Source organism: Chiloscyllium punctatum, chromosome 1, assembly GCF_047496795.1.
Source record: "Chiloscyllium punctatum isolate Juve2018m chromosome 1, sChiPun1.3, whole genome shotgun sequence".
Taxonomy (NCBI): Eukaryota; Metazoa; Chordata; class Chondrichthyes; order Orectolobiformes; family Hemiscylliidae; genus Chiloscyllium; species Chiloscyllium punctatum.
The window spans coordinates 104,203,748-104,492,105 of NC_092739.1; the positions used below are offsets into that span (position 1 = coordinate 104,203,748).

Below are 288,358 nucleotides of genomic sequence, written 5' to 3' on the forward strand. Positions count from 1 at the left end.
GCTATAAATTCTGTGTCATGTGGTCATGTTCTACAACCACCTGATGAAGAGGCGGGCCTCAAAAGTTAATGCTTCCAAATAAACCTGGTTTATAACCTGGTGTTATGTGATTTTTAACTTTTTCTGTGGTGGTAGCGTAGGCCTCTTTGTGTATGAGCACCAGCATTTCTGTCATTCTGAAACAGTGTCTTATTTCTGAACATCTCCTGGAATTATTCTACAGTTATATAGATGCAGCATTCCTTTAACAAAGCTTGACATTGTGTTTTTGATTTCTTTTATCCCTTGGCACTTTCAATGATTCTTAGTTTCTGTACTTCACTTACTCTCTGTGCTGTTTTGTCATGTGCCCATTTAAAGTATTCATGCTTTATGATGTGACTAGATTCTGTTTCTCTGCTGAGGTAGGGTTGTTCTTCATCTCTCAGGATCTGTCTGAGAGACTTTCTAGTTACTCCTCCCAGTATGATCCGGATGGCTTTCTCCAAAGTCAAATGTGTTAGAAATTTTACAAAGCTTCTTAAAGAATTAAAATAACAATTCTATCTGTTCAGAATGTTGATTTCAAAGCTCCACATTCACAGACTTCCTTTAATCTCTCTTTAATCACATTGTCTACAGATTCCCCTGAAAGTTGAATTCTTCTTTTAAATCTCACATGTTTAATTACTTTATTTGTGACAAAATTGAAACTTTTAGGACATTGTCAAAAGTATTGGTACATTTCTTAAAATTCACTCACTCAATAACATTACCTGTAACAGGACCCACTAAATACTTCTTCGTGTTTAATTTTGAAGCAATTCTCTTTGTTAAGGATTGTCTCCTCAACAGTGTCCCAGCTTGTGTTAAGTATGCTCATCTCTGATCTTGAATCTTTCAGGAAGTCTCATTCCATTTCACAGAATTATACAATATAGAAGCATCCTTTCGGTCTATTGAGCCAGCATTAACAAGAGCTACTCCAAGTCTAAATTTGGCCCACTTTCTAGCACTTGACCATAGCCTTGAAGGTTCTTGAAGTGCTCATCTAAGTACTTTTCTTTTGGTAAATATTTTTATTGAGAAAAATGATTTTACATTTTCTACAAACTTACAAAATCACTACAAAATAGTATAACAACCTCATAATATAATGACAATAACAGGAAACAACTATTACTCTACTCCACAAACCACTGAGGACAGAGAGAAAAAAACTACAAAAACTACAATTCAATAAATATCTAAGAAAAAACATTAAATTAAACCAAGTTAAACCAAGGGAAATTAAGTTATATTCAGTTAAGTTACTACACTCAACGCAATCCCACCAAAGTTCACCATCATCGGGAGCATCAGTAGGCAAACCCATATTTTTTCAGGATTCTTTCTCCCAGGGGACCTCAGACCGCCAGACATAGCCCTCATGTTTATCAATATAGCCAAAAAGTCTGCATCTATATAATTCAGAAAGGGCCACCATGTTCTATAAAACAGTTCCATTTTCTGGTGCACCATACCCGTAAGGAACTCTGGGGGATGTGCTCCATAACTAGTACAGATATTGCATGTCCTTGATAAGTATGTCCCTGTCAGGCAGGGAGGAAGTGATAAGGTAAGGGAACTGCGGTTTACTACAGAAATTGCATCTCTTGTTAAGCAGAAGAAGGAGGCGTATGTGTTGATGAGACAAGATGGTTCAGATGAGTTGATGGAGAGTTACAGATTAGTTGGGAAGGATTCAAAGAGAGAGTTAAGAAGAGCAAAGAGAGAACATGAGCAGTCTTTAGCAGGTAGAATAAAGGGAACCCTAAAGCTTTCTATAGGTATGTGAAGTATAAAAGGATGACTAGGGTAGGAATAGGGTCAGTCAAAGACAGAAGTGGGAAGTTGTGTGTGGACCCTGTGGAGGTGGGAGAGGTGCTAAATGAATATTTCTCATTGGTTTTCACCCAGGAAAACAATAATATTGTAGAGGAGAAGAATGAGATACGAAATGTCAGACTAGAAAGGATCAAGGTTAGTAAGGAAGAGCTGTTATTAATTCTAGAAGAAGTGAAAGTAGACAAGTCCCTTTGACTTAATGGAATTTATCTGAGGACTCTCTGGGAAGCTAGGGAGGAGATGGCAGAGACTTTGGCTTTGATCTTTGAGTCATCAGTGTCTATAGGTTTAGTACCAGAGGACTGGAGGATTGCAAATGTTGTGCCCTTGTTCAAGAAGGGCAATAAAGATGACCCAGGTAATTATAGACCAGTGAGCCTTCTGTCTTTGTAGGGAAAGTTTTGGAAAGGATTAAAAGAGATAGGATTTATAATCATCTAGCAGGAAACAATTTGATTTCAGATAGTCAACATGGTTTCGTCAAGGGCAGGTCATGTCTCACAAACCTCATTGAGTTTTTTGAGTAGGTGACCAAGCATGTAGATGAGGGTGGGGTAGTTGATGTGGTATACATAGACTTCAGTAAAGCCTTTGATAAGGTTCCACATGGTAGGCTGTTGGAGAAAATGCAGAGGCATAGGATTGAGAGTGATTGCGCAGTTTGGATTAGAAACTAGCTTCCTGAAAGAAGGCAGTGAGTGGTGGTTGATAGTAAATATTCAGCCTGGAGTCTGGTTACTAGTGGTGTGCCACAAGGATCTGTTTTGGGAGCACTGCTGTTTGTCATTTTTATAAATGACTTAGACACAAGCGGATAGGTTAGTAAGTTTGCAAGTGACACTAAAGTTGGTGAAGTAGTGGACAGTGTGGAAGAATGTTGCAGGTTGCAGGGGGACTTGGATAAACTACAGAATTGGGCTGAGAGGTGGCAAATGGAGTTCAATGCAGCAAAATGTGAGGTGATTCACTTTGGGAAAAATAACAGGAAGGCAGAGTACTGGGTCAATGGAAAGATTCTTGGTAGTGTGGAGGTGCAGAGGGATCTTGGAGTCCATGTACATAGATCCCTGAAAGTTGCCATCCAGGTTGATAGTATTGTTAAGAAGGCATACGGTGTGTTAGGTTTCATTGGTCGAGAGATTGAATTCCAGAGCCATAATGTCATGCTGCAAAACGCTAGTGCAGCTGCACTAGGAATATTGTGTGCAGTTCTGGTCGCCATATTTCGGGAAGGACGTGGAAGCATTGGGAATGGTGCAGAGCAGATTTACCAGGATGTTGTCTGGTCTGGAGGGAAGGTTTTATGAGGAAAGGCTGAGAAACTTGGGGTCTGTTCTCATTGGAACGAAGATGGCTAAGAGGGGATTTGAAAGAGACATACAAGATTATCAGAGGATTAGATAGGGTACACAGTGAAAATCTTTTTCCTAGGATGATGACATCAACTTGAACAAGGGGGCATAGCTACAAATTGAGGGGTGATAGATTTAAGACAGATGTCAGAGGCAGGTTCTTTACTCAGAGAGTGGTAGGGGTGTGGAATGCCCTGCCAGCCAATGTAGTTAACTCAGCCACATCAGGGAGATTTAAACAATCCTTGGATAAGCAGATGGATGATGATGGGATAATGTAGGGGGATGAACTTAGATGAGTTCACAGGTCGGTGCAACATTGAGGGCCGAAGGGCCTGTTTTGCATTGTATTGTTCTATGTTTTAACTAATCTATGTCAGCCTGAGAGTCCCAGGGGATTCTCCGACACCCAGTTCATTAGAATGTTCTTCCTCGCACAGAGTGAAAGAATATTAAACAGTTTCTTCCTTTGCACATCCAAAGAGGGGAGATTTGGCAAACCCAAGAGGAGGGACACTGGATCCAACTTAACTCCTGTTCCTAAGATCCTTTCTAAAACACTCACTATGGTACCCCAATACCTACAAAGCTCGTGGCATGACCACAAGCAAGAGTAAAAGTGTCAACATCTGTTTTCCATTTGGGGTACACTGGGGATGCTCCTGTCTGAAATTTTGCAAGCCTGCATCCTGTTACAGATCAAAATCTTCCTTACGTTCACCCAAACATCCTCTCACGCCTCTGACGAGATTTCCACACCCAATCCCTGAGTCCAGATTCCACATAGCCGCTCAAAGTCCTTCGAAACATTACCTCCTAACAAGTGATAGAGGGTGCTGACCAAGAGTGCCCGTAGACTGAAGCACTCTCCTCTCCATATCTGACTCAGAGGGGCTAACCATCAATGTAATCTTTTTCTGTATAAAGTCCCTAACCTGAAAGTAGAGAAAGAGGTCCCTCCTAGATAGCCCGTATTTCTGACTCAGCTGCTCGATAGACATCATGACCTCCCCATCGAATAAATCTCCCAAACAGGAGACTCCCAGAGCTTAAAGCCAGAGTCCATTGACCCTGGCTGGAATCCTAACATTCCTATTATGGGAGTGAAAGGGGAAGTTTTTTGAAAGTTGCCCTCACCTTGTCGCATCATTCTCCATGCATTAACTGTGTTAAGGATAATTGGGTTTCTGCAATGGTCCATAACAGTCCTCATCTTATCCATAAACAGCAAATTGATGAGGGGGCATTTTGCCCGGGAGGCCTCAATGTCCAACCAGATTGGCTGTGGGTCCTGCCAAGCCTAGTCAGCCACATAGGATAATAAGGAACTCAACTGATATTTCTTAAAATCCAGGAAATCCCCAACCCCGCCCCATCTTATACCAGAAGAAGAACGGAGAAGAGAGAGAAAAAGGAAAGAAAACAATTATGACCCCCGCATATATTAAAAGAAAATGCCCCCTGACAATCAGGTAAGCCTGGCAAATTACAGAGAAAAACAAAGTAAACAATATTACTCAAGCTAGCCAGTCTATTTTAAAGCATCTAGGAAGTCCTTTCCCTTGTCCGGTGAGTCAAAATTAAACACGGACCCTCCATGGATGAAATGTAATATTGCCGGGTATCTTATGGAATACTGGATATTCAAGTCCCTCAGCCGCCTTTTTACCTCAAAGGCCTTCCTCATATGAATCAGGACCGGCAAAAACTCTTGGAAGAGCATAATTTGTATATCAGAGCCTGTGGATCCTTCCCAGTGTTCTAGAGACTTCCAGCACCATTTGCTTATCTCTGTAGTGCTGGAGTCACACCGAGCTGGGGTGCTGGTCCAATCTGGGCCTGCACACTGACCTGGTAGGCCCACTCGACCCGCACGCAGCCTTCCTTGACCTCAAGCTTCAAAAACTGCCAGAGTCATTGCTCCAAGAAGCTGACTAGCTGGCATTCCTCCTCCCATTCTGGAAGGCCTACCAGCCGGATGTTCTTCCGACGGCCTTGATTTTCGAGGTCATCGACCTGCTCCTCCAAAGTCCATACCTGCAGTTCCAGGGCCTGGCCCCGACCCGCCGAGGATTCCGCCGCGGTTTCGGAGGCTACGGTCTGTTGGCTCCACCTCCACAACACGCTGCCCAAGATGCTGGATCTCCTAGTCATGGTTCTGCAGCATGACTGAGATTGGTCCCAGCCTGGTCCAGGTCTCCTCCATCGCTGAATCGGTCTTTTGTCAGAATTTCACAAACGCTGAGACCAGACCCTGATACCCAGATAAGTCCCCTGGGGCAACCATAGAGGCCGATGCTGCGGCCGTGGGCATGTCTGTTGTTGCGGGGGGATACCCTGCTTGCTGCGATCCTTGCGGTCCCTTCCCTTTGGTCATTTTCCTAACTATGTCTAACCACTTTGTCTGGATTCTGGTGTAGAGCCCAGCAGGCCAGACTTATGGGTTGCAACCATCTTGAATCCCCCATCTAAATACTTTTAACAGTTGTGAGGTTTCTCATTTTAACTATCCTCCCAGGCAATGCGTTCCAGATTTCCATCACCCTCTGATTCAAAATGAATTTCCTTAAATTCCCTTCTAAACTATTTGCATTTCTCCTTAAATGTATGCCTTATTTTTATTGACCTTCAACGAAAAGGAACATCTATTTTCTATCTACACTCTCCATGCACCTCAATTGAAACTTGTCAGCCTTCTCTGCTCAAAGGAGAACAACTTGAGCTTATCCAGCCTCCCTTTATAGAAAAACTATTCCATCCCAGGCAATACCCTGGTAAATTCCCTCTGTGACTACCTGGTCAGGTCCACAACCCCCAACAACCCACTCTCCTGTCCTGGCACCTTCCCCTGCCACTGCAGGAATTGCAAAACCCATGCCCATACCTCCTCCCTCACCACCATCCAACACCCCAAAGAAGCCTTCCACATCCATCAAAGTTTCACCTGCACATCCACCAATATCATTTATTGTATCCATTGCTCCCGATGCGGTCTCCTCTACATTGGGGAGATTGGATGCCTCCTTGCAGAGCACTTCAGGGAACATCTCCAGGACATCCGCACCAATCAACCCCACCGCCCCGTGGCCCAACATTTCAACTCCCCCTCCCACTCTGTCAAGGACATGCAGGTCCTGGGCCTCCTCCACCGCCGCTCCCTCACAACCCGAAACCTGGAGGAAGAACGCCTCATCTTCCACTTCAGACCGCTTCAACCCCAGGTTATCAATGTGGATTTCACCAGTTTCCTCATTTCCCCTTCCCCTAGTTCCAACATTCCAGCTCAGCACTGTCCCCATGACCTGTCCTACCTGTCAATCTCCCTTCCCACCTATCCGCTCCACCCTCCCCTCTGACCTATCACCTCCAACCCCACCCCCATTTACCGATTGTACTCTTTGCTACCTTCTCCCCAGACCCACCCCCCACCCGCCATTCCCCCCAATTTATCTCTCCACTCTGGAGGCTCCCTGCCTATATTCCTGATGAAGGGCTTTTGTTTGAAACATTAATTTTCCTGCTCCTCGGATGCTGCCTGATCTGCTATGCTTTTCCAGCACTACTCTAATCTAGACTCTGGTAAATCCCCTCTACCTTCTCCAGAGCTATCACACCCTTTCTAGAGTGCACTGACTAGAAGTCTACACTGTACTACAACTGTGGTCTAACCAAGGTCCTATACAGCTCCAATATTATCTCCCTGTCCTTATAATCTATGCCATGTCTGATTCAAGTGTCCTTTATGCCTTATTAACTACCCTATTAATCAGTCCTGCTGCCTTTAGGGTTCTGTGGACAAGCACCCCAAGATCCCTCTGTTCATCTGAGTCTCTTAGTGTCCTGCCATTCATTGAATACTCCCTTGTGTTGTTACTTCTTCCAAATTGCATCACCTCATATTTATTAAGAGTTAAATTCTATCAGCCACTGATCTGCCAATATGACAAACCTATCTATATTCTTTGGTAACCTGAAACCTTCTTCCTCATTTTCAATCACCCAGCCAATCTTGAATTGAATTGAATTGAATTTATTGTCACGTGTACCAAGGCACAGTGAAAAATCTTTGTCTTGTGAGCAATATAGGCAAATCAGAGTTAAGTACCACAGATAAGTAAATAATAAGTAAACAGTGGCAAAAACAAAAACACAGGTACAGGCAAATGTTAAGAGTTTATGAGTCCATTCAGTATTCTAACAACAGTTTTGAAACCGGCTGGTGCATGTGCTCAGGCTCCTGTACCTTCTCCCCGATGATATAGATTGTAGGCAAACATTGCCAGGGTGGGATGGATCTTTGAGAATGCTAGCGGCCTTTCCTTGACAGAGGGCCTGTTAGATGGATTCTATAGATGGGAGGTTGGCCTTTGCGATTTTTCGGGCCGAGTTCATCACACTCTGTAACTGTCTCTGATCTTGAATGGTACAGTTGCCATACCAGGTAGTGATACATCCAGACAGAATGCTCTCGATGCTACACCTATAAAAGTTGGCAAGGGTATTCGCCACCATGCCAAATTTCCTCAGCTGCCTGAGGAAGAAGAGACATTGTTGGGCCTTTGTAACCAGTGCATCCACATGAAGAGTCCAAGAAAGCTCGTTGTGGATGACCACTCCCAGGAGCTAGACACTCTCCACTCATGCCACCTCTCTGTTGTTAATGTGTAGGGGTGCATGAGTAACATCCCACCAAAAGTCAATAATGAGTTCCTTGGTTTTGCTGGATTGAGAGCTAGGTTGTTCTCAGTGCATCATTTTTCCAGGTCTCACACCTCCCATCTATAGTCTGTTTCACCACCATCTGAGATTCGTTTGTGTCAACTGCAAACTTACTATTGTCTCTTCCCCATAATCTTCTATACCATTTATCAGATCATGAGAAAGAAGAGACTCAGCACTGCTCCCTGTGGTATGTCACTGGACACTGGCTTCCAGTCACACTAATACCTTTGCCACTCACCATCCAACTTTGGATCCAAATTGCCAAGTTACCCTGAACCCCATGTTCCTTTGTCTTCTTTATCAGTTTTCCACGTCAGACCTTGTTAAAGGCTTTGCTGAAATCCATATAAATTACATCAACTACACTATCCTCATCAACAGACCTGGTCACCTCCTCAAAACATTCAATCAAATTTGTTCAACATGACCTTCCTTCATGCTGCCTATTGCTGATCAACCCTTGCCCCCAAAAGTGGAGATTAATTCTTTCCTTCAGAATTTTCTCTCCCACTGATGTGAAACTCACTGGCCTATAATTCTCCACCAACCTTCTTGAAAAGTGGAACCACATTAGTTGTTTTCCAGTCCTCTGGCATTTCCCCTGTGACCAGAGAGAAATTCATAGTTTGGGTCAAAGCCTCTGCAATTTCCTTCCTCATCTCCCACAGTGGCCTGGGCTAAAACAAATTCAGACATGGGATACGTCCATTATTAAGCCCGCCAAAACCTCCAATGCTTCTTTACTCACCATGGCAAATTGCTCAACAAAGTCACAGTCCTTCTTCTTGCATTCCTTACTCACATCTCCCTCCTCCTGAGTGAAGACAAATGTGAAGTACACATTACTCTACCAATGTCGTCTAGCTCCACAATCAGATTGCCCCCTTGGTCCCTAATGAGCCCAATTCAACCCCTGTTTTACGAAGCAGAATGATGCCAACAGTGTGCGTTTAAATCCTGTACCAACTGAAGTTATCATAAAGGACTCTCCTGCTCAAGCTCTCCCCTTGCCTGAGGAGTGGTGACCTTGAATCAACACCAGCCATCTCTCTCTAATGACCTTAGACTGTCAGCCACCAGCTCAGATACTGGTGCTGAACCTGCCCTGAAACTTAGGATAGAATTGGAATCAGTACATGAATAGTCACTGGACATGAGCGAGCTGTTGCCAGGCTGCGATAAAGGATGGTTTATTTGCCAGCTCACAAGACATTGGTGACACCGAGCTCTGTTAGTTTTGCTGCAGGCTATCAAGTTGTATGCAGAAGATCATTGATGTGCAGGCACACCAGGTTTCTGCATGCTTTGGCTGGTTTTGTCAGACAGCCTCTCATCACTGCAAAGAAGCACGGAGTAGTCCAACTCAAACTTGGCCAAGAGCATCATACAGAGCATGCCCTCTTAAAGCTACTACAAACACAGGGGCATTGTAACTGTACACTTATACCTATTGCAGCCACCCAAGTTCTCTGCTATCTGCACAAAATTCATGTGCTACCTGCTTCAGAAGGCTAATGTATGGATTAATTATGCATCATGATCTCCAATTTTCAGGAGATATCCAATTTTGCTCCCTATATCGATTACAGAAATGGTAATGTTATGATACTACAACAAAATTTTGCAATGCTGATGATCGTCCAATCTACCTTCCTTTGAATCCTTTGTGGAATGTGGCCATCAGTGGCCCATTCCTTTCAGAGAGCAGTTAAGTATCAACCACATTGTTGTGAGTCTGAAGTCACATGTAGGCCAGACCAGACTAAAAAAAAGACAGATTTTCTTCTTTAAAGGATATTTGTGAACCAGGTGGGTTTGTGGAAAACCCAATGATAGCTTCCTAGTCAGCACAACTGAGATTAGCTTTCAACTCCAGATTCATTCAAAGAGTTTAAATTCCAAAAGCAGTCAGCATGGGATTTGAACCAAAAACAAAACCTAAAGGACTGCAAATGCTGGAAATCAGAAACAAAAACAGATTTCAGAACAGTTCTGAAGGGTCACTGGACTCAAAACAGTGACTGTGATTTCTCTCCACAGATGCTGCTAGGCCTGCTGAGTTTTCCAACAATTTCTGTTTGTGTGGGATTTAAGCTGTAGTCCAAAAATATAGGCCAGAGCCTCTAACTATCTCAGTGATATTACTGCAAAGCCACCACCTGACCTTCATTGAGCTCAATTATTGTTCTAATTCCAAGCTATTAACTCTCTCTCTAGGTATGAATCCTGTGCTCTTCTTTTAATTTTGCTTGAAACATACATTAAAATTAGAATTGCTCCTATTCGATTCCTCTCGTGGGCAGCTAAATATAATCCAGTAGGGTTAGTGAATCAAACTGAGCAGTTTAGAACAGCTGTCAGATTCCAAAACTGCAATGCTGTCAGGTCAAGAACTTTGGAAATTATTTTGTCTAGGTCATGTAGCTGCTGAAAAAATTGCTTTCAGCAAGAGTTTAGAAAATTGGTTAATGGCGTGTTTCCTGATGCTTTCGAACTTGCCTCAATCTTACCAGAAACCCATTTCCATGTCAATCGCTGAAGCCATTGACCCCACTCCACTAATGACCTCACCAATCATTTGGTGCCACAAACCGAATCAAAATCCTCTTCCAAAGAAGAATCCTTCTGCCCTGTTTTCCTAATGACATTTATTTCATCTGCACTGAAATAGTCTGCAGACATCAGCACATTGATCTTTGATTAATGAGAGGAACAAAAGAAAGACTGGTATTATACAGAAACAGGTCAGCCAGCTAAAGGAGGCCATAGGCTCAAGGACCATAACCTTGTAAACAATTACATCCCCTTCCAAGACCAAGATTATGTCCTAATGAGAGGAATCAATCTTCCAAACTTTTCAAATGTAATTTCAGATCGCCCCCTGGTAAAGCAGACAAATTAGCTATTGGAGAAAAAAGTGCATATATTAGGCATTCCATAGATTATAATTAAGAGAACTGGGTTGAATTTTTCAAAGCCATTCCAAGCCTTATTTAGACCTGTAATAGAATGGAGAAACTGTGAAATTGAGTTTGAATCCTGACCAGCACATTCACGTCTATCCCAATAATAATTATCTACTAAAAGTGAGACCGAGAGCTGGAAATGATTGGCCAAATATAGGCCATTGTGGTGAAGGTTTATAACATATTACTGTAATTTAGGAGCTTGGTTTATAAAGTACAGATAAATAAATTTTTGATTTTCAGTTTTATGAAGGTCATTTTGTTTTCTTAAGGGTCAGATACATTTTCTTTTAGTATTGGGTCAAAACGAACATTTCTGAGCAATCACATGAGCAGCACCAGCTATAACTAAACATGAGGTGCCAACCCGCTGAAGCTATAACATGTATGCCAAAAGGTGGAAGCAGCAAGTGACAGACAGAGCTAAGTTGTCTAAGAACCAAAAGATCAGACCTAAGCTTTGTAGTCCTGCCATATGCAGTTATGAGTAGTCATGGATTATTAAACAGTTCACTAGAGGAGGAAGAAGCTCCACAAGTATCCATATCCTCAATGACAGGATATAACAGCATATTAATGCGAAAAATAAGGCTTAGGCATTTCCATTGAACTTCAACCAAAAATGCCAAATGGTCAATCCAACTCTGGATATTGCAAATACTGTGGACCCTAATAACATTCTGACAATAGTATTAGTGATGTATGCTGCAGAACTTGCTATGCCCTAGCCAAGCTGTTCCACATGATGGTGCCTAGCAGCAATGTCGAAAATTGCCTAGGAATATTCTACCTACAGAAAGCAGGACAAACCCAATCTAATAATTCCTGCCTCTCTAGTCTACTCTTAATCATCATAAAAATGATGGAAGGTATCTTAGACAATGCTAAGAAGACACTGTTCACTGACACTCATTTTGGGTTCTGCCAGGCCAACACAATTCCTAAATACATTACAGCCTTGGACCAGACTTGGACAAAAGAAGGAGTGAAGGTCACTATCCTTGACATCAAGGCAGCATTTGATTGAGTGTGGTATCAAAGAGCTCTAGCAAAACTGGAGTCAATTGGAGTTGGGCGGAAAAAAGATCTGTGCTGGTTCAATTCACATCTGCCACATACGAAGATGGTTGTAGTTACCGGAGAGCAATCATCTCAGCTCCAGCACACCTCTGCAGGAGTTCCTGAGGGTAGTGTCCTTTTCCCAACCAACTTCAGCTGCTTCATCAATGACCTTCCCTCCATCATTAGGTCAGAAGTGGGGATTTTCGTGATGATTGCACAATGTTCAGAATCATTCATAACTCCTCACATACTGAAGCAGTCCATGTCCAACTGCAGCAAGACCAGGGTAACATTCAATAGGAGCTGAAAATGTGTTGCTGGAAAAGTGCAGCAGGTCAGGCAGCATCCAAGGAGCAGGAGAACCGATGTTTCGGGCATAACTCAACCTCCACTCCCGGCACCTTCCCCTGCAACTGCAAGAAATGCAAAACTTGCGCCCACACCTCCCGCCTTATTCCAAGGCCCCAAGGGATCCTTCCATATCCACCACAAATTCACCTGCACCTCCACACACATCATTTATTGCATCCACTGCACCCAATGCGGCCTCCTCTATATTGGGGAGACAGGCCGCCTACTTGCGGAACGTTGCAGAGAACACCTCTGGGATACCCGGACCAACCAACCCAACCACCCCGTGGCTCAACACTTCAACTCCCCCTCCCACTCCACCAAGGACATGCAGGTCCTTGGACTCTTCCATCACCAGACCATAGCAACACGACGGTTGGAGGAAGAGTGCCTCATCTTCCACCTAGGAACCCTCCAACCATAGGGGATGAACTCAGATTTTTCCACTTTCCTCATTTCCCCACCCCCCCACCTTGTCTCAGTCAAATCCCTCGATCTCAGCACTGCCTTCCTAACCTGCAATCTTCTTCCTGACCTCTCCGCCCCCACCCCACTCCAGCCTATCACCCTCACCTTGATCTCCTTCCACCTATCGCATTTCCAACGCCCCTCCCCCAAGTCCCTCCTCCCTACCTTTTATCTTAGCCTGCTGGACACACTTTCCTCATTCCTGAAGAAGGGCTTGTGCCCGAAACGTCGATTCTCCTGCTCCTTGGATGCTGCCTGACCTGCTACGCTTTTCCAGTAACACATTTTCAGCTCTGATCTCCAGTATCTGCAGTCCTCACTTTCTCCTCTAACATTCAATAGGAGGCAATGGTCTACCGTTGTTTTCACTCATTCATAAGACGTGGGCATCGCTGGGCTGCCAGTGTTTATTGTCCATCTCTAGATGCCCTTGAGAAGGTGGTGGAGTTCTGACTTCTTGAATGGCTGCATCCATCTGTTGGAGGTAGATTCACAAAATAATTTGGAAGGCAATTTCAGGATTTTAACACAATGATAGTAAAAAAACTGCAATATAATTCCAAGTTAGGATGGTGAGTGGGTTGGAACAGAGCTTACCACTTTTATCAGTGGTGTCCCCATGTATCTGCTACCTTTGACCTTCCGGATGGAAGTGGTCTTGGAGGTTTGGAAAGTGAATTTGTGTAGTGCATCTTGTAAGTAGTACCCTGCTGCTACTGAGCATTGGTGGTGGAGAGAATGGATGCTTGTGGGTGTGGTGCCAATCAAGCGAGCTGCTTTGCCCCGAATAGCATCAAGCTTCTTGAGTGTTGCTGGAGCTGCACTAATCCAGGCAAGGTGAGGGGCATTCCATCACACTCCTGACTAGTACCATGTAGACAGTGGACTGGCTTTCGGGAGTCAGGAGGTGCGTTACTTGCTGCAGTATTACTATCCTCTGACCTGTTCTTGTAGGTACTACCTTCATATGGCTCGTCCAGTTCCTGGTCAACAGTAACCCACAGGAAGTTGATCATGAGGGATTTAGTGATGGCAATGCCATTAAACAGAAGGCAAAGAATTGTGGATGTTGGAAATCTGAAACAAAAACAGAAATTGCTGGAGAAATTCAACACATCTGGCAGCATCTGTGTAAATAAAACAAAAACAACAGTTCTAGTCCAGTGACTCTTCTTCAGAACTCTGAAGAAGGGTCACTGGACCTTAAACATTACACCATCATCAGTGAACATCTCCACATCTGACCTTATGATACAGCAGCTCAAGATGGTTGGGCCCTAATAAAAGACAAAAAATAGGCCAGTCAGCCCATCATGTACTGGCGTTATAAACTAGCCACACATTCTCGTCCCATTAACTAGCTTCTGGTCCGCACCGTTTTAGATGACAGCACTTCAGCGAGTAATCCAGCATAACCAGGTAAAGTTCTGGGGATCTGTTTTCAAATCCTATGGTAGTAATTTGAACTGAATAAAAATCTGGAGTTGAAAGTTTAATGATGATCATGAAATGACTGTCAAGGAATTACCACCACCTGCAACTGCCCTCCAAAGCCAAACCCAGACCGAACATTGAGCTACATTACCATGCCTTTATTGTCATTGCAGCAAAATCCTGGAAACTCCCCCCTTACCAGCATGTGCATGTCTTTAGGCCACGTCAACAGTCGTTCAAGGAAACAGCTCACTACCACTTCTCACGGCAACTAGGGATGGGCAATAAATGTTTTGATAGCCAGTGATGTCTATGTGCTTAGAACAAACATACTAAAATACTCAGAACTCTGAATTCTCTCACCATTCAGATAACATGCTTTAGTTTATTCCCTTTGCCAAAATGGATAATTTATCATTTTCCTTCAGTTTACTCCATTTGCCAGATCTTTGCCCTCCTTATGTTTTCTTTACAACTTGCTTTCTTGCCATGTTAACAATTTAGCACCTCTTCATACCAGCCATCTGAATTCACGGTTGATGGGATTTGCCCCTTCAGCCACCACTCACTCACCACTCCACTGATCACCCATCCCACTGCTGTTTGCCTCAACCTCTTTTTGGGAATTTTACTTCCACACTTCTGGTTATAAACTATCCAGTAGAATCTGCTTGTATTTGTTCATCATGAGAATGGCTTCCTTGTCCATCTTTCTTCCTGATCCTCCTAAGCTTCAAGTTTTGGCTCTTCACCCATCCACCTGAAGAGGCAATGACATTTCCTTTGTGAAGACACCTCTAAACCTGTTTGTTTGTTAAGGAAAATTAAGGTATGCAATATGAGAAGAACCTCATTGAAAGCCACGCAGTGTTCGCTGAGGCTCTTTCACAACACAAACCATAAACTAATTTTCTGTTTTAAAGAGACTTTCATATACATATATGCCACCTTTCACAATCTCAGGATGCCTGAAAATAATTTGCAGCCAATGAAATAATTTCGGTAGCGTGGTCACAAAAGGAAATGTGAAGCAGACAAGTATTTACTGTGGAAAAGGATATGGAAGATATAGACTGTAGGGAAGTAGATGGTGATATCTTGCAAAATGTTCAGATTACAGAAGACGAAGTGCTGGATGTCTTGAAATGGTTAGAGATGGATAAATCCCCAGGACCTGATCAGGTGTACCCGAGAACTCTGTGGGAAGCTAGAGAAGTGATTGCTGGACCTCTTGCTGAGATATTTGTATCATCGATAGTCACAGGTGATGTGCTGGAAGACTGGAGGTTGGCAAACGTGGTGCCTCTGTTTAAGAAGGGTGGTAAAGACAAGCCAGGGAACTATAGACTGGTGAGCCTGATCTCAGTGGGCAAGTTGTTGGAGGGAATCCTGAGGGACAGGATGTACATGTATTTGGAAAGGCAAGGACTGATTAGGGATAGTCAACATGGCTTTGTGCATGGTAAATCATGTCTCACAAACTTGATTGAGTTTTTTGAAGAAGTAACAAAGAAGATTGATGAGGGCAGAGTGGTAGATGTGATCTGATCTATATGGACTTCAGTAAGGCGTTCGACACGGTTCCCCATGGGAGACTGATTAGCAAGTTTGCAGATGACACCAAAATTGGAGGTGTAGTGGACGGCGAAGAGGGTTACCTCAGATTACAACAGGATCTGGACCAGATGGGCTAATGGGCTGAGAAGTGGCAGATGGAGTTTAATTCAGATAAATGCGAGGCGCTACATTTTGGGAAAGTAAATCTTAGCAGGACTTATACACTTAATGGTAAGGTCTGAGGGAGTGTTGCTGAACAAAGAGACCTTGGAGTGCAGGTTCATAGCTCCTTGAAAGTGGAGTCACACGTAGATAGGATAGTGAAGAAGGCGTTTGGTATGCTTCCATTTATTGGTCAGAGTATTGAGTACAGCAGTTGGGAGGTCATGTTGCAGCTATACAAGACATTGGTTAGGTCACTGTTGGAATATTGCGTGCAATTCTGGTCTCCTTCCTATCGGAAAGATGTTGTGAAACTTGAAAGGGTTCAGAAAAGATTTACAAGGATGTTGCCAGGGTTGGAGAGGCTGAACAGGCTGGGGCTATTTTCCCTGGAGCGTTGGAGGCTGAGGGGTTACCTTATAGAGGTTTACAAAATTATGAGGGGCATGGATAGGATAAATAGACAAAGTCTTTTCCCTGGGGTTGGGGAGTCCAGAACTAGAGGGCATAGGTTTAGGGTGAAAGGGGAAAGATATAAAAGAGACCTAAGGGGCAACTTTTTCACGCAGGGGGTGGTACGTGTATGGAATGGGCTGCCAGAGGATGTGGTGGAGGCTGGTACAATTGCAACATTTAAGAGGCATTTGGATGGGTATATGAATAGGAAGGGTTTGGAGGGATATAGGCCGGGTGCTTGCAGGTAGGACCAGATTGGGTTGGGATAGCTGGTTGGCATGGACGAGTTGGACTGAAGGGTCTGTTTCCATGCTGTACATTTCTATGACTCTATGACTCTAAAGACCACAATGAGAGACCTGCGCGTGGAAACCTAATTCCAGAGGAAGATCAGTGCTCTCAGAACTGCCTGAAGACAGAAGATATAGGACCTTCCTTGGAAGAGATAGCATGGGTCTGTCGACAGATCTCCAGGTGGCAGCCCCACCCTCCACTGTCAACACTGGATTCCAACTGTGGCAGATAATTTGCTCATGGCAAGCTCCCACGATGAGCAATGTGATAAGGATAAGGTAGATTGGCCAGGAAACCGTGGACAACTGCCATGTTCTTCTTCAAAATGTAGTCATGGGATCTTTACATTCACCTGAAAGGGCAGATGCATGCTCAGTTTAATTTCTCATTTGAAAGATGGCACTGCCAATGCAGCAGCACTCCTTCAGTATTGTACCAGAGTGTCAGTCTCAGTCATACTGACACTGAGTCGAGAGTGTCGTGTTGGAAAAGCACAGCAGGTCAGGCAGCATTTGAGGACCAGAAGAATCAATGTTTCAGGTAAAAGTCCTTCATTAGGAATGAGGCTTGTGAGCCAAGAGGGTGGAGAGATAAATGGGAGGGGGATGGGGCTGGGGGCAAGGTAGCTCACAAGCTTCATTCCTGATGAAGACATTTTGCCTGAAACATCGATGCTCCAGCTTCTCGGATGCTGCCTGACCAGCTGTGCTTTTCCAGAACCACACTCTTCAACTCCGATCTCTAACATCTGCAGTCCTAACTTTCTCTATACTGACACTGAACCTACATTCCCCTCCATTATAAGTACTATTTCTCCAATTCCAATAGAAGTCACACAAGATGGAATACTGAGTACAAGGAATTATGGACAGTAGGGGCCATCACAAAATAACCATTCACATGACCATCTTTAGTAATCTTACCAAGTATCTACAGGAAATAGCTTATTCGGTATCAAATTTATTTTAGACCAAGACAACAAAATCATGCTCACTTACTCAGTTGCCTCCAGAATTCCTTTAGTTTGAGGCTTTCCATCACTCAACCAATCTAGACAAGCGTTCGGTGTTAGACTGAGATACCTTTTAAAACACAGTTTCAATAAGGCTTGGACTATTAATGTGACGATTGTGGTATCACCCTCACCTCTAAGTCAGAAGGTTGTAGGTTTACAAAGTTAAAAATCACACAACACCAGTTTATAATCCAACAGGTTTAATTGGAAGCACTAGCTTTCAGAGTGGGGGTGGGTGATGGTGGGAGGGGGTAGTGGTGGTGGTTGTGAGTGTCTGTGAGAGAGATTGTATGTGTGTGTGTGTGTGAGTGTAAAGAGGTCTAAGTCTGTGAGAGGGTGCATGTGTGAGTGTGGGATTGTGTGCGTCTGTAGGAGTGTGTGTGTGTGTCTGTGGGAATGTGTGTGTGTCTGTGGGAGTGTGTGTGTGTGTAGGAGAGTCTGTGTATGTGTATAGTGCAATGGGGTCACCTGTAGTATGACATGAACCCAAGGTCCCAGTTGAGGCCCTCCCTATGGATACCGAACTTAGCTATCAGCCTCTGCTCGGCCACTTTTCACTGCTGCCTGTCCCAAGGTCCGCCTTGGAGGATGGTCACCCGAAGGTCCGAGGTCGAATGTCCTGCTCCGCTGAAGTGTCTCCAACTGGGAGGGAACATTCCTGTCTGTTGATTGTTGTGCGGTGCCCATTCATCCGTTGCCGTAACTTTTGCTCGGTTTCCCCAATGTACCATGCTTCAGGGCATCCTTGCCTGCAGTGGTACGTACCTGCCATGTACATGGTGGGAGGTGTCCCCACACGTAATGGTGGTATCCATGTCCACACTCTGACACGTCTTGCAGCGTCTTCTGTGACAGGGTTGTAAGGAGTTGCCCTGAGAGTCGGGCAGTTTGCTTTGAACAATGATTTGTTTGATGTTTGGTGGTTGTTTAAAGGCAAGCAGTGGAGGTTTGGGGAAGGTCTTGGTGAGGTGCTCATCCACATTGATAATGTGTTATAGACCGTGAAAAACACAGCATAGTTTTTCAACTCCTGGGAAGTACTGGACAACAAAGGGTACCCTGTCGCTTGCAGCACGTGTCTGCCTCCTGAGGAAGTCATTGCAGTTCTTTGCTGTGGCACGTTGGAACTGGCAGTTGATGAGTTGAGCATTGTACCCCATTCTTATGAGGGCATCCCTGAGTACTTCCAGGTGCCCGTCAGGTTTGGTGTTATTGCATTCCCCTTAATGGACTCTGCATGTAAGTTGGGTGATTTATTGAAAATTGCCATGAGTGATTTGGAGGTGGGAATAGTCATTTGCTTGTGTGTGATATAGCTTCCGGGTATTAAAAAAAAGCTTGTAGGTTCTCAATTTAGGATCCGGGCATAAAAATCAAGGCTTACATGCTAGTGTATTACTGAGAGAGTGCTGCACTATCATAGGTGTCATCTTTTGGATATGAAATTAAACCAAGGTTCCAGCATTCCTTCAGTATAGACATTCCAGGTCAATACTGAAGGAATGCTGCAGTGTTGGAGATGAATTCTTTCAAATGAAAAATTAAACCAAGCTTCTATCTGCCCTCTCAGGCAGATACATAAATCCCATGACCTTTGGGCATTTGTAAATGATCCTATTACACTGCTTTGAAAATGAGCCAGGGAGTTATCCCTGTTGCCCTAAGCAATATTTGTCCCTCAACAACCATTACAAAACAGATTATCTGATAATTATCATATCATTGTTTGTGTTTTGTGTAAATTGCAGGCCACTGTTCTGACATCAAAATAGTTTCTATACTTCAAAACTACTTTCCTACAAAAATATTTGAGATGGGTGCTGGTAGATTCAACCTGATCAGACAGTTGCATTCCCAGGATGTGCAGGTGCCTGGATCATCTTGGCCAGGGTGAGAATTTTGTCAGAAGCCTGTGGTATGATCCAAGCATGACATCAAAAACTGTAGTGATGTGCAAAACATCTATGGAAACAAAATGGTGTATGAGCAGCACAGTGATTGGATTATCTACAACAGACAACCGTTTATCAGTTAAAAGAGACAAGTTGCCTTCCAGCCATGGGAATGAGTCTATCTCCATTTCCACCTTTTCCAAGCCAGAAATAAATTGATAAACAAACTCTTGTCTACCAAAACATCTTTAGATACCTTCCTGTTTTCCACCTTGTTTATAAAAGTCACTATGAAAGTTTGACACACTGACAAAAAATAGATTTCCCTTCCCCTAAGTTCAGAATGCGAATGATGCAGCTTAGTCAGCTAAGCCTCCATCCTGTAACATGTTAATGGAGCTCTGAGATGCAAGTTCACCTCAAAGGGGCCTTAAACTCAGCAAAACATCAGAATCATTTAAGGAAGCATCCGTAATACAACAAAAACGTCAGGTATCAATTAACAATTAATGTTTCTATTTCACCACTATTTGGTCACTTGGGCATTTTAGCTTATGCTTTAGGAATTAGCTGCCACAAAAATATCACAAGTGCAGCAATAACAATTGGTTGTGAACTCGAAGGTGAGTTCCTGCCAAGATCTAATCATACTCTGGAAGTGCATCAAGAGAATGGAAAGACTTGCAAATACATAAGGAAAGTGAACATTGAATAGGCTGGGAGCACTATAATGAGGAACCGAAAGGAAAAAGGAGGATGTAACAGGAGGTACAAGAAGGGAATATGTTAAAACAAACTTGCAAAGAATACTAAAGATACCAGTAAAATAATAAATAAGAGGCAACATGGACCTATTAAAGGTCTAAGGTAATGGCCAATAAAGAAATAGCAGACCTATTAACAGTATCCGTTTTCAGACTGGAAAAAGAAGGCAAAAACATCAGTGATAACAAAGAAACCTAAACATTAGCTAAGGGAAGGAATTTAGCAAATTGAGTACAAACAAAAATATGCAAAGAAAATAATGACAATTGACATATACTAATCAGAAGGAAATAGTTTCACCATAACCATCTTGTCAAATTACTTTATATTTTAAAATACTTAATTAGATACCTCAGCAAGCTTCCAAAGCAGTGATGTTAAAACCAATTATAGTTGGTCAGGCCTGATATTCCAGAATCTGCCATGAACCCATGTCCAGCGAAGTTATTGGGAAAGTGTGGGTAAGAATTGGAGTGAACTGAATGCAAACCAATTGTTTTGTAGGATCCATGGAGAGAGAAACAGTTATCGTTTTTAGTCTTGTCTGAATCTTCAGAACACGAAGTACATCAAACTTGAAACATTGACTGTTTCTTTCTTCACAGATGCTGCCAGACCTATGGAGATGCTCCAGCATTCTCTATGTTTGTTTCAGATTCCCAAGATCGGCGGTATTTTGTCTTTATTCACCTGTGATATTTATCTGTTCATTTGGTACAGGAATGTGTATTTACCTTAATGCCAGTCCCCTGTCTTTTTCCCTACAGCTCTGCAATATTTACACCAAGTACTCCAACAAGTACAGGACAACAAAACACACAATCAAAGCTAATTCCATATAAGGATATGCAAGATAAATGTACACAGGATTTAAAAAAAGAAATCCTCTATCTTAAAATTCTGAAAAAGTGGTTTTATTTTTATTTTTATCATTTTATATCCCATTCTTTGAATATATTTTCAACTCTTTAACTGTAACTCGAAATAGTACATTTTGTTATATTATTGAAATCTGCACCAGTTATTGTGCAATTATTTCAAACATAGGAGCAAATAGATGCATTTATAACACTCCACTAAAACTTTGAAGAATTAAAGTTTTTTTGCAAAATTTATAAAGTTGACGTTTCAGCTTGTTCGAGCTTACTTTTACTTAATTGCACAGAAAGATCATCAGTCATTCTCATTTTAGTTTTCGGAAGATATTACTGCATAGGCTTTTCAATTATCTATGTTGACAATTGAGGAAAGAAAATTATGGAGGAGTCTATTGTTTCAAGATGCTTTTAGGTTGGACATTGTTGAGCAATGTCAAAAGGCCATTCGCTTTGGTTTATTGTCATTAATTTATCAAAACAGCTGTGGTCAGACATTTGACCAATTTAGTATGTATTCCCAAAAATCACAGTAGTCACAAATACATATAACAAAATAAAGAACATCTGTTAAAATAAGTCTAGATGTGGTTTGTGAAAATAATTTATATTTATCCTGATGTTGACAAGCCTATTAGGTTAACTTCAAACATGCTGACTTTCCCTCAAGACATAAGATCAAGAAATTAATTCCTGGAAGATACTTGCTTCTGATTTCCTGCTTCTGACCTGCTTCTCTGTGTCAATTACTGCTCTGTGTATACACACTGTGGCTTCTGCAAGTGCCCAGGATCAACAGCCCAATTGATCGGACCACAGGATATCAAAATTGGTCAATGCAGGTTCTAACAGCATCTGAGTTTGAAAGCAAAGAGAATGGACTGTGGATTTAAAGGACCAGTCACTTTACTGCAGGTAAGATAAATTTGTAAAACCTTTAATACTGGACAGTCTCTGACCATATTATAGAGTTTTGGTGGATTTTGAAGGAATTTTGGAGCAACTATAAAAGAGTGCAACAACAGAGGTACAGGTGCTGTACTAATCCTGTTACCCAGTCAGACTGCTCCATTTCCTTGACAGCGATGGGAGACTACCAGGCAGAGAAGCCCATGAAGACAATAACTTGCTGTGCTCACCCATCGATGCTATCCTGCTTGATATCTCAGCAAGGGGAATTGTTTGGGGGAGGATGGTTAGCATGGGTGTGAAGTAAATAGACAATAGACAATAGACAATAGATGCAGGAGTAGGCCATACAGCCCTTCGAGCCGGGCACCGCCATTCAATATGATCATGGCTGATCATTCCTAATCAGTATCCTCTTCCTGCCTTATCTCCATAACCCTTGACTCCACTATCTTTAAGAGCTCTATCCAATTCTTTCTTAAATGAATCCAGAGACTGGGCCTCCACTGCCCTCTGGGGCAGAGCATTCCACACAGCCACCACTCTCTGGGTGAAGTAGTTTCTCCTCATCTCTGTCCTACATGGTCTACCCCGTATTTTTAAGTTGTGTCCTCTGGTTCAGCACTCCCCCATCAGCGGAAATATGTTTCCTCCTGCCAGAGTGTCCAATCCTTTCATAATCCTATACGTTTCAATCAGATCCCCTCTCAGTCTTCTAAACTCAAGGGTATACAAGCCCAGTCGCTTCAGTCTTTCAGTGTAAGGCAATCCCGCCATTCCAGGAATTGACCTCGTGAACCTACGCTGCACTCCCTCAATAGCCAGAATGTCTTTCCTCAAATTTGGAGACCAGAACTGTACACAGTACTCCAGGTGTGGTCTCACCAGGGCCCTGTACAGCTGCAGAAGCACCTCTTTGCTTCTATACTCAATCCCTCTTGTTATGAAGGCCAGCATGCTATTAGCCTTCTTCACGACCTGCTGTACCTGCATGCTTGCCTTCATTGACTGGTGGACAAGAACACCCAGATCTCCCTGAACAGCCCCTTTACCTAATTTGATACCATTGAGGTAGTAATCTGCCTTCCTGTTCTTGCCACCAAAGTGGATAACCATACATTTATCCACATTAAACTGCATCTGCCATGCATCTGCCCACTCACCCAACTTGTCCAGGTCACCCTGTAATCTCCTAACATCCTCATCACATTTCACCCTACCACCCAGCTTTGTATCATCAGCAAATTTGCTAATGTTATTGCTGATACCATCTTCTATATCATTTACATATATTGTAAAAAGCTGCGGTCCCAGCACGGATCCCTGCGGTACCCCACTGGTCACCGCCTGCCATTCCGAAATGGAGCCGTTAATCACTACCCTTTGTTTCCTATTAGCCAACCAATTCTCTATCCAATCTAGTACTTTGCCCCCAATACCGTGCGCCCTAATTTTACTCACTAACCTCTTGTGTGGGACTTTATCAAAAGCTTTCTGAAAGTCCAGGTACACTACATCCACTGGATCTCCCTCATCCATCTTCCGAGTTACATCCTCAAAAAATTCAAGAAGATTAGTCAAGCATGATTTCCCCTTCATAAATCCATGCTGACTCTGTCCTATCCTGTTACTATTATCCAGATGTGCCGTAATTTCATCCTTTATAATAGACTCCAGCATCTTTCCCACCACTGAGGTCAGACTAACTGGTCTATAATTTCCTGCTTTCTCCCGCCCACCCTTCTTAAAAAGTGGCACAACATTAGCCGCCCTCCAATCCTCAGGAACCGACCCCGATTCTATTGAACTCTGGAAAATAATCACCAGCGCATCCACGATTTCCCGAGCCACCTTCTTCAGTACCCTGGGATGCAGGCCATCAGGTCCCAGAGACTTATCAACCTTCAGACCTAACAGTCTCTCCAACACCAAATCCTGGCAAATATAAATTCCCTTAAGTTCAGGTCCTTCAGCCACTGTTACCTCAGGGAGATTGCTTGTGTCTTCCCCAGTGAACACAGATCTGAAGTACCCATTTAATTCCTCTGCCATTTCTTTGTTCCCAGTAATATATTCCCCTGTTTCTGTCTTCAAGGGCCCAATTTTTGTCCTAACCATTTTTTTGCCTTGGACATACCTAAAAAAGCTTTTACTATCCTCCTTTATATTCTTGGCCAGTTTACCTTCGTACCTCATTTTTTCTCTGCGTATTTCCTTCTTACTAATCCTCTGTTGTTCTTTAAAAGCTTCCCAGTCCTCAGTTTTCCCACTTATCTTCGCTAAGTTATACTTTTTCTCTTTTAACTTTATATGTTTCTTTACTTCCCTCGTCAGCCACGCCCGCCCATGTCTCCTCCTGGGATCTTTCTTCCATAAATAGTTAATGCTCACAATTCTCAGCATGTCAGATTGTAGTAGCAAAGTATGCTAGAGTGTTAGTGTTAGAAATGCAGGTCCTTTTAAGAGCCAATCCCCAGAAGATGTATTCCAATCAACCTGTTCAGATATGTTATTGCAGGCTTCTGGAGCAGGTGGGACTTGAACCCAGTCTCCTGGTTCAGAGGTAGCATCTCTACCCTGCACCACAAGAGCCCTTTCAAGATTCTATTGTTGCCAACTAGCTATCCCTCTTTCACACCATGGCTGGGTGTCCTTGAAGATGGAACACATAGTGCCCACTGATACGCTCAATGCTTTTCAAGGAAGGTGGGCACCACAGAGGGTGAAGTGCTTTATCACCACCTCCAACTTCATTTTGATCTAATTCTCTCTCAATAATTGGAAATAAGAGTGTTTAGAAGAAGGGTCACTGGACCCAAAACATTAACTCTGATTTCTCTCCACAGATGCTGCCAGACCTACTGAGTTTTTCCAATAATTTCTGATTTTGTAGATGATTTAGTGGTGGTAGTTAACAAATGAAAAATACCATGGGGTGATTGGATGATGGAAAAAACCCAGTCAACTGTGCGTGATACACCTTTGAATATGAAGAGTTGTTTTTCATTTTGCTCTTAAACAGGCTTTGTACATAAATTGATTAATTGGGAACATTTTTGGACATAGAAATGAGAGAAAAAGAGCTGTCTTCGATTGGGTGATGCTGTGGCTTAGTGGCATTGCATCTGCCTTGTAAACAGGAGATCCAAGAGCTTAGCTACCCCCCAAACCCCACCCCCACACACCAAGGGGTCTTTGAATTAACCTCATAAACACGCGATGGGATTTTTTGAGGGACAGGAGAAGCTTGGTATGTCAATACATTCACTTTACAACTAATGATCATCTCTCCACAGAAAAAAACAAGTCACCTTAGCAATCAGAAGAAAAAGAGTTGGATTGTTCAATTCATAACACAGGTGATATGGCAGTGGTTTTATTTTGTTAAAAAAATCACTGGGCCCCTTCCAACTCCATTTTGCTTTAGCCTCCTGCCTACTCCTTATCTCTCCCTCAACGTTGATCATTCGCATTGCCTTCAAAGCCTTTAAATATAAATGAACTGATTGGAAATAAGGGTGATTTCCTGGTGATGGTTAATTGACAATAAAAAAACGGGTGATTAGGTGATGGAGAAGTTGAACGTTCAGTTATGTTAAGAGTGCTTCTGGGTATAAAATGAAAAGCCTTGGTATTGTTTATTTTTTAAAGAAGTGTTTGTTATGGGAGAGGTTGTGGCACGGTGGTAAAGTCATTAAAGTAACTACCCAGGGCTAATTGGATATCAAAAAGTGTAATGTCACAGCACAAAATTCTATTTGGTTAAAGAAATATGGGTTGGTTTCTTATGTTTGTGCCCAGGTATTCTCAAGGAGGGATCACGTGGTGTCTACCAACACTTCTGAGGACTTTAGAAAGAACTGGATGCCACAGAGAGTACAGTACCTTATTCCCTCCTCCAGCTCCATTTCAACTTAATCCACTCCCTCTCTCACTACCTATCCTTCACCTTTGGTGTCACTGCACTGCCCCAATAGGCTTTGTGGGAAAATTGATAATTAATTGGAAACATGGGTCATTTAGTGCTGGTGGACAAAGGCAGGAAAATTAATTAACATTGATGATTTGTGGTAGATAAAACTGTTCAGCCGTGCATGATAGCAATTCTAGATATATAAAAAAAGTTGATTTTCTTAAGTTTATGCCCTGGTGTCCTCAAAGAGGAAACACATGATGTCCACCAGCACTCTCACAGCCGTGGGACAGAAGTGGGCCTCACTGGAGGGGTGCAGTTCCTTATTTCCTCCTCCGACTCCATTTTAATTTAATCCCCTCCCTCTTTCCATACTTTTCCCTCACGTGTGGTCACTGCACTGCTGCTATGGGCTCGACTTGTAAACTATTTGATTCAGAAACACAGGTAATTTGGTGGTAATAAAAAAATACATTGAAGTGCATGAAAATATCTCTGGATAGACAAAAAAAGAAAAGTTGGGTTTGTCCCCTTCCAATTCCATTCTAATGCAATCCCCTCCCACCCTTCCTGCCCTGACTTATTTTGGTTTTTGTTTCTCTGTTCCTAGTAGAGCGTATTATTTCCCCTTCCAACTCCATTTGAACTTAGTCCTCTCCCTCTCTTCCCACCTTTCCATTATTTTTATTATTGTCGTACTGTTCCTGGTGGGCAATACTTGTTAATTGTTACGCAGTTTAATCGGTTAGTTTGGTGGTGGGTATAGCTGGAGGGCCTCCTCCTGGGCCTGGCTAAAGTAGCCATCAATAAGCCCAGGTACAAGCTTTGTTAGGGCCTGACCTCCCAATTGCCTGCCTCTCTCCCCTGGCTACATTGAAATCTGGGGCTTCTTTGAGAGAGCTCATGTTGTATTCACCATTACCCTCTAGAGACAGGTGAGCAGCATCAGGGCTGGGGTGCATTATTTCCACTCCAATTTCATCTTCATTTCAAGTCTATCATCATAGAATTCCTACAGTGCAGAAACAGGCATTTGGCCCAACAAGTCCACACTGACCCTCCGAAGAGTAACCCACCCACACCCATTCCCCTACCTTATTACTCTACATTTCCCCTGACTAATGCACCTACCCTACATGTCCCTGAACACTGTGGGTAATTTAGCATAGCCAATTCACCTAACCTGTACATCTTTGGATTGTGGGAGACAATAGACAATAGGTGCAGGAGTAGGCCATTCTGCCCTTTGAGCCTGCACCACCATTCATTATGATCATGGCTGATCATTCTCAATCAGTATCATGTTCCTGCCTTATCTCCATAACCCTTGATTCCACTATCCTTGAGAGCTCTATCCAACTCTTTCTTAAATGAATCCAGAAGTTGAGCCTCCACTGCCTTCTGGGGCAGAGCATTCCACACACCCACCACTCTCTGGGTGAAGAAGTTTCTCCTCATCTCTGTCCTAAATGGCCTACCCTTTATTTTTAAGCTGTGTCCTCTGGTTCGGGACTCACCCATCAGCGGAAACATGTTTCCTGCCTCCAGAGTGTTGAATCCTTTAATAATCTTATACATTTCAATCGGATCCCCTCTCAGTCTTCTAAACTCAAGGGTATACAAGCCCAGTCGCTCCACTTTGGTGGCAAGAACAGGAAGGCAGATTACTACCTCAATGGAATCAATTTAGGTAAAGGGGCAGTACAGAGAGATCTGGGTGTTCTTGTACACCAGTCAATGAAGGCAAGCATGCAGGTACAGCAGATAGTGAAGAAGGCTAATAGCATGCTGGCCTTCATAACAAGAGGAATTGAGTATAGAAGCAAAAAGGTGCTTCTGCAGCTGTACAGGGCCCTGGTGAGACCACACCTGGAGTATTGTGTGCAGTTCTGGTCTCCAAATTTGAGGAAAGACATTCTGGCTATTGAGGGAGTGCAGCGTAGGTTCACAAGGTCAATTCCTGGAATGGCGGGATTACCTTACACTGAAAGACTGAAGCGACTGGGCTTGTATACTCTTGAGTTTAGAAGACTGAGAGGGGATCTGATTGAGACATATAAGATTATTAAAAGATTGGACACTCTGGAGGCAGGAAACATGTTTCCGCTGATGGGTGAGTGCCGAAACAGAGGACACAGCTTAAAAATACAGGGTAGACCATTTAGGACAGAGATGAGGAAAAACTTCTTCACCCAGAGAGTGGTGGCTGTGTGGAATGCTCTGCCCCAGAGGGCAGTGGAGGCCCAGTCTCTGGATTCATTTAAGAAAGAGTTGGATAGAGCTCTCAAAGATAGGGCTCTCCAGGAATCAAGGGTTATGGAGATAAGGCAGGAAGAGGATACTGATTAGGAATGATCAGCCATGATCATATTGAATGGCGGTGCAGGCTAGAAGGGCTGAATGGCCTACTCCTGCACCTATTGTCTATTGTCTATAAGATAGACCCGCCATTCCAGGAATTGACCTTGTGTTGGAGGAAAACAGAGCAACTGGAGGAAACCCACGCAGACACGGGGAGAATGTGCAAATTCCTTACAGACAGTCACCCAAGGCGGGAATCGAACTCAGGTCCCTGACGCTGTTAAGCAGCAGTGCTAACCATCGAGTCATCATGCCACCTCTGACTCTTGCCCTACCTCTTCTTTTATATTATTGGTGCACTGCACAAAAAATAAAACAAGTTTTTGAGAACTGATTGATACTTTTGTTCTAAGGCAAATTACTGTATTGATTAGGTAAAAACAAGGACAGCAGATGCTGGAAACCAGAGTCTAGATTACAGTGGTGTTGGAAAAGAACAGCAGGTCAGGCAGCATCCCAGGAGCAGGAAAATCGACATTTCGGGCAAAAGCCCTTCATCAAGAATAGAGGCAGGGTGCCTGCAGAGTACAGAGATAAATGAGAGGCGGGTGGGGGTGGGGAGAAAGTAACATAGAGTACAATAGGTGAATGGGGTGGGGATGGAGGTAATAGGTCAGAGAGGAGGGTGGAGTGGAGAGGTGGAAAGGAAGATAGGCAGGTAGGACAGGTCATGGGGATGGTGCTGAGCTGGAAGGTTAGTACTGGGGTAAGGTGAGGGAAGGGGAAATGAGGAAACCTGTGAAATCCATACTGATGCCCTGCGGTTGAAATGTTCTGAGGTGAAAGATGAGGCATTCTTCCTCCAGGCATCGGGTGGTGAGGGAGCAGCAGTGGAGGAGGCCCATGACCTACATGTCCTCGGCAGAGTGGGCGGGGGAGTTGAAATGTTGGGCCACAGAGCGGTGGGGTTGATTGGTGCGTGTGTCCTGGAGATGTTCCCTAAAGTGCTCTGCTTGGAGGCGTCCAGTTTCCCCAATGTAGGGGAAACCGCATCAGGAACAATGATTACAATAAATGATATTGGTTGGTGTGCAGGTGAAATTTTGATGAATGTGGAAAGCTTCTTTGGGGCGTTGGATGGAGGTGAGGGAGGAGGTGTGGGCAAAGGTTTTACAATTCCTGCGGTGGGACAGGAAGGTGCCAGGATGGGAGGGTGGTTTGTTGGGGTGGTGGGGGGGGGAGAGGGCGTGGACCTGACCAGGTAGTCACGGAGGGAACAGTCTTTGCGGAAGGTGGAAAGGGGTGGGGAGGGAAATATATCCCTGGTGGTGGGGTCCGTTTGGAGGTGGCGGAAATGTCGTCAGATGATTTGGTTTATGCAAAGGTTGGTAGGGTGGAAGGTGAGCACCAGGGGGGTTCTGTCCTTGTTACGGTTGGAGGGGTGGGGTTTGAGGCCAGAGGTGCGGGATGTGGATGAGATGCGTTGGAGGCCTCTTTAACCACGTGGGAAGGGAAATTGCGGTCTCTAAAGAAGGAGGCCATCTGGTGTGTTCTGTGGTAGAACTGGTCCTCCTGGGAGCAGATACGGTGGAGGCGGAGAAATTAGGAATACGGGATGGCATTTTGCAGGAGGTAGGGTGGGAAGAGGTGTAATCCAGGTAGCTGTGGGAGTCGGTGAGTTTGTAAAAAATGTCAGTGCCAAGTCGGTCATCATTAATGGAGATGGAGAGGTCCAGGAAGGGGAGGGAGGTGTCAGACATGGTCCAGGTGAATTTAAGGTCAGGGTGGAATGTATTGGTGAAGTTGATGAATTGCTCAACCTCCTTGCGGGAGCACAAGGTGGCGCCAATGCAGTCATTAATGTAGCGGAGGATGGGAGTGGTGCCGGTGTAACTACGTATGATGGACTGTTCTACGTAGCCAACAAAGAGACAGGCATAGCTGGGGCCCATATGGGTGCCCATGGCTACCCCTTTGGTCTGGAGGAAGTGGGAGGATTTTAAGGGGAAATTGTTAAGGGTGAGGACCAGTTCAGCCACATGAATGAGAGTGTCGGTGGAAGGGTACTGTTGGGGATGTCGGGAGAGGAAGAAATGGAGGGCTTGCAGGCCCTTGTCATGGTGGATGGAGGTGTAGAGGGACTGAATATCCATGGTGAAGATGAGGCATTGGGAGCCAGGGAAACGGAAGTCTTGGAGGAGGTGGATGGCGTGGGTGGTGTCTCAAAAGTATGTGGGGAGTTCCTGGACTAGGGGGGATAGGACAGTGTCAAGGTAGGTAGAGATGAGTTCAGTGGGGCAGGAGCATGCTGTATTGATTAGTTAATTTGCACACATCAAGATATCATAAACAACCAATGAATACATACATAATAGCCTAGAATGCCAACCTATTAGCACCCAAGGACTCAATCAGATTACATAGGAAGTAGGAGAAAGTGAGGACTGCAGATGCTGGAGACCAGAGCTGAAAATGTGTTGCTGGAAAAGCGCAGCAGGTCAGGCAGCATCTAAGGAACAGGAGAATCGATGTTTCGGGCATAAGCCCTTCATCAGGAATGAGGGGGGCGGGGGCTACAGGCAAGGGAGCTGAGAATGCAACATGTAGATTAAGGTGAGGGTGAAGGTGATAGGTCGGAGAGGAGGGTGGAGCAGATTGATGGGAAAGGTGATGGACAGGTCAGGAGGGCAGTGCCAAGTTGAAGGCTTGGGACTGTCATAATGTGGGGGTGGGGTGGGGGGAGGGAGAGGAAATTAGGAAACTGTTGAAATCTGCATTGATTCCGTGTGGTTGCAGCGTCCGAAGGTCGAATATGAGGCGTTCTTCCCTGATGAAGGGCTTATGCCCGAAACGTCAATTCTCCTGTTCCTTGGATGCTGCCTGACCTGCTGCGCTTTTCCAGCAACACATTTTCAGCTTAAATAGGAAGTACACAGGATTATGAGCAGAAATGAATTATGTTCCTAACCAAAATGTACCCAGATCTAAGCTTTACAATTATCTATAAATTCCTCCACTCAAGCTAATCTCTGGCCATTGCACTCATCTTTTTTAGCATTTACAAATGCTATGTTGGCCTTCATTGCAAGAGAGTAGGAGTGTGAAAGAGCCAGGATGTATTAACCTGGCTGTACAGGATCTTGGTGAAATCATACCTGGCATACTGTACGCAGTTTTGATCTCCTTATTCAAAATATACTTGCCATGGTGGGAGTGCTGCAAAGGTTCACCAGACTGATTCCTGGGATGGCTTGTTGTTGTATGAGAAGGAATTGGGTAGACTGGCATGGTAAGTCAATGGTTAGCACTGCTACCTCACAGTGCTGGGGTCCTGAGTTCAACTCCAGCCTATGAATGATTGTGTGGAGTTTGCACATTCTCCCCATATCTGAGTGGATTTTCTTTGGGTGCTCTGGTTTCCTCCCACAGTCCAAAGATGTGCAGGTTAGGTGGATTGGACATGGGAAATGTAGGATTACAGGGATGGGGGTATGTGTGGGCAGGATTCTTTTCAGAGGGTTGGTGTGGACTTGATGGTCCGATTGGCCTGCTTCCACACTGGAGGAATTCTATGACTGGTCTGAAGGAAGTCATCTTGGACTTGAAACATTAACTCTGTTTCTCTCTCCACAGGCCTGCTGAGTTTTTGTTTTATTTCAGACTTGCAGGATTCCGCTATTAATTTGATCGACTGGGCCATTACTCACTAGAATTTAGAAGATTGGCAGAGAATCTCACTGAAACAATACATTCAGACACGGCTGGACAGATTGGATGATGTTTCCCTGGGTCGAGGGGCCAGAACCAGGGGTCACGGTCTCAGAATACACAGTAGGTCATTTCCATAAGACCATAACACATTAAGATATAGGAGCAGAATTGGGCCATTCAAACTTGGCTGATATGTTTCTCACCTCCATTCTCCTTGCTTCTCCCCGTAACCCTTTGATTCCTTTATTGATATGGAATCTATTGATCTCATCTTAAATAGACGTGGTGACCGAGATGAGGAGAAATTTCTGAGGGTAGTGAATCTGTAGAAATCTCAAACAGAGAGATATAAGTGAAGTCACTGAATAACGTTTTAAAAATACATAGCTTTCTAGAGGCTAAAGGTGTCAAGGGTACATGAAGAAAGCAGCAGTATGACATTAGGATAGAAAATTAGCCATGATCGTTTTGAATGGTGTAGCAGGCTTGATGGGTTTACCCATAATCCTATTTTCTATGTTTTTATGTCTCCGAGTTATAAAGTGTCCATGTGGAATTTGATGTCATTGCCATCCTATTTGTTTCACACAGACATACTACAATCAGAATGAAAAGCAAAAATCATTATATTCCACCTCTATTTCTGTTTAATGAAGGAGGATGAAGAGGAAGAGAACCAGAGATAAAACACCACCTCCATAAACAGCATCACATAGACAGGTCCCTAGCGATTTGAAGAGTGCATAAGACTTGGCTACTCCCAATGAGGTACTGTGTGAGTTGCATTTACAAAGGAGCAAATTAACCAACCATATGACTTATTCTTCAATGACTTAAAATCAAGTACATCTGTAGAAATATAGATTATTACAACCCTCAACTTTTACCAGTCTGAATCCTTCTAGGTACTCATGAGAATATACAGGATTAGTCAAGGGGTTGAAGAATTGAGGTCAATAGTGACAAATTTAAACAAGGAATTAACCTCTTTGAATCAATGCTGCTTAACCTATCAGTAATTACAATTCAAAAACAAAGTAGTCATGGAACAATAACTTGCCAAGAGCAGCACCAGACAAACCTAAGAACCTGCTGAAGCTGCAACATAGACTTGCATTGCAAACAGCAGAAGACAGAGCTATGTGATTCTCCACTCAGTAGATCAGATCAAAGCTCTGCAGTATAGATGGATCCACTTCTGAATGGTGCAGGATTTCAGAGGACTGGCATTCACAGCCAGATTGCCACTCTGCTCCTAAGTTTTTACATTTAGAAAGATCTGGATAAGGACTCCTTCAGAAACACCAAACAGAGTTTAAATCTGACAGGCCTTTCATAGTGCAAGATGGTCAGGGAACAGCAAACCACACTCCCTTTATCAGAGCAGTAGTTAGCATATTCTATGATGTAAATGTCCAGTAGCACAAGCAGCCACATTGACAGCATCTGAGAAAGAGTGAGCATGTATGCAAGGTACATGTCCGTTTATTAGGTTTGATTTAATTTATTATTGTCACATGTACCTAGGTACAGTGAAAAAGTTTGCATTGTATGCAGCACAGGCAGATTGTACCACACAAAAATGGAACAGAGCGGGGAATACAACATTAGGCCTCAAAGAAGATGCACAAAAAGCAAGATCAACATTAGATTTTAAATTTGAGAGGCCCATTCAGAGGTCTAATAACAGTGGGGAAGAATCAGTTCTTGAGCCTGTTGGTACGTGTGTTTAAGCTTTTGTCTTTTCTGCCCGATAGAAGCAGGTTAGAAGAGATTATAACCGGAGTGGGAGGGGTTTTTGATGCTACTGGCTGCCTTTCCATGGCAATGAGAAGTGTAGATGGAGTCAATAAGTGGAACATTGGCTTGTGTGATGGTCTGGTAGAAAGTGAGGATTGCAGATGCTGGAGATCAGAGTGGAGAGTGTGGTGCCAGAAAAACACGACAGGTCAGGCAGCATCCGAGGAGCAGCATCCAAGGGCATAAGCCCTTCATCAGGAATGAGGGGGGCGGGGGCTACAGGCAAGGGAGCTGAGAATGCAACATGTAGATTAAGGTGAGGGTGAAGGTGATAAGTTGGAGAGGAGGGTGGAGCAGATAGATGGGAAAGGTGATGGACAGGTCAGGAGGGCAGTGCCGAGTTGAAGGCTTGGGACTGTCATAATGTGGGGGTGGGGGGGTGGGGGGGGGGGGAGAGGAAATGAGAAAACTGTTGAAATCTGCATTGATTCCGTGTGGTTGCACCGTCCGAAGGTGGAATATGAGGCGTTCTTCCTCCAGATGTCAGGTGGTAAGGGTTTTGGCGATGGAGGAGGATCAGGACGTGCTGTCCTTGACAGAGTTGGAGGGTGAGTTGAAGTGCTCAGCCCTAGGGCGGTGGGGTTGGTGGGTGTGGGTGCACTGGAGATATTCTCTGAAACGATCCACGAGAAAGCGTCCTGTCTCCCCCATGTAGGGGAGACCACACTGGGTGCAACGGATACAGCAGATGTCATTGGTAGAGATACAGGTAAATTTCTGTCGGATGTGGAAAGATCCTTTGGGGCCTTGGATGGAGGTGAGGGGGAGTGGTGTGGGCACAGGTTTTGCACTTTCTGCGGTGGCAGGGAAAGGCGCCAGGAGTGGGGAATGGGCTGGTGAGGGGTGTGGACCTGACGAGGGAGTCACAGAGGGAATGGTCTTTTCAGAACACTGATAGGGGTGGGGAGGGAAATATATCTCTAGATGGGATCAGTTGTACGTGGCGAAAGTGGCGGAGGATGACGTGGTGTACGCGGAGGTTATTGGGATAGAAGGTGAGGACTAGTGGGTCTGACTTTGTTGCGTTGGGGGGATGGGGTTTGAGGGCTGTGGTGTGGGAAGTGGAGGAGATTCGCTGGAGGGCATCGTTGACCACGTGGGAAGGGCAATTGCGATCCTGGAAGGAGGCCATCTGGGATTTTCTAAAGTGGAATTGGTCCTCCTGGGAACAGATGTGGCAGAGATTAGATTAGATTACTCACAGTGTGGAAACAGGCCCTTCGGCCCTACAAGTCCACACCAACCCGCAACCCACCCAGACCCATTCCTCTACATTTATCCCTTCACCTAACACTATGGGCAGTTTAGCATGGCTAATTCACCTAACCTGCATATTTTTGGACTGTGGGAGGAAGCCGGAACACCCAGAGGAAACCCACGCAAACACGGGGAGAATGTGCAAACTCCACACAATCAGTCGCCTGAGGCCGGAATTGATCCCAGGTCTCTGGCGCTGTGAGGCAGCAGTGCTAACCACTGTGTCACCGTGCCACCCGTAAAATGGAGGAATTGGGAATAAGGGATGGTGTTTCTATGGGACATTAGGTGAGAGGAGGTGTAGTCTAGGTAGCTGTGGGAGTCGGTGGGCTTGTAGTAGGTGTCCGTGGTTAGTCAGTCACTGGAGTTGGAGTTAAAGAGGTCCAGGAAGGGGAGGGAGGTGTCTGAGATGGTCCAGGTGAATTTGAGATTGGGGTGAAAGGTGTTGGTGAAGTTGATGAACTGTTTGACCTCAAGGAGGCATGTGTGGTAAGTTGGGGTGAGCATTAATATTTATGCAGGAGAGGCCAACGGGCAGAGGAGTTAGACTAGGGGCAGAATCTTACAGTGGTCTGAGCACTGTGGGTTATGACAACATTTATGGCTGAATCAGCTGAGAGGTCCAACGAGGCCGATCTCCCTTATGGCATTATCTCACTGAATCTTTTATGCATTTGCCAAGTGGTGAGGCTAAGACTTAAAAATATTCAGCTTACCAAACACGCTGAGCAAGCGATAAACTGGAGAATCTCAAACCTGAGCAGGTACCTGGTGACTCCAGCTCACTGCTGGAGTCCCCACGTTGCTCGGCGTTAAACAGCATCTCAGGGCACTGTCCCTGGGCACTGGACACATATATACCTCGTCCTTGGGCATTGGCCAACATTTGCCAACCTCTCAGGGTCCTCTCCAGTACACTTACTCAGGAAGCAGATGCTCACATTACAGACTGCTCGAGCAACTAACACTGAAAGGCTGCTGCCAGGATTGTTTGCACACAGGCTCACGGATTGGCTCCATTAGAGGCCTGTTCACTGACGGTCTTAGTGTTCACTCACTCGGTACCAATCTAAATGTTCGCACCACCCAGGCCTTACCTTGTCTGTTAACATGCCAATGCTTCTGCCTGAGCCTAAACCGGCCTCTGCCAGAGACATAGACAGGGTGCTTGTCAGCAGAGATCTATGTGGAGAAAGGAGTCTTGCTTTATAACATACTAAGCCCTCAGTCTAACACTGACAGCATGTGCCTGCCATCTGTATGGCAAACAAACTGAACACTTATTCGACCAAGAGGCAATTTTAGAAAGTAGGCAGGGGATCATCCTCAGGCCAGTCAAGGGGTGGTAGGTGGTGTTCTATCAGGGGCTACTGATCCTATCAGTCAGAGACACAAACTGTAGACAGTCCAAGGGTTTGGCCACAGACTTTCATGTTCAAATGTGGAATATGTCCCACTATAGTCTGGGGAGTGGGCACTGCTCAGTCCTGGAGGCAAGTGCCAGCAATCAGGAGAACATATCATCTTTCAGGGAGAAGCAAATACAGGAGTCAGGAGTCTGCTCTTCCACATCGAACTCTGGGGCAAATACAATCCTGGTGGTCAATCCATTGAACCTTCAGGAGGATGCAGAACCACCCTGCAGGGGCAGGTTGGACTATTGCCAAAAGAGATGAAGAGGAGTGATAACATAAGTTATTTGTGGATAAGGATGGTGAGGAAAGATCTCATAATGTTTAGCGGTGGGTGTGGATCAGAGCATCAGAGGGCCTGGAAAGCTATGGAAAAAGGTTTATTCTCAGTGACCACCATTGTAACCTGCACAGAGTGAAAATAGAAGTTCAGGGTGGGCATTATTAAGCCCTTCATCAGGAATTCTAATCTATTAAAGCCTCGGTCCAAACATGGACAACAGAGCTATGTTCAAGAAAAGAGGTGGTATTGCTCTTAACATAAAAACATCATTTGACTTAGAATGGCATCAAGAAACCCTAGCAAAATTGAAGTCAATGGGAATTGGAGGAAAACTCCAAAGAATCAAGCTGTACCAGTCACAAAGGAAGTCTGTTGTGATTGTCAGAGGTGCAAAGACAATATGTTATTTTCCTATATTTTGATTGTGGATAGAATTGGGAAAATGACTGTTTTAAAAGTCAAGGATTATTGAAGAATTGCTGCACTTCTAAAAAGTAAATAACCTAACACTTACTGTCAGTGCTGTTTACACAGCTGTTGGTATAAGCATGAGGAAAAAGGTAAAAACAATGACTGCAGATGCTGGAAACCAGATTCTGAATTAGTGGTGCTGGAAGAGCACAGCAGTTCAGGCAGCATCCAAAGAGCAGTGAAATCGACGTTTCGGGCAAAAGCCCTTCATCAGAATAAAGGCAGAGAGCCTGAAGCGTGGAGAGATAAGCTAGAGGAGGGTGGGGGTGGGGAGAGAGTAGCACAGAGTACAATGGGTGAGTGGGGGAGAGGATGAAGGTGATAGGTCAGGGAGGAGAGGGTGGATTGGATAGGTGGAAAAGGAGATAGGCAGAAAAGGAGATAGGCAGATAGGACAAGTCCGGACAAGTCATGGGGACAGTGCTGAGCTGGAAGTTTGGAACTAGGGTAAGGTGGGGGAAGGGGAAATGAGGAAACTGTTGAAGTCCCCATTTATGCCCTGGGGTTGAAGTGCTCTGAGGTGGAAGATGAGGCGTTCTTCCTCCAGGCGTCTGGTGATGAGGGAGAGGCGGTGAAGGAGGCCCAGGACCTCTATGTCCTCGGCAGAGTGGGAGGGAGAGTTGAAATGTTGGGCCACGGGGTGGTGTGGTTGATTGGTGCGGGTGTCCCGGAGATGTTCCCTAAAGCGCTCTGCTAGGAATTGCCCAGTCTCCCCAATGTAGAGGAAACTGCATTGGGAGCAACGGATACAGCAGAGAGCGGCAGGAGCTGGGCGGAAGTTCAGACGGAGCGCAAAGCCGGTCGGGAAGGTAAGTGATTGTTATTAGAGTGGGTGTGTTCTAAACCCCAGGTCCTACAAAGTAGGGTCTCCCTCCCTCCCTCCTCCTCTAACCTTAATTAAGAGTCCACAGACTTGCCATAGGAAGAGGGTCTAAGGAAGTTTAGATCGAAGAGTGAGGCTTCAGCTCAGGAATCTTGATAAGGAGGTTGAGTAAAGAGATTACGCCACAGTTGAAGAGGGTGAAGACATGACTGCTCAGCTGGTTCAGTGCGCTACGTGTTTGATGTGGCAGGTCAACGACTCTGGTGTGTCTGGCTCGTATATGTGTGGAAAGTGTGCGCACATTCAGCAATTGACCGAGCATATTGTAGCACTGACGAAAGAACTCGAAGACCTTAGGCTCATCCGAGAGAACGAGATCTTTCTGGACAAGACCTTCAGTGATGTTATTACACCAATCATGTCAGAAGAGAGCAGAAGAGTGCAGACAATGAGGAAGGCAGAGAGGAGACAGGTGCAAGAGACGCCGGGAGAAGTACCTGTCAGGAACAAGTTGAAGCTTTTGGACACAGTAGAGTCTGATGACACTGCCAGTTCGCAAGGCGGCCATGTTTGTCAATCAAAAGTTGCCGCAGAAGCAGAGCGGAAGAGTCGGACATTGCACAGAGCCGTGGTAATAGGGGACTCCATCGTGAGAGGAACTGACCGGGGTTTTTGTGGCAGCAGACGGGATTTAAGGATGGTGTGTTGCCTTCCTGGTGCTAGAGTGAAAGACATCGCGGACAGAGTGCAGGACATCCTCAAGGACGAGAGTGAAGAGCCCGAGGTGGTGGTACACGTCGGCACAAATGATGTCGGGAATAAGAGGAGGAACATACTACAGCGGGACTTCGGAGAACTAGGAAGAAGGCTAAAAAGCAGGACGTCCAAGGTGGTTATCTCCAGTTTGCTTCCAGTTCCTCGGGCTAGTGTGGCCAGAAACCGGGAGATAATCGACTTGAACGTGTGGTTGGGGAACTGGTGCAGGAAGCAAGGTTTCAAGTTCTTGGATCACTGGGGTATATTTTATGGTAACCATAAATTCTACAAGAGAGATGGCTTGCACCTTAATAGATCAGGGATCAGCATTCTGGCAGGCAGGTTTTCTGCTGCAACACCGCTACATTTAAACTAAGTAGCGGGGGGGAGGGGACAAGCTGGATGTTTAAAAAGGAAATTGAAGGGGTAGTTAGAACAAGAGAAGTCAAGAAAGACAACTGTATCAAGGAGGCAGAAAACTGGAAAAGGCATCATGCTGTAAGGTTGAGTGAAATAAGGGTTGAGGGGATGGGTGAGAGCAGTAACAAATTAAAAATTCTATATATGAATGCACGAAGCATTAGACACAAGGTGGATGAGCTTGAGGCTCTTTTGGAAATTGGCAGATACGATATTGTGGGGATAACTGAGACGTGGCTTCATGGGGACAGGGCCTGGGAAATGAATATTCAAGGCTACACGTGCTATCGTAAGGACAGACTGACGGGCGGAGGGGGTGGGGTGGCCTTGTTGGTAAGGGATGATATTCAGTCCCTTGCGCGGGGGGACCTAGAGTCAGGGGATGTAGAGTCAGTGTGGATAGAGCTTCGAAACACTAAGGGTAAAAAGACCCTCATGGGAGTCATCTACAGGCCCCCAAACAGTAGTCTGGATGTCGGATGTAAGTTGAATCAGGAGCTGAAATTGGCTTGTCGCAAAGATGTTACTACAGTTGTTATGGGGGATTTTAACATGCAGGTAGACTGGGAGAATCAGGATGGTATCGGGTCTCAAGAAAGAGACTTTGTGGAGTGCCTCAGAGATGGATTTTTAGAGCAGCTGGTGCTGGAGCCGACCAGGGATAAGGCGATTCTGGATCTGGTATTGTGTAACGAACCTGAATTGGTCAGTGACCTCGAAGTGAAGGAGCCATTGGGAAGTAGTGACCATAATACAATAAGCTTCAATCTGCAATTTGAGAGGGAGTGGGTACAATCGGAAGTGACAATATTTCAGTTGAATAAAGGGAAATATGGAGCTATGAGGGAGCAACTGGCCAAAGTTCAATGGTGCAATACCTTAACAGGGAAGACCGTGGAGGAACAATGGCGGATATTTCTGTGTATAATGCAGAAGTTGCAGGATCAGTTCATTCCTAAAAGGAAGAAAGATCCCAGGAGGAGACATGGGCGGGCGTGGCTGACGAGGGAAGTAAAGAAACATATAAAGTTAAAAGAGAAAAAGTATAACTTAGCGAAGATAAGTGGGAAAACTGAGGACTGGGAAGCTTTTATAGAACAACAGAGGATTAGTAAGAAGGAAATACGCAGAGAAAAAATGAGGTACGAAGGTAAACTGGCCAAGAATATAAAGGAGGATAGTAAAAGCTTTTTTAGGTATGTCCAAGGCAAAAAAATGGTTAGGACAAAAATTGGGCCCTTGAAGACAGAAACAGGGGAATATATTACTGGGAACAAAGAAATGGCAGAGGAATTAAATGGGTACTTCAGATCTGTGTTCACTGGGGAAGACACAAGCAATCTCCCTGAGGTAACAGTGGCTGAAGGACCTGAACTTAAGGGAATTTATATTTGCCAGGATTTGGTGTTGGAGAGACTGTTAGGTCTGAAGGTTGATAAGTCTCCGGGACCTGATGGCCTGCATCCCAGGGTACTGAAGGAGGTGGCTCGGGAAATCGTGGATGCGCTGGTGATTATTTTCCAGAGTTCAATAGAATCGGGGTCGGTTCCTGAGGATTGGAGGGCGGCTAATGTTGTGCCACTTTTTAAGAAGGGTGGGCGGGAGAAAGCAGGAAATTATAGACCAGTTAGTCTGACCTCAGTGGTGGGAAAGATGCTGGAGTCTATTATAAAGGATGAAATTACGGCACATCTGGATAATAGTAACAGGATAGGACAGAGTCAGCATGGATTTATGAAGGGGAAATCATGCTTGACTAATCTTCTTGAATTTTTTGAGGATGTAACTCGGAAGATGGATGAGGGAGATCCAGTGGATGTAGTGTACCTGGACTTTCAGAAAGCTTTTGATAAAGTCCCACACAAGAGGTTAGTGAGTAAAATTAGGGCGCACGGTATTGGGGGCAAAGTACTAGATTGGATAGAGAATTGGTTGGCTAATAGGAAACAAAGGGTAGTGATTAACGGCTCCATTTCGGAATGGCAGGCGGTGACCAGTGGGGTACCGCAGGGATCCGTGCTGGGACCGCAGCTTTTTACAATATATGTAAATGATATAGAAGATGGTATCAGCAATAACATTAGCAAATTTGCTGATGATACAAAGCTGGGTGGTAGGGTGAAATGTGATGAGGATGTTAGGAGATTACAGGGTGACCTGGACAAGTTGGGTGAGTGGGCAGATGCATGGCAGATGCAGTTTAATGTGGATAAATGTATGGTTATCCACTTTGGTGGCAAGAACAGGAAGGCAGATTACTACCTCAATGGTATCAAATTAGGTAAAGGGGCTGTTCAGAGAGATCTGGGTGTTCTTGTCCACCAGTCAATGAAGGCAAGCATGCAGGTACAGCAGGTCGTGAAGAAGGCTAATAGCATGCTGGCCTTCATAACAAGAGGGATTGAGTATAGAAGCAAAGAGGTGCTTCTGCAGCTGTACAGGGCCCTGGTGAGACCACACCTGGAGTACTGTGTACAGTTCTGGTCTCCAAATTTGAGGAAAGACATTCTGGCTATTGAGGGAGTGCAGCGTAGGTTCACGAGGTCAATTCCTGGAATGGCAGGATTGCCTTACACGGAAAGACTGAAGCGACTGGGCTTGTATACCCTTGAGTTTAGAAGACTGAGAGGGGATCTGATTGAAACGTATAGGATTATGAAAGGATTGGACACTCTGGCAGGAGGAAACATATTTCCGCTGATGGGGGAATGCTGAACCAGAGGACACAACTTAAAAATACAGGGTAGACCATTTAGGACAGAGATGAGGAGAAACTACTTCACCCAGAGAGTGGTGGCTGTGTGGAATGCTCTGCCCCAGAGGGCAGTGGAGGCCCAGTCTCTGGATTCATTTAAGAAAGAATTGGATAGAGCTCTTAAAGATAGTGGAGTCAAGGGTTATGAAGATAAGACTGGAACAGGATACTGATTGGGAATGATCAGCCATGATCATATTGAATGGCGGTGCAGCCTCGAAGGCTGAATGGCCTACTCCTGCATCTATTGTCTAAATGATATTAGTGGATGTGCAAATAAAACTTTGATGGATGTGGAAGGCTCCTTTAGGGTCTTGGATAGAGGTGAGGGAGGATGTGTGGGCGCAGGTTTTACAGTTCCTGCGGTGGCAGGGGAAAGTGCCAGGATGGGAGGGTGGGTTGTAAGGAGGCGTGGACCTGACCAGGTAGTCACGGAGGGAACGGTCTTTGCGGAAGGCGGAAAGGGGTGGGGAGGGAAATATATCCCTGGTGGTGGGGTCTTTTTGGAGGTGACAGAAATGTCGGCGGATGATTTGGTTTATGTGAAGGTTGGTAGGGTGGAAGGTGAGCACCAGGGGTGTTCTGTCCTTATTACGGTTGGAGGGGTGGGGTCTGAGGACGGAGGTGCGGGATGTGGACGAGATGCGTTGAAGGGCATCTTTAACCACATGGGAAGGGAAATTGCGGTCTCTAAAGAAGGAGGCCATCTGATGTGTTCTGTGGTGGAACTGGTCCTCCTGGGAACAGATACGACGGAGGCGGAGGAATTGGGAATACGGGATAGCATTTTTCAAGAGGTAGGGTGGGAAGAGGTGTAATCCAGATAGCCGTGGGAGTCGGTGGGTTTGTTTAAAAAAGCATGAGGAAAGCCTAGTTACAAATGAGCTGAAGTTGAAGGATTGTGTGTGAATGGAGATTTGCTGGCAAAAAGTAGCAGGTTGGCCTATGGACTAGTGACCACATATCAATGAGAATGGCCTCCTGCCTACCAATAACGTTGTGATTGGTTCCCAGTTAGTGGAACAGCTTGGAGGTGTGAATGTTTGGGAAAATCCTTTTTTGGATCACTGAGAAGGAAGGAACTGTGTTTCTGCCCTGAAGCAAAGCAAAATCTCAAGCCTGACAATAGCCAGTTTATGTCACCTCATCAGTTACTATAAGTTGTTAGTTCGAATAAGTATGTCAGAGGCATTTATAGGTGTGAACCAGTCACCTTGTGCCTTCTGCAAACAAGTAAAAGTTTATGGAAAGATTGAGGAGCAATGTTCTGATCAGCAAAAGGATCATCTCAGCAAACATTGTGGCCAGGGCTGATGGGTTCCTAATCTTTCCCTCCACCTGTCAGATCTATTTTATTTGTGTCTGTATAAGCGGTGTTTTATAAGTGGGTTAGAGGCTTAACTAGTAGAGTTATATGACAATAGTTCATAATTGTTTATCTGTAGTTAGAATCTATAAATTTATAATAATAATGGTTGTTAAGTGCAGAGCCTGGTCCATGTTTTGGTCAACCTAGATCTAAATGACAGGTAAATTGAGGAATGCTGTATACCTTTAAAAATCTTTAACTTTTGTGATGACTCTGGAAATAGCAGGGGTTTATTTCCAGTGTGCTACTCAAGTGAGGCATAATCGAGGTCAATCATATCAGGTGAAGAACATTGCTGGAGGTGTTCCAAGTGGAAATGTCCTTAGCTCAACCATCTTCTGCTGCTTCATCAATAAACATTCTTCCAGCCAAAGGTCAGAAGTGGAATGTTCACTGATGATTGCATAATGTTTACTAGAAATTGCAATTGCTCCAATAGGGAAGGAGTCTGAGTGCACACGCAGTAAAATCTGGACAACATTCAGGCTTGGGCTAGATATGAGAAGTAACATTTAAGCCATTCAAACAGCAAAGACTATTTCCAACATTCTAGTGACCTCTCCTTGAGATCCAACAACATTACCATTGCTGATTTCCCTCACCATAAATAAGTTACAGCATTTACTGTTGACCAGAAAATTAATTGGAACAGTCACACTAGTTCAGATCCTAGATTGAAATCTGGCTTGATAGATCATACTTGGTCTTTTTGCTTCTAACAAGATGGGGTAACACTAAAACCTAAGCATGTAACTTTGCAGATTTTGTTTTAACAATTAATCAGAAGCTTATTACACAAAAGAAATGAAGATAAAATAGAATAAACCAAACTATTTTAATGTAACATACATCTAAAGATTTTGAAATATGCAATTAAAGTGTAATCATATTAATCCCAAGACCACCCTTTTATAGCACTTTGTTCAAGGCTTCAACACCCAGTTTCAAAACCTAATAGCTTCTCCCTTATATAACTGAGTCTAGACTTTCATATATTCGCATAACACGTTCAGGATTGTAGTAACACACTTCTGGTCTGAATTAAACTGAATGGATTTTATTGAAAATTATTTTTTTTAAAATTTTTTCTATGCCCCAAAAAATGAGTGAAATAACTCCAAAGAGGCCAGAATCCAGTCACCAAATCACCCTTTATTTTTACATGCATAGTATTTGATTGTGGTCCACCTTCCTCAGAACCAGCTCTCAGAGTGAACGGAATCTCTGACACTCCTGTTTATTTTTTTTTGAGCTCCTTGGTGGTATTGGTGGCCACCCAATGCACAGACAAATCAGCCAGCACAGAGACTGATATCCTGTCACCCTGTATTTACATAAACACAGTATACAGGCTGTGACCAACCAGCTCAGAGTCAGTCCCTTCACTTAGCAGATTTTGAATCCTATCTTTTATTTCCCCAGCACCCATGATGTGTGTGTGCAGGTATGAGACACAATGTGTACGAATCTTTATTCAGTTTCCACCACCAGGATGAAAAGAAACGCCCAAGTAGCCAGTGACAAGCAGTGCCCTTCACATCAAAGGGACACTATTGTTCTTATCTGTCAGCCAGGGCTCCCTGATTTGACCAGCTTAACAGCCCCAATCAGGGAACTCATATTCTATGAGGTCCACCTGGCTGACCTCATTACAAGCATACAATGAACATTGTAAACATCCCAAAAATTCTAGAGTCTTCTAACTAAAAATTTAAATCATTACATATTTACTGGATTTGCACATAAACTGTCCCAATGTAAACAAATATCCATTTTCCTCCGAGACTACATTTTCAGACTGATTTTTAAAAAAGAAATCACCACGGTTACAGAAACACAAAGTAATCAAAAAATCCTTTCAGTTTCAGAAAACTCATCTCGCATTCGTTCAAACTCAAAAATCCAAACTCAAAAATAAATTCTATTGAAATATTAATCAATGTTATAGATGCCAGATCACACCCCAAAAACAGAACAAAGGCTGAAATCCCCTGCTATCCACATCCTTAGGCTTACCATTGACCCACAAAAAAACTGAGCTCGCCATATAAATACTTTGGATACAAAAGCAAGTCAGAGGATAAGAATTTTGAGGCAAATAATCCATCTTCTAACTCTCCAATCTCTATCTATCACCCACAAGGCACAAGTCAGGAGTGTGATTTCTAATAGCCTGAATGATTGCACTTCAGCAAGACTAAAGAATGATGGACTTCAGCAATCTTTCTTTGATAACATCTTCTAAACTTTCCATGTTTACCACCTAAAATGACAAGAGGAAAAACACATGCAAATGCCACTGCCTGCAAGTTTCCCTCTAAGTCAAACAGTGTGCTCACTTGGATTGATATTGCAATTGCTTCACTATCACAGAGTCAAAATCCTGGAACTTTCCTTAACAGAATACACTGCAAAGATGATACCTTATCACCAGCTTCTCAACGGCAATTAAGGATGGGTAACAAATGATGTATCCCGCCACTTACCACAGAAAGAATTTTATAAAATTATGTAGTCTGTCTTATATAGTACAATAGTCATACAAGCATTATCAAACAAGTGGAACATGTCAGTTGTGATCATGCTATTCCAAGCAGACAAATTCTATCTTTTACAAATAACGAGGACAATGGAAAGGTGACAGGGACAGAAATTACACTCAGAGTCCTTCACCATTCTCCTTTATTGTACCTGTTCAATTGAAATACTTTGATGAGTTTTTGTTAGACTGCTGCTCTGTGCCATGTGACAGTAAATACAGGATCAGTAACATCAGGTTTATTGATCATGATCTTGGATTCAGCTAATGGCCATAGACCATGGGAGCTGCAAGCTCCAATCCAGGAGGGAGCGAGATCTCAAATGGCCTCATGCTTCAGCTCCTGGCTCTGTGTTCTGGCTGGTTGGGGAAGTCAGACCTTAGCAAGCACCATGTAGTCTGGGTCTGCCATCAGCACATTGGCAGCCAACAGATATTACTGATCTTCAGGGAAGATTTGATTCAGTTTGTCCTTTAGTCTGACACCCCAGACTCGAATATGGACATCTGCATTTCTATCATGGTGTTTGAAGCCCTGACTTCTCACTCTATCCTCTGCTGGCAGACCTGCTACTGCATTCAAAGCACACGGAGGAAAGCAGGAGTCTGTCAAGTAAAGTTGGTGGAGTGAGAATCCTCTGGGTGAGGCTAGGAGGAGCAAGAGGCTGCCAGCTGAGACTGCCCGGAAAGACAATCTAATGGGGGAGGCTGGGGGAAGTGAGAGTCTGCTGGGTAAGAGGAGAAGTGAGTGCCTGGATAGTTGGAGGAAGAGTGGACACAATTAGGCAAAGTGGGAGTGGTGGGACAGAAACAGGGGGAGGTTGTCAAGGGCAGCAAATAGTTTTAAACATGCCAACAAATGGCTGGCAGCCAACGAAACTTAAAGTCACTGAAGTAATTAATTCCTTGCAAATTAATATGTTTTTTACCATGTGCTGGTTATTTTGAAACAAAAAAGTTGTTGTCAAATGATGTTTGCTATCTTATGCAAATTGAAATGGCATAAAATTTGACCCCTACCATGACATTGGTTCCCACAGCTCAAAAATTACCATGGAGATGTTGGTGTTGAACATTAAACCAGACTTCGGCAGTAAAGGTGCTGGAAGCTGACTCTCAGAAATCTCATAGTCTTCTGATAATTTCTTGCAAACACCCCCAGACCTGATATACCAAATTTATAACCCACTGAATGAGCAATCCAAGGTGACTCAGCAATCTAGTGGTTTCGCAGTCTAGGGTGGTAAGGTAATCTGTGATCACTTTCTGATTCATGATACTCAGTTTTTTTCAATGCAGTGACTACCTTTCTGCTTCATGAATGAACGGTAAGTTTTCACTGTGAAGTAGTTGATCAACAAGTTCCAGCTGAACCATTTGGGTGGCATGGTAGCTCAGTGGATAGCACTGCTGCCTCACAGCACCAGGGACCCGGGTTTGATTCCAGTCTCTGGCGACTGTCTGTGTAGAGTTTGTGCACTCTCCCCATTTCTGTGTGAGTTTCCTTTGCATGTTCTGGTTTCCTCCCACAGTCCAAAGATGAGCAGGTTAGGTGAATTGGTCATGCTGAATTGCCCATAGTGTTCAGATTGTGTAGGCTAGGTGCACTTGTCAGGGGAAGTAAGCTGGGGGAATGGTTCTAGGTGGGATACTCTTTGGAGGGTCGCTTGCACACTATGGTGATGATTTGAGCACATGCCCACATCAAGCAAGGGAGATAGCACAGTGAATGTCTCATTTTTCCTATTCAGGAATGGAATCACATACAATTCTGCTCCACTGTCTTGGCAACTCTGGACATGTGGTGAACAATACCTTTGTCACCTGCTTTCACACACATGGCCTGGGATATAGATCAGCTAAGAACCTAGTCTGATCTTGCCATTCTTTTGTTCAGGAGAGTTTACATCTTGTCTTAGAATCCCTAAAATTTTGAAACAGGCCATTCGGCCCTTTGCATCCACACCGACTCTCCGAAGGGCAACTCACACAGACCCACCCTATCCTATCCCAGTAACCCTGTCTTTTCCATGGCTAACCCACATTGCCCAAAGTGTACAGGGATGTGCAGGTTGTTTAGCATGGCCAATCCACCTAACCTGCCCATCTTTGGACTGCGGTAGAAAACCAATGCATCTGGAGGAAACCTATGCAGATATGAGGAAAATGTGCAAACCCCATACTGAGAGTCACTGAGCCTGGGAACCTAGTGCTGTGAGTCAGCAGCGCTAACCATTGAGCCTACTATAAATTTCTTGTTACTCAGAGAGCTGTGTGTGACTGATCTCTTATTCCCCAGTTTCAATTTGATAGGGGAAAGAAATCTCTATCTTGGATTGTCTTCCGCTCTAAACTGTAGAGGCCATGTTGGTTCTGTTCCAACTACATTCAAACCACGCCACCCAATTACAGTAATTTATACCTATTTTACTCTCATCTATTTGCTAATGGATTGGCAAGAAACCTGAGTGCAACTTGACATTGACAGAATGGTCATAAATTCTAGTTCAACTTCCAGGCCAATCTGTTATTCCCGATGATAAATGAGGAAGCAGTGTTTGCCAGGACATCTGGACAGCCCCTTGCTCTTTTGAAAATAGCGCTATGGGACTTTTATGGTGACGAGAGTCTCATTTGAAAGACAGCACCTACTAGGGACTGAAATTCTTGGTCTGGATAATGAACTTATATGATGGTTTTCTAATTCTGAGGGAAGTGTGCCACAAGCTGAGCCAAACTGGCACTGAGAGGAATCTGAAGTCCAAATATTACAGGCTTTCTCCTTCAATAGGAAAAGACTGTATTAAACTTGTCTATCTGCGATCAAAGGCTCTCTTCTGTGGCTGACAAATGAACCAAAATGTTCAAACCAATTAAAATTTCACAGAACAACGAATCACAAACCAAAAACTGAATACGTTAAAACTCTTGTAATCTGATTAATTCAATCATTGGCTTGACTGTAAATTAATATGGAAATTTACAAGTTAGAACTTGCATTTATCTTATGCTCTCAATGTAATAGAATGCCCAAGGTAATTGACAAGAGCATTCTAAGGCAAAATCTTACATTGAACCGCATAAAATTGTATCGACGTAGAAGACCAAAGCTTACCAAAGAGATAGGTTTTTAAGAACATCTTGAAGAAGGAAAGACAGGGATAGAGAGATTTGGAGAGGGCATTGAAGAGTTTAGGGCCCGACAACTGAAGGCATGTCTGGTCTAGTTATATAATGGAACAATTGAAATCTGAAACATTGAAGAAACCTGGGTTTGATGAGCTTGAATTTCACAGAGGGCTACTGTACTGGAATTGATCACAAAGTCCTAAAGGAAGACACAATGGAATAATTTGGGAACAAGGATGAGAACTTTAAAATCCAGCGATGGAATCTGAGAAGCTATGACAAGATTTGTAGCAGAATCAGGTGGAAAGCTGGCATAGCCAACTCAACATTGGGAGCAACTCAGTGCACTTTTTATGCATTTTCCTTCAGTGACTGTAATAAGATCAGCTAGACTTCATAGAATATGGGTTTTCTGATTGGGGCTGTTAACCCGGTTCAAGCATGGCTTACATATGAAAAAAGGGAATGTCAGAGACACTGCCACCCTGGTACCTGACTCTGAATGAGGCAGCACTAAAATCAAGGACTGCTCACATGTAAATAAACAGAGACTTGGTGACGAGCTACTGGCCTCTGTGGAGTTACTTCATTGCTGACTAGCTCTGTCTTCACAAAAGAGGACAGAAATAGCCTCCCAGAAGAGTGAGGGAATTAGTGAGATGGTCTAGTGAGAGGGTGGAACTGAAGGAAATCAATATTATAAAGAAAGTGGTACTGGAGAAATGAATGAGTTGAAAGGGTGAGAAATCTCTGGGTCTTCCCAGATAATCTCCAACCCAGAGAATTAAAGGAAGTGGAACCTGGAAATATTGGATATACTGGTGGTCATCTTCCAAAATTCTATCGACAAGAGAAGATCCTACAGATTGGAGGGTGGCAAATATAACCTCATTATTTAAAAAAAAAGAAAAAAGACAGAATCACTGACTAATTAGCCTAATAACAGTAGTCGGGAAAATGCTAGTGTTTATTATAAAATTTGCAATAACAGATCACTTGGAGAACATGAACGGAATTGGTCGAAGCCAGCAGGTTTTAGGAAAGGCCAATCATTCTCAAAGAATCTGAAGGGTTTTTTCTGTGAATGTAACTAATAGAATAAATAAGGAAAACCAGTGGCTGTGGCTTTTTGTAAGATTCCACGTAATAGGTAAGTGGGTATAACTATAGCATATTGTAGAAGAGATAATATATTGGTATGGATTGAGAATTGATTGACAAACAGAAGCTAAGGCTAGGCTTAGGTCACTTGGAGGAAGTGAGGATTGTATTGGAGAGACAGGAAACCTCATCAACTGTGTCCGTTGCTCCCGATGTGGTCTCCCCCAATCGGGGAGACAGGATGTCAACTTTCGGAATGTTTCAAAGAACATCTCTGGGACACACACACACCCAATAACCCCACCGCCCTGTGGCTGACCACATCAACTCCCCCTTCCACTCTGCCAAGGACATGCAAGTCCTGGGCCACCATCAAATCCAAGCCACCCGATGCCTGGAGGAGGAATGCCTCATCTTCTGCCTTGGGACCTTCCAACACATGGAATCAATGTCGATTTCACCAGTTTCCTCTTCTCCCCTCCCCCCACCTTATCCCAGATCCAACCCTCCAATTCATCACTGTCGTCTTTACCTGTCCTACCTGTCCACCTTCCTTCCCACCTATCTGCTCCACCCTCAGTTCTGACCTATGACCCACCTTCACATATCTGTCACCTTCACAGCTACCTTCCCCTCAGTCCCACCCCCCTCCCTTTTATCTCTCAGCCCCCTTGGCACCCCCCTCCCATATTCTTGATGAAGGGCTTATAGCCGAAACGTCAATTCACCTGCTCCTCAGATGCTGCCGGACCTGCTGTGCTTTTCCAGCACCACATTTTTTTAATTAGTTCACTTGGCAGTCAGTCCTATGAAGACAGATTGGTTTGGTTAGCCCTTTAAACACTAGAGTTTAGAAAAATGAGAGGGAATCTTATTGAAAAGTATAACATTCTAACAGGGCTGGGCAGACTGGGAGTTAAAAAAGCAATATACTGTGGATGCTAGAAATCTGATACAAACATAGAGAATGCTGAATAAATTGAACTGAACAAAAGTCATTCTGGATGAAATAATTAACCCGGTTTCTCTCTCCACAGATGCTGACAGACTTGCTGAGTTTCTCCAACAGTCTCTGTGTTTGTTCTAGGTGCAGCGACAACATTTCCCTGTTTGAGGAGACAAGGGATGATAGTCTTAGGATATAGGTTAGACCATCTAGGACTGAGATGAGGTAAAAAATTCTTCTCTATGGAATTCTCTACTACAGAAGGCTGCAGAGGCCATGTTACAACAGGATTCATGAAAATGACAGATACAGTTTGAGGTATGGGGCGAAAGCAAGAATACAGCATCATAATAGAGGATTGGCTATGATCATATCAAGTAGTGGAATAGTGTTGAGGGGGTGAATGTCCTATTCCCAGTCATTGAATGTTAAACACATTATTAATGACACAAAGTATCTCAGCTTCATTTTTTTTGCATTCATTCGTGGAATGAGGGTATCACTGGCTAGGCTGGCATTTATTGCCCATCCCTAATTACCAGGACAGCAGTTAAGAGTCAACCATATTGTTGTGTGTATGGAGTTGCATATAGCTCAGACCAAGTAAGGCTGGCTGTTTCTTTCCCCAAAGGATGCTAGTGAATTAGTTGGGTTGAGTCATTGTTAGAATCTTAATTCCAGACTTTTACTGAATTTGAACTTCGCAACCTGCCATGGTAGGATTTGAACCCATGTCCCCATAACATTACATGAATCTCTGGATTAATTGTCAAGCAATAATACGACTAGGCCAATGCCTCCCTGTGGACACTTACAAAATGCTCTGAATAAGCTTAGGTGTGGAGAAATCTCAGCATGGAAGTCAGAGCGGATCCCTGGCAACTTCAGCTCACTGCTGGCTGTGAACAGACTCCATGTTGCTCAGTGTCAAACAGAATCTCAAGTCATGATCAATGAGCACCAGCCATACACATTTCTCACCCACTGACATCGATACCCAATATTTGCCAATCCCTCATGACCATCATGGCACCTCTCCAATCCACTTGGAAGACGCTTATCAAGCAGATTTGTCTTGCAGTGTGGACCAGCAAGTGGCACTGAAATATTGATGAATGGACACTTTCAGTACAGGAACAGGCACCTAACTCATGGATTGGATCAAGCTGCAGTTCAAGGCTGCTCCCTTGCTTTCTTAGCACTTGCTCATCCATGCTCCATGTGAAGCAAGCTGGCAGCTGTGTCTTGAAGTCTTAGGGCAGTCGTCTTCACTGAAGCCTGTGCAGACACCTATCATTCAGGGGATCCCTGGTTTCTGCAACACGTCCTTTAAGTTTCCCTTCAAGCCACTTAGCATCCTGTCATGAAAATACATCACCATTCCTTTGTTGTTACTGGGTCAATATCGTTGAATTCCTTCCCTAACAACATTGTGAGCGTGCACGCATCATTGACTTTGCAACCATTCAAGAAGATTGCTTACCACTGACCGCTCCAGGACAAGTAAGGCTGTGGAACAAATGCTGGTGCAGCGAGAGATGGTCACATCCTGTGAAATTAAATGGAAGTAATCAAGTCTGGAGATAGCAAGGGCAGAGGTTAAAGTTTTGGTAAATGAGCTAAAGTGGAATAGAAACAGAAATTGCTGGAAAAGCTCAGCAGGTCTGGTAGCATCTGTGGAGAGAAATCAGAGTTAATGTTTTGGGTTCAGTGACTCTTCCTCAGAATTGAAGTGCGACAGAGTGAAGCAATGTTACAGAGATGAGAAATGTAATCATTTTTATGGCATACATAAGTGCTTGCCAGCTGATTAAAGATTCTAAACATAAGATTAAACCTCCACTCCTTTTGTACACAAATCTAGCTTGCATGCTATGTAGTTAAAAATAGATACCAATGAGCAGTTTCAAGGCAGGAATATAATTCTTGTCTTCAAAATGTTACACAGACCCCTCAAGTCAGATTACTGTCTTTCAACCATGTCCAGCTTTTTGTTTTAACGCAACCAGTATTCAAAGGTACCCCATGATTTTGCATTGGTTAAATGATCAGAAGGGGACCCAGGATCAATCACTGCATTGATTCTCAATGGGGCAGTATTACTGGCACTAGCTTGACCTCCTTGATGTTAAGTTAGAGAGGGGAAGAGAATGCTGATTGGTGTTGTCAGGCTTTCCAGTTATCTCTATTGCTACCCCAGCTAGACAGCAGAAATGGGGGACAAGGTGATCTGACAAAAGTCTGCTCAGATCTCAGTTCTAACAAATGGCCTGCCAAAAATCACCACCAAGGTTGATCAGTGAAAAACAGTCATGAGAGTGAGGTGCTCCTCGGTGCATTGTAGAAACATAAAATAGGAGAAAAAGACACTGTCTCATATCAAAAATAAAGATGATTTATTTTTATAAAGCAGCCTTAGTGTTAAGTATTCCACTCACCCTGGTAATAAAGTGTAACTTATGACTGTGTGGGCAGACTATGCTGTAAACTCCTGCACTCTTAATTTCACAGGAGACCCTCCACAGCCAAATGCAAAGCCTTGGACTGACTTGTCTGTATTGGACTGACGCCCAGAGGTCAGTTTTCAAACCTCACAAACACCGAACATTTCTCTGAAATGCTGCGTTTAATCTTACTTTCAAGGAAAATGCATATTAAATGAATGATATTCATAAATATCATTAATAGAGTTTTAACAGTTACTAATGTCGAATTTTTTCTCAAAGAACCCAATGCAAAGTCTCCTTTTGGTTTCTTATCCAGCAGCACACTGACTATAATCTGTAAAAGAGCAAATCCAACTTCTTTTATTTAGCAATGTAAGAATGTAGATATGTTGTAAGCAAACAGAACTTGAACAACATGTAGCACCTTTACGTCTACTGGTCTTTAAGAAACCAAACATTTTACAGCCAGAGTGATCTAGAATTCTAAGTTTTGAAACCTTCACATAAATATTTGTGAATATCACATTTTTTTGGTTGGAACTTTCCCCCCCCCCCTTTTGTTTATGGAATGGATTTGTTACACAATGGCCTGCACTGTAAACTATTCTGTGATTTGACCGCAGAACAAACTGAACAACACAACACACCAGTTAAAATTAGCAGCCATTTTACTGCATGATGGGCCTTAAAACCCAAAATTGAAAATGGGACTTAAGGGAACTCATTACAATGATTAATATGCCAAAATGATTATGTGACATTAAACAAGTGGCATTCATAAAAAAATTATCATTGCTACAGGTTAATTCCAGCTGGGCAATGTGAATTGGTCTAGTAAGAAACTAAACTAACGGGTTGCTATAAAAATATCATAAACAGCCTTTCAATAAAATTTTGGAGGTGGTCCCAACATATAGATATTGGTTATGTAAACATATTGCCCCATGGTAATTTTAGAAGTTCCTCAAATCTTTAATAACATTTTTTTCACATTTTACACTAATCTCATTTTTGTCTATTTTTGTCTCTCCCATTTACACCATATGGCTTTATAACCTATTGGCCATTTTCTGTTGTGACGATGGATCTCACAACACATTTTAGATTGGCAATCAATTGAAAATGCAACACTATTTTTATCAGTAGGTATGCAATAATAATTTCTGGCGCAAAGCGTTTTAATGCAATATTATTTTGCTGACTGACATTTCTATGAAAAGAAATGACTTTTGAATCATGTGGTTTTTTTGAACACATTTTGGCCTACTGACAATATTTATTCAGTTTCTGGTATTGAGGTTTTTATTATATTAAAGAATAGATCTTCTTTGATCTCCATGAAAAAGGGATTTTAGAGCAAGGGGTGCATTGTGTGGTCCACATCATATGGTGTTTCAAGTTAAGAGGCTACCGCAAACATGCTTGTTATTTGACATGGTAAAGTGGCGAACAGAACCGCCAGATAAAAATGCACTTGCCCACACCTCATCACGAATCTACTTAAAACACATTATGAACAACTCTTCTCCCTGATAAAAAAAAGCAAATTTAATTTCCAATAGTGTAACTCTGTAGTGTCAACACTGCACAATTCAGTACAATCCCCACCCGAAAGTATAAAAGTACATAAAAATAACAAAGGAGGCAATCAATTCAAACACAAGTATTCACCATCTTTCGCTTTCAAAATTTACTGCTTCAGCAGTGTAAATGATAAATTTGGTTACTTTGAGTCACTATATTTTGATTAATGTTGCTTACTTAAAAAAAGTTGCTTTAAAACTGCAAAGCATTCTGTTGGATTTAGCTGGTTTCAGCTGATTCTCTGAGCTTCTCATGGAGGGCATCACAAGTTTTCTTTGCATCACCCAGTAACATGGCAGTGTTAGGTTTGTAAAAAATTGGATTGTCAACAGCAGCCTAGCTGACCCCCAGAGAACTCTTCATCACAACCACCTGGAGAAACAGCATCAGTCACAAAATGGTAACTGTCCGTCAACAAATAAGTACATCTGTACTGTTCAAGTTTGATCCCTAGCTGCTGCTGAATTTTCTCATTTCAGGCAGAGTAATAATTGACCAGAATTATCGCTGACCAGAATCAGAACTGATTCAAAAAACAAAATCAGATCACAAGCAATGAATTCTACAGTAAGTAGCTCACCTCCTAGCTCTGTAACACTTGTCCACTATCTACAAGGCACAACTTATGAGTATGATAGAATACCCTCCGCCGAGCTTGATGACTGCAGTTATGACAGCACTCAAGAAGCTTAACATTAGCCAGGACGATATAGAAAGGTAAGACCCCTGTGGTATTGTCACTGTACTCGCAATCTAGAGTCTTAGGTAATGTTCTGGGAACTCTACTTCGAATCCAGTCATGGTAGATGGTGGAATTGAATTCAACAAAAAAATTCAGGAGTCAAGAGTCTAATGATGGTCATTAAACATTGTTGACACTGAGGGGAAAACCCACCCACTTCATGCCTGTCTTTTAGTGAAGGTAACTATCATCCTTCCCTGGTCTGGACTACAATGTGATTGACTCTTAACTGTCCTCTGTGTAATTAGCAATAAGCAATGTCCATACTCCTTGAATGAAGTTTTTAAAAGAGCAGCAGTGTGCACCATCTATAACATGCAGCAACGTGTTAGTAACTTCCACATCCGCAACTTCTACCACCTGATGGAAAACAACAACAAATGCAACACCTGCAAGTTTCCTTCCTAGTCATAAACTATCCTGACTTGAAAATATATCATTGCTTCTTCACTGTCACTGGGTCAAGATCCTGGAACGTCTTTCCTATTCACAACAAATGGATGGCAGTGGTTCAAGAAAGAAAGGCAGCTCACCACCATCTTCTCAAGGTTAATTAACTATGGGCATTAAGTGTTTTCCTTGCCAATGATATTCACATACAATGAGGACAAATGAAAAAAAAAGATGCAATAGATGATGAACCGAGATCAGGTTTCTTCGTCGGGGGTGTGTGGGGGGAGGTGGTGGTGAAGGGGGAGAATATCACTGTCTTTCAGTACTGTTTACTGAGTACCACTGAAAGATGTGATGAGCAGTACATGCACCCACCAGATCAGGGCAGAATCTGTCTCAGCTGTGATGCTCTCCAAAATCAAACTAGTTCCTAATTCTCATTGTGCACCTTTCAGAATTGAAGAATGATCTAACAGAAAAGTGAACTAGCCAGACAAAAAGGAATGTTTTATGGAACTGTCAACAACTAAGGAAACAATCAGAAAGATAGATTCAGTTCAACTTATCGTTGGCAACTAGTTTACAATATAAACTGTTTATAGTGATTATAATGTAATTGTGGTTAACTGTAATGTACGACGTAACTGTTTATGACAGTTGATAATGTAAAATTATGGCCTCTAATGCTAAGAAACACAATGGAAGCAATAGTATGGGAACATCATTATTGCCAAATTACACTCTATCCTAACATGGATACAAGTATTCAATAATGCAACTATACATTTGGAAAACAAAGTCCTGGAGTTTCCCATCTAATACCATTGTGGCAGTAACCTAAACTGAAAAGGGACCAACATCTTAGCAGGGAGATTTGCTCATTCCATTAAGGAATGATAGAGAGGGAGAGTGGAGGAATTCTAAGTATCAGTGTAAATAGAAAGACTGATGGGGAAGGTTCTGAATATAAGGACAGAATGTCAATTAGAAAAGACAAGAGAGTGTCAGAGTATTTTGTAAATCTGAAGAACTAAATTTCAGGTCTTACAGGTAAGGCTGATGAACTCAGGGCATGTTTAACAACATGGGATTGAGATGTCATAGCTATTACAAAAACTTGGCTGAGAGATGGACAAGATTGACAGCTCAATGTTCTAAGTGTTAGGTGCTATAGGAAGGATAGAAAAGGAGGCAACAAGGAAGGGGTAGAGTTTTTGATTCAGGAATACGTTACTGCTGTAATTAAAGAAGATATTTCTGAAAAGTCGACCAGTGAAAATATATGGGAAGAAATTACAAATAAGAAAGGAAAGATCACTTTGATGGGATTGTACTATAGGCACCCCAATAGTAAGAGGGAATTTGAGTAACAAATATGCCAAGAGATCTCAGATATATGTAAGGATAATAAGATTGTAATAATGGGAGATTTTAATTTTCCAAACATTAACTGGAGCTACCATAGTGTTAAAGGTTAGGATAGTAAACAAATTATCAAATGTGCTTGAGAAAATGTTCTTTATCAAGATACGGATGCTCCTGCGAGATAAGAAGAAAAATTAGGTCTCCTGTTGGGCGATAAGGCAGGGCAGGTGACTGAAGTAAATGTGGGGGAACACTTTGGGTCTAGTGACCATATTATATCAGTTTCAAAATGGTTATAGAAAAAGATATGCCTCCCATAAAAGTTATTAATTGGAGTAAAGTTTTTATTAATGGTGTGAGACAAGAACTTTCAAAAGTTGATTGGAGTTGACTGTTTGCAGTTAAAAGGACACCTAACAAATAGGATGCATTCAAGAATGTGATGATGCATTCAGGGCATTTTGTTCCTGTCAGAGTAAAGGGTAGGGCTGGTAAGATTAAGGAACAATGGGTGAATAAAGATATTGAGGTTCTAGTCAACAAAGGTGGTTAGCACTGTTGCCTCACAGCGCCAGAGACCCGGGTTCAATTCCCGCGTAGGGCAACTGTGTGGAGTTTGCACATTCTCACCGTATCTGCGTGGGTTTCCTCCGGGTGTTCCAGTTCCCTCCCACAGTCCAAAAATGTGCAGGTGTTAGGTGAATTGGCCATGTTAAATTGCCCGTAGCGTTAGGTGAAGGGGTAAAATGTAGGGGAATAGGTCTGGGTGGGTTGCGCTTTGGCGGGTCGGTGTGGACTTGTTGGGCCGAAGGGCCTGTTTCCACACTGTAAGTGATCTAATCAATAAAAGAGAATCTTATTTTAGATATTGGTTTAATTGAATATCTTACCTCAATATAAAGAGTGTAGGGGCATTCTTAAGAGAGAAATCAGGACGGCAAAGAGGGGATATGAGATAGCACTGGCAGATAAGATTAAAGATAATCCAAAGAGATTCAACAAATATATTAAGAGCAAGAGGGTAATAAGAGAGACGGTAGGTCCTCTTAAACAGCAAAGAGGTCAGATTTGTGTTGAACCGCAGGAGATGGGAAAAATACCAAATGAATATTTCACATCAGTTTTTACTGTTGGGAAAGAAATGGAGTCCAGAGAATGCACAGAAATAAACTTTTATGTTTTAAAAACAGTTCACATTACAGAAAAGGAAGTTCAGGAGTTCTTAGAGAATATAAAGATGGATAAATTTCTGGGTCCAGATCTAATGTATCCCAGAACATTGTGGGAAATAAGGGAGGAAATTACAAGATCCCTTGCAGAAATATTTGCATCATCTATAACTACGGGTGGGGTGCCTGATGACTGGAGGGTGGCTACTCTTGCACATTTGTTTGAGAAAAGTTTTAAGGAGAAACCAGGGAATTATAGACCTAAGATTGACTTCAGTTGTGAGTAAATTGTTGGAGGTGATTGTACAATATTGGATTTATGGACATTTAAAGAGGCAAAAATGGATTCAGGATAGTCAGCATGGTTTTGTGTGAGGAAACTCGTGTCTCACAAACTTGATTGAGGTTTTTGAGGAAGTTACCAAAGAGGTTGATGATGGCAGAGCAGTAGTTATTGTTTATTTGGATTTTAATAAAGCCTTTGACAAGGTTCCATATAGTAGACTAATTAGCAAAGTTAGGTCACATGGGATTCAAGGTGAGCTTGCCAACTGGATACATAATTGGCTGGATGACAGGAGACAGAGCGTAATGGTGGAGGGTTGCTTTTCAGACTGGAGGCCTGCAGTGTTCCACAGGGATCAGTTTTTGAGACATCTTTTGTTTGTCATTTATATAAATGACTTGATGGAGAACATAGAAGGCATGGTTAGTAAGTTTGCAGACGACACCAAAATTGGTGGCATACAAGTAGTTCTCCTATAACGCACGTTCATTAAACATGATTTGGTTGTAACACGATTTGTGAATTGCAGATTTTGCTTTATAAAGCAAACTCCCATTTGCTGTTACGTGATTCTATCCTCGGCATCAGCTAAACACGCAGCCTCAGGATCCTTTGTCTGCAAAATGCAATGTCAGCTAAAACAGGAATGCAATCAGCTCTACAAGCTTTGCAACTGAGACTAAAACTGGGAATTATAGTCTACATTAAGAAGGAAGTTTATTTCAAACCAGGGGAGAATCTTGAGGAGGACTGGACTTCCGCGTCAGCATCACATGGTCAGACGGCTCACATGCTTTCTGGTGAAGAGCTTTGTGAAAGGTACAATGATGTTGTCAGTGATTTTAGAGTTAAAGAATTACATTTACTGTATTATTTCATTAAAATATGTGCTTTAAAGATTTAATTAGACTGTGATATCACTTGTGTTAGACTAACTACTATTTTTGTTTCGATCTTTACTGATATTTTAGGTGGTTCGCCCCTAACCCTGTTTTTCCCATAGGCCCCAATATTTATATTGTGTGATCTTCTATGACGTGAAGTCACACTGGAATGCAACTATCGCATTATTGGAGAACTACCTGTGGTAGGCAGTGAAGAAGGCTTTCTAAGATTACAAGGGGACCTTGATCAAATGGGTCAATTGGCAGAAAAAAATGGCAGATGCAGCTTAATCTGGATAAATGCGAGGTATTGCATTTTGGTACAAGAAACAAGGATAGGTGTACAGTGGGGCCCTGAATAGTCTTGAAGAATAGAGAGATCTCGAGGTGCAGGTATATAATTCTTTGAAGTTTGCATAACATATAGACAAGGTGGTTAAAAAGGATTTTGGCATGCTTGCCTTCATTGCTCAGTCCTTTGAGTATAGGAATTGGGAAGTCATGTTGAGGTTGTAGAGGACATTGGTGAGGCCTCTGCTGGAATACTGTGTCCAGTTCTGGTTGCCCAGTTATAGGAAGGGTATTATCAAGCTGGAGAGGGTTATGAGAGATTTACCAAGATGTTGGCAGGTATGGATGGTTTGAGTTATAAAGAAAGGCTGGATAGGCTGGGGAAATTTTCACTGCAGTGTAGGAGGTTGAGAGGCAATCTGATAGAAGCTTGTGAAATAATGAGAGGTATAGGTAAAGTTAATGGTAGTTGTCTTTTCCCTCGGATGGGGGATTTCAAGACAAGGGGGCACATTTTTAAGGTGAGAGGAGAGAGATTTTATAAAGACATGGAGGCAAATGTTTTACACAGAGGATGGTTTCCATGTGGAATGAATTTCCTGAGAAAGTGGTGAATTTGGTTTACAATTACAATGTTTAAAAGATAGATGCATGAAGAAGGAAGATTTGGAGGGATATGGCCAGGAGCAGGCATGTGGGACTAGTTTAGTTTGGGATTATGTTTGGCATGGGCTGATTGGATGGAAGGGTCTGTTTCTGTGCTGTGTAATTCTATGGCTCTATAACATAATAATTCCAGTGATTAGTGAAGAGGGTATAGAAAGTGCAAGGGCGAACCCAAAAGAGAAATTAGGTAAATGGGCTTGATTTTATTGTCATTATGGAGATTTAATACATTCAGGAATATTTGACCTTTCAGAAAGATTGGAGGGATGGAAAAGGTGGTGGAGCAGCACTGTTAGTAACAGATGAAATGAGGAGAGTTATGAGAGATGATCTAGGCTCAGAGGATAGAATCCATCTGGATGGAGATAAATAATAGCAAGGGAAGGAAGACATTTGTAGGAATAGTTTGTAAACTACAAAGCAGTAGCTACACTGTAGGAAAGGCTAGAAATCAACAAATAAAGGAGCACATAAAAAGAAAAATAAAGCAATAAAAATGGGTGACTTTAACCTTCATGTTGATTGGATCAATCACATTGGAAAGGGTAGCTTTGACAACAAATTCATACAGTGCATCAGGGACAGCTTCCTAGAGCAAGAATGTCATGGAACTAACCAGGGAACAGGCTACCTTGGATCTGATAACAGATAATTAGGCAGATTTAATAAATGGCCTCTCAGTATAAGATCCCTAGGAAGAAGAGATCTTAATATGAAAGAACATAATGTTTAGTTTCAGAGTTTGAAACTTAGGTCAGTAACAATGATGTTTAACTTAACTAAAGGATATTACAATGAATTGACAACAGTGTTCACTAACAGATAGATTAGAAGGAAAGTAAACATCCAAAATTTAAAAAGGTACTTCTTGATTCGCAGTAAAAATATATCTCAGTCAGGAGGCAAGATTCTAAGAGAACGATAAACCAAATAAGGAAGTTAAGGAGTGTATAAATGTGAAATATTAAGGAGACAAAAATTAGTGATAGTCCCGAAGACTGGGGTAAAGTCAGATTCCAGCAAAGCAGGAGTAAAGAGATAATAAAGGGAGAGAAAATAAACAACAATGTCTCAATAACAAGGAATATAAAAACTGACAATAAGGGGGGTGTGGAACCCAGGGAGATAGTGAGGAAAGACCTCAACCTGAGACTGATACGGTTGAGAAAAGAAGTGAGTCAAACAGTCAGGGCAGGCAGGGACAAAGTGGAGAACAAAGTAGGACTTATAAATTAAACTGCATTTTTTTCAATGCAAGAGACCTAACAGGGCATGGTTAGGAACATGGGACTGGGATATCACAGCAATTACAGAAACATGGCTCAGGGATGGACAGGATTGGCAGCTTCATGTTCCAGGATACAAATGCTATAGGAAGGACAGAAAGGGATCCAAGAGGGGAGGGGGAGTGGCAGTTTTTCTAAGGGATAGCATTACACCTGTACTTAGGGAGGATATTCCCAGAAATACATCCAGGGAAGTTTTTTGGGTGGAACTGAGAAATAAGAAAGGGATGATCACCTTATTGGGATTATTTTACAGACTCCCTAATAGTCAGTGGGAAATTGAGAAACAAAGTTGTAAGGAGATTTCAGTTATCTGTAAGGATAATAGGGTGGTTATAGTAGGGGATTTTAACTTTCTGGACATAGACAGGGGCTGCCATAGTGTTAAGGGTTTGGATGGAGAGGGATTTTCTGATTTAGTATGTAGTTGTACCTGTTAGGGAAGGTGCAAAACTTGGCATACTCTTGGAAAATAAGGCAGGGCAGGTGACTGAGGTGTCAGTCAGGGAAATCTTGGGGCCAGTGACCATAATTCCATTAGATTTAAAATAGTGATGGAAAAGGATAGGCCAGATCTAAAAGTTGAAATTCTAAATTTGAGTAAGGCTAATTTTGACAGTATTAGGTAAGAACTTTCAAAAGCTGATTGGGGGACAGATGTTTGCAAGTAAAGGGACAGCTGGAAAATGAGAAGCCTTCAGACATGAGATAATGAGAGTCCAGAGACAGGATATTCCTGTTAGGGTGAAAGGAAAGGCTGGAAGGTGTAGGGAATGCTGGATGACTAAAGAAACTGAGGGTTTAGTTAAGGAAAAAAAGGAAGGATATGTCAGGTATATACAGGATAGATCGAGTGAATCCTTAGAAGAGTATAAAGGCAGTAGGAGTATAGTTAAGAGGGAATTCAGGAGGGCAAAAGGGGGACATGAGATAGCTTTGGCAAATAGAGTTAAGGAGAATCCAAAGGGTTTTTACAAATGCATTTAGGACAAAAGGGTAACTAGGGAGAGAATAGGGCCCCTCAAAAATCAGCAAGGCAGCCTTTGTGTGGAGCCGCAGGAGATGGGGGAGATACTAAATGAGTATTTTGCATCAGTGTTTACTGTGGAGAAGGACATGGAAGATATAGAATGTGGGAAAATAGATGGTGACATCTCGAAAAATGCCATATTACAGAGGAGGAAGTGCTGTATGTCTTGAAACACATAAAGGTGGATAAATCCCCAGGACCTGATCAGGTGTACCCAAGAACTCTGTGGGAAGTTCGGGAATTGATTGCTGTGCCCCTTGCTCAGATATTTGTATCATCAAAAGTCACAGTGAGGTGCTTGGCTAATGTGGTACCATTATTTAAGAAAGGTCGTAAGGCCAAGCCAGGGAACTATAGACCGGTGAGCCTGACATTGGTGGTGGGCAAGTTGTTGGGGGGAATCTTGAGGGATAGGATTTACACATATTTGGAAAGGCAAGGACTGATTAAGGATAGTCAACATGGCTTTGTGCATGGGAAATCATGTCTCATGAATTTGATTGAGTTTTTTGAAAAAGAAAAAGTAACAAAGAGGATTGATGAAGGCAGAGCATTGGACGTGATCGATATAGACTTCAATAAGGCGCTTGACAAGGTTCCGCATGGGAGACTGGTTAGCAAGGTTAGAACTCATGGAATACAGGGAGATCTAGAAATTTGAATACAGGACTGGCTTGAAGGTAAAAGACAGTGTGGTAGTGGAGAGTTGTTTTTCAGACTGGAGGTCTGTGATCAGTGGAGTGCCACAAGGATTGGTGCCCCACTTTTTGTTATTTATATAATTAATGATTTGGATATGAACATAGAAGATATAGTTAGTAAGTTTACAGATGACACCAAAATTGGAAGTGTAGTGGACAACAAAGAAGGTTACCTCAGATTACAATCAGATCTTGATCCAATGGGCCAATGGGCTGAGGAGTGGCAGATGGAATTTAATTGAGATAAATGCGAGGTGCTATATTTTAGGAAAGCAAATTTTAGCAGGTCTCATACACTTAACAATAAGATCCTAGGGAATGTTGCTGAACAAAGAGACCTTGGAGTGCAGGTTCATAGCTCCTTGAAAGTAGAGTTGCAGGTAGATAGGATAGTGAAGAAGGTGTTTGGTATGCATTTCTTAATTGATCAGAGCATTGAGTATAGGAGTTGGGAGGTCATATTGTGGCTGTACAGGATGTTGGTTAGGCCGCTTTTGGAATATTGTGTGTAATTCTGGTCTCCTTCCTCTCAGAAGGATGTTGTAAAACTTGAAAGGGTTCAGAAAAGATTTACAAGGAAGTTGCCAGTGTTGAAGGATTTGAGCTATAGGAAGAGGCTGAACAGACTGGGGCTGTATTCCCTGAAGCATCGAAGGCTGATGGGTGATCTCATAGAGGTTTATAAAATCATGAAGGACATGGATAGGATAAATAGACAAAGTCTTTTCCCTGGGGTGGGGGAGTCCAGAACCCAAGGGCATAGATTTAGGGAGAGGGGAAAGATATAAAAAAGAGCTAAGTGGCAATTTATTCATGCAGAAGGTGGTGCATGTATGGAATGAGCTGCCAGAGGAAATGGTGGAGGCTGGTACAATTATAACATTTGAAAGGCATCTGGATGGGTATATGAACAAGAAGGGTTTAGAGGGATATGGCCCAAGTGCTGGAAAATGGGACTAGATTAGGTTGGGATATCTGGTCGGCGTGGACAAGTTGGACTGAAGGATGTGTTTCCATGCTGTACATCTCTATGACTCTATGGTTTTATGAAATGGCAGAGGATTTAAACAGATATTTTGCAGCAGTCTTTCAGGTGGAAGATACTCTGAACATCCCATTAATACTAATGGAACTAAAGGTAGATAAGCCCTGATGGTTTGCTACATCGGATCTGAAAAGAGGTGGCTACTGAGAGAGTGGATGCATTGACTGAAATATTCTAAAATCCTTCGACTCTGGATAAGTACCAGAGCAGTGGAAAACTGCTAATGTGACATTCCTATTCAAAAAGGGATTGAGGCATAGAAAGCAGGTAACAATATGTTAATCTGCTTAAAATCTATTGTTGGAAAAGTTTTGGAAAGTCCTAATCTAATCAAGCAGGGGCAGCATAACTTCATGAAAGGGAAATCATGTCTGACTAAATTATTTGAGTTTGTTTGAGTAAGTCTCAATCAGAGTGGATAGAGGGGAACCAGTAGATGTGTTGCATTTGGACTTCCAGAAGGCACTCGACAGGTTCCACATAAAATGTTAAGTCAAAACATAGGCCAATTGGAGTATCGGAGGTAGTACACTAGCGTGGATAGAGAATTGACTAATGGGCAGGAAACAGCAGGTGGGGATAAGAGATTCTTTTTCGGATTGGTGACCTGTGATCTGTGGGGTTCAATAGGGATCAGTGCTGGGAGCACAACTATTTCCAATATAGATGACTGATTTGGAAGAAGGAAATGAATGTAAGTTGCAAGAGGGATACAAAGAGTTTACAGTGATATTGACAGGTTAGGCAAGCAAGTAAGAAATTGACAAATGGAGTATTATGTAGGAAAATGAAAAGTTGTTCATTTTGGAAGGGAGAAAAAGTGAATATTATATAAATGAGAAAAACTGCAGAAAGTTGCAATGCAAAGGACTTGGGCATACTTGCACATGAAACAGAGAAAGCAGACACACAGTACAGCAAGTAATCAGGAAGTCAAATAGAATGTTAACCCATATTTAAAGGGAGTTTGAGTGTAAGAGTAGGGAAGTCTTACCGAAACTGTATAAGGTGCTGGTGAGAACACATGTGGAGTACTGTGAGTGGTTTTGGTCATCCAATTTAGACAATAGAACATAGAAAAGTACAGCACAGAACAGGCCCTTCAGTCCACTATGTTGTACCAAGGATTATTCCTAATCTAAACTAAACTAACCTAACCCTATGCACCCCTCAATTCACTGCTGTCCACTGCTGTCCAGAGGTCACTTGTATGACCCAAATGACTCTGTTTTCACCACCTTCACTGGCAATGCATTCCATGCATTCACAATTCTATGTGTAAAGAACCTTCCGCTGACATCTCCTCTATACCTGCCCCCTACCATCTTATATCTATGACCCCTCGTGGCAGTCAATCCTGCCCTGGGGAAAAGTCTCTGGCTATTGGCTCTATCCATGCCTCTCATTACCTGTATACCTCGATCACGTCACCTCTCTTCCTCCTTCTCTCCAGAGAAAAAAGTCCGAGCTTAGTTAACCTCTCTTCGTAAGACAAGCGCTCCAGTCCAGTAGCATCTTGGTAAACCTTCTTGCACCCTCTCCAAAATCTTTCCTGTAATAGGGCGACCGGAACTGGACATAATATTCCAAGTGTAGTCTCACTAGGGTTTTGTAGAGCTGCAGCAAAACCTTGCGATATTAGTGAGAGAGGGTAATATCTTTTTGTGGCTAGTTGGTGTTCATGTATCCTGGTGGCTAGTTTTCTGCCTGTTTGTCCAATGTAGTGTTTGTTACAGTCCATACACAGTATTTTGTAAATGACATTAGTTTTCCTTGTTGTCTATATAAGGTCTTTCAATTTCATTAGCTGCTGTTTTAGTGTGTTGATGGGTTTGTGGGCTACCATGATGCCAAGGGGTCTGAGTAGTCTGGTAGTCATTTCCGAGATGTCTTTGATGAACTCTCTCACTAGTATCCTCACATACGGATGAGGAATGATACCACTTCGATTGGGACAACACATCCATCCTAGAACAAGCCAAACAAAGGCATGCACAAAAATTCCTAGAAGCATGGCATTCCAACCAGAACTCTATCAACAAACACATTGAGTTAGACCCCATCTACCACCCCCTGAGAAAAGGAACAGGAAGTGACTTCACCACACGAAATGACAACACCAGCCCAAAGAAATCCAAAGATATAAATTGAAAGCAGGAATTTTCAGCATTGCTTTGCCTGAGGCCCACTGAAGATGTAACCTAGTAGGGTAACGAAATGTCTGTAAATGAATCTTCCAGCTCAGCAAGCAAACCTATATTCAAAAGCAAAGAAAATGCTGAAAAAATGCTGGCTGGCAAGATTTGGGAGAATCCCAAGTTATTCTACTAGTTTTTCCATAAGACCACAAACTATTAGATATAGGAGCTTAAGATATAAATGATTCAGCCCATTGATTCTGTTCCGCAATTCAATCCTGGCTAATATGTTTCTCAACCCTACTGTCCTGCCTTCTCCTCATAACTCTTGATCTCCTTACTAATCAAGAACCTATATATAGCTGAATTAAATACACTCAATGACTTGGCCTCCATGGCCTTCTGCAGCAATGAGTTTCACAGATTCACCACCCTCTGGCTGAAGAAATTCCTCCTCATCTCAGTTCTAAAAGGTCAGCCTTTCACTCTGAGGCTGTGCCCTTGGGTCTGAGTCTCTCCTACTCCTGAAAACATCTTCTCCAAGTCCTTCTCTATCCAGGTCTCTAAGTGTCCATGAAATTGCTCTTTATCCTTCTAAACTCCATCGAGTACAGAACCAGAATCCTTAATCGGCCCTTGTATGACAAGCCCTTTGTTCCCAGGATCATATTCATGAATCTTCTCTGGAGCCCTACCGAGACCAGCATATCATTCCTTAGAAATGGGACCCAAATCTGCTCACAATATTCTAAATGTGGTCTGACCAGAACTTTAAACAGCCTCAGCAGTACAATCTTACTTTTATCTTCTACCTGTCTTGAAATGAATGCTAAGATTTGGAGGTGCCAATGTTGGACTGGTTTGAACAAAATCAGAAGTCACATGACACTGGGTTATAGTCCAATAGGTTTATTTGAAATCACAATCCTGATGACGGAGCAATGCTCCAAAAGCTTGTCATTTCAAATAAAGCTATTGGACTACAACTGGTGTCATGTGACTTCTGAAATAAATGCTAACATTGCATTTGTCTCCCTAACTGCCAACTGTTAACCTTCGGAGAATCTTTAACTGGGACTCCTAATGCCCTTTGTATTGCAGATTTCTAAAGCATTTCCCAATGTGAAAATAGTCCTTGCCTCTACTCTTCTTGCCAAAATGCATTACCTCATGTTTTCCCACACTGTGTTCCATCGGCCACTTCTTTGCCCACTTTCCCAGCCTGCCCAAGTCCTTCTGCAGCCTTCCTTTTTATTTTAGCACGACCTGCCCATCCACCCATCTTTTGTCCTAACCAAAGAGAATAACCAGGGAAGGAGTTAGTTCATTCAGGATCAAGGTGAAAATCTGTGCAAGAAGCTGGAGGACAATGGTAGAATGTTAAATGAGAGCCTCACATCTGTTTTTGAGAAAGAGGATACAAGTACAGAATTCAAGAAAGTGGACTGTGAAGTTTTTGAGTAGACTGAAATAAGAAATGAGGAAGTACTGGAGGCTTTGGTGAGTTTGAAAAATTTATTAATCTCCAGGTCCAGATGAGTTGTATCGTGGGCTGCTGTGGAAGACAAAGAAGGAAATAATAGCAGCCCTGACCCAAATTTGTTAATCTTCTCTGGCCATAAGTGATGAGTCAAGGGGACGGGAGGACAGCTAACGTGGTTCCACTTTTCGAGAAGAGTGGTCGAGATAAACCAGGGAATTACAGACCAGTGAGTCTCACGTTAGTGGTAGGAAAACTATTGGGGAAAATTCTAAAGAAGAGAATTAATCTCTACTTGGAGAGCCAAGGTTGGATCAGAGACAGTCAGCGAAATCATGCCTCCAACAAATTTCATCAAATTTTTCAAGGAAGTGACTAAGTGTGCAGATGAGGGGAGGGCAGTTAATATAACTTGTATGAATTTCAGCAAGGCCCTTGACAAGGTCCCACATGGGAAGCTGATAAAGAAGGCAAAAGCACATGGAATTCAGGGTAATTTGGCAAGTTGGATCCAAAATTGACTTAGTGACAGGAGACAGAGAGTGGTGGTAGAAGGCTATGCATGTGACTGGAGCCAGGGATCAGTGCTGGGTAAATAAAAACCAAAAGATCTACAGACGCTGTAAATCAGAAACAAAAACAGAAATTGTTGGACTAGCTCAGCAGTCTGGCAACATCTGTGTAGAAAAATCAGAGTTAACGTTTTGGATTGAGTGACATCCTCAGAAGCTTCTTCAGACCCTTCCTAAGTTCTGAGGACAGGTCACTCAATCCAAAATATTAACTCTGATTTCTCTCCATAGATGCTGCCAGATCTGCTGAGCTTTTCTAACAATTTCTGTTTTTGTTGGTGATCAATGCTGGTTCCCTATTGTTTGTGATATTTATAAATGATGTAGATAAGAATAATGGGGTAAATGATAAGTAAGTTTGCAGACTACACAAAGAATGGCTGAATGACAGTGAGGAGGAAGGCCTCAGGTTACAGGAGACTAGAAACCATTTGGTCAGATGGCAGATCAATGGCAGATGGAGGTTAACTATGATAATTGTGAAGTGGGGCACTTTGGAAGAAGGAACGTGAAAAGGGTGTACTTAATGAATGGTAGAATAGTTGGAAGCTCAGAGGGATCGTGAGATGCTGGTCCACAGATCCTTGATGGTGGCAGGACAGGTTAATAGGGTCATTAAAAAGGCATGGGGGATGTTTGCCTTTATCAGTGGAGGCATAGATTATCATAGATTATAAGAGCATGGAAGTTATTTTGGAGCTGTACAGGACTTTGGTTGGGCCACAGCTGGAGTACTGTGCATAGTTCTGGTCACCATACTGTAGGAAGTGATTACACTGGAGGTGGTGCAGAGGAGATTCACCAGAATGTTGCCTGGGATGGAGCATTTCAGCAATGAAGACAGGTTGGATAAACGTGAAAGTTGTTTCCATTAGTGCAGAGCAGAATTAGGACAAACCTGATTGAGATGTTTAAGATCATGAGAAGCATGAACAAGGTGAATGGAAAGCAAAGGGGCTGAAGGGGACTTCAAGGGCTTCAAGAACTTTTAATATGAAAAGGAGGAAGTTCAGAGAGGATTTGAGGAAAAGATTTTTCACCTAGAAGTTTGTGGGATTCTGGCACTGCCTGAGAGAGTATTGAGGCTGGTAACCTCACAATCTTTAAAAAGTACTTGGATAAACATTTTAAATGTCATAACACTCAAGGCTGTAGGTTGAATGTGGGACAACAGGACTCGTCTTGATATGAGTGCATTACTGGCAATACAGACTAGCTTCTTCCTACAGTATAATTGTGTGATTCGAGCTGTGTATCCACCCTCTTGCAGTAAGGTTTGTACCCTTCTGAATGTTAACCACTTGCTGGAATCAAACATTTTTAATAAAGTTATTGGATAACTTCCCTGTCACCTTTTTAAAACAGGGTGATATGGAGTCAAGGTTACTGGCCTTTCTTGTCCAAAACTCTACCCCACAAAAAGCACATCTGACAAAAGTTGCAAAAAGACCAATTTCAGCTTATTCCAAATGGATTTGTGGACAATGGGTGGTGGTGAATGAGGTAGCTAGAGACTCACAGTACAACGTGACTTCAATCCCAGAAATACTTAAATTAATAGTTTTGCAAAATTATCAGTTAAAAATTTGTCAACTATTTAAAACACAATATTTTCTTAGATTTCCTATAAAATAAAATCTAACATTTGCATGCAAATACCAGGCAGACACTTTTGGGCTGTGGGATTGAGATGACAGAAGGAAGAATGCAGAACAGCTTTTCCCTTTTGAATACATCTGCATCCATACACGTGTTGATAGCATACTTCATTTGGACCACAGTAAGTGTGAAATAAATCAGATCACTCATCGAGTTTTATATGTAACTGCCACATTAAAAGCACACATTACTCCAGCCAACATTTCCACTCCCTTGCCATTAACTTTATTCCTCTTCCAGCTACATTGTTTGAAATGATTTACAATCTTTCCAAAAACCTCAAGCGCTCCATTCCATGCAGTTGAATTTAAAATCACAATTCCTGGTCATTACCAAGGACTGCATAATTCGACTATTGGATACATTTGCTCACATATCACCATCATTGTCACTGAAGCTCTCAACAATGCTTTAGGGACCTCTCCAATTACTTACTCAATGGCTGCCCAAAGTGTGCAAGTTCCAATGTGTCCAAGTGTTATCGCCCACACACTGTCCTGCACAAAGCCCCAGTTATTCATCATTCCTGTGACAAACTGTCCTGGCTCACAGTCCTCCAATAAGTCAGTCTTAAATTCTTTGTTGTAATGTACAAATACCTCCATCTTTCATTGTATTCTCTCACTTCCATCTTCTTATGCCCTAGATCTCTTTCATGGAATTTGTCTTAAATCTATCACTCCTCAATATGTAGCTATGCCCCCCCCATATAAGCTGACATCATCACTGTCTACCCTATCTAATCCTCTGATCATCTTGTATCTCTCTATCAAATCCCCTCTTAGCCTTCGTTCCAATGAGAACAGACCCAAATCTCTCAGCCTTTCCTCATAAGACCTTCCCTCCAGACCAGGCAACATCCTGGTAAATCTCCTCTGCACCTTTTCCAATGCTTCCACATCCTTCCTGAAATATGGCGACCAGAACTGTACACAATATTCCAAGTGTGGCCGCACTAGTGTTTTGTACAGTTGCAGCACGATATTGTAGCTCTGGAACTCAATCCCTCTACCAATGAAACCTAACACACCGTATGCCTTCTTAACAGCACTATCAATCTGGGTGACAACTTTCAGGGATCTATGTACATGGATTCCTAGATCCCTCTGCACATCCACACTACCAAGAATCTTTCCATTGACCCAGTACTCTACCTTCCTGTTATTCTTCCCAAAGTGCATCACCTCACATTTAGCTGCATTGAACTCCATTTGCCACCTATCAGCCCAATTCTGCAGTTTATCCATGTAAGCATTTAGATGGACTTGGATGTCCTTGTAAATTAATCACATAAAATCAACATGCAGCTACAACAAGCAATAATGTCATCAAATGGGATGTCAGCTTATATTACAAAGGGATAGGAATGTAAGAATAAATAAGCTATTGTGATTGTATAGTGCCTGACTGAGATCATACCTGCAGTTAGATGTATAGTTTTGGTAAACACTTCCATAGGGAACATATATTTGCCTAAGAATGCAATGAAGGTTGATTTGACTGATTCCTGGGATGACAGTACTATTCAGTCAACTATGGTTATGTTCTCTGGATTTCAAAAAATGAAGGTTGATCCCACGGTGACATATTAAATTATTAAGGGGCTTTACAGAGTAGATGCTGGGAGAATGTTTCTTTTATTTTGAATTGGGGGATCGTAACTATCAGAATATGAGGTCAACTAAAAGTTGCAGATCTTTAAGAGGGATGTGGATGTTCAAACGATGAGACTATTTCAGCTCTTGAGGAAGTAACACGTAATACAGGGAAAGGAGAACTTGTAGCTATAATGTACATGGATCTCGAAAAAGCTTTTGACAAGGTGCCACATCATATACAAAATCAAAGTCTACAGGATGGAGCTAAGGTGTTATGAAGGATAGAGGATTTGTTAGTTAAAATCATGAAATAGAAGGGACAAATTTGAGTGGCAAGTTCAAACCAGGAGAATGCCACAGGATTATTGCTGGGGTGTCAATTTACAATGAAATCAATGACTTAGGTATGAGGCTCCTAAATTAATAGATTACATAAAGATAAGTAGAAAAGTAACTTATGAGAAGGACATTAAGGTTTATGAAGAGATTTAAACAGATTAATTGAATAGACAAAAAAAATTGGCAGAGGGACCATAATGTAGGAAGTGCAATTTGAAGACTACTTGAAGAGATTTCAGAATTCTGAGGTTGAGGGATCTATTGACGCTGGCACACCAATCAAAAAAGTTAGTTTGCAGGTACAGCAAATGAATAGGAAGGCAAATAGAATGTTGTTGTTTATTGCAAAGAAAATTGAACATAAATGTTGGGATATTTTACTGTTGTTGTGTTGGTGATTTGTAAGGCCACATCTGGTATACTATGAACAGTTTTGGTTTCCTTACTTAAAGGTTTTAATAACATAGGAAACTTTTCAGAGAAAATTCACAAGACTGATTCCTGGGATGAAGGGTTATCTTATGAGAGAAGATTGTACAAGTTGGGTCGATATTCATTTTAGAAAAATGAGAAATGGTCTTGTTCAAACATACAGATGTTATTAAATGGAATTGATTGGGCAGACTTGATTGGGTGGAAGCTGACAGGATGTTTCTCTTTGTGGGAGAGGTCAGAAATAGGTAAAACAGTTTAAAACTGTTTAAGAATGAAATGAGTATTTTTCTCTCAGAGGGGCACTGGTCTATAGAATTCTCTTGCCTAGAGAGGAATGGAGGCCAGGTCATTAAATAATTTTCAGCCTGAGTTGGGGAGGTTCTTGATTGACAAAAGAGTTTAGGGTTACAGTGGGTAAATGGGAAAGTGGAATTGAGGCCATATTCAGATCAGCCACAATCCTATCAAATGGTAGAGCAGGCTCAATGGGACAAATGGCCAACTCTTGCTATCAATTTGAATGTTCTTAAGTCAGAGATCAATAGATTTTCAGACACTAAATCAGTCAAGAGATATGGGGCACTGTCTTGTGTGTTGGATGCCAGGACCCCTCCCCACCCCACCCCCCGAGTAAACTTAAGGAGGAGATAGAAAGATTTTCAAATAGTACTGGGTTGAAGGGTTTAGATTAGATTACTTACAACATGGAAACAGGCCCATCGGCCCAACAAGTCCACACCGACCCGCCGAAGCACACCCACACCCATTCCCCTACATTTACTCTGCACCTAACACTATGGGCAATTTAGCGTAGCCAATTCACCTGACCTGCACATTTTTGGACTGTGGGAGGAAACCGGAGCAAACCCACGCAGACACGGGGAGAATGTGCAAACTTCACACAGTCAATCGCCTGAGGTGGGAATTGAACCCGGGTCTCTGGCGCTGTGAGGCAGCAGTGCTAACCACTGTGCCACCGTGCCGCCCACTTGTGGAGAGCAGATGGGGATGTGGAGTTGAGGCTGAGATTAATCAGCCATGATCCTTTAAAATGGCAGAGCAGGCCTGAGTGGCTGAATTGACTACTCCTGCTCCTGGTTCCTATGTTCTTGTATTCAGATGTAGACCATACAAGTCTAACCTTCTCCAGAAACAATCCCAGTGATCCAGGAATCCAGAACCTCCATCCTGCACCAACTGTGTCTAGTTCACCTGTCTACATCCCTCTGCAGCTGCTTTGTGTCACCTTCATCACTTGCCTTCTCAACTATTTTCTTGTCATCTACAAACATGACAATAGTACATTCACTTTCCTGAACCAAGTCATTAACATATATTATAAATAATTGTAGCCCCAGCACTGATCACTGTGGAACTCCATGACTTAGAGGTTATCATCCCTAATTTTCCTTGAGAAAGTGATATTCTTTTGCCATTGCAATCTATGCAGTGTAGGTATACCCACAACCTTGTCAAGGGAGTTGAAATGTGGACAGTTGACCCCGATTCTCATTGACACCAGAATTGTTCGGGCTCTTGAAAGCTATACTGATATGCTGCAGCCTCAGTCATTGAACATGGAGATTGTTGTAGAGCCTCCTCTCCTGTTAATTGTTTAAATGACCAACACAATTCACAGTTGGATGTGGCAGTACTACAGAGCTTGGATGTGATCCAAGTTATGGGATTACTTAGTTCAGTCTATTGTATACTGTTTCCATTGCTTGGCATGCAAATCCTGTTTTGGCACCTCATTTCTTGGTATGCCTGGTGCAGCTCCTGGCATGCCCTCCTACACTCTTCATTGAACTAGGTTGATCTTCTGGCTTGATGGTAGAATGGAGTGGGAAACATGCTGTGCCATGAGTTTAGAAATTGTGCTTCAATAAAATTCTGCTGCAGTTGATGGCCCTCAGCCTTTTTTGAACATCTGATTTTAAGTTGCAAAATCTGTTCAAAATCTATCCCAATTAGAATGATGGTAGTGCCACATACATGACGGAAGGGTGGAAGGCTACTTTTATTTATCTGGTAACGGCTTTAAAACAGTTCAAGAATTTTTAGATGACAGTATTTCATAAATTGGAACAGACAACTGAGTGTCAAAGGTGAAGGCAGATTTTTGGTACTTAACATCCAACCAAGGTTAATGGATTTATTTTGGAACTTTTAGATGTAATAAGGATTGCTTAGCTCTCTTCAAACATGATTAGACTATTGTCATGGCTGCTAACTGCTCCTCAAGTTTCCCACATCCTATTGTATGTGAAGGCATCGACTCTTTTCTGAGGTATGGTTATCCTCTTAACCTTACCATTTGCTCATTATCCATGTCAGCCATAGCACCACACAGATAGTACAATGGCATTTTTATCAAACCATATCACTGGAGATGCTTTAACGTTCATTTCTTGTTTTTTGTTCTCACTTGTTTTGATTTCCAGCACAAACATTCCAGCAATGATTGAATTGGGATCTTCCTGAACTGCTGAGTTGACAGTGTCATTTGCTCCAATAACTAATACCAAATCAGTTTCTAAAATATAAGGGAATTATTCAGAAGTAAGTAACAAAAAACAAAATCAACACCTGCATTATCCTTTTCAGGTTTGTTACATCTCCCTGGGATGGCATGCTGGAAATCAAACACTACTATTTCCAGAGTCATCGCAAAAATTAAAGATTTTTAAAAGTACAAGTAAGAAAATATAGAATTCCCCGACTTACCTGTCTTTCAGACCGTGGTTGACAGAAAGAACAGGCCAGGTTTCTGTACTATTTATTATAAATTAATAGATTCTAGTTACAAATAAACAATTATGACCCAATGGCATGGGGAGGTAATGACCTAGTGGTATTATCACTGGATTGTTAATCCAGAGACACGGGGAACATTCTGGGGACCTAGGTTCAAATCCCACCATGGCGGTTGATGGAATTTGAATTTAATAAATATCTGGAATTAAAGGTCTAATGATTGCCACAAATCCATTGCCAACTGTAGGAAAAACCCATCTGGTTCACTAATGGCCTTTAGGGAAGGAAGCTGTCATCCTTACCTGGTGTGGCCTACATTGTGACTCCAGACCTACAGCAATGTGGTTGGCTCTTAACTGCTGTAGGGGCAATTAATTCCTAACCTAGCCAGCAACGCCCTCATCTCGTGAATGAATTTTTAAAAAATTACCAAATAAATCTCTAGATTTATAAATCTTATAAAACTCTCCTCACACATAAATACTAACACAAAAACACATGGGTGATATGGGCAGAGGGAAAGATTGGGGGAGGTAGTTCAATATTGCCTGTTCATGGGATTTGCTGAGATTATCCTTTAACCTTATCAGGACTTGCTGCTTCTTGATCTTCCTCTTCAGGCACTTTCACTTGCTTGCAGGAGGGACACACCAACTGGTTCACAGTAATAGAGTTTTTACCTTATTTATTAAAATTCACAGCTTGCAGCAGCTGATGAGGGGAAATGAGCTGGCTTTCTTCAGACTTGAGTTGTTTTTTCACAGCAGATGGATACACATTCCTTTCTTTTCCAAGATCTAAAAGCTTCTAATCAAACATTGGTCCACAAGCTGTTCAGCTACTTGAGGACCAATCACATATTATTGGCAGGCAGAAGGACTTTGTTATTGACAGCTGGTCACCACTCCACAGACCCACAAGCAATCTGTTGCTGGCTGAATGTTCCTTCATACATACCCTTCGGCTCCAGTTCATTTGTAACTAAATCTCCCCTACTGTTTGAACAAACAGCAGTGTAAACAGCACTTTCAATGAGTTTTGGCAACCTGCATTTAACAAATTCAGTTAACTGTCCCACAATACTTACTTTTATAAGTCATTTCATTCCACAATCAAAAATATGGAAAAATAAAAAGATACTGTTTTTACATACATGAGAAACTAAACATGGATTTGGAAATTGTTATCAGAGCTTTATTCAGATACTAAGTCACTGTGCTCTAATATTAACAGCACATTATAAAGAGATGTTGGTGGGGGGTTGGGGGAAGAGATTCACAAATCTGTTTTGCAATGAGAAGAAAACCTGGCTGATGGAGAGAGAAGGAATCAACTGACTACAGAGAGAAATACACTCAGTCAACATTTAATCATGATTCCAGGACTACTTAAAACACTATGCAGCCAATAAAATAGCTCAGAGACTGACGTTGACAATTTCCTATGGGCAAGGCAGCTGTATTTTCACACAGGAGTCTTGCGAACACCAAATCAAATGTTTATCCAATTAATTAACTTTTTGAGATATTTCTGGGCAAGAATGTTGGCCATGAAACAATGTCTTGAATTTCTTTGTGTGGTGCAATAGGAGTTATTACACCCACCTGAACAGGCAAATAGGACTTGAGTTGAATATTTCATTTGGATGTTGCATTGGAGTTAATAGAAAACTATCTCAGTGCTGGAATGAAGTGGCAGAAAGGAAAGAACTGCTCTAGTGCATTGACTGGTGACAAAATCCAATGTTTGTCAGCTACTTCTTCAACTATCTATTCAATTCTTCTTTGTTTTATTTACTATACTATCTGCTTCCATTAAATGAACAAGGTAAAGTACGTTTAGTAAGGAACAACCTTCTAATAGAGTTCAGAATATGACCAAATTAGACACATTGTCACATATATAATCAGTCAATCAAGATTACAAAGAGAAAGACAAGTTGACATTGCTGATTTAATTCTTCATCTATTAAAGGGTTGTGCTTCAATGATGTTTACTTTCAAATGCTGATTTACCTGGGTTTCAAATATAATTTTTACCACATTAGCAGATTATCTTCCCTTGCTCTACTCTCATCCTTCATTCATGAATAAATTTGTATAGCAAACAAAGTCCTCATGTGGCAGTAACCAGTTCTACAAAATCTAGAATATCAGCTTCAGCATTTACCTATAGTTGGACTTATCTTTCCATTCAGAGATAATCACGTATTAAGCAAATAAATCAGACAGGCAGAAAAGTTAACATGTCTCCAAGGTTTAAACTTTATAATCATACATGCCAGTCTAAAAAAAACTGGTTGTACTACACACGCATAATTCAGAATCAAAATGAAAAGCACAGCCAAGTACTCGCTCAATGCAATTTAAACATGGTATGTTGGCCTTTCTTTGCCTTGCTGTAGTCTAATAAAGTTTTTACAAAGTTAATAAAATCTGACCTATCCATTACTCAGAAAAATAAATAAAATACTTCTTTCTTAAGAAGTTCAGTTCAAGAAGTACACAAATAAAAATGCCTGGGTAACCACAAGATTTAATTCACTCTGCTCCAATGCTCCCCCAAAAAGTACTAAAGTTTTAGTGCAGTCTGAAGAACACTGCAGGCCCAAAATCCACAAGCTGCAGCTGTCACTGGTGTTAAAATTAACTGTGTATAAACCAGGAAGCACACAAGAGCCTTTTGACTTTCAGGACGGTCAAATAATTCAGCACAAAAAGTGGAATAAGTTAAGTAGGTTTGTATAATTTTTCTTCACTGCCACCTGACTTTCCAAGAGAAAATGCTTGTGAGCAAATAGATATGAGAATCAAATAGATTAAAATTACAGGAGGCCTGTGTGAGGAGATAACTTCCCTAAATATTGCTTGAGGTCAAGATCCCAATATGTTGCCATACCTTGTCTGTTTAACATGGGTTTATTTGAACATGCAAAGGGAAACCTATGTAGCTGTAAGTTGAAGAATTCAAGTATTCAATTTGTCATTAAGTCCTGTTCTCATTAAAGATTTTGGCTTCAATAGCAAATTTGCCAGAAGCAGCTATATAGTGAGAAATAGATCTTCTGTGAAACAGACTGGTTTGGAAAGTTTTGATCAGTGAAACTGAGGAGCTCCAAGCCTGGTTAGCTACATCACTGCTCCTCAGAGTATACAAAGTTAAAAATCACACAACACTAGGTTACAGTCCAACAGGTTTAACTGGAAGCACTAGCTTTCGGAGCGCCTCTCCTTCGTATACTTTCATTACTTGACAGAGATCAAGTGATTGTAACAAAGTCAGCCAGGTGGACCTCATAGAATGGGCTGTTAATCTGGTCCAATCAGGGAGCTCCGAATCAATGTCAAGGACTCTCCATGTATAAATAAAGGGTGACTTGGTGGCGGCCTCTATGGAGTTATTTCAGTGACAACAAGAGAAAAGCATGCTCCTGAAGAAGTTCACTTGCATTCATTGTTTTTGAGTTGGGATAAGTATTTCTGGCATCATGCCATTATTTAGGAATCTTGACTCATTTGATCCACACCTCAAAGACTAGGCCTAGTATTGGAAAAATGCAATATTATTTCTAGGCAAATGGGGCAGATAAATAGCAGTGAGTGATTCTCCTGACAACTTGTGGACCCACAGCATTTTTAGTTATTAGGAGGCTTATTTTCCCTGAGTCATCATATAATAAGACTTTTCAAGAGTTGACTGATTTAGTTAAGGAATATTATGCATCAAGCTTCTTTTAATTTTGAGATGTTATCAGTTTTACTCTACAATTCAAGAACTAAGCGAATCAGTGTAGAAATTTTTGACTAGGTTAAGATGACTGGCTATGGTTTAACCCTTAATGAGATGGTGAAAGATCATTTTGGATGTGGGCTTAATGATGTGACCATGCCTAATATCTGAAGCCCAACTGGATTTCAAACAGGCACTACAATTGGCTTTACCATTGGCAAATGCAGAATGTGGAGCATATGAGTTGCAGGGTATTCCGATGGAAGTGGACACCCTCACCAGGCTAACTGAGTTTGGGAAACACCACTGTAATGAAGGCAATTACATTGACACACTCAGGACGTATCCTGAACAGTGGAACTATAGATCAGCCCACAGCAAAACTCCAAAACAAAATTAAGCTTCAGCCAAATGGTTAAAATTTTCTTCAGGATCTGGGAAACATGGGGTAGACCTTGTACCATGTTCTCCATTATCCACTGAAAAATTGCACAGGCTGGCAATACCCTAAATGGTAGTCTCATATTGTTGTTGCTGCCAATTTTCAGACTTGAGATGAGTTCTGCCCAATCTAAATTGAGTAATAGAACTCTGGTATCCAGGACAGTGCACACCTTGGAAAGTCCACCTACATCAGGTTTGGAACAGTTAAACTGTTTAGCAAGATCCAATTGAAATAAACATCTGGTTAAATGGTCACCCAGTTCAAATAGAGACCGATATTGGAACGGCTGTTTCACTGATTGCAGAATCAGTCTTTAACATAATTACCTCTGGACTCCAACCTTACGTTTGCCAAAGACCACGACTGGACTGCGAACTTACGCCAGGAACTTCGCAGATTAAGGGTACAACTTTGGTTCCAGTGTCTTAGGAGAAGCAGCTGGTTCGGACACCACTAATTGTAGTAAAAGGCCTGATGAGGTGAAGTTGGTCGAGAAATATTCACCTAGGTTAACTTAACATTTTTTATTAGAAAATAACTGCCTGAGTGAAGTACTAATTAAATATCTAGAAATTTTTCGGTCGGGTCTAGGGACTATCAAAGGAGTCAAGTCGTGGGCGGCACGGTGGCACAGTGGTTAGCACTGCTGCCTCACAGCGCCAGAGACCCGGGTTCAATTCCCGCCTCAAGCGACTGACTGTGTGGAGTTTGCACGTTCTCCCCGTGTCTGCGTGGGTTTCCTCCGGGTGCTCCGGTTTCCTCCCACAGTCCAAAGATGTGCAGGTCAGGTGAATTGGCCATGTTAAATTGCCCGTAGTGTTAGGTAAGGGGTAGATGTAGGGGTATGGGTGGGTTGCGCTTCAGCGGGTCGGTGTGGACTTGTTGGGCCGAAGGGCCTGTTTCCACACTGTAAGTAATCTAATCTAAACCACTTTGCATGTTAGCCATGATGTGGAGGTGCCGGTGTTGGACTGTGGTGGAAAAGGTCACAGAACACAGGTTAATAGTCCAACATGTTTCACTTCACCTGACCAAGGTGCAACGCTCCAAAAGCTTGAGATTTCAAATAACCTGTTGGATTATAACCTGGTATCATCTGACTTCTGACCTTGTGTATTGACCAGGAAGCAATTCTATGATTCTGTGTCATTTGCCTAGGCAAACATAGAGGCAGAAATCAGGATGCTGGAAAGTGAAGAAATCATCAAACCTACCCAGTTTGCAAATGAGCAGCACTGGTCATACCAATTGTGAAGCTGACAGGTCGGTTGGCCTTTGTGGGGATTTTAAACAAATGCTAAACCACTTTTCATAGCTTGATACAACTATGAAACCCTCACATCAACGATTTATGCACAAAGCTGGCAGGGGGGTGGGTGGACTGCCCTTCATAAAGCTGGACATGAGCCATGCGAATTTGCAATTGCAGTTAGATGAGGGTTCCCAGAAGCATGCTACAATTAATACCCATAAGGATTTGTCAATGTATGAGACTGACATTTAGGGTATCATCAGCCTGTGCAATCTTTCAACGGACGATGGAGAACACTTGAGAAGGTCGATTCCATGTCACCATTTATCTGAATGACTTGCTAATGACAGGGAAGACCTATAAAGAACACCGAGAGAACTTGGATATCGTACTTAGACATTTCTCCTCAGTGGGCACTGTGGAAAAATGTGTGTTCCAGGCACCCCATGTCATCTGATGGGTTCCAGAGTTGACAAGACTATGTTACACCTATTGGAAAATAAAGTGAGGATGATCAAAGGTGCCCCAGCTCCCCCATCTGTACTTGAGCTGAGGTCTTTCCTTGGGCTGATGAACTATTACGGAAAGTTCATACATAAACTGGCCTCCATCCTGGCATTTTTGCATCAACTCTTAGAAAGGGGTCAGCCTTGGAAATGGTCACAGAGCCAAGCCATAGCTTTCAGAGAAGTAAAGAAACAGCTATCATCCTCTCAGGTGATGGCACACTATGATCCCAAGTGAGATCTAGTATTGGCACATAATGCCCGTCTGGCATGGCGTTGGGGTAGTATTAGCTCATAGGTGGTCCAATGGAGAGGGATGCACAGTAGCATAAGTACACCCAGATAGAGGCAGACATGTGGTTCGTATGTGGAATGAACTGGCGGAGGAAGTGGTAGCTGTAGGTACAGTTTACAACATTTGGACAGATGCATGATTAAGAACAGTTCAGAGGGATATGGGCCAAGCGCACACAGGTGGGGCTAGTTTAGTTTGGGAAACCTGGTCAGCATAGATGAGCTGGACTGAAGAGTCTGTTTGCATGCTGTACCCAACCGTTTAACCTGCCCGGCTTTTTCTACAAAGATCCATTACTGCTTGCTACTTAAAAGTTTCCACTTTGGCTTCAATCTGCCCATCTCTTCTTTCAAAACATTAATTTTAACTGAAAATAGGAATGGCCCCAGATGTGATTGCTAGTGTAACCATTACCACATTCCTAAATATATGTAGACCTATAGATTATTGCTCTGCTAATGATTATATTTTGAATTCCCTCACACATTGGGCTGCGGTTTCATCTTGCAGGTAGGAAATAGCAGTCAGGGCTGTCTCTATTCCCAAACCTGCCCTTTGTGAGGAGAAATGGTTACTGACCTGGGATTTCTACACAGCCAAACCCTTCATAGTTCCTTGTTCAATGAAGGGTATCAGGTGGGCTTTCAAATTAGGATGACCAATCAGAGGCCTTCCAGCTTTAGAGGAGTAGCAGCCTACATGGGAGGATAGATAACTGAGAGGGTGCTTCACTGTGGGGGTGCCCTATTGACCAATAATTCTTTAAAAAAATTAAACAAATAATAGTAAAAGCTGACTGACTACCACATCTTTATAACTGACTCGTGGGATGTGGATGTTGCTGGCTTGCCAGCATTTATTGCCTGTTCTAAGTTGCCCTTGAGAAGATGGTGATGAGCTGCCTTCTTGAACTGTGCAGTCCACCTGTTGTAGGTCGATCGTCACTGCCCTTAGTGAGGGAATTCCAGGATTTTTACCCAGTGACAACAAAGGAATGGTGATACACTTCTAAGTCAGGATGGTGAGTGGCTTGCTGGAAAACGTGCAGGTGGTAGTGGTGGTGTTCCCATGTATCTGCAGCCCTTGTCCTTCTAGATGGAAGTGGTCAAGGGTTTGGAAGGTTCTGTCTAAGGATTTTTGGTGAAATCCTGCAGTGTATCTTGTAGATAGTACAGACTGCTCTTATCAGTGGTGGAGGGAGTGAACATGGTGCTAATCAAATGGACCGCTTTGTCCTGGATGGTGTCAAGTTTCTTGAGTGTTGTTGAGCTACCCATCCAAGCAAGTGGGGAATATCCCATCACAGTCCTGAATTGTGCCTTGTAGATGGTGCCTTGTAGATAGTGGACAGGCTTTGGGGAATCAGGAGGTGAGTTACTCATTGCAGTATTTCTAGCCTCTGACCTGCTCTAGTAGCCACTGTTTGTGTGGTGAGTCCAGTTGAGTTTCTGGTCAATGGTAACCCCAAAAAAGTTGATAGTGGAGAATTCAGTGATGGCAATGCCATTGAATGCCAAGGGACAGTAATCAGATGTCTTATTGGAGTTAGTCATTGCCTAGCATTTGGTGTGACATAAATGTTACCTACCACTTGTCAACAAAGCTGGGATATTGTCCAGATCTTGTTGAATTTGAACACAGACTGCATCACAGTGCTGCACATTGTGCAATCATTCATCAACATCCCCAAATGTGACTTTATGGAGGGAAGGTCATTGATAAAGCAGCTGCAGATGGTTGGGCCAAGGACACTACCCTGAGGAACTCCTACAGAGATGCCCTGGAGTTCAGATGAGTGGCCTTCAATGACCACAGTCATCTTCCTACGTGCAGGTACGACTCGAACCAGTGGAGAGCTTGCTTTCTGATTTCTATTGATTCCAGATTTACCAGAGGTCCTTGATGCCACACTTGGTCAAATATAGCCTGATATCAAGGGTTGTCACCCTCACCTCACCTCTGGCATTCATCTGTTTGTCCATGTTTGAACCAAGGGTGTTGTGAAGTCAGGAGCTGAGTGGACCTGGCAGAACCCAAACTGGGCATCACTGAGCAGATTATTGCTGAATAGGTGCTAGTTCAAACACTGTTGATGCCACCTTGCATCAGTTTACTGATGATCGAAAGGAGACTGACAGGCTAGTAACTGGTCAGGTTGAATTTGTCCTGTTTTGATGTCCTGACTAGCTCAGTCAGTAATGCTGCTGCTGAGCTAATCTTGGTGGTGGACACTGAAATCCCCCACACAGAGTAATTTTGTGCTCCAGCCATCCTCTGTGCTTCCTCCAAGCTTTGTTCAACATTGAGAAGTACTAACCCATTAGCTGACAATGGGTGGCATTAGATAATCAGCAGGAGGTTTCCTTGCCCATGTTTTACCTGAAGCCACTGGACTTCATGGGGTCCCAGAGTCAACACTGAGGACTCCCAGGGCAACCTCCTCCTAACTGTCTAGCATTGAGCCTCCAGCTCTGCTGCGTTTGTCCTGGTGGGCCCAGACATATCCAGGGATGGTGATGGTGCTGTCTGCAACATTGCCTGGCTGGTTCTGGACTAATCTTGAGACAGCTCTCCCAATTTTGGCATTAGCTCCAGATGTTAGTAAGGATGATTGTGAAGGGTCGAAAGGGTAGTTTCTGCTGTTGTCTTTTCTGGTGTCTAGGTTGATGCCAGGTGGTCCATCTGAATGAATTTCATTTGTTTGTTGAGACTTCGTAGCGACTGATACAGCTGGGTAACTTGCTAAGCTATTTCAGAGGGCAGTTAAGAGTTGTAGAGTCATACAGCACAAAAACAGATCCTTTGGTCCAACCAGTCCATGCCGAACATAATCCCAAATCAAACTAGTCCCATCTGCCTGCTCCTGGCCCATACAACCTCCCATCCTTTAATTCATGTAAATAACCAAATGGCTTTTAAACTTTGTAACTGTACCCACATCCACCACTTCCTCAGGAAGTTCATGCCACATGTGAACTACCCTCTGTATAAAAAGTTTGCCCCTCATGTCTTTTTTAAATCTCTCGCGCCTCTCACCTTAAAAATGTGCCCTCTCATTGTGAAAACCCCATCTTAGGGAAAAGATAACTACCATTAACTCTATCTATACCTCTCATTATTTAATAAACTTCTATCAACCACATTGCTGTGGGTCTGGAGTCATATGTAGGTGGCCAGACCAGGTGAAGAAAGCAGATTTCCTTCCCTGAAGGGCATTAGTGAGCCATATCTATTTCCTGACAATCAACAATGATTTCATGGTCATCAGTATGTTCATAATCCTGGATATCTTTACCGGATTTATTTTCCCCCATCTGTCTTGATGAGATTCAAGATCCACAGAATATGAGCTGAGTTTCTAAATTAATAGTCTCGATTAGAGTGATGCTGGAAAAGCACAGAAGGTCAGGCAGCAACCGAGGAGCAGGAAAATCGATGTTTCGGATTTGTGATGAAGGGCTTTTGCCCGAAACATTGAATTTCCTACTCCTTGGATGCTGCCTGACCTGCTGTGCTTTTCTAGCACCACTCTAATTTATACTCTGATTTCCAGCATCTGCAGTCCTCACTTTTGCCTTTCTAGATTAATAACCTGGCAATAATACCATTAGGCCATTGTCTCTGTCCTGTAGAGCATGGGATTCCTTCCTTCTCCTGGTGTGGGAGGATTCCTGCTCCAGGTGTGACCTGTGGCCGCAATTGGCCTCAGTCAGGAAAGGAGGGTCAGAAAGCTATCCTGGAGCACTGACTTCCAACCTGTCCATGTCCTGCTGGAAAACTGAACGCCAAATCCTTGATGGCCTCCTCTCTGTGCCCTTAGCCGGGTTCTTCATCACTAAAATTAGCTGCTTGCTTCATTGGCACAGATTGGCAGGGACCAAGCTCTCCTGTGTCAAAATGGATGGTGCCTGCTGCAGAGTCAAGAAACCCCAGCATCCCAAGGGGCAACACTATTTCCACCTCTCCCCCTGTTTACATTCCCAACCTGGGTGTACCCAGAAAATTCTGCCCAAAGATTATGCATTTGTTAACTAAAAATGCAAGATTTTATTTCCATGAGAAGCATGGGTACTATGGGTACTTAACCTCCTACCTGGAAAGTCTGCATTGATTTCATCCATTTCCAGAACAATATCATATGGAACTCCAGCTTCAGCAAGCAGCACATTGAGTTGCCCAGGCATGTGCCCCACAACAGGGTGAATTCCAAACCTGTCCACAGAGGCAACATAAACAAATTTAAACATTCCAGCAAGTCTTTCTTATATACCCCACCTTGTAAATACAAAGTATCTTTCAAATGTTTAAACAGAGGAGTTCTCCCTGTGTCATCTGCTAATCTCTAACCTGACCATGGTTTTCCAAAAGTCTGTCTGCTTAAACTGCTGAAACTATCTCATAATGGGAAGATAACTAAATAGCAGTAACAATAAATGTATCAATTTAGGGATTTTATTTATTCTTCTCAACAACTCCAATTGAAGAGATTTTTGATATTGCGGAAATGTGGGTGCACCTTGGTCTACGCCTACAGAAAATGCTGGCCAAATTTATTTATGTTCTTTTATTGAAACACCAAATGTTTAATAATCATGTTTAGGAATACGGCCTGGTTAACAGAAAGAAGGCAGTGTTTGCTATGTGAGTTCGTTGGAGAGCTCCTTGACCCATAAGGATCTTAAAGCTCGATGTACCACAGATGATCTGATCCCTGCTCTGTGTTGCATGACCTGATTTCAGCTGGAGTACTAACAGAGGGATTACTAAGTCTGCCTCAATGTCTGTAATAATGTTCATTATCAGCCCTCTAAGATTATTTATCGCAGTGTGACTACGGGGAGGAGTGCTCAAACGGCCAGCTTACGATTCTCTCACAATTAATTCCTACATCATCATGTCCTTAGGGATCTCTCAAATGCTTCATGAACCAGAGAACTGGTTTTTGAAGTGTAATCATAGTTAACGCGTTGGAAATCTGCTTTTGGTGCTGCGGGTGATAGAAGGAATATAGTCCAAGAAAAATCTGTATCATCTGCATGGAACCATGGGTTATGTCTATGCTCTACCTTAAACAGACAGGGAATTCACCTCAAAAAGTTGTATTCCATTGATAAAGGCCTTCCTTGGTAACTCAGCAGAGAGCCACCTAAGATCGATACAAAATTCAGGGAAAGACTGCAGGGTAACAGTAATGTCACTACATTAATAATCCAGAGGCCAGATAAATTTAAAATTAATTATGATTGAAGATATGAAACTGTTCGGACAAATTTTGATTGAAAGGGATTTTGATCACGTGGTTTCTTGGAAATGCAGCCACAGCTGCCATATACCTACAGTTTACAGAAATAACTTTGGAAGAAAGACAAGCAATATTTTTAAGGGGGTAAGGTATAGGGCTTATTTGCTCAAAAACTTGATTTTGATAAGACTGCACAGGCTTCTGTGCTGCTGGTTGCCTAGCAATGCCTTCCCGACTTCAGTTCTGTTTTCACACACATAATTAGTCCTAAAGAACAAAAGGCCAGGAGTTATCGGTATTGCTCCCTCTCTCTCTATGGAACTTCATGGAAACCTGATAAAATTTTCAATTATCAGTGACTACCTTATAAACCTTGAAAAGCTGATATGTAGCTATTTTTCAAAGACTCAATCCAGCTTGACTTCAATCTGAAAATCTTCCATTAGTCTCCAGCTGTCAACAATTTGATTTTGTCAATAAAAAACCCGGTGGTGTGTGAGAAGTCGTCAACTTCTATTCTTTGTTCCCAGCTCCTTGACCAACAGGGGTGGTTTATATTTGCCCTTGATTAAAAAGAATCATATCTCCAAAGACCGTCACCTTGTGTATTGTGTGAGTGCTGTGCATTTGGAATTAAGGAGATATAGTCCTAAACCTATATCTCAGATGCTAATCAGTGTTTGCCACGTGTTTTAAGAATAAGTTTTGTGTTACAATGAATGGATTATTTTGAATTCATTAAAGAAGCCTGGTGGAACCCTCCTTTATTCTGGGTAGCAGTACAAAAAGAAATAATGGTTATTTTGGTGATTGAATTAAATGGTTAAACTAATGGGCACGACTGGTTGAGTAGTGGGGCTTGAATCCTCATGCATTCCTCCCATCATAGTCATCAGAATTAATAAATCTGAATGTAACCTTGGTCTTAGTGATGGTGATCATTATAACTATCATTGTTGTAAAGAGTGATCTGGTTCACTGATACATGTTAAGGGAGGAAATCTGCCATTCTTAGCTGGTCAGACCCACAGATAACTAGACTGACATGATTATTGTTGACTCTCAATTGCCCAATTAAATGGTCTATCATGCTACTCAGCTCAATAGCAATTAGAGATGAGTAACAAATATTGGCCTTGCCAGTGATGTTCATGTCCCAAGAAAATAATAGAGTCACAGAGATGTACAGCAAGGAAACAGACTCTTTGGTCCAAATTGTCCATGCCGACCAGGTATCCTAACCTAAGCTAGTCCCATTTGCCAGCACTTGGCTCATATCCCTCCAAGCTCTTCCTTTTCATATACCACTCCAGATGCCATTTAAATGCTGTTATTGTACCAGCCTCCACCACTTCCTCTGGCAGCTCATTCCATACATGCACCACCCTCTGTGAGAAAGTTTTAAAAAGAATGCTATGTTCCTTAAATTCCTCACCTTCTCATTCACAGTTAAAAATCACACAATACCAGGTTATAGTCCAACAGGTTTTTTTGGTTTCACTAGCTTTCAAAGCACCACTCCCTCATCAGGTGACAACAAAGCAGCGCTTCGAAAACTACTGAATCCAAATTAAACTGTTGGACTGTAACCTGATGTTGCCTGATTTTTAACTTTGTCCACCCCAGTCCAACATCGGCATCTCCAAAACATGACTTGTCATTCATAGAACTGTCTGTGCTACAAATGTGACAAGCTGACAAATACTGCAACTATGCTATCATGACCACAGTTATTTTAACTTCATTTTTCTGATCACAGTAAGCTATAATGGAGCTAATTTGATGTGGTAATAATGTAATGAGGTATTTGTTGAGGTAAATATATTATATAATCATAGAAGAATCGAAGAATCATTTGTATTGTTCTCATTTTTCAAAGAGTTTCAGTATACCACCCTTGCCTTCAGAATGAGATAACTCTGTGTTTTAGGCGGGAAACAGACTGAAAATAAATTCAAAAGTTTCAAACAAAAACATAATCATTTTTCACCCTGGCACACATTCTGCAGTTGTGTCGTCGCTGAATCGCATTTGGCTTGAGGCCTGCATCATTTTGAGTTCTGGCTGGGCCTCATTCAGATATAGCAACAAATGTTGATTACATTTTTGACTCTTCTGTGGTGACCTTACTGAAGACTTATTATTTTGTTCAGTTAAAATTTAAGTTACATCTTCCCTAGATGGCCTGAATCTGTCAATGTCAGAAGCCGAATTGTCTCTGATGGAAGACTCTCATTGTAATTTGTACTGTCTGCTGACACATGACAATATTGCTGAAAGACCTTGTGCCCCAGTGTGGGGACACAGTACATTCAACAAAGCAGCTGGTTTCACAGAGCTACAGCTTTTCTTAAGATTGCAATTTGTGGTGGTGAAAGAGAAATGGACTAATTGTTCACAATAACACAGCAGAGAAGTCATCAGTGGATAACTTTTGAAACTGATGAGCTGGGGGTCTTTCAGTGGGAAGTGCACTAATGGGGGAGATGATTGTCATGCAACAGCTAAAGCACAGCTCCATGCTTCATGACGAGAAATCACCAACTGAATCAATTCAAAAGTTAAAAATCACACAACACAAGGTTATAGTCCAACAGGTTTAATTGGAAGCACACTAGCTTTCGGAGCGACACTCCTTCATCAGGTGGTAGTGAAGGGCTCAATCCTAACACACAGAATTTATAGCAAAAATTTACAGTGTGATGTAACTGAAATTATACATTGAAAAATTGATTGTCTGTTAAGTCTTTCATCTGTTAGAATACAGTGATAGTTTCACTTCTTTTATGTGTAAATCACAAAACTTTTTTATATTAAAAAAGTCGCATTCTCAGGTTACCTGTTAACAATGGTGATAGCTAGACAATATGTTGAAGGTATTGGCCCCCGTCTTCTCTGTCTATGCCATGATGTTTAGATTGATTCTAATCTAAAAAGTGAGATAACGGAGTTTTACATAAATTCATGGAAGTTTTTGAGCTCAGAGTTCTACATGAATGCATGCAGCTTTTGAGCAAAGTACAGTGTAACTCTGCAAGTACAAATTCACCCCACAAAATATATGTGTGCATGTGGGTCTTTGTCTGTCTGTGTCTGTCTGTCTGTCTGTCTGGGTTGGGGGTTGTGAGTGTGAGAAAGTGTATATGTGTGTGTGTAGTGAGTGCAGAGTGTTTTAAGTCTGTGAGGGGGTGCATGTGTGAGTGTGGGAGTATGTGTGTCTGTCAGGGTGGTGTATGGGTGTCTGTGTGCGCGTCTATGTGTATGTGTGTCCGTGTGTATGTGTGTCTATGTGTTTGTGTGTATAGGAGTGCCTGTGTGTGTGTGTGTGTGTGTGTGTGTGTATGTGTAGGAGTATCTGTGTGTGTGTGTGTAGTGCAATGATGGTCACCTGTAATGTGACATGAACCCAAGGTCCTGGTTGAGGCCCTCCTTGTGGGTACCAAACTTAGCTATCAGCCTCTGCTCGGCCACTTTTTTCTGCTGCCTGTCCCGAAGTCCACCTTGAAGGATGGTCACCCGAAGGTCTGAGGCTGAATGTCCTGGACCACTGAAGTGTTCCCCAACTGGGAGGGAACCCTCCTGTCTGTTGATTGTTGTGTGGTGCCCATTCATCCGTTATCGTAGCCTTTGCTTGGTTTCCCCAATGTACCATGCCTCAGGGCATCCTTGCCTGCAACATATAAGATAGACAACGTTGGCTGAGTCACATGAGTACCTGACATGTACAAGGTGGGAGGTGTCCCCACGTATAATGGTGGTATCTTTGTCCACACTTTGACACGTCTTGCAGCACCTACCGTGACAGGGTTGTATAGAGTTGTCCTGAGAGCTGGGCAGCTTGCTACGAACAACGATCTGTTTAAGGTTTGGCGGTTGTTTAAAGGCAAGTAGTGGAGGTGTGGGGAAGGTCTTGGTGAGGTGCTCATCCTCATTGATAATGTGTTGCAGGTCACGAAGAACACAGCGTAATTTTTCAGCTCCTGGGAAATACTGAACAACGAAGGGTACCCTGTCAGTTGCAGCATGTGTCTGTCTCCTGAGGAGGTCATTACGGTTCCTTGCTGTGGCACGTCAGAACTGCTGGTGGATGAGTTGAGCATCGTACCCTGCTCTTGTGAGGGTATCCCTGAGTACTTCCAGGTGTCTGTCACGCACCCCCTCACAGACTTAAGACACTCTGCACTCACTACACACACACACACACACATACACTTTCTCACACTCACAACCCCCAACCCAGACAGACAGACAGACACATACAGACAAAGACCCACATGCACACATATATTTTGTGGGGTGAATTTGTACTTGCAGAGTTACATTGTACTTTGCTTAAAAGCTGCATACATTCATGTAGAACTCTGAGCTCAAAATCTGCATGAATTTATGTGAAACTCCGTTATCTCACTTTTTAAATTAGAATCAATCTAAACATCATGGCATAGACAGAGAAGACAGGGGGCCAACACCTTCAACATATTGTCTAGCTATCACCATTGTTAACAGCTAACCCGAGAATGCAACTTTTTAAAAAAAAAGTTTTGTGATTTACCCATGAAAAAAGTGAAACTATCACTGTATTCTAACAGATGAAAGGCTTAACAGACAATCAATGTTTCAATGTATAATTTCAGTTACATCACACTGTAAATTTTTGCTATAAATTCTGTGTGTTAGGTTGAGCCCTTCACTATCACCTGATGAAGGAGTGTCGCTCCGAAAGCTAGTGTGCTTCCAATTAAACCTGTTGGACTATAACCTGGTGTTATGTGATTTTTAACTTTGTACACCCCAGTCCAACACCAGAATCTCCAAATCACGAATCAATTCAGTTACTGAACCCCTTGGACCTGCATCCGAAAAAAGCATTCTTCATTTCTGGTGATCCTCCAGAAAATGTGAGGTGAATCACTTAGGCAAGACAAACAAGGCAAGGGTATATGTGATGAACAGTATGACTTTGAAAAGTACCAATGATAAAAGGATCTTGGTGTGCGTGTACAACAGTCCTTTAAGGTGGATAAAGTGGTTAAGCCAACATATGGGATACTTCCTTCATGAGCTGAGGCAGAAACCCTCATAACATTTAAGAAGTGTTTAGATATGCAATTGTGATAGCTAGGCATACAAGGCTATGAGGCAAGTGCTTGAAAATTAGTTTAGAATAATTAGGTGGTTGTTTTTTGTCTGGTGCAGACACAATGAACCTTTTTTCTGTGCTGTAGATTTCTATAATTCTAGAACCAAAATATTTGGGAAATCTTATCTTCGCTGAAAAGTATTTATTTCAAAAACTGAGCATCATCATTGCCTTTATTCTCCAAACTCTACCAATATGTCGAAACTATGTGGCATGCTCTTGTTAAACATGGAAGTGGGAGTTATGGAACAGAAAACAAGTACACTATATCTCAGTTTTTGCAATGAACATGGAGAATTGACATGTTTTCTTACAGCCATCAAAATGGTATTTTTACTCCTCCAAATACTGCGTGCTTCTTAATAATGTGAAGCCTGAGGTCTCTGAGTTCCAACACGACCTATTCAGTCACTAATCAAGTCTTGTGGGTTCAAATAAACTGTGAAGACATTCGAAGCATTTACACCCAAATCAATGTCCTTTTGACTCTTTGCATTCAAGGGCCTCCTGCCACCTACACTTTGATTCCTCGGGTATTACTCTTTGCAAATATTGGAATTTGAATCTTGCTGTGTGTGAAACAGCCAAATATTTATGAATGTGTTTGGATGGATCCACGAGCAAAGTTTCAGTTCTGCAGGAAGACTTGTTGTCTGTACGTGATACTGCACCAAGTGGTACAACCCAGACAGTGGCGAGAATGTAAAACAAGAGGGAGCTGAGGTAACCGGTTGAGGTACCAATCATTTAATGGGAAGCTGGAAAAGCAGATGAGGTTTATGCTGAGAGAGTTAGATGAAGAAGAATGGAGACTTGCCAGGATTATAATGGATCAAATGGCCAGGTAATTTGTTCTCCCTAAACCCCCACCAACAGCAATCTAGTAATCCGTGTTTTGTGATGCAAGTTGAGGAATAAATATCTATCAGGACACTGCAGATGACTCCCCTACTCTCCAGCTTTTACAGCCACTCAAATGGGCAGACAAAATCTCAGTTTAATGTCTCATCCAAAAGATGGAATGTCTCTGGACATTGCTCTGGACTGGAATGTCAGCTTTGATAGTCATGATGAAGCCGAAAAGTGGGACTTCAATCGAGAACCTTGTGACTCAGGGGACATGTGCTGCCATCTCAGCCTTGACTGACAGAAGGCAAAAAGTATCAAGTTTGTAGATCAAGAGATCTACAAACATTTGGCCTGGAATGGGAGAAAGGCAGACAAAATGCTCAGGTAATATGCATTTGTTGCCCTCCTGAGATCTCCTCTTCAGTCTCAGTGGGTACTATATGGAACCTGTGACGGTATACACCTCTGAGTGATGACATTTCAAATGGATGAAAATAATGAAGGAGATCATTATCCAAGCAGGAACTGTGGACTACCTGGCAAAGCCAGCTTGTGCATACAGTAAATTATAATCAAAAGATGGTTAAAGATTCAAAACAATTTGACCAGCTGAAAACTGTCATCTGACTTCTAGAAAGGCTCCAGGCTTGGTCCTCATTAAGTTTAATTGGGGCAAGTGGAACATGAACCATGGTTTAATATTATTGCCACATTCATAAGGCCTGCGCACAAAGACTTTCGTGTGTAGAAAATTGCAAGCTTCAAAAAATGAGGGTTTTAATGCTCAGATAAGTAATTCTGAGACTAATATACTTAATACCATGGGGACACTTGAAATACTCTAATCATTGTTTCCATCAATAAGAGACCATCTGTATCTCTTCGAGCTGCAGGACTCATTGCAATATGTTTAATATTTAGCAGATTAGAATATTTAATAAACAAAGTCAGCAGGAGTATAATGTCCTTACATTTCCTATTTGAATTCATCTAATGTGCTGGAATAGCCTGGTTCTGAAGAAAGGTCACTGGACCCGAAATATTAACTCTGCTTTCTCTCCACAGATGCTGCCAGACCTGCTGAGTTCTTCCAGCCACTTCCGTTTTTGTTTCTGATTTTCAGCATCTGCAGTTCTTTCAGTTTTAAGTAAAAGAGGGATGATCTTACGGTATGGTGGTAGTGTGCACTTTCAGCTTAGGGGTGTGAGTTCAAGACTCACCTATTCTGAAGGTATGCAAGAACATCGCTAAATAAATAGCTGAGAAAATATTATTGCACTAAGAAAGAAAAGCAACCTAATGGGAATGAGCCAACTCACATAACCAATTAAATTGTTGACCTGTTTTTGAAAGTTTTTTAGAATCAACAAATGCAGTGACTTGATAAATTAGCTTTCATTGAGCTCAAAAGGACATGCCTTCTCTGAATATTTAATGCAGTTAAGGAACACAACCAGAGGAGCATCGATGTGGGGTAATCAGACCATGAGGGGCACAGATAAGGTGAATAGCAAGTGTCTTTTCCCGAGGGGTGGGGGGGGGTTCAAATCTAAGGGGCACATCTTTAAGGTGAGAGGAGAAAGGACAGGAGGAAATCTTTTTTGACACAGTGTGTCACCCGTGTGTGGAATGAACTTCCAAAGGAACTGGTGGATGCAGGTTCAGTTATAACATTGAAAAGACACTTAAATAAGTACATTAATATGAAATGTTTGGAGGGATATAGGCCAAAAGCAAGTAGCTGGGACTAGTTTAATTTAAAGACATGGTCAGTGTGTATGAGTTAGACCCAAGGGTCTGTTTCCATACTGTATGACTCTATTATGAAGGAGGAGAAAGTGAGGACTGCCGATGCTGGAGATCAGAGTGGAGAGTGTGGTGCTGGAAAAGCACAACAGGTCAGGCAGCATCCGAGGAAGAGGAAAATCAGCATTTCGGGCAATAGCCCATCATCAAAAAGGGCTTATGTCCGAAATGTCAATTCTCCTGGTCCTCGGATGCTGCCTGACCTGCTGTGCTTTTCCAGCACTTAACTCTCGACTCTATCCAAGAAGATAGAACAGCATGTGGATAAGTGCAGTATACTTCGAAGAGCATAAAGCAGCTTCAAAAAGTACTCCGAACATTTTAGTTTCCTCTCAGATGGCAATGTGTCCAGAAGGTCATGCAGGGTATAGATCTGCACTGTCCATTACCCTCTGAAGGATAGGAGTGGTGACGATCTTTGCAATGTACAGATCTTGTAAAACTCAAGTAGCTCTCCAATGTATGCGTAAATCACTTTGAACCAAACATGGAACTCTGAAACAGTAAAACCAATCACACACCAGTAGAGTCATAGAGTAATACAGCATGGAAACAGGCTCTTCGGCCCACCTTGTCCATGCCCACCAGGTTTCCTAAACTGAACTAGTCCCATTTGCCTGTGTTTCACCCATAATCCCCTAAACCTTTCCTTTCTATGTAAAATACTTTGACTATACTCGAGTCCCTTTGGCGTGAACTTGGTAAATGCATTGGTGAGTATGTCGATATGCTCAGTCTCATTATGACTGGGATCAAGGTTTGTGAAATCCATTGTAAGAATCTCTATAGGTCTCTTGGCAACCAGGGATCCCACACTGGGGTCAAGTCACTTCCCTGCTATGGGCAAAGTACACCCCTCACAATTTCAACAGTAGTCATCAATACCAGCAGCTCTCCTGGGCCAGTAACACTGCCCTCTGGTCAGGGCAACCATCTTTCCCAGCGCGTGGTGTCCAGCTTGATCTGACACCTGAGGCTTTCAAGGAGAATGAATTGCTTCACCTCTCACTCCTTGTCATTAGCCAGCCAATAGATGTTTCCAACCCCCTTCCAGATCCTCTTCCCGCAACTTAAAAGCTTCATGCCTGTTTGTACTCACTGCCTCTGGGCTGGTAGATGTTGGACCTTACAGTAAAGGTGCAGTTTACAGGTGCCTGCCTTAACCTGTTGAAGCTAAGGGCCAAGGTGAAATCTGCCTCGACCTATTTGGACCCGGTTTGTAACATGTTCTTTGATGGCACTCTGTTGAATCTTTTTCTGAATGTTCCAAGGAATTGGGATTGAACATAGGGTATAGGCATGGAGTCAGCCACAGACTCCAGCAGCATGGTAGGGCCAGTTTCCCTCCCATGTTTGCATCAGCTTTTCCTGACCTGACCAGGATCTGAAATCAAAACTGAGTAAGTTTAGCAGCTCATTGGGTCCCTGATGCTCACAGATTGGAGTATGATTGAAAATAGTTGAATGGGTTGTTGCCTGTAAACACTTCAAACTCCACACCTATCAGATGGCTCTGAATGTCTGGGCAATAGTCCACCTCTGAGCTAGTAGGCTGATTCAGGGTGGAGTCTGAATTTAGAATCATAGAATGCCTACAGTGTGTAAACAAGTCCACACCGACCCTAGAAAGGGTAACCCACCCAGACCCATTCCCCTAACCTAATATTCTTTGTTCACCCCTGACTAGGGCACCTAACCTACACCTCCCTGAACACTATGGGCAATTTAGCATGTCCAATTCACCTGACCTGCACACCTTTGGATTGTGGCAGGAAACAGAGCCCGGAGAACACCAACGTTGATAAGGGGAGAAGGTAAAAACTCCACAGACAGTGCTCAAGGCGGGAATCAAACCTGGGTCTGTGGTGCTGTGAGGCAACAGTGCTAACCACTGAGCCACTATGCTGCCCATTTTCCATATTTCTTTCATTTAGCTTGAAATACCAATTGACAGCATTACTCTTTCTAGCCCTTGAACCAGCGACAGCACCATCTCTGGGCCTAGGCCCAGAGATGGTGCTGTCGCTGGTTCAAGGGCTAGAAAGAGTAATGCTGTCAACTGGTATTTCAAGCTAAATGAAAGAAATATGGAAAATGGGCAGCATAGTGGCTCAGTGGTTAGCACTGTTGCCTCACAGCACCACAGACCCAGGTTTGATTCCCGCCTTGAGCACTGTCTGTGGAGTTTTTACCTTCTCCCCTTATCAACGTTGGTGTTCTCCGGGCTCTGTTTCCTGCCACAATCCAAAGGTGTGCAGGTCAGGTGAATTGGACATGCTAAATTGCCCATAGTGTTCAGGGAGGTGTAGGTTAGGTGCCCTAGTCAGGGGTGAACAAAGAATATTAGGTTAGGGGAATGGGTCTGGGTGGGTTACCCTTTCTAGGGTCGGTGTGGACTTGTTTACACACTGTAGGCATTCTATGATTCTAAATTCAGACTCCACCCTGAATCAGCCTACTAGCTCAGAGGTGGACTATTGCCCAGACATTCAGAGCCATCTGATAGGTGTGGAGTTTGAAGTGTTTACAGGCAACAACCCATTCAACTATTTTCAATCATACTCCAATCTGTGAGCATCAGGGACCCAATGAGCTGCTAAACTTACTCAGTTTTGATTTCAGATCCCGGTCAGGTCAGGAAAAGCTGATGCAAACATGGGAGGGAAACTGGCCCTACCATGCTGCTGGAGTCTGTGGCTGACTCCATGCCTATACCCTATGTTCAATCCCAATTCCTTGGAACATTCAGAAAAAGATTCAACAGAGTGCCATCAAAGAACATGTTACAAACCGGGTCCAAATAGGGTGCAGAAGGAGTCTTCACACGCTGGGGCTGACCTCCATGTGATGCTCCTTGCAGTATCGCAACTTGTCCATCCTTTCCCAACCATTCCTTCAGCATTCTCTGATTTCCTCAGTGATTCATGGGGATACAAGCTGTGCATTGCCTTAAACTTCCTACAATAACCATCTAGAGCACATAGTTCCTTCCCCATTTTAGACTGGGGCCAATTCTCTACTGCTCAGATTTTCTCATCATCAGGGCACAGTGCCATGCTTGGTAACAAGGTGTCTCAGGTAGAAATGCTCCAGCTGCCCTGCTCAATGCCCTCTCTTTGCCACCTGCTGCTGAAACAGGGTGGCAAGTTTTAATAAATGGTATGTTACAAGGATCTGTCCTGGGGCATCAATTACTTACAATTTAAATAAATGAATTTGACGCGCAGACCAAAGTTATGGTTGCTTACTTTACTAATGACACAAAGCTGGATAGTAATGCAACTGGTGAGGAGAACATAAGAAGACTATAAAGGGATATAGGTATGTTAAGTTAGTGGGCAAAGGTCTGGCAAATGTAGTATAATGTGGAAAATTACAACATTGTCCATTTTTTCAGGAAGCATATTGCCTAAATGGTGAGAGATTGCAGTGCTCTGAAATGCGGAGAGACGTTGATGTCCTAGTGCATGAATTGCAAAGGCTTATATGTAGAAACATCACAGTATGAGGGGCAGCTCCTGGTTTACTGCATCAGAAGTATGGTACAGCTGACATTATATGGCACCAGTGATGTGAACACTGTAAAGCCTGGCAGCAGCAAGCACATCCATCTCTCTTGCCACCATTCCACATGCAGGGCTCCAAAGAGGCCAGCTGTGTACTTAATAAGCTGAAGAACAGACGATTATGTGAGAAATGTTAACCTTGTCCATGATGGACCAGCATCCATGACAAAAATGGAAAATTTCAGCCCAATAAGCAGTTAAACACACTGGCTTGTAGTTGCTGCACTTACCTTAACATCCTTCATTGAAAAGGGTGAAATATTTGTAATTTCCTGTCCTCTGGCATCAATCCTGTGTCTAAGAAAGTCTGAAGGATTGTGGCCGCTGCAATTTTCACTAGCACATCCCTCAATATCCTTGGAAACATCACATCTGGTCCTGGTGCCTTATAAACTTTGAGGTGGTGGCATAGCAATGACATCACTGGACTAATAATCCAGAGGCCCAGGCTAATGCTGTCGGGACATTTGTTCAAACCCCACTATGGCAACTGGTGGAACTTCAACTTAATTTGACTTGGCAGAGAAATATATCCAAATATCATGATGACACAAAGTTATGTGTAAGTTTATGTCATAGAATTATAGAATCCCTACATTGCAGAGAGTGGCCATTTGGCCCCTTGAATTACCACCAACCCCATCCCATTCCCATTCCACATTTACCATGGGTAATCCACCGACTCAATCCCAGGACGCTATGGCCAATCCACCTAACCTGCACATCTTTGGACTGTGGGAGGAAACTGGGGTGCACAGTGGAAACCCATACAGACAAAGAGAGAATGTACACAGACCCAAGGCTCAAATCGAACCCTGGTTCCTAATGCTGTGAGGTAGCCATGCTAACCACTGAGCCTACCGCGCTACTAGATGGCAGCATTAAATGACATAGGGATATTTATAGAGGAAGTGAATTGGCAAAATGGGGGAAGATGGAGTTAAATGTAATCAAGCATGGATCCAAAAAATTATTGATGAGGGCACTTTCTAGATGGTGTAAAGTTAAATACCGTGGATGTACAAAGACACATGGAGGGTTAGATGCATAAATCTTTAAAATGTCAGAAACAAATGCAGAAAACAATCAAGAGAGCTAGCTGCAATGCTGGCCTTTATATCTAGAGGACAGGAGTACAAGGATGCAGAAGTAATTCTCCAGGTGTACAAAACCCACTTGGGGTACTGTGTCACAGTCATACAATCATATAGCGCGAAAACAGACCCTTTAGTCCAACTTGTCCATGTCATTTCAATTCTGGGAAGAAGATCAACCTACCTAAGCATTTCATAATTTCATAGATTTTTATCAAGTCTCTCCTCTGCCTCCACTGCTCTAGAGAAAACAACCCAAGTTTTTCTCGCCTCTCCTTAAAACTCATACCCTCTAATCAACGGAGAACAGATGTAGAAAGAACTTCAACACACCAAGGATGGTCCATGTTTCTTCAGTGGTAGCAAGATCAGTTGTTAATTTTAAATCTGAGATAGCTACATTTTTATTTAGAGAAGGTAAAAAGGGATATGTGCCAATGGCAAATACATGGAGGAAGAGATCAGCAATGATCTCACTGAATGGTGGAATAAGTTTGAGGGGCTGAAGGCCTATTCCTGTTCCTATATTCCAATAAGAATAGACCACCTATCCAATACCTCTTTGTTATAATTGTAAATCATTTTGACAGAATTGACTTCTCTCTCTCTCCATGGTCTGGGTAGCACTAGTAAAGACATATGCAAAGTATTCATTTATCGCCTCAGATATTTCTCCCTTGCCTCCATGTGTAAATCACCGTTTTGATTTCTTTAATCAGTGCCCGTCCTCTTTTTACCACCCTTTCACTATTTATTTGCCTGTAGAAGATTCTAGAATTTCCTTTTGTGTTGTCTGCCAATCTCTTTTCATAGTCCATCTTTGTTTCCCTTATTTGCTTTTCACAATCCCTCTAAATATCTACACACAGAGTAGTTCTCAATAGTATTTTTTTACCTGATATCTGTTATAAACACACTTCTTTTTTAGATTAATTTCTATCTCTGAAAGTTCTATCGAAAGATCAGCGGACTCAAAACATTGTTTTTCTTTCTACAGATGTTGCCAAACCTGCTGAGTTTCTCTAGTTACCTACTAAAACTGGCTTTCCCCAATTTTATTATTCCTACCCTACTCTATTTCGTATCTCTTTCCATAGTCACCCTAAACCTTATGATACAGGAATCACTGTCCTCTAAAGGGTCACCTTTGAACACTTACAAAGTCATAGAGTCATACAGCATGGAAAGAGACCCTTCAGTCCAACTAATCCATGCCAACCATGTTACCAAACTAAAGTAGTCTCACCTGCCTGCATTTGGCCCATATCCCTCCAAACCTTTCCTATTCATGTACTTATCCAAATATTTTGTAAACATTTCAACAATACCTGCATCCACCATTTCGTCTGGCAGTTCAAACCACTCTCTGTAAAAAGGTTGTCCCTCATGTCCGTTATAAAACTTTCTCCTCTCAACTTAAAAATATGTCCCCTAGTTTTGAACTCCTCCATCTTAGGGAATAGACCCTTGCTATTCACCTTATCTTTGTCCCTCATGAGTTTATAAACTTCCATAAATTCCTCGACCTCCTAAGTTTCGGTGAAAAAAGTCCCAGGCTATCCAGCCTATTTTTAAATTCAAACCTTCCCTCCTGGCATCATCCTGTTAAGCTTTTTCTCAACCCTCTCCAGTTTAACAGGGTAAGCATACAGTACTCCAGAAGAGGCCTCACCAATGTCCTCAACAACCTCAAAATGATGTCCCAATGATGTCCCAATTCCTATATTTAAAAGCAACTGTGCTAATGCCATCTCTACCTGTGACACAAACTTCAAAGAACTAAATTCCTGAACCCCTAGGTCAGGGATGGGGAACCTGCGGCCTTAAAGCCACATGCGGCCGTCTAGGCCATTGTGTGTGGCCTTTTGAATGAATCCAAATTTTGCAGAACAAATCTTTTATTTTTTATTAATGTGTTTTTCTCGTCCTTCATTATTTTATTTTAATCTTAAAATGAATGTATTTAAAATGCCAGAGAGTAAAAGAAAATCCAACGAAATAATCCTCACAGACTGACCGCCACAATTAAAAAATTGGTAAGTCATAAAGGCTATTTCGATACTTGCTATGCTCATGATTTAGTTATAATGCGACTCTAGAATGTACGTTATCTTCCCCGCCTGACTGGCGCCACTACCACCTGAGGATGGTTGGCGAGAGCCTGTGGGTATCCAGTACGCCAGTGTTTATCAACTTATGACAACAGTGCACGTGGCTTTCCATTTGAAATGAAGTTTGAGAATAGTTACACAGTCTAACCGCATCAACATTTATATAATTGAAGTTTCTTGGATGCGGCCTATTAGATTACAACTAACATAATGCGGCCTTCCAACATGAAAAAGTTCCCCACCTCTGCCCTAGGTCTTTCCGTTCTACAACACGACCCAAGACCCTACCATTAATTGCATTATTTCTGCCTTTGTTTGTTTTACCAAAATGTAATACCTTTGGCCCAGCTCACTCTGAGAACCAGGCTGAGCATTGTTTCCATTCCAAAAGGACTGCAAACATACTGCAGAAACTTCATAGTGAATACACTCTCATGACTTTTGTCACTCCTTTTACATGAAAACTATCCTAGTCTAAACTCAGATAATTAAAGGCCCCTTTAAAGATTTTTGCATTCTCTGTAATTTCCTTGTAAATTGGTTCAACATCCTTCCTGCTCACTTCAACCTTAAAAGTTTTGTAAAGATGAAGAATGGATTCGATAGCTCAGGAGCAGAGTTTGTAATCGAAACAGCGGACAACAGCTTCAATCTTTCCGAAAATTAATTACAGAAATTTCTCGTCATCAGGCCAGGATTTCAGATTAGCAGTAAGTAACTTAGTGATAGTTGGAGTTGATGGTAGTGATGATGAAGTAGAGTTGGGTGTTACCAGATTCCAAAGGGAAACTCATGGATGATGTTAGCAATGGTGGGGGAATGGGTAAAGAAACCATTACAGGTTATACTCTGGCTATGACAGTCCTAACCAGCTGGCAATGCACAAAGTCCAGGAAGTGATTAAACATCTTAACCCACAAGCCAAATGTATTCTGGAGGGTACATACTGAACTTTCTTTCCTTGGTTTATGAGTATTTTGACAAGTTCAGCGATGGGGTACTGAGCTTTAGCAGCACAAAGACCATATCCTATAAAAGGTACAAGATGTTTTGTTTTCATAAAATATGCTAATACAAACCTTAAACTGGATATTATTACAAAATTTCATTTTCTTTTTGGGCTTAACTTCAAAGATTACAACTAGAGAGATAACAATGATAAAACAAAGTTAAAATATAAAACTTGGGCATGTTATTTAATAAGAATACATTCATAATAGAACAACTATATATCTCAATGAAGCTCCTGCATTATAAAATAAGAATTTATTTGGTAGCTGTATTACATTTGTAGATAGGTGATGGCATAGTGGTAATGTCAATAGAGCATATAATGCAGAACCACAGGCTAATGCTGTAGGGATATCAATTCACATGCTATCATAGTGGATGGTGATATCTGAATTCAATGAAATTAGATTGCAAGCATATCATCTGCAGTTGTGAGAACGAAAGGGGTAGGAGCTTAGTGATCCTCCATTAGGGATGTAACTGCCATGGTAACCAAAACACATAAGCAAGAGCTGGGCAGAAAGGGGATCCCATTGCCATGACATCTACATTGATTTACATGGTGTCATTTAAACAGAACTCAACTGAATGGGGTTTTAAGGCCAGATTAAGAAGAAGTGTGATGTTTAACAAGACTTTATGACCCACCGTGACCTTAACATCTGAGAGTGGATTACCAAGAAATCCATAGGAGCTGCTATGATTGCATCTGCAACTTGATAAGCACTGTGGGACTTTTCATCATAGTATATCATCCATGATAACTGGATGTTAATTACAGGTGTTAGAAATAATTTGAGCATGTGTAGATTGATTATATTACTGTTCTAAACAATATACAAAAGGTATTACAAATCCAACCTATCCAATTACCATCCATCAACCATTAGCAAAGTGGTGGAAGAGGTCATCAACTATCAAGCAGCATTTACTTGACAATAACCTGCTCACTGACACTCAGTTTGGGCTCCACCAGGGCCACTCAGCTCCTAGCCTCATTACATCCTTGGTCCAACCTGGACAAGAAAGGTTCCAGAGGTGAGGTGAGAGTGACTGCCTCAAGGTTACATTTGACCGAGTGTGACATCAAGGAGGCTGAGCAAAACTGCAGTCAATGGAAATCATGTTCAAAAACCTCTACTTGTATAAAGGAAGATCGTTGTGGTTGTTGCAGGTCAGTTATTTCAGCACCAGGGCATCTCCGGAGGAGTTCCTCAAGGTAATGATTTTTTACCCAATTATCATCAGCTGCTTTATCAATGACATTTTCTCTAAGGTCAAAAGTAGGAACGTTCACTATAAGGAACACAAAGAGAGTTCCTGTATTTTCACGGTGTGATAGGAAAGGAGCAAAAATGTAGCTCCTAGTTGGGATGATATGTAGGTTGAAGAGGAATGTGCCAGTGCTGGTGTCTCCTTGCATGTACTGCCCTTGTCTTTCCAGATGGTATTTCTAAATGGTAGACAGAGTTTCCAGTGTGTGCAGGTGATGAAAGGAGTAAACAATGAAAGTGTTGGATGGGCTGCTTTGTCATAGATGGGGTCAAGCTTCTTGACGGATAGTGGATTGGGGAGTCAGGAGGGTCCAGTCTCTGACCGATCTTGCAGTCACAGTATTTATGTAGCTAGACTATTTCAGTTTCCTGTCAATGGTAATGTCTAGGAAATTGATAGAGGTGGAGGGAGAAGAGGCATTCAGTGATGGCAATGCCAATGAATGTCAAGCACAGATAATTAGATTCTCGCTTGCTGGAGATAGTCATTGCCTATAAATTCTGTGGCATCAATACGACTTGCTACTTATCAGTCAAAGCATCTGGATATTATCTTGCTGCATATGGAAATAAACTGAGGAGTTGTGAATGGTACTGAACATTGTGCAGTTATCGGCAAAATAAACATTTATTCCTACTCATTGCTTCCTGTGTGCCAACCAGTTCTCTATCCAAGTCAGTACTCTGTCCCCCCATCCTATGCAACTTAAATCCAAGCTTCACTACCTAAGAAGTCACAAATGGTGATGAACATTCCTAGTCCTGACCTTATGATGGTGGGAAGACCATTGATGAAGTAGTTGAAAATGGTCAGGTCTAAGGCAATATACCCTGAGGAACTCCTGCAGAGATGTCCTGGGACTGAGATGATTGACCTTCAACAAGCAAACCCATCTTCCTTTGTTCTAGATATGACACCAACCAATTGTATTGTATTCAGTGTGATTACTCACTTGTTCATTGTTAGTTCAGGAACTTGCTTAATAACTTTAACAAAAGGAGAAGATATTTAAACATTGATACTCTATGGTTTTCCAAGATTGGTATGATAAGATCTCATGAGGGCAAAACAAGGATTTCCAAATTTTGATTAAACTATGATTACATGCAATCTTGTGCAACACAATTTTATTAGCATAATGCACAAAGGAAAACACAGCCTAAAACTGCATTCTGGTGACAGAAGGTTTGGAGACTACAAATGATGACTAAACAAACAGTCATCTGTTGCTTGAGCTCTCATCTAGGGGAACAGATCAAATCTATGATATATGCAAATAAAATCACAACTCATAGGATGGAGGATAGAAAACAACATTAAACACATGCTGTTATACTTGAACTCAAACACTGGATTAAAAGTGCAATAATTGCTTTTAATATATTTAGTCATCCATTATTTTATTCTGAAAAGAAAGTGTCAGTTATCTATAAGTATTTTTTAAAAATCAAAGCAATTTCTTTGAAAAATGTTAACCAATAGTGCATGTGACAATAAAGCTTAAATTATAAAAATTCAAAATCAAATCAAATAGCAGTTACCAATGTAGGCTAATAGAACTGCAATTCTCATGGAAAACTGGGTAATAAAAACCACTCACACTTATTCCCTGGCTGCAGTGGCTACACTGAGCTCTTAACCTCTTCGTTCTCCCTGACTCCACATCTAATTTTGTGGTTAAAAACCACCACAATACACTGGAGTCTGTAATGAAACTTCCTACCTTTGAAGCATGCAAAGTTTGTTCCACTAAGGAGTTCAAGAATGTGATGCAGGACAATAAAAAAAATCTCTTTTACTTAGTTTGTTACTTTACAGAAGGAAACAAGAAGTCAAAACTTTTCTCACACTCATCAGGAGTAGATTACAAGAAACAGACTTCAGGAAGGGTCACAAATTTAGACAGGATAAGTAGAAGGCACTGATTGTTTGGGCCATCACTGGCAGCAGGAACAGTTAACAGTTAACATTAATTCTCAGTCAGACAGGTAGATTCTCATTAGTCGGCAAGTTGCCTTTGGGAATGCTGTAGGCATTCACAGTGTCCATGGCTCCTTTTTACATTACAAAAAGGGGCAATCTTACTATTTCTTTTTTCCCTACATAAAGCAGCGCTCAATGTATTAGTAGATGTAGATTCAAACACTTGCAAATGCATCACAGTGGCAGCTTGATTAATGATATTAAATTAGAACAGTCAGGACTACTTATGGAAGAGTATGTTGCCTTGGAAGGTTTTTGAAGGGGGTTTACAAGAATGATCTCAGGGAGGAAGGAGTCTGTACTCAGCGTAGTTTAGAAGGATGGGGGAAGATCTGATTGAAAGTTACAGAAAACTGAGAGGCCTGAATACAGCAGATGTGGAGATATTTCCACTAGGAGGACCCGAGATGCAGCTTCAGGGTAAAGGGATGACCGTGTATAACTGAGATGAGGAGGAATTTCTTTAGCCAGATGGTGGTGAATCTGTGGAACTCATGGCCTCCTGTGGCAAAGTCACTGAGGTAATTTAAGACAGAGATAGTTAGGTTCTTCATTAGTAAGGGGATTAAAGGTTACAGAGAGAAGACAGAATGCGGCTGGGTAACATATTAGTCATTATCAAATAGTGGAGCCGACTCGATGGGCTGAATGACCTAATTCTGCTCCTATACCTAATGGCCTTCTGGCCCATCACCTCCCACCCAAACCCCATGCCCCTCTTAACCTTCATTCCATCTCCATGTCAATTCATACACCAAGGCATACCCAACCCCCTTTCATATCAACCATGCCACCTCCATAGCCCTCAACCACGATCTGTCATCAGCAGACTTCAGGAATCATGTGGAGATAAAAACATTAAATTTATAAAAATCTATTACAGTTCATGGACACTAGACATTGTTACAAACTGGCATTCAATCATCTAAAACATCTTTAATCTCAAGTGGCTCTAATCTATTCAGATCCCATATCAACTACATTTAATTCTTTAAACTGTAAAGTCAGAGTCTTCTGCTGAGATGATTATGGCTTTTGAAACTCAGCCAAGCATTTACTTTGAAACAATAATGTCCTGTACACAATGTTAATAAAGACGCATTTTCTTTTCTAACCTATGTCAGATGGTATGTCAATCAAGTATTAATTAGAATTAAAATTACTACAGTATAGAAACAGGCCCTTTGGCCTAACAGGTCCACACCGACTCTCCAAAGAGTATCCCACCCAGACCCATTACCCTACCGTATTACTCTACATTTCCCCTGACTAATGCACCTAGTCTACACATCCCTGAACACTATGGGCAATTTAGAACATAGAACATAGAACAGTACAGCACAGAACAGGCCCTTCAGCCCACGATGTTGTGCCAACCACTGATCCTCATGTATGCACCCTTAAATTTCTGTGACCATATGCATGTTCAGGAGTCTCTTAAATGTCCCCAATGACCCTGCCAATTTAGCTTAGCCAATTCACCTAACCTGCACATCTTTGGAGTGTGGGAGGAAACCCACACAGGCAAGGGGAGAACATGCAAACTCCACACAGTCGCTCGAGGCTGGAATCGAACCCGGGTCCCTGGTGCTGTGAAGCAGCAGTGCTAGTCACTGAGCCACTGTGACACCCTTCACCCCAAGGCTGCGCCTTGGGTCGTACTAATGGAAACATCTCCACATCAGCTGTATTCAGGCCTCTCAGTTTTCTGTAAGTTTCAATTAGATCTCCCTTCATCCTTCTAAACTCTGCTGAGTACAGACCCAAGCACTTCCTCCCTGCGATCATTCTTGTTAAGTAGTGCAGTAGAGGGTTTTATTTAACTCTCAAGAAGGCTTAATCTGAGTTGTTTTCATTTTGCAAGAGTGGTCGTTTAAAATACTTCATGAAACTTGAACAATATTTCCTATTATTTTTAGTTTCTCAATTTGTGTTTCCGACATTGTGGGTTAGGAGAAAATGAAGTCTGTTTGAACTCAGCATTATGTTCGAATCCTTCTGGAGTTTGGGTTCCAGCCTATACGAGTCATTCCCCACCGACTGCTAAAAAAAATGGGATCTGTTGGCCACGGAAGGTCTCACCCATTATTTTAATTATCCACGGAGTCTTCCCAATTCCATGAAACTCTGACACTTTTGCTGCAGGGGGCGAGACACAACTAGTGCAGTCAAGCTTTAGTGAAAACTGGAACAAGCATCTCTAAGGAGAATCTGATTAATTATCAGAAGCTTGAAGTGAACCTCAAATGTAGAGGTAGCAGTCAACAGGAATGACCACCTTGGATGACTGTACAACTGGTTGGAACATATTTCAGAATCCTAACACTCGAGTAACCAAGCAGCTGTTTCTTAGATTATTACTTTTATCTCTCTTTCTCAAAACATTACAACTGTAATCATTGTTGTAGCCATTTTAATTTTCCTGCAACTATTTTGAACTTGTAATCACGGATACAAATAAACTAGCATGATTAAGCATATACAACCTTTGATTCAATATTAGACTAATCGGTGGACCCTCTAACTTCAAAAAAAGTTGATCTTGTTACACTAATCTTGCCTCACACACCTCCTGTGCAGTGTAACCAGTATGCCTCATTCTGTCTAAGCACCCTATGATCTGTATTTCTTGCTTGCTATGATCGGCATGTACTGCTTGCAAACAAAGCTTTACACTGTACTTAGGTACACATGACTAAAATAAATCAAATCAAAATCAATCATCAATTTGTTCACTTTACAATTCATATGTCAAAGTGAATAATAAGTGTCAGTAAGGGTTTTCAACTGTTCTAACGTTGCAAAAGTAGCGTTCTTCTAAAGCAGCCCCTCCTGTCTCTGACCTCCATCAGTCATTGAAATCCCATTGTGCTATCCTGTAATTCTCTTTCTTTTATTCACTATTTACAATTGTTTATTCTGGTAGCTCCTGTACTTCCAATGTCCCTTGCTAGCACAATGTGCAAGTGGGCAGCACAGTGGCAAGCACTGCTGCCTCACAGCGCCAGAGACCTGGGTTCAATTCCCGCCTCAGACTCTCTGTGTGGAGTTTGCACATTCTCCCTGTGTCTGCATGGGTTTCCTCCCACAATCCAAAAATGTGCAGGTTAGCTGAATTGGCCATGCTAAATTGCCCGTAGTGTTAGGTGAAGGGGTAAATTTAGGGGAATGGGTCTGGGTGGGTTGCGTGTTGGTGTGGACTTGTTGGGCCAAAGGGCCTGTCTCTACACTGTAAGTAATCTAAAACAGCAATCTCCTGCTGAACTGAAGTTCCCAACAGTTGCTGCTACAGTCTTATGCCAAAAAACATCTCTGCCCTAAAACCTTTAGTAATGCTCAAAATTGTGGTTTTCATTCAACGGACTAAAACATGTCTGACCTGGTGTTCAAAATTCATCTTTCCATTTATATCTTCCTTTTTTAATTTGTACAAATTGATCCAGTAATAAATCCTTAACAAGAAAAATACTGATCTATAACCGATTTTTTAGTGGAGTTGTCCCCAAAGTCTGTGGACAAATACATGGTTAATGGGTTCATACTGTTCTTTTTGCTTTTCTGCTGATAAAATTATCAAAGAAAATAAGGTCCCATATGTGGATGATTTGGTTGAATCGGATATGACCGTAATAAATGAGAGAAATCATGACTTAATTATCATTGCTTTTGTTTCCTCCCTACAGAAAGCTCTCTTTCTCATTTTCCTCACTATCAGGGCCAACTAGTACAGAACTGACCATGCCTCAAATTGGAGTTTCCATATTCCAGGATACAGTACATTGATACACCTGCATATCCTCCATTATACAGCTGAATATCTTGAATAACACACCGTTAACTATGTAAGTTAGCTTGCTGAGCTGGAAGGTTTGTTTTTAGATGTTTTGTCACCATGACTGGATAACATCATCACTGAGAGTCTCTGGTGAAGTGCTGCTGGTTTGTCCCACCTCTCTATTTGTAGGTCTTGTTTTCTTAAAGTGGGGATTGCGAACAAACCGTTACGTAATTGTTATAAAAATTAATTCGCATTAGTGAGGTTCTTATCTGAAAAGGTTTACTCGCGATTTGGGGTTTAAAAGTCTGAATGAACACATGATTTTTGCCTGATAGTTTCTTCTCATCCAAACTGGTTAACAATATAAGGGGTTAAAGAATCAATACAGCAAAAGCAACGTAACCAGAATGAAGACCAAACATAAGCCCTCTGTAGGCATGTCTGATTAACAGTCTACAAGTGGTCCTTCCGACATTTCATAGTCAACAACTCAGTGCCTAACCCGAAGTTGAACTTCAAATGATGTGCCAACACAAACAGTAGATACTTGGTTACATTTAAAGTACAACTGCTTATCATACTCTCCAATCATTTAAACTCCATAGGTGAGGGCATTTTCATCATTCGGTTAAGATTACTTTTTCACTTACAAGTCTTTATATTTATCAAAACAATATTTCAAATGTTTTAAAATTGCCTGTAAATAGTGCAATTGAAGATTGAGATGAAGGCGCATTATTAAAATTTTTTAAACTCTGCTCACCCTGTTCATATTACCTTCCTGAGTTCGAGATGCCTGATTTCTGAAGAAGAACAGCTAAGTTCTACAGCTGAAAATCTCAGATTTTTCTATGATTCCATCATTTGAATTAACCTGCTCCTTCATGTTGTCTTTTGCCCAAGTACAACAGAGTTTGAGTTTATATACATGTAAAGGTAAAGTGTAAATTTGCCACAGTTTTAGCAGACTATAGGCACCGCTCTCCTGTTAGAGACAGATAACTGATGGTGGTTTAACCTGAGGGTCACCACACCTCACACAATGGAGAGGGTGAAAAGGAGAATCCTTTGTGGTAACTTCAGCCAGTGTGGGAATTGAACTCACATTGTTGGCATCACTCTACATTGAAAACCAGCTGTCTAGCAGCCGGGTTAACCAACCTCCAGTTATATACATGCATGAATGTGTAAAATTCCAATTAGCGATGTGATGTTTAGATTTTCATATTAGGGAAAAACCCCTACTAACAACGGATTGTCTGCTAATGCTAACAGCACTGGTAACAACATTTTAAAATCACTTGGAGATTGCACCAAACTCCTTGCACAGCACCTGCAACAAACCCCATGCGCAGTGTGAGGCACGCTCCTGAAGGTTGTCCTATTAGATAGAAGAGTACGGCACAGAACAGGCCCTTTGGCCTACGATGTTGTGCCAAGATTTAATTCTAATGTAAAATATAGTAACTTCACCTACGCACCCCTCAACTCACTGCTATCCATGTGCATATCCAACAGTCGCTTAAATGTCCCCAATGACTCTGCTTCCACTATCACAGCTGGCAACGCATTCCATGTATTCATAACTCTCTGCGTAAAGAACCTACCTCTGACGTCTCCTTTATATCTTCCCCCTGATATCTTCAAACTATGACTTCTCGTACCAGTCAATGCTGCCCTGGGGAAAAGTCTCTGGCTATTGACTCTATCTATTCCTCTCATTATTTTGTACACCTCAATCAGGTCTCCTCTCTTCCTCCTTCTCTCCAGAGAGAAAAATCCGAGCTTATTCAACCTTTCTTCATAAGGCAAGCTCTCCAGTCCAGGCAGCATCCTGGTAGACCTTCTTTGCACCCTCTCCAAAGCCTCTCTATCTTTTTTATAGTAGGGCGACCAGAACTGGACACAATATTCCAAGTGTGGTCTCACCAGGGACTTGTGGAGCTGCAGAAAAACCTCACGGCTCTTAAACTATTCTGGAGTCTGGGTCAGATGCCAACCATAGTGAAGCTTCAGCTGTTCAATACACGCCTAAAATTGGTTCTCATTCACTTGATTTAATGTTTGATTAGCCAGCCAGAAAAAAGTAGGAAAGTAGCATAATCACATTTTCCCAATATAAGATGGATGGATTGGTTTAAAATAAGAAAAATAACGTGCCAAGTAAAAACTGAAAAAGACATGTATTTGCTTTGCACCTTCCATGAACCTAAAATGTTACAGCGTTTCACAACAAAATGAGTACTTGTTGAATTTGAGTGATAAATATAGAGAAGGATATCAATTGAAGTGTGAACATCAGTTGAGATTGCTATTTCCAGTTGACTCTCCCAGTTGAGAATGCTTTGCTTCAGTAGAGGTCTGAGTTATCCTTAAGCATGGATTATAAGAGATTTTACAAATGTTTTTTACAAATATTTCTAGCTTCTGCTGGACTTCCTATCTCCTATTCCTTGCATTATTATGCAGGGTCATTTCCTTTGAGGACTTTCCAATGGTCCATCAAATCCTTAGTGGAGGATGCTGGAAACTCTGGAGGTAATAAATTTTTTTTTCCTGAGTTGTGGTGACCAATTGACACAGCTCCAAAGGAAATTGTCAATTGTATTCCAGGATTCATGGCTGGAATTCACTCCGGTCTAATGCTGGCAGAAATATGGTGGCTGGGGGCACTTAATTGCGGTAGAGGCCGTATGTCAATCTGATGACATCAGATAAACTTCCTTCAATAAAGTCACAGGAAAGAAGGGGCTGATGTGAAAATGTCACTTGCTCAGTTCAGCTTGCTTGCTGAAGAGAGAACTATTGATGATGTAGAACAAGTGCTATAATACAGGCTGAGCGATAGACCCTGCCAATGTCAGGAATTATTCTGGATTAGTGGTGCTGGAAGAGCACAGCAGTTCAGGCAGCATCCAAGGAGCTTCGAAATCGACGTTTCGGGCAAAAACCCTTCATCAGGAATAAAGGCAGTGAGCCTGGAGCATGGAGAGATAAGCTCGAGGAGGGTGGGGGTGGGGAGAGAGTAGCATAGAGTACAATGGGTGAATGGGGGAGGGGATCGAAGGTGATAGGTCAGGGTCTGGATTAGTGGTGCTGGAATTAGGTGAACAGGGCTCATAAGTTACAAGGCCAACCTGTGTGCCGGTCTACTGACCTTCTTCACAATGCAATTGTTTTGGCCGGTGTGGGTGCAGCGCCAGGGAAATAATTTAACTCCTTAAAAGCATTGCTAAAAATACGAAGACTGACTAGAATTTCATAGCTGGCCTCCAGCTTCCCAACATGACGAGGGCCAGATTGTGTCAGGACAGCACCCACAGGCTGGCTTGATTACCAATTGAACCTCCTGCAATTTACCCATGGTTCAGGGATTAATAGGAGGCGCACTGTTTTCCCAGGAATACATTGAAATGATCACCTACCAAACCTTACCAGATTTGCCAGTGGTTTATTGAGGGGGGTTTCTTGTTTCACATCTGATAGCCAATCAGCATGGGCGAGGGAGGGGAGCCTGGATTGCAGACATTGGAATTCACATCGCTGCCCCTTCATCTGACCTCCCTGCTTTCCCCTCACTCTCTGATACGCATCTATCTGAGACCTTCTCCTCCTCCCCCAGATCCGCTCCATCCTTCCTTCACTCACCTGCATCGAAGGATCCAGCTACAAGCCATGGCAAAGACTCTGCAGCAATACTTCCAGTACCATGGCTGACAGTGATGCTGCCATCAATGAAGATTGTTCGGAATCTCCAGGCGGGATGGAGGGGTCTACCTCCCTTTGGGGTCCGAAATCCCAGGGGCGCCCTCATTACCCTACTAAACCTGGTTAAGCCTTCCTGATGAATCGGTGTGCACCTCCCAACTATTTTCTAACTAGTTCTGAGACCCACGTCACCCTACATTAAATCCAGCCTCGTGACATTTTCACAGAAGATAAACATTCAATAAAAGTCAAAACTGAAAACTATTTTGTCTTTGAATGCTGTTGAATGAATTCCAAGTAAAACCAAAGGAAATGGGGCAAACCCAACGTGGTAAACATCATGTGCAACGTTATTTAAAATTTGAAAAGGTCTCTTGCACAGTTACACATGGTATTTCTACACAAAGCAGGAATGACAGATCTAAAAAGTCATCCAAAAGCATGGTCATTGACCACAGGAATTTCAAACCTCCCAAGCCAACTCTAAATCCCAAGTTTCTTCTTAAAGCATCCTCAGAAAAAAAAGTATGTTTACTTTTCCTCTAAACACTGACCTGGAGTAATGATGATATCATTGGCATTGCTGATCATCCCAATTGTTTGGTCCACACTGATTTCAGTGTGAGTGCCTTTGATTTCCATGGGTTTACCAATGCCAGTAGATGAATTGCCGTAACTACCAACAATCACATTAACCAGAGAGCGGTTCATGGCCTACAAATAAAAAGCTTTATGTAATAAGTTTTGTCACATTTGATTCGCTTCCTCTTTTGCTGCTTCAGTACAGCACAGGAATTTACTTGGTAGCTTTATAAGAATTTTGTGGAGAACAACAGAATTGAAACAACAGAGACTTTAAAAAGAGGAAAAGCTGCTTGTTAAATCAGTGCACTGGGATATTTACAGCAACAGCAGTCTGTCTCCCTGTGGTAATTTTTAATAACTGCAACATAATATACATTTCCTGCAATAATTTGCCTAAAATTGGTCTGGCAAATATATTTCCCGATTCTTTATGGGGGTGAGGAAATAAGATCTTTCTAAACCTCTGAAAAACAAAAGGAAGCAGAAGACAGAAAATGTGTCAAATTTCAAGGTTTTGAGTCAGATCATCTTGTAGATACACTCTCTGCACTTGTATTGCTTAAGATTCACATTTGCTAAAGTCACTTAAATGAGAAAAGAATGCAAGTTCCTAAGGAGGTGAAATAAACATTTTGTCACAAAATGCAGATCTCAGATGCTCTGAAAGCCAGGACGTTATTTAAATCCTTGATTTTGTAAACAGAGGGAAGTTTTATGTAGGACTTTGGGTGCAAATGGCTCTCCTAAGCCAGCATTGTGTCAGGAATAGTCACCCAGCAGCATTTTCAAAGAAGGTATCATTGGACACTCATACCTCTACTAAGGATGGCAGGGGTGGGTGCATTAGAAGCTGAGGTCTGACAGGAGGCTGCCAACTATGGAAGGAGCTGCAATCCACCATTCCAGATACAAACAAAAAGATAGAGGGCACCTCCAAGCAAATTTAAATTCCAAATTTTGAATTTAGAATTGGCCATAACTGCTAGACCACCATTGTGGAGGGCAACAGTGGCAGTGTGCACTGCTGGCTCTCTGCTCTGGAACCAGGGAGTCACGTGTTACAGTCATGTGGGTGGAAAATAGCCCAGAGGCAGTATAATGCCAATAACCCAGCATGCTAGTCAGTGATGTGAAATTATATGGTTTCCCACTTTTGTCCTTGCACTTATACTGGAACAAATATCCTGCCCCAGGCCACAGAAAGTGTATTTATGTTTGACCACTGTAAGTTCTAGCCTAAGCTACAACTAGCAAGAGCATGCCTATGTCTGAGAACACAGAGGAGCAACCAGTCAACATAAAGCTATTGGAATAGAAACAGAAAGATAGAAAGCAAGAGGAAGGCTGTAAGGCTTGTGGGAAATGAAAGCCTGGATATAGAAGGGCCAAAGGACATCAAATATATTAAATGAGAAGGGAGGAACAAGAATAAGGATCTTTATCAAAATAACAATGTATGTGCTCCTTTTCTGCCCAAAATTAATATGTTTTGAAATGGAAAGTGGTTTTGCTTGCTTTACCTGCAAACAGCACTTAGCCAATCTCTTGACACAAACAAAATGATTGTCTCAGTACACATGACAATAAATTCAATTCAATTCAATTCAGATTCAAGGTTGGGTGCAAATGAAGTGCTGTGTTCACATTTATTCCACATCTTGTGTTGTGGGTTAACATTTCTGAGACCCACTCAGTCTCGTTTGGATGAGGGAGTCCGTCATGATATCATGGGAAGTCGATAATGGTCATTGAGTTCTGCTCTTCTATTTGGTCGAATGTGAAACAGTCTGGAAAACCCATAGTCTTTAGGTGTTGGTACCCTTAAATAATGCAATGTGTGAATTCCATAAATGGCTGTGAGGTGTCCTCACTTCTCTCCATTTTAAATAGGTTTTTGCCAGAGGCTTGACATTGTCTATGGTCCAAATGCCAAAGTCACATGACTTACCTCAGCCCACTTAAGTTTTTTGGTGTCCATTTTTATAAGTATGGATTGACAATTCATAATATGACACGTCTGTAGTGGGTAACTCTGAATGGAGTTTCCTTGTGAAGCAAAAGGAAATAAACTCATCCATTCTGCACATATTCTGACAGTCAAGCAGGAAGCTAGTACCATTAATTACCCTCTTTATTCAAAAAAAAACAAATTCAGTTTTTTTTTCAAATCTCAAATTGTGTTTTTTTCTCATGGCTGTTCATTGATATCTGTATGTAAGGTTTCAGAGACTGTAATACCAATAGACCGATGATTCACAAGGCTTTTAGTGGTTGAGGGGAGTTCAAATTCCACACTGACTCATATGGTGGGCTCAGATTTCACACGTTCAAGGTCTGCTCCCAAGTCAGTCCAATGTAAATGCCTCTGCCTGTTTTGATATGCTGCATGTAAAGCTCTTAACCCTTTCATGGATGCTTCCACTAACCATGGTTTCTGCAATCTTGTTCCTCAGATGATTCTGTACCTTGTCCTCAGTGGGCTCAGAAAGTGAAGCACTGGGTATGTCTTGAATCTGGCCCTGTGATGGTTTAGTGGACAATTTCATTTTCTTGTAGCTTCTGAAAGTGCAGCACACCTTTGGGTAAGTTGATGTTTCTTTTCCCTTCACCTTAGGGCTGTACTTGTCCTTAATGTGCCCCATGTTTCCTGAGAGACTCCTGCCAATAGGCGGCTTCTAATTTCCACTGGACTCCCCTAACGAACTTTAGCTGGGCAAGGTATCACCTTTGTTGTCTAGTTTGGGAAGTTCCTCTATTCCTTGACAATTCCTGAGAGAAGCTATCTGCTAACCAGACCACTGGTTCAGACCCTTAATTCTTTTTCAATTTTATAGGCCAGGCCTTGGCTTCTGAACTTTTGTGGGTTCTATCCTCTTAGACTGAGGGGCACCTGAAATTCAGTAGGTTCTTACCTAGCCTTCTCGATTCTTTATTGCCTTTCCTTCAGTTCCCTAATCCTTCCTGCCCTGCCACTCCTCTGAATTTATAGATTTCCTCAGCTCTTTTTGGCTAAGCAGTGTTTTGCTGTTTCCCTTCTGTTTCCCCATGCTTTGTGAAATGCTTTGGACCCTCTGGACACAGAACCTAGCAAGTCACTTCCAAGTAATAGGTCTACCCTCAGTCTGGGTAAGCTTGGTACAACCCCAGCTGTGACTCATCAACTTATTCTGTCAGTAAATCTTTATGAAGGGAACCTTTAATCATGTGTCTGTAACCTCTTTGACCAACAATTGGGGTGGTATTTCAGTGACCTTCACTGCAAGTACTGTTTAAAGGCAACCTGTGTCTCTTATGGTTATTTCTCTCCTCAAAGCTTTTGATACTAAAGCAGTTATCTTTCCTTTAAGCAAGAAACTTTGGTGGGTATACTGACCTACCACAACCATGTTTGCATCTGGGCTCAGTGCCTTCAAAGTTACAGACATGACTCTAATCCCTAACCTGTGTTGATCTTTTGAAAAACCAATAGCTTTCTTAGAATTTCAAAGATGGTCCAGTCAGGCCCTTCCCAACTTTCGCCAGTATGTCAAAGAAAACTGTTCTTTTTAAATTGGGGATTAGTCAGCCCTGCCTTTTCGACTCTTCTTTCCACTCGAGTCAATCTGTGTTTCATCTCCCTCCATCTTGTCTCTCCCCAGCTTGTACGAGTCACTAAATTAAAATAGGTCTCATGTTAAGAGTTTTGTGGGTCAACTCTCAGCCGTAATGGCCTTGTCTCTAACTATCAGATGCCTTCACACCTCTATATGAGGTTGAAGACTGTACAGGAGGCAATTTTTAATTCATTCAGCAGGGCTATTTTTCCTGGGCAGGACTAAGCATCATCAATACTTAGGGATAGCAGCCGCTGGTCAAATGCAAATTATTACAAATTCTTCTGAATTTGAGGAAAATTTGATAAGACTGTTTATAAGATTTATGGACCTGTTGGTCCTCCACCTCCAGAATCGATTTAGGTTTGTAGACACTTGGAATAGCAGCTTTTGTCTATTCATAGTTTGCACCAATGTCGGGGTGAACAGGGAATAAATCTCTGGGAGTTTCTATGAGGACAATCCAGACTTCTCCCAGCCTTGTTAACAGATCTGCTAAATTCTTAAAGGATGGAAGAAGGTTCCCACATCAGAGATTGCTGAAAAAGTTCAGCAGGCTTGGTAATATCTGTGGAGAGTAATCAATTAATCTTTTGGGTCGAGTGACCCTTCCTGTTCTGAATTAACTGTGATTTCTCTCCATAGCTGCTGCCAGACCTACTGAAATTTTCCAGCAATTTCTGTTTTTGTTTCTGATTTACAGCAGCTGCAGTTCTTTTCGGTTTTTATTAAGGTCTCTATATCCTCAGCCTCATTCTTGAACTAGTTAGGAATGAATAACTTCACAAAGCAAAGCTTATCTCTAAGCTCTGGTATTTTAGCACTCCCCCAAGACCTTACAACTAGCTAAAGTCAAGCTCTCCCATGTTGCTTCAGTCTATCTCAGGTCCCCATTTGATTGCACTTGGAATTCCTTCTCAAGCTTCTCCAGCTGGGAGGTTGCTTTCTCTCTCATTCCTTCTCTAGTTCCCACTTGCTGGAAACTCAAACTCCAGCCTCCACATCTTGAGGTACATTTTTGCCTTTTTTTATTCCCAGAACCTCTAGCTGCTTTGATTCTGGCTGAGGCTAAGAAGTTTATCAAATATCTTTAGTACCTTGGGCTTCATGTCGGAATGCTATAGATTAAATTCTATTGCTTAGTTACGCATTATAGCTGTTCTATCATTGTGTGCACTCTTTTCACCAAGGTTAAGTAATCCTGTTGCTCAAAGCTTTTATGTCAAAATGAGCCATTTTATGGTGCAATCTTGGTATTCACAAATATTGCTTTTTCTTTATTCACAGGCCATGGACGTCACTGAGTGGATCAGCATCCAATGCTCATCATTGGTTCCCCTTGAGAAGTGGTAGTGAGCTGCCTTCTGGAACTGCTACAATCCATTGTTGTAGGTCAGTCCATTGCTGAAGGTAGACCCATTGTGCCATTAGGGAGGGAGTTCCAGGATTTAGTTGCAGTAACACTGAAGTAACAGTGATATATTTCCAAGTCAGGGTGGTGAATGACTTGGAGCGAATTCATAGGAAGTGCTGCTCCTACGTATCTGCAGTCCCTGTCATTCTGGAGAGGAGTGTTCATAAGGGAGTTTGGAAAGTGCTCTCTAAGAAGCACTGGACAATTTCTGCAGACGGTACGCGTTGCTGTTCCTGAGTAGTAGAAAGTGAGATCAGAGTCAAATAGTGGGGAGCTGGAAAAGCACAGCTGGTCAGGCACCATCCAAGGAGCAGGAAAGTTGACGTTTTGGGCATAAGCCCTTAATCAGGAATGAGGCTTGTGGGCCAAGGGGGTTAGAGATAAATGGGAGGGGAGTGGGCAGGGGAGAAGGTAGTTGAGGTTGCAATAAGTAGGTGAAGGTGAGGGGTGAAAGTGATAGGTTGGAGAGAAGGGTGGAGCAGATAGGTGGGGAGGAAAATGGATTGGTAGGATTGTTCAAGAGGGCAGTGCCGAGTTGGAAAGTTAGATCTGAAATAAGGTGTGCGGAGGGGAAATTGGAAACCTGGTGAAATCCACATTGATCCTATGGAGTTGGAGGATCCCAGGCGTGGGTGGTTAGGGCTTGGCGGTGGAGGAGGCCTAGGACCTACATGTCCTTGGGAGAGTGGGAGGGGGAGTTTAAAGTGTTCAGCCACAGGGCAGTGGGTTTGGTTGGTGGTGTCCCAGAGATGTTCTCTGAAACATTCCACAAGTTGGCGTACTGTCTCCCAAACTCCACCCTCTTCTCTGGCCCATTATTTTTACCCCAACCTTCATCTACCTATCGCATTCCCAGCTACTTCCCCACTCCCCCCAGCATCTCCCTCCTCCAATTTATCCACCAGCCCCCCTTGACCCACAAGCCTCATTCCTGATGGAAGGACTTATGCCCGAAACGTCGACCCTCCTGCTCCTTGGATGCTGCCTGACTGGCTGTGCTTCTGAGTGGTGGAGGGAATGGCTGTTTGAGAAGTGTGATACCTATCAAGCGGTTGCTTTGTCCTGAAAGGTGTCAAGATTCTTAATTGTAATTGGAGCTGCACTCATTTAGGCAAGTGTAAATTATTCCACAGCACTCCAGATTTGTCTCTTGTAGTTTATAAACAGAAATGAAGAAGTCAGAACATTAGTCACTCGCTGTGGGATTACTAGCCTCTGATCCACTCTTGCAGCTGCAGTACTTATATGGTTAGTTGAGTTCCATTTCTGGACAATGGTAACCTCCAGGATATTGATATGGGAATGCCAGTGACATCATGGGCTTATAGAAAGATTCTCTCTCATTGGAGATGGTCATTGCTAGGAACTTATGTGGCATGAATGCTATTTGCTACTTGTCAGCCCAACTTGGATATTGCACAGGTACTGCTGTGTTTAAACATGGCCTCCTTCAGTATCTGAGGAGTCAGGAATGGTGCTGATCATTTTGTAATCATCAGCAAACATCTCCAATTCTGACCTTATAATGGGGGGGAAGGTCACTGATGAAACAGCTGAAGGTGGTCAGGTCTAAAACTGCTGCAGTTCCTTTCATATTTATCTCAACAATTTGTGCTATGTTATTTTTCTCAACAACAACCATTTTTTTTAAAGTCAGATTCTTTTTTCTTTTCTTTTTTTGGTTCATTTGCTCCAAAGGATTTAAATTCTGAGGACTAACCCCAATTCCATCACAAACAGAATATATGTACTCTCTTATCACCCACAATCAGTTACTTTGTGATGAAAGGGGTATTAATTTTCCTTACCTTTGCAGTGAGTATGCCGATTAAAACGTTCAGCAGTAAACCTTTGTGGTTTTAAAACAAAGGAAGTGACTTACTCTCACCCACCTGATTTAGCACAATTTCGGCAAGTCAGTCTCACATACACAATGATGACTGAACAGAGTGAAAGATTTTGTACTTTACAGATTACAGTTAATTCAGTCTTTGATTTACAGTTTCCAGTCGGCCACGTGACCGACCTGTTGTTTGTTGAATGGGTTCGATGATTTTAAGTTGAAATGAAGATCATATGAAGATCAAGTGAAGCTTTCACAGCAGGTTGTGAAGTTTCTTATTATTGAATATCTAAGAGTTTGGGTGTCAGGTGAACTTTGAAACTAGAACAGGTAAAGTACATTGGCTGCTAGATGACCTGCAACTAGTCTGAGTCTCGTTCACATCCTGGCATGTGATTAATAGTTCTGTCTGATTTTTAAAAAACAGACAAAAAGATGGCTGTCGCATGAAGTAACTTTTCAAAACTTCAAGGTCTTTCTGCAAATGAACTGTTGTGTTCGTGTTAGTTCCACATCCTGTTGTGTGGATTCACATTTCTGAAGCTGACCACAGCCCAGTTTGGATGAGGCAGGCCACTGTAAGGCACGGAGTGAAACTGGACTTGGGTTTTTGAGTCCAGACAGACAATATGTAACCTTTAGTTGGTGAACCACAGTTAGACAATTAAAGTATGAATTCCACAAATGGATGTGATGCACACTCATCTATGTTCATTTCAATCAGGATATTTGTCAGAACCTTGATACCATCTATAGTCCAAATGCCAAAAGACATGTGATTTCCTGCAGTCGTCCTAACAACTTGATGGTGTTCAATTTTTTTAAATATTCACTGAAAGCTCCTATTACAAAATGCCTGCACTGAGCATGACAATAAACAGTTGAAATGTGAATGCACAAAGCACTCAAACGCAACTTGAAAAATGGTTACAATGGTGAGGGACAAATCGGAGAACGTAATATTCCTGGTTACAATATTTTAGGATGAGGCAAGACGAAAAGAAAGTTCATAAAACCCCCTTAAAAAAATAGGAGCAGGAGTAAGCCACTCGACCCCTTGAGCCTGCTCCATCATTCAACAGGATGATGGCTAATCCGACATTCCTCACACCCTCTTCATGTCTTTTCTCCAGAACACTTGATTCCTGTACTGATCAAGAATCTATCTCAGACTTAAATTTACACAAGGATTCTGCGCCCATAGGTCTCTGTGGCAAGAAGTTCCAAGACACACAATGTTCTGAAACAAGAAATTCCTGCTCATCTCAGCCTCAAAGTGGCACCCTTTAATTTTGAGACTGTGGCTCTGGTCCTAGACTCTCCAATGAGGGGAATTATCGTCTCAGCATTTACCTTGTCAAATCTGTTAAGAATCCTATATGTTTCAATGAGATCATCTCTCATTCTTATAAATTCTAGCAAGCAGAGCCCCAACTTGTTTCATCTTTGCTGATAAGACAATCCATAAGACATACTGAGACCATCCTCAGAAATCTTCTCAGTTCTGCCGCCATCCAGTGATATATCTTTCCTTAAATAATGGGACGAAAACTGTCCACAGTAGTCCAGATGTGGTCTCCACAGCCCCCTGTACAGTTGCAGTAAGCCTTCCCTGCCCTTATACTCCAACCCCACTGAAATAAGGGCCACCATTTCATTTGCCTTCCTGATCACCTACTGCAACTGTGTGCTAGCCTTCTGTGTTTTGTGCACAAGTTCGCCCATATCTCTTTATGTTACAGTTTTTTTATAGTTATTCTCCATTTAAATCATAGTCTGTTCTCTTGTTCTCCATTCACATTTTCCTTTAAACTCTGCATGCCACCTTTTCACCACTTACTTCAACTATCATTATCCCTCTGTAAACTGTTTGTAAGACCTCTCATTATCTGTCCTTGCCACTATTTTTGTGTCATCTGCAAATTTGGCTACAGTGCATTCACTTCCTTCCTCCAAGTCATTAATATATTGTAAACAGTAGCGGTCTCAGCACTGATCCCTGTGGAATGTCCCACTGGTCACAGGTCACCAACCTGAAAAAGGACCCCTTCGCCACTTGCTGTTTCCTGCCCGTAAGTCAATTCTCCATGCCAATGCCAATATACATGGAATATTTATATTCCATGCCAATATACTGCCTCCAACACCATGGGCTCTTATGTTATTACTTAATGTTTTGTGAGTTACCTTGTTGAACAAAGCAGCATTGATGAATAATTCCACAGCAAATACAGATACTTGCACTAAGAGAGGACTTGTATAGATGGAGTAATGCTTGGTCACCAAATTGTGAAAATGAGACAGTGGGGGGAAACTGCAGACAGTTCAAAGCTATGACAGTACATCAAAGCATTAACAATGTAATTTTAGCCATGTAAACATCTAGTGATGCTTTTTTTGAAATACAACTAGAACAAATGGCAGGATCAGTATGTTTATGACACAGAGAGAAAGAAAACTGCTGGATTTAATTTTGGGCAATGAAGTGGGGCTGTGACAAAAATCAAAAAAAAACTAGAAAATTGACTGCTGGGTTCCACGAAGACCAGAAAAGGCTAATGAAGGGTCAGTAATGAGGGTGCTGGACAGGAAAAAGGATAAGCTAAAGAGATTGCACAACAGCTGACCCAAAATTACTGAGTAGCAAAGTTAGCAAAGGGGTCAAAGGTGAGCGTTGAGATATTTTCATAAATTCATTAAATAGAAAACCATGGCAAACATATCCTTATTAAGTTTTTCAAAAGTGCATCAAGATAGCATTGCATGATTAAAAAGATATTTAAAGTAAACAAACTTAAAATGATTATGATTCAGGTCAGAGCAATTTTACATAAACAGCGATTAAACTTCAAATGTAATTCATTGACTACAAAAGCACATCTTGAGAATCTGAAATATACTGACTGTATGTAAATGGGACGACCAATACAGTTAACTGCAGGAAAGAGTTTGGCTCCAAAAATAAAATTGAGCAGGACTCAAAGTGGACAATTCATCAATGTCTGAAGGCTGTTGAAACAAAGAAGACAGAGAGGATAAAACAGAGACTCTGCCATAAATTATCAGTCTTCCTTAAATAAATCACTAATAGCTAACACGCAGGTAGAAAAATAAATCCAAAAGCTAACTGAAAAGTTGACCTCTTATGGGTACTGACTTCAAAGATATTTAAATACCTATTCTCAGAATGCAAATTAAGAAATGTCATTTTCTTTTCTACATTTAATGTCTTTCGCCATCATTACCATTCCAGGTGCCCAATGATGTCTTGTTTCAAACAGTTCTGTCCCTTCATTAGTGCCACTGATTCATTCATTCATTCATTCAGTTGAACAACAACTCAAGTTCCCTTTTTTGTTGCGTAGAAGTGATTTGGTTTCCAATATACATTTCTTTCTGACAGTTCAAGGACTGGCTATGGAGAATCTGGATTCAGGTGCTAGCACATAACTCACCACTCTGCTAAACAGCCTCAATCGTAGTCCTTTATTTGAAAAAGGAATCTCAATGCCATTTCACATTCTGCACCCAGCATTAGAATACAGGACTCCCAGGCCAGCTTTGCTGTGTTACAGAGTCAAAGAACTCTTGTGCCTTAAACTGAAACTTAAAAGGAGCTCATTATGCAACATTTGAATCTTGTATTAACCATTCCTGATGACTATCCAATTGAGGCCACTATTCCTCCCAGCTCTACCTCTATTGCTACAAATAAATACAGACATGAATTCCACAGAGAAAATTCTAATGTCATACTCTAGCCCCATCCATGGCTGCATACTGCATCAATGTTTGAAGCTCATTAATCAACTTAAACATGGGGAAGGAACAAATCTTGTGGAAGAATACAGATCATGGAGCACAACTTCAAAATTAGAATTCTGACAGAGTTATAGAGATGTACAGCACGGAAACAAACCCTCCGGTCCAATTCATCCATGCCGACCAAATATCCTAACCTAACATAGTCCTATTTGTCCACACTTGGCCCATATCCCTATAAACCCTACCTATTCATACACCCATCCAGATGCCTTTTGAATGCTGTAATTGTACCAGCCTCTACCATTTCTTCTGGCAGCTCATACCATACATGCACCACCCTCTGTGTGAAAAAGTTGCCCCTTAGGTCCCTTTTACATCTTTCCCCTCTTACCCTAAACCTATGCCCTCTAGTTCTGGACTCCCCAACCCCAGGGAAAAGACCTTGTCTATTTCTCCTATCTATTCTCCTCATGGTTTTGTAAACCCCTCAGTCTCTGTGCTCCAGGGAAAACAGCCCCAGTCTATTCAGTCTAAGGATGAGGTTTCTAAATTCTTGGAAGAGCAGAGTCTGATTAGAACAAGTCAACATGGATTTAGTAAAGGGAGGTCATGCCTGACAAACCTGTTGGAATTTTTTGAAGAGGTAACAAGTAGGTTAGACCAGGGGAACCCAGTGGATGTGGTCTATCTGGACTTTCAAAAGGCCTTTGATAAGGTGCCACACGGGAGACTGCTGAGCAAGGTGAGGGCCCATGGTGTTCGAGGTGAGCTGCTGGGATGGATTGAGGATTGGCTATCTAACAGAAGGCAGAGAGTTGGGATAAAAGGTTCTTTTTCAGAATGGCAGCCGGTGACGAGCGGTGTCCCGCAGGGTTCGGTGCTGGGGCCACAGCTGTTCGCATTATATATTAATGATTTGGATGAGGGAACCGGGGGCATTCTAGCGAAGTTTGCCGATGATACAAAGTTAGGTAGACAGGCAGGTAGTACTGAGGAAGTGGGGAGGCTACAGAAGGATCTAGACAGGTTGGGAGAGTGGTCCAGGAAATGGCTGATGGAATTTAACGTGAGCAAGTGCGAGGTCTTGCACTTTGGCAAAAAGAATATAGGAATGGACTACTTTCTAAATGGTGAGAAACTTAATAAAGCCAAAGCACAAAGGGATCTGGGAGTGCTAGTCGAGGATTCTCTAAAGGTAAACATGCAGGTTGAGTCTGTGATTAAGAAAGCGAATGCAATGTTGTCTCTTATCTCAAGAGGGTTGGAATATAAAAGCAGAGATGTACTACTAAGACTTTATAAAGCTCTGGTTAGGCCCCATTTGGAGTACTGTGTCCAGTTTTGGTCCCCACACCTCAGGAAGGACATACTGGCACTGGAACGTGTCCAGCGGAGATTCACACGGATGATCCCTGGAATGACAGGTCTAGCATATGAGGAACGGCTGAGGATACTGGGATTGTATTCGTTGGAGTTTAGAAGATTAAGGGGAGATCTAATAGAGACGTACAAAATAATACATGGCTTTGAAAAGGTGGATGCTAGAAAATTGTTTCTGTTAGGCAAGGAGACTAGGACCCGTGGACACAGCCTTAGAATTAGAGGGGGTCATTTCAGAACGGAAATGCGGAGACATTTCTTCAGCCAGAGAGTGGTGGGCCTGTGGAATTCATTGCCACGGAGTGCAGTGGAAGCCGGGACGCTAAATGTCTTCAAGGCCGAGACTGATAGGTTCTTGTTGTCTAGAGGAATTAAGGGCTACGGGGAGAACGCTGGCAAGTGGAGCTGAAATGCGCATCAGCCATGATTGAATGGCGGAGTGGACTCGATGGGCCGAATGGCCTTACTTCCACTCCTATGTCTTATGGTCTTATGGTCTAAGCCTTGATGTGCATGTCCTCCAGTCCATTAAGGTAATTACTCAGGCAGATAAAGTGATTAAAAAGGCACATAGGAAACCTAACTGAGGTATAGAGTTTAAGAGCAGGTACGTTATGCTGGAATTGTATAAACAATTGGTTAGGCCACAGTTAGAGTATTGTGTGAAGTTATGGAATCCACAGTATAGGAGGGATGTGAAAGCCCTGAAGAGGGTGCAGAGGATGTTTATCAGGGTGTTGTCTGGATTGGAGAGGTTAAGAGGATAGCATAGACATAAGGGGGAGTGTTGTCTTTGGAGCAGAAGAGGCTGAGGGGGCATAAGTGAGATGTAGGAACAGATAAGGTAAACTGGAAGAAACTTCCCCTTGTTAGAATGGGAGCATAGATTTAAGGTAAGAGGCAGGAGATTTAAACGGGACGAGAATTATCTTTCATCCAGAAGGTGGTAGGAATCTGGAAACCAGCGCCTGTAAGGGTGGCAGAGGCACATATCCTCATAGTATTTAAGAAACATTTTGATGAGCACATGCAATGCCTTGGCATAGAAGGCTATAGGTCAGGTGCTATAAAATGGGATTAGAATAGTCAAGTGGCTGTTTTTGTGCAGCACAGATCTGATGTGCTTTTTCTGTGCCGCCAACCTATATCTCTAAGACCTGCCATCATAATGTTTTCACAGTTGCAAGATTTAGAAATAGAGAGCATTGTCTCAGGATAAGGAGTCAGTCATTTAGGACGGAGCTGAGGGGAAATTTGTACACTCAAAGGGTTGCAAATCTTGGTATATCTTAAACTGTGGCCGATTCATTGTTAATTATATTCAAGACTGAGAAATAGATTCTTGGGCATCGAGGGAATCAAGGGATGTAAGGTTGGGGTATGTGCCTGGAGTTGATAGCTATGATTGTGCTAAATGTCAAAAGTGCATCTTAGAGCCCAATGGCCTACTCTTTTACCTATTTCTTACGCTTTAATGAAAAATTAAAGAAAGTTGACATGCTGTTGTCAGCGCAACATTGAAACTTGCATCTGCTCAGCATTTTCATCCATTAACTTTCCTGTTTGCGAAATGTCTGTAGAAACATGCACAAATACATTGCTTACCACACACATGATGTAGGAGAGGATAGCACCAGAAGACCCAATCAAGGCACCAACAATAGTTAAGAGGCTGTTGTTCAGCAGAAACCCTTGAGCACACAGGGCCCAGCCGGAGTAACTATTCAGTACAGTGATTACCACAGATATGTCAGCACCACCAATAGCAGCTGTTAATGTCACACCCTAAAGGACCAATACAAAATGACTCACAAAAACAGACTGCTGCAAACAACACAAACTTGGAGCATTCAGAATAACTCCAGACAAAGCATAACTTCACAAAAGGAAAACGAAAGCTTCCATGAAATGAGTCTAAAAATGATCTACACATAAAGATCTACATGATTTTTTATTTTCCGATTGATGCCTCAGGTCCATTCATGGGCGGCATGGTGGCTCAGTGGTTAGCACTGCTGCCTCACAGTACCAGGGTCCCAGGTTCAATTCCAGCCTCGGGCAACTGTCTGTGTGGAGTTTGCACATTCTCCCTGTGTCTGCGTGGGTTTCCTCCAGGTGCTCCGGTTTCCTCCCACAGTCCAAAGATGTGCAGGTTAGGTGAATTGGCCATGCTAAATTGCCCATAGTGTTAGGTGCATTAGTCAGAGGGAAATGGGTCTGGGTGGGTCACTCCCCAGAGGGTTGGTGTGGACTGGTTGGGCTGAAGGGCCTGTTTCTACACTGTAGAGAATCAAATCTAATAATAAAACATATTTCATGATCTAACAATATCTGTGTCAGTGGAATTGTATAGTCAGGGTCTAGAAGAACTTGTGTTCCCTATAAGCTAAAAACCAATAGAAATTGCAGGGGCACACAATTTCTGATATATTGATCACTGATTACAATGATCCTGGCGTAAGCAGGAAGGATTTTGCTGCAGATTTTTCTACAATATAAAGGAGCCACAGGATTCCAAACGTTTTTTTTTTAAATACATGTTGTTTTTGGTTTCTTCCACCTGTTCACATTCTGCTTATCCATTACTGATTTCTTGTATGGAGACAAATATAAAAGAACTGTACATTTCACCCCCTCTATGGAATTGCCCCTTACCTGTTTGCATGACCTCCTCCATCCCTACAATCCCTCCAGAACGCTCAATTTCTCTGATACAGAAATTTCATGAATTACCCTTCTCCCTTTTCTCCACTGAAAAACAAGGCAACAGGGTGAGGGACAGGATAGTACCTAATGGAGCCAATTCAATTTTCCATCTAATCATTGACATGGAGGAGATCTATCTGGAATTTCCACAGGCCTGACTTTCCACTGTGCCTGGAGGATCTAATAACAGGAACATTTTTCCACTTTTAATTCTTAAAGAAAGCCACAAATCACGAGAAATCTCATCCTTTCTACAAGAAGATTATCACCCCAAAGAAGCATGTTTCTATTGCAGGTTGACCAGGGGACATCTGTAACTCCCAAAGTTACCGCCACGTCTCTCAGGCATCATTTTTATTTACTTGCAAGTGTTACTTGTTGACTGTTTTCTGTTACATACCATAACCACAGACAGAGCAGATACAGATCCCAAACAGGCAATACCAGCTGGGTCAATCAAATAAGGAACAATTGCTCCAGCGCTGGTTGCTGGCAGACCTGCATTGAAAAAGTGGCATCCTGGAAGCAGAAGTGGTGCTGAATTCAACGCATCTGAAAAACAGAAGAATAGCATTGTTTCGTACGGATTTTTACATTTTGTTGTGCAGCTCATTACCACCTTCTCAAGGGCAATTAGGGATGGGCGGTGAATGTGATACCATGAACAAATTATAATAAAAACTCTTTCCAAACAATGTGCGGGTTTTTATCCATTAGGATTTTTCGACTGAGAATGTTTTTAGTTGAGGATAGGAAGGAATCTGGTTGAAAGATGAGCAAATAGAATGGAGGGACAGATCAGCTTCAATTTAACTCAATGGGATCGAGTTAAAGGGTTGAGGGGCAGGGAATGCAGTAGTCATAGAAGCTTTGGGGACATTACAACAGACCCACTCCTGCTCCTGTGTACCTACCAGTTAGTTTCAGATGCAGATCATCCTGCTGTGTGCTTCCAGTTTTTACTTCTGATTTCAAGCATTCATTTCTTTTTCTTTGCGGTAATATGAAATCAGAGATGACAGCTGTAATATACTTGAGCAAATTATAATTGAGAAAGAAGAGGTATTAGTGGTTTCAACAACTGGATGAGTTCCCCAGGCAAAATGAGATGCATCTTAGGCTGCTGTAGGCAAGGGGGTAGACTGCAGGGGCCTGAATTGAATTTTCAAAATCTCTCTCGCCATAGGAAAGGTGCCAGGAGACGAAGTGACAGTGAATGTGGTATTATTATTCAGAAAGGTGATCAGGGAATAATATGCCAGTAAATCTGACACCAGTAGTAGGAAAACAGCTGGACAAATTTAGCTCCAATTGGAGAATCAGGATTAATAAAGGACAGTCAGCATGTCTTTGTTGTGAAAGATCATATCTGACAAGTTTTGAGTTTTTCAAAGAGCTGACCAGATGTGTCATTGAGGGTGGTGCAGTTGATACTGTCTGCATGGACATCATTCAGGCTTTTAAGAAGGTCTTACATGGCAGACAGGTTAAAAAGCCAACAGCCCATTGAATCCAAAGCAATTTGACAAATTGGATCGAAAATTAGCGTAGTGGCAGGAGACAGAGGTGACGTTTGAAGGCTGGTTTTGTGATTGGTTGCCTGAGTCCAGTGTGTAAGACAGGGTTCATTCTTGTGTGCATTAATGATCTAGACATAAATGTAGGAGGTATGATTAGTAAATTCAGAGATGACTTAAAAATTGATGGTGTGGTAAATAATGAGGAGGAAAGCTTCAGACTGCAGGACGATGTAGATGACAGGTCAAACGGGTAGAACAATGATAAAGGCAACATAATCCTGAAAAGTATGAGGTGATGCATTTTGGGAAGGCTAGCAAGGCAACAGAGTAGATGTTTAATGGTAGGACCTTATGAAGTACAGAAGATCAGAGGGTCCTTGCTGTGCATGCCCATAGATTCCTGGAGGCAGCAGGACAGGGAAATCAGGTGGTTACAAAGGTAAACAGGATACTTGCATTTATTAGTTGAGGCACTGAATTCATGCAGGGACAAGGAAATTATGATGCAGCAGTACAAGATGATAGACCATAGCTGGAGCACTCCATGCACTTATGATTGTCACACTGTCGCAAGAATATGATTGCACCAGAATCCCGACACTGTGGAAACAGGCCATGTGGCCCAACGAGTCCACAATAACCCTCTGAAGAGTAATCCTCCCAGACCTATTCCCCCTACTCTATTACTCTACATTTCCACTGACTACTACACCTAGCCTACATATCCCTGAACACTAGGCAATTTAGCATTGACCAATTCATTTAACCTGCACATCTTTGGACTGTGGGAGGAAACTGGAGCACCCAGAGGAAAGCTACGCAGACACGGGGACAATATGAAAACTCCACAGTCACCCAAGGCTGGAATTGAATCCAGGTTTCTGGCGCTATAAGGCAACAGTGTTAACCACTGAGCCACCAGGGTACTGAGACGAATTTGATATCACAGAAGACAGCCAAATCACTGAATATGCTCAAGAAAGAGATTTATAATTTTTAAAAATATTTCAAAGGCATCAGGGAAATGGGGGGAAAGTATGAACATGACATAAAGACAGAGGATCAGCCATGATCATACTGAATGATGGAAGGGCTGAATGGCCTACACCTGCTCATGGTTTCTATGTTTTGATATTTTCTGTGCTGTTTGACTCTTATGACTCCATACTAAGCAGTGAATGCTTAGGGAGGGAAGGAGTTAAACAAGATAGCTTTTAAAATCCTTTAGAATTGCAATTTATTTCAAAGCAAACATAAAAAGATTTTTACAGACTTTTATTGACAGACAACATGTCCCTATAAACAAGGGTATTGCCATTTTTGTCTTAAGTAGAGAGCTGTTATTTTTGCATTCAAGAACTTTCCTTTTATCTCTTTTGCTCAAAGCATTACACAGATCATTCCGTGAAAGTTTCACAAAGCTGCTTTAATAAGTCACTATTCTTTTTGATATGAGAGGAAAATTATCATTTAGCACAAGTACTGTCATTGTTTACAAAATATTAAGTATGTTATTTTAATACACATGCTACTTTAGTACATTTCTTAAGTAATTAATAGTCTATGCTAAAGGAAGGTTCTTCCTCAGAAAGAGCTGAGGACCAGATGGGGCAGCTGACCAAAACTAAAACAAAACTCTGCACTTGTGAAAACTCATATCAATATCTCTAAGAAACAAGACAAAGGATGACTTCTAAACTCACTGTCGTCAAAAATCACCAGTTACCTATGTGCTGCTTATATATACTGAATTGAGTGCTACAAACATATACTGAATTGAGAACAGATGTACCAGTCTTAGATGTGGCATTTCTAAACCTAGAATCAAAACATTAAGAAAAAATGGATGGATTGAGAGGTGTAGCAAAAAAACCCACCATGACAGATAAACAGGGAGAAAGAAAGTGAGGGAGTATATCAGGGTGGGATTGCAAATTAGAATATAGAACATTATAGTACAGTACTGGCCCTTCGGCCCTCGATACTTCACCAACCTTTGGAACTAATCTGAAGCCCATCTAACCTACTCATCTTAATGTTTATCCAATGACCATTTAAATGCTCGTAAAGTTGGCGAGTCTACTACTGTTGCAGGCAGTGCATTCCACGCCCCTACTACTCTCTGAGTAAAGCAACTCCCTCTGACATATGTCATATATCTATCAGCCCTCGATTTAAAGCTATGTCCCCTTGTGCTAGCCATCGCTATCCAAGGAAAAAGGCTCTCACTGTAGTCATTAGCACCAAAGTGCTCATCTACCTCCAAATCTAACACCTGGCTGGGTTCATTACCCAGCACCAAATCTAATGTGGCCTTGCCCCTTATTGGCCTGTGTACATACTGTGTCAGGAAACCCTCCTGCACACACTGTACTTGAACTATAGTAATCCCAGTCGATATTTGGAAAGTTAAAGGCCCCATAACAACTGCCCTACCACTCCTGCTCCTATTGAGGATTATCTCCTATCCTATCCTCTACATCTCTGGAACTATTTGGAGGCCTATGGAAAACTCCCAACAGGGTAACATCTTTCCTGTTTCTAATCTCAGCCCATACGACCTCTGTAGATGAGTCCTCAAATGTCCTTTCTGCAATGGTAATACTGTCCATGCCTAACAGTGCCACACCTTCCTCCTCTTTTATCATTTTCTCTGTTCTTACTGAAATACCTAAATCCCGGAACCTACAATAACCAATCCAGACCCTGCTCTACCCATATCTCTAAAATGGCCACAACATCGAAATCCCAGGTATCAAACCATGTTACAAGTTCACCCACCTTATTCCAGATGCTCCTGGCGTTGAAGCAGACACACTTCAAACCAACTTCTTGAAACCTTAGTTCTGCCTTCACTACTCTCAATCTCCCATATACTCAAACTACAATTTTGGTTCCTATCCCCATGCTGAATTAATTTAAACCCACCTGAAGAGCATTAGCAAATCTCCCCCCAGGATATTGGTACCCCTTTGCTTCAGGTGAAGACTATCCTGATTTTAGAGGTCCCTCCTACCCCAGAACCCTCCCTCCTGCACCATCCCTGTAGCCACATGTTCAACTTTTCTCTCTCCCTATTCCTCGCCTTGCTAGCACATGGCACGTGCAACAAACCAGAGATAACAACTGTTTGTTCTAGCTCTAAGCTTCCACCCTAGCTCCCCATCTCTCGTCCTACCTGTGCCATTGGTGCCTAAATGGACCACGACTTGGGGCTGTTCCCCCTCCCCCTCAAGGATCCCGAAAACATGATCAGGGACAATCCACAAAGCCTGACACTTGGGAGGCAACACACCGATCATGAGTCTCTCTCGTTCCCACAGAACCTCCTTTCTGTCCTAACTGTGGAGTCCCTGATGACAAATGCTCTGCTCCTCCTCCCCCATCCATTCTGAGCAACAGGAACAGACTCTGTGCCAGAGACCTGTACCCCACAGCTTATCCCTGGTAAGTCATCCCCCATAACAGTATCCAAAATATAACATTTGTTGTTGAGGGGAATGGCCACAGTGGTTCCCTGCACTGCCTGTTGATTTCCCTTCCACCCTTGATGGTAACCCATCTGCCTTCTTCTTTTACCTGAGGTGTGACTACCTCCCTGTAACTGTCACCTTACCAGTTGGCACACAGAATCTTTTTTTTGGTTAGAGGAGGAGGATGGGTGGGAGACATTACCCAAGTAGTGTTTCGGGTAAAGCAACCACCCAGATATACAGCCTCACTAACCCAGCAGTCCTATGTCCGCTCCTGCTCTATGTGTGCTCCTCCTGCACGAGATAAGCTTTTATATCTTTTCTTTTCGAACAATGTTGATACGTTTGCAATTGCATTTTCTCTGCCCTGAAAAGAACTCACTGTGGCCTTGTTAAGATGTACCAACCAAATTTGTTTGCTGTCCCCACACCCCATCAACACCTCCACCACCAATGTCTACAATGTATACCCAGAGTAGTTTGAGCCTGCACTCATTGGAATTTAGAAGAATGACTGGCGACCTTATCGAAACATATACGATGTTCTGCTCTAACGCGTTTCATTAATGCAAATTTGCTAAAACACGATTGATGAATTAGGAACACTGTTTCTAAAGTGCGAATTTTGAAAGCGTGTGTTGGTTATAATGTGATTCCAGCCCCATTAGTTTCAATATTGCTGCTATTACGCGATTTTCTTATAACACGAGGTTGCGTGAGAACAGAACTACTGTGTTATAGCACAACCAACTGTACACAGCTTTGATATCTAAATTGAAGGATTATGACAGAGGTATTTCAAAACAAGTTTCATCCATTAAGATAACTTTAAAAATTCATTTATGTTATTAAATCTATCTAGTATCCAATAAACAGCAGAACTCACCCCATCTCATTTTATGCATGGAACTTTATTTCTGAACCACTTTTACTTCGATCAAAGACAGGAGTATATTCCATGAACACAGCTTACCTCACAACAGTGAAGTTTTCAAAATTCCTGTTGAACAGCTGAATTAAAATTTCACATTATGGTTCAGACATCACCAGAACAATTTTGTTGCATGCATCTTGCAGGTCGCTAAGTATTTACTGGCTATTGCTAAACAACAAGATAACTTTCACTGCAGCCAGACATCCCAAAGTGGGTCGTGGATGAACAGAAAAAGATGGCTTCCAAGCCAAACCAGCAATCAGAAGGAGTGACCAAAAGCTTGGTCAAAGGGATGGGAATATTAAGAGAAACATCAAGGAAGAGTTGAAGAGCAGCAAAGAAGGGTTGGGGCAGGGAGCAGGGTGTCATGTAATTCAAAATCTTGGGTGGCTGAGGGCACATCTGACAATGATGGGACATGAGATGGAATTAACAAAAGATAGAAGTCGCAAGAACAACGTACATAAGGTGGGGATATTGTAGGATTGGCAGAGGAGTGAAGTCATGGAAAGAACTCAACACAGTAATGTTAATGTTGAATTTGAGGTATTGAGCAATAGCAGCCAACAGAAGTTTAAGACAAAGATGAGGGGCTAGTGAAATATGGTTTGGGAACGAAACCAGACAACAGCATTTTGGATAAAATGAAGATTTTCATACGATAAAACAAATATCTGGGATGAGTCGTATGATTTTTGGCTACATGTGAGTCACCTTGATTTTTGGAAGAGATTTTGCAAGGACCAGCAGGTTTTCCCCTCTGTTCCTTACCAAAAGTACCTCACAATTATTTACTCTGCCCCTTTAGTATCACTCACTTCTGATTTCAATTCAAACTTACCACATATGGTTCCTACAGCAACTCATTGCTCACTGGATATCCACTGAAAGATTAGCATCCCTTGAACCTGCATCAATAGGCAGCTCTGCACCCAAACAGCAGCGGTCTGGAGTTGCTCTGCAGAGTCCCACATATTTGCCCTGCATATGGGCAGACAGGAGGAAATTGTCTGTGAATGGAAGGACTTTAAGATCTTGCTGGGTCGATTGGTGGAGTTAATTTTTATTTTGTTCATGGGATGTCGGTGTCACTGGCCAGGCCAGCATTTATTGCCCATCTAGAGGACAAATAAGAGTCAACCAGATTGGTCACATGTGGGCCAGACCAGGTAAGGATGAGAGACTTCCTTCCCTAAAGGGCATTAGTGAACCAGATGGGTCTTTTTTTTTTAACAACAGTTGTTACATCGTCATTCCAGATTTTTATTGAACTCCAATTTCACCACCTGCCATAGCGGGATTCAAACTCATGTCCACCTGGGGGTCTAGAATACCAGTCCAGTGAAATTACCACTATGCCATCACCTCCCCAAAAATGTATTGCTAATTAGTGTCTCCTCCTCTACTCATGGAAAAGATGTAACTGTCACAGGCCTACTTCCAGGCCTACTGTGCAAAACCACTAATGTTCTAATGCAAGGTGGAGAATAGCCAGCACTGTGGACAGATCTAGCAAGAACTTGTATGACAAGATGGTTCTGTTATTAAACATGTGGAGTTTAAGAACACAGAATGCAATTTTAAAACTGAGAAACCTGCTTCATTGTTTGGAAACTGGGACAAGTCAGAAGTGAGTTTGTACAATTAGCATTGTTGAGATATGAGAAGATTTGTAGCTCAGGTTGATGATGATTATGTAAGTTAGCTCACTGAACTGGAAGGTTTGTTTTCAGATGTTTTGTCACCATGACTAGATAATGTCGTCAGTGAGAGTCTTCAGTGAATGCTGGTGATATATCCCGCCTCTCTATTTATAGGTCTTAGTTTCTTAAGGTGGGTGATATCATTTCCGATCCTTTTTTTTGAACGAAAGGGAGATGGGATCTAAATCGATGTGTTCATTGATGAAGTTAGAATGCTCTGCCTCTAAGAATTCTCATGTGTGTCTTTGTTTCACCTGTCCTAGGATGTGTATGTTGTCTTTGTCTGTATAAATGGAAACTAGTGATAGTGGGTCATGTCCTTTGGGTTCATGAATCCTGGTGGCAAGTTTCCTACTTGTTTGTCTGATGTAGATTTTTTTTACAGTTCTTGCATTGTATCTTGTAAATGATGTTAGTTTAGCTCTCCATTAACTGTATGTTTAACAGTCACGTCTAGGAATGCGAGTCTGTTGTAGTTCTCCTCCTCTTTTATGAATTTTATGCCTGTCAGGATATTGTTGATGGCGCTGAATGTTTCCTCGGATTTGTTCCATTTTGTGATGACAAAGGTGTCATCCACATCGCAGACCCAAAGTTTGGTTTGCATAGATGGGAGGGCAACTTGTTCAAGTCTCTGTATTACATCTTCCGATGTGAGCCCTGATATTGGTGATCCCATAGGTGTTCTGTTGACTTGTTTGTAGGTGTTGTTATTGAATGTGAAGTGGGTAGTGAGGCACAGGTCCACTAGCTTGAGGATGTTGTCTTTGCTGATGAAGTTGGTGCTGTCTGGTGTTTGTGGTCCTGGTTTTCCTAGTAGCGATGCCAGTGTTTCTTTGGCCAGGTCGATGTTAATTGATGTGAAAAAGCCTGTAACTGTTGAGATATCGGAACCTAAACGTGACATTATACAAATTCCAAATATTAAGAATTTTGTGAATCTTAAGATCAGACATGTAGACTGACTTCGAACTAACACCTTCTACTAGACTACTTCCAACTATTTTAGCATTTTAAATACAGAAACTGTTCAAACCAAAGGAGTCTGATTTGAAAAGTTCTTGTCCTTCTATTTTCACACATTTGCGGGCATCTCAATTTTACTGATATCACAATCACAGGATTGTAGACGCCCCTTCATCCTAGATGACATGCCATCTTTTAAATTCATGACTAAAAAATCAGATCCAGTATAGCCAAAAGCCACCTTTGCCGTGCCAAACTGAGGAATTAATCCTGTATTATTATTATTATCTTAGATGTCTCTTTCCCTGCTATCTTCCCAGTGAGTGCCTTTGTGTTTTCAACTGAACATTGTAGCCACTTTAGAGGGATCCTCGATCCATAAAAAATGATTTCCTGTCCATCCTGCTGTCCAGGATGTCTGTTACAAACAATTATTATCTTCTAATCTTTACTAGCCTTGACCTTAGACATATTAAATTAACAACCCATAACAACCATCTGAAGGGGTGAGGGGAGTGGAACTTAATGTTTCATTCCTTCCATTTAACCTTAAAGCCCAGAGGTGAAAAGATTGCGATTTATTCTGCGGAGTCTCCAGGTCTGGACCTTCTGAAAATCTGACTGCACTAATCAGCTTCTTCCAACAGCAACTGGTTTGATTTTCTTTCAAAAGTACATGTATTTATGGAGAAATTAAGGGGGCAGATAGCAGAAGGAACATCCTCATATTCCTATGAGGATGGCAACTTTTGGAAACCCTGGATGACAAGATTGAAGGTTTAGTCAAAAAAGAAAAATGAAGCATACCTATGGTTTAGGAAACTAAAATCAAACAAGGTTCATGAGGAATAGATAGGATGCAGAAAATAACCTAAACAAAATTAGGAAGGCGAATAGGGGCCACAAAATGTCCTTGGCAAGTCAGATTAAGGAGAATCCCAAGGCATTTTATACATAGACTAGGAGCAAGAGGGGACTGGGGAAAGGGTAGGTCCACTCAAGGACAAAGGAGGGAATTTATGTACGATGTCAGAGGAAGTGGGTGAGGTTGTTAATGAGTACTCCGCATCGGTATTTGCTAAGGAGAAGGACATGGATGATGGTAAGATTAGGGAGAGGTATGTTGATGTTCTGAGGCATCGATATTAAGAAGGAGGTGTTGGGAGTCTTGAAAAAAATTAAGGCAGGTAAGTCTGATTGGATCTATCCCAGGATAACAAGGAAGACAAGGGAGACAAATGCTGGGGCCATGACAGAGACCTTTGTACCCTCTTTAGCCACAAATCAGGTCCCAGAAGACTCGAGAATACTCAGTGGTGTTCCTTTAAGAGTGTTTAACAAGGATAATTCAGAAAGTATGAGCCAGTGAACCGGACATCAGTGGCAGGGAAATTATTAGAGAAGTTTCAGGATCTTCTTTGGAAAGACTTATTAGGCATAGCCAGCATTTCTTTTCTGGGGAGGTCGTGTCTCACAAACTTGAATGAATTTTTTGGGAAGTCATGAAGATAATTGATGAGGGTAAGGCAAGGGATGATGTCTACATGGACTTTACATAAGCATTTGATAAGGTCGCTCAAGGTAGGCTAAATCACATGGTAAGATGGCAAATTGAATACAAAATTGGCTTGGTGAAAGGAGACAGAGGATAGTTCATAGATCATAGAATCCCTACAGCATGGAAACAGGCCATTCAGTCCATCAAGTTCACATCAACCCTCTGAAGATCATCCTACACAGACCCAACCCCCCACCACCCTACCGCTATAAGCACATATTTTTCATGGCTAATCCACCTAGCCTACATATCCCTGGACACATTAGCAATGCTAAATTGCCAAAACCACCTAACCTCACATCTTTGGACTGTGGGAGGAAACTGGAGCACCTGGACGAAAACCATGCAGACACAGGGAGAACGCAAAACTCCACAGAGTCGCCCAAGAATGGATTTGAACCTGGGTCCTGACTGCTATGAGGCAGCAGAACTAACCAATGAGCCTCTGTACCTCCTTTTGCACTGCGCCACCCCTGGTAGGTGGGGGATGCGGTGGGGGGAGGGGTGGTGGTTCGGACTGGAAGTCTGTAACCAGTGGTGTTCCACAAGGATCAGTGCCAGGACCTCTGTTGTTTGTAATATATATAAATGAATTAGGTATAAATGTAGGTGGTCTCATTAGTAAGTTTGCAGCTGGCTCAAAAATGGGTGGAGTTGTGGATAGTGAGAAAAGTTATCAAAAGGATACAGCAGGATATATATCAATCAGAAAATTGGGTGGAGAAATGGCAGATGGAGTTGAATTTGGACAAGTGTGAGATGGTGCATTTTGGGAAGTCAAACACAAGAGGAAACTATACAGTAAATAGCAGGACCCTTAGGAGCACTGATATACTGAGGGATCTTGGGATTCAAGTCCATAGCTCCCTGAAAGTGGCAACATAACTGGATAAGGTGGTAAAGAAGGCGTACGGCATGCTGGTCTGCCGAGTCAGGGCACTGAGTATAAATGTTGACAAGTTATGTTGTAGCTGTATAAAACTTTAGTTGGGTCACATTTGAAATATGTGCAGTTCTTGTCCCCAAACTATAGGAAAGATGTGCAGCCTTTCGAGAAGGTGCAGAATATTTACCAGGATATTGGCTTCAGTTGTTTTTGCTAGAGCATAGGAGGCTGAGGGGTGGCCTGATAGAATTGTATAAAATAATCAGAAGCATGATAGAGTGGATAGAGGGCTTAGGTTTAAGGTGAGAGGGGAGAAATGTAAAGGCGATTTGCAAACAAAGATTTTTTTTTAATATAGAAGGTATTAGGTGCTTGAAATGCACAGCAAGGGTAAGTGGTAGAAATAGATGTATGAGCAAGGTTTAAGAGGCATTTAAACAGACACATGAAGAGGGAAGGGAAGAGAGGGATACAGAATATGTACAGGTAGATGTGATTAGTTTTGAATGGCATCTGGTTGGTGTAGATATGGTGGGCCAAAGGGCCTGTTTCTCTGCTGTACTGTTCTATTTAAAATGCAGATGACTTCAAACTCACCTTGTAATTTGCCATAAGCAACAAGAGAACCACTGAACATCACTCCACCTATGTAGGTGCCAAGGTAGGCTATGAGCTTGGTTAAATTTGCTGCAGAGTCTGTACTGAAATGAGGATATGCCACCATATACTCAGCCACACAGGTAAGCATGGCAGCTAAACCAACCAGACTGTGGAAAGCAGCAACCAGCTGGGGAAGGTCAGAGATCTGGATACGAGAGGCAATTCCAAGTCCTGCAGAAAATTTTTAAAATAAGTTCTATTTACTATGAGAGAAAATCAAAAATGGAACTAGGACTAAAACAACCTCCATTTAGAAATTACATCAAAAATCTTTTCTGTGCATTCGTGGTGTCTTGCACCACTGTGGTAATTATGCGATTTCACTTGAAAATGCAATTTTTTTCCTTAAGCATAAAGGATTCAATGTGAAGCTGCACTTGTCCATTCATGCATCTTAATATCTATAAAATCAGTAACTTGTGTACCTACTTAAGGATTTAGGTTGTTTTTAAAGCAATGACCAGCATCAGATATTTTTATATTGCCTTTAACATGATGGGTCCCAAGCAATCTGCAAAGGGGAAGAATGGGTCCAGTGACAAAGGATTTAGAAAATTGGGCTGATGTCTGGATAGCCCCTTAAGTTTTAAGCTTTACCTTTGTTATGAAGATGTGGATGTACTGTACCTTTAACACAGTTAAAAGCTTGCAGAGCTACCTGACAGCACCAAGTGTTCTGAATAAGGTAACAATGTAACACTTGGTCGAAAGCTAAATGAGCTGGGTTGCCTGGAGACAAAAACAGATTTGAATTAGGCCAATCAGTTTAAATTATATCCCAAAAAATACCAAATTCCAATCGAATGTATCCTGACAATCTTAAAAGCCAATGACACAATCCGATGCTTTAGGAGAAAATTGAACAGTTGACAGGAGAACTCCACCTGACCAACAGATGTAGACTGTTAATCAGAACTGTCTGAGAGGTACCTGTCACGGGAAGGAATTTGTACAAAGAAAGGCATCGACACTGACCTGGAGAGCAAACCTGCAAAGAGAAGATTCGGCAGGGGCTGGTTTTGAAAATTTGAATTTTTTTCAGTAAATCGTAATCGGGGGTTTTATCGGACTAGTATTATAGAAGGGAAAGTAAAAGAGAAGTTAGAGGAAGAAGTTGTAAATTGTTTTTAGGTAATTATTCTCTGTTATACTTTAAGAAATAAAGTTGTTAATTTTTACTTTAAATAGTTCTTGGCCTCTTGAATTTTCACAGATTACTGCATGGGATAAATCTTTTCTGTGTTGCTGGTTTAAATTAAGCAGGAGAGTTTACCCTGTGACGTAACACCTTTCATTTCAGTAAATGATGCTACAGTAATAACAACAGGAGCAATGGTTGTGCATCTAACAAGTCAAAAATAGGCATCTACTTTGTGGATAGGCAGAGTAAACACACGTTTCCCTTTTGTGCACACGTTTGTTTCTCATTTGCAGTCTACATTGCTTGACTGCAACAAAGTACAGTCATACTGTGAAATAGTTAAATATGTACATCTCTCCTCATGAGCTCACAGCCTCTCCATCGGCAAGTACTCCGATGTCACTCGTTATGGTGTCACACAGAAACTGGGTCTCTCGCAGGTTAAAGTTTCAAAGGAACAGGGATATGGTTCAGTCAGCAGTCGTGAAACATCCAGGTAAGCTGAGTGGCCTGTGGAAATTAAACTGCCAGCTGTGGATGAATATTTTCATCGCCTTATAAATGTCTCAGGAAAACTGAAGTCTACAGGAGCAAACCCTGACAAAAATCTTCAGTAGAAACCAAAGTCATACCGATGTTTAAATATCCTTCCAAAAACTCTTGCAATCATGTCAGTGCCAAATATAGTCCTTGCATCCCTTTAGACTCACTGACATACTAAGACAGGAACGCTCACATTCAGGCAGCCCACACTCTCAAACAGTTTGCTCAGGCTTCGGTCCTGGACAGGTTACTTCAGTTTTGCTGCAGACCATTAGCACAACATGAGAGACCGGAGTTACAAAAGTTAAGCCCAAATCGATTGGCATAAAGATGTACAGGTCTGTTGGCTCTCTCTGATCTATCGGATTTACTCTGGATACCAAAATTTCAAAGCAGTTCTAACAATAGAACATACCCAATGTTCTTTATTAAAGCAAAGTACAGTATAAAAAACCCACAAAAATTTACCATAAAATGCTTATGATCACAAGAGAACCCCTTTACACCAACTTGTCCAAAGATCAGACCAGAACAGGTCATGAGCTCACTTTGGCTCAATTGTTCATCATTGATCACTGACTCTCGAGCTAGCTGAATTTTACTATGAGACAAGCTGCTTGAAATGCTTTCCACACAAAGAAGCTTTACATTTCACACTTGACACTATCCAGTCTCCAGAAAATGATCAGTTTGACAACTGGCAAACTCACCAACATGCTACATTTTACACATCAATTTCATTGATTAACTCATTAAGCCTTGATTATGTTGCCTTGGAAAAGTGTTTATCCCTTGTTCTTCGTGAACTTTAACAGAAAACTTTAGCTTCCACTCACTGTTCACTACTTACATGTCATCCAAACAACTGTGTGATAATTACTTAACACAATTCCATGACAATTACAATTCAGGTGATGAATAGTCCACATTATCACATTTGATTCACTGTGTTTGTTTTAAATAAAACTTCAGTTTTTCCAGAGCTACTCTGACAGTTCAGCCTATTACTGTTTGAGTTACAAGACTTGATGTAAACAACCACACATGTCTTCAGCCTAAACACAAACACTTAAAAAAGACTTGTCACCTCTACCTAATCATTAGGTCTTCACCAAGTTTCACATTTCTACTCCTCATTTCATTCTCATTTAATTTCATTTAACTTCAGTTTGGCTAACCCAGCAAATTTTAGGTTCATTTCTACAGGTCCCCTGAGCCACCTTGAATGGTAAAAGGTATCATCATATCCCACTGCTCAGCCACCCCCCACCCCCGCCACCTCAAGTCAAGAAACCCTTGATTCAGAAAGTGCCAATCCACCGTGGTCCATTTATCTCAATGGGTGCTGGAGATTTGAGTCTCTGCTCATCAAGTGAATGGAACTCACTTTCACCTAGTTAAACCAACAAACCAAACAAAATGAAAGAAGATGCGAACTCTTCAAATTTTCGAGGACCATGTACATGGGACTGATAAACAACACGCAGTTGATCAAAGACAGGTGCCGGACAGTCTGATTAATATGGAATTGGATTGATTGAACATTGATATAGCATTTCTGCAGAGACTAGACTTGTTGAGAGAGAATCATGAAAAGAAAGCCATTACACATTCACCCAGCAGGTGGAGAGTTCGGGGAAAAGCAGGAATAAGACAAAGAATTGGCTTTGCCGTAAAGGATTCCCTGATAGAACTACCCCCCACCCAAGTCTCCCACCTGGCCACAAATAGTTCAGAATGTGTTCTCTCCTCCCATTTAATTCAAACAAGACTAGTTGACTTCAGGAGAATCAACATTCCAACACTGCACTCCCCTACAAAGGAGAAAGACCAGTTTTGTTAGAAGCTCTCAACAAAATCCGGAAGTTAATATATATTGAATATTTTAGGTTTTGAACATTAAAGGGGCATGGCACAGCTGATCTGATGTTGAATCTCTGACTGCTTTTGAAAGGTGTCGCAGTCAAGGTCTGGGATGTGCTCAATATATTCCAGATTTCTCCTTCATAACATATATGGAATATATTTGAATGACCAATTTTGGACTGGGGACATATGAGGTTATTGAGACAACATTTGAGAACAGAGCAGGTCCGTGGGGCAGGTACACATAAAAGAGCTCCAGAGTTTTGACCTAGTGACAATGAAGGGACAGTATTATTGTTCCAAGTCAGGGTAATCTTTGGCTTGGAGGGCAACATGCATGTGGTAATGTTGCATGTTGTTGACATCTTTGCTGGGTCATGAGGCTACAAGTTGTGGTTAAATACAATTCTGCTTTCAGCACACAACACCTCATGGTTGTCTAGTTTTGAATTGCTGGATCTGTGCAAAATTAATCCCATTTAGCACAGTGATAGTGCCACACAACATAACGGAAAGTATTATTAATACAAAGACACACTTTGTCTCCATAAAGACTGTGTGGTTATTATTCATACTAATACTGTCAAGAACAAATATATCTGCAGCAAGTAGGTTGTTAGGATGAGATGAAATACACTTTTCTTTCTTGCTGATGGTCTCATAACCTGCCACAAACCCAGTCCAGCAACAGAAACGTCCTTGCATTGGACTGGAATAAGCATCTGGGTATCCATACCGCTGCTCCAAGCACGCCTACAAGTGTGATGTGAGGATGGTGAGTAATGCCAGGAATATAAAAAAACCCTGACACAGCCAAGTAAATGCTCACCAAGAGTGCCATCGCACCTGACATCTGAGCCAATAGTTCAGGAGAAGGTCTAAGATCTCCGGGGATAGCAGCAATTTCTCCAGCGACACCAATCATTCCCAAAGCATTGCCAAGAAGAGCAGGATTTTGAGAGGACAGTCCAGCTAAAGCTCCAACACAGCACAACCCTGATCCAAGATACATCATCTGATGAATAATAAATATATGCATTTTCAGTCTAATTTGTACAGGATGTGGAGAAACATTCACAATTATCTAATTCCTTGCACATCCTCAGAATGGCCCAGAGCATTTTGCTGCTAAAAAGATATAGTGAAGTGTCTTTTGTTTGCCACACTGAGCCAATATATACATGCAGGGTCTCAAAAACAACAAGGACACCAAATACTTGTGAATTCTCAAATAGGATCAGGTAGTTATCATGTGAATAATTCATAAAATATTTTGGTTCAGAACTTTTCAACTAAATCTATTAAAGAAACACTTGTAAGTCATAAAATAATTTATCTGAATGTCAATGCATTTAACTGAATTCACGGTATTAACACAAAAAGACAGGGTGGATATGGTAAACTATTTCCACTGGTTAGGGATTCTGGAACGAGGGGGCATAGCCTGAGAATTAGGGCCAGATTGTTCCAAAGAGATGTTAGGAAGCACCTCTACTTACAAAGGGTGGTAGATGTTTGGAGCTGTCTTCCACAAAAGGCAATGGTTGCTGTATCGGTTGTTAATTTTAAATCTGACATAAGATATATTTTGTCAAGTAAAGGTATTAAGGGAAAAGGGCCAAAGGCAAGTATAGGAAGTTAGGCTACAGGTCAGCCATGATGTCACTGAGTGGTGGAACACGTTCGAGGGACTGAATGGCAGACTTCTGTTCCTATTTTTCTATCTATTAACGTACCTGGAATGGAACACATTCTCATTCTCCCATTCCATATGCTGGAGCAAGTTAGGAATGGAAAATCTCAAGCAGTTTTTCATACTCTTGTGTCATTTTCTGTGCTTTTTAGTGCTACATCATTCTCCTGTAATCAACAATTTACTGCACAGACAATATAAATACAAGATCAAGAGCAATCAGGAATGAGCCAATAATAGAACCATCAGTATAGGAACATAATAATTTGATTTAATATTTTGTTTTCTTAGATAACAGCCCAAGGCTACTGTTGAATTGTGGTGAGTCCATTTACTCTTTGTCATATTAACAAAATATGCCAGAACTGTATATTCTCTTTCCTTTGCTTCCTCCAATATAAAGGACTATGATTTCAGTCTATTCTGAGTTTTTGGTGCATTTTCTTATCTTTGCATGGGAGGTAGGGCTCACTGGCAAAATCAGCTTTTGTTGCCCACCCCCCTCACTGTCCTTGAACTGAAGGCTTTGTTGTAGGTCTAGAGTCAGGTAGGTCAGCCAAACCAAGTAAGGAGAACAGATTTTGTTCAGAACACTAGTGAGCCAGATGGTGTTCCAAATTTTACTGAACTCGAATTTTCACCACCCACCTTGGTGTGATTTAAACTGCTGATCCCAGAACATGGGTCTCTGAATTTATAATCTACTGATAGTACCACTGTACCACTGCATGTTTCTTTGTAGGTAATTTCACATTTCCTTTACTGTATCCCTGAGTACCTGTAATAGAGGACGGAGCTGAATATTGCCGTGACATTTCAGCTGATGTCTGGATGCACACTCGATGAGTGACGAAATGGAAGTGCCTTCTGTCTGCTGACCTACTGCTTCACTGCCAGAAAACCCTCATTTAGAAAAACCCAGCTCGATATCAGGATTTAAGACAAATGTAAATTCAAGGACTCAAATTTTATAAGTGGTTCATGTTTCTATGAGGTACAACTAAATGACCTAGGAAGTGGAAACGGTTGAATGCTGCAGCTCCAGAATATCAATCCTCTTTCCCAAAGACGTTCCCCCACCACATGCAATCCACTCTCCACCATTCTTGCCATTTGGTACGGGTTACCCTTCTTCTCAAATGCTGACATTTTTGAAAATATCCAATCTTCCATTGCTTTCTTCAAACTGCATCACAGGATCAGACTGCAAGAAAGTGTTCTAGCCTCTTAAATATCTGAGATGGGTCGGGCATGACGGATTAAGGCACCTGTTCTGCATGCAGCATGCATGGGTGGGTTGACCATTAATGTTAAAGTTGAGATTGATAGATTTCTGTTGACTAAATGGCATTAAGGGCTATGAGGAAAAGTTGAATCCGATTAGCCATTTTCATGGAACAGGCTAACTGGCCTACTTCTATTAGTGTAATTGCAAGTACTTGTTGCTGATGTTAAGTATTATGTGGTGCTATCATCACTCACCCTCAACATTACAAAATATAGTTGACAAATCTTTGTAAACAATGGCATGTAAACAAAAAAAAAGAGAAGTAAACCTGGTGGTGAGGAGCAGATTTACATATTCAGTTCACAGAGGTCTCACCTGCTCAATAGGATAATTATTGATCAGAGCAACCTCCAACAAAAGCCATACCAGGGAACAGATACAGGTAATTATATTCTGGGGGATCAGTGGGTCGTTTAAACATGTCCAGCATCTTCGTAGTAACTAAAAAACCACCTAAAGTGAACAACAGCAGAAAAATATCAAAGAACACAAATTAAATTATGTCTGTTGTAACAAACACCTTTAAAATTGCAAAAGTTTATGATGAAACAACCAACAAAACGAGCAGGCAAAAGATGCCATGGGTTTCAGTGAAATATGTCGGCCCCAGACACCAAGTTTAAAACATTGGTTAAATTAATGTCGCACATTTTGCACATTCTTCTCATTTTCACCACTTGATCTACCATTATCACAGTCTTTGTGTCAAATCTTTTCATTATTATTTGCTCTGTTCACTTTCGTAAATGACAGGCAGGTATAGTGATTAGACACATGACAGATGCAATTTCATGCAGAGAAGAATGAGCCAAGGCAACACAAACTGAATGATACAATTTCAAGAGGCTACAAAAAAGTAGAGGCCAGGCCATGTATGTGTATAAGTCTTTGAAGGTGGCAAAATGAGGAGTCTGTTTGAAAGAGCAGCTAGGAACCTTTATTTTATTAATTAATAATATTATTAATAACAAAATAATAAAGTTATGCTTTCTATACACTTCTTACAATAATGTTCAAAAGCAGGAAACTATATGGCCAATTAGCTTAAAACCTGTCATAGGGAAAATAGTAGAAGCTATTATGTAAAAAGTTATAACAGGACACTTGGATAAAGGTAATCAGGTAGAGTCAACATGGTTTTGTGAAAGGGAAACCTTGTTTGAACAATCTATTAGAGTTCCTTGAAGTGGTACCATATGCTTTAAGTAAAGAACTGGTGGATATACCATGCTTAATGACTCTGGAAGGCATTTGCTAATTTGCCACATTAAAGGTTATTATGGAAAATAAAAACCCATGATGTACAGGGTAGCATTTTGGTATAGATAGAAGATTGGTTATCTAACCCGAAGCATAAATGGGTCTTCTCACACTGGCAAGTAGGAATGAGTGGTGTTCCAAAGAGCTTGTGTTGGGACCTTAACTGTTTACCATTTATATAAATGATTTAAATGAAGAGACCAAAGGAGGCTACAGAAAGATATTGTTAGATTAAGTGAGTTGACCAAGTTGTGGCAAATAGAGTCTTATACAGGAAAATGTGAAAATGTCTATTTTGACAGAAAGCATAAAAAAAAGTTATCTAAGGAGTTACACAGCCTGAGATATAATAGGATTTGTGTGTCCTCATACATACGTTGTAGAAGGTTACTGTGCACATACAGCATGTCATTAGGAAAGCAAATAGACTGTTACTGTTTAACGCATGGGGAGCTAAATACAGAAAAAGGGAAGTTTTGCTTCAGTTACATATGACACCAGTGAGACCACATCTCAAGTACCGTATGCACTCTAAGAAAGAATGATAATGCACCGAACTTCCATAGAACAACCCCATAATTCCACATTTACCACCTAGCTCACAAGCCTACACATCCCTCGACACTATGGCAATTTAGAATTGCCAATCCAACTAACCAACATACCTTTGGTCTGTGGGAGGAAATCAAAGCATCCAGCAGAAATCCAACAGACACGGGGAGAATGTGCAAACTCCACACAGACAGGCACCCAAGGCTGGAATCAAACCAAGGTCCCTGGAGGTGAGGCAGCAGTGCTAACCGCTATACCACTGTACTGCCCAAGAGGTTATGTAGGTTGGGCACATACTTATTGGAGTTTAGAAGAATGAAAGATATAAGATTCCTGGGAGGCTTGACAGGGTATATATGGAGGGGTTGTTTTCCCTTGGGGGAGAGTCTAGGAACAGAGAGGTTAATCTCAGAGTAAGGGGTTACACATTTAAGACAGAGATGAGGTGGAATCCCTTCTCTCCAGAATGTTTCAGCCAACCCAGAAACTCTGAGCTCACTACTTGCAGCATTGCATGCATCAGGAGTTAGAAGTCTGAGAAGTGGAATGTGCATTAAGGACACAAAGAGAGTATTGTGGACAGAGATGATGAGGGATGGTGTGAGTTGGTATTTGGATGAAGGTCAGCGTGAGTGATGGCTGTTTGGAGAGAAACAAATGTGTAGAACTGCAATGTATGCCACAGAAAAGGGATGCTGTGCAGGAGAATATTGGGGAAGACAGATAATAACAGATGCCACATGCAAGTGGTATGAAAACTTAAAGAAGTCAACAGTAAGGTCATTGAAATTTGTCTGAAGTTATATCCGGGTCCTGGGTACCATGATCGTGCCACTGGCAGCCTCTGCACCCTGCAGCCAAGCCTGTTCACTTTGGGTGGCAGGTCATTTTCTCGCCACCTCGAGAAGAAATAGTAAATTCCTTATAGCCCTCACACCCCACCATCACAAACTCTTGGAACAGTCAGAGATGCAGGCTTTTTACAAATCTGCCACCCACACTTTTGCCTTCAGTGCCACTCAGAAGCAAGTGTCCCTGAAGGAATGAGACACTTCCAGTATCAGTGTCTCTGGTAACCACTCAGAGAGGCTGTGCACATCAATCAGCATGTGGACCCATTGATAGTCAGTTCCAGAGGTCAATGTTGTGCAATGACAGAGTATGGGTCATCATTGCTTGAAGTCTACTAACAAAACAAATGAGATCCTGACTTGCTTCTGGGGCTGGGTACAGGCTTGTTGAGGGAGGATTCTGCTCCTGGTGCGGTGTGGTGGGAATGGAGCCACTTGTGGTTGCAGGATGATTTTGAGGGGACTGCAAAGAATGTGGTCCCCTACAGCATTCAGGCATCCCACAAATGAAGGGACAGCAAGATGCCCAAAATGGTGAAAGGCACAAAATATTTTTCTTCTGTTTTGGATACAGAAGATAATGTCTGGTCAGCAGATTTGGGACTGCTGCTTACAATGCATCAAATGCCCAAAGTCCTGGTGCATCAGCTGCACACAGGCACCAAGAAATACAAACAGCATTTGACAAGGTAGAAGTTTAAAAGGGTCATCATGAGTATAACTTGTATTGGTGCTCGCTATCAGCAAAATCTTTAAGCTGTCAAAGTTAATTTTTATAAACTTATTTACTAGGCATCTGTTTTCCTTTAAAAGAATGATTAAAAGTATTTCAAACTGGGATATTATCGTTATGCATCATGCAGGCATATACATTTACAAGGAAATATATTCAGCATATGTGGTGATCAAATAGGAGTGTGCACAAAATAGCTAACAGAGATTAAAGTAATGAGTTTAATACTTTTTAGATACTCTTATTTCTTATGAACAAAATCTTGCTTTGATACAGCATTAACAATGTCAAAACTATCTCGTGGTGACTTACCTTAAACTGCACCTTCACAACCACAGAAGTGCCTTTATAAATGAAATACTTGGGAAGTACAGGCACTGGTTTAATAGAGGAAACGTGGCAACCAATTTGCATACAACAAGCTCCCAGAAGCGACAATGCAAAAATAACCAAATTGTTTGTTTGCAGGTAATTTTGTTGTTTCACAGTGTTCCAAAAGTGAAAATGGTACTAAGCAGGGACAAGAATCTGGAGAGGTAACCAAAAACATATGGGGTGAGTTTTGAGGAAGCCTGTAAAGAAGAGGAGATAGGTAGTAAAGTGTAGAGAATTCTGAATTGTTGCTGAACATATTGTACAGCTGAGATGGCTAAAGTGTCTGACTCTGAAAGTTGAGAATGCAAACGAGAGGTGATGGAGTCAAGGAAAGAACAGACTGGCATGAAAAATGAGGAATGACTGCAGTGAGTAGGGCAAGTTGAGTCAATGAAAGGAGGAACATACTATGAGATGTGAGGAGCTTTCGGAATTGGCAAGGTTCTTGGATAGGAGGACAGTTGTAGATAAGTTGAAGTTAATGTAAGGTAAAGCCTGGAAAATGACAAGAAATGGTTGGGCAAATCCAGTCCAGTGGTCACAAAGGCAGAATGAGTGTTCCTAAAGGTGACAGATGGATGTAGGCAGTCTTTACAATGGAAATTATACTGGGTTTGACACTCACTTGTGATCAAGCTGGATAATGAGGTAGCAGATGCTAAACTGGCCATCAGCCTGGAAAATTCATACATCTGGGATGTGATTGTGGCATTTTTTTTGAAGGAGAACCGAGCAAGATAGCTTCCTCTAATCAAATATTGCTGGACTGGAGAACATTTGTTTTACCATGTCTTATGTTAGTTATGATATGGAGGTGCCGGTGTTGGACAAGGGTAGACAAAGTCAGAAATCACACAACACCAGGTTATAGTCCAACGGGTTTATTTGAAATCATAAGCTTTCAGATCGCTATTCCTTCATCAGGTGGAGTGATAATTCACCTGACAAAGGAGCAACAACTTCGAATAGACCTGTTGGACTATAACCTGGTGTTGTGTGATTTCTGAGTTTATGACACTTAGGAAACTTAAATTATACAATATTACTTTGGGAACTGTTGCCCGGGAAATTTTTATTTTATTTAAACTAGATACATGGCACTCCTAAAATGAACCTTACCAGCAATATTAACTGAGGAAATAAAAGCTGCCACCAAAGTAAAACATTCTGGAATATTCCTTGGTGTGTAACTGCCTCCCATCAATGATAGCCCACCAACTGCAGTCAAACCTGTAACAAATTAAGGAGGATGCAAGTTCAGTGTTATCATCATTTTACTCAAGCAAACATTACAGAATCACAGAACTGTTATGGCACAGAACAAGGCAATTTGGCACACTGTGCCTGCACCTGTTCTCTTATCTAGTGCCCATCTTTTGCCTTTCCTCCACTTCTCTCCAAATAACCATCCAATGCCCCCTTGAAGGTCTCAACTGAACCTACCTCCACCACATTTCCAGGATGGGTATTCTAACCCAAACTACTTGCTGTGCGAAAGAAATTTTCTCTCATCATTGCTTCACTTGCAAATCACTTTAAACTGAAAATATGAATTCCTCTCCTTTATTTGTCAACATTTGGAAAGCTTTATCCTATGAAACCCAACAAGTATTTGAGGTCTGGGAATCAAGGGTCACGGAGAGAAAGTGGGAGAATGGGGTGGAGAAACGTATCAGCCACGATTGAATGGCGGAGCAGACTTGATGGGCTTTATGGCCTAATTTCTGCTCCTATGGCTTATGGTTACCCATCTCTGCACTTCTATCTTAACCGCAGATTCAGGCTTGCAGCAGGGTTCCTGTGTGACTATCGATTATTCTTCCTCAAAGGGTTTTGCTTGTACAAGTGACTCAAGACATCTGAGTAACTCAACTACACATCAGAAACACAAACTGTTATTGTGTCACAGTTTCCCATCCATTGCATCATCATCATTATAATCTCCATGCAAGCCAGAAATTCCTAGAAAGCCAAGGTTTTAAGCTGAATTTGTTTCTGGCAGTGTAATGTCAGATGTTAAGTCAGTCTTTCTGCTAAAAGGCATGTCATGCTTTGTCCAGTATTTTAATTACAGGTTACTTGCTTCTTGTCTTCAATCATCTAGTTTACCACATCACTTCAGACTCTCTGATTATGGTACCTAAAATATAAGTAGGAAAAGCATCTCCTTTATCGAATCTCAGGGTCAAAGGAAGGGCAGTCTATTAACGTATTTAAATGTTGATCCTGCAATTGCCCTAGGATTTATCTTTGCTGCAAATTTCCTGCCTATCAATCTTGTTCCTATTCTGACATCTACTCTTTTGTTGATACAGCTATACTTCCTGTTATTCTTCGTTTTCATGAAAATGTTTCCCTCGTGGGACATACACATCACTGGTTGGCCAGCATTTATTGCCCAACCCCAGTCTGCGTGTTAATGGTGTAATATCTGGCTGAGAGCTAGCCTACTGTGAGGGTCACAACTCTAAGGACAGTTAGTTAAAACCCTTGTACTGCTGGTAAAAGGAGAAACTCTCTCTCTCTCCCCCTATTTTTGTGGACTGTGAGCCAGCTATTGCCAAGATATTAACACAGAAGAGTTTTTATCAACTCCCATACAATCATACAATTGACTGCTAAATAACCAATGTCATGAATACTGCTAACATCAACTGCTACCACTAAACATTCAACTATCTGCTCTTCTTGAACAATTCAGAGACTGATTTTTTTTTTGTCTTTTATCTCTTTTACCTCACCTCCTATTATGAAACACCGTGCGTTTATGAATTGCATTGCTATCTCCTCTCAAGTTTAGTAATTAATAAACTCTTTTTTTTGTAAATTCAAGTGAGCATGGTTATATTGACTTCTTTTAAAATATAAGCTCATTTGGGACCAAGAGAAGGATGCCAAAAGGGAAGGGATCCTTTTATAATTAACATTGCTGTGATCAACTGAGCACGATATGTGAATAACCACAGTGAGTCAGTTCACCCCTCCCCATACAGAAGCTCTAGTGCCCATCTTTTGCCTTTCCTCCACTTCTCTCCAAATAACCATCCAATGCCCCCTTGAAGGTCTCAACTGAACCTACCTCCACCACATTTCCAGGATGGGTATTCTAACCCAAACTACTTGCTGTGCGAAAGAAATTTTCTCTCATCATTGCTTCACTTGCAAGTCACTTTAAACTGAAAATATGAATTCCTCTCCTTTATTTGTCAACATTTGGAAAGCTTTATCCTATGAAACCCAACAAGTATTTGAGGTCTGGGAATCAAGGGTCACGGAGAGAAAGTGGGAGAATGGGGTGGAGAAACGTATCAGCCACGATTGAATGGCGGAGCAGACTTGATGGGCTGTATGGCCTAATTTCTGCTCCTATGGCTTATGGTTACCCATCTCTGCACTTCTATCTTAACCGCAGATTCAGGCTTGCAGCAGGGTTCCTGTGTGATTATCGATTATTGGGATATCCTGTCTGGAACCATAACAAAGTGGGGAGCCTCACCCAGGGTATGCTCATAACTCCTTGCTTCTGAACCTCCAGGCCTCCCTCCTTTCATGATCACTAACCCACTAGACCACCAACACCCAATATTGCGCCCCTATTCCATGGCTGCTCCTCCATCGTGGGAGTTAGGGACTTGTTAGATTAATCCATAGTACTATTGAGTACTAGAGGTACCAGCTTCAGATTGGCTCACAGCTCTGGGGGGCCAAGACTACACCAGTCAGGGCTTCACACAGGCACAAAGCCAACCAGCCACTGATTAGTTGCTTGATGTTGGAAGGTCTGGCAGGTTTTCAGATCCTAACATTGTGTAGGTTCCTCTGCTGATCTCACTCACATTTACACTTAGCCCAAAGAATGGAAGGATCACCCCATTTACCACAACTGAACTTTGGCAGTTAGACGCTATAGCCGTCATCCCAAACCATTGTCCATACCACCACTGTGTGAACTCAGGACTTCCACCCAATGTCATAGCCCCTTATAACCCCAATGTCAACTCAAGGATCCCATTCCAACTCCATGATCCCTCATTAAAGACCATAACGTTTCAAGAACAGGCTTCTATGATAGTCCTGTGCATGTCTGACTGACAGCCCAGACTCAAAAGGATATTCTCAATGAGGTTTGTTCTGACAGCTGGAAAAAAAAACTGTTGTCTTTGCTTGACTGACATCATTAAGTGGTTACAATAATTTGTTATTTCTTCTGTGTTCCATTTTGTCAATGCCCCAATTATTTTTTGCACAAAATTAACAAGTGTGAAGTATTTGAAGCCTCTTAGTTGCTTTCAATCTAATGGCCCTTCTGATGACCAATTCCAAATGTCTGTAAGAAGAACAATTTCTTTCAAAAGAAAATTTATGAATGTTTGTTGCTTGTTTTCTGGGCAGATCTCTACATGCTGTTATAATTGCATAGTTAACTGGTTCTGCACCTAGCATATACTTGGTGAATGAGCTCAGAGGAATTATGATTCAACACGAAAGGTATGAGGGGCTGGGGAGGGTTATGGTTGTTGTAGTAGCAGTAGGATTTGAGTTGATATGGAATCGACATAAAGAAGACACTATGAACTTACCTTTCAAAAGCTTCCTGAATTCAAGCCATGCTTCACAGCCTCAAAGTGGAGCCATGAACTATGATTCAATCAGACGCTGGCCCAACTCTACACAACTGCATGGAGCCAGGAGAAGCACTCACTGGGTATGGTCAAATTCTGCCCCAAACTTTGTTTACAAATTTGCTGACAACATCACCATTGTAGGTCAGATTTCAAACAGGATACAGGAAAATGATTGAGTGCTTAGTGGCATGGTGTCAGGATAATCTCTCAACCTCAGCAAAATAAAGGAGCTGGTCACTGGTTTCAGGAAGTGCAGTGGAGGGCACACCCCTTTCTACATCAATGGTGCGAAGGTAGAGATGGTTGAACACATTAAGTTCCTGGGAGTGGTGATTACCAACAATCTGTCCTGCTCCACCCACACTGAAGCAACTATCAAAAAAGCACAACAACTTCTTTCCTTCCTCAGGAGGCAAAGGACATTGTGCATGTTCACAAGGATTCTTACCAATGTTTATACATGCACCATGGAAAACATTCTATCTGGATGTATCACAGCAACTGCTCTTCCCAAGACCACAAGAAACTACAGAGAGTTGTGAACAGAGCCCAGTCCATCACACACACCAGCCTTCCATCTGTTGACTCTGTCTATGCTTCCTGCTGCCTTGGGAAGGTAGCCAAAATAATCAAAGATCCCTCCAACCCCGTTTATACTTTCTTTCACCCTCTTCTTTTGTGCAGAAGATATAGAAGTTTGAATACAGTTACAAACAGATTAAAGAACAGCTTCTTCCCCTCTGTTATCACACTTTTGAATGGACCTCTCAAATGTTTATTCTCAGCTTTATCTCCTCTCTCTCTCTCTCTCTCTCTCTCTCTCTCCAACCTCTCTGTGACTGTACACTGTATCCTGCACTCTGTTCTGCTAACCTGATGCATTTTGCATGTTTTGGTCTGTCTGTAAACCGTACAAAACAACACTTTCCACTGTATCTCGGTACATGTGACAACAATAATCCCTCAATCAGATGTCTAATCTCCACAATGGAACTGCCCAGGTTAGGAGTGCAAGGCATCACTCACTACCCGAACTGTACTGATTCCACAAAAATAAGCTTTCATCTCAAACCAGCAAGATAAATAATGTCATATGGGTTAAAATGCTCACAGTAACACTTAACAGTTTGTTTTAATAGCAACATATGGAGAATTGCTTCAATAAAAGCAGAAGTGCTTACCTGAGATGGCATTAGTAACAGACATAAGAGGGGAGTGAAGGACTGGTGTGACTCCCCAAACAGTATGATAATCAACAATTCCAGCCAGTCCAAACATAGACACCATCTGCAGGAATGCATCAGTTGGTGCAGAGATTCCGAGTGCCACCAAACCAGTTAGACCTATGAGTGAATATTAAATTTACTGAATCAGTAACAAATAGGTAAGGAGGATGGGGGCATGGGTTAGGGTGGAAGGGAAGCTGAGTAGTAATAAAACATAGGTCTTCTATTCAAATCATACAGGTCATAACTGAAGCCCTTTCATAGAACTCCTATAGTGTGGAAACAAGCCCTTCAGCCCAACAAGTCCACACTGACCCTCCAAAGAGTATCCCGCCCAAACCCATTCCCCATTACTCTACATTTACCCCCTGACTAATGCACCTAACCTACACATCGCTGAACACTATGCGCAATTTAGCATGGCCAATTCACTTAACCTGCACATCTTTGGATTGTGTGAGGAAACTGGAGCACCCAGAAGAAACGCACGCAGACACGGGGAGAATGTGCAAACTCCACACAGACATTCGCCTGAGGCTGGAATCAAACCTAAATCCCTGGCACTGTGAGGCAGCAGTGCTAACAACTCAGCCATCATGCCACCCATGTCTTTAATAGACATGGATAATGTAAAGTCCTCAATTTGCCCTATTTTACCTTAATGGAAAATTGAGAGCACCTGGAAACAGAGGAGAATTCAAGTTTCTGTGCAGGTACCATTAATTTCCAGTTAAATGAATCATGAATATTATAGCATCAATGTACACAAGGTCGAACAATTTGTGTTAAAAAGCTGTCAAAGACTGGGGTATGTAAAGTTAGCTGTCCCACTTCATCCATGATTCTTTCACTGACTGCTACAGACAGCTAATGCTCAAAGGTCTGAATTGTATCCAGTGGTAGTTAGTCAAAATCCTAAATGCCCAAGTTCACCAAAGCATAACTAAAATATTGCATTAACCTGTGCACTGCTAGGGAATTACACCCTTGGTACCACAGCAAAGTCTGCAAAAACCATTTGTTTAAGAATGCTGTAAGTAAAATCACACACTCAATCAGCTCAGGAACAACCAGTACTTATTTCAATCCAAAACCAAACCGGAAATTGCTGGAAAAACTCAGCTGGTCTGGCAGCATCTGTGTAGAGAAAGCAGAGGTAATGTTTCGAATTCAATGACTCTTTTTCAGAACCAGGTTTACAACCTTGAAATTGTGATCCTTAGTTACTGACATACAAACTAGTGGAAACAGAATATTCTTCTTTACGCTGTTAAAATTGTTCATAATAAGGCCACTCATAATCTTCTCTGGTCCAATTTCTTTAATCTTTACTTCATCGTGCAGCTGATTCAGTCTCTATGTCATTCCTTGAATACTGATAATAAAGCTGTTCACTCATAAAATCAAAAAATACATAGTAAAACAGAGAAACCGTAATGGGAGTAATTTGAATTCACAATTAATTTAATAAATTATTAGTCCAGACCTCTGGATAATCCAATAACACACATGAAATAAATCTTCCAAGGCCAGCAGCCCATCACCGATCACCCTTTATTTACAAACTCAAAACTTTATAGCACTGCCTCTCACTCAGCCAGCCATTCAGGGGCTCAAGATGCCTGATATTTACCCTTTTATATCAGACAGAGTTCCCTGATTCGACAGATTAACAGTCCCAGTCAGGAAGCGCATATTCTCTGAGGTCCAGCTGGCTGACCTCATTACAGTCACTACAGCATGTCCTGCAAATTTCACCAAGGCAAATTGTAAATCTGAATTCACTAAATCTGAATTAACCTATGTATCTAGATATAAATAGAAAGCAGGAGACAACAGCTTCGTTTCACTTGGAGGTCGCCACTGATGATGTTACCTAGCCAGGTAATGAAACGTCTGGATATCAAACCTATAGCTCAGCAAGCAAACCTACACCCTATGTATCGCAACATAGGTGTAACCAATTTATTAGAACTCTTTGAAGGAATAACATATACTATGGATAAAGGGAAGCCTGTAAACAAACTTTACTTGGATTTAAAGAAGGCACTTCATGAGGTCCCACATCAAAGATACTGCAGAAAATTAAAGCTCATGTTGTAGGGGTAACGTATGAACAAGGATCGAAGATTGGCTGGCTAGCAGAAAACAGAATATGTATAAAAGCATCATTGTCTGATTGGCAGGATGTGATGAGTAGAGTCCCACATCGAGCTATGATGTTGCCTCAGTATTTTATAGTTTATTTCAGTGACTTACATAAAGGGAGCAGAGACATAATAGTTACATTTGCAGACAAAACCAAGAAATGTAAAAAAGTATGTTGTGAAGAAACATAAGGAAGTTGCAGAGAAATACATATCGGTTGAGTGAGTGGGCAAAAATTTGGCAGATGCAGCAGCATGTGGGAAAGTGTGAAGTTATTTACTTAGGCAGGAATTAAAAACAACATACTATTTAAACAAAGAAATACTGCAGAATCCAAGATGCAGAGGAATTTAAATGTTCTGATATAAGAGTTGCAAGAAGTTAGTATGTAGTATGTAATCAAGATGGTTCATGGCATGCTATCTGTTATTATAAGAGGAAAAAAAATCAAACGCAAAAGAAAAGACAGAGCAAGACATTGCAGATGCTTTAACTGTGAAATAATTTTTTTTTACAAACTTCAGTTATAGTGGCCATTGGTGAGACCAGATCTCAAATGCTATGTGCAGTTTTGTTTCCTTATTTAAGAAGGATATAAATGAATTGGAGGAAGTTCAGGGAAGTGATAGTTCAGAGGAATTGACATCTTAGTTGTTTGCCATTTCAGTAAGCCTTGCCTTCAAGCTAACATTTCTATGCTGGGCTTGCTGCAAAGTTGTATCGAAGCACAACAGAAGCTCATTTTCTGCTGAAACACTTTACAACCTTGAGGTCTCGCCATTAAATTCAGAAACTGAGCACGTTTTGTCTGTTCTTCAAGTGTATTTTTAACATTTTCCTCGCGCCCCAGCCCTCCACATCTCCCACAACCTTGTTTTGTTTGTTTCTTGCTCTTGATAGAAAGGACTCATTCGTTCCCTTTCACACCTGAATTTACACACATTTTACTTCTCTTTTTCTCTTTCAACACTCCTTGTCTTTTGCACTGGGCTACTACGTAAGACCTCGTTCCTCCTCTTCCTCAATAAAGAATATTTTCCAATGCCTTTCAGTTCTGAAGAAGTTATAACAGAGTCCAAACATTCACTCTGTTTTTCCCTCCACAGAAGCTGCCAGACCTGCTGAGTTTCTTTTTTTAAATTTTTTTTTGGTTTTGTATCTGATTTTATTTTACCAGATTCATACTTGAAATGAACAGTTGTCTTGTGGACAAAGTGGACAATCTGGGCTTGTTTCCACTGGAACTTAGGCAATTGAGGAGGGACTTGATTGAAGTATAGAAGACCCTGAATGTTCTTTACAAGGTGGATCTGGAAAGGAGATCAGTCCAGAACTAGGGGGCACCTTTTTAAAAATAGGGGTAGGCCTTTCAAATGAACATTTTTTCTCTCAGAATTATGTGACTTTGGAATTCTCTGCTGTAAAAGCTAGTGGAGGCGGGGTCATTGCATATGTTTAAGACAGAAGTACATAGATTCTTGTCAGGCTAGGGAATAAAAAGGTTTTGGGGGCAGATGAGAATGTGGAATTTGAATCACAAACAGATCAGCCATGATTGTACATAACTGAATCTTGATAAATTCTGAATCTTTCTGCACCCTCTTCAGCGGCTAACAAGCCAAGGGATTACACAGTGAATGGTAGGATCCTAGAAAGTGGCGAACGTTAAAGAGTCTCTAGTGTGCATTTCCACAGATCCTCAAAGGTAGCAGGCCAGGAAACAAGATGGTAACGAAGATGTTTGAAATGCTTCCTTTATTAGAAGAGGCATAGAATACAAGAGCAACACGGTTATGCTGGAAATGTGTAAAATACTGGTAGGCCACAACTACAATACTGCATACAGTTCTGGTCATCACATTATAGGAAGGATGTGATTACACTAGAGAGAGTGCAGGGGAGATTTATCAGGATGCTGCAAGGGCTGGAGGGTCTAAGCCATTAGTAAAGATTGAATAGGCCGGGGTTGTCTCTTCTGCAGCAGTGAAGATTGAAAGGAGACCAGATAGAGATGTATAAGATTAAAGACACAGATAGGTTGGTTAGGAAGGCACTTTAATCATTAGCAGAGCAGTCAATAATCAGACATAGATTTATGATAAGAGGAAGGAGGCTAAGTGGAGAGTTGAGAAGAATTTGTATCACTCAGAGGGAGATGGAGTCTGAAATGCACTGTCTGAAAGAGTATTTAGATATTGTATTTGCATTTTAATAGTTTCGAGAGCTAAAGATCAAGGGCTGGAAAACGAGACTAGTGTAATCAGATCTTTGTTGATCAGCATGGATACAACGGGTCAAATGGCCTCCTTCTGTGATGTTAGTGTCGACTGCTTTCTGCAAACTCTGAAATTGTGATCTGTACACCCAAGTTTCGATCATGAGAACAGTTCAAGAAAAGCAGCAGTTTTAATACTGTAGTGTAAACCTTCCTCCAATCATTAAAAACAACCACTCATTACAACTCTGGTTCTTGTCACTCAGTTAATGCATTCCATGTTACCATTCTCCCTTTTACTCTGTGGCCTTCAACTTTTATGGATCTTTTAAAATATGTCTTTTGGAAGTCACTATACACACAATAGCAACATCCTCATCAATTATTTGTTGCTTCATCAAGAAACTGACTCGAGTTAGCCACTTTAACTTGAAAAAATCCATGTTGGTTTTCCCTAAATATCCAGTGCTTGTCCACGTGGCAATTAATTTTGTCACTTTCAAAGGCTTTTGTACAAACAAGGTTATACCATCTGACCTTGATAGCTTTTTTCCAGACCAGGGGTGTAAAATTTGAAATTCTCCAGTTCCACAAAGCCACCTCATGTTCAGAAATGGTAGAGTTGTAATTAAAGAACATCGAACATTACAGCACAGTATAGGCTCTTCAGCCCTCGATGTTGCACCGACCTGTGGAAGCAATCTGAAGCCTATCTATCCTACACTATACCATTTTCATCCATGTTTATCCAATGAAATTCTTGGCAAGGACATCTGGAAGGACAAAGACTTTGGGGTAGGACTGGGACAAAGAAAGCACTTACACCATCTACAGCTTATGAATCTGAACAGATGATTGCATAAGGGTTATGTAAGATGGGAGACAATGGAGTCAGTAGGAACATGCAGCCATATACAATGGTACCTCCATCACTGCCACAGCCCGAGCAACTGTTACTATAATCATCACCAGCACCAATGCCTCTGTGAAAACCGAGAGCATGCAGATGAAATGTACCCTGCTATTTAGGTTCTGCTGCCTGAGGCTATATGCCACCTTGTCTTGTAAGAGATGGGAACTGTGTCAGTGCAAATTGTTTAAGTGATGTGCCTGTCATAAAGAACAAAAGAACAATACAGCCTCCTGAGCCTGCATTGATTCCTGTTCCTTATTTACATCAGCTACTTATTACCCATTGGAGTTTCTATCCCTCAGTTTGCCTCCCATTCTTGTGTCTATCAATTCGTACATGTTTAAGATTGAATAGTTGGCAGCATATAAACACTGCGGAATGTGTGTGCCAGATTAAGAACAGTGCTAACTCTGAGAGTAAGATATGAGGGAAGCTATTGCGATAAATACTATGATTTATATAAATTTTTATTATAATTTATTGTACACTTGGGCTGTTGATTTCTGAGTCGGTAACTTGTGGGGTTTTTTTGTGGCTGAAGTTAAGAACTAATTTGTATTTCTGTGGACATTCTATTTCTTTTAAAATAGTTTTTGTTACATGGTTTTACAGTGAATAGGTTTTTGTGCACCACTAAAACGTTTTTTTTTAATCTTAGACTGTTTTGCGACCAAAAAGGAAATAATGGGGCATCAGTGGTTGAGATTTATGGAACTTTGTTTCCACAGAGGGTGGTGCATGAATGAAATGAGCTGCCAGAGGAAATGGTGGAGGTGGGTACAATTATAACACTTAAGTTTATGAGACACACTCATAGCTTCAAGAGGGAGAACTTTTTTTTAAACTTTGAGTGAGGCAGTTCTACGAAGTCCTTGGATGAGAATAGCTGTAGCAGCCAGTTTTCTTTAGAGGGAGAGGATACAGTAAACTAGATTACCTTAGAGTGGGGGCTTAATGTTAGACGATAAGTGTTGGGTTAAAACCCTGAACAGGTTACTTAAAGCAGAATACAATTAAGTTCAGATGTATAATAGCTCCAGGAAGAAGTTCCAGTTTATAAATTGAAATCACAAGTGATGTAAACATACCAGGTATTACTCTAGAGAACTCTTGAGTAAGCAATGTATTAGTGCTGTTTAGGGTTATATAATAGAAGTGTGTTTTGTGGGGTTTTTTTCAATTTAAAAGAGACTGTTTGGGGATTAGTGTGATTATATATTTTACTGTGTATTTTTAAAAATCTATAAATTGGTATCATTCTATTTTGTCTTCCTTTCTTTTGTTAATATCTTCCATTATATGGTTAAATCAAAATCTGTAAAATTGCATGCTTATCTTTCAGCAAAATACCACTTTGTTAAAACGACAGCAAATCACAATGTGATCTATCAAATCAGGTTGTCTAGTGGCGACCTCAGCTGGGACCATAACACCATGAATGTGAGTCATGGGTGTTGCTAAATTAGCAAATGAATAGATCAGTCAAAGGTTAATGGTTCCAGTGTAAAGGTGTAGCACGTAATGATATATTCACTGACTTTGACCGCTCATGAGAAGTCATTGAATTATTTTATTTATTCAAGTGATATGGGTGTCGTTTGCAAGGACAACATTTATTGTTCATTAATTTGAGAAGGCAGTGGTGACACATCTTCTTGAATCACTATAGTCCTTATGGTATAAGTACAGAGTGCTGCTCGGAAGGCCCTGGTAAGATTTTGACCCAGATACAGTAGTGATGAAGTTCCAAGACAGCACAGTTGTGACTTGGAGGGAACTAGCAGATACAAGTGCTCTGGTCATCTGCTGCTTTTGTCTTTCTAAATGGAAGAGTTCATGAATTTAGAAGATACTGTCAAAGGAGCCTTGGTGAGTTTCTGAGATGATCTTGTAGGTAGTACACACTGTTTGTCAGTGATGGAAGGAGTTTAAGGTGATTGATGGGTGTAAACCAAATTGAGTGCTTTGTTCTAAATGGTGTCAAAATCTTGAGTATTGTTGGAGCTGGTACTACACCTATTGAGGTAAATGGAGACAAGATTCTGGATTAGTGGTGCTGGAAGAGCAAAGCAGATTCAGGCAGCATCCGAGGAGCAATAAAATCGACGTTTCGGGCAAAAAGCCCTTGTAGATGATGGACAGCCTGCGGTGTCAAGAGATGAGTTACTCTTTGTAGAATTCTCAGCCTCTGACCTGCTTTTGTAGTCCTTATATGTATCACTAATCCAGCCATAACAATAACTCCCAGGATGTGCTGCACCTGGATACAGGAGGCTAGATTATTGATATTATAATAGCGATCCACATCCCCGGCTACTCAGTGTCTGTTTGGGAGGCCTCTTAGTTCCCTGTGGTTAGGGGACTTCCATCCTCCTCTCCATTCCTATAACAAAGCCTCCAGATACATCAGAGTACCCTGGACCTCTGAGCTGCCTTGTTGCACTCCATTGACTGAATTCCCCACACAAATCCACTTTTAAGAGGTGCAGGCTCACTTTAAGACTTGAAAAATAATCTTGTCATGTTAATCTAACAGAAACATAAGCCCCATACTAAAGTTTGCAGACACTCAGCCAAGCTATTAAAATCACTGACTGCATGAGGTTTGAATGCATCAAGAATAATAGACGTGAATTAATCACACCTCATATTCCTGTGTCTGTTTATGTCCCTTATGATCCCCAAGTGTTTTACCACCAGACATCGATACAGCGAACACAACATAATGTTGTTTTTTAAGGGTGTATTGTTTTAGAATTTACAGAAAGATGGTAACAAGAGATTTTACTGAGATATTTTATACTGATGTTGACAAATTTCTCTCTGATTCCAACAATAGCTCAGGTGTAACTAAAGTTTTGCCACTGACCCACATGACAATAGAAATCAAATGTAACAACACATGTAATTTTTGTTTTTCAAACCTTTCCTTGAAATCATATATATAGTGAGATATACTCAGCTGTTCATAATGTAAAAACCACATCTTTTTATTTGACTTTAATTTTGATTATGGGCAGAATTGAGAAAAGGACTATTCTACCCCACAAGACTAAGGAAGGAATTGCTGTACTTTTAAAAAGATGTAACACACGAAGTCGTGTTTGCCTTGTTGCTCTGTTCAAGTAGTAAGGCTATGTGTTTGTAGACATTCTGGTTACACTGATGTGTGTACAAAGTCAGATATAGCCAGCAACAGGTTGCTGAGTGGTTTGTGTATGCCAAAGGCCATCAACTGAACAACAGCTATCTGATTAGCATCTGGATAGCTGACAGCTTGTGGGTGTGAATGATACTGGCAGAAGCCTTTGGAATACTGAAAGGGTAGATGGTGTGTGGGTCTCCCTTCAGTAAATTATCTGAAGCCTGAAGAAAACTACATGTTTTATTTTTCTTACCAGTTGTTGTACACTACTGTTTTAAATGAATAAGTCAGAGACTTTACAATTTATATAACCATTGCTCTACACCTCCTGTGAAGAAATGAAACAACTGAAGGATTTGGAAAACTGAAGGACCCCTTCTTCAAATCCTAAGGACAGGCACCCTTGAGTTGCTTCCCTAATTTTTTTTATTTCCATTCATAAGACCAACATTTTTACCCAACTGTACTTGCCTATATGGGTGTGAAGGATGTTTTTAGAATGGGTTAAGAGTTTTAAATATTATGTTTTCTGTCAACAGTTGAAAGTTGTTTACCTATAGTTAATATCTATTTATTTGAAATAAATTGTAGTACTGGCTATGTACAAGAACCTGGTCTGTGCTTTTTGTTAATCTGAGTCCACTAGACAGGTAAACTGGGGTCTTTGCATATTTTAATAAACTGTTAACTTTTGTAATGAATCTGGGATTAATGAAGCTTGATTTCCAGTGTGTTATCCCAGTGAGATATGACAGTAAATTCAGGAAATAAAATAGTTGTTCATTACAAATCAATACCATTCTGAATTCTACATGAAATGCAGATAAATCATATAGATTAAAATCACTTTGTATTATTTAAGAAGCACTTAAGTAACAGTTTGATGGAGATGGTCACTGCTGGGTGTCAAGAGTTGATTAATGCTCAATTTGAATGAAGAGTATACAAGAGTTAAAAAGGGTGGCATATACTGTACTGATTTACACTCACCTCCTGTGCAAATGGCAGATGTGTTCATGGTTTTAACAAATGGAGAAACTGTTTCTTTTTTCTCAGTCTCTAGCTCAGGCTCCTTCTTAGATTATATCGGAGTACTTCCCGCAATATTCCGTGGTGGGGATGCTGGAAAGATCAGTTTCCCGTCCTGTTCATGGAAGAGGATTGGAAGAATTAAGTTAGCACACACATTTTGGACTGTAAGCCTAAACTATGTGCACACAGCTCATTTATCCAATGTATAGATGAGCTATGCAATGCAAGAGACGGTGACATTCAATCCCGGTTGTTGTCTGAGCAACAGTGGAGGTTTTACAGTTCTCTTTCTGAGTCCCTTTTTCTGAATGCTTCCCGAAAAGAAGTGTGCACTTCTGAATATCAGGTATGGACACTCTACAAGCTGATACTCTTTGCAAAGTTGAGGCAGAAACAATGGCCATTAGGGTAAAGTACAGCTAGATGGTTCACAGTTTTCAACTCTGCTGAACAAATGACTTCAACTCAAGTTTTGAGGTGAGAGGGCAGGAGAAAGCTGGCAGGAATTGCATTTTGGTATAACAAACAAGGATAGGGCTTATATAATTAATGGTAGGGCCTTAGGTAGTGTTGTGGAAGAGAGAGACCTAGCATCCTACATAGACAGGGTGGTTAAAAATGCAACTAGCACACTTGCCTTCATTGCTAAGTACTTTGAGATTAGGAGTTGGGAAGTCATGTTGAGGTTGTACAGGACATTGGTTAGGCCTCTGCTGGAATACTGTGTCCAGTTCTGGTTGCCCTGTTATAGGAAGGATATTATCAAGCTGGAGAGGGTTCAGAAGAGATTTACCAAGATATAGAGGTTTGAGTTTTAAAGAAAGGCTGGATAGACTGGGACTTTTTTACTGGAATGTAGAAGGTTGAGAGGCAACTTCATAGAAGTCTATAAAATAATGAGAGGTAGAGACAGAGTTACTGGTAGTTGTCTTTTCCCTAAGATGGAGGATTTCAAGCCCGGGGCCAATATTTAAGGCAAGTGGAGAGATATTTAAAGAAAACATGAGGGGCAAATCTTTTACACAGGGAGTAGCTCATGTGAGGAATGAACTTCATCAGAAAGTGGTGGATGTAGGTATAATTACAACAGTAAAAACAACATTTGGATAGGTACATGAATAGGAAAGATTTGGAGGAATATGGGCCAGGAGCAAGCAAGTGGGACTGGTTTAGTTTGGGATTATGTTCAGCATAGACTGGTTGGACCGAAGGGTCTGTTGCCGTGCTATATGATTCAATTACTTTATGAAAAGAATAAAATTGGTATCACTTTCTCCACACTGGGGATTTGTTGAAACACTGAAGGTAAAATAAAGTTTTGAAAGGAGCTTAATCTGATTGGATCCTCCAATAGAAATTACCCTGATTTTCATTTCTATTGCAAATGAATTTTATCCTTTAGCTCCTTCATGATAGGGTCTAATCGTTAAAGACTGGGGAAAACCCAGCACTTTTCTTCTCAGTGGTTAGAAAGAGAGAATTAATGAGGATCATTAATGTCATCAAAATAATAACCCTTAGATAATATTGTGTCCATGTAAAAAAAAAACAAAGGCAGTAATAAATTTCCTGGTATAATTTTGTCTTGTGCTTAATATCCTTGACATCTACAGAAAACCATCTGTTTCCATTTGTGACAACAGAAAAGACTGGACAAGGTGATAAAATAAGCTGTAACGGTTGTGGGGTTTCTGTTTGCATTCAGTGCTCACTTTCATCACCATAGTTCTTCGAACCACATGGTCCATTGTGCCATAATTAAACTCATCTTTCAAATCCAAGTTGAAGTTTTCTGGGTCAGGACTAACAGCTTTTAGAAGTTTTGTGATATTGTTGGGTACTATGTGCCGGACTGCGTAGCTGGTTGACTGGGAAGATCCATGTAACCAATGTGAGTAACCCCCTTAAAAAAAGGAGAGAAAGAAAAGCAAGTTATTTCTCATATTTTTGACAACGTGCTAGCAAACATATAAGTGAAATACTTTTCTCTCAACCCTAACAAGGTGAGCTACCAGAATGGCTAGCATTCATTGATTGTAGTCAAATGGAAGCCTGGAGTCCAGAACAAAAACACAATGAGTAAATCCATTCAAAGACAAGCAGCAATACTAAAATGCTGCATGCATCAAACTATACAGTGACATTAGTTGGGTATAATATCAGAAAAAATCACACAAAAACTGAACACTGTCTCAAATCAGAGAACTGGGTAGGTCTGAGAAACTCCAAATCTTTGTTCCTGCAAAATGGCAGTCGAGTGCATCTAGTTTGAGCCCACAGGACAGTGAACATCAACAGTAAAGTAAATCCAAAGTATTACTTCAATGCAAAGAAAGGTAGTGAGCAAGTGCTAAAATTGGGTAGGGTCAAGAAGTTATATACATTAAAAATAATTAACATTTGAAGTTGCCTTCTGTATATTCTAGAGGAAATGTTAAACTAAGTGCATAAAACACACAGGGATGTGTCTTAATTCAGAAATGCAAACCTTTTAAAATTAAATGTGGGCCAAATGACCTCTCCTAACAGTACTTATTTTGTGATTTCTAACTCAAATTCCTTGCAATGTTCTGGCTGCACCAGAATCAGTTTCTGAGTGGGGCTTGGTCAAACTTCCCAGCTTTCTCTCAATCAAAGTCCTTAAGTAGTCAATTAAGCACTATTGAAGGTCTTCTCTTCCTGCCACTGAGATTACATACCCCGTAGGTAGCTTGTCTAGTTGTTGACGGATGCATGCTCTTCAATCAAAGGAATTTATTGTCCAGTATCTATCCGGAGGCGCAGGACAATGTATAAAATACTTAATCGGCATTTTGCATGTATGCTTACAAAGGAAAGGTATGGTGGAAAAAATGATTAGAAATGAAGATGGTACAGCGCATGTTGTTGAAGGAAGTGGGAATAGAGATTTTAAAAATCGTGGCTAAGGTTTTAGACCAATAACGAAGGGAAAAACGTCAAGATGCACAAAAAGAGGTTTGACTTAATTACGGAGAGAAGGTGAGGACTGCAGATGCTGGAGATACAGAGCTGAAAATATGGTGCTGGAAAAGCACTGTAGGTCAGGCATCTGAGCAGCAGGAGAGTTGACGTTTCAGGCATAAGCCCTTCATCAGGAATGTGGGGTGGGGAAAGTAGGCTGAGAGATAAATCGGAGGATGGGGTGAGGGGAAGGTAGCTGGAAAGGTGATAGGTAGATGCAGGTGGGAAATGATAATGATGATAGGTCAGAAGGGACGATGGAGTGGATAGGTGAGAAGGAAGATGGACAGGTGGGACAGTTCCAGAGGGCATTGCCGAGTCGGGTCTGGGATGAGGTGGGGGGAGGGGAGATGAAGAAATTGGTGAAATCAATGTTGATGCTATGTGGTTGGAGGGTCCCAAGGCGGCTGATGAGGCATTCTGCCTCCGGTTGTCAGGTGGCTTGGATTTGGAGGAAGCCCAGGACTTGCATGTCCTTGTGGGAGTGGGAGGGAGAGTTCAAGTGGTTCACAGGGTGGTGGGGTGTTTAGTGTGTGTCCCCCAGAGATGTTCCCTGAAATGTTCCTCGAATTGGCGTCCTGTAACCCCCATGTAGAGCAGACCACATCGAGAGCAATGGACACAGTAGATGAGGTGGGTGGATGTGCAGGAAATTCTCTACCGGATGTGAAAGGACCCTTTGGGGCCTTGGATGGAGGTGAGGGGGGAGATTTGGGCACAGGTGTTACACCTCTTGCAGCAGCAAGGGGAGGTGCCAGGTGTGCAGGATGGATTGGTGGGGTGTGTGGACCTAATGAGGGAGTCATGGAGGGAATGGTCTCCTTGGGATGCTGATAGGGAGGGAAATAAATCTCTGGTGGCAAAGTCTGACTGTAGGTGGCAGAAATGGCGGACGATAATGCGCAGTATCCGGAGATTGGTGGGGTGGAATGTGAGGACCAGGGGCTTTCTATCCTTGTTGAGGTTGGAAGGGTGAGGTTCAAGGGCAATGGTGCAGGAAGTGGAGAAGATACACTAGAGAGTATTGTTAATTATGTGGGAGGGTAAATTGTGGTCCTTGAAATAGGAGGCCACCTGGGATGTCCTGGAGTGGAATCGCTCATCCTGGGAGCAGACACAGCTGAGGCAGAGGAATTGGGAGTAAGGGATAGCATTTTTACAGGAGGAGGGTAGGTGGGGGGGTGTAGTCAGGGTAGTTGTGGGAGATGTGCGTTTGAAGTAGATGTCTGTGTTGAGTCAGTCACTAAAGAATCAGAACAGATTTTTAAAAGGCAGATCAAGCTTGGCTAATCAGGTTTAATTTTTCTGATGAGGCAACAGATAATTGATAAAGATTTTAAGAAGGGCTTTGACAAAGTAGTATACAAAAGGGTGGTTAACAAAATGGAGAATACGATGATCAGCATCAGCTTGGATGGAAAGTGGCTTAGGTAAAGAAAACAATAAATCATGGTAACAACATGATAAATATCATCCTTTCTCAGCTATTTACAGTTCTGACAAAGGGGTACAAGACTCAAAACGTTTACAGTACTCTGTTTTTCTCTCTATAGTTTCTGCCGAAACTAACCATGTTTCTCCAGCACTCTGTTTCAGTTTCAGATTTCCAGCATCTGCAGTTATTTATGTTCATTTTAACCAAAGTAATTGGTTGTTTTTCAGAGTGGAAGGTGGTGAAAGTGATGTTCCCTGAGGGTTAATGCTCGGACCACTGCTTCTTTCTGATTTTTTTACTTGGATATTGAAATATAAATTAAAATGTCAAAACTTGCTGTGAAGGTGCAGTTGACGGTGAGATTGAAATGAATCAGAAGCAACAGTACACTGAGACCTCGCAGAACAGGCGGACAACTGAAAGATGGAATTTAATACCAAGAAGTGTGAGGTGATACAATTTGACAGAAATATTAGGGTCAGATAATATAGATTAAATTGTAAAAACCAAAAGAACTGCAGATATTGTAAATCAGAAACAAAAACAGAAATTGCTGGATAACCTCAACAGATCTGAAAGACTCTGTGGAGAGAAATCAGAGTTAACGTTTTGGGTCAAGTGACCACTCCTCAGATTAAATAGTATTGTTCTAAAAAAGGTGTACAGCAACAGAAGGTTTTGGCGATTCGTGTGCTTAGATCCTTGAAGACAGCAGAATATATTGAGAAAATGTTCGGCAGTAGATCATGGGCTTCATGAATAGATATTACTGAGCTGGAAAATCATGGAAACTATGCTGAGCCTACATAAAACTCTGAGAAGGCCTCAACAAGAAGATGGCATCGAATCTGAGGTCACCACACCTTAGGAAGGAGTCTCCTTGAAACGGTGTAGATGTATGAACCAGAGTGGTTGCAGGGATGATGGTATTTAGCCACAAGATTAGTTTTGAGAAACTAAGGTTGTTCTCCTTATCAACAAAGGAGATTGAGGGGAGAATTGGCAGAAGCTTTCAATTATAGGAAGTTTTGAATTATTGAACAGTGCCTATTCTGTTCAGTAAATAATCACCATACCTTTGAGTTGCTTGTTGGAGGTGAGGTGTGGTATTGTAGCAAGGAAAATGGAAAAAAAATGAGTTGGTGAAATAACACAGGCTTGTTTTAGCAGACTCTCCAGCATCTGCAATCCTCACTTTCTCCTGACCACAGACATCACTGACCTATGACAGTTTCATTGGTGAAGATCACAGCTTATATGTCACAGTGCAGATAGTGAAGGATATTGAGAATTCTTTGTGAGGAGCCAAATTTGAGAGGTTCAATCTCAGTCATTACACTCCTGTATTTGGATGACATGTGTGTGTATACAGTGAGATTGATATGAATCAGAGACTGAGCTCCAGGACATTGTCAACTCTCTGGCAAAGCCCATGAGAAAACAGGTGTTTCATTAACCACATGGAAGCATAAAGACTTCTTCCAACTAACCTCTTCCATAGAACAACACCTCCACTCATCAATTAAGATCAACAGTGATGTCCTGAAAAATGTGAACCATTTTAACTTCTTGGGAGCCTCCTCTTAATAAAGATAGATGTAGATGAGAAAAATCATTATCACCTCACAATGTGTTGGCTCCGTCTTCCAGTTAGAGGGCTCGGACCTCAAACCTTGGTTGAAGGTCATGGGTTAGTGAGCAACAATGGCCCTGAGTCCTGACATGCTTCAGAGACCTGAATGCCCTCAAACCATCTCCAAAATGGTCAAACACCTCGCTGACTCATGGGAGACTCTCTGACTCATAGGAAACTAGCTAACTTGTGGGATACCCGCTGACTTGTGGGATACATGACAACTCATGGGAGACCCTGGTTTGGGGCTCAGCAAATGGAGCTGGCTCATTCAGGAAGGGGCTGAACACAGAGACTTTGTTGAAACACGAATGGAAGAGCCTGAGGCACCAGAGGGCTGCAGAAACCTTGAAACAACCTGTCTATCAACCCATTAACCAGCCTCTACCCCACACACTGCAGAGTCTGCAGATCACACAATGAACCTAACAGCCATCTCCTAACCTGGACTGGCCAGTTATCCACAATCCTGAGGGGCTTACTGAGATAAAGAAGACAAGATTGTGGCAAGCTCAGCCAAGGCAGACAGAGAGAAGTCATCTGTTCAGTTGATGGTATAAATGAAAGAAGAAACAGATTTAATGATTAAGGCAGCACAATTTGTGGATTTTTTTTAATGCAGGTAGGGATCTGGAACTGACTATAAGGGTTGAGGAAGCAGGATGAAAGAAAACTTTCTAAAGGAAATTGGAAGGACACTTGAGGGAAATAAACTTGCCATGTTATGGGAAATGAAGGAGAAATAGATAATCAGCCAAAAGGACACTTTCTATGCTATAACAACCTTATGACCAAAATGTTATATCCCTGCAAAGTGTGGCAACGTAAAACACTGTGTCTACTCTCTATCTACCTTCACTAGTATCTTACCAATGCCAGCATATATGGTAACTTGTCTACCCTCCCCCAGCTTGCCTTCAACCTTTGAGTGGCCCATTAATGGATAGTTAGCACCTCCTTCCACCCTCGCCCTAACTCACTGGCATTTTACCACTGTTGAAGGTGAGGGGGTGGATTACCCATGCCACATCATTACAGTCTTCCTGACAGGATTGCTATGGCCTTGGCAATGGAAGGACAGATCCCTCTTATTCGATCAGCACCGTCCCTTAGAGGCCATTTCCCAAGTGGAAAGGGAAACTCCACTCTGCCTGATTGGCCCCAGCGAGCCCACCCGACTTACCTTAAACTCCAACCTCGTAAAAAGGTCCTGCTCAAGTGCTGCCTGTAGTCCCAGATGTGTCCACCATGAGCAGTAGCACTGCTGAGACTTAAGAGTTGCCAGCTCTCTGTTTGGTTCACAGATCTTGTGGGCGGGATACACTTTCTCAAGGGGGCAGAAGCCATGATGTTTTTAAACTATGTGGTACCTTGCCAGGCTCACCATCCTCATTTTCCAATCAGGAGGCAGGTTTACAAACCTAAATGTTAAATTCAGCCCTATGAATAACCATTACATAATGATTATGTAAAAACATTTTTTAAAATTGTTATAAATCAAGATTACATGCTGCAGTTCTGCAACCATTAAGTCCATGCGAGCAGAGATGGGAGCAATTATGTCTCTCAAAGGTCCTGAATCTGTTGAATTCGCTATTGCAGAGTGCAGTGAATGCTGATATATTGAGTAAGTTTAAGGAGGAGATAGACAGGTTTTTAATTAATAGTGGATTGAAGGGGTAAGGAGATGTGGCATGGAAGTGAGGCCAAGATGAGTTCAGACGTGATCATATTAGATGCCAGACGGGCTTGAGGATCTGAATTGCCTTCTCTGATTCCAAGTTCTTATGCTGCAATGTTCTAACAGACGCAATTTCATTTTGTAAAATATATGAAGAAAATTAAAAACAACAAAAACAAAAGGACAGTGGTTAAGTTGACCAGATGATTTTTGCAATCATAGGAAATGATGACTCCTCAAAACTGAATCTTCCATGTCAATAGGTGTACACTAGGAACATTCATTTTGACTTCCATACCTTGTGAATATAAAGCTCCCCAGGTTTTAGTGGTTTCAATGTTCCCTCCTGTTTCAGAAGCCTTCATTGACTCAACCATTTCCTTGGTAATCAATAAAGGAGCTTTCTTGCCTGTAAAATTATTAAACTAAATTTTAAAACCAGGTGAGAGCTTTGGTCGCAATACCTTTATAGATTTTGCTGCTCATTAATGGGAAACAAGTGTCTTGAAGCTAATTTTCAACTGTAAATTTCCAGATAAATAATTCTGCTTTATGACACAAATTTTAAAAAAACAGCAATCAGTCAAAAGGAAAGTCAGAACAAACTTAAATGATGAAGTGTATTTTTCATTATCTTTGAGCTGACAAATATTTAGCTGTTCCAAAACATGACCCTTGCAACAGATATATATTAATAACCAACTCAGCAAGCAAGTGAGAGTAAAATACAAAGTGCTGGACAAACTCAGCAGGTCTGGCAGCATATGTGGAGAGGGAAACAGAGTTTATGTTTCAAGTCCACTATTACTCTTTTGAACTGAGTTTCTCTAGCACTCTTTTTATTACAAATTTCTGGCATCTACAGTATTTTTATTAAAGCAGTATTAAATAGTTCTATTCAACAAGCCATATCTCAGTGCTTTTGTGTTTTATCTTTTAGTTTAACTTAGAAAAACAAGCAAATAACCTAATTTTATAGCCAATGTTTCTAATGACCTGGAGTTAACATTAAGAAGAAAAAAGGAGGTAAAAACAATGACTGCAAATGCTGGAAAGCAAATACTGGATTAGTGGTGCTGGAAGAGCACAGCAGTTCAGGCAGCATCTAACGAGCAGCGAAATCGACGTTTCAGGCAAAAGCCCTTCATCAGGAATAAAGGCAGTGAGCCTGAAGCGTGGAGAGATAAGCTAGAGGAGGGTGGGGGTGGGGAGAGAGTAGCATAGAGTACAATGGGTGAATGGGGGAGGAAATGAAGGTGATAGGTCAAGGACGAGAGGGTGGAGTGGATAGGTGGAAAAGGAGATAGGCAGGTCGGACAAGTCCGGACAAGTCAAGGAGACAGTGCTGAGCTGGAAGTTTGAAACTAGGATGAGGTAGGGGAAGGGGAAATGAGGAAGCTGTTGAAGTCCACATTGATGCCCTGGGGTTGAAGTGTTCCGAGGCGGAAGATGAGGCGTTCTTCCTCCAGGCGTCTGGTGGTGAGGGAGCGGCGGTGAAGGAGGCCCAGGACCTCCATGTCCTCGGCAGAGTGGGAGGGGGAGTTGAAATGTTGGGCCACGGGGCGGTTTGGTTGATTGGTGCGGGTGTCTCGGAGATGTTCCCTAAAGCGCTCTGCAAGGAGGCGCCCAGTCTCCCCAGTGTAGAGGAGACCACATCGGGAGCAACGGATACAATAAATGATATTAGTCGATGTGCAGGTAAAACTTTGATGGATGTGGAATGCTCCTTTAGGGCCTTGGATAGAGGTGAGGGAGGAGGTGTGGGCACAGGTTTTACAGTTCCTGCGGTGGCAGGGGAAAGTGCCAGAATGGGAGGGTGGGTCATAGGGGGGTGTGGACCTGACCAGGTAGTCGCGGAGGGAACGGTCTTTGCGGAAGGTGGAAAGGGGTGGGGAGGGAAATATGTCCCTGGTGGTGGGGTCTTTTTGGAGGTGGCGGAAATGTCGGTGGATGATTTGGTTTATGCGAAGGTTTGCAGGGTGGAAGGTGAGCACCAGGGGCGTTCTGTCCTTGTTACGGTTGGAGGGGTGGGGTTTGAGGACAGAGGTGTGGGATGTGGACAAGATGCGTTGGAGGGCATCTTTAACCACGTGGGAAGGGAAATTGCGGTCTCTAAAGAAGGAGGCCATCTGGTGTGTTCTATGGTGGAACTGGTCCTCCTGGGTGCAGATACGGCAGAGGCGGAGAAATTGGGAATACGGGATGGCATTTTTGCAAGAGATAGGGTGGGAAGAGGTGTAATCCAGGTAGCTGTGGGAGTCGGTGGCTTTGTAAAAAATGTCAGTGTCAAGTCGGTCATCACTAATGGAGATGGAGAGGTCCAGGAAGGGGAGGGAGGTGTCAGAGATGGTCCAGGTAAATTTAAGATCAGGGTGGAATTTAAGGTCACCTCTTCCTACTGCCCCCTCGACCATGACCCCACCCCCCATCACAAAACCATCATCTCCCAGACCATACAGAACCTCATCACCTCAGGAGATCTCCCACCCACAGCTTCCAACCTCATAGTCCGGGAACCCCGCACTGCCCGGTTCTACCTCTTTCCCAAGATCCACAAGCCTGACCACCCTGGCCGACCCATTGTCTCAGCATGCTCCTGCCCCACTGAACTCATCTCTACCTACCTCGACACTGTCCTATCCCCCCTAGTCCAGGAACTCCCCACATACGTTCGAAACACCACCCACGCCCTCCACCTCCTCCAAGACTTCCATTTCCCCGGCCCCCAACGCCTCATCTTCACCATGGATATCCAATCCCTCTACACCTCCATCCGCCATGACCAGGGCCTACAAGCCCTCCGTTTTGTCCTCTCCAGACGTCCCCAACAGTACCCTTCCACTGACACTCTCATTCGTTTGGCCGAACTGGTCCTCACCCTTAACAATTTCTCCTTTGAATCCTCCCACTTTCTCCAGACCAAAGGCGTAGCCATGGGCACACGTATGGGCCCCAGCTATGCCTGTCTCTTTGTTGGCTATGTAGAACAGTTGATCTTCCGTAATTACACCGGCACCAATCCCCACCTCTTCCTCCGCTACATTGATGACTGCATTGGCGCCACCTCATGCTCCCGCGAGGAGGTTCAGCAATTCATCAACTTCACCAACACATACCACCCTGACCTTAAATTTACCTGGACCATCTCTGACACCTCCCTCCCCTTCCTGGACCTCTCCATCTCCATTAGTGACGACCGACTTGACACTGTCATTTTTTACAAACCGACCGACTCCCACAGCTACCTGGATTACACCTCTTCCCACCCTATCTCTTGCAAAAATGCCATCCCGTATTCCCAATTTCTCTGCCTCCACCGTATCTGCACCCAGGAGGACCAGTTCCACCATAGAACACACCAGATGGCCTCCTTCTTTAGAGACCGCAATTTCCCTTCCCACATGGTTAAAGATGCCCTCCAACGCATCTTGTCCACATCCCCACATCCCGCACCTCTGACCTCAAACCCCACCCCTCCAACCGTAACAAGGACAGAACGCCCCTGGTGCTCACCTTCCACCCTACAAACCTTCGCATAAACCAAATCATCCACCGACATTTCCGCCACCTCCAAAAAGACCCCACCACCAGGGATATATTTCCCTCCCCACCCCTTTCCACCTTCCACAAAGACCGTTCCCTCCGCGACTACTGGTCAGGTCCACACCCCCCTATGACCCACCCTCCCATTCTGGCACTTTCCCCTGCCACCGCAGGAACTGTAAAACCTGTGCCCACACCTCCTCCCTCACCTCTATCCAAGGCCCTAAAGGAGCATTCCACATCCATCAAAGTTTTACCTGCACATCAACTGATATCATTTATTGTAGCCGTTGCTCCCGATGTGGTCTCCTCTACATTGGGGAGACTGGGCGCCTCCTAGCAGAGCGCTTTAGGGAACATCTCCGAGACACCCGCACCAATCAACCAAACCGCCCCGTGGCCCAACATTTCAACTCCCCCTCCCACTCTGCCAAGGACATGGAGGTCCTGGGCCTCCTTCACCGCCGCTCCCTCACCACCAGACGCCTGGAGGAAGAACGCCTCATCTTCCACCTCGGAACACTTCAACCCCAGGGCATCAATGTGGACTTCAACAGCTTCCTCATTTCCCCTTCCCCCACCTCATCCTAGTTTCAAACTTCCAGCTCAGCACTGTCTCCTTGACTTGTCCAGACTTGTCCGACCTGCCTATCTCCTTTTCCACCTATCCACTCCACCCTCTCGTCCTTGACCTATCACCTTCATCTCCTCCCCCACTCACCCATTGTACTCTGTGCTACTCTCTCCCCGCCCCCACCCTCCTCTAGCTTATCTCTCCACGCTTCAGGCTCACTGCCTTTATTCCTGATGAAGGGCTTTTGCCTGAAACGTCGATTTCGCTGCTCGTTGGATGCTGCCTGAACTGCTGTGCTCTTCCAGCACTACTAATCCAGTATTAAGAAGAAAAAGTCCATTTCTAAAGCTATCTCTCTCTCTCTAAAATTTATTTAGGAGAAACACTAGATTGTAGACTAAGTTAATTGCCAACTGATATGTTAGTTTTACAATTGCATTTGTTGTCAAAAATTTTATTTGTAACTTTTCCTCAGCTAATACAAAAATACAGAATTTATTTACACGATAGTGACAGCTCATTCAGTCCTTTCGATCAATGTAAGTGTTTGTGTTCGGTAGAGTATATGGAAAATTGTGTAATTAAGCTACAGCATAACAAGGGTTAAATTTACAAATGCTATTGCAAAAAGCTGACTTGCAGATCCGGTCAAAACTAAGGAAATTGATCCAAAGCAGATATGAGAGTACATGACAAATAGACTGTTGCCTAGATCTTGTAATTAGGGAATGGAGAACAGCTTGCTTGTATGTCATGGGAGGATCAAGTAAAAGTGTATATAAAGTACAATTAAAGCTGTTTTTGCAGAGGTTTCAACTTGCAATCAACATATTGGTGCTCTGGTTTTCTCCCACAGTCCAAAGATGTATAGGTTAGGTGAATTGGCCATGCTAAATTGCCCATAGTGTTCAGAGATGTGCAGGTTAGGTGCATTAGTCAGGGGGAATGTAGAGTAATAGGATAGGGAAGTGGGTCTGGCTGGGATACTCTTCGGACGGTCAGTGTGGATTTGTTGGGCCAAATGGGCTGTTTCCATACTGTAGGGGTTCTATGCTTCCATGATATAAGAAGAAATAAAGGTAGATATTTGAAAAGATCACAGACTCATTCCTTTTTCTCCTAGCAATTCAACTTGCACCATACAAGTCTCCTCTCAAAATACTTTCCTCTTCCATTTACTCACATGTATTTGCCTAGGTTTGTTTAAATGCATCCTTTCTAGAGACCTCAACTATTTTTCATGTCAACAAGTGCCACATTCCAGCTTGACTCTGGAAAAGAGTTTCTGCTGAATTCTCTCCGGAATTTATTAATTTCTACTTTGCTTCCAACTAGTCCACGCCAACCATGTTCACAAACTAAACTCGTCCCACTTGCCTGCATTTGGCCCATATCCCTCTGAACCTTTCCCATTCATGTATTCATGAAATTTCTTTTAAATGTTGGAACTGCACCTGCATCCACCACTTCCTCTTACAGTTCATTCCACACACAAATCACTCTCTATGTAAATAAATTTACCCTCGAGTCCTTTTTAAATCTTTCTCTCTCACCTTAAAAATATGACCCCTAGTTTTAAACGTTCCCATCCAAGGGAAAAGACCCTTGCTATTCACCTTATCTATGCCTTACACTCCGGTGAAAAAAAAATCCCAACCTATTTTAATAACTCAAACCCTCCATTCCTGGCAAAATCATGGTAATTCTTTTCTTAACCCTCTCCAGTTTAATAACATACTTCCAATAACAGGGCGACCAGAACTGCACACAGTATTCCAGATGAGGCCTCCCCAAAGTCCTGTACAACCGCAACATGACATCTCAACTCCTATCTATACTCAAAGATCTAAGCAATGAAGGCAGGTGTGCTAAACACCCTCTTAAGGTCACACATCCTATCTACCTGTAAATTTCAAATAATTACATAACTGAATTCCTCGGTCTCTTAGGTTGTTTTACTAAAATGCATACCTCGCATTTGTCCAGATTAAACTCCATCTGCCATGCCTCAACCCATTGATCCAATCCATCAAGATTTCTTTGTAATCTTAGATAATCTTCTTCACTGCCCACTGCACCATTCATTTTGGTGTCATTCACAAACTTACTAACCATACCTCCTATATTCTCATCCAAATCATTTCTATAAATGATAAACAAAAGTGGACCCAGTACCCATCCCTATGGAACACCACTGGTTACAGTCCTCCAATCCGACAAACAATCCTCCACCACCTGTCTCCTGCAGTCAAGCCAATTTTGTATTCGATTGGCAAGCTCACCCTGAATCTCATGTGATCTAACTTTACTAATTAATCCACCATGCGGAATCTTATCAAAGACTTTAATCAGGTCCATGTAAACAACATCTACCAGTCTGCCCTCATCATTGTTACTTCTTCTAAAAACTCAATCAAGTTGGTGACACATGACTTCCTCTCACAAAACCATGCTGACTATCACTAATCGTTCCTTACCTCTCCAAATGCATGTCAATCCTATCTTTCAGAATCACCTCCAACAACCTACCCACCGCCAATGTCAGACTCATAGGTCTACAGTTCACAAACTTCTCCTTACAGCCTTTCTTAAATAAAAGCACAACATTAGCCATGTTCCAGTTCTCCAGCAGCTCATCTGTGGTTATAGATGATACAAATATTTCTGCTATGGGTCCCACAATGTCTTCCCTAACTTCCCACAACATCCTTGAACAAACTCAATCAGGTCCCAGAGATTTATCCTCTTCAGTAATATGAACTGTTTTCAAAACATCACTATTTATTTCCCTGAATTGTCTAGCCTCCATTTCTTTCTCCACAGTAATAACTGATGTAAAATATTCATTTGGTATCTCTCTCATCTCCTGCGGTTCAGTACAGAAACAACATCGTTGATCTTTCTAATATAAAGTTATTACTATTGTGACACAGCTGACAAATTGGGAACAGTCCCTCTCTTACTTTAGCCTGAGAGATTTAAGGATCTCTGTTTTCTCTTTAGTTGCTCCTTTGTTCTTAATGTACTTGTAGAATCTCTTTGGACTTTCCTTAACCTTATCTGCCAAGGCTACCTCATATCAGCTCTTTACCTTCCTGATTTCCCTATTGAGAATGCCCCTACATTCTTTATACTCTTCAAGAGATTCATTTGATTCCAGTTGTCTATATCTAATACATGATTCATTCTTATTCTTGACTAGAACGTTCATAACTTAAGTCATTCAAGTCAAAGTCCAAAGATGTGCAGGTTCAGTGGATTGGTCATGGGAAATGTAGTGTTATTGGGATAGGTTGGGGGGGGCTGGGTCTGGGTGTGATCTGTTTGGAGGGTCTGTGCAGACTCGATGGGCTGAATGGCCTCTTTCTGCATGGTATGGATTTTTCTCTAAACTTTCCTCACACAGCCTGGTAATGTATCCAAATTATGATTGTTGTGAGAATGTGTGTCAAACCTGTCTTTGTTTGACTTCCTCAGCTTCAAAGCAAGTCTCAGAAGAGATACATGATATATAACCTTTAAATGTTTTAAGTGCTGAGTCATTCCTGATCTTATCTGATTTTCTTCAAATTAATTCCTCATGCACAGATTCAGCTGGGAGCAACTTCCTCTCACTAAAACTCCAGGATACTAGTGTTTTTGGCTAATCATATTAGACCCAGAATCTACTGTTGCTTAAATTCTTCCTGTCTTTAGCAAGATTCAGCAATGAAATGCTGCAGTAAATACGAGGGCCTTGCAGGCAAACTAGTCAGGGGAATTTCTGGCTGTACCATTGATGTAAACTGATTGTGCAGCCGTCAGAGGTCTCCATGTTTCTCCAATTATGATCTATGAAGCATTCCTGCTTTAATTTACTCCATTACTAAGTGCCCTCATCTACGAAGGCACTGAAGATCTGGAATTCCCATCCTAAACCTCCTTACCTCTCTTTTCTCTTTCCTCTTCATCAGATTTTTGGTTACCTGTCCAAAAGTCTCATTGCATGGTTCTGTGTGTCAAACATAGTCTGATAATGCTCATTTTAAAGATCTTGGGATGCCTTACTATGTGAAGAGTGCTACATAAATGTTATTTATTGCTATTGCTCTCTATACATGCCCATTAGTTTACAATTGTAGCTAAGACAGAATTGCTATACAGCCAAAAGGTGTGGCATTGGAAAAGCACCGTAGGTCAGGCAGCATCCAAGGAGCAGGAGATTCAACGTTTCCGCCATATGCCTTTCATCAGGAATGTGGCTTATGCCCAAAACGTCGATTCTCCTGCTCCTCGGATGCTGCCTGACCTGCTGTGCTTTCTCAGCGTCACACTTTTCGACTGATTTCCAGTATCTGCAGTCCTCATTTTCTCCTAGAGTTGTTACACAGCTCATCCATTATTACTACCAACATCATATTTGAGGTGGTCTTCCATTTCTGCCTGAAACTTAAGGCAAGTTTATAGTGAACTTGGGCTACCTGTCTAAAGCTGACACCAAAAAGACTAGAACACTTTCGGGTTAGATTAGACTGGATTAGATTCTCTAAAGTGTGGAAACAGGTCCTTTAGCCCAACAAGTCCACACCGACCCTCCGAAGAGTAACCCACCTAGACCCATTTCCCATGGACTGATGCACCTAACATTATGGGCAATTTAACATGGCCAATTCACCTGATCTGCAATCTTTGGACTGTGAGAGGAAACCAGATCGCCCGGAGGAAACCAACGCAGACACAAGGAGAATGTGCAAACTCCACACAGATTTTTGGTGTTCTTTAAATTATCTGATGGAAGTGGAGAGAAAGTAGGCCCTAGATCTAGGCTGCTTATCCATGCTGAAAACATTAGAATCATTGTGGAATTTGGATAGAAGAGATGGTCCGGAAGAAGTTTATAAGACCTAAGAAAAATTCAAGTCCTCCAGCAGACACCAGCTAGAGCGTGTTGGGAGCTTTCATGGCATCCTTACTGAGTTGATAGATCAGTCAGCTGCTTTGAGGAGGAGGATAAAGGAAGAGTTAATGAGGGAAAATGGTGAAAGAGGATGCACCGAATGCTGCATAAAAGCCCCAGTAGTGCAGGTTTGGGTTCTGTCCCTACCTGTATCCCACTGGTCCAGATACCAGCTCCTCCTCTCAAATATTACATGTGCCTCTCATGCCTTTGAGCCTTTAGGTGAAGCCTGGTCTGAAACTATATCGGAATTGGAGACAGCAGCAGGAGGAGATCGGAGGTGGTAAACATCAGTGGCAGCAAGCATTCAGCTTCTCCCTTGATCTGGGTCCCGACATGGAGATAAGTCTTAAAAAAAGAAATATCTGACCATTTTTGGCTTTGTTTCTTTCATTTCTGCTTTTTTTTAAATTTTAGTTTTGTAATCAAATGTGCAACCAAGATGGCACCAGAAAATGACCGATCATAAACTTTTCAGTGTCTTCTATATTTGAGTACATGTGACAATAAAATCTTATTCTAATTCTATATGGTAAAGGAGGTTTCTGGGAGATTGTTTCAGCTTTTTGTACATCAAAAAGGCACTGGCCAGAAGATCATGTGTTTTTAATAACAGCGGATTGTGCCAATTCTAATATAATTATGTTACAACGCCAAGTGCAAAGACAAGAACCATTCAGGGTTAGTCAATGTGTTCTTCTGTGAGAAATGCCAATATTCCAAAAACGATAAAGGCTAGAGAAGTATATATATTGCTTCCATCACTTTAAAATACCAACAGAAATATCAATACACTCTGATTATTTATTTCCATTTTTCTTAGACTTTAAAACACTTTTAACACCAAATAAGGATACTCCTTCAAAGAAAAGTTAACTCCTCTATATTTTTTGCATTGAACCATCCATGTTTTCCTGACTGTCACTCTGTTTTCCACGCATGCAGACTCCACTTACTTTAACATCTCAGATCCAAGCACAAAGTTCATATGACTTTGACATGAATCTAATTTTGTATTGAACTAGCAGGCTAATATACTTGTTACAAGGTAAGAAATTGTCAGATCAATAAGCTTCCAAGCTGCCCAATTTAACTTGAGTATTTCAACTGTAAAACATCTCTGTTTTACTGATGATTATATCTATCTCTTGACACTGTCTCGCAATCACCTTCATCTCTGCAACAATGAACTCCTTAGACATTACTTTGGCATAACCTCCTGTACCTTCTCCAGAATCTTTTATGTTAACTTCCAATTGTTCCACACCCAAAGATTTAAACTGCTCAAGTGCTGCATTTCTGTGGAAGCAAATCATAATTTAAACTTAAATAAGCCAGAACCCATCCTAGGATAGATCTTAATATGGTGGGATACTGAAAGTCAGTCAGGAGCCTGATCAGCAATTCTCCTCATTTTTATTTTCAGTAGACACCATTAAAGCTCAGGAAATCTACTTTGCATCAATTAAAAGTTTTAATCTCCTGCATTTGTGAATTGCAGGGATGACCTAACCCTGACTTTACCTGAGGATTGGATGTCAGTGTACAGATACAAGGCAAGTTACAGGCTCACTCTCAGTTGCCAGATTCAAGCACTATTTTAATTCCCACGCCCTATTGAACAATGCACAGGACAACACAGAAGATAAAAATAATTAAGAGAGGATGGTGAAAAGAACAAAAGGGAGGGTGTGCAAAGGAGCAGAAAAAAATTATGGAAAAGCTAGAGAAGTCAAATTCATATCATCAAACTGTTACAGTAGGATTTTCACTCTTACTCCCTGGATTATCAGTGAAATAATGTAAACATTGAACTATTGCACCCATGAATTCAATTGTTGAATTAGAATGAGACGACACAGATTTAAGCTAATAAAACAGTTAGGACTCGTGCCAGAAAAATCTTCTTGACATAAACAATGAAAACAGTATGTCCACATGGAGCAGGAGAGGCAAAAAAAATCTGGAATTGTTTAAGAGACAATTGGGCAGCACATGAGAGATCTCATCTCCTTCTACATTAGGAAGGACTGAGTCTTTCCGGTTTGCAATGAGGTTTTTTATGCCAATTTACAGTATGTGGGCATAACTGACAAGGCTGGCAATTACTGCCCATTCCTAGGAGGTTAAGAGTCAACCACATTGCTATGGGTATGGAGTCATATGTACAAACAGACCAGGTAAAGATGGCACCTTCCTTTCCTAAAGGACATTAGTGAACCAGATGTTTTTTTTTCTTACAGATGACAACAGATGCACAATCACCACTAGACTCTTAATTCCAGATTGTTATTGAATTTAAATTCCACTAGCTGCCATGACAGGATTTGAACCTGGATTCTCAGAACATTTCCCTGGGATTCTGGATTAATAGCCTAGTGATAATATCACTGGGCCAACACCACTCCAAAATTTATGATCACCTCGTCTTCCAGAAATTCCTCCAAATGTTTCTCGAGGGATTGCAAGTAATTAATTTTCACTGACTCCATTGAATTTTCTTCCACTGATCAATCATTGTCGAGGAGCAATAACACACTGGGACATCAGAATACCATCCTTCACTGCTTCAGTGTCTATACCTTCTTACATAGAAACATAGAAAACAGGAGCACGATTAAGCCATTCACCTCTTTAAGCCTGCTCTCCTGCTCCACAACTCAATATGATCATGGCTACTCTTCCAAATCACTACTCTGTTCCTGCTTCCTCCCCAGACCCTTTCGATCCTTTTAGCCTTAAGAACTACATCTGACTCCTTCTTGAAAACATTCAATGTTCTAGTTTGAACTGCTTTCTGTGGCAAAGAATTCCACAGGTGCACCCACTCCCTGGGTGAAGAAAATTCTCTTTATCTTAGTCCTACCCTGAATTCTTAGAATGTAACCAATGCTTAGACTCCTGTATCATCAGGAACGCCCTTCCTGCTTTAACCCTGTTTAGTCCTGTTAGAATTTTATAAGTTTCTAGGAAATGTCCCCTCACTCTTTGAAACTCCAGTGAATATAGTCCTAACTGATCCAGTCATTCTTCAGAGGAATCACTTTGGTAAACTTGTTGCACTTGTACATCGGCAGAACACCCTTCCTGAGATAAATAGGCCAAAACTACACACAGTGTTCCAGTTTCACCAACATCCTGTATTGTTGCACCAAACATCCCAGCTCCTGTACTTGAATCATTTCACTATGAAAGCCAACACGTTGTTTGCCTTCTTCACCATCTGCTGCATCTACATGTTTACTTTCAGCAACTGATGCACAAGGATACCCACGTCTCGGTCCACCTTCCCCTTTTCCAATCTATCACCATTCAGATAATAATCTGCCTTCCTGCTGTTGCTATCAAAATGGAGAACTTCACATTTGTTCACATTATACTGCATCTGTATGGATATGCCCACTCACTCAACTTGTCCGACTCACACTGAGTTATCTTTGCATCTTCCTTACAGCTCACCCTCCCACCAAGTAAACCCACCCAGTGTCAGTCATCTGCAAACTTAGAGATAGTATACTCAGTTCCCTCATTTACAACATTAATACAGATTGTGAATAGCTGAGATCCAAGCACTAATCCCTGTCGTACCCCACTAGTCACTAGCTGCCACTTGGAAATTGATCCGTTTATTCCTACTTTTTGTTTCCTATCTGCCAGCCAGTTCTGTATCCATGACAGTACACCAAGCCCAATCTCATGTGCTCTAATTTTGCATGCTAATCTCTCACGTGGGACCTCATCAAAGGTTTTCAGAAAGGACATTTCCATCCAACATTATCCAAAACAATAAATCTGTTTTGCAGGTGACTAGCCTCAGGGTACTCCTGCACTGCCAACCTAGTCTTCTTACTCTGGCTGGTCATCACCTATTCCCTCCTGTCTTTGTCATCTTACACTACAAAGTGACCACCTCTCTGTAGGTGCTACCCAAATGACCATCTCTTAACAAATTCATGCTATTTATATCCATGCTATCCATTGTTAATTAACTTAGAATCATAGAATTTTACAGTACAGAAGGAGGCCATTTGATCCATCATGTTTGTACCAGCTCCCAGCTAATTCCATTCTCCATCACTTTCTCTGTAGCCCTCTAAATTCATAACTTTCAAATATATATCTTCTCTTTGTGGGCAGCACGGTGGCACAGTGGTTAGCACTGCTGCCTCACAGCGCTAGAGACCCGGTTTCAATTCCCGCCTCAGGCGACTGACTGTGTGGAGTTTGCACGTTCTCCCCGTGTCTGCGTGGGTTTCCTCCGGGTGCTCCGGTTTCCTCCCACGGTCCAAAGATGTGCAGGTCAGGTGAATTGGCCATGCTAAATTGCCCGTAGTGTTAGGTAAGGGGTAAATGTAGGGGTATGGGTGGGTTGCACTTCAGTGGGTCAGTGTGGACTTGTTGGGCCGAAGGGCCTGTTTCCACACTGTAATGTAATCTAATCTAAAAAACCTATGGAATCTGCCTTCACCACTTCCCAGGCAGTGCTTTCTACTTCTTGTCAACTTTCTGAAGAACAAAGTTTCTCCTCATTTCACTCCTAGCCCTCTTGGTGACAATTTTGAAACTATGACCTCTAGTTATTGGCATACCAACTAGCAGAAACAGAATATCTTCCTTTATCCTTCAAACTTGTTCATAATTTTGAACACTTCAATCTGATCGCCTCTTAAAATTCTCTGCTCCAAGAATAAGCCCAATTCCTCTAATCTTTAATTGTATCTAAAATCCTTCATTCCTGGTATCATTCTAGTAAATCTCCTTTGAACTCTCTCCAGGACATTAACAATCTTCCTTAAATATGGCCCAGAACTGAACACAACACAATACTCCAAAAGTGTAGCATCACGTTCTTGCTTTCATAATCTTAATAAACCGGAGGATCCTATAAGCCTTCTTAGCAACTGTATCAATTTGCCTCGCCACCTTCACCCAGAGGGCCATCTGTTCCTCTCCTCCCCTCAGAGTTGTACCATTGAGCCCATATTGTCTCTTCGTGTTTCTTCAACCAAAATGCATTACCTCACATTTCTCTGCATTGAAATTCATCTGCCTGGTGTCTGCCCATTTGGCCAACTGTCAATGTCCCTCTGATGTCACTCAGCATTATCCTCAAATTAACTATTCTCCCTAGCTTAGTATCATTTTCAAATTTAGAGATTTTTCCCTCAACACACATCTCCAAATCATTAATACAAATCACGAAAAGCAAGGGTCCTAATACCAATCCCTAAAGAACATCACTTTTACACATCTCTAATCTGAGAAATGCCCATCCAAACCTACCTCTGTTTCCTATCTTTTAGCTAACGTCTAATCCTTCCTGCCAAGTACCCATCAATCCCAAGCATTTCTAATTTGCTAACCAACCTGCCATGTGGTACTATATCATGTGCTTTTTAAAAGTCTAAATATGCCAGTCCAAACCTGAATCTCTGCAAGTGCACATATATTATATCTATATATATACTTTGCCACTCAGAATTCTTTCTAATAACTTCCCCAGCGCTGACTGGCCTGAAGTTTCCTAGACAACGTCTATCAAAAGGTACGAGAAAAAGTGGGAACAGGATGATAATACTGAATGGTAGAGCAGGCTTGAAATGACAATGTCAGAAGAGTGTGGTGTAGGAAAAGCACAGCCAATCAGGCAGCATCTGAGGAGCAGGAGAATCGACCTTTTGGGCATAAGGAAGGTTAGGACAATGGCCAAACCTTGCTCCTATTTCCTATGTTTCAATATTTGTCAAATTTGTTTGAATATTTATTGAACCATGAGTGTTTATGAGACTAGTACGTTCGAAGTGGTTTGCATGGACTTGAACAAGAATTTTGATATGGTCCCTTATGGAAGACTGGTCAAGAAAGTAAGAGCCCATGATATCCAAGTGGTACACTGGATCCTAAGTTGGCTGACCTGCAGGAAGCAGACATTGATGGTGGAGGGATATTTCTGTGACTGGAAGTCTGTTGACGGTGGGGTTCCACAGAGCTCTGTTGCTGTCTGTACTTTAAATTAATAATTCGGATTTAGATCTAGGGTATATGATCAAGAAATTTGCAAATGATATGAAAACTTGTAAAGTGAGAAGGATAGCTAAGGAGGATATCAATTAACTGGCCAGGTTGGACAACCAGTAACCAGTGGAATTCAACTCGAAAAGCTTGAGACAATGTATGTTTTTGGGGAGGGTTAACAAGGTAAGGGACTGCATTATATATGGTAGGTTCCTGGAAAGATCAGAGGGACAATGCGTATTTACAGATCCCAAAAGCATAGCAGGTAGATAACGTGGTAAAGGAGGCTTCGAGGATACTTGCCTTTTTTAGCTGAAACACAGAACAGAACAGTGAGGAGGTTATGTTGGAATTGCATAAAACACTGGTTAGGCACCAACCAGTGCATGCAGTTCTGGTGATTACATTATAGAAAAGATGTTATTGCACTGGAGAGGGTGCAGAGGGGATAATCCAGGATGCTGCCTGGTTTAGAGGGTCTAAGTAATAAGGAAATATTGGATAGACTGTTTTTCTTCCATGGAGCAGTGAAGTTTGAGCAGCAACCTGATAGAGCTGAATGAGATGATAACGGGCAGAGATAGGATTGATATAAAGGTACTTTTTCCTATCCTGGGGTCAATGACCAGAGGAAATTGATTTAAGTTGAGAGGTAGAAAGCAAAGATGTGAGATGAGTAGACTCTCTTTTACTCAGAGGCTGGTGGGTGTCAGGACCCCACTGCCTCGTAAGAATAGTTGAGTGTTATAACACTTAAGCAACATTTGGGCATTCATTTGTGTTGCCACATCCTCCTGGGTTACAGGTTAAGAGCTAGAACATTGGATTAGCACGGTCACAATAGCATGGACACAATGGGCCAAATGGCCTCCTTCTGAACTGCAATAGATCTTTCCAATCACAATACTTTTCCCAACTTCCTTCAATTTTTTTTCCTCATGTGCCTATACAACTTTGAATGGCAGCTTTGTCGCATTTGAGAGGGGAAATATTGTTTATTTCCCCACATTCCCTGTCTTAATAAGTTCAACCACTTCATACATGCCAGCTTTGAATGTGGAATGTAAAATGCTTCAGAATAGGAAAGGCCACTGGCCGTAAATAAGCCAGTACTTTTTAAAAAATATACATTGTTGTCTTCTTCCCTGCCCTACAATCTACATGCTCCACAGTACATCCAGTTAGTTTTCCCTCTTGCCTGCTTCGCTGTGTGTCTTACTGACCTGAACACACAACTTCATTACCCCTCACTGAAATGAATTCTGATTTATTTCCTTTTTGTTCATGCCTTTCTCCCTAACCCTTTACCTTTACAAGTCCCAGGACCTGATCAAGTACAGCCCATGACATTATGCAAATCCAGGGAAAAAATTGCAAGGCTCCTGGCAGAGATAGCGGTATCATCGACAGCCCTGGGTGAGGTGCCAGAAGATTGAAGATTGACTCATGTGGTGCCATTATTTAAGAAAGGCTGCAAGGAAAAGCCAGGGAGCTACAGCCGAATGAGTCTCAGTGGTGGGCAAGTGGATGGAGAGGCTTCTGAGAGACATGATCTGCATGCATTTGGAAAGGCAAGGATTGGTTAGGGATAGTCAGCCTGGCTTTGTGCATGGGAAATTGTGTCTCACAAATTTGACTGAGTATTTTGAAGAGGTGATCAAGAAGATAGATGAAGGCAGAGTAGCAGACATTGTCTGCATGGACTTTAGTAAGGCCTTCAACAAGGTTCCACATAGTAAACTGATTAGTAAAGTTAGATCACATGGGATGAAGGAAGAGCTGGCCAAATGGATAAAAAAATTTAGCATGACAAGAGGAGACAGAGGGTGCTGGTACAGGGTTGTTATTCAGATTGGAGGCCCATGGCTAGTGCTGTGCCATGAGGATCGGTGCTGGGTCCACTGCTCTTCATCATTTATAGAGTCATAGAGATGTACAGCATTGAAACAGATCCTTCGCTCCAACTCGCCCATGCCGACCAGATATCCCAACCATATCTAGTCCCACCTGCCAGCACACGGCCCATATCCCTCCAAACCCTTCCTATTCATATACCCATCCAGATGCCTTTTAAATGTTGCAATTGTACTAGCCTCCATCACTTCTCCTGACAACTCATTCTATACATGTGCCACCCACTACGTGAAAGAGTTGCCCTTAGGTCCCTTTTATATCTTCCCCTCTCATGCTAAACCTATGCCCTCTAGTTCTGGACTCCCTCACTCCAGGGAAAAGACTTCTATCCTATCCATTCCCCTCATGATTTTATAAACCTCTATAAAGTCACCCCTCAGCCTCCAATGCTCCAGGAAAAACAGCCCTAGCCTATTCAACCTCTCCCTATAGCGCAAATCCTCCAACCTGCCAACACCCTTGTAAATCTTTTCTGAACCCTTTCAACCCCCTGAATCCAATAGAAAGGATACCAGAATTGCACACAATATTCCAGCAGTGGCCCAACCAATGTGTTGCAACATGACCTCCCAACTCCAGTATTCAATACTCTGACCAATAAAGGAAAGCATACCAAACGCCTTCTTCACTATCCTATCCATCTGCGACTCTACTTTCAGGGAGCTATGAACCTGCACTCCGAGATCTCTTTGTTCAGCAACATTCAAGAGGACATTACCATTGAGTGTATAAGTCCTGCTAAGATTTGCTTTCCCAAAATGCAGCACCTTACATTTATCTGAATTAAGCTCCATCTGCCACTTCTCAGCCCATTGGCCCATCTGGTCAAGATCCTGTTGTAATCGGAGGTAACCCTCTTTGCTGTCCACCACACCTCCAATTTTGGTGGCATCTGCAAACTTACTAACTGTACTTCTTATGCTTACATCCAAATCATTTACATAAAAGATGAAAAGTAGCGAACCCAGCACTCCACTGGTCACAAGCCTCCAGTCTGAAAAACAACCCTCCTCCACCACCCTCTGTCATCTACCTTTGAGCCAGTTCTGTATCGAAATAGTTAGTTCTCCCTGTATTCCATGAGATTTAACCTTGCTAACCAGTCTCCCATGGGGAACCTTGTCAAATGCCTGACTGAAGTCCATATAGATCACGTCTACCGCTCTGCCCTCATCAATCCTTTGTTACTTCTTCAAAAAACTCAATCAAGTTTGTGAGACATGATTTCCCACACACAAAGCCATGTTGACTATCCCGAATCAGTCCTTGCCTTTCGAAATACATGTACATCCTGTCCCTCAGGATATATAAATCATTTGGATAACAATATAGGAGACATGGTTAGTAAGTTTGTGAACGACACCAAAATTGGTGCAATAGTGGACAGCGAGGATGGATATAAAAACAAAGAACAATACAGCACAGGAACACACCCTTCAGCCCTCCCAGCCTGCGCTGACACATTTTGCCCTTCCAAACTAAAATTGCCTTCACTTACAGGATCCGTATCCCTCTATTCCCTTCCTATTCATATATTCATCCAGGTGCTTCTCGAATGCTGCTGTTGTGTTTGCTTCCACCACCCCCTCTGGCAGCACATTACAGGCACTCACCACCCTTTGTGTGAAATACCTCCTCTCATATCTCTTTTAAACTTCATGCCTGGCACCTTGAACCTGTGTCCCGAAGAAATTGACCTCTCCACCCTGGGAAAAAGCCTCATACTTTCCATTCTATCCATGCCATTCACAATCTTATAAACCTCTACCAGGTTGTCTCTCAACCTCCTGCATTCCAATGAAAACAAATCCAGTCTATCCAAACTTTCCTCATAGTTAAAACCCCCCCACAGTGGGCAACATCCTGGTAAACCTTTTCTATAACCTCTCCAAACCATCTACATCTTTCTGATAGTCTGCTGACCAGAACTGTAGGGAATTAGGACAGGATTTAGACAGCTAATGGTAGGGCCCAGGGAGTGTTGTCGAACAGAGAAACCTAGGGGTGCAGCTGCATATTTCATTGAAAGTGGCTTCACAGGTTGACAGGGTGAGAAAGAAGATATTTTGTACTCTTGTCTTTACTGGTCAGAACACTGAGTACAGGAGTTGGGATGTCATGTTACAGCTGTGCAAGATATTAGTAAGGTCACATTTGGAGTAGTGCATACAATTCTGGTCGCCTTGCTACAGGAAGGATGTTATTAAACTGGAAAGGATGTTAAAAAGGTTTAGAAAGATGCTACTGAGACTGGAGGGTTTGAGTTATAAGAAGAGGCTGGATCGGCTGGGACTTTTTTCCCTGCAGCATAGGAGTTTGAGGGGTGACTTTATAGAGGTTTATAAATCATAAGGGGCATAGATTAGGTAAATAGCAACCATCTTTTCTCCAGGTGGGGGAGTCCAAAACTAGAGGACATAGGTTTCAGATAAGAGGGAAAAGATTTAAAAGGGACCTGAGGGATAACTTTTTTACACAGAGGGTGATGCAAATATGGAATGAACTGCAGGAGCAAGTGGTAGAGGCGAATACAATTACAAAATTTAAAAGACATTTGGACAGCTACATGGATAGAAATATAGGAAACCTCTTTGGCATGGATGATTTAGGCCAAAGGATCTGTTTCCATGCTGTATGACTCTCTAACATTTCTTCAGTGGGTTTGAACCTGTCATCACATCAATACAACAGAAATGGATCAATTTAGTCAGCTCTTGCCACAGCCACAAAAGGATCGTCATTTTAATTTCAGAAGAAGGAAGGTTGTGGCTGAATATGCTGGGTTTTATTCCCAAACTGCTATTATGCTAATTGGTCCAGGTTATAACTGGCCTCAGCATTCAGTGTGACAGAAGGAAAGCATTTTCTCTTTTGCTCTAGATCGCTATCTACATGAGATCAGGGAATTATGGATGCAACATTGATTCACAAGAATTTCATCACTTTTTCTCCAACTGTTTAAATTCAGGAGGATGTTCGGAGGAAAAAAAAATCTAGTAAAGAACCTTGAGCTTTACTAGGCTACGGTACTATTTCTGGAGGGAATGCTCTGCAGCCTAAATAACTTGCTTCAAGGCTGAAGAAAAGTGATTTTCAACCTGATCAAGAGTGGATGGGGCTGAGTGCTTCCAGTTGAAGCCCAATAAGCAACAGTAAGCTTTGCATGGTCAGGAAGGAGAGATCACATCTGGAGTGGGACACGGTTCAAAATAAATTGAACCCCAATGTCAGGTGCTGAGCAAAAATGTGTAACATCACAAGTAAACCATATGATGATTGGTTGGTGATGGCTACTAATTTGAATATCTACTATAGCTTATTTTCACCAAAAGAGAAAATGCTGGAAAATCTCAGCAGGTCTGGCAGCATCTGTAAGCAGAGAAAAGAGCTGACGTTTTGAGTCTAACTGACCCTTTGTCAAAGCTTTGACAGAGGATCAGTTAGACTTGAAACGTCAGCTCTTTTCTCTCCTTACAGATGCTGCCAGACCTGCTGAGATTTTCCAGCATTTTCTCTTTTGGTTTCAGATTCCAGCATCCGCAGTAATTTGCTTTTATATAGCTTACTTTCAGATTAAAGGTAAGTAGGGGAAATATTTACAGGCTAAAACTAAAAGACCAGAAAAAAATTCAAAAATCAAATGAAGGACTAGGTAATTTAAAATAGAGATACTGGGCCAGGTGTTGTGTTGTACCTGCATGATGTGGGAACTTATGGACCCCATTATGGTTCATAATGACCACAGCTGTAGTAAGTGTTGATTGCTCAATAAACTCTGGCTCTGGAGTCTGAATTTCAAACACTGCAGTACATCAGAGAGGGGAAGAGTTACCCGGATGCTTTGCTTCAGGAGGCAGTCGCATCCCTTTGACTAACTACCTCGGATTCAATTGGCAGTCAGGGAGCGGTGGGTGTGACTATGAGCGAAGTAGGCAAAAGGAACCGAGGGTAGTGTTAAAAGATCCTCAGCTCTTGAGATCGTCTGACAGTTTTGAGCTTCTTGCTCCGTGTGGATGAGAGTGGGGGCTAAAGGAAGGATGAGCAAACTGACCACAGCTTCATGGCACAGGGAGCCATTCAAGAACAGGGAGAACAGAGAAATGCAGTTGTAATCACAGATAATATAGTCAGGGGAGTAGACATGGTTCTTTGTGACCAGGATTGAGAATCGTGAAGGTTGTATTGTTTGCCTGGTAAGGGTTCAGGATCTCTCATCTGGGTTGCAGAGGGAACTCGGAGTGGGACAGGAAAGATCCAGTTGCTGTGGTCCACGTAGGTACCAATGATTTAGGTAGAAAGAGGAAAGAAGTTCTGCTCTAGGAATATGAGCAGGTGGGGCTAAATTAAAAAGCAGAACCAAAATGGCAAATAACCTCTGGATTACTACCAGAGCCATGAGCAAACTGGCACAGGCCAACAAGATTAAAGAGGTAAACACGTCGCTCAAAGATTAGTGTGGGAGAAACTGGTTTGAATTTATGGGACATTGACACCAGTACTGGGGAAGGGGGGAGCTGTTCTAATGGGACGGGCTCCACCTGAATCATGCGGGGACCACAGTCCTGGTGAATTGCGTAACCAGGGCTGTTGATACAGCTTTAAACTAAATAATGAGGGGTAGTTTCAGGTGTATGGAAGATTTTGGAAACAGTTAATGCAGCAGGGCCCAGCAAAGGTTCTTAAAGTTTCCAGCATAAGTAAAAGGCCAGACAGTGTGAAAAGGGTCAGGAATCTAACTTCAGGCACAGCAGACAGGGGTGGCACAGTGACTCACACTGATGCCTCACAACGCAGGGACCTGGGTTCGATTCCTGTCTCGGGCGACTGTCTGTATAGAGTTTGCACATTCTCCCCACATCTGTGTGGGTTTCCTCTTGCAATTTTAGGTAAATTGCCCATAGTGTTCAGGGAAATGTTGGTTAGGTGTATCAGTCTGGGGTAGATGCAGGGGAATGGGTCTGGGTGGGTTACTCTTCAGAGGGTCGGTGTGGACTTGTTGGGCCGAAGGGCCTGTTTCCACACTGTAGGGATTCTATATGTTCTACGTCTATAAGGGAACAGAAGGTGGGCAGCCAACACAGGACTGAGGGTGTTGTAGTAACATGGGAACCTCAATTGTCCGAATGAGATAGGCAGGCACTATTTCGTTCGGTTAATCGATTAAATGCCTTTCCTGTGCGGTTCGGAGTTTCTAAAGTCTGCTGCTCGTTCAGGAGACTGCAGCAACACACAGCGCACGGTCCCCCGACCCAACCCCGCCCACCATCAACATCTCCCCTGCCCCCCAAAACTGCCCTGGCTCCCCAAAACCTCCCCCCACACAGCCCCAACCCTCCAAAACCTCCCCTGCCCCCACCACTTCCCCCGCCCCCCCAACCATCCAACGACTCCACCGCCCCCCAACACCTCCCCCGCCCCCAACACCTCCCTGCCTCCCAACCGTCCAACACCTCCCACGCCCCTAACCCCTCCCCCACCTCCCAACCACCCAACACCTCCCCCTCACCCCAACCATCCAACACCTCCCCCGCCCCCAACACCTCCCCCGCCTCCCAACCACCCAACACCTCCCCCTCACCCCAACCATCCAACACCTCCCCTGCGCCCAACACCTCCCTGCCTCCCAACCACCCAACACCTCCCCCTCACCCCAACTGTCCAACACCTCTCCCCACCCCAACCCCTCCCCACCCCCCAACCATCCAACACCTCTCCCCACCCCAACACCTCCCCTGCCTCCCAACCATCCAATACCTCGCCGTCCCCCAACACCTCCCCCCCAACCATCCAATACCTCCCCCCGCCCCAACCCCTCCCCACAACCATCCACACCTCCCCCACCTTCCCACACCTCCCCCGCCCCCAACCATTCAATACCTTCCCCCCACCCCAACCATCCAACACCTCCCCCCACCCCACAACACCTCCTGCCACCCCAACCGTTCAACACCTCGTCCCACCCCCAACACCTCCCCCAGTCCCCCAACACCTCCTCCAGTCCTCCAACGCCTCCCCCAGTCCCCAACACCTCCCCCGCCCCAACATCTCCTCCTGCCCCCCCAACCATCCAACACCTCCCCCTGCCCCCAAAACCTCCCCCAGTCCCTAACACCTCCCCCGCCCCCCGAAAACCACCCCGTCACCCCTGGCCAACATCCCCCCACTAACCGTCCAACACCTTCCCCCACCCCTCAACCGTCCAACACCTTCCCCCACCCCTCAACCGTCCAACACCTTCCCCCACCCCTCAACCGTCCAACACCTTCCCCCACCCCACCAACCGTCCAAAACCTTCCCCCACCCCCCAACTGTCCAACACCTTCCCCTGCCCCAACCGTCCAAAACCTTCCCCCACCCCCAAACCGTCCAACACCTTCCCACGCCCCCCAACTGTCCAACACCTTCCCTGCACCCCCATCCGTCCAACACCTTTCCCCGTCCTCCCAACCATCCAACACCTTTCCCCGTCCCCCCAACCATCCAACACCTTCCCCCGCGCTCCCATCCGTCCAACACCTTTCCCCGTCCCCCCAACCGTCCAACACCTTTCCCCGCCCCCCCAACCGTCCAACACCTTCCCCCACCCCTCAACCGTCCAACACCTTCCCCTGCTCCCCCAACCGTCCAAAACCTTCCCCCACCCCCCAACCGTCCAACACCTTCCCCCACCCCCCCAACTGTTCAAAACCTTCCCCCACCCCCCCAACCGTCCAACACCTTCCCCCACCCCCCCAACCGTCCAACACCTTCCCCCGCCCCCCCAACCATCTTCACCTTCCCCGCGCTGCCATCCGTCCAACACCTTTCCCCGCACCCCCCCCCAACCATCCAACACCTTCCCCCGCCCCCCCACCGTCCAACACAGCACTGCCCAACCCCCGTCCAACACTGCCCCCGCCCCTCTCCGGGGCAGTGGACTGGACACCAACAAGACCGTGTTGCTGCTGCCTTAGTAGGATAAGTCTCCAAATAGCGCACACACTCACACACACGTTTTACTACAACTTTTTGACAGGTTCCACCTCTGCCCTGTACAGGACAATGTTGGTCAGATTATCTGGGGAAGGTGGGGGGATTTAGGGTATACCCCTGTGTAGAACTCAAGTCAAAGTGTGGGGAGAGAGAGGGCGGGAGGTCAGTCATTTGGAGACGGAGCCTGTTTAATCACTGTAAACAAAAGACACAATCACAGTTGGAAACACATCTTTGATGTAATGTTTCTATCGCGTCCTCGAGATCTCCTTCGGATAATCCGATTTTTGGATAATTGGTTATCAGATAATCGAAGTTTCTCTAGATATGCATGCAGTACATGAAACAAGGCAAATGAGCTTGTAGCACAGGTACGATGTTTTGGGTATCACAGAGACATGGCTGCAAGGAGATTCGGGCTGGGAACTAATTATTCAAGGATACAAGTCCTATCGAAAGGACAGGAAAATGAGCAGAGGTGGTGTGGATGCCTTGTTACTAAGAAATAAAATTAAATAGATAACAAGAAGTGAGATAGATTCAGAAGACATAGAATCTGTGAGGGTAGAGTTGAGCAACCACAAATGAAAAGAGACCCTGATGGGCTCTGTGTACAAGCCTAGCAGCAGTCAAAATGTGAAGAAGAAAATAAATCAGGAGATGAAAAGGCATGTACGAAAGACACTATTACAATAATTAATTAGACACTTCAATATACAGGTGGACTGGGTAAATCAGGTTGGTAGCAGATCTCAAGAAAATAAATGTTTGGAATATCTATGGGCTGGAGAATCAAACCCGGGTGCCTGACTCTGTGAGGCATCAGTGTGAGCCACTCTGCTGCCCCTGTCTGCTGTGCCTGAAGTTAGATTCCTGACCCTTTTCATACTATCTGGCCTATTACTTATGCTGGAAACTTTAAGAACCTCTGCTGGGCCCCACGGCATTAACTGTCTCTAAAATCTTCCATACACCTGAAACGACCCCTCATTATTTAGTTTAATGCCCTATTCACAGCCCTGGTTGTGCGATTCACTAGGACTGTGGTCCCAGCATGATTCAGGCAATACTGGACTTGGTGATGTGTAATCAGGCAATGTTTGTCAAGGAGAAGCTGGAATCAGATGTAATGGTATTACGATTATTAAGTAAAGGTAACTCCAAAAACATGCGAGAGCAGCTGGCCAGAGATGATTTGGAAGGGGAACCTTATAGGCAAAGGTGGTGCAGCACCAATAGCAGGAATTTCTGGCAGTAATTTGGGAGGCAGGGCAGGAATTAATTCCAAGGACAAAGGTACATACGAAGGGGAGGACAAAGCAACCATAGCTGACAAAGGAAGTCAGGGACAGCATAAATACCAAAGAAAAAGAATACAACATGGTGAAGATTAATGGGAAACCAGAGGATTGGGATGGGTAAGTGTTGGGACCATAACTATACACATTATACATTAATGATCTGGACATAGGAACTGAGGGCATTTTTGTTAAGCTTGCAGATGGCTTAAAGGTAGGAGAAGTAGGTAACATTTAGGAATCAGGATGAATGACTAGGAGAGTGGGCAAAGAAATGGCAGATGGAATGTATTGTGGGGTAAGGTGTGAGGTAATGCATTTTGGTAGGAAGAATAGAGGTGTAGACTATTTTCCAAATGGGGAAAGACTTAGGAAATCTGAAGCACAGAGGGACTTGGGAATCTTAGTTCAGGATAACAGGTTAACATACAGGTTCAATGGCAGTTAAAAAGGAAAATGCAATGTTCAAATTCATTTCAAAAGGGCTAGAAGACAATGACCAAAATGTACTGAGGCTGTAATAGGCTCTGGTCAGACTACATTTAGAATACTCTGAGCAGTTTTGGTGCCTGTATCTAAGGAAGGATGTGCTGGTGTTGGAGAGGGTCCAGAGGAGGTTGACAACAATGATCCCAGGGATGAGGGACTTGTTTCATGAGGATTGGTGAGAACGCTGGGTCTGTACTTGATGGAAATTAGGAGGATATGTAGGAATCTGACTGAAACTTACAGAGTACCAAGAGGCCTGGATACTGTGGACATGAAGACAATGTTTCCTCTTGCAGGAGAGACTAAGATCCACGGGTGCAGCCTCAGAGTGAAGGGAAAACCCTTTAGAATTGAGATGAGGAGGAATTTCTTCTGCGAGAGGGTAGTGAAGCTGTGGAACTAATTGCTGCAGAATGTTGCGGAGGCTAAGTCATTAAGTGTATTTAAGACAGAGATAGATAGGTTCTTGACTAGTAAGAGGGTCAAGGGTTATGGGGTGAAGGGAGGAGAATGGGGTTGAGAAACATGTTACCATGATCGAATGGCAGAGCAGACTCAATGAGCCAAATGGCCTAATTCTGTTCCTACACCTTATGGTCTTATTTAACATGTGACATTGAATGAAATGTTTCTGTGCATCACATTGTTCTGCATCCTTTCTTTATCCCCATCTGGCACGATGATTGTTTCATATTAAATTTGTATGAGTTGCAGTTTGGCGTCAAATTGTGCCATGGTTATCAAACAGACTCTGAGAGCAGTTGATCCACATAGCGCTATTCTCTATTGCGAATCACCCTTTCATGTGGCTTATTTTGGATCAAATGATTTTCCAAATGTACAATGTAGATTATTGATATTAACCATAAATTTTCAAAGGAATATATTGATGCATACACTTTGTAATGTATCAGAACACAGCAATCTAATGGTACTATTAAAATTTATGTTCCAAAATAGTGATCTTCAGCAGTGAATGCGAGGCTTATAGGTTTACTATTAAATTACTTTATCTCAGTTCCCTGACATGTTACATATTAAGCAGAAAGCTATATTTTCATGCTGTACATTTTGTTTCCTCCTGGTGGCTCCATCTATTGTTGCTGTAACTTCGTGTTTCGGCCAGCTAATGAGAAACCTTAATATTCTGATGTAGGTGCAGGAAGGGACAATGATGATGGCTCCTCACATGAGTTCACTGAGTGACAGAGATAGACATGAAGTCAAAGGTTAGTGCTTACTGAAGAGACAGGAACTTTAAGCAGTTCTGATCCAGGTATTTATCAAGCAAGCATTTTGATATCATGTTAACAAATCAGACTTGTTCCTTTCCAGAATCCCCCGACATCTAATCCTGACCCGAACAACTCTGATCAGGACTTGGACAGTTTACCTGAAAACAATGGGGATTTGAGGTGATGAAGACAAAGGATGAGCTTAGTAATCGTAGAGTTGATAAGGAAGACCCAGTAGATGTAGTTCACTTGATCCTTAGATGGCTTTCAATAAAGTCCCAACTAAGAGAGGAGTGTGTGAAAATGAAGTGCTTGGGATTGGGAATCATGTACTGACATGGATAAAGAACACTTTGGCAGACAGGGAACAATGATTAGGAATAAACAGGTCATTTTTTTTTGTGTGGCAGCTAACCTGGTGAAGAAGGTAAATAACATGTTAGACTTCACAACGAGAGAATTGGAGTGCAGAAGCAGGAATGTCAATTATACAGGGCCTTAGTGAGAGCACATGAAGAGTATTATGTGTGGTTTTGGTCTCCTTATCTGAGTGAGGATGTTTGGGCTATGAACGGAGTGCAACAAAGGCTTACCAGACTGATTCCTGGGATGGCAGAACTGACATATGAAGAGAGACTGAACTGCTTGAGTTTAGCAGCATGCAGTTGAGGTGGTTGGGGGGGGAGGGGTCTCATAGAAACATATAAAATTCTAACAGGATTAGATAGGACAAATGCAGAAGGATGTTCCTGATGACCAGAGAGTCCAGGACCAGGGGTTTAAGGATACTGGGTGGACCATTTAGGACTGAGATGAGGAGAAATGTCTTCACCCAGAGAGTGGTGACCCTGTGGAATTCTCACTCACAGGACGTGGCTGAGGCCAAAATATTGAATGTCTTCAACAAGGAGATAGGTTTAATTCTTCCGAAGGGATCAAAATGTATGGGAACAGGGTCCTGACTTAGATGATTGCAATGAATGGTAGAGCCAGCTTAAAGGACCGAATGGCCTACTCAAAGAACAAAGAAAATTTACAGCCCAGGAACAGGCCCTTCGGCCCTCCAAGCCTGAGCCAATCCAAATCTACTGTCTAAACCTGTCGCCCAATTCTTAAGCATCTGGATCCCTCTGCTCCCCATCTACTCATGCATCTGTCTAGAGGCATCTTAAATGAATCTACCATGCCTGCCTCTACTACCTCTGCTGGCAACGTGTTCCAGGCACCTACCACCCTCTGTGTAAAGTATTTGCTGTGGATATCCCCCTTAAACTTGTCACCTCTGACCTTGAACGCGTGACCTCTAGTTACTGAATCCCTCACCCTGAGATAAAGCTTATCTCTATCTACCCTGTCTACGGGGAACCTCGTTTATCTGAACAAGATGGGCGGGCACTATTTCGTTCAAATAATTGATTATTTGATTAATCAATTAAATGCCTTTCCACTGGGGCTTGGAGTTTTTAAAGTTTGCTCCCCGTTCAGGAGACTCACAGCAGCACGCCGCGCGTGAGATCCCACCCCCAAACATACCCCCACCCCTGTCCAACACCACCCCACCCCATCCAACACCCCCCACCCAACCTTGACCAACTCCATCCCCCCCAACCCCGACCAACACCTCCCCGTTCCCCACAACCCCGACCCGCTCACCCCCATCTCCGCCCCCCGCCTCCCCAAACCGTCCAACACTGCCCCTGACCGCCCCTCAACCCCATCCAACACCACCCCCCCACCCCATCCACCACGCCCCCTCTCTGGGGCAGTCGAACTGGACACCAACAAAACTGCTGCTGCAGCTGCCTTTGTGGGGTAATTCTCCAAACTGCACACGCGCAGCCACAGCCATACACTCAATTTTCTAATGCAACCTTTTGACAAGTTCCACCCCTGCCCTGGGGAAGGTGGGGGGATTTAGGGTACATCCCTCTGTAGAACTCTAAGGAAAGTGGGGAGAGAGAGAGAGAGAGAGGGTGGGAGGTCAGTCATTTGGAGACGGTACCTGTTTAATCACTGTAAACAAAAGACGTGATCACTATTAGAAACACATCTTTGATGTGATGTTTCTATCTGGACCTCGAGATCTCCTTTGGATAATCCGATTTTTGGATAATTGGTATTTGGATAATCGAGGTTCCTCTGTATACCCTTCACAATTTTGTAAACCTCAATCAGGTCCCCCCCCATCTCCTTTTTCCTAATGAAAACAATCCTAACCTACTCAGCATCTCTTTATAACTAGCAACTTCCATACCAGGCAACATCTTCATAAACCTTCCCTGCACCCTCTCCAAAGAGTCCACATCCTTTTGGTAATGTAGCGAACAGAACTGTACACAGTATTCTAAATGCGGCCAAACCAAAGTCTTGTACAATTTTAACATGACCTGCCAGCTCTTATACTCAATACCTGTCCGATGAAGGCAAGCACACTATATGCCTTTTTGACCACTCTATCCACCTGTGCAGCCACCTTCAGGGTGGACCTGATCTCCTAGATCTTTTTGCTCATCAGCTTTTCCCAAGGCTCTTCTGTTTACAGTATAGTTCACTCTAGAAATAGACTTCCCAAAATGCATCACCTCACATTTGCCTGGATTGAATTCCATCTGCCAATTCTCTGCCCAACTCTCCGGTCTATCTATATCCTCCTGTATTCTTTGACAGTCCCCTATACTCTCTGCTACTCCAACAATCTTCGTGTCATCTGCAAACTTATTGATCAGACCACCAATGCCCTCTTCCAGATCATTTATGTAAATTACAAACAACAGTGGCCCTAACACTGACCCCTGTGGAACATCACTGGTCACCTTTCTCCATTTTGAGAAACTCCCTTCAACTACTACTCTCTGTCTCCTGTTGCTCAATCAGTTCTTTATCCACATAGCTAGAACACCCTGCACACCCTTTGACTTCACTTTCTCCATTAGCTTACCATGGGGAAACTTATCAAATGCCTTACTAAAGTCCATGTATATGACATCTACAGCACTTCCTTCATCACTTTCTCAAAGAACTCTATTAAGTTGGTAAGACACGATCTACCCTGCACAAAACCATGTTGCCTATCACTGATAAGCCCATTCTTTTCCAAATATAAATTGATTTTATCCCTCAGTACCTTCTCCAGCAACTTTCCCACCACTGACGTCAGGCTCACTGGTCTGTAGTTACCTGGAATATCCCTACTACCCTTCTTGCACAGGGGGACAACATGAGCAACCCTCCAGTCCTCCGGCACCTCATCTGCATTTAAGGATGCTACAAAGATATCTGTCAGGGCCCCAGCTATTTCGTCTCTTGCCTCCCTCAGCAACCTGGGATAGATCCCATTCGGTCCTGGGGATTTGTCCACCTTAATATCCTTTAGCCTACCCAGTACATCTTCCCTCCTTATGTCAATGTGATCCAGAGTAAACAAACCTCTATCTCTAATCTCAGCATTCATCACCTCCTGTTCCTCAGTGAACACTGATGTAAAGTAATCATTGAGAATCTCACCCATTTTCTCAGGTTCACCACACAACCTTTCTTCCTTATCCTTTAGTGGACCAACTCTTTCTCTGGTTACCCTCTTGCTTCTTATATAAGAATAAAAGGCCTTGGAATTCTCCCTAATTCTGCTCGCCAAAGTTATTTCATGACCCCTTTTAGCCCGCTTGATTCCTCTTTTAAGATTGGTCCTACTCTCCCAATATTCCCCCAGGGCCCGTTCTGTTCTTAGCTGCCTGGGCCTTATATACACTTCCCTTTTCCTCTTGGCTATTTCCACGATATTTTCCTGTCACCTATGGTTCACGAATCTTTCCTATCTCTTGTTTACAAAGGGACATGCATATCCTGCACTATCTTTAGCCTACCTTTGAAAGCCTCCCACATGTGGACTTCCCTTCAAATAGCTGTGTCCAATCCACATTTCCCAGCTCCTGCTTAATTTTGATATAATTGGCCATGGTCCAGTTTAGTACTTGTCCCTTAGGACCACTCTCATCTTTGTCTACGAGTATTCTAAAACTTACAGAATTGTGGTCACTGTCCCCAAAGAAATCCCCCACCGCAACGTCTACCACCTGGTCTGGCTCATTCCCCAACACCAGGTCCAATATGGCCCCTTCCCTCATCGGACTATTGACATACTGCTCTAGAAAACTCTCCTGGATGCTCCTTACAAATTCTGCCCCATCCAGACCTCTGACACTAAGTGTATCCCAGTCAATATTGGGAAAATTAAAATCTCCCATCACCACCACCCTGTTGCCTCTACATCTATCCATAATCTGTTTACCTATTTGTTCTTTTGCTTCACGCTCACTGTTGGGAGGCCTATAATACAGCCCCATCAACATAACTGCACCCTTATTTCTCAGCTCCACCCATAATACCTCACTGCTCAAGCCTCCATAGTGTCCTCCTTTAGCACAGCCGTGATATCATCCCTGACCAGCAATGCAACTCCTCCCCCCCCTTTTTCTTCCCTCCCTGTCTTGTCTGAAGCACCTATATCCTGGAACATTTTGTTGCTAAAGATGCTCTTCCTTCAACCAAGTCTCTATGATTGCAATAACATCATACTCCCAGGCACCAATCCAAGCACTAAGTTCATCTGCCTTACCCACTGTACTCCTTGCATTAAAGTATATGCACTTCAGGCTGCGTTCATCTGCTCTCTGCCTATGGGCAGCACAGTGGCACAGTGGTTAGCACTGCTGCCTCACAGTGCCAGAGACCCGGGCATCTGTCTGTGTGGAGTTTGCACATTCTCCCTGTGTCTGTGTGGGTTTCCTCCGGGTGGTGAGGTGAATTGGCTATGCTAAATTGACTGTAGTGCTAGGTAAATGGGTACATGTCGAGGAATGGATCGGGGTGGGCTGCTCTTCGGAGGTTCGGTGTGGACTTGTTGGGCCAAAGGGCCTGTTTCCACACTGTAAATAATCTAATCTACTTATCCCCTTGGTAATGCTAACTTTCTGATCCTTACAGTTTCCACCTCACTGTCTCCTCCTGCTCCTGTTTTCGATGTTAATGTTTCTATGTCTGTTTCTGGGACCTCTCCACTCTCACCGCTCCTTTTAAGTTCACCACCTCTGCTCCCAAGTCTCACTCAGGTCAATCATTAATTTCTCTGCTTCAGTGGACTGTTCATTTTTCTTTTCACCTCAGTGCTGCTACCCCCAAGTTCCACATTGCTCATATGAAGGATAAACACTGACAAAATAATTTTATTCATTTTACAACTTTTAAATATTTCTAAAGCGATCTTGTGATGCATTAGCTAGTGTCCCTCTCTCTGAACCAAAGTTTTGAGACCAAGTCCTACCTCAGAACTCAATAGCGACAGAAGGTACAACTGTATACTGCCAAAAGGTTATTAACAACCTGCAAATCTTCTGATATTCCTGTGGCAGGAATTAAGAGAGCTATCTGGTCATCTATACATTAATTAGAATCATTGAATCCCTACAGTGGGGAAACAGGACATTTGAACTATCAAGTCCACACCAACTCCCTGAGCAGCACCCACCCAGACCCATCCCATCCCTGTAACTCTACATTTCCCAATCTACTTAACCTGAACATCTTTATAACTGTGGGAGGAGACCAGAGCCCCCAGAAGAAACCCACACAAAAACGGGGAGAATGTGCTAACTCGACACAGACAGTCACTTGAGACTGGATTCAAACCCAGGTCCCTGGAGCTGTGAGGCAACAGTGTTAACCACTGAACAACAATGCTGCCCATTTGACATGATGTGCTGGCCCTCAAGCTACAGGTTTGCAAACTGTCCCAGGAACAGCTAGTTATGGAAACAGTCATAAGCGTGTTTTGTCTATCCCCTGTAACAGTGGATGCAGAAAATAAGGAATATATTTTCTGTGAATAACCAGAGTACAGTGTGACTGAAAATTTTAACTGAAATGATAAATTATACAAAAAAGCTCCAATTTATATTTCTTGCATCCCAAAATTATTTTTTCACATCAGCAAAAATGATGAACAATAAAAAGAAACTCAAGTAAAATGATAACTCCAATGAAGAAAAGAATCAAAAGGTAACATTAATAATGAGTGCCATCTGCTGGCTGGTAAGGCACATTACACCATTAAATTGTTTTGAGACTTTTAGTAGGTCAGAGAGGCCACGAGGACTTGCGTTTATATAGTACCTTAACCACAATAACAGAATTTGACATGAAGTTATGGAAGAGGATATTAGCACAGAAGAGTCAATGTTTACTCAGAGGTAGGTTCTGAAGAGTGTCTTAGAGGAGAAATGTAAATTGGAGAGGGGCAGAGATTTAGGAAGATAATCCCACAGTTTAGGGACATAAGTAACTGAAGAATGAGCAGCCAATGGTAGGTCAATTAAACTTGGAGATCTTCAAGAATCCTGATCTGTAGAAGTTTAAGTACTTGACAGATCAGGATGGAGAAAACAGAGAAAGAGTTTGAAAATAATGAAGTAATGTTAAGGTTTAAGTATTGACAAACTGAAAGCAAATCTAGGTTATAGAGTTCAGGGGGTGTTCATTTAATGAGACATAGTAAAAGTTTGTCAAGATGCAGTAAAGTTTTAGATGACCTCAAGTCTATGTTGGGTAAAACATGTGTGGCATGAGAGGCTCATTAGCACAGTCAAGGTTAAAGGTACCAAAGTCATGGATGAAGGTTTCAGCAACAGCTAGTTAGGCATGGGCTGAGACAGATCATCTGATTGAGGTAGAATGAAATGGTTTTAGGAACGGAGCAGGTCATCTATAGTCAATAGGGGATCTCAGGGTCAAATATGATGCCAATAATATGATTGGACTGGTTCAGCCTCAGACAGTTGCCAAGGAGAGGCTGGAGTCAATAACTAGGCAACAGTTTTTGTGATGGGATCAAAGACAATAACTTCAATCATCCCAAAGTCTGGTTAGGAGAAGTAATGAACGGTTAAGCAAGACTTTGGGAAGAGTGAAGTGGTTGAGCAAGCCAGTGATGTGGTAGATCTGGGTGCCACGAGGTGACATGCGGAACTAGGCAGAAACAGCGCAAGAGATTTGGGGCTGTGAACACACCTTTCTGGTAAAATTGGGAGTATTTGGAAAGGACATCAGTCAATGTGCATATGGGCTTCAAAGTTATGAAGCTTTTCCAAGTCCCAGGATTTTCCATCATCCAGATGAAGTTTAGAGCGAAAGCCAGAATTGAGCAGCAGCAGAAAGGCAATATTTACAAGGTCTGTCTCTATCTGTACAATGTGCAGTGAAATAAAACACAATATTATTCACATTAAATCAGTTCAATCTGCTTAATGCACCATCATCAGGTCAGCCTTTTGTACACTGTTAATCACAAACATCACCAACAATAACATATTTACGGAAACAATTTTCTCTCAAAACTTCTGGGATATATTTCTGCCCAATGGCTACATTCCCATCTCTCAGATCAATAACCCTCATTCTGCTATCCCCTCATATGCTGCACAAACACTCCATGGATCAAAGTCAAAATCAACAAACATTGTTTGTTGTCTTCCCTCATTATTCGCAACCTTTCATACTATCAACAAATTCTTGATGCTCCTCTTTTATTATACTGTTTGTACCTGCAGCATTTTAGATTAGATTTCCTACAGTGTGGAAACAGGCCCTTCGGTCCAACATGTCCAACATGACCCTCCGAAGAGTAACCTACCTATACCCATTCCCCTTCCTGATTTACTTCTGAATAACGCACCTAACACAATGGGCAATTTAGCACGGCCAATTCACCTGGTCTGCACATTTTTGGATTATGGGAGGAAACCCACACAGACATGGGGAGAATGAGCAAACTCCATACAGACAGTCACCGAGGCAGGAATCGAACCCAGGTCCCTGGCTCTGACAGGCAGCTGTACTAACCACTGAGCTACCGTGCCACCCTTTTCTGTGTTGATAAACACCTTCAGTTGTGACCATCATTGCTTCTTCTACCATTAATGCACTATTCTTTCTGTAAACAAAAGGCAGTAAATTTACACCCACATCTCTTGAGATGAAAAGAATGAAAAGTGTGTGGGTGATCAGCTCCTGCAGCTGGAGAAGGTGAAAGTTAAGCCCCTGGTCAATTTCCAACTGATATTCAGTTTTACATTTTTTGCTTCCTTCATAGTTTCCAAAGCTACACCTTCTAACTGCCTTTCTGAAATTAATACCTGGCTACTGTCCTCTAGCCTTCCATTCTTAATGTCTTTCCAACCAGTAATTCACGCAACCACTTCTGATATGAATGATCTTGACTTCAACAAAACTTCCATAATCACTCTCAAATATAACCCACAACAACATACCTCCCAAGTGCAAATATGCTGATTTCAACACAAATGCTTGATAACTTGCTTAGCCATCTATCACCAGACCAGGACTGGACGATAGCAAGCTTTACCAAGCCTCACTTGACTAGAAGTGGGTGAATTCAGAAACAATAAATGGAATGCTCAATCTTTTAAATGGAGGTTGCAGCATGAATTTGATGTTGAATTTGAACAAGGCATGGGTCAGGCACAGTACTTCATGCATCTGAAAGTGTTGTTAAAAGTAAGGAATGGTATTTCAGCCACCTGAAGGAAATTCAAACTACTTTGTGTCAAATCCTCTCACAATAGCTCCCATTGATTTTGCACAACCTGCTGCAGAAAGCCCAGCAACACCACCACCAATAATAAGGACCTACGCCAAACAGAAAATACACCAGTGCTGCACATCCTTATTTCAAAATTAACATTAAACATGTCAAGACAAAAAAAGATTTGCTATATTTACAAGTTTTTTATTCCAACACAAACATTCTCAGAGTTGATATTTAACTGAAAGGAGTCGATTGGAGAGGGCACTGAAAATGGACGAAAACAAGGAGAGAGAGAAAAGGGAAGAGGATGAGAAAGGGGGTCAAAAACTGAGCAGAGGTAGTGGCAGAGAAAAGGGAACAAAGTTTGAGATAAAAGGAGAGAAAGGCAGAGCCCTTAACTGATTGCCAGCTCTCCATTACCAAAACTCTGCACTGCATGTCAGCAGAGCAGTGATGTCTTCAGGAAGCTAAAGCAGTGGATGGATTCTCCCCAGGGCCTGAGGGCTTCATAGGCAGCATCAGCAGCAAGCTCCAGGGAGAATCAATGAGAGGGTCACACCTTGGAATAGAGGTTATCAAGCCCCCTCCCCTATCAGCCCACACACACAAAGCGACTGGGACTGGACACTTAGAGTAGGACTCGATGGTTAAATCCCAGCAGAAGTGAGATTTTTCTTTATTCTTTCATGCGATTTGGGCATTGCTCACAATTTAATGCTCATCCCAGAGCAACTTAATGATCAACCACATTGCTGCAGGTTTCAAGTCACATGTACAGACCAGACCAGGTCAGGTTAAAGAGTATTAGTGAACCACATGTGTTCTTAGGACAACTGGCATGGTCACCATTAGGTGAGCTCTTTACTCCAGATCTTACTGAATTCAATTCCACCACTTGCCAGATAGGACTTAAACCCACTGTCTGCAGAATGTAGGCCTGGGGTCTGGTAATCCAGACCAGGCGAAAGTGAGGACGGTAGATGCTGGAGATCAGAGTCACGAGTGTGACGCTGCAAAAGCACAGCAGGTAGGTATCATCTGAGGAGCAGTAGAATCAATGTTTCAGGCAAAAGCCCTTCATCAAGAATCAGGTTCCTGATGAAGATGTTTTGCCCCAAACAGCGATTCTCCTGTTTCTCGGATGCTGCCTGACCTGCTGTGCTTTTGGAGCACCACACTCGTGACTCTGATCTCCAGCATCTACTGTCCTCACTTTCGCCCGGTTCTGGATTACCAGCCCAGTGTTGTTACAAACAATGCTAATGCCCACACTCTCCCTACCTCCCATTTTAATTGGCCAGTAAGAGCCATGGGTGGGTGGGCTGCCCAATGACACTCAGCCCCTTATGTGTGAAATTGCAGCATGCGCAGGATGGTAGCCATGTATCTTCACTGCCTTCATACCCACTAAAGAGTTAACATTAAAATCAAGTTGAAGATACTCAGATTGAGCTCAATCCAGTTATTGTGAAGCAGGCCTTGTGTTACTCATTGACTATTTTACAATAAACAGAAAAGTTTCACACAAGACCCTCTCTTTAAGTTTGCATGCAAGCAAACAATTTGGACATTTTCTTTAAAAAAAGCAACTAGCGTGTCATTCTTCTCACTTGATCAGTTTGATTTCAAAATTAGTCACAGCGCTGAGTAAGCTGACAATAAAAGAATTTTAGTGAAGGAATCAGCACCGAGCACCTGTATAATGATGCAATGCAAACAGCTGCACTTTTATCTCTCAAGTTCTGCCAATCTTACCTTTGCAGGGGGAACCTTGCCAGCAGCTGTGATTTGGCCTGTGAAGAAACATCCAAAGTGATTTGCAGCCAACACTACAGCTTTATACCTGCCAGAGACAGAAAGAGAGAGATAATCAATTGATTCTGAATTGGCTGTGAGGCAGTAAAAACTGATCACAGCTAATTTTTGCATGCTTAGCCTACAGTGAACACGTGTCCCAATGGGGAAGCCAAAGCTTGGTGAAGATTAGGCCTCAAATTGTACCTCAATCAGTTGGGCAAGCTGCCAAAACCTGTTTCATCTCCAGAAGCAGCTCACCCATGATAAGAGGATTCATCTCACTCCATCTCGCTACCGCGGCCATTGGAGAATCCCATGGGGAGCAGATGTGCCTCTATGTAGCAATTTAGGATAAGATCTGTCCTAAAGCACACTTGAAACCCTAATTTATATACGCATGGTTTAAGTGGCTGCTGGGACACCGAGAAATTGCCCAATTCCTGATGTGATCAGATGTATTTCAAACTCTGCTGGAAAAACAGACACCTGAATTTCTCCTTCAAATATTCTACATGTCACATAGAATAGTAAGTCAATTCAAATCACCGAATTTCTATTCCAGGCACATGATAATGAAAGTGCTTTTTCACACAGGACACTACATTATCTGTCACTGTCCACAAACCCTAACACTCAACTATGTTATTATACTCAACTACGTTATTATAGCCACCTTTAAATGAGAGCAACATAATTTCAGAAGGGACTCAGCTAATCCTCCACAACCTTTTGTGTATCAAAGATTTACAAAACTCCAGTATTCTATTTCTGACATTTTAATATATCTCCTTGGGATAGTGTTGGGTTTACCTGATCAAAAGTAAAGCCCATCCACAACAGATGATCTCTCAAATTATGAATTTACCCTTAACATTTTGTCCAGATGACAGCAGGGAATCAGAATAAAATCAATATAACTTGAGAGTTGTTGAGAACAGGAGCTCCTAAGATCCAACTCATTTCACCTTATTCACTGGAAATCAGCCAGAAAGTGCTGCCAGATGGAATTACAGAAACAAATCTGTGTTCTACTTTCAGGATCCTTTCATGTTTTTACATTAAATCTGGAGCATTCCCAGAACAAATGTCTTTGTAATTCCTTAGAAGAAAGGAGTCAATAAATATATTTTGTAATATTTATTCTTGAGGTACAGATGTCCCTGGCTTTTATGACCCAACCTGAATAGCTTAAATAACGGGCCATTGTTTTGGGTACTGCACTGCGTGTGTTGAAGACACTCTGATAATGTTATTTGGTTGTTTAATACAACTGAATGTCTTCCCAGACCACTTCAGTGGGCAGTTAAAAGCCAACAATGTTGATGCAGGACTGGGGCCTAATATAGATTAGGCTGGGCATAATGGCCAACAGTGAACTAGTTGGGTTTCTAGATCTGATAGCCTCATATCCACTTTTTAAACTTTTTTTTAATTTCCACAATTACTTGTATGTACAAGCTGTTGGAGTGCCACAATGATATGTGAATTCTTTGGGTTACCAGGACAACCAATCCAATATCACAGCTACTACATAATGTGCTCTATCATAGGAGTCCGTCCATATGATACTAAAGTATAGCCTTTCGTCAGTTACTGTTCCTATACATAGGACACTACAGCGCAGTAAAGGCCCTTCAGCCCTCGATGGAAATAGGAGAAAAGAGCAATGAGGAAAGGTACAACATCCTTGCTGTAGATCAGGATGATAAAAAGAGTGAGAAGGTTACACTAGTTTAGATGGCACTTGTAAACATGAACAACTATGTAAAGAGTGTCATGGAAATTAAATTGACTCGACTCAACTATTAGCAAGAGCAAAGAAAAATAACTTTATTATATTTTAACCTCTGCATGCAGGGGGACCAATACACTTGGCAAAAATGCCTTGTGTAAGGGCACTTGAGCATAATTCAGATACTCTTCTTATACCATTCTTATCATGCTCTCAAGGACAAAGATTGGGAAGACTTGAGTTGTTATTTTTTTTCATTTCCTTGTTGTGGACATACTATTCTTATGTTTTCCTTAGCTCAAATCTGAAATCGACTGCTCACAAGGCCAATTTGAATGTTTACAAAGTTCTGCAGAGACAAGCTGTTCCTCGACTGCAGTCTTCAGCAAAGTTGCAAAGTGTCAGAAAAGTTTTAAATTTAGAAAAGCATTTCAGATTTCACAGTAAATGGTGAATTTGTTAATTTTCCATTACAAGAGTTACAAAGGATTCAAACTGATCTTATTTCAGAAAAGCTAATTAACTATTCAACAAAAAGAAGTCAAGGGAGCATTGCAAAAGTATTGGAAAATTAAGTACAGAAAATATTAGAAATCTTGGAAATTTAAGGTAGAACATTCATCTCAAAATTCTTGAATCATCACAAGTCCTAAGCAATACTTTCCATGCACCAGTCAAAAACAATTATGTTTCTTACCCTGAAATATTGGCCATTGAACTAAGAGCATTATACCCTTGGGCTATTGTAACTCGGGGAACTTGGTCCATTGCTAGCACTATGGCCTTTCGCAGAGAGAGTTTATCAAGCAGCTCTTGGTTCTGAGTTGGGTAGATGAAGCTGACCAGAGTTACTGCATCTTTTAGAAGGTCAGCCTCATGAATGCCCAATGCACTGTGAAGGTTGGAGCCCGAACCTGAAAGAAAGATTTTATTAAAATATAATGGAATTGCAACACTTTTCTTTCCATGAACAATTTACATACTTAACAACTTACAAGCAGTCAGCCTTTACTGTATTATCCAACAGAGGAACATTATTTTAAGAAATACCCCATGACCAGTTCTGTTCCTTCACATCTCCCAAAGATACTGAGCACATTGATCAAATGACTCTGATAGTGATAGGAAATTCTAGCATCAGGGCTGAATGGACACTGTGCAACAATCACCTTGACAGGAATGTTCCCTCTCAGTTGGGGAATACTTCAATGGTCAAGGACATTTGGCCTTAGATCTTCAGGTGACTGTCCTCCAAGAAAGACTTTGAGATAAACAACAACACAGAATTGCCAAGCAAAAACTGATAACCAAGCATTATTCGCATGAGGACGGCTTCAACTGTGATCTTGGCTGCCTGTTGCCCTACATGTAACCTCACCATACTGCTGTGTATCTGTATCTGTAACATCTTTACTGTCGTACTTTGATACCTTGCTGTGATCTCTCTACCTTAATTAGTTTGTACAGTTTTGGATTACTCACTAATTTGATTAGACCCTTGGCATGTGACTCTTAAACCTATCATGTTATTTCAACCATTTGGTTTGTCTCCAGTGCCATTTTATTTCATTATTTTGTAATTATCTCTCTGCCTCAATTAATCAGATCATAGGTCATCCCTTCGCTTGCTATTCAGGTGTTGACACTTTACTCAGACTGTCTGACACTATTAATTACTTGTTATTCAGCCTGTCAACACTCCACTCACACCATTTGTACAATGTTTGATCTCTTTATCAGTATGTTCTGTGCCTGTGTGCTTCTCTTCATTTCACCTGATGAAGGAGCAGCGCTCAGAAAGCTTGTGATTTGAAATAAACCTGTTGGACTATAACCTGGTGTCATGTGACTTCTGACCTGGTCCACTCCAGTTCAACAGTGGCACCTCCCATCAGGAGATCAGACAGATGTTTCTGTGGCATGAAATGTGAATACAGAAGACTCCCTGCGGTCACAGAGCAGCAACAAGGCATCCTTCTAGTGAGGAGAATCAATCAGAAGTCATGATTCAATGACATAGTTCAGAACAGAGATTTGGTCTTGAAGGAAGATTTTAGAGTGTTAAGAAAAGACTTCAAGTGCAGGAACCTGAAGATTACTCCCACAAGCTGGTGAGCACAAGAACAGGAGGACAGATCTATTAAACATGTGGCTGGAGAATGGGTACATTCAGAGGCATTGCGACAGTGGGAGGTGAGAACTGTACAAATGGCAAGGGTTACACCTTAATAAGGCAGGAACTGACATCCTCACAAGCGGGATTTGCTGTTGAAGTGGGTTCAAACTACCTTTTCATGGGAATGGAAGCCTGAGGGGTGACCCAAATTGGAAAGGAATTAAACTGGTAACAGAAAGATTAGATGACAAGGAAAATAAAGCCAAGCATCAGTTACACCTTGAATGCAGAATGATGCCAAAATAAGCAATGAAAAGGGAACTCTACCTGAGTGCACAGATCATTCACAACATGACCGAAATAAAGGTACATGAGGGTAACATCACTGAGGTGTGGCTCATTGGTGATCAGGACTGGGAACTGAATATTTAAGGATATCCAACATTTAGGAAGGACAGAAAAGAAGGAAAAGGAAGTGAAGTTGTGCTGAAAATAAGGGATGGGATTAGTACATCATTAAGGGAAGATCTCGGAATGGAAGAACAGTGTGTGGAACAATGGGAGAAACTAAAAACAGCAAGGGGCATAGTATAAATCAGGAAATGACAGAAACGTGTTGTCATGGGTGACGCCAAACTCCATATAGACTGGGGGAAACAAATTCAGTACTAAAACTGTGGAGGTTTGGTTTCCAGAAAGTTTTAGGGATGGTTTTCTAGAGTAGCGTGTTAAAGAGCCAACTGGAGGACAGACTATTTTGGAGCTAGTCTTGTGTAATGACAAAGGGCTAAATTAATAAAGTTTCTGTAAAATAACCTTTAGGGATGTATGACCATGATGTTTGGAAGCTGATTGGCTAACTAACAGAAGATAGAGTATTGGGGTAAGGAGGATATTTTTAGGCTGGCAACCTGTAACTGGTGGACTGGCACAGCGATCATAGCTGGGTCCATAATTATTTACAATGTATATTCATGACTTGGATGAGTGAAGTGACTGTACTTGTGGATGTCACAAAAATAGGTGAGAAGACAAGTGATGAGGATGACACAAAAAGTCTGTAGAGGATATAGACAGGTCGAGTGAGTGGCAAATGGAGAAATGTGAGGTTATGCACTTCAGCAGGAAGAAAAGGGGAATATTATTTAAATGGAGAATGGCTGCAGAAAGCTGCAGCACAAAGGGATTTGGGATTCTCATCCATGAGTCGCAGAAAGTTAGCATCCAAGTTCAGCGGATGATAAGGGAGGCAAATTGAATGTTTGCCTTTCTTTCAAAGAGAATGGAGTATAAAAGTAGGGAGATATTGCTTGAACTATACATATTGCTTGAACTATACAAGGCACAAGTCAGAATACAAGTGGAATACTTTGAACAATTCTGGACCACTAAGCTGAGAAAATGTATTCCGGGATTGGAGGCAGTCCAAAGAAGGGATTGTTTTATAAGATATTGAGTAGATATAAGTAGATTGGGCTTGTACTCATTGGAATATAGAAGAATAAGAGGCAAACATATTATAAAGAATTAAGATTATCTTAAATGGGGAGGCCCTAGTGGTATTATTGCTAATTGTTAATTCAAAGACCCAGGTAATGTTCTAGGGACCCAATTAAAATTCTGCCATGGAAGATGGTGGAATTTGAATTCGACTAAATAAAGCTGTAATTTAGATTGTAATGATGATCATGAAACCATTGTTTAGATCACAGTTGTGCTGGAAAAGCACAGCAGGTCAGGCAGCATCCGAGGAGCAGGAAAATCGACGTTTCAGGCAAAAGCCCTTCATCAGGAATAGGCTGATTGTTGGCAAAAAACCCACTGATGCCCCTTGGGAAGGAAACTGCCATCCTTACCTGGTCTGGCCTATATGTAACTCCAGACCCACAGCAATATGGTTGACTCTTAAACATCCTCTGGGTAATTAGGGATGGGCAATTAATGCTGACCTGGACAGCAACACTTACATCGCATCATTTTTAAAAAAAATCAGATTCTTTGGGAATTGACAGGATAAATGCAGAAAGGTTGTTTCTCCTTGAGAGAGAGTCTCAGACCAGAGGGCATCATCTCAGAACGAGGGCCGCAAAGACAGAGATGGGGAGGAATTTCTTCTCGCAGAAAGTAGTGAATCTATGGATTTATTTACCACAGAGTGCTGTTGAGGCTGGGTCATTAAGTATGTTCAAGACAGGGATGGTCAGATTTTCAATCTTTAAGGGAATGAAGGGTTATGGGGAAAGGGCAGGGAAGGAGAGTTGAGGATTACCAGATCTGAGGGAAGAGTACAGGAGACTCAATGGGCTGAATGGTCTACTTCTGCTTCTTTATTTTATGGTCTAATCTGAAACACAGGTGTTAAATTTGAATAAGGGGAATTATGAAAGCATTTATGAAGGCAAAAGTTTGCTGAGTCGGGTTGGGAAAGTTGGGAAAGGCGTGACTCTGCATCGGCAATAGACAGTCTTTACTGAAATATTCTAGGTCTTATAGCAACTATACATTCTCTCAAAATGGAACAACTCCAAAAATCAGTAAACTATGGCTCACAAATGAAGTCATGGACTGTACAAAACCAAAAATAAAGGCATATAAAGTGGCCAGAAATCATAATAATTCTGAATATTGGGGTTTTTGTTTAGAATGCAGCAATGGAGAACTAAGAAATTGAGAAGAAAAGGAAGAATAGAATACAAATGCAATCTAGCGATCACATAAAAATGGACTAAAGGCTTGTGCAGATGCATAAAAAGGAAATGTTTGGCTGAGATGAAAAGGATTTCATTAAAAGCAGTGTCAGGAGAGTTTATAATGAGCAGAAAGAATGGCAGAGAAGCTAAATGATTACTTTCTGTCTGTTTTCTGTGACAAATATACAAAAAAAAATTCATAGAATTAGAGACCCAACTGATTAAGGAGCATGAGGAATTAAACAAAATTAGTAAGAAGGTTGAATAAGAGAAAGTGGATAAATGCTTGGGACCTGATGGTGTACATCACAGTGTACTGACAGATATGGCCGTAGAAATACGTGATCATCTTCCAAACCCCACAGATTCTAGAATGAATCCTGCAGACTGGAAGCTTGCAATGTAACTCTATTATTTAAGATAGGAACTAGGAAAAAGAAAAGGAACAGACCCATCAGCCTCAAATCATTAGGAGGAAAAACAATACAATCTATCAGAAGAAACACAATAAATGGACATATGTATAAAAGCTATCAAATTTGGTAGAGTCAGCATGAACTTGTGAATGGAGACTCATGTTTGACAAACCTGTTGGAGTTTTTAGAGGATGAGACTAACCAAATTGATAAAGCAGAGCTGATGGATGTAGTAGTTTGGATTTCCCGGATAATGTGCCCAATAGGAATCTTGGCTAGCGAAATTAAAGCATATAGGATAGGTCATGGACTAGTTTTGACTAAGAATTAGCTAACAGACAGAAAACAGAGAATATGAATAAATGGATCATTCTCAAAATATCAGGCAGTGGTTAGTGGGGTACCACAAGGATCTGTGCTTGGGTCCCCGCGTTCACAATATATATCGTGATTTGGATGTGGAAACCAAATGTAATATTTCCAAATTTGCATTCAATACAAAGCAAAGCAAGAATGTATATTGTGAGAAAGATGTAAAATGTTTGAACAGAATTTGAACAGGCTTAGTGATTAAGCAAGAACATGGTAGATGGAATACAATGTGGTAAAATGAGGGGTTATCCACTTGGGTAGAAAGAACAAATATGCAGAATATGTCTTAAGTGTTGTGAGGTTAGAAAGTATAGATGTGCAAAGTGACTTAGGTGTCCTATCAGTAAATCTCTGAAAGCTAACATGCAGACGTGGCAAACCACTAGCAACGCAAATGGATTGCTAGTTTTAATTTTAATAGTGCAACAGTCATGAAGCCTCGTTTCAACTGTATAGAGCTTGGTCAGATCATACTTCCAATTGTGTGTGTGGTATTGGTATCTTTGTCTCAGGAAAGCTTAGTCTTTGAACATATTCGAAGTGGAGATCGATAAATGTTTGATTATTAATGGTATAAAGGGTTATGGGGATAGCACAGGTAACAGGTATTGAAGTGTTCAATCAGTAATGACAATATTAAATGGTGGACTAGGTTCAATGGGCTGAATGGCCTACTCCTGTTCCTACAATCTTATTACATGCACAGACCTAGACAGTGTTAGCAGAGTTTGCGACCTGATCTTGTGTTGGATAGGGGGTGGTTGTACATGGAGACAGGGAGAAAGGAAAGAAGGCTTCACAAACATAAATAAGGGCCCCCGTTTTGTTTTGAGCATTATTCTATCTATTCATTGATATAGGGCAAGAAGTGAGCTACTCTTAAGGAATAATCATTTTGGAGATATGAATCAATTGTCCAGATGAAATGATGCAAGATTTCCCTTTCTTCCTTATGGAAAACCACCTGGGTTTAATTCCATACCCACTTTCTGTTGCAGAGAATTCCATAGGGTCACCACTCTCAGGTGACGAAGTATTTCCTCCCCTCAGTCCTAAATGGCCCACCCTATATCCTTAGACTGTGACCCATGGTTCTGGACACCCTGGTCATCAAGAACATCTTGCCTACGTTTACCCTGCCCAGTCCAGTTAAAAGTTTATAGCTTCCTACAAGATCGCTCCTCATTCTTCTGAACTCCAGTGAACCTAGTCTTAACTGACTCTCTTAATACGTCAGTCCTGCCTCCCAGGAATCAGTTGGGTAAATTGATGTTGCACTGCATCCATAGCCAGAACATCCTTCCTCAGACAAGCAGACCAAAACTGCGCACTAAGGTGCTGTACAGTTACAGCAAGGCATCCCCACTCCTGTACTCAAATCTTCTCACAATGAAGGTCAACATACCATTTGCCTTCTTCACTGCCTGCTCCACCTGCCTGTTTACTGTCAGTGACAGGCTTACAAGGACACCCAGGTCTTGCTGCACCTCCCCCTTTCCAAATCTATCACCATTTATCTACCAAAGACAATAACCTCACAATTATCCACATTATACTTCATCTGCTACACATTGTCCACTCACTCAACTTGTCCAAATCACACTGACGTAGCTTTGCATTCTCGTCACACCACCTAACTCTCTGTCATTTGCAAATTTCCCACATCTAAATTATTAATATATCATGCGAATAGCTGGGCTCTATGCACTGTTGCCTGCTTTACCCACTAGTCTCTGGCTGCCACTCAGAAAAAGCCTGGATTATTCTGACTCTTGGTTTCTTGTCTGCATGTCAGTAGACTAAAGGCAATCCTATGAACTATAATTTTACATTCTAATGTATTATGTGGACCTTATCAAACACCTTCTGCAAATCCAAATAAATCACATTCACTCCCCCGATCAACTCTCCGAGTTACATTCTCAAAACATTCCAGAAGATTTGTCAAAATAATACCCCTTTCATAAATCCATACTAACTCTGTCCAATCCTGTTACTGTTTACCATGAACTCTGCCACTAGATCTTTTATAATAGACTCGAGCAATTTTCCTGTTACTGATGTCAGGCTAACCAGTCTGTAATTCCCTACAACACTGACTGTGTCCTTGAGACTGAGGGAAGTAACTTGCATCAAAGGAGCTTTTCTCAAGATAATCATTAATAGATTGTCATTTTATTGAAGGTTAGAAAGCAATTAGCCAATTCTGAGTAAAATTAAATGAGTAGTTTGAACAATCCTGAGGTAAAATTCTTCACTGATTCTATTTGCAGACCATGTATAAAAATTGGTTCTCTCCATCCGAAATGTATGTTTCCATTAATATGAAGAGACAAGTCTCTCATGTTAAGCAGAGAATGCACTGTATTCTCCAAAATAGATCTGGAAACACAATATTTGTTGCTAAAGAAAAATAAAACCATAGCTTAGTGACTTGAGTGCATGGTGTGGAAACAGAAAAAGATATAATAGTTTAAAAGTGAAAAAATAAGTCTTACCTTGACAACAAGGTCTGAACCGAGGGCCTCCTTCATCCTCATAATTTTGGCACCAGCTCCTCTGTATTGGTCATCTGAGAATTTAGATGCTTCACCAGCACCAGATTCTACCACAACATTAACTCCTTGCTTCACCAGAGCCTGAACACCGCCCGGAGTCAAAGTCACTCGCTTCTCGTTCTGGAAGATCTCTTTCAGGACTCCTACAGCCATCTGTTATTAGGGAATTCCTACCATCACAAATCAACATTCCACCCATTAACTATTGCAACAAATTAAACCACACAACAAATAAAGCAAGACTGAATTTTGGTCTTTTTAATCAATTTACATAACTGATTAAAAAGTTACATCCCAGGTGCATGTCTTCTCCCCACATTCTAGCTAACTAAGGCATGGGTTCAAGCCGATTCATATTGTTTCTCATAAAATAGTTCCACCATTTGAAAAATGTAAACACTTTACTATAAAATGTCACCACTGCAAACAAAGCTAAAATTAATTTTTAAAAAAGACTGTGGCTCAAAAATCCAAAATAAAGAAGATTATGTGCATTTAGACAATTTGAGCTGTTATGGCACAGAAGCAGTCATTTTGGCTTCTCACATGTACATCAATTCCATTACCTTGTGCTAATCTCCTGCCTTTTTTCCATACCCTTGCACATTATTTCTCTCCAAATAATCATCCAATGCTCTCAAGTGCCTCAACTGAATCTGCCTCCACACATTTCCAGGCAATGCACTCCAGACCCTACTCACTGTGTGAAAATGGTTTTCACTTGCACATCACTTTAAATCTATGACCTTAGTTTATTCTTTTCCAAGTGGGAAAAGCTTCTCCTTGTCTTTCCAGTCGCTAATGATTTGAAAGTCTCGATCAAATCTCCTCTCAACTTTCTTCTCTCCAAGAAGAACTGTCCCAATCTATCTTCATAATTGATGTTTCTCATGCCTAGAACCATCCCTGTAAGTCGCTTCCGCACTCTCTCCAATGTATTCAAGTCTTTCCTACAATGTGGATTCCATAACTGTACTCAATACTCCAGCTGATCTAACAAATATCTTGTACATGTTCATCATTGCCTCCTTGCTCTTGTACTCTATATCCCTACTAATAAAGGCAAGAACATTGTATGCTTTATGAACTGCTCTCTCCAGTTTGCACTTACACCTTCAATGATCTGTGCACATATACATCCAGGTCTCTCTGCTCCTGCCTCCCCTTTAGAATTGTATCCCCTAATTATATTGCCTTTCAAGGTTCTTCCAATCAAACTGCATCACCTCACACTTCCCTGCATTGACCTCATCTGTCACCTATCCACCCATTCCACCAGTCTGTCAATATCCTTTTGGAGTTCTGCATTGTCTTTCTCACAGAGACAACTTTAATGAACTCCCTCAACTCTTAGGAACTGAAAAGTGGGGGAAAAGGTGCTTTACACTACAAAATAATTCTTAATTAAGGAAGCACATTCCATTTTTTTAAGAATTTAATTGACCTCAGCAGTTGTACTTATCTTTTTTTATTCAGGTTAAAGCACCTATTATCAACCACCTTTTACAGCCACGTTCTAAGAGAAATTCATAAATCATCTGTGGAGGTCATGGATTAAGGTTTTCTTTTGAGTATTAGCATTAACCAAACTAGTACTAAGTACTCTTGGTAATCATATCAAAATGGATCTATTCTTATCTGCTTACTGGAAAGTTCACTTCAACAAACAAGGTCTAACTCTTTATGTCCTGGAACCAAATTTTCCAAAACATAAATGCACAAAATACATGTGGCAAGCGGAATCACAGACTGAAAATTAAGTGTTCTCACCAATGAAGGTACATACTCAAAATGAAGCAAGTTTTCAAAATTATTCAAGACATAGAGACTACCACAAAAATAGTTTCAGCACAGGTCTTCTTGTCTTCACAACAAATTTAATAAGAAGAAAAATTAACAGATTTTAAAGACCAGATGATTTAACTAGGTTTACGAGATTAATCTTAACTCAGCATGAGTGAATTTGGAGATTTGTCTCAGAAACACTGACTACACTATTAGAAGAACCAAAGACACATACACCAGACACTACCAACTTCATCAGCAAAGACAACTATCATCAAGCTAGTGGACCTATGCCTTACCATTCACCACATCCAACAACAAAACCTACAGACAAAACAACAGAACACCCATCAGATCTCTGACATCAGGGTTCTTATGAGAGACAGTAATGCAGAGACTTGAACAAACAGCTCTGTCAATCATCCAACCCAAACTTTAGGTCTGCAACGTGGATGACATCTTTGTCATCACTAAACGAAACAAACTAGAGAGAACCTTCAAGACCATCAATAATCCCCTTTACTGGCATCACATTCACTAAAGAGAAGGAAAACACAACAAACTGCCATTCCTGGATTTAATTCCAAGATGTAGAGCGAACCGCCAATAGGGAACCTCAAACCAGTACCTACAGGAAATCAGCACATACAGACCAAATACTGAACTACAGAATCAATTATCCCAACATTCACAAACGAAGCTGCATTAGAACATAAAAGATCTGAACTCCAGAGTTGAGGTTGGAGTGACAGCTTTTGACTTGAAAGAGCAAGCCCTGTAAAACTGGAGTCAATGGGATGAGGGAGAAACTCTCTACTGGGTTGGAGTCATCGGAAGATGGTCATGGCTGTTGGTCAGTCAGCTCAGCTCCAGGATATCTCTGCAAGAGTTCCTCAGGGTAGTGACCTAGGCACAACCATCTTCAGCTGCTTCATCAATGACCTTCCCTCCATCATAAGGTCAGAAGTGGGAATGTTCACCAATGATTACATTATGTTCAGCACCATTCACAATTCAGATACCAAAGCGGTCTGTGTTCAAATGCAACAAGAGCTGGACAATATCCAGGTTTGAGCTGACAAGGGACAAGTAATATTTGCACCTCATTAGTGCCAAGCAATGACCATCTCCAACAAGAAAGAATTTATCCAGAGTGTTTAACATTCAATGTCATTATTATCATTGAATCTCCTTTTACCAACATCCTGGGGGTTACCATCGACCAGAAACTGAACTGGACCACAATATAAATACAGTGCCTACAAGTTTAGGTCAGAGGTTTAGAATTCTGCAGCTCCTAACTCACCTTCCCAAATTTGTTCACCATCCGCAAGTCAGGAGTGTGATAGCATAATGTTACTTGTCTGGAGCTCCAAGAAAAGCCAAGAATTTTAATTTCATTCAATATGAAGCTTGATTGGCATCATATCCACTGCCTTCAAAATTCAATCCCTCCAGTTTTACACAGTGGAAGCATAAATGCCAACTATAAGATGCACTGCAGAAATTCTCAAAGGCTCCTTCAACAGCAAATTCCAAACAAGCAACCTCTACCATCTAGAAGGATGAGAGCAGTAGATCCATGGAAACACCACCAGCCACAATTTCTGCTCCAAGTCACACACCATCTTGTCTTGGAAATGTATCATTGCCTCTGGGTTAAAATGCTGGTGGTATTTCCCTAATAGCACTACAGATATAATTACACCATATGAACTGCAGCAGTTCAATACGTTAGCTCACCACCATTTTCTCCAAGGAGAAAGTGAGGACTGCAGATGCTGGAGATCAGAGCTTAAAAATGTGTTGCTGGAAAAGCACAGCAGGTCAGGCAGCATCAAAGGGCTTATGCCCGAAACATCGATCCTCCTGCTCCTTGGATGCTGCCTGACCTGCTGCGCTTTTCCAGCAACACATTTTTAAGCACCATTTTCTCCAAGACAACTAGAGATGGACAATGAGTGCCAGTCTAGTTAATGATGCCCACATCCTCTGAAAAACATTTAAAAATATAGGATTCCCTGATTTGCTGTAAATGTGTAAGTGATTGATAACAACTGTATATTTATAATTTTACTATCATTTATTTGGATATGGTGATGTAATGTTAATTTTCCTGGACTAGTAATTCAGACATTGCGACTTCATACTGATGGCTGACCTGAGGTAGATGGAATAGGAGGAAAGCCATGTGCAGTATGAATTTGAGAAAATGACATTTTTGAAAATTCATTCTAATTTGCTTATTGATCCCTAGCTCTCAGAAGCTGCTTACAATATTTATATGGACAAGGTGGAGCCTTAGATGACTTTCAAATTAATTCAAACTTTCAACCTGAACCTGTACATAATCAGTATTGAAAATGTGTGACAAATAACTTGAACTCTGTACAAATTATAGGATAGAGTCAGCATATTAAGAAATAGCCATAATTTAAAATATCTTTGTTCACTTTTAGCATCATAGCTTTAATCATGAGGACTTTTGAACTCAGAACACAAAATGGTGGATTGATGGAAACTTGGCTAGAAATCACAAACAGAGTAGGAGCAAAGAGTAGTCAGTCTGAGTGGAGAAAGGCAGAGAGTAGGGCTGCACCAAGATCAGTGCTGGCTAACACTGTTATTCATAAATGACATTATATCAAATTCTAACAAATTCACTGGATGATCTGACTCCATCAGTGACAACCAGTTTTATTTGTGCTCGGTAAAACTCCAGTCAGTGGAGATTTTTTTCTTTGATCCACACTGACTTCAGTTTCATTAGGACTCCTCAATGCCTCACATGTCAAATGCTGCCTTGATGCCAAGGGCAGCTAATCTCACCTCTGGAGTTCAGCTCATTTGACCACCTTTGGACCCAAGTTGTAATGATCAAGGGGAGACTGATGATACAGTAATTGGCGTGCTTGTATTTGTCCTTGTTTTTGTGAACAGGACATACCCTGTGCAATTTCTCATTGTTGATAGATGCCAGTGTTGTAACAGTGGCTTAGCTAGGGGCACAGTTAAATCTGGAGCATGTCTTGAGTACCATTGCTGGAATGGTCTCAGGGCCCATAACCTTTGTAGTATCGAGTGACTTTAGCCATTGAATGATACCACGTGGAGTAAACTGAATTAGTATTTGTGACCTTGGGGCCTTAGAAGGAGGTCATCTGTTCAGCACTTCTGTCTGAAGGTAAATGCTTCATGCTTGTCTTTTGTAATGATTACTGAGGATGGCGAAACTTGTGGAAAACTTGTGCAAAACTCCTGCTCTATTTAGTTATTGTCCACCATCATTCATGATTATATGTGGCAGGATTGCAGAGCTTAGATCTGCTCAGTCGAACGAGGGATCATTTTGCTCTCTCTATTAGAGTCATAGAGTCATAGAGATGTACAGCATGGAAACAGACCCTTCGGTCCAACCTGTCCACGCCATCCAGATATCCCAACCCAATCTAGTCCCACCTGCCAACACCCGGCCCATATCCCTCCAAACTCTTCCTATTCATATACCCATCCAAATGCCTCTTGAATGTTGCAATTGTACTAGCCTCCACCACTTCCTCTGGCAGCTCATTCCATACACATATCACCCTCTGCCTGAAAACGTTGCCCCTTAGGTCTCTTTTATATCTTTCCACTCTCATTCTAAACTTATGCCCTCTGGACTCCCTGACCTCAGGGAAAAGACTTTGCCTATTTATCCTACCCATGCCCCTCATAATTTTGTAAACCTCTATAAGGTCATCTCTCAGCCTCCGATGCTCCGGGGAAAACAGCCCCAGCCTGTTCAGCCTCTCCCTGTAGCTCAGATCCTCCAACCCTGGCAACATCCTTGTAAATCTTTTCTGAACCCTTTCAAGTTTCACAACATCTTTCCGATAGGAAGGACACAAGAATTGCATGCAATATTCCAACAGTGGCCCAACCAATGTCCTGTACAGCCGCAACATGACCTCCCAACTCCTGTACTCAATACTATGACCAATAAAGGAAAGCATACCAATTGCCTTCTTCACTATCCTATCTACCTGCAACTCCACTTTCAAGGAGCTATGAACCTGCACTCCAAGGTCTCTTTGTTCAGCAACACTCCCATGGACCTTACCATTAACTGTATATGTCCTGCTAAGACTTGCTTTCCCAAAATGCAGCACCTCACATTTACCTGAATTAAACTCCATCTGCCACTTCTCAGCCCATTGGCGCATCTGGTCCAGATCCTGTTGCAATCTGAGGTAACCCTCTTCGATATCCACTACACCTCCAATTTTGGTGTCATCTGCAAACTTACTAACTGTACCTCTCATTCTCACATCCAAATCATTTGGTTAAATGACAAAAAGTAGAGGGCCCAGCACCGATCCCTGTGGCACTCCACTGGTCACAGGCTTCCAGTCTGAAAAACAACCCTCCCCCACCACCCTCTGTCTTCTACCTTTGAGCCAGTTATTACATGCTGCATAAACAATACCAGATAATTAACTAATCAATGGAAATCAGAGACATTCCTTTGCTCAAAGACAGAGTAGGAAGTGAATTTTGCTGTTACAGGAAGTGATTGAAGTGAATTCTCTAGATGCACATATGAGACGAAAGAGAAGTAAAAAGATATACTGATGACTGAACTGAGATAGATGGAGTGGGAGAACAGCCATGTGAAGAATGAAGAATGAATCAGTGCAGACTGGCTGGATCTGTTTCTGTGCTGCATGTTCAATGTAATGAGATATAATTAGCTTACAAATGGCTTGTTATATTGCTTCATTGTTCTTTCCTAAGATAGATTATTGACTATACAGATAGATCAACTGTACAAAACACACTGTAGTTTATACTTAAAGATTAATATGAAAATATATCAAAATATTTTGAAAACCTAATATGGTATCCCCTTTAATGACAATAATATGTTTACCCGAACACTTCAGCAAATACCATTTTCATTTAAATAATTAGACAATTTACATTAGATGACAAAGAACCTATAGCACCAAGAGGCCATTCAGCCCAATGGGTCTACAATAGGATTTGTGCTTCACACAAACCTCCTTTCACACCATTTTATTTAACTTATCAACATCAATTTTGATTCCTTTGTCTTGTGTGCTTCGTTGCCATTTTTCTTAGTTACATTTAGTCTATTTGCTGTAATTATTTGCTCTGAAAATGAATTCCACTTCCTGGGAAAAGTTTTTCCAGAATTCCCGACTGGATTTATTAGTACAGGTTGTTCTGCTATAGTGCGGGTTTTGTCAACGCAAATTCGCTGTAATGTGATTGATAAATAGGGGAACTGTTTCTAAGATGCAAACTTTTAAAACATGTGTTGACTATAGTGCAATTGCATCACCAACACTTCAACTTTTTTGTTTTGTGCAATTCTCGTATAGGAAGGGGTTGCACAAGAACGCAACTATCGCACTGCAGCAGAAATGCTATCAGGCAATCTTTTCATAGTTAAAACAGTAAACAGTTTGTGAGACCTCCTGGTGTTTTTTTTAAAAGATGGAACAATAGAAGCAGCCTGAATGGATGGGGTTCAAGCTCCCATAGAACGAGGATTTTTAGTTTTTAACTTTCAGCGATTGAGGGGGTCTTAGAGTCACTAGGTCATACAGACCGACAGCATGTGGGTCCTTTTGCCCAAACTGGTCCATATCGACCAAAATGTCCATCAACACTAACCCATATTTCTCTTTCCTATCCATGTATTTGTCCAAATGCCTTTTAAATGTTGTTAATGTACCCATCTCAACCACATCCACTGGCGGCTCATCCCATATGCGTACTACCCTCTGGGTAAAGAAGTTCCCTTTTATTCTTTCTCCTCTAACATGAAACTGATGCCTCTAGTCCTTGATTCTCCAAAAAAGATTGAGTGCATTCACCCTAACCATGCCTTTCATGATCTTGTATACCAAAAGCACCCCCCTCCTCCCTCAGTCTCCTATGCTCTATAGAATAAAATCTCAGCTTGTCCAACTTCCCCCTATAACTCAGGCCATTGAGTCCTAGTAACAGCCTTGTAAATTTCTTCTGCACTCTTTCCAGTTTAATAACACCATATAACAAGGTGACCAAAACTGAACACAATATTCCAAGTGCGGGCTCACCAATATCCTGTATAATTGGAACATAACTTCCCAATTTCTATACTCAATGCCCTGACTGATGAAGGCCAATGTGCCAAAAGCCTTCTTCACTGCCCTGTCTAGCTGTGACTCCACTTTCAGAGAACTGAGAACCTGAACTCCAAGATCCTTCTGATCCACTACACTCCTTAAGGCCCTACCATTCACCACAAAACTCCTACCTTGATGTGACTTCCCAAAATGCAAGACCTCACACTTAACTATATTAAACTCCATTTGCCATTTCTCAGCCCACTTCCCCAGCTGATCAAGGTCCTGCTCCAATTTCTAATAATGTTTCTCACTATCCACGATGCCACCTATTTTAGTGTCATCTGCAAACTTACTAATCATGCCTTGTACATTCTCATCCAAATCACTGATATACATAACAAACAGCAGTGGGCCCAGCACCAACCCCAAGGCACTCCACTAGTCACAGGCCTCCAGTCCAACAAATATCTTTCCACTATTCCCCTCTGCCTCCTACCATCAAACCAGTTATGTCTTGAAGCTGGATGTGGAAGCTCTTATTCTTCTCCCTGTTGCAGCTAAAAGCTGAGGTTCGTTTCCTGCTGCTAGAATTGCATGTGAGACAATCTGTTTTACTGAATTTGCTTTTGTTAAGGGTGTGCTAATGAGATATTACCATACTGGAACAGTTAATTAGTAGCAGTTAATATATCTATCATTTTGTTAAGCATTTCGATGGAGTTGTACTTAAATCAATTATTTTCCTTTCTTTTTATTTTGTCTGTATTTTTAATTCTAGTTTAAAAATTGTGTTTGGCTTAACGTCAAGTAGTTTGACCAATCGAATTGCAGCTGGAATGCAACACCTTTAAAATAAGAAAACATTGGGGTCTAGACTATTTTCCGAATATATTTTGAGGAGATTTGGTCTGATGCATAAAGTAATGACTGCCAATGTGCCATATGTATGAACTCCAGCTTTATACTCAGCTACAACTGAAAACTGTTCTTCTACATCTACCCCACCAACACCTTTCAGCATGTTAGAAACCTCAGACTTTGCTTTTCTCGAAGAGTTCAGTCTTTTACAATAAGTACTAATGTGAATTAAACATTAAAGCAGCATGAGCATTGATGTATACACATATCTACAATTTTTCACATACGTCAGAGACTGATTTAAACATTATCATTCTGGCAAGCCTCTCTCCAGTCCCAGTGTAGGATAATGTTTAAATCAGTCTCTGACACATGTGGAAAATTGCTAATAGATGACTCCTCCCACTCTGTATCATGCTTGAAGTAACAAACTTCTACCAGATGATGGAGCTGTCCAACATCTAATTTAAATTAAAATTGACAGAACAGTGGATGCTGGGAATCTGAAACAAAAACAAAAGCTGCCGGAAAATCGTTCAGCAGGCCTGGCAGTATCTGTGAACAGAAATCAGTGTTAATGTGTTGGATGTAGCGACCCTTCCTCAGGCTTTGATAATATACAAATACTGCTGGTTCCTGCATTAAACTTCCACTGTTCCATTCTGCAAAAGATTCACACCATTGAACCAATGTAGCAAATTGTCTCCAGCCTTAATTACATCCCAAATAAAAACATCCACAAACCACCTCCCTAATACTCAGTCATTAATTTGTTTGTGAAAAGTGGCATTTACAGCCCATGCCCAGAGTGGTGGAGATGGGAAGGATGGCAGATGCTGGAAGCCACAGTCAATAGATGATACCCTTTGTCAGGACTTTCCTGCTCCTCGGATGCTGTCTGACCAGCTGCGCTTTTCCAGCCTCACATCTTTGACTCACCCAGAGAGGTGTTGGGAGCTACTTTATTGAACTGCTCAATCAACATAACAACCCAATTTATCTGACCATAGTCACATTGCTGTTTGTGTGCTTGGTGTGTGTGCAAGAGCTGTTATGCTTCCTACATTACAACAGAGTCACTGCACTTCAAAGGTACTTTCACTGGCTGTTACATGCTTTGAGGCTTCCAGATTTTCTCTTCTGCAATTCATATTTTTGAAGGTTTCTTTTCTCTTCAGCTGACCAGCATGTGCTGCCCGTCCCTAGCTGGCCTTGAGAAGGTGGTGGTGTGCTGCTTTCTTAAACTGCTGCAGTCCACATGCTGAAGGTTGACCCACAATGCCTTTAGGAATTCCAAAATTCTGTCCCAGTGACAGTGAAGGAATGGTGATATATTTCCAAGTCAGGATGGTGAGTGGCTTAGATAGGAATGTGCTGAGGTGATATTCCCATGTATCTGCTGCCTGGAAGGTCTAGAAGATGCTGCTGAGAATCTTCGGTGAATATCCGCAATGCATCTTGTAGATTGTACACACTGCTGCTACTGAGCATTGGTGGTGAAGGGAGTGAATATTTGTGGATTTTTACTGAAATCATATTAATCATCACTCGAATACTGTCCTTATTTGAAAGCACATTATTCATTACTTCTAATATCTTGATTTGTTTCAGCTTGCAGGATGATTAATATTTAAGATTATGAGGCAATAGGTAGTATCACAGCAGGTAAGGCAAGTTGGGATCAGAGGGGAAAACAAAACGTCAAGTCTGGCAAGATATCATCCCTGTGTGGGTAATAGACTGCACCCTCGATAGTAATACCATGATAGGAGTGCAGCAGATGTGCAGCCTTACACATCACTCCAAAACATAACATGGTACAAATTATTGCCTCTGTAAGCTGTTTCTCCTGTACCTGGTTTCTGGCACCAGAAGGCTTGGTGAGTTCTCAACTTCCATAAACGTTGGGTCCTCACCGCCTGCAATTTTACACATGTCATTGTACTTAGTAGAGGACTGCAGCAGCTGGTGACTACTGGGCGGAGAAGGCTTGCCATTCTGTGGGGAGGACCAACACGACCGTGCAACCTTCAGTCCTCACTGTCGTCCTACAATATATAAAAAAATCACAGCACAACGGTCATATTCCTCCAGCAGGTACTCTGCTAATAATAGGTCTTGATAAATGCTATGACACAGGCTTAAATCTTAAGTGGCTAAATTGGATAGCTGTTGAAAACAGGTGCATTGGTAGTGTCCCTGCCTCACATTCAAAAGGCCTGGTGTTTAAGAGTCACCAACCCCTACTCTAAACACCTGAGCTGCTGGTGCAAAATAGTGATGTCAGTTGACTAGTAATCCAGGGCTTAGGTCATACTACTCAGTGACATAGGTTCAAATGGCAGGAAATAGGATTGAGTTAATTAATTTGGAATTAAAGGCTAGTGTGAAAACCCATCTACTTTGTGAATGCCCTTGAGAGAAGAAAAAAGAATTCTGTTGTCCTTCCCTACCAGGGACTCACAGAAGTGTGAGTGACTCTTTAAACAATCAAGGAGAAAGCAGATGCTGGAGATCAGAGCTGAAAAATGTGTTGCTGGAAAAACACAGCAGGTTAGGCAGCATCCAAGAACAGGAGAATCGACGTTTCGGGCATAAACCCTTCTTCAGGGCTTCCTGAAGAAGGGCTTATGCCCAAAACGTCAATTCTCCTGTTCCTTGGTTGCTGCCTGACCTGCTGTGTTTTTCCAGCAACACATTTTCAGCTTTAAACAATCAACAAGGTCAATAAATATATTTCAGAATGCCATATTCATCAAGAGCTGCAGCCAATATCTAAAGTGCCAGACTCAGCTATTAATAATCACTCAACATCAGACTCATATGTAACAATCATATGCCACGCTGCAGGCCCACACTCACGGTTATAGCTTGCACAGCGTCAGCAATTCAAAGAATGAACTCTCTTTTGCAGAACAAGGATATGAGCAAAAGGAAGCAGCAGGAGCTAATGGAAGGGGCCAGGTATGGCTGTGTTCTAACAGCCGTAGAGGGGATGGTGAATCACATTTCCAGCTCATATCTTCTGATTTACAAGTTGCAGATCGTGTACGTTCACACCACTTACTTTTGTCAAATTGTGTACCATGACCGTACACTTTCTTCTTTTAGATACCCAAGGAATCCAACTTGTCCAGGCAATAAAGGAACCAACTCAGTGGAGGAACCCATCCAGCTGAGAACACTGTTTGCTTCTTTGAGGGTAGGTTAGGTTAGATTAGATTAGATTCCCTACAGTATGGAAACAGGCCCTTCAGCCCAACAAGTCCACACCGACCCTCCGGTGAGAAACCCATCCAGACCCATTTCCCTCTGACTAAAGCACCTAATGGACAATTTAACATGGTCAATTCACCTGACCTGCACATTTTTGGACTGTGGGAGGAAACCGGAGCACCCGGAGGAAACCCGCACAGACAAGGGGAGAATGTGCAAACTCCACACAGACAGTCACCCAAGGCTGGGATCGAACCTGGGTCCCTGGCGCTGTGAGGCAGCAGTGCTAACCACTGAGCCACCATGCCACCCATTAGAGGCAGGATCTGTGCATGGTGAGACAACGGTACAACTAGTGTGCAGCTATAGTATGGGTAAGGACAGCATTGTACCAGCTCCTGGGGCGTCACCAGTCATTCTGCTGACCACTTTGATGGGGCAATGTATCAAAGATGATGGGTAAATGCAATGATGCATTGGCAGAACTACCAGAAAATCTGCAGTCAGTGGCATGGAATATGCAACAGTCCATCACCAAGTTGCCCCATGCATTTCCCAGAGCTTGGATGATCAATTCTGTTTGTATATTTCTAGAGACAACCACGATGGCTGACACCCTCAGCTTCCACTGCTGCACCATTACACAATGACTGACTGCTACAGTGATAGATCAGACTAACTTATTCATGGCGAGACACTGCCCACTATGACAGAGCTACAGCGAGGGAAGAAGCTTGGGGCATGTCACAGTGGTTCAGCAATCAGCCCTTCATAGAATATTCAGGGTTGCTGAGGCCCCACTCTAGGGGAGTGAAGCAGGGTCCAGATGGCCTTTCTTAGGATGACAGACTTGATCGTCCCACTCCTCCCACTCCAACAGACGTTGTTGCTTTATATCAACCAGCTCAGCCAAGGTAGTAGATTCAGGAGCCACACTTTCCAGGGCAACAGCGTTTTGTTCAAAATGAATTCAAACAGGAACTAGGCATCACTGGTCAGACCAGCATTTATTGCCCATCCCTAACTGGCCAGCTCAGAGTCAACCACAATCCTGTGGCTTTTCTTTTCCCTGAAGGACATTAGTGAACCAGGTGAATTTTTGCAGACAATTGCCTGAAAGTTATCACTGAACTCTTAATTCGAGATTTTCACCAAATTCAAAATCCACCATCTGCTGTGGAAAGGGCCCTGGATATCAGCCTAGGTATCTGGTTTAATAATTCTAGTGATAAGACCACGAGGCCATCCCCTGCTCATAGTCCAGCACAGCCTCCAAGAGGAAGGATCCATTTGTGATCTCGCCTAATAACAGTGACATTGAGGATTAGGAAAGAGATTCTCCTTATTGATGATAAAAAGCAGAATCTCAAATTGGGCGCATGGTAAATAAGGTTAAAGAAATAAACATATAAGAGCTCAAAGATGGTGTGGCAGAAATGGGCTTTGATTAAATGAGTATTGGTGCTTGTGCTGTAAAGCAGGAGCTGTAACACTGCAATAGTATTCACCTGAACTATGCTGGGACCAGTGTGCTGGCAAGTCATACAAATAGGGCAGCTAGCACTTTAAGTATGAGGGGGAAGGGAACATGTGAGACTGCATGCAGTAAATCAAAGGGAATTATAGAACATGATAGCAATGTGGATGTTTGTAAATTGTATTTTGCAGGAAGGAATAGAACATTCAAACTTAAGAATGCACCAGCAGCGGAGGCCAGAGACTGTAAAAAAAGAGTTAACAGCTCTTTTTTAAAAATTCATTCATAGGATGTGGGTGCCATCAGCTAGGCTAATTATTATCCACCTCTAATTGAACACATTGCTATAGGTCTGGAGTCACTTATAAGCAGGTCAGGTAAGACCAACAGATTTTCTTCCTTATGAACCAGAGGGGTTTCCCTCGACGATGGTTTCATGCTCATTATTACATTTTAATTCCAGATTTTTAAAATTTGAATTTTATTATGGCAGGATTCAAACCTGGGCCTCCAGAACATTTCCTGGATCTATGAGATTAACAGCCCGGTGATACCAGCACTAAATCATCTGTACTTGGCTGCAAATGAAAACAGCATTCATAACAAAGGGATACACTGTTATCACAGTTAGTAATAAATATGTATGGCCTGACAGTCATTAGAGGTATGGATTTAAGGCAACCAAGGCTGGGTTCTGAAAATTGAACAGCTTTGATGTCTTGAGAAGACAGGAAGCTAGGATAAGGTGATGGGGTAACATTAATGATGATGTTAATGCAGTAGTCAGAGATAACTTTAGTTCAGCAGAGCAAGATGTAGAATCACTTTGGGGCAGAATTAAGACATGGAAAAGGTCAGAGGTCATTTGTAAGAGTAGTTCACAGCCACGCTCCCCTCTCAACAAACACTAGGTTTACTGTAGACAAAGGTATATAGTAAGGAATAAATGGGGGTGTGTAAGAAAGATACAGTAGTCATGGTAATGATCGACATGTAGCTCAGGCGAATCAGACTGGCAAATAGTAGCCTGGAAAATGAAATCCAAAATGTATTTGGCACAATTACATAAGGCAACATTACTATTTAAAACGGGTGGTGATCTTATGGAAACATATGGGATTCTGAAGGGTCTCAATAGAGTGGATTACAGGAGGGTGTTACCCTTGCAGAAGAGACTAGAATTATGGGATACAATTGAATTATGAGACTTCCATTTTAAGACAGACAAGAGAATTATTTTTCTCTCAGAGGATTGTTAGTCTGTGAAATTCTGTTCCCCAAAAAACAGCAGAGGCTGGGTCACTGCATTTATTCAAGACTGAGTTAGATAGGTTTTTGATAGATACATCAGTCAATGATAATAGGAAAGAGACACGCAAGTGGGAGTTGAGGTTACCACGAGATCAGCCATGATCTTATTGAATAGTGAGGAAACACAAAGTACCAAAGACCGACCAAATAAGCAGCCTTCTTCTTGGCACACTTGAACGAGTAGAGCGTGAATAACATTTCCTTGTACACAACTGAATCAGTGCATTGGTAGATTTGGTTTGGAATGGTTATTTTCTGCTGGGCTCAATTTTCACATTGTGGTCAAATTTTATAAATTACGGTGGATCCCACTGCTGAGATCATCTTATGATGGGAGAGGATTCTACCACTGCTAATCATGTTGGCCTCGTGATCATTGGCATTCTTTTTGCCAGTTCCTTTTCCATATCTCCTCAAAGAGTTGTGCTTCTTCTTCCCAGGTCAAGTTTGTTCTGAGTGTAACAGTCTCCCAGGCATTGACATCAAAGTTGCATTTCTTGTGGTAAGCATTCTGGGAGTCTCTGAAGTACTCTCTTGGTTCACCTCTCGTTTGAGTGCCTTCCTTTAGCTGGGCGAAGTGGATTTGATTTCGCACTTGGACCTTAGGCATCCAAAACACATGGCCAGCCTAGCAGAGTTAGTTTTGGATAAACATGGCCTCGCGCTTATGCTATTAGCTGCTTCAAGCACACTGATGTAAGTACACCTGACCTCCCAGCTGATGCACAGAAACCATCTCAAACAGCGCTTATGATACTTCTCCAGGTACCGGGGAGTTGGGGGTGTTGTGGTCATGTCACTGCACTAGTAATCCAGATGCCTGGCCTGATGATCTGCATCACATTTGTTGAGGAAATGGAATTCAGTTAAAATTTGAAACTAGCAGCAGAGAGGTGGAAGAACAGATTGGGCAGCACATCTTGGAAAGGTGCAGATGTAACAAAGTTGTTGTCGTTGTGGGTGACTTCAATTTCTCTGATATTAATTGGAATCTCCTTAGTACAGATGGTCTCGATGAAGCCAATTTTGTCAGGTGTGTCCAGGAAGAACTCAATATTTAGACTGGGGGAGGCCATATTGGAGTTGGTGCAAGGCAACGAGCCAGGCCAGGTGTCAGATCTCTCAGGAGGAGAGCATTTTGGTGACAGCAACCACAACTGCTTCACCTCTAACTTAGCGACGGAGAGGAATCAGAACTGACAGTATGGGAAAGTATTTCAAGGTTGGGGGGGGGGGGGAAGAGAAATTATACTGCTATTAGACAGGAGCTGTGGAGTATAAATTGGGAACAACTGTTTTACAAGAAATGCACAACAGAAATGTGGAGGCTGTTTAAGGAGCACTTGTGAGCGTTTGATGACTTTGTCCCACTGAGACAGGCAAGGAATGGTAAGGTAAAGGAGCTTTGGATGACAAGAGGAGCTTCTCTCAAGAGGAAGCTTACTTAAGGTTCAGAAAGCAAGACCTAGCACAGCTTTAAAGGATTACAGGGTAGCTAGGAAAGAATTGAACAATGGACTGAGGAGAGCTAGGAGGGGGCACAACAAAATCTTGAGAAGGATGAGGGAAAGCCCAAAGGCGTTCTACAGTTATGTGAGGAATAAGAGAATGTTCAGACGGTAGGGCCGATCAGGATTAGTGGAGGGAACTTACACCTGGAGTGTGAAGAGGCCCTAAGTGAGTTTGTTGCTACAGTATTCCCGAGAGAGGGACCTTGTTGATAGTGAGAACACCATGGACCAGGTTAATAGGCTTGAATAGATTGATATTAAGGACGTGGATGTGCTGGAAATTCTGGGAAACATCAAGATAGATAAGTCCCCAGGACCAGAACAGATATATCCAAGGTTACTCTGTGAAGTGAGGAATGAGATTAATGCGCCTCTGGCGATGATTTTTGCATCCTCACTCTCCATGGGAGTAGTACCGGCTGATTGGAAGGAGGCGAATGTTGTTCCTCTGTTCAAGAAAAGGAATAGGAAAATCTCTGGGAATTACAGACCAGTCAGTCTTACGTCTGTGGTGAGCAAGGTATTGGAAAGGATTCTGAACGGTCGAATTTATGACTATTCGGAAAAACATAGTTTGATTAAAGATAGTCAGCATGGCTTTAAGGGGGGCAAGTTATGCCTTACAAGCCTTATTGAGTTCATTGAGGATGTTCTTTGGGGTAGCATGGTGGCTCAGTGGTTAGGACTGCTGCCTCAAAGCACCAGGGACCTGGGTTTGATTCTCCCTGCGGGTGACTGTGTGGAGTTTGCACATTGTCCCCGTGTCTGCATGGGTTTCCTCAGGGTATTCCGGGTTTCCTCCCACAATCCAAAGATGTGCAGCTTAGGTGAACTGGCCATGCTAAATTGCCCACATTGTTCAGGGATGTGTATTAGTCAGGGGTAAATGCTAAGTAGTAGGTGAATGGGTCTGGGTGGGTTACTCTTCAGAGGTTTGGTGTCGGCTTGTTGGGCCGAATGGCTGATTTCAACACTGTAGGGGTTCTAATCTCTGTATATGTCAAGACATATTGACGAAGATCGGGATGTGGTGTATACGGATTTCAGTAAGGCATTTGATAAGATTCCCCGCGGTAGGCTTATTCAGAGTTAGGAGGTATGGGATACAGGGAAATTTGGTTGCCTAGAAACAGAATTGGCTGGCCTAAAGAAGACACTGTGTGGTAGTGGATGCAAAGTATTCCATCTGGAAGTCAGTGACAAGTGGTGTCCCACAGGGATCTGTGCTTGGGCCTCTGCTCTTTGTAGTTTTTATAAATTACTTGGATGAAAACATGGAAGGGTGGGCTAGTATGTTTGCTGATGATACAAAGGTCAGTAGTGTTGTAGATAGTGTCGTGGACTGTTGCAGGCTACAAGACATTGACAGGATGCAGAGCTGGGCTGAGAAGTGGCAGGTACAGTTCAAACTGAATAAGTGCAAAGTGGTTCACTTGGAAGGTGGAATTTGAATGCTGAATACAAGGTTAAAAGACAGGATTCTTGGCAGTGTGGAGGAAAAGCAAGATCTTAGGGTCCATATAGATGTCTCGAAGTTGCCTCCCAAGTTGATAGAGTTGTTAAGGCAGTAAATGGTTTTTGGCTTTCATTAACAGGGGAACTGAGTTTAAGAGCTTTGAGGTTTTCTGTAGCTCTATACAACCCTGGTTAGACCACACTTGGAATATTGTGTTCAGTTCTGATCGTCTCATTATAGGAAGGATGCGGATGTTTCTGAGAGGGTGCAGATGAGATTTACCATGATGATTGCTGGACTGGAAAATGTCTTATGAAGAGAGATTGAGTGAGCTAGGGCTTTTCACACTGGAGAGAAAAAGGAAGGTGACTTGATAGAGCTGCACAAGGTAACGAGAGGCATAGATAGATAGCCAGAGACTTTTCCCCAGGCAGAAATGGCTGTCACAAGGGGTCATAATTTTAAGGTAATTGGAGGAAGGTATAGGGAAGCTATCAGAGGTAGGTTCTTTACGTAGAGCATGGTGGGTGTATGGATGGCACTTCCAGCTGTGGTAGAAGAGTCAGAGACATTAGGGACATTTAAGCAACAGCTGGACGAGCACATGAACACGTGCAAGTTCGGTTGATATTAGATTAACAAATGCTCAGCACAATATCGTGGGCTGAAGGGCCTCTGCTGTTCTGTATTCTAAATGTTAGTCTCAATAATGACCACTGCCAAACTAACATTAATTGATGTAACAAAAAGAGCTGATTCAGTCATGTACCTTAGGGAAGGACATCTACCACACAACAAAGATTGGCTGTGGCAAGGGGAAGGTAAGGTTTGGGACAAGGGAAATTCATTGCTATTAATGGCGTCCTACTCAGGTGAAGTCTTCTTAGACAACTTGGGCCAGAAGTGCTGTATTCTCGCTTCCTCCACATCCTCCTCCTTGTGTAATTATGTCAGTCTCAGGAGCTCACTCCAAGGATTCAGGAGTTGGAACACCACCCAGATCCCAGAGCATGGGTTGGATCACCCAACGACTTGCTGCGTGGCTGAAGGTGTGTCCACGACTGATGCTTTTCTCCATTAGGTAAAAACCACTTAAACCTGTGAGGGAAGCATACTGGGATTTTTAAAAGCTCATTTATTTACAAGCAAAATCTCTGGTTGTCGCCTCGTTATTTGCATTGACTATTTTCCACAACTCTAAGACGATACTGTTGAGGTTTAGCTTATGCAACTTTGCATGTGTTTAATTCATAATAATTGCAGCCGGACGCGATCGGAATCTCTACCTCGTTCCTTGTTCATATTTGTGACTTTTGCACTGCAGTTTTAACTATTTAGCAGGCCAAAGGCGCCGACTTTATAAATGTAGTAGTTAAAGACCTATTTGACAATGAGAGCAGCCCTTTCCTATTTGCACTACAACAAACGATACATGATAAGAGTACAACAAATCATAAACCTTTGTTTTAAAAACACCTCCGTGCTCCTGCCAAGTTACACTGACCTTTGAAAGTTGGGCAAATAGCTCGAGTCTCAAAATGTCACTAAACTTTATTACGGGGAAAGCAACTATTCACAGGAAAGTCAATTTGCCATGTGATCTCCAAGTGAAAGTGTTTATCCCGCCCCATTTTTAAAATTAAGGTTCAATATTTAACAGAGTTTTAAAAAGAAAAATATCAACCAGAGGAGATGCTTCTGCAAATAATCGCATATAAATATCAATATTCTAAAATGCATATTTTACTGGGTTTTAGTGAGCCGATTAGGTGGTGCTTACATTTCTTGCTGAACTGATGTATTTTGGAAAGATTTGATGGGGCAGGGAGAAAACAGAAATGCCCGCACACGGCTGTACTTACTAAAGCTAATGGTACCTGCTACACTTTGCTGTGGACACAGATTCTTTCATATGAGAATGCTGCATTTGCCAATCCTGACAGCTTCTGAGGCCTACACATGCTCAATTAAATGTAGAAATCCAGAGGGTGTTGTCAGCGATTCAATGCAATGCGATAGGGGTGTGTTGAAAATCTCACCAGGCAGAAGTAGAAATCACTAATCAAAACATGCCACGTATGTTATTTGTGCAAAGACTTGTAGAGGCCACAGCTTATTGAATAAAACAACTAAGTTTTTACAACGTACTAAGTTAAGAATAAGTAATGAACAGCTGTACTATTTCAAACCTTCTGAATTTATGGAAATTCAAATATATCCAACACATTCATTTCCATTTATTGCTATTATCTTAATCCCACGATACATAATTAACTTTAAGTGAAATAAAATATTATGAGCAAGCGAACAAATTCAGTGCATTTATTTTCTGGTTTGCAGTCTGAGATAATTTCACAGTGCCTGTTATCTTGCTCAGCAATATCACAGGTGCTGGATAGCCAGCAATGTCCTGAATTTGCTCAGATGCAAACTGACATCTGAAAGGGGAAACCTACTTCAGGCACTAATCATTTGAAGTTAAAAGGTCACTTCACAGCTGACTGCAAAATCCAGATGATAAAATAGCCAATACTCAATCAACGTTCATTGACACCAGAATCAGCCAATGAGTTGAAGTGGAATGTTACCTGTAAATACCAATAGCTTGTACAAAGAATTACAGCTGTTGATAAGGTGCAATTCCCTTTTATCAAAAAAAAAGTTGTGCTACTTGACTGCCAAGCCAAGCCTCTGCGAGCACCACTTGCCGGCATTAGCATCTTCAGTGTAAACAAAATTAATGATAAGTATTTAACATCAATCAAGATAGAAATAAAAATAGAAAGGAAATGAGAAGTTTTAAAATGATAATTACAACTAGCATCCACATTGTGTTATCATGATTGTCATTTCAAGGAAATGTACACGACGCTCAAGTGAGAGAAGACATAGTGGCTGGAAATGTTTATGACACAGTATCATCATCATCATCATCATCTCTGGACCATTAACGCCTTCCAGGACTGAGCAGACACACATTGTGCCTTCTGGAGAGTGGCTCCAATTGTGGTTAAATGAAGTGATTTTTGACAGATTTTAACCTATATTGTCCCAACTTAGAGTGCAAATTGGAGGGTGTGGGAGATAAGGTTATCTCATCTACAGGATAGAAAAAGCAGATACCTACAGATATTTTTTATCTCTATGACTATTCCCTTGCCTTTGAACATTTCCTTTTGGAGGCAGAGGTTACAAATTCCTTTGGTCCAAAAATAATGGTACCAGTACTGCTGCCACTCACTGATGTGGAAATGGAGTACTGTAGAGGCTGAATTTGTGACATTGCCAGCCAAAACCTGACAACATGCATGTTGGGGAAAACAATATTATTTGCTATTATTTTAAAATTCTATTTGGTTTTTAACTGTTAAATAGATTTAAAGATTAAATCTAATATCAATTCAATTACAACCGTCTGATTTTGTTTTTTTCAAGCACACAAAGTTCATTTGGATATGAAGAATATGGATATCGTCACAAAGGCAACCTGGGGGAGAAAAGTCATTCATACATATAACTGAAAAAGGCGAATTCAATAATGCACTACTGTAATAAAAAATGATCAAAATTGAGGGAAATGTATTTTATTGGGGGTCTTTGTTCTTACTGTCTAGTTGTGAGTTATAAGATTAAAAATGCAGAAAAATTAGTTACAGGAAAAATCTAAAAATAGTTTTGAAGTATTTTCAAGATCATTTTCATGCAACAAATGCCATTTATGTAGGAACTGAAATTCTCAACCTACAATTCATATTATTAACCATGTTTGCACAAAAAAACTTTGATTGCTGCTTAGAAATTAAGATTTTTAGAATGCAATCATTGCTTTCCCTTTCCCAATAAAAAAACCTGATACCACACTTAGTTGGCTGCAGATAAATATGGCAGGATTGCAAAAGTCTCAGAAGTCCTCTTCAGCATGTTTACTTCTGGATTTCTTGTGCAGCAAAAGCCTCTGGATAGTTTCAGATATTGTGCGCTCTCCATGCACCTTGTTGTCTCTTGTGCGCACATTGACAGTTCCACTGCTCTTCTCTTTTTCACCAACCACTGCAAATGTAATAACATACTTCAGTACATTGTCTTTTACCTTGAAATAATGCTACATTCAGATAAAACTATTCCAACAAAACAATTTTCCATATGAATAGAAGTGATAATGCCTTGAAACAACTGACAGGCATGCTAATAAAAGAGGTGGCCAATATTACACACAAACTGATGTTCAAGAATTATTATCTTGCTCTTCCTCCCATCATGATATCACAAGACCTCCTGGCATGATTGAAGTCAATGCTAATTTGCACTGTGATACTGCATGGTAGAATACTTCCCTATGAAAACTTTATTCGGTACTTTAATCACAGCTAAAGAAACAAAACATTCCAGTTCATAACATTAATTGATTTAGACACTTTAGCTACACTTGCATAGTATTGTTTTGTCCAATTAAAATGCTGAAAATATTCTATACTTTGGCACAAATGTTAAGTGGTTCTAAGTCCAATCTATAGAAGGCTGCTGTCACTGTGCAGAGACAAAGGGTTTGCAGTGTCATGTCACTACAAAGTGACAGAAATAAAGCTGGCAGGAACAAAGACGGCATTTCTATATCATCATCAGGTTGGTGCTGTTTGGGAGTGACACCTGGGCGGTCATCCAGGCGAGAGTGAACCTCAGGCCTGAGGATAATAAAAGGGACAGGAGCAACAGCAGCAGCAATGCAGCTACAACCTCAGGAGTGCAACCAGTCAACTGGTGACTACATTTGAGAGAGAAATAGTCCACGGCTTTGACTGTCTTAAGTAGACAGACAGGAGGTTAGAAGAACATAGTAAGCCAGGCAGCATCAGGAGATGCAGAAGTCGATGTTTCGGGTGTAACCTTTCTTCAGGACTTTCTCAAAGCTGTGTTGCTCCTTTCCTATCATCAGGCCAACAATGCTTTGTAGTGAACTGCATATAATTTGCTTGTTCTCTCTGAGAACTTTAAGAGACATCAAATCTTCTGGCTGCAGTAGGTCCGGAGCACGGACTTCTGGCTGCGGGTTTGCCTGAAGCGCGGACACTCAAGGGGATGTCATTGCTATAACCAGAGCAAGGACTCCTTGAGGCCTGGGACAACTTGCAAATTTCTTGCAGAACCCTTGGAGCTGTGTTTGAAGACCCATCGTATAGAAGATAGATGAAACTTCTTTTTATTCCTTTTTGAAATCAAAATGGTGCCAGATTGCAGTGACAAAACATTTTTCACTATCTTTCCAGGTATCTGACAATTAATCAATCTAAAGATAAAATTATTTAAGTAGACCCAGTAATGATCAGAATTAGCATAAAACCTTTTTTAAAAAGGTCTTAGAATGGAGGCATCACTAGCAAGGTATTTATTAGTTATCAAATAAAAAAATCAAAAGAACCATGGATGCTGTAAATAAAAAAAACTGCTGGAAAAGCTCAGCAGGTCTGGTAGCATCTGTGGAGAGAAATCAGTTACAGTTTTTGGTCCAGTGACCTTTTTTCAGAATTTATTATTTATCCCCAGTTAGGCCACTTCAGAAGGGGCCTTCAGAGTCAGTTGCAGGGATGTAGAACTGGAGGTACCTATTAGCTGGAACTGTAAGGACAACCAGTTTTGTTCCTTAAAAAGTAATTTAGTTGAGTTTTTAAGACAATCCATTTTACTGATACTATTTTCTCCTCCCAACTGGATTGTGGTTAGACATGAATACCATTGTAGTTGAAATCAATGAAAGTAGTAATCATATCTCAAACCTCCTGGTCTATTCAGCATATCAGGAAGTGTCATTAACTAAGAGGGCAGTACTACTGAGTATTAATGAGCCACCACAGCATAAGTGATCAAACAATGAGACAGATATTGTCCAAAGTATAAAAGGATGGTACATTTCTTTCAAACAACTTCACTGAACACATTGTGAAAAGATTTATGAAACTTACCCAGGATAAAGTTATATTGAGCAAGTTGTGCATTGCGGATCTTCTTGTTCAGTGTACATCCTTGATCAAGGTCAACATCAGACATTAACCCAGCATCATGAAATTGCTGTTGAACCTGGTCATAATCAATTTATAAAAAGAAACAAACTTTATTGAAATTGCTTATTTTTCCCGGTTTAAAAGAAAAAAAACCTTCAATAGCTACGAGTTTATTTGAAAGAAATTAATTTTGATATAATTCATATCACTAAAGAATACAATCTTCTTTTTCATTATGAGAAAATGCATAATGAAAAAAATCATTTAGCCATGGAGTTCATCAAGACTGCTCCTACCCTTCATTCTACCACATTCAATCCGACCGTCTGTTAATTATAGAACATAGAACAGTACAACACAGGAACAAGTCCTTCAGCCCACCATGTCTAGGTTGACCATGGTGCTGTTTTAAACTGATCCCATCTGTTTGCACATGGTCTGGATCCCTCTATATTCCCTGCCTGCTCATGTGTCTGTCCAAATGCCTAAAAACTTTGCTAACACATCTGCTTCTACTAACTCCCCTGGCAGCATGTTCCATGCACCTATTAATCCTAAATAAACAAACTTTCATCACACATCTCGTGTAAACTTTTTCCCTCTCACCTTAAACTTATGCCCCCTAGTATGAATCTGACGATCCACCCTTTGCATGCTTCTCAATGTTACGTAATTCTATCGGGTCAACCTTCAGCTTCCAACAATCTAGCAAAATCAACCAAGTTTGTCCAACCTCCCCTTTATAACTAATTCATTCCAAATCCAGGCAAAATTCTGGTAAACCACTTTTGGACCAAATTATCTTCCCAAACTCCACAGCAGAATTTGTTTAATAATCAAATTGTGTTGTTAAATGCTCTCATTTCACAATCCTCTTTTTGTTTTCCTTTCAAATGTTAAAAAAAGACTTAATAAACTTTACAGAATATAACATCAGTTCAATTTTCTATCAGAAAGATTTCCTGCAGCTGTACTTCAAAGAAAAGCAACATTGAGTGCAACGTGAAAGTCAATGTACTGCCAGTAAATCAGACCAGCAGGCCCTAAATGCAAAGGCAGAGTTATATCAACTTTGAATAAGCACAAAGAGCATTTTAAGTACACATTCATTTTTATCATTTCAGATACACAAACAGGAAAACAGCTTTCAGACTAGCTATTTCCTGGTGCCTCAGTAGCCATGGAACGCTTTGAAGAAATAGCCAGAAGTTGTTTATTTCAGATACATGCTGTTTGCTTGGTGCCAAATAGCTCAAGGAATCAACAACTGTTTAGCTTTCAGATTACAAGATACCCACTTTCTAGCACAGATTTTTCAGTTAATGTCAAATGTGTCACAGAATTTAACATGCAAGAAAATGTGGAATATAGCAAACAAATGGCATAAGGTAATTCAATTCTTCTCGAATGAAGATGAAGATTAACAAGTCTCAGGGCTTCGGTGAGACCACATTTGGAATATTGTGCAGGTTTTGGAAGGATATACTCACCCTAAAGATTTCAACTAAGTTCAGTACATTAATCCCAGAAATCAAAGAGCTACCTTATGAGGAGAGACACAATAGACTGGTCCTACATACCAGATGCCCCTAAAAAGCTACTCAGCCCATTAAGTCTGTTCCACCATGCAATGAGGTCATGTCGAGCTGATTCTCCTTGACTCCACTTTCCTGCCTTATCCCCTTTAGCTGTAACTCCCTCACTGATTAAAAATCAATCTCAGCCTTTAATATATTTCATGACCAGCCTTAGAAGGTCTCTGTAATAAAGAATTCTACAGATTCACTACCCTCAGATTAAAATAAAATGGACAAACCCTTACTCAGATCATGCAGTCTGATCTTAGATATTCACACAATGGCAAACAACCTTGAAACATTTACTTGGTCAAGCCTACTAAGAATAATCTATGTTTCAATCAGGTCACCTCACATTCATCTAAACTCAAATAAGTACAGCTCCAACCTACTCAACATCTCTTCTTAAGACAATCCCCCCCCATACCCGGGTTTGGTCTAGTGAACCTTCTCTAGACTGCCTCCAATGCCAGTATCTCTCTCCCTAGATAAGGGGACAAAAACTGTTCAAGCTAAGGCCTGACTAGTACCTTACATAGTTTTATTAAGATCTCTTTATTTTGATACACTATTCCCTTTAAAATAGGCCAAAGTTCCATTTGCTTTCCCTATTACCTGCTGAACTTGTATGCTAGCCTTTTTGTGATTTATCCACAAGGACTCGAATCCCTGTGCCTTCTGCAGTCTTTCTCCATTTAAATATTCAGCTCCTCTATTCTTCCTGCCAAAATGCATAACCTCACATTTTCCTACATTAAATTCTACCTGCCAAGTTGTTGCTCACTCACTTAACCAGTCTATATCAGAGTCATCATCACGCCCCACATTCCCACTTATTTTAGTCTGCAAATTTGTCTATAATACATTCACATTCCTAATTAAAGTGATTAATATATTGTAAATAATGATTGTGCCAGCACTGATCCCTGTGACACTTCTACTAGTCACATGTTGCCAACATAACTGTCTTCAATTAGTTAGCCAATCTTCTATTCATGTTAACATAACACCATCAACACCATTGGCTATTAACCTATAAAGTTTTTCAGACTGGGCGGACCTATGACCAGTGGAGTGCTACCATCTCAATGGCAACAAGGGACAGGCAATATATGCGAGCCAGGAAGCAACTCCTACGAATGAATTACATAAACAAAGGATGATCATATGGCAAAGTTAGCCATGATAAATTCATAGTGTGTATTCAGGTCAGTTTGCTAGAACAAAATGCAACTACGATATGCTTTCGATCTGCTGATTTGTAATGAGGAAAGTTTAATGAGTAAACGATTCCCTTTGAAACAGTGACCGTAACATGGCAGAATTTTAGCATTCGGTTTGAGGAGGAGGAACTTGGGTTGGAAACAAATGCTCTCCACATCAATAAGGGTAATCACAAAGAAATGCAAGCCGTGCCAGCTAGCATGGACCGAAGATAGGAGTTTAGTAGCCAAGACCAATGAGTAAAAATTTGCTAATGTTAAGAAAATAGTTTGTGACTCACAACAAAGGTACATTTCACTGAAAGAACGATTCTACGAATGGGCTAAGCCAACCATGATTGACCAGGGAAATTAAGGATATTATCAGATTGAAAGAAAAAATATATCAAAGTTTTGTGGTAAGACAGAACAATGGAAATGTTTTACAAACTAGCAAAATTTGAAGACTCCAAGAGCGTTCCAAAATTACTAAACAAGAGACAAAAGGAGAGGAAATAAATATAAAAGCTCACAAGAGCCAAAGTGCTAGGGAAGCTAATGATGCTCAAGACCAACAAGTCCCCTCCACCTGATGGGATGCGTCCTAGGATAGTAAAGGTTGCAGCTAGAAAGGTAGTGGATTCACTAGTGGTAATCTTGTAAGCATTCTTAGATAAGGGTTCTGAGGTAAACGCAGGAAAATGGAGTCAACTAAGGTGTTACATTCCAATGTAATACCTTGTTGGCAAGGGGGAGCCAAAAAGCAGGTAACTACAGTCCAGTTAGCTTAATGTCCATTATGGATAAAATGATAGTGTATTGTAAAGCATTATAACAGAGCATTTAGAATTACATAATGACCAACAAACTCCGCATGCTTCATGATGGGAAATTATTTCTGTCAAGTTTAATAGAATTTTAAAAAAAATGATAACAAGCAGGATAAAGGGGAAGCGGTGGATATAATCATTTGGAATTTCAGTAGGCGTCCATGCCGACCAAATATCCCAACACAATCTAGTCCCTCCTGCCAGCACCCGGCCCATATCCCTCCAAACCCTTCCTGTTCATATACCCATCCAAATGCCTCTTAAAATGTTGCAATTGTACCAGCCTCCACCACATCCTCTGGCAGCTCCTTCCATACATGTACCACCCTCTGCGTGAAAAACTTGCCCGTTAGGTCTCTTTTATATCTTTCCTCGCTCACCCTAAACCTATGCCCTCTAGTTCTGGACTCCCCGACCCCAGGGAAAAGACTTTGTCTATTTATCCTATCCATGCCCCTCAATTTTGTAAACCTCTATAAGGTCACCATCAGCCTCCGACGCTTTCCCAAAATGCAACACCTTGCATTTATCTGAACTAAACTCCACCTGCCACTTCTCAGCCCATTAGCCTATCTGGTCAAGATCCTGTTGTACTCCGAGGTAACCTTCTTCGCTGTCCACTACACCTCCAATTTTGGTGCAAACTTACTAATTGTACCTCTTATGCTCACATCCAAACCATTTATGTAAATTACAAAAAGTAGTGGACCCAGCACTGATCCTTGTGGCACACCATTGCTCACAGGCCTCCAGTCTGGAAAACTACCCTCCATCACCATCCTGTTTTCAACCTCTAAGCCAGTTTTGTATCCAAATGGCTAGTTCTCCCTGTATTCCGTGAGATCTAACCTTGCTAACCTTGTCTCCCATGGGGAACCTTGTTGAACGATCAAATCTAGTACTCCGCCCTCATCAATCCTCTTTGTTACTTCCTCAAAAACTCAATCAAGTTTGTGAAGGTCTCTGCTTCTGTTCCATATCTCCTTAAGCTGGCAACATGAAAGTTTGTAACAGGATTCAGCAACTCAATTTTGCCCAGAATTCTAAACACTTACTTCAAGAATAGGTCTAAGGAAGAAACACCAACATATAAACAAAAACAAACATGAACCAGAATCTCACAAAGAACACTACTACTTTTGCCCTGAATATTCTCAAAACACATTCATGCATTTCTACATAATATGGAAATTATATAACATTTGTATCTTTAGACTTCACCTTTTGTGCATATTCTTCACATGTAGGTCCCACAGGTACAACCATAACTTGTCTTGGAGACAGCCAGAAAGGCCTGCAAAGTAAAAATTGCAGCATACTTCAGATTAATGGCAACACCTCTCATTATTACTTCAATGGTTATTTGTTCTTAAGGCATCAAAAAAGCTAAAGAATAAGGCTGGTGCAAGCTGGTTCTCCCACCCGAAGAATAGAACTCAAGAGTCTCCTCAAAGCAGTTCAAATAAAAAGCAAGTCTCGGTACATTGATTAAAGTTCTTATTCAGCTGTCCAACAGCCAGACACTGCTGGTTGCCACCACAATGGGTTTTGCCTTGTACTCCACTGCAATAGCGATTGGTAATGGTTGGTGGAAATAGAGTGCTTGTTAGCCTCCCACCCTACAGCATAGCTCAAATTTTCACTGTCACTGGGTCTAAGCCACCTAACCTGCACATCTCTGGACACTATGAGCAATTTCGCATGTCCAATCCACCTAACCCACAAAATCTTTGCACTATGGGAGGAAACCAGAGCACAGAAAACCCACACAGACACAGGGAGAATGTGCAAAGTACACACAGTCACCTGAGAGTGGAATCAAACTTGGGTGCCTGGCAAGGATCCTGCCATCAGGATCAGTAGTGTGTGGAGTCCCAAAAGTAGATTCCAATGAAAGAAAGGTGACTCACAGCATGTTGTTATCTTTGATTATCTGATGTTAATTTTTTTAATTGCCTAATGGCAGATCAGTACCACACAGCAAATGATTCTCAAATTGGTAGCTGTTCAACATAATGTTGGAAACAGTGAAGCAGCTAAAACCTGTGTGTACAACAGACCTTCAGTATAAATGAACAGTGATTGCTGAACACTTATTTTGAAAGTTATTATGTTAGCAATAATTATACAATCCATTAGTCTGAAATGTAGTTTTAATGGAACATACAAAGAATTGAATATTTTATTACCATTTGCCACCATAGTTCTCAGTCAAAATTGCAATCATTCGTTCCACAGAACCCAGGATTGCCCGATGAATGATCACAGGTCTATTCTGATCAACACCATCATGACTGTGAAATAAAGTGAAACGATTTCAGCACCTTGAATGTTAAAAGTTTTCTTTAAAGATGGGGGAAATAATTAAAAATGTAATATAGGCTGTACATCAGAACAAGTAATCATCTCATGATTGATTAAAATTTTAATCAAAGGAGTACGATGCTAGAAAAGTACAGCCGGTCAGGCAGCATCTGAGGAGCAGGAGAATCTACATTTTGAGCATAAGCCCTTCATCAAGAATGAGCTAATTCCTAATTAAAGGCTTACTCTCGAAACATCGATTCTCCTGCTCCTCGGATGCTGCCTGACCGGCTATACTTTTCCAGGAGTACACTCTTCAACTCTGATCTCCAGCGTCTGCAGTCCTCACTTTCTCCTAAATTTTAATGGCAGTAATAACAGAATAAATGTAAGTCATAAAACATTGGAGTAGAATTAAGACATTAGACCCAACGAGTCTGCTCTGCCATTCGATCACGTTGAAATGTTTCTCAACCTCACTCTTTTGTATTTCCCTGTAACCTCTGATCCCCTTACTATCTTTGTCTTAAAGATATTCTCTTGATCAATTGGGTCAATGGGCTGAGAACTGGCAGATGGAGTTTAATTTGGATAAATGCAAGGAGTTATATTTTGGTAAAACAAACAGAGGCAAGACTTACATAGTTAATGAAAGGCCCTGGATAGTGCAAGTACATAGTTCTTTGAAAGTTGCATCGCAGGTAGACAGTGTGGTGAAGGCGGCTTTTAGTACTCTTGCCTTTGTAGGCCATTGAGCATCAGAGCTGGGACATCACGAGCAGGATGTTGGTGAGGCCACTTTTAGAGTAATGTGTACAGTTCTGGTCATCCTGCTATAGGAAGGATATTGTTGGAGACGATTCAGAAAAGGATTTACCAAGATGTTGCCAGGACTGGAAGATTTGAGTTTGAGGAAGAGTCTGGATAGGTTGGGACTTTTCTTTAGAGCATAGCAGGTTGAGGGGTGACCTTATTGAGATTTATAAAATCACGAGGAACATAGATAAGGTGAATACTAAAAAGGTCTTTTCCCTAGTGTGGGTGAGTTCAAAACTAGGGGACACATATTTAAGGTGAAAGGAGAAAGATTTACAAGAGACCTGAGGGGCAACTTTTTCACACGGGTGGCTCATGTATGGAATGAAGGAAGTAGTTAGTGCAGGTACAGTTACAACATTCAAAACACATTTGGATAGGTATGTGAATCAGAAAGGTTTAGAGTGGGTATGGGCAAAACACAGACAAATGGGACTAGTTTAATTTGGGAAACTTAGTCGGCATGGACGACTTGGGCCATAGAGTCTGTTTCCATGTTGTACGACTCTATGACAGTCAACGACTTGGCCTCCATAGTGTTCTAGGGCAATGAGTTCCACAGATTAACTACCATTGGGCTGAAGAAATTCCTCCTCCTCTCAGTTCTGAAGCATCATCCCATCGGTCTGAGGCTGTGCCCTTGGGTCTTCGACTCTCCTACTACTGGAAACTTCTCCAGGCCTCAGTATTCTGTAACTTTCAATCAGATTCCCTCTTCATCCTTCTAAACGTCATCTAGTACAGATCCAGAATCCTCAACCACTTGACAAGACCTTCATTCCCAGCATTATTTTTGTAAACCTCCTCTGGACCCCCTCCAACACCAATACATCCTTCCTTAGATATGGGGCCCAAAATTGCTCACAATATTTCAAATGCATCTGACCAGAGCCTTACACAGCTTCAGCAGTACATCCCAACTCTTGTGTTCTAGCCACAATTGTTAGAGATGAATGCGAACAAGTCATTTGCTTCCGAATTGCCAAGTGAACCGGTTAACCTTAAGAGAATTCTGAACTAGGATTCCCAAGTCACCAAGTGTTTCAGATTTCTTAAGTCTTTCCCCATTTAGAAAATAGTCTATGCTTCTGTTCTTCCAATCTAAAGTGCACAACCTTACACTTTCCCACATTGTATTTAATCTGCCACTCCTTTGTCCTCTTTCCTAGCCTGTCCAAATCCTTCTTCAGCTTCTCAGTCTCCTCAATAGTACATGTCCCTCCACATACCTATGTGCCATTTGCAAACTTAGTAACAATATCCTCTGTTCCTTCATCCAGTACAATTATAGCACTCATATTATTAAACTCAATAGTTCATTTGCAATTACAGGAATCACTTAATCAACAAGTTTTTACTTCCTAAGATTGCACTAGAAATTTACTCTTTATATGGGAAAAGAATACTAAATTTGATTTTAATAACATACAAGACAGCTCAAAAATGAGCTTATTTCTGATTGAAGAACTCTTCATTTTAGGAGGCTTACCTCACATAGGTCAAGTTAAATCTGATAGGCAACTGGAAATCCAACTGGATTGTAGCACATTGATGATATCTACCAATAGCATCTTTGATTTTTATATCAATCTGGAAGAATTTTTTAAAAAAGTATTAGAAATGTATTGCTTGTAATAGCAAACGTTTCTGATATTATGAAGTAGTAAGTTACCTTGGGCCCATAAAAAGCACCATCACCAGGATTCAAAGTCCACTTTTCACCAAACTCATTGAGGCTATTTTCAAGTTGCTGAAGGAAAAAAAGGGATTACACAGTGACAGTTTGATTTAAAAAGTACACAAAACAAAAATCAGCATTAAACACCATCTAAAATGCAAATTGGAGTTAGTGACCTTCTCAGCTGTGTTCCAGACTTCAACATCACCAAGAAATTTCTCCGGGCGAGTGGAAAGTTCAAGTTTAAAAGTAAATCCAAAGACATTGTAGACAGCACGCAGGAAGTCTAGGCAACCTTTAATTTCTGCTTCAATCTAGGAAAAACAAAAGCACAACAACTCATTGGAAAAAATACTCCTCCAGTTTCCCCATAACCCTAAAATTCTCTTGGATATACCATAGTATATAGTAGATAAAAAGTTGCATACCATCTATTATGTAGCTTAAAAAAATCATTTGTGTTTGAATAATGGCATGAGAGCATGAGGCAAAGTACTCCATACTGGATTACAATCACAATAAAGGTATTCAGGTGTTAGCACATTTCTATAAATGCTTCTGCAAAAACAAACTCAATCATTTCAAGCTGTGAGAGCAGATGATCCTGAGACACTTATTTTAGTTAGATTACCTTTCTTAAAACAGAATATTTGAATGACAAAACTTATTTGAAATAAATAACACACTCAAATGGTGTAAGTTTTAAACTAAAATAACTTTAAGATTAGAAGTCTTTAAGCTAAAGCAGTTTTTTTTTGCGTTGTGTTTCCCTGAGGAGTTCTCAACATTAACTTCAGATACCATGAAGTCTCATGGTACCAGGTCAACGTGGCCTCCCGCTGATTACCACGTACGACCTTCCCTCCGCTGATGAATCAAGGCTCCTCCATGTTGAACATCACTTGGATGAAGCACTGAGGGTAGAAAGGGTGCAGAATGTATATTGGATTTCAATGCCCACCAAGAGTGCTCAGCAGCCACTGAACAAGATGGTCAGGTCCTACAAGACTTAGCTGCTAGACTGGGTCTGCAGCAGGAAGTTAGGGAAAAACAGGCATGATCCTATCCTCAAACATCTGCCTGCCACTGACTGATTTGTTCCTGACAGTATTGGCAAGAGTGATCGCTATACAGTTCTACTGAAGGCAAAGTCCAATCTTCCCATTGAGAATACCCTAACATTGTACTGTGGGGCAATATTACTGTGTTAAATGCGACAGACTTCAAACAGAACAAGCAATTCAAGACTGCACAACTATGAGGCGCAGTAAGCCACCTGCAAGAGCAGAATCATACTCCAGCACAATCTGCAACCTCACAGTCCAGCACATCCCCGCTCTATTATTACAATCAAAGACAATCAACTCTGGCTCAATGAGTGTGCTGGAATATAAGCAGCACCAGACATATATGAATACGAGGTACCAACTTGGTGAAGGTACAAAACAGAATGACTTGCATATCAAACAGCAGCAGCACTAAGCGGTAGACAGAACTAAACAATTCCACAACCAACAGATCACATCTAAGCTTTGTGTCAAGACTACATCATCAAGGCATAAATAGTGGTAGACAATTAAACAACTCACTGAGATAAAGACTCCAAAAATATCCTTATCCTCAATAACAGGAAATCCAAACACATCAGTGCAAAAGACAGGTTGAATAATTCACAACAATCTTCAGCCAGAAATGACAAGTGGATGATCCATTTCAGCATCCTCCAGATGCCTGACTTCAGCCAATTTGATTCACTTCAGATGACCTCAAGAAACAGATGGAAGCACTGGATACTGCAAAGACCACAGGCCCTGACATCATTCAGACAGTCATACTGAAGTCTTGTGCTCCAAAACTTCCTGCACCCCTAGTCAAGCTCTTCCAGTACAATTACAACATTGGCACAATACTGACAACATGGACAATTGCCAAGATGTGCCCTGTACACAAAAAAGTAGGATAAATGGAACCTGGCTAATTACCACTCCACTAGTCTACTCTCAATCATCAGTAAAGCGGAAGGTGTCATCAACAGTGCTACCAAGCAGCACCTGCTCAATGACACCCAGTTTGCATTCTGCCAGGACCACTTAGTTCCTACCCTCATTTGTTCAAATGTGGACAATAGTGCTGAATTGCAGAGGTGAAGCGAGAGTGACTACTCTTGACATCAAGACTACATTAGACCAAGAGTAGCATCAAAAGAGCTCTAGCAAACTGGAGACAAGGGGAAACAGGGAAAACTCTCTTCTGATTGAAGTTATATCTAACACAAAGGAAGATGGCTGTGTTTGTTGGAAGTCAATCACTGCAGCTTCAGGCCAGCTCTGCAGGTGTTCCTCAGGGTAATGTCTGAGGCCCAACCATGGACAGCTGCTTCATCAATGACCTTCCCTCCATCTTAAGGTCAGAAATGGGGATTTTGCAGAATGATTGCACAATGTTCAGCACTATTCATGACATCTCACACACTGAACCAGTCCATGTCTAACTGCAACAAGATCTGGGCAATATCCAGTGGCATGTAACATTCATACTACACAAATGCCAGGGAATAACCATGTCTAATAAGAGACAACTTAATCTCTACCCCTTGACAGTAAATAAGCGCTAACTTAACTGAATGCTCCAACTATCAACATCCTGAGGCTTACTATTTTCTGGTTCAGTTTCTGCTCAATCATCTCAATAATAGTTACAGGAACAAGTCAGAGACTAGGAATCCTGCAGTAAATTAGTCATGTCTTGACTCCCCAAAGTCTGTCCACCATTTACAAGGCACAAAGAGAAGTGTAGAAAAATACTCCCTGGATGAGTGCAGCTGAAACAACACTCCATAGCTTGACACCATCCAGACAAAGCAGCCTGCTTGTGTGAATCAAAAAAAACCTGAAAGAGATGGATGAATCAAGTAGGCCAATTGGCCTTTTGAGCTTGTTCTACCATACAACAACATCAAGGCTGATTGATTTTAATCTCAACTCTTCAATTCTACATCCCACCCCCAACCCTGATATTTAAAGATTCTGTATCCCCTGCATTTTGAGGGAGGGAGGGAGGGAGGGAGGGAGGGGGGGAGGGAGGGAGGGGGGGAGGGGGGGGAGGGAGGGAGGGAGGGGGGGAGGGAGGGAGGGGGGGGGGAGGGAGGGGGGGAGGGAGGGGGGGGGGGGAAGAGTTCTAAAGACTCTCAACCCTTTGAGAAAACAAAACCCTCATCTCTGTCATAGTTGGTTCCAATTTTTTAAACTATGACTTCTGGCTCTTCCACAAGACAATTTCACAAAAGTCCATTTTCTTGAATTAACTTATTTTTCTAAGAAACCTGTTCAGAAATGTTATTACACATGTCTGGAGCAGGTGGGCTTTGAGGTCAGTACAATCACAATGGGGCCCCTAAGAAATATCACTTCCACACCCATCTGAGCAAGTCCATCTAATTAAGTCACTTCTCTCTCTCCCCAAATCTCCAGAGGATACAAGCCTAGCCTTTCCTCATTAAGCAATCTGCTCTTTCCAGGTATTAGTCAAGGAAACCTCTGAACCACTTTCAATGCATTAATATCCTGTACGCAGCACTCCAGATACAGTCTTACCAATGCCCTGTATAGCATGACTATACCTGTTCCATGGTACAGAAAATGTGAGCATCATCTTGCTGGAATCTGCGGACCCGAGTCAGGCCAGTCAGCGCTCCAGACAGCTCATTACGATGAAGCACTCCAAAGTCAGCATATCGCAATGGCAGTTCCCTCCAAGACCGTGGCCGATGATCAAACATGAGACTAAAATACAGACAAATTATGAAAGCATTTTCATTTAAAACAAAATTATGCTTAATTAGTTGACATTTCAAAAAGTTTTATTAGAATACTAAACCTCTTTAACACCAGAATCAATCTGCAACTGGTATACAGTATGTATCCTCCTCCCACCCCAGGGAGATGAAGATAGCCAGATTCTTTTGGAAAACTGGCACTGATACATGTGCAATTGGTCACTACTGGTTCAGAATTAACAGCGTTAAAAAAAAATGAGAGTGGAGTAGTGGAGAAGTTTGAGTAATAGCCAAGAAGACACTCAAAACAACGGCTCTATAGGCTGTTTTGAAAACAGACAGGGAAGTAGCAAGGGGTAGGAAACTAAATAACAATTCACAAAAGAAAAGCAATGATCAACAATAAGGAGAGAGAATACTGGGTACTAAATTTAAATCTATTAATTTTTTAGTTAAAAAGAAACAAAATATATTTCCGGCATAAAGCAGTTTCGGTTTTTGATTAGAGACGTGGAACCAGTCTAAATTCTGTAGATGAAACATGGTGTATGAATTATTATTCATCATTATCTGTAATTATTCATCAGATGGTTCTTCTTTCCTCTCCACAAAGACTGCGTGAAAACAAAATCAAATTTAAAGAGTCTAGCTTGGAGGAAAAGTTTGCAAAAGAACGCTAAAGACATTCTCAAGCGCAGAAACACAACTCCACATTAAAGTGAAGTGATATCCTCAGATTAAACTCTCCATCAATTCTCTCTCTCGCTAACGAACAAGAGGGCAGTCCGAGAGGTCCTCTGGGACTCTGGCGACTGTGGTACAAAATTACAGACCTATCTTGCAAGGGTCTCAAAAAAGTAGGAAAAAATGCAGAAGGGTTTGAAATTTCAGGAATTCAATGACTTACCAGTGACCTGGACAATTCATAGGTTTTAGGGCAAATATTTCCTTCTCCACCTCAAAAGAAAACATATTCTCACTGTAGTGCTGCCAATGTCCTGAAGTCTGCCACAGTTTGTGGTTGTAAATATTGGGAGACACCACCTCTGTAAAGCCTCTTTTGTTGTACTCGCTCTAAAAATAAACACAGAAATTTATCAATACAATAATCAAAGTTACACCTAAACCTCAAATTGCATAGCACATTGCTACCAGAAGACCTAAACAGGCATCAGCAAAAGCTGGACACTTCAATTTGGAACATGTAATGCAGAATATGCTTTGCTTGCTTTTTATAAATTGAACACCGATGAACACTAATAGTTGATTCCACCTACTGAGGGAGAGGTCAAAGAAATAAAACTGAAATCAGAGACAGGAACCAGTCACTCATGCCAGTGAATGTACAGATTATGATCTACACAAACATTAGCTGGGGGTCACCATGATACACCAACATTGAAAGGGATCACTTGCACTTTTCTAACATTAGAAATTAAAGCAAAATTCTAAAATATTAAACAAACGATTTACTATATTAATAGGTACTTCTTATTTTATTCATAAAACAAACCTACATCACTGATGCATCTTACTGTATCCTTCAGTGGTAGAAAGAAGCATATGAAACTTCTTTACTATTTCAGAATGAGATGCAAACCTGTCTGAAGATGGCTTTCTGTCTGTTATTCATTAATTTTCCATTTTGGTATGATACAACTTAAAGTATTCATATGTAAAAGATGGACAAAGTGAGGACTGCAGATGCTGGAGATCAGTCAAGAGTGTGGTACTGGAAAAGCACAGCAGGTCAGGCAGCATTCGAGAAGCAGGAGAATCGATGTTTCAGGCATAAGCCCTTCCAGCACCACACTCCCAACATATGCAAAAGATGAACAAATGAGCATTAGGCTATTTCACCTTTTCTTAGACCATAAGGCACATGAGCAGAAATTAGGCCACTCAGCCTATTGAGTTTGCTCCAACATTCAATCGTGGATGATAAGGTTCTAAACCCTCTTCACCCTCTTTCCCCCCCGTAACCCTTGATACTCAGGAACCTATCTATCTCAGTCTTAAATATACTGAATGACCTGGCCTCCAAAGCCTTCTGTGCTAATGAATTCCATACATTCACCACTCTCTGGTTGAAGATGTTTCTCCTTATCTCCATTCTAAAAGGTCTTCCCTTTACTCTTGGGTCCTAGTCTCTCTTACCAATAGAAAGATCATTCCAACATCTAATCTAAGCCATTCAGTATTCTGTATGTTTCAATTAGGTGCCCCCCTCACCCCACCTTCTAAACTCCATCGAGAATAGATTCAGAATTCTCAAACATTCCTCATGTGTTAACCTTTTCATTCCTGTGACCATTCTCATGAATCTCCTCTGAACATACTCCAAAAAGGCCAGTACATCCTTTCTGTGATATGGAGCCCAAAACTGCACTTAATACTCCAAATGTGGCCTTATAGAGGCTCAGAAGCACATCCCTACTTTTATATTCAAGACCTCTCAAAATAAATGCTGTCATTGCATTTGCTTTTTTTGAACAACTGACTCAACTTGCAAGGTTACCTTGAAAGAATCCTGGATTAGAGCTCCCAAGTCTCTTTGCACTTCAGACTTGGACAGTTTCCTAAATAGGGAGAAAATTCACATGTCTCTATTCTTCCCACCAAAGTTTGACTTCACGCTTTTCTACACTGAACTCCATCTGCCACTTCTTTGCTCTCTCTCCTAATCTGCCCAAATACTTCTGCAGCCTCCCCACCTCCTCAATGCTACCTGTCCCTCTAACTATCTTTGTATCATCTGCAAATGTAGCTAGAATGCCCTCAGTTCTTTCATCTAGATTGTTAATGTATAAAGTGAAATGATCTGGTCCCAACACAGAACCTTGCAGGACACCACTTGTCACCAGCTGCCATCCTGAAAAGGACCTGTTTATCCACACTCTCTGCTTTCTGTCAGACAGCTAATCTTCTATCCATACTAGCATCTTGCCTCTAACATGAGCCCTTACCATATTCAGTAGCACCCCATACTGGACTTTGTCAAAGGTGTTCTTGAAGTCCCGGTAGAAAACACCCTTGGTTCTCCTTGGTCTAACCCACTTGTTACTTCCTCAACAGAATTCTAGCAGATTTGTCAGGCATGACTTCCCTTTGATGAAACCATGCTGACTTTGTCCTACCTTACCATATACTTCCAGGAATTCAGAAATCTCATCCTTCACAATGGATGCCAGGATCTTACCCATAACCTAGGTTAGGTTAATTGGTCATTTCCGATTTCTCGTAATTTTCCGTCTTTTGCTTTACTCCCTTTTTAAACATGAGTCACATGAGCAATTTTCCAGTCCTCTGGAACTCTCCTGGATTCTAGCGATTCCTGAAAGATCACCACTAACACATCCACTATCTCTTCAATTATTTCCTTTAGAACACTGTATTCCATCTGGTCCAGGTAATTTATCCACCTTCAGGCCATTCACATTTTCGAGCAGCTTTTCCTTGGTGATAACCACCATACTCAGCTCTGCCCCCTCACTCTCCTGAATATTTGGGATATTACTCATGTCTTTCATCACGAACACTGACACGAAGTAATTATTCAATTCCTCAGCCCTTTCCTTGCTCCCCACTACTATCCCTCCAATATGATTTTCCAGTGGTCCAATGTCCACTTTTGCCTTTATATATCAAAGGAAACTCTTACAGACTTCCTTTATATTACTGGGTAGCTTACCCTCATTGTTTTGTGGCCCCCCTTTTGGTCTTCGTAAGCTTCCCAATCCTCTGGTTTCCCACTGCTCTTCGCCACATGTGCTTTCTCTTTTGCTTTTATGTTATCCCTGACTTCCCTCGTCAGCCATGGTTGCCTCACCCTCCCTGTACCATGTCTTTTTTACGTCACGATGAATCTCTGCTGTGTCTCTTGAATTACTCCCAGAAACTCCTGCCATTGCTGTTGCATTGTCTTTCCTGCTAGGCTCCTCTCCCAGTCAATTCTACCCAGCTCCTCCCTCATGCCTCTGTATTGCTGTCATCCAGTTGAAACACCGTTACTTTTGATTCTATCTTCTTCCTCTCAAATTGAAAAGTAAATTCAATGTTATGATCTCTGCCTCCTAAGGGTTCCTTCACCTTAAGCTCCCTTATCAAGTCTGCCTCATTGGATAACACTAAATCCAGTAATGACTGTTCCCTAGTGGGCTCTACCACAAGCTGCTCCAAAAAGCCATCTTGTAGACATTCCACAAATTCCTTTTCTTGCAATCCATTACCAATCTGCTTTTCCCAGTCCACCTGCATATTGAAATCCCCCATGATCACTGTAACTTTGTCTTTCCTACACATATTGGCAGTTCCTCAATTCGACTCACACAGATTCTACACCATTTGACCCTTTGTTTCCTCATATTAAATTTATTTCTTACTAACAAGGCAACCCCACCCCCTCTGCCCACCTGCCTATCTTTCCCTACTCCTACTACATTCTTTCATGACTCTATCCCTGCTCCTTTAGGACAGACTGCAAAAAGCCTAATGTTTCTCGAGATTCTTCACAAGAAAAGTAATTAATTAGTTTAGATACATAAACCTGAATCAAAAACTTGATTGAATAACTCTTACCCTAATGAATGTAATGAGCTCATTGTATACATATGCTCCCTTAGGCAGGAAGAAACAGCTTCCTGGGCTGAGTTCATGGAAGAAAAACAACTCTTGCTCCTGAAAATGCAAAAATTCAGAATTATTGCATTGAGAAAAGCATCATTGAGCAGCTAAAATATATTTAATAACCTTATTTACTGTGGTTTTTAAGCCATATAAAGAGGCTAAATGTTAAAGGGCAAAATACAACACATCATAAAATGATCCCATTAATGGGCTTCATAGAGTTAACAATTTTTTTCAGAACTACAGTAGTCAAGATTTTTTATTACAACAATTGTTTCAGACTAACCCTGCCCAGTTTTCTATGATCTCTGTTTTTGGCCTCTTCTTGAAACTTTTCCCATTCTTTCAACATTTTTGTATCTGGAAAAGAAATTCCATAAATCCTCTGTAGCGTCTCCATATCCGACTTGCCTTCCCAGTAAGTGGAAGAATTCTGTAAACGCAAAGATCAAATGTTACCATGCAGTCAAGAATGATAATTTTAAAAATTTGAATTCTAGATTACAAATTTAAAAGTTTAAGAGTTTTACTGCAAATAAACAAGCAGCATTGTCTAAACACTATTCAGTCGGTAACGTACACTTGGAAAAACAGAAGAGCACCCCTCCAAACCTAACTTCTAACAATCCCCCACCCGGCAAAATCATATCCCCTGTCACCACCATTAATGCTTTACTACATCTCTAAAATGAAGATTTCTTTCTCTAGGAAACAGTCCAAAGATACTTATCACTTTGAATGTCCTGCTTCTTTTTTCCATTTTCAGCTGGAAAATTCCTAATCCTTAAACTGACTTTCACAATGAGGGTTACTTTTGAGATCTTTCCTTTTGGTTAAAGCTAGAAAATTCACCCAACTACTTTTAAGTCTTCACAAACTTGATTTCTTCAATCCAACGAGAGTTCCGACCTACATTCGCAATCAGGACTAACCGTCTCTGTCTGTTTTCTCTCCCAGTGCACACGTTTGTACATTAAGACATCTGAAACACTGAATAATACTTAAAGAAACAAATGTAATGCAATGTTTTAATGGTTTGCTGTGTCGGCTTCCCCTCTAAAAAAATCCATCTCCATTGCAATGTGAATTACAAGGAGCCTGTATCCAGATAGAAATGCTAATTAGCAATCTTCTAAACAGCACATCTTCATCCTATCTTGGAAGGAAAGAGTCACTTTAAAGTATAACTGTTTTACAAAACCTAACATTCCTAAAATCTCCAAGACTTTCAGACTAACAGTCTAACCAAAGTGATCAAATGACCTTATCCATGAGTCTGAAAATCTCGCAACTTTCAAGTGCATCAGTCTCTACTGTGCCCATATGTGGAATGCTGTACTGACGTATTGTGCAGGATTCAGAGTAGATCATAGGACCCCTTAACCATACAGTTTTAAAACATAATCTTATAAAGTTTGCACTTGAAACAAATCAGAAAAGCACAAGTATTTTGCAATTCCAAATTAGATTAAGTGTCACTTGAATTAACCAAAACAATTATCAGGCATATTAAATGCAAGTGGCAAGACCAAATTAAAATACTTTTCATAAAAGTGTGGACATTTTTATTTGTTTTAGTAGAATTTTCTCACAAAGGAGCACAATATAATTACTATTTTGAGGAACTGGAACACAGGAGGGTGTAAAACACTTACTTTGTGAATTTTTAGAGCCTTAATTTTTCCAGTGTGTCTGACATGAGGTCCTCTACACAAGTCAATCAAGGGTCCACATCTCAAAACAAGGCATAAAAGAAGTTAAAATCAAATTCTCATTATAGCAAATTGTTTGATGACGTATCGCACAGAGTTATCAAAAGTACAAATTTCTATATTCAAGAAAATGGGAACATCAAGTCCCCAAATTAAACATTCATTATATAATAGATGCTCGGTGGCTAAATACAATTCAAGCAATTTGTTTTGAAATTAGAGAGAGTCAAAGCCCTTTCCAGTTTAATCAGTATCAAGCACTGTCAGGTCAGTCAAACAAACATTAGCTATGCCTCAATATTGTGCTTTAATTCAAAGCTTAAGAATTTCTGTTGAAACAGTGGAGTCATAATTTTCTGATTCTAACACAATGAGTGTGCGATGGACTCTTTATTACTAAATAATGTTCGCCATATTGGGATATACAGCAACTTGGAGATAGTTAGACCTGCAGATGCTGGAAATCAGAGTAGATAAAAAAGTGGAGCTTGAAAAAGCATAGCAGGTCAAAAAGCATCAGATCCTTTATTGGTCAGAGTATTGAGTACAGGAGTAGGGAGGTCATGTTGCCGCTGTACAAGACATCGGTTAGGTCACTTTTGGAATATTGCGTGTAATTCTGGTCTCTTTCCTATTGGAAAGATGTTGTGAGACTTGAAAGGGTTCAGAAAAGATTTACAAGGGTTGGAGAATTTGAGCTATAGGGAGAGGTTAGTCAGGACGGGCTGTTTTCCTGGAACGTCGGAGGCTGAGGGATGACCTTAGGGGTTTATAAAATCATGAAGGGCAAGGATAGGATAAGTAGACAAAGTCTTTTCTTTGGGGTGGGGGAACCCAGAACTAGAGGGCATTGGTTCAGGGTGAGAGGGAAAAGTTGTGAAAGAGACCTAAGGGGCAATTGTTTCACGGAGAGGATGGTACATGTATGGAATGAGCTGCTAGATAAAGTGGTGGAGGAGAGTAAAATTGCAACAATTAAAAGGCATCTGGATGGGTATATAAAAAGGAAGGGTTTGGAGGGATATGGGCCGGGTGCTGGCAGGTGGGACTAGATTGGGTTGGAATATCTGGTCAGCATGGACAGGTTGGACCGAAGGGACTTGTTTCCGTGTTGTACATCTCCATGGCTCTGAGGAGGAGGAGGGGAAGCTGACATTTCAGATCAGAACCTTTCATCAGGAGTCCTGAAGAGAGGTTTCGACCTGAAATGTTGACTCCTCCCCACCACCACCACCAAAACCAACCCTGTACTTTTTCCAACTCCACTCTTTATCCATTGTGATTTATAACAAGATATGATACTTCTGGTCAGTCATCTTGGGCAGAAATGATGGCTCAGGATTGAAGGGTTTACCTAACTGACTGTTTCACTTAATTCCCATTATCATCTTCAATAGATAAACTACCAAAAAGACATTTTTAATACAGATGTTTATGTTTATTGTAATTTATATGCAGAGAAAAACAGAGATTTAGGAATAGATGCACCCAAAGCAATCTTAATTTTATCAAACAAAACCTTCCAAGCTAATGGCTCTGTTTCCTTACCTGTATACTGTTGTAGTAGGAGTATTTACCTTCTCATTTAAAATCCTACATTTGAATTTGTTGTACTAAAAATTTGAAAGAAATGCTGAATTAATAACATGGAATATAACTATTTATAAGTCCAAGTAAAAGCTAAAGAACATAAAGTTTACTCAAGTTGTAAAGCAGTTAACAAAAGTGCACATTTCAAAACATACTTGACATTTAAAATGGCAGCCCGTCTTTATTTGTTCACGATACAGAATACATGCACCTGCACTAAAGAGACATGCACAAGGACTTAAATGAAAGTGGAAGATTGACCTAGCTTTGTTTGAGGGCTGGTATAACCCTGAAAATGAACTTCAGGAGTCAGTAGTTATCTGGCTTAAAAATGAAAATCAACAGCTACTTCCCCTTTTGAATTAGTGAAATCCAACATTTGTTTCCAAAATATCAAAGATCAGATTTCCATTTAAAACATTTTTTGTTGTTTTAATCCAGTGGTGAATGTTATGCAATCATTATTTCTCAAATCAATTCCTTTCAATTTCTGAATCATCCTTGGGAAATATATGCAAGTCTCTGAAGACAACAGTATTAGTTTGTCTCACCAGCCCCATATATCAGGATAGAATGAAATGACAGAAAATGACAATAAAACACATACTGCTCGGTTGGTGTCCATTGGTCACTGCAACTTAGATTAGGTTAATGAAGTCATCGGCTCAGGTTGCTCCCAAAAATAGATGGGAGTTTTGTGCAAATGTAGTTCATGAATAGAACTCTAATGTATTTGGTGAGATTTCAGGAGGTTTAATACTCTTTCACCACCTCAATTCAGCAAAGAATGGCCAAATCAACAATCAGCAATTAGTAAGAGAAGGAATATATAAGTATTTACCCTAAAAGTATTCATTTTTCACAAGATTTGAAAGCCCATTCCAGATCATTACTATGCTCCCCACTAGGAACACAATCTCAATTAGTGAGTTCCACAAAATAGTTGCCATATTTCAGATTCTTGTCAGTCAAAAAAAGGAACGAAAAATGATGCCTGTTTCGATGGTTTCCATTGAGTGGGAGATGGGCTCCCATTGAAAAATCACTTCCCTGAGGTGAAGTGGTTTCAAAATCAACCCTAAGTGGACATTTAAGTTCCACTTTCAGCACATACTAATGTAGTTTAATTTTATTGAATTAAACAAAGATCCGGGGTCTGATTAAAATTGCACCCAATCCTCAGGTCTGCTGCTCTTTTTCACCAATTCAACTGCCTCTTTCTTGGATCTAAAACTATCCCTAATTTTCCCCGATGGCCAAAGCAAGGCCACCTTTCCCAAATTTATTCTTGTACCCAGACAGGAATAAATAATTGTTGCAGTTCCTCCGTGCACTCTTTAAATGTTTGTCAATGCCTATCCAATGTCTTCCATTTAACTAACACTTAATTTATCATAGCCTACCTTTATCTCACACCATCATAGTCTCCTCTGTTTAGATTTAGGTCCCTACCTTCAGAATCAATTACACTGGTTAATCTCCACCTTGAGGAGGAATTTTACTGTATTATGCTCACTTTTTCCCAAGGGGCCTCAGATTGCTTACTAATCCCTTCTCATTACACAGTCTAGGATTTCTTGTGCTCCATTTGGTTCGCCTGCATCTGAACTTGCATGAACTCTACTGCAACATTATTCCTCAATTGAAGAGCAGACATAACTGAATCTCTGTTTGGACAGATTGTCTCATGTAGGCTAAATGATAAGTTTCAAAGATTTCACAAAACAAATTATGTGCAGTAAAATTATAGAAATGAATTTCTCAATTATAAAAATATTGAAAAATATTACTATATACTGCAAATAGACGATTTGAGAAAACAAAACTTTAAAGCTATATTCATTGGAGTAGACAGAGCAAAAGCAGGAACAATGTTCCTGATGACTGGGGAGCTCAGAACTAGGAATCATGAATTAAGAATGAGGGGTAAAGCGTTAGTTGAGATGAGAAAATTTTTGTACCCAGAGTAATGAGCCTGTGGAATCACCAATCACTGAAAGTAGTTGAGGCCAAAAGATTGAAGGTTCAAAGTTTGGGAGAAGATTTGTAGCTCTGGTGCTCGTTGTTGTGGTTCTGTTCGCCGAGCTGGGAATTTGTCTTGCAAACGTTTTGTCTCCTGTCTAGGTGACATCCTCAGTGCTTGGGAGCCTCCTGTGAAGCGCTTCTGTGCTGTTTCCTCCGGCATTTATAGTGGCCTGTCTCTGCCGCTTCCGGTTGTCAGTTCGAGCTGTCCGCTGTAGTGGCCGGTATATTGGGTCCAGGTCGATGTGTTTGTTGATAGAGTCTGTGGATGAGTGCCACGCCTCTAGGAATTCCCTGGCTGTTCTCTGTTTGGCTTGCCCTATAATGGTAGTGTTGTCCCAGTCGAATTCATGTTGCTTGTCGTCTGTGTGTGTGGCTACTAAGGATAGCTGGTCGTGTCGTTTCGTGGCTAGTTGGTGTTCGTGTATACGGATCGTTAGCTGTCTTCCCGTTTGTCCGATGTAGTGTTTTGTGCAGTCCTTGCATGGGATTTTGTACACTACATTAGTTTTGCTCATGTTGGGTATCGGGTCCTTTGTTCTGGTGAGTTGTTGTCTGAGAGTGGCTGTTGGTTTGTGTGCTGTTATGAGTCCTAGTGGTCGCAGTAGTCTGGCTGTCAGTTCAGAAATGCTCCTGATGTATGGTAGTGTGGTTAGTCCTTTGGGTTGCGGCATGTCCTCGTTCCGTTGTCTCCCCCTACCAAAAGAGGGAGTTTGACCCCACCCCACAGCTCACCAATAGGATAAACAACACACTGAGGAATCTACGAAAAAAAAAAAAAAAAAAATCGGACAGATAACCAGGTCTGACCTACAAAGAATGAAACCTGAAAGCAACAACACCCCTAGATTCTATGGACTACCCAAAGTGCACAAACCAGACATCCCACTCAGACCCATAGTATCACTACTTGGGACACCATCACACAAACTAGCCAAAGAACTACAGCAGAAACTGAAACACCTGATCAGCAGATCCAGACAATCTATACAATCGACACAGGAATTCTTGGACATCATCAGAAATATACATAGACAAGGAAGAAACTATGGTCTCATTCGATGTAACGGCACTATTCACCTCCATCGACAAAACACTAGCCAAAGAAACAATAGCCAACTTGCTGGGCAGACATAACAGACAATAGGACGTTGAACCTATCAACAAAGACGGCATACTTAAACTACTGGACTTGTGCCTTAGGTTAGAACAAACAAACAGTCTTACCACAACTTCAACCCAAACTCTGGGTCATATACGTGGATGACACCTTTGTAATAATTAAAAACACAGAAATAGAGAACACACACCGGATCATCAACGCCACACTCACAGGAATCCGATTCACTAGAGAGGAAGAAAAGGACAACCAACTCCCATGTCTAGACGTGATGGTACAGAGAACACCGAACGGAGAATTCACCACAAAGGTTTTCAGGAAAGCAACACACACAGACCAAGTCCTAAACTATGAAAGCAACCACCCCAACACACACAAACGAAGTTGCATCAGGACACTATTCAAAAGGGCCACAACACACTGCAGCACACCAGAACTACAAAAAGAGGAAGAGGAACACCTATACAAAGTATTCGCCAAAAACGGATACCCTCGCAATTTCATCATCAGATGCCTAAGGGAGAGACAACGGAACGAGGACATGCCGCAACCCAAAGGACTAGCCACACTACCATACATCAGGAGCATTTCTGAACTGACAGCCAGACTACTGCGACCACTAGGACTCATAACAGCACACAAACCAACAGCCACGCTCAGACAACAACTCACCAGAACAAAGGACCCGATACCCAACATGAGCAAAACTAATGTAGTGTACAAAATCCCATGCAAGGACTGCACAAAACACTACATCGGACAAACAGGAAGGCAGCTAACGATCCGTATACACAAACACCAACTAGCCACGAAACGACACGACCAGCTATCCTTAGTAGCCACACACACAGACGACAAGCAACATGAATTCGACTGGGACAACACTACCATTATAGGGCAAGCCAAACAGAGAACAGCCAGGGAATTCCTAGAGGCATGGGACTCATCCACAGACTATCAACAAACACATCGACCTGGACCCAATATACCGGCCACTACAGCGAACAGCTCGAACTGACAACCGGAAGCGGCAGAGACAGGCCACTATAAATGCCGGAGGAAACAGCACAGAAGCGCTTCACAGGAGGCTCCCAAGCACTGAGGATGTCACCTAGACAGGAGACGAAATGTTTGCAAGACAAATTCCCAGCTCGGCGAACACAACCACAACAGATTGAAGGTTTTCAAGAGGAGTTGTACATCATTCTTAGGGCTTAAGGAAACAAAAGATATGGGGGGTGGAAAGAAGCGAAAAAAAAGGTTCTAAATAGGATGATCAGCCTTGATGATATTGAATGGTAGAGCACGCTTGAAGAGCCAAATCGCCAAATTCCTGTTCCTATGTTATGTTTCTACATTGGATAATTCCAACTTAATTCAAATATAAATCAGTTAATCTACAGTAAAAAAAAAGTGTAGAGATACTGCAAAATAATACTAAAAAAGATATATGTGTCTGTGAAGATGACTTTTGTATACAAAGTAGTTGAAATGGGCAGTGGATTCTTTAACAGCACAATAGTTCCTTATGTTATATAATGTGACGATGGCAATGTCAGGCAAAATTAGACTATTATTTCAGCTTCCTCTGATTAGACATAGAAGCAGTTGCTGCACTACACATTAAACCAATTAATTCAAAATAATCAGCAGATGCAAGGAACAGGTTTTTTTTTAGCATCTAATGTGAAACAAATGCCCAGGAAAATTAAAAACTGTGTACCTTGAACATAGCCAGAAGAGTCTCTTTTTTAATTTCAAGTCTCTCAAATGGTTGTTTATCCTTCATAATACGCTTACATAGATTTTCGAGAGTCGGAAAATCATTGCTGGAAACTCCTCTGTTATAAAACAATATTTTTTCAAAAAATGTTTATTATTAATAGATGATCAGAATACTAAAAGCAACTAATGAAACATATGAATGAAAATGTACCCTTCTTCCAAGAACATGTCATAATAAAATCCATTTTCAATTGGTGGTCCATAGCAGAGACATCCTCCAAAGACTCGTTCCATCGCCTCTCCCAGTATATGGGCACTAGAATGCCAGTATACCTAGCATACAATAATCCTCATTAGGAATAAAGCTTTTATACAACATTACAGAAATGTATCTGGATCTAACTGACGTCCCTCAATTCAGTCTCTGTTCTGCTCATTACTTAGATTGCAGAATTATATAGGAAATACATAGCTACCGCTGTTCATACAATCCAGTTGCCCTGTGAATGGCATCACACCATCCTGCTACCAATGACAGCAAAATCCAGTCAATCACTGTACAGAAAGTTTGAATCAAAGGTTAGAATTGAGCAAGTTCATGTTGACTCAGAGGTTTTGAAGAAACATACAAAATAATGCAGAAATCCCTCAGAACAGCAAAGCTAATTCAGGCTGGATTGACTTGCCCTTTTCTTGGCTTTATTCAGGTTTGGACTGCTATGTCATGTTAGGCCAGGAATCAGGCTTCTAGCTTTTCTTGGCAATGAGACCTGTTGAGCATTTTTGATGTTTTACCATAGTAATTAAACACTGACTACTTACAGCCTGAGCTTCCTCATCTTCAAACTTAAGCAATGATAGACTGCAGTCTTCTTCCAATGGTCGATCCAGGTCCCAAACCACTCCGTTTACTTTCGCAATAACCACATTGTCAGCCAAACCCTGACTGTATCAAACACAAACACATCAAATAAAATAGTGATATCCAAGAGACAGTAATCTTGTTAAATGAAGAAATTATGCTTGCATCAGTGTCACACTGTCTAGATTGAAGCATGTTCACAAAGAGTTATCTTTGGAAATATTCTAATTACGTACGTCAATAACATTTCCATAATTAAATATGAGCCACGTAACCAGTTCAACCACAGCTAAGGCGGAGGAACAGGATATGCAAGAAAGTGACAACAGCATCAGGGGTGTGAGGGGAAGATTGCAGATCACCAACAGTTCTGCCAGAGTAGAAAATTGGGAATTAGGAATCTGGGGCAAAACCTAATGTGCATATTGCATGGCAATTACAGAATAGCCAGCTGCAGTCTAAGTATCAATGATTAATGCATTAAAATGAGGTTAAAAAATATTCTGAAGGTCAAAACATTTTAAGAAGCTTCCAATTTTCAAGTAATAGGCACATGCCTAAATGAGAATCTCAGTTAATAAAATTGTACACCAAATCAACTAGAAGAAATCTGCATGTAGTTTCAGCATCAATAAATCAGAATTTGCAATACAAGATACTATTCAGATCACATAAATATTAAGATGCCCTCTCACAGCTTCATTCTCTTAAAATAAGTATCCAATTTCCTTTTAAAAGTGGTTTGTCTATGGCTCAATAGTGCATTCTACTGATCCTAACACTTCAATCTCTAAGCTACAATTATGTACATCATCTAACATCTCAAGTAGGTCTCTATCCTTTCCACAGTTCCACCCTCCTTTTTCAAAACATTTTATCTTTAATAGTCCTGCTGCAAAATGATAATAAAACAGTAATTTAGAACCGATACCTAATTCCACATGCAATCTGGTAAGGGGTGCTTTTCCAGGAGTCTCCCTGTACTTGTTTACCATCTGGTAGAGTGATGATGATTGGTTTACTCTCTTTCAAAGCACGTTCTGCCAAAATAGAATCACTTTCAGCTTTGAGTTTGTGGTACAGTTCAAGGCGTTCATTAATATATGCTGGCCATGGATCCAACTAAAGAGAAAGGATGGAAGGAAAGAGAAAAATCACGATCATTCCAACAAGCACCTTAATCAAAAACAAGGAAACTTGATGGTCTTCCTTATGGTACATTCATTAATTGAGGTATGACTGTCATTGTTAAAGAAGCCAGAGTACATAAAAACAATCTGCTTTGTTTTAACCTCAAGGCTTGGACCAAATTGGCAGCACACAACCAGACGAAGGTTAATAGATACATAGATCACACTTATTCTGAACATTGACACAAATTCTCATACTTAGAAGATTCATAGCGGAGTCACGGTAAGTACATTTAATGCTTTCATTAACTTAAAAGCCAGCCTGGACAGCCTCTGAATATGATGTGGAGGTGCCAGTGTTAGATTGGGGTGGTCAAAGTTAAAAGTCACACAACACCAGGTTATAGTCCAACAGGTTTATTTGGAAAGCTAGTACTTCCAAATAAACCTGTTAGACTATAACTGGTGGTGTGATCATATAGTTAGCCTCTGAATTGTAACAGTATTTATTTAAAGCTGGGAACTTGCTAATAAAGCCTCAGCTACTCTAACCATCAGGTACACTTAAAAATGTAATCTTTATAGTTTAAAGAAAATACATCAGCTCTACTTGCTCAATTCCATTCCAAGATTGGGTGTGGATACTTAATTTTAAGTTGAGTGAGCACTGCATAGCAGGTGATGTCTCTTTTAAACAAACTGTTAAATCCAGGCCCACCCACCAGTTTAAGAAGATGCAAAAAATTCCACGGCACTTAGTTCTTCAAAAAATAATACCACAGCACTTTCGGTCATTCTAAGGATCTGAACAGTCCTTTGGTTGAGGACTCTGGGTCCGTATTTAGTGTTTCAAAGGATGTGCAGGGGGATGTGATTACAACTTACACGATACTAAGAGGCCTGGATAGAGTGCACTTGAAGATGTTTCTGACTGTAGAAGAGGCGAGGACCCGAGAGCACAGCTTTGGTGTGAAGGATGGCCCTTTAGAAATGAGGTGAGGGGAATTTCTTTAGCCAGAGGGTGGTAAATCTGTGGAACTCATTGCCCCAGAGGGCTTTGGAGACCAAGTCATGAATTATATTTAACACAGAGATGGATAAGTTCTTGATTGGGAAGGGGATCAAAGATTACAGGGAAAAGGCAGGAGAATGGAGTTAAACCTCAGTGGGCAGATGGCCTAATTGTACTCCTTATAGCTTGTGGTTAAATATCATGAAAATGGAAGTCCTTTTTTAAACATGAAGATGGGACAAAAGTAACTGAGAAAAGTCAACTGTAACAAAGAAATTAAGTTCAGAACAAATAGCAACAATCAAATATACTATATATTTAACGTTCGCAGCAATTGTCTTTTTTCATAATTTGCAAGAGTCAGCACCAAGGAAGTGCATTAATTGCTAGAGTACATAATGGTGCTCATTCTTATTAATCTATTAATTCTCTTCCTTAACCTCAAGTCCCTGTTTGAGTTAGTGGGTAACAGGTAACATACTCAAAAATTAACATTTCAGCCACCTTCAGCCATTCAGCCCCTAATGCAGGTTAACAACTATAGTGACTATAATGCATTGCTGTGAAATGTTTTATCTTCAACTAAAAGTTATTAAAGTGAGTTCTACATGCTTGCTCAGCAGATCAGGCATAAATAAGACATCTTGTAATATGCGAATTGCAGGAAACTCTCTCAAGTTCAGTCCTCTTTGATTCAAAGATTAAACTGGCTATTTTTCTTATGTCTGTTTAATGAATGCTGCACAGGAAATAAAACAATAAATTGTATTAATATTGCAACTTTGCAGAATAAAATAGTCCAAGGCACTTCAGAGGCATTATATTTTAAAGTTACACAAGTAAATCTTAAGACACGTACAAAGGCTTAGGCAAACAGGTAGTTTTTGAGAAGAATCTTTAAAAGGAAGAAAGAGAGCTAACAGGCCTGCTCCTGTACTGTATTGTTCTACATTCACATTTTCTCCCATTGTACTCCATTTGCCACATCCTTGGCCACTCATTTAACCTATCTTCTTGTAATCTCCTTGTGCTCTCTTCACAACTTACTTTCCCACTTATCATCGTGCGGTCAGTAATATTGGCCTTCCTTCCTTTCACCTAAATCATTTATACAATTATAAACAATCCTAGTGGTGTATCACTCATACAACTTGCCATCCTTAAAAAGAGCCACTAAGACTTACTCACTGCTTACTATTAGCCAGCCAATCTACCCCAGCCATTATGCTAACCCCCACACCATTAGCTTTTATGTTATGCAGTAATCTGTGATATCACACTTCATAAAACGTATCTTTTCGAAATCTAAATGCAGTCCATCCATCTTCAGTCTGCATCATGCGTTACCAAGTAATCAATCAAAATGATTTAAATTTTATAAACCATGTTGACTGCGTCTGATTACCTTGAACATATGCAAAAGCCCTGTTTCTTTTAAAATAACAGCTTCTAACATTTTCTAAGCTAACTGGCCCATAGTTTCCTGTTTGCCATCCCTTCATTTTTTGAATAAAGGTGAGACATTCACCAAAGGTAATGGAACCAATTCTGATCGAGGCAGTTTTGAAAATGTAAATCATTCCATCAGCTATTTCACTAACCACTTCTTAAAACCCTAGGAATACATCCATCAGGTCCCAGGCACCAGTCAGAACACACCTCTGCCAATTTCTCAGTACTACTTCCATGGTAATGGAAATTGTTTCGAGTCCCTCGTCTTCTTCCACTTTCTCAATTAATTGCTGCTTTTGGAGTGTTACTTGTATCCTTTAGAACCAGATATTCTGCTTGACTAAAATCGATTGAGTGATAAATATTGATCAAGACACCCATCATTTTTACACCCATCTGAGAGCAGACAGGAGTTTCAGTTTAACATTTCACTTGAAAGACAACTCCAATATTCCCTCTAACACTTTCTCAATTAGATTAGATTAGATTAGATTACCTACACAGTGTGGAAACAGGCCCTTCGGCCCAACAAGTCCACACCGCCCCGCTGAAGCGTAACCCACCATACCCCTACATCTACATCTACCCCTTACCTAACACTACGGGCAATTTAGCATGGCCAATTCACCTGACCTGCACATCTTTGGACTGTGGGAGGAAACCGGAGCACCCGGAGGAAACCCACGCAGACACAGGGAGAACGTGCAAACTCCACACAGTCAATCACCTGAGGCGGGAATTCATACATTCATGCAATTATTGCACTTCAAGCAACTAATCCTACTTGAAGTCCTTCAATATAAGTCATAGATACAATACAGCAGAATGCCATAAGAATTCAAAGGTTTCTTGCTTTAAAATTATTCTGCACCTAGTCCTTTTGTGCAATTCTGGTGTTCTTCCTATCGGAAGAATGTTGTGAAACTTTAAAGGGTTCAGGAAAGATTTACAAGGATGTTGCCAAGGTTGGAAGATTTGAGCTATAGGGAGAGGCTGAATTAGCCGAGACTGTTTTCCCTGGAGAATCAGAGGCTAATGGGCGACTGGGTAAGCGGAGTTGAAATGGCCATCCATCCGTGATGAAATGGTGGATTGGACGCGATGAGCCGAATGGCCTTACTTCTACACCTACATCTTATAGAGGTTTATAAAATCACAAGGGGCATGGATAGCAAAAATAGACAAGGTCTTTTCCCTGGGATGAGGGAGCCCAGAACTAGAGGGCATAGGTTCAGAGTGAGAAGGGAAAGATGTAAAAGGGACCTACAAGACAACTTTTTCAAGTAGAGGATGATGCATGTATGGAATGAGCTGCCAAAAGAAGTGGCAGAGGCTGGTACAATTACAGCATTTAAAAGGCATCTGGATGGCTATACGAATAGGAAAGGTTTGGAGGGAAATGGGCCAGATACTGGCAAATGGACTGGACGAATAGAGGATATCTGATTGGCATGGGTGAGTTGAGGAGTCTGTTTCTGTGCTGCACATCTCTATGACTCTATGTATGAAATAGACTGAGGCAATAAAAAAAAATCAGTGTAGAATCACAGCATTGTAGAGAGCAGATACAGAGGAACCTTGATTAGCTGGCATGCGATTATCTGAATATCCAATTATCCAGCAAGATCACAAGGTTCTGATGTTACTCAGTATTCAATTGTCCAGAATTCCGCCAGAAATTTGTGGAAATACTACCCACCATCTCCTTCGGATGATCAAGGTTCCTCTGTACACCAAACTCAATGTAAACAAAAGAACTGAATACCAAAGAATTGGTATTAATTGCAATTAATGTGAATAGACAACCACATTAATTAGCTATATTTCCATTTCACCATGGTTGTTTTCCATACAAAAAGGTTACAGAAGAAGCTCTCACCTCCGCTCTCATTGCATCACCACCTTCCTTAACGCTTTTCTTCTTGCCTTTCTGTTTCTCAGATGTAACTTTAGGCTTAAGGCACAGAAAATAAAAATTAATACTTTAATTATGTTGTACAGTGATCCTACTTACAGGTTCTCAGTGGATAAAATAGTTTTACATTTATTATTACCAGTTACTTAAATTCTGATAATCGATAGGCCTGTAAATTGTTTCAAATTAACTATTCAGATCCAGACCCTTACCCACCTCAGATTTCCTCTCTACCTCAAGTTCGATCACCTGTTTGCCAGACTTTTTTGTGCATTAGTTACAGATGCAAAACCACAAAAGGCACACAACAATAAGTAATCAAACTTTTACAAGGTAAATACAACATTTGCTAACCTTGCATGGTAAAACCCCAGGACAGCCTTCCACCAGAGATCAGAGGTGGCAAATCTAATCTAAGGTCATGTGGCAATCGAAGCAGTACAACATGCCAATAGATCGGTAAAGAGAAACCTCTCATGGTTTTCATTCCTGAACAATACTCAGAAGGTCTTGTGAATAGAATATGCTTGTTAGTGTTGACGTCAGTTTTAATTTCAAGCATACTCCATCATTTGATGAGATCATGGCTGATCTACTTCAACACTATTTTTCTACATTATCGCCACATGAATGTACTACGTCATAAGTGAGCATCTGGAATCCCCTGGGGCAGAGATTTCAAAAAAATCACCACCTTCTGAAAAAATTTCACCTCAGCTCAGCTCTTGATCAAATCCCAGTCTGGGGAATCAGCACGGAAGGCTGCTTCATGTGTGAACTTTGTATATGAAACAAATATACTTGAAACAAATTTGTATGTTTGAATACAATCACCTCTGATTCTTTTTGGTTCTACTGAATTCAAGCCCAGTCGATTAAACTTTCCTCATACAACAACAATCCGTGTATCTTTGCAATCAGTCTGGAAGACTACTGCATTTATGGCATGTATAATATTCATGTACAAGGACATATTTAGCACACAATACTCTAGATGTGGTCACGTGTAAACTTGTTGCAAGACAAGACATTTTTACTGAGATTCAACCCATCCGGCAATAAAGGCTAATATGCCATTTGTCTTTAACCTGCATGTTAACATTCAGTGACTCATGAACAAAGACAAAATCCTCTTCGGCCAAAGAGGGGATACCACAGAATTAGAGAACAGCTCATTTGGAATGGTTATTCAAGAAGATGATAGGGATAAACAAGCCAGTCTGACATCTGTGGCAGAAAGACAACTGGAAAAAAATTTGAGGCAGAACCAATATGAACTTGGAGGGGATAGTCTTTAAAAGAGGAGATTGATTTAATTTTTTGAGGTGACATCTACGTGTGTTCAAAGTTTGGTAGAAGATTCATAGCTCGGGTGCTCGTTGTTGTGGTTCTGTTCGCCGAGCTGGGAATTTTGTCTTGCAAACGTTTCGTCCCCTGTCTAGGTGACATCCTCAGTGCTTGGGAGCCTCCTGTGAAGCGCTTCTGTGCTGTTTCCTCCGGCATTTATAGTGGCCTGTCTCTGCCGCTTCCGGTTGTCAGTTCGAGCTGTCCACTGTAGTGGCTGGTATATTGGGTCCAGGTCGATGTGTTTGTTGATAGAGGCATGGCACTCATCCACAGACTCTAGGAATTCCCTGGCTGTTCTCTGTTTGGCTTGCCCTATAACGGTAGTGTTGTCCCAGTCGAATTCACGTTGCTTGTCGTCTGTGTGTGGTTACTAAGGATAGCTGGTCGTGTCGTTTCGTGGCTAGTTGGTGTTCGTGTATACGGATCGTTAACTGTCTTCCCGTTTGTCCGATGTAGTGTTTTGTGCAGTCCTTGCATGGGATTTTGTACACTACATTAGTTTTGCTCATGTTGGGTAGCGGGTCCTTTGTTCTGGTGAGTTGTTGTCTGAGAGTGGCTGTTGGTTTGTGTGCTGTTATGAGTCCTAGTGGTCGCAGTAGTCTGGCTGTCAGTTCAGAAATGCTCCTGATGTATGGTAGTGTGGCTCGTCCTTTGGGTTGCGGCATGTCCTCGTTCCGTTGTCTCTCCCTTAGGCATCTGATGATGAAATTGCGAGGGTATCCGTTTTTGGCGAATACTTTGTATAGGTGTTCCTCTTCCTCTTTTTGTAGTTCTGGTGTGCTGCAGTGTGTTGTGGCCCTTTTGAATAGTGTCCTGATGCAACTTCGTTTGTGTGTGTTGGGGTGGTTGCTTTCATAGTTTAGGACTTGGTCTGTGTGTGTTGCTTTCTTGTAAACCTTTGTGGTGAATTCTCCGTTCGGTGTTCTCTGTACCATCACGTCTAGGAATGGGAGTTGGTTGTCCTTTTCTTCCTCTCTAGTGAATCGGATTCCTGTGAGTGTGGCGTTGATGATCTGGTGTGTGTTCTCTATTTCTGTGTTTTTAATTATTACAAAGGTGTCATCCACGTATCTGACCCAGAGTTTGGGTTGAAGTTGTGGTAAGACTGTTTGTTCTAACCTTTGCATTACTGCTTCTGCTAGGAGTCCAGAGATCGGTGAGCCCATGGGTGTTCCGTTGATTTGTTCGTATATTTGGTTATTGAATGTGAAGTGTGTTGTGAGGCACAAGTCCAGTAGTTTAAGTATGCCATCTTTGTTGGTAGGTTCAACGTCCTGTTGTCTGTTATGTCTGCCCAGCAAGTTGGCTATTGTTTCTTTGGCTAGTGTTTTGTTGATGGAAGTGAATAGTGCCGTTACATCGAATGAGACCATAGTTTCTTCCTTGTCTATGTATATTTCTGATGATGTCCAAGAATTCCTGTGTCGATTGTATAGATTGTCTGGATCCGCTGATCAGGTGTTTCAGTTTCTGCTGTAGTTCTTTGGCCAGTTTGTGTGATGGTGTCCCTGGTAGTGATACTATGGGTCTGAGTGGGATGTCTGGTTTGTGCACTTTGGGTAGTCCATAGAATCTGGGGGTGTTGTTGCTTTCAGGTTTCATTCTTTGTAGGTCAGACCTGGTTAAACCAATAGGATAAACAACACACTGAGGAATCTACAAAAAAAAACAGACAGATAACCAGGTCTGACCTACAAAGAATGAAACCTGAAAGCAACAACACCCCCAGATTCTATGGACTACCCAAAGTGCACAAACCAGACATCCCACTCAGACCCATAGTATCACTACCAGGGACACCATCACACAAACTGGCCAAAGAACTACAGCAGAAACCGAAACACCTGATCAGCGGATCCAGACAATCTATACAATCGACACAGGAATTCTTGGACATCATCAGAAATATACACAAAGACAAGGAAGAAACTATGGTCTCATTCGATGTAACGGCACTGTTCACCTCCATCGACAAAACACTAGCCAAAGAAACAATAGCCAACTTGCTGGGCAGACATAACAGACAACAGGACGTTGAAACTATCAACAAAGATGGCATACTTAAACTACTGGACTTGTGCCTCACAACACACTTCACATTCAATAACCAAATATACGAACAAATCAACGGAACACCCTTGGGCTCACCGATCTCTGGACTCCTAGCAGAAGCAGTAATGCAAAGGTTAGAACAAACAGTCTTACCACAACTTCAACCCAAACTCTGGGTCAGATACGTGGATGACACCTTTGTAATAATTAAAAACACAGAAATAGAGAACACACACCAGATCATCAACGCCACACTCACAGGAATCCGATTCACTAGAGAGGAAGAAAAGGACAACCAACTCCCATTCCGAGACGTGATGGTACAGAGAACACCGAACAGAGAATTCACCACAAAGGTTTACAAGAAAGCAACACACACAGACCAAGTCCTAAACTATGAAAGCAACCACCCCAACACACACAAACGAAGTTGCATCAGGACACTATTCAAAAGGGCCACAACACACTGCAGCACACCAGAACTACAAAAAGAGGAAGAGGAACACCTATACAAAGTATTCGCCAAAAACGGATACCCTCGCAATTTCATCATCAGATGCCTAAGGGAGAGACAACGGAACGAGGACATGCCGCAACCCAAAGGACTAGCCACACTACCATACATCAGGAGCATTTCTGAACTGACAGCCTGACTACTGCGACCACTAGGACTCATAACAGCACACAAACCAACAGCCACTCTCAGACAACAACTCACCAGAACAAAGGACCCGATACCCAACATGAGCAAAACTAATGTAGTGTACAAAATCCCATGCAAGGACTGCAGAAAACACTACATCGGACAAACGGGAAGACAGTTAACGATCCGTATACACGAACACCAACTAGCCACGAAACGACACGACCAGCTATCCTTAGTAGCCACACACACAGACGACAAGCAACATGAATTCGACTGGGACAACACTACCATTATAGGGCAAGCCAAACACAGAACAGCCAGGGAATTCCTAGAGGCATGGCACTCATCCACAGACTCTATCAACAAACACATCGACCTGGACCCAATATACCGGCCACTACAGCGGACAGCTCGAACTGACAACCGGAAGTGGCAGAGACAGGCCACTATAAATGCCGGAGGAAACAGCACAGAAGCGCTTCACAGGAGGCTCCCAAGCACTGAGGATGTCACCTAGACAGGGGACGAAACGTTTGCAAGACAAATTCCCAGCTCGGCGAACAGAACCACAACATCTAGGTGTGTATATGAGGGTAGTGCAATTGATGCTGTCTAATGGACTTTGTCAAAAGTCACAAGAGGCTATTATTTAAAATCACAAGCTTTCAGAGCACTGCTCCTTTGACAGGTGCAGTGGCAATGCAGAATTCTGAAAGCTTGGGATTTTAAATAAATCAGTTGGACTATAACCTGGTGACTTGCAACATCTGACTTTGTCTAACCCAGTCCAACACCAGCATCTCTACATCATGCATAGACTTCAGTAAGGCTTTTAACAAAGTCTTGCATGACAGACTAGTTAAGAAGCTGAAAGCTTATAGAATCCAGAGCTTTTTACTAAATTGGTACCCAAATTAGCAGAGGGTGATAGTACAAGGGCTTTCTTTGTGACTGGAAGCCTATACCCAGTGATGAATGCAGGGTTTGGTGCTGGATCCCTTACATTATGTATACTAATGACCTAGACATGAATGTAGGAGGAAGTTCAGCAGATTTCCAGAAAATTGGTGATATGGAGAATAACGAGGAATGCTTGAGGCTCCAGGATAATAGGGACGAGCTGGTCTGTAAATTGACAAACGGAATTTAATCCGTGAAAGTGAGAGATGGTGCATTGAGGAAGGACTCAGAAAGGAAGGGCGCACACGTTAAACGTCGTGAGCTGGGTTACCCCCGGGGACAGTCATCGGGAGGAGAAATGGCAGATATCCCGCTGCTTCCAGTGACTGCTCTCTGTACTCCCTAACACAGACACCATGCAGGAAGGCCCTGGTGCGAAGCTCCATAGCACTCACCTGGTCGTCGACATCCATGGCCTGCAGTTTCTCTGTCACCAGCTCAGCCTCCATCGCCCGGCTCAGACTGATGCAACCGTTACCTCCTCGCGACAGCACACCGGAACTCCGTCACCACTGGGCCATCAGCCAATCACGGAGTAGCGTTGCAGGGCCGTTGACTGGCTGGGAAGGCGATGACGGACCTATGCTTTGGCCAATGATGTGCTGGTCCCCACCCTCACGAGCTTCTCTCTGATTGGTTACTGTTGTAGCCCGGGTATCTGTGTGACGGTTCACTGATCTCTGGTTAAAGATCAGACAATACCAGGTTATAGTCCGCCATTAGCTTTCGGAGCGCTGCTCCTTCATCAGGCGGTTGCAGCACTCCGAAAGCTAGTGCTTCCAAATAAACTTGTTGGACTATAACCTAGTGTTGTGTGATTTTTAATTTTGTACACCCCAGTCCAACACCGGCATCGCCAAATCATGACTGATCTCTTGTCCCAGTGTCACGGGGATACAGTTATACAGGACAAGAGATCCGCATGACTTGTTCCACCTGTCAATTGTCCTTCCCACCTATCTGCTCCAGCCTCCTCTCCGACCCTATCACCTTAACCCCTTCCTCCATCCATCTATTGCACTATCAACTACCTTCTCCCCACCCCCACTCCCCTCCCATTTATCACTCCATACCCCCGGCTTCCAGCCTTATTCCTGATGAAGGATTCTTGCCAGAAACGTTGATTGTCCTGCTACTCAGATGCTGCATGACCTGCTGTGCTTTTCCAGCAACACTCTAACCTTGACCTTAACTTGTCAATGTCGACCATACATCCTAAATTAATCTAGTCTCATTTGTCAGCAATTAACCCATATCCCTCCAAACCCTTCCTATTCAAATACCCATCCTGATGCATTTTAAATGCTGTATTTGTACCAGCTTTCACCACTTCCTCTGGCAGCTGATTCCATGAAAGCACCACCTTTTCTTTAAAACATTGCCCCTTAGGTCCCTTTTATATCTTTCCCCGCTCACCTTAAACCTATGCCCTCTAGCTTTGGACTTCCCCACCCCAGGGAAAAGACCCTAGCTATCCATGCCCCTCATGATTTTATAAATCTCTCTAAGGTCATCCCTCAGCCTCCAACGCTGCAAGCCCTTTCAGCCTCTCCCTCGAGCCTAAGCCCTCCAACCCTGGCAACATTCTTGTAAACCTTTTCTGAATCCTTTCAATTTTCACAACATCCTTCCTATAGCAGGGAGACCAGAATTGGACATTATACTCTAAAAGTTGACAAACAATGTCTTGTACAGCAACAGCATGACATCCCAGCTCCTCTATCAAGACACTGATCAATAAAAGCATGCATACCAAATGACTTCTTCAGCAGTGTCTCGACTATTTCTCACAGAACCAATGCTATCTGCACTGCCTAATATGTTCACTACAGAGAATTCAACTTTAGTTGCATGTCTCTCATGCTGACTAGACTGGATTTGAATCACGCTAACAGCCAAAACACAGTTGTGGTCTCCTTAAATTTTGCTCGGCAATGTAATCTTTGGAATACATAGTCACACAGTCATACAGCATAGAAACAGTCACAGTCCAACTTGTACCAACCGGATATACCAACCTGACTTAGTCCTATTTGCCAGCATTTGGCCCATATCCCTCTAAATTCTTCCTATTCATATATCCATCCAGATACCTTTTAAATGTTGGAATTGTACCCTCCTCCACACTTCCTCTGGCAGCTCATTCCATACATGCAGGGAAAACAGCCCCAGCCTATTTAGCCTCTCCCTTTAGGTCAAATCCTCCAACATCCTTGTAAATCTTTTCTGAACCCTTTCAAGTTTCACAACATCCTTGCGATAGGAAGGAAACCAGAATTACACACAATATTCCAAAAAGTGGCCTAACCAACATCCTGTACAGCCACAACATGACCTCCCAACTCCTGTACTCAATGCTCTGACCAATAAAGGAAACCATACCAAATGCCTTCTTCACTATCCTATTTACCTCGACTCTACTTTCAAGGATCTGTGAACCTGCACACCAAGGTCTCAGCAACATTCCCTAGGACCTTACCATTTAGTGTGTAAGTCCTGCTATGATTTCCTCTCTCATCTTAAACCCATGTCCTCTAGTTTTGGACTTCCCCCACCCAATAAAAAAAGACCTTTGCTATTCATCCTATCCGTGCTCCTCATGATTTTGTAATCCTTTATGCTGACAATTCTGCCAAATGATTTTAAGTCCTAAAGTCTATTTGATATTCGCTAAACTGAAGTGACTAAAATATTAAAGCACTGCAGAAGCATTTTTTTTTCTGATGGGGAGACATTGGATCTTGGCAGGTACAAACAGATTCCATGAGAGATATGAATTCTGCCTACACAGGGAACTCCTCAAATGTACAAACAATGGCTGTTTTTTTCTTTAAAGTTCAAATCTAAGGAAAGGCTGAATGTTAGTATTCCAGCAAGTTGTAGTAACATAGCTTACCTGCAGGTTCTAATTCCACTTTAAGCCTTTATTGGTTAAGGGTGACTATTTAAAATAAGTTCCAGGGACACAGGTTCAATTTCAGCCTTGGGTGACTGTGTGGAGTTTGCACATTTTCCTATGTCCACTTGGGTTTCCTCCGGGTGCTATGGTTACCTCACAATCCGAAGATGTGGAGGTTAGGCGGATTGGTTATGCTAAAAACTGCCTCATAGTATCCAAGAAAGTGGAGGTTAGGTGGGGAGCCATGGTTCAAAAAGCCCCATCCAGGGTTACAGGATTGGGTGAGTCTGGACGGTATACTCTTCACAGGATCAGTGCAGACTTGATGGGCTGTATGGTCTCTTTCTGCACTATAAGAATTCTATGCATTTTGTTAAGGCATGAAACATTATGCAAGTCCACATGGATTTCCCAGGTGCTGTGTCTTGCTGCTACATGTGCAGTAACTGCAGTTTTCTCCAGAGGTGTGGGTGTCTGAGATTGCATTCACAGCAGTTGATGCAATGCCACAAATCCAAATTGAGAAAATAAAAATCTAGGCAGTATCTGCATTGTCCCCTTTTGAGAAAAGCATGAAACAGAAAAATGGACCTTGTTGTCACTTTATTTAAAGGGTCAGGTAAGCTCAAATTTTGCAACTTGTTCTAGTAAATAACATTGTACTCAAATGTATATGAAAGTGCTTTGGTGAGCTCCTGGATTTTCTGGAGTTGTTGCATTCTCACAGGAATGGCAGATGGGGAGAATCCACATGAGGTCAGGAAGGCCGTTGAGTCTGCAGTGCAACGCAGAGACAGAGCAGAAGCCACAGTGTTGGCAATGACCACTTGTGTTCAGTCATTTCATTTCTTGTTGCATAGGAGCCAGATCCTCAAGTCCAGATGCCCAAGGTTAACCTTTTCTCTGAAATAGTTCTTCAAGGCAGACTGGCCCCACTGGACCACGTTGGAATAAATGGGTACCATAAGGATCAGTTGTCCACCCCCAGTTGTTCATAATATATGTTAATGATTTGGATGAGGGAATTAAGTGTAATACTCAAAACTTACAGATGTCACAAAGCCGTGTGAATTGTCAGGAGGATGCAGAGATGCTCCTAACAATTCACCTGGCTTTCTGACATCCAATTTTAACAAGGTGAGTGGGCAGATGCAGTCATACAGTGTAATGTGGATAAATGTGAGGATATTCACCTTGGTAGCAAAAAGAGCAAGGCAGATTATCTAAATAGCTGCAATTTGAGATAGAGAATGTGCAATGACACATGGGTGTCCTTTTACACCAATTGCTTAAAGTATGCATGCAAGTGCAACGAGTGGTAAAAAGGGCAAATAATATGGTGGCCTTCGTGATGAGATGATTCAAGTACAAAGCAGACATGTCTTGCTAAAAATGTACATGGCCTGATGAGACCATACTTCAAAGTTGTGTGCAGTTTTGGTATCCTTATCAAAAGAAGGATGTTCTTGCTATAAAATGGGAGTGCAGCGAAGATACACCAGATTAATTCCTAGGATAGTGGGACTCATGTATTAGAAAAGGTTGAATCGGTCAGGAATAAATACTGTACACAAATCATTAGAAGAATGAGAGGGAATCTCATAGTAACCTATAAAATTCAATAGGACCAGACAGGCTCGATGCAGGAAGATTGTTCCTAAAGGTGGGGAATGCACACAGTCTAAGGATGTGGGAAGAACCAATTAGTGCTGAGATGAGGAGAAACTTCTTTGTTTAGAGAGTGAACGAGCTTGTGGAATTTGCTACCATAGAAAAAGTAAAAATTGAAACACTTTATGATTTCAAGGAGAAATTGCATATAGCATTCAGGACTAAAGGGATTAAATAAGAAGGGAAACAGGAACAGGCTATTAGGGTTTTAGAAATGTAAAGCATGGAAACAGATCCTTTACTCCAACTCATCCATGCTGACCAGATATCCTAAATTAATTTAGTCCAGTACTTGGCCCATATCCCGTCTAAACCTATTCTATTCATGCACCCAACCAGATGTCTTTTAAATGTTGTAATTGTACCAGCCTCCAACACTCCCTCTGGCAGTTCATTCCACACACACACCACCCTTTGTGTGAAAAAGTTGCCCCTTAGGTCCCTTTTATATCTTTCCCCTCTCACCCTAAACCTATGCCCTCTTGAAATCAGCAATGGTTGTACTGGACAATGGAGCAAGTTTGAAGGGCTTGAATGACTGACTCCAGCTTCTATTTTTCATATTTCCATGGTTCCTTATGTCCATCTGCAACAAAAACATCTCTTGTCAGACTGGATCCCTAAGTCTGTTCTGGAGTTCATTTTGCAAGCATTTACATTGCAACAATCTGTGCACTTCCTTTATAAGGCAGCTGGTCTTTAAGGGCTGGTAGGTTTCCTGCAATGCACAATCTCCAACAATACTGCAAAATTGGAGAACGTGGATTTCACACATTAGGATGAACTTTGTTTTATTTTCCAGCTTTTTTATCCATGGGCTCACCCCTCCCTATCTCTGTAATATTCTGAGCCACACAGCCCTCTTGAGAGGTCTGTGCTTTAATAATAATGGCCCCTTGTACATCTTGGGAATTTAGGGATTATGGTGGCATAGCAATAATGGCCCAAGCTATTGCTCTGGGAAAGTGGGTTTGAATCTCACCATATCATTTGGTGAAACTTGAGTTTTAACAAAATTCTGAATTAAAAGGTTGCCAGTAGCGCCTATGGAGCCATTGTTGATTGCTGTAAAAACCCATCTACTTTAATAATGTCCTTGAGGTAAGGAAATCTGCTATCCTTACCTAGTCTGGTCTACAGGCAGCTCCAGACCAAATCAATGTGGTTGACTCTTAATTACCCACTCAGCAATAAAAACTGGCCTAGAAAGTGATACCTACATCCCTACAAATATAAAAAAGGAATCCTCAGTTTTAATTGCTCAATTGCTAGTGGCTGCATCCTCAGATGCCCCAGTCCCAGTCTCTGGAAAGCATACCAAACCTCACTTTTCTCTTTCAAATTCCTCCTTAAAACCTACATCTTTAGCTAAACTTGGGTCAATTGCCCTAACATTTCATTTGGCTCTGAGTCTTACAAAGCTTGATAATGCTTTTATGAGGCTTCTCGGCTTATTCAACTACATTAAAAGGTTATGAATTGATTTGAATTGAATTGAATCCAATTGAATTGAATCAGAGACACAGAGCTGTACAGCATCAAAACAGACCCTTCGGTCCAATCGATCCATACTGACTAGATATCCTAAATTAATCTAGTCCCATCTGCCAGCATTTGGCCCATATCCCTCTAAACCTTTCCCATTCATATACCCATCTAGATACCTTTTAAATGTTGTAATTGTACCAGTCTCCACCACTTTCTCTGGCAGCTCATTCCATACATAAACCACCTCTGCGTGAAAATATTGCCCCTTAGGTTCCTTTCATATCTTTCCCCTCTCATCCTTAACCTATGCCCTCAAGTTCTGGACTCGCCACCCTGGGGAAAAGACCTTGCTTATTTAGACCTTGTCTGATGAAGGGCTTTTGCCCAAAAAGTCGATTTTCCTGCTCCTCAGATGCTGCCTGACCTGCTGTGCTTTTCCAGCACCACTCTAATCTAAACTCTGGTTTCCAGCATCTGCAGTCCTCACTCTTGCCTTGTCTATTCAACCTATCCATGCCTCTCATGATTTCATAAACCTCTATAAAGGTTGCCACTCAGCCTCGGACAGTCCAGGAAAAAACATCCCCAGCTAATTCTGCCTCTCCTCATAGGTCAAACACTCCAACCCTGGCGACATTCTTGTAAACCTTTTCTGATCCCTTTCAAGTTTCACAACATGCTTCCTATACCAGGGAGACCGGATGTGGAGTCACATGTGGCCAGGCATGGTAAGGATAGCAGATTTCCTTACCTACAGGACATTAGTGAATTAGATGGTTTGTTACAGCAATCAACAATGGTTACACAGGCACTACTGACAAGCTTTTAATTCAATTTTTTTTAAAAA

General features: G+C 41.8%; 1 protein-coding gene and 1 pseudogene across 1 annotated transcript; both read right to left on the minus strand.

Moving 5' to 3' along the window:
- Positions 1-55,382: 55,382 nt before the first annotated feature.
- LOC140479462 (NAD(P) transhydrogenase, mitochondrial-like) lies at positions 55,383-240,160 on the minus strand (annotated as a pseudogene).
- A 1,601-nt stretch (positions 240,161-241,761) lies between these two features.
- tars1 (threonyl-tRNA synthetase 1) lies at positions 241,762-281,980 on the minus strand. Its single transcript, XM_072571647.1, has 19 exons — positions 281,849-281,980; positions 276,413-276,487; positions 271,871-272,061; positions 270,900-271,023; positions 270,289-270,410; positions 270,076-270,193; positions 265,169-265,233; positions 263,564-263,642; positions 262,195-262,341; positions 261,861-261,959; positions 258,190-258,356; positions 257,127-257,289; positions 253,684-253,821; positions 253,502-253,579; positions 253,319-253,419; positions 250,899-251,003; positions 249,931-250,003; positions 245,062-245,176; positions 241,762-243,154 (listed from the first exon to the last, which is right to left on the minus strand). The coding sequence occupies exons 1-19, from the start codon at positions 281,900-281,902 to the stop codon at positions 243,006-243,008; spliced, it is 2,163 nt and encodes a 720-aa protein (XP_072427748.1). The 5' UTR covers positions 281,903-281,980; the 3' UTR covers positions 241,762-243,005.
- Positions 281,981-288,358: the final 6,378 nt, after the last annotated feature.

Coding starts and splice junctions, on each gene's coding strand:
- tars1 (XM_072571647.1), bottom strand. CDS start 281,902: ATGGAGGCTGAGCTGGTGACAGAGAAACTGCAGGCCATGGATGTCGAC. Junction 270,411..270,899: donor AAGATGAGGAAGCTCAGGCT/GTAAGTAGTCAG, acceptor ATTGTATGCTAG/GTATACTGGCATTCTAGTGC. Junction 251,004..253,318: donor TTTAACTTGACCTATGTGAG/GTAAGCCTCCTA, acceptor TTTATTTCACAG/TCATGATGGTGTTGATCAGA.